Source organism: Halichoerus grypus, chromosome 8, assembly GCF_964656455.1.
Source record: "Halichoerus grypus chromosome 8, mHalGry1.hap1.1, whole genome shotgun sequence".
Taxonomy (NCBI): Eukaryota; Metazoa; Chordata; class Mammalia; order Carnivora; family Phocidae; genus Halichoerus; species Halichoerus grypus.
In genome coordinates this window covers 66,043,606-66,331,963 of record NC_135719.1, presented here as the reverse complement: position 1 = coordinate 66,331,963, position 288,358 = coordinate 66,043,606, and positions in this window count along the sequence as shown.

Genomic DNA, 288,358 nt, shown 5'->3' with positions numbered 1-288,358 from the left:
CTAAAATAAGGTTCTCATGGAGTTATTCAGCAAAAATTTATTAAAGAATTACAATGCTTGAGAAACAAAGAATAAGATAATGTCTTAACCTGGAGCATCTGGAAATCAGATCCTGAGACAAGGATTTAGGTGTTACAACTTTGAGAGGTACAAGCCCAGGGCTGTGAGTGTGTGGGGGAGGAGGGAAGTGAGTGGGGAAAGATGTGAAGCAATCGAGAGCTACCTTAGTGCTTATTGCTACGTAATGGGCTGCTGAAGGACATAGTGTGTTGCTCAGCAGTTGTGTTCACTCAACACATGGGGCTTCTCCAGGAAAGAGCCACACCTCAGGAGTTCACAAGTGAGAGAAAGGGGAGACCTTTATCTGTCTGCCTCGCTTATCTTGTTTCCTACTAGTCCTCAAGGGGAGCTAACTCTCCCGTCTCACCAGTCCATCAGCAGCTCTTCAGGGAGTCAGATCCTCTGTGATATTTACTCTACCTCCAGAAGTGGAGAGGCAATCTTGCATGGGCAGGCTGCTAAGAGAGAAAAAAAAGGAAGCTTCTGCATGCACAGGGTTGGAAGGAAGTACCTCCAATTTTTTATTCTTCCTTCAGTGACTCCTGGATGGATTTGTATGCACCTTATATCTCACTCCGGTTCAAAAATAACCCCAAAACAACCGCGTGTCTTGAAGGTGTCTGCTTGACCAAGACTGTACCGACTTTCCTCCACTCCTATCTGTGCCTTCATTTGGATTCTCTGAAGGAAGAAATGGCATTATTTTTGTGAATGGCATGCTCAGAATCTCCTGTTAGCTCAGATGTATCCCTCAGTATAAGAATATGCAAAAATTCTTATCTGCTCAGTTAAATCCTAAAATCCCCAAGAATAGGGACCATATATTCTCTTGACTTTCTCAAAGCACTCAGTGACTAGATGGTCATGGATGAATAAATAAAGATTGGTCGTAGTAGTTAACCCTTAACTCCTGCCTGCCACATCTGATGTGATTTCCTTCTCATTTCTACCTTATATGTCAGGGAGTGGTTCAGTTGTCACCTTAACCAAAAATCTCAGTATTTTCCTGAGAGATCTTATAGTATAAGATATCCACCATTAAATTTCCCATGGCAATGTGTTCGAAAATCTGAATGCATTCTGTGATATTTTGCATTGAAATCTAGTTAAGTGCATATTTTTAAATCTCATTTTTACTTTATTTATTTAGTAAACTTTGAAAACCTATATCGAGGATCTGGGGTTACATAAATGGAAGACTCGGTTATTATTTTCCAGGAACTTTTGATTCAGGATAGAGGGATACATAAAACATTATCTCCATCAGTCATTATCAGGTAATGCTGAAGGTGCATTGTGAGCAGAAAGGAGAATGGCTTTAGTGCAGTTTTCACAGAAGAAATTGTTAGAATTTAAAAATGACTGATGAATGAATGGTTGTGTGTGTGTGAGAGAGAGAGAGAGCATGCGCGCGAGAGAGCAAAATGAGGCTGGAAGGTAATAGATGTTGAATAATTGTGGGGGGTGGGTCTTGCATGTGCTGCTGGGGTGCACAGATGAAAGAACAGTTGTATTCTCATGAGGCTGAGGCACAGGACATATGGGGGAGAACTGGAGAGATCAGGTGGCGTGGGAAAGGTGGGGCTCGAGCATGCTTGACTGTAGACTGTGCTACAGGTAATATCCTGGGAACAAAGAGGACTCATGGAAGCGCTATCAATAGAAGAGAGAATGCAAGCCTCTTGAGGGTCAGGGACCATATCTTAGATGCATTTGGTTCCTTCATGACACCAAGCAGAGCTGCTTTTTTTTTTTTTTAAGATTTTATTTATTTAGTTAAGAGAGCACAAGCGAGAGAGAGCACAGCAGGGTGAAGGGCAGAGGGAAAAGCAGACTCCCCACTGAGCAGGGAGCCCGATGTGGGACTCTATCTTGGGACTCCAGGATCATGACCTGAGCTGAAGGCAGATGCTTAACCAACTGAGCCACCCAGATGCCCTAGCAGAGCTTCTTATTTGTAGCAGGCACTCAGTGAATTTTGGTTAAATGCTGGAGCTCCCATAGTTCTGGGACACGACAGGCACAGATCTTAGCAGAATTCATAAGCAAGACAGTAAATGTTTAGAATTCTTTGTTCCTGGAGACAAACTTCTGAAGTATGACCTTGTATTTCATACAACTTTGTTCTTCAAAAATTGCTGCTGTATAATACTTTTTGTCAATTAGTTGGAATTGCATCCAGTTAATGGCATATGTAATTAGCCATCTTATCTTGCTCTGAAGGGCACCTAACAAGAGGTAAAATGAGCTATTTTCAGTGGTTGTAAAACTACCGAGCCACAGAAACAGAGGTTGAAACCCTTTAAGGGCTCAGAGGAAATGGAGCTGAAACTAAAAAAAAAATACCGTCACAAACGGAAACTACTCCATAAAAGCATAAAGAATTCAGTGCTGAATTTTTTTAGATTATGCTGCCATATATGTTAGATTCTCAGGAATTGGTTAACCTTTTTCTTTCCCCACATTGCCGAGCTCCATTTTCCTCTACCCATGAAGATAAAAATTGAACCAAAGGAAATAATTGCTTAGAGTTTCATACATCTATTGTTTATCTTATCAAACTACAAAAAATAAGCTGGTTAGTAATTAAAATTTAACAGCCAGCTACATAAAATAAGAGTATTAACAGAAAAGCTAACATTTGTTTTGTGCTTACTGTGGGCCAGGTATTGTTTGAAGTTCTCTACATGTATTCTTGTTTAATCCTTGTAACAACTCTATGAATAAAAAAATGGAATAACTGATTACACATTAATAAGGAAATAATTATTCTCTCTACCCATGCATGTGTCTCTAGAGCTGTGCTCTCCAGCATGGTAGCCACTACCCTCATGTGGCTATTTAAATTTAATTAAAGTCAGTTCCTCAGTCACAGTACCCCCTTCCAACTGTTCAGTAGCCACAAGTGGCTAGTGGTTACCATATTGGATAGCACAGAGAAAATACCCTTCCATCATGGACCAAGAGGTGGCAGATACAGAATCGAACCTCTCTTCCTTCTTTCAAGGTGCAGGGAAGTCTGAAGGCTTCAGTGACCTCTGCTTTCTCTATTCTGATAACATTGTGGCATTCTTACCATGACCTTTGCTCACCTCTGAGGATGGTTTGTGCCAAAAACTTGGCTGGGGCCTGGATCCTGGGAATATGTTAAAAAGTTTTCTGATTAAAACTTTTTCTGATTGAAAAAGTTCATTGTGACTTTCTTTGATTTTAAAAATTTAAGTAAAAAAACTTCAACCATTATAAAAACCGTAACTGACATTATAGATGTCTTTCATACCTTTGCTACAAATATTATGTCCATGTTCTATAGTCTTAAACTTTTTCATTTGTATCTAACATTTTAAGCACCTTGAAAAGAATGTGTTTAAAATATTAGAATTCGTTTGTTGTCCCTCCTCCTCCTTTATTTTAATTTTTTGAGCCTTCTCTGCTTAATAGTCAGTGGGTGCTCTAGTGGATAGCTGACTTCCCCTCAGCCTTTGAAATTCTCAAACATGTGGAGGGTTTCATACATCAAGCTCATGGGACTCACTGGTCACCAGGACTTCCTCTGAATGCAGGGGCACATTTGTTAGCCCATCGTGGAGCAGGCTTGGAATTAGCAGATAAACACCATTCTCGGGGCACCTGGGTGGCTCAGTCGTTAAGCGTCTGCCTTCGGCTCAGGTCATGATCTCAGGGTCCTGGGATCGAGCCCCGCGTTGGGCTCTCTGCTCAGCGGAAAGCCTGCTTCTCCCTCTCCCACTCCCCCTGCTTGTGTTCCCTCTCTCGCTGTGTCTCTCTCTGTCAAATAAATAAATAAAATCTTTAAAAAAAAAAAAACAAAAAACCATTCTCATTCTGCAAGTGGGACAACTCTGAGTTGTGGCTTCCCTTAGAGCTAAAACATAGTAAGTCACGTCATTGGATGATCCCATTCATATGGTTGTGGACAGAACCTGAGACTTGCTTCTACCTAATGAATATGGCCTATGTGATGGGAGAGTTACTCCTGTGATGATGTTATAGAAGACTAATCTTATCAGACCCACATAGTGCGAGATTCTCCTGCTGGCCTTGGGGAAGTAAGCAGCCATGTTGAGAGGGCTGCATGGCAAGAAACTGCTGGTTATCTCTAGGAGCCGAGGGCTTCAGTCCCGTAACCTCAAGAAACCTAACACCGTCATCAATGCCAAGAGGACCACAAGCTCCAGAAAGAAATGCAGCCTGGTTGACCTGTTGTTTGAAGTCTTGTGAGACCCTGAATAGAAGATCCAGGTGTTACCGCATCCCAAGTTTGTCTGCCCCGTCGCTTGAAAGGCCAGTACTCAAGAGACAAATTTTGATTGGAAAGGAATTTGAGCTTTATTCAGGAGGCTGGCTGCCTGGGGAGAAGATAGACTCTTGTTCAAAAGCCAACTGTGAGGTTTCTCCCTGACCCAGGGGTTTTTAAAGGGTTTAGTGTAATCAGTAAAAGGAGTGCCATGCTCTGCAACATTTGATTACGTGCAAACTCGATGGTGCCAGCCAAAATGTTATCTCAGTGCTCGTGGGTTGTGCAAGGGGATCCGGTTCTTATTTTGTGATGTGTAGGAGGACACTTTTGTTTCTGCAAAGGAAGGCAAGGTCTACAGATACACAAAGGGAGGTTAGTAAAATCATTTGTGTGACCTGAAAAAAGAATATTTTGCTAAAAAAATTGCCAGGCTAATAAAAAAGCCAAGGTGGCTTCAAACAGACTTGCTGGCCTCTGTGGCCTGGGAAGGTTTTGTCATCCTCAAGGCCAGTGATCTGTTACAGATCCAGGGACTTAGGTCAGCAAGTAGGGAGTGTGTTAACTTGAAGCAAATTAACCCTTAAGACCAGTTAGAGTGCTGTTACACAGGTAAGTTGTGCCCAGACTTGTGACCCATGGAAAACTGAGGTCATAAATGTGTGTTGTTTTTAACTATGCAGTAATTTGTTACACAGCAATAGAAAACTAATGCAAGATTCTTACATAGCCTCCCAAAGGTGCCCAGTGGGTTTGAGCCCCAATTGCTCTCTGGGGTAACTTGCTCATTACTGTACTCTATCTAGGTTTCCTTTTATTTTCTTTCCAACTTCCTTATTTTCCTACTACTCTTGGAATCTCCTAAATAAAGTATTTGCACTCGAATCCTTTGTTTAGGGTCCGCTTCTGGGAGAACCCAACCTAAGAGTAGCATTTTGGTGCTTTTTATGAACAAGTCCTTTTTTAAAAAAATAAATAAAACTGCTTCATGAAGATTCATCAATTTAAAATGTACAACTCCATTTTTTATGTATACAGTCATGCAACTATCACCACAATCAATTGTAGAACTTTTATATCACCCTGAAAAGACACACACATTAGTAGTCATTCTCCATTCTTTTCAACCCCTCTCCCCTCTTAACCGAAGGCAACTCTTGTCTACTTTCTGTCTGTAGAGATTTGCCTATTCTGGATATGTCCTGGAAATAGAATCATAAAATATGTGATGACATGTGACTTTCACTTAGCATAATATTTTCAAGGTTCATCAATAGTGTAGCATGTATCAGTACTTTCTTTTTATTGTCTAGCATTCCATTATAAGGATATACCACAGTTTATTTATCCACCCATTGATGGGTATTTGGGTTGTGTCTGTATTTTGGTTATGAATAATGGTGCTATGAACATTTGTGTTTAAGTTTTCCTTAGACATGTTTTCATATCTCTTGGGTACTTCCCTAGGAGTAGAATTGCTGGGTCATATGGTAATTCTGTTTAATATTTTAAGGAACTGCCAAACTATTTTCCAAAGCAATCAGATCATTTTACATTGCCACTGGCAATGTGTGAGGGTTATAATTTTTCACATGACTTTCTAACACTTGTTATCTGTCCCTTTGATGATAGCCATCTTAGTAGGTGTGAAGTGGTATCTTGTGGTTTTGATTTGCATTTTCCTAATGACTAATAATGTTTGACATGTTTTCATGTGCTTATTGGCTATTCGTATATATTCTATGTTCAAATGCTTATTCACATAACTTGCCCATTTTTAATTTTCTTATTTATTCATAATTTTTAAATGAAAGTATAATTAACCTATAGTGTTGTTAGTTTCAGGTGTATGATATAATGATTTAACAATTCTATAATTTTCTCAGTGCTCATCACAAGTGTACTCTTAATCCTTTTTATCTATGTCACCTCTCTTTTGTCAACCACCATTTGTTTTCTTTATTTGAGTCTTTTTTTTGTCTCTTCTTGTCTTTGTTCACTTGTTTTGCTGAATTTGTTTTGGTGAAATTCCACATATGAAATTATATACTATGTCTTTTTCTGTTTGACTTATTTCACTTAGCATTATACCCTCAAAAAAGATCTCATTGTTTTTTATGGCGGAGTAATATTCCAATATTCCATATACGTGTGTGTGTGTGTGTATACACACACATGTATGTATGTATGTGTGTGGTATATACATACATCTCATCTTTTTTATCCATTCATCTGTTGATGGACACTTGGGTTGCTTCCATATCTTGGCTATTGTAAATAATGCTGCATTAAACATAGGGGTGCATATATCCTTCAGAATTAATGTTTTTGTTTTCTTTGGATAAATACCAAGTAGTGGAATTACTGGATAATATGGAAATTCTATTTTTAATTTTTTAAGGAATTTCTATACTGTTTTCCACAGTGGCTGCCTTATTTGTCTTTTCAGTTTTGAGTTACAAGTATTCCTTGTATAATCTGGATATAGGTTCCCTTATCAGACATGTGATTTGGAAATAGTTCCACTCTGAGTAATTTTTCACTTTTTTAAAAAAAAATTATTTTTGATGATGAACATTTTTTCATGTGTCAGTTAGCCATTTGTATGTCTTCTTCAGAGAAGTGTCTTTTCATCTCTTCTGCCCACTTTTTGACTTGGTTGTTTGTTTTTTGGGTGTTGAGTTTGAGAAGTTCTTTATAGATCTTGGATACCAGCCCTTTATCTGTAGTGTCATTTGCAAATATCTTCTCCCATTCTGTGGGTTGCCTCTTTGTTTTGTTGACTGTTTCCTTTGCTGTGCAGAAGCTTTTTATCCTGATGAAGTCCCAATAGTTCATTTTTGCTTTCGTTTCACTAGCTTTTGGAGATGTATCTTGAAAGAAGTTGCTGTGGGCGATGTCAGAGAGGTTACTGCCTATGTTCTCCTCCAGGATTTTGATGGATTCCTGTCTCACATTGAGGTCTTTCATCCACTTTGAGTTTATCTTTGTGAATGGTGTAAGAGAATGGTCGAGTTTCATTCTTCTGCATGTGGCTGTCCAATTTTCCCAGCACCATTTATTGAAGAGACTGTCTTTTTTCCATTGCATGTTTTTTCCTGCTTTGTCAAAGATTATTTGACCATAGAGTTGAGGGTCCATATCTGGGGGTTCTCTATTCTGTTCCATTGGTCTATATGTCTGTTTTTGTGCCAGTACCATGCTGTCTTGGTGATCACAGCTTTGTAATATAGCTTGAAATTGGGCAACGTGATGCCCCCAGCTTTGTTTTTCTTTTTCAACATTTCCTTGACGATTCGGGGTCTTTTCTGATTCCATATAAATTTTAGGATTGTTTGTTCCAGCACTTTGAAAAATGTCATTGGAATTTTGATCGGGATGGCATTGAAGGTATAGATTGCTCTGTGTAGCATAGACATTTTAACAATGTTTATTCTTCCGATCCATGAGCATGGATTAGCCATCAGGGAAATTCAAATCAAAACCACATTGAGATACCACCTTACACCAGTTAGAATGGCAAAAATGGACAGGGAAAGAAACAACAAATGTTGGAGAGGTTGTGGAGAAAGGGGAACCCTCTTACACTGTTGGTGGGAGTGCAAGTTGGTACAGTCACTTTGGAAAACAGTGTGGAGGTGCCTCAAAAATTTAAAAATAGAGCTACCCTATGACCCAGCAATTGCACTACTGGGTATTTACCCCAAAGACACAGATGTAGTGAAAAGAAGGGCCATATACACCCCAATGTTCATAGCAGCAATGTCCACAATAGCCAAACTGTGGAAAGAGCCAAGATGCCCTTCACCAGATGAATGGATAAAGAAGATGTGGTCCATATATACAATGGAATATTATTCAGCCATCAGAAAGGATGAATACCCAACTTTTACATCAACATGGATGGAACTGGAGGAGATTATGCTAAGTGAAATAAGTCAAGCAGAGAAAGTCAGTTATCATATGCTTTCACTTATTTGTGGAACATAAGGAATAGCATGGAGGACATTAGGAGAAGGAAGGGAAAAATGAAGGGGGGGGGAATTGGAGGGAGAGATGAACCATGAAAGACTATGGACTCTGAGAAACAAACAGGGTTTTAGAGGGGAGGGGGGAGGGGGGATTGGTTAGCCCGGTGATGGGTATTAAGGAGAGAGCATGTACTGCATGGAGCACTGGGTGTTATACGAAAACAATGGATCGTGGATCACCACATCAAAAACCAATGATGTATGGTGACATAACATAAAATTTAAAAAAATTATTACTTATATAATTGACATATAGCATTGTATAAGTTTAAGGTGTACAGCGTATTGATTTGATGTGTTTATATATTGCAATATATACCATTAGCTATATAGCTATCACCATAGCATTAGCTAACACCTCTATCATGCCACATAATTGTTCTCACCACAAAAAGCAAATAACAAAGATCTAGTGTCTTAGCAACTTTGCAAATTTGTCCCCTTAAACATCTCTCCAATTCCCCCACTCCCTGCTCCTGATAACACCATTATACTGTGTTTTTACAAGTTCAGCTTTTTTAGATTCCACATATAAGTGATATAATACAACATTTGTCTTTCTCTGTCTGACTTACATCACTTAGCATAATGCCCTCAAATTCTATTCATGTTGCAAATGGCAGGATTTTTCTTCATATGGCTGAATAGTATTCCATTGTATAGGTATATACCACATCTTCTTTTTTAACAATTTTATTTGTCAGAGAGTAAGAGAGAGAGAGCGAGTGCACAAGCAGGGGGAAAACAGGGAGAGGGAAAAGCAGACTCCCCTCTAAGCAGGGAGTCTGACCTGGGGCTTGATTCCAGGACCCTGAGATCATGACCTGAGCTGAAGGCAGATGCTTAACCAGTTGACTGAGCCACCCAGGCGTCCCTCTATTTTCTTTTTCTATCTTTTTTTTTTTATTATGTTAATCACCATATATTACATCATTAGTTTTTGATGTAGTGTTCCATGATTCATTGTTTGTATATAACACCCAATGCTTTATTCAATACGTGCCCTCTTTAATACCCATCACCAGGCTAACCCATCCCCCCACCCCCCTCCCCTCTAGAACCCTCAGTTTGTTTCTCAGAGTCCATAGTCTCTCATGGTTCATCTCCCCCTCTGATTTCTCCCCCTTCATTTTTCCCTTCCTGCTATCTTCTTCTCTTTTTTTTTTTTTTTAACATATAATGTATTATTTGTTTCAGAGGTACAGGTCTGTGATTCAACAGTCTTACACAATTCACAGCGCTCACCATAGCACATACACTCCCCAATGTCTATCACCCAGGCACCACAACCCTCCCACCCCCCACCACTCCAGCAACCCTCAGTTTGTTTCCTGAGATTAAGAATTCCTCATATCAGTGAGGTCATATGATACATGTCTTTCTCTGATTGACTTATTTCGCTCAGCATAATACCCTCCAGTTCCATCCACGTCGTTGCAGATGGCAAGATTTCATTCATTTTGATGGCTGCATAATATTCCATTGTATATATACACCACATCTTCTTTATCCATTCATCTGTCGATGGACATCTTGGCTCTTTCCATAGTTTGGCTATTGTGGACATTGCTGCTATAAACATCAGTGTGCACGTACCCCTTCCGATCCCTATATTTGTATCTTAGGGGTAAATACCCAGTAGTGCAATTGCTGGGTTGTATGGTAGCTCTATTTTCAACTTTTTGAGGAACCTCCACACTGTTTTCCAGAGTGGCTGCACCAGCTTGCATTCCCACCAACAGTGTAGGAGGGTTCCCCTTCCTCTGCATCCCTGCCAACATCTGTCGTTTCCTGACTTGTTAATTTTAGCCATTCTGATTGGTGTGAGGTGCTATCTCATTGAGGTTTTGATTTGGATTTCCCTGATGCCGAGCGATGTTGAGCACTTTTTCATGTGTCTGTTGGCCATTTGGATGTCTTCTTTGGAAAAATGTCTGTTCATGTCTTCTGCCCATTTCTTGATTGGATCATTTGTTCTTTGGGTGTTGAGTTTGATAAGTTCTTTATAGATTTTGGATACTAGCCCTTTATCTGATATGTCATTTGCAAATATCTTCTCCCATTCTGTCGGTTGTGTTTTGGTTTTGTTGACTGTTTCTTTTGCTGTGCAAAAGCTTCTTATCTTGATGAAGTCCCAATAGTTCATTTTTGCCCTTGCTTCCCTTGCCTTTGATGATGTTTCTAGGAAGAAGTTGCTGCAGCTGAGGTCGAAGAGGTTGCTGCCTGTGTTCTCCTTTAGGATTTTGATGGACTCCTGTCTCACATTTAGGTCTTTCAACCATTTGGAGTCTATTTTTGTGTGTGGTGTAAGGAAATCGCCCAGTTTCATTCTTCTGCATGTGGCTGTCCAATTTTCCCAACACCATTTGTTGAAGAGACTGTCTTTTTTCCATTGGACATTCTTTCCTGCTTTGTCAAAGATGAGTTGACCATAGAGTTGAGGGTCCATTTCTGGGCTCTCTATTCTGTTCCATTGATCTATGTGTCTGTTTTTGTGCCAACTTCTGCCTTTGCTTCTTTTCAAAGATTGATTTACTATATTTATGTGGGTTTATTCCTAGGCTATCTATTATGTTCCATTCATCTGTTTGCCTATTCTTTCATTAATACCACACAATCTTGATTACTATGGCTTTATAGTAAGCCTTGAAGTTGGGTAGTATTAGTCTTCTGATTTTTAAAAGAAGTCTTATCAAATTGCCATTCTGAGTCTTTTGCTTTTCCATATAAACCTTAGAATCATTGGACTTACCTTAAAATTTAGGCACCTCTGGAATATTTGGAAACCTGTGTGAGTACAAGCCTCCCAGGATTGTTTTGTCAGAGAAAGGTGAGAAAGTCCCCCGAGGAAGACTCACTGGGGGTGGAGAATTAGACAATTATGCTTCAGTCATGGGGCAGATGGAAGGTGAAGGTGTCCATGACTGCAATTTGATAGTGTGAAACAAAGTTGGAGAAAAGAGAGTCTCCCTGTGAATGTAAGAATGTGGGACGGTGTGTTCATCGGGTATGAAAAGATACATTAGCAATGGGCTTTGTGGGTGGTCCACAAGTAGGAGGCAGGGATGTGCTGCTTAGGAATGTCAGGGCACCATTTCTCTCCTCTCTCCTCCAGATGCAGATATAGATTTACTCGCCTAGAATTTAGTTTAAGAACTAGTAGATCTCGATGTTGGGCAGCACTCTCTTCATTAGAAGCATCAAGATCATCAGTTATTTGTGCTTTCTTCACAGAGTAAAACATCTGTGATTTAGTGTACTTTTTAACTTTCTGATCTGGTAAGACATATCTCACATGCACACTGCTACTTGATAGCTGTGAGCTGGTTCGTGTTGGGTGTGGAGAACTATAAAATCCTGTGAGCCTAGGGGATGGAGATTCTGAAAGGGGAGTTTCTGGTCAGAATTCCCACATATTTGTTATTTTGAGTTGGACAGAAAGGAAAAATTGATGCTTTATTAGGTTGTCTTTGCTCTGGCCATTGCCACTCTGTGATATGCGTTTATGGAATCCATACTTCTTGGCACAATGAAATTAAGGTGTCGTCAGTATGGGCCATTAATGACAGAGGTGGTGTTGGAATCTTGGGGATTTTAGCACTCATTTGATCCCTGGTGGGAAGTCTGCCAGTAGTTTATTGTGTTTCCTGACAAGCTCTGAGGGCAGAAGTGAGACACCCATGTGGCTTTGCACAGTCCTTTCCAGGTAAATGATAGTAAATATAACTTAAAAAAAAAAAGACTTTTTAAAAACAGTTAGCTTTACAGCAAAATTGAAAAGAAGATACAGAATTTTCCTATATACCTTCTACCTGCACACATGAATAGCCTCCCCCATTATCAGTGTCCCCCACTGGAGTGGTATGTATGTTACAATTAATGAACCCATGTTAATACATCATAATTACTCAAAGTCCATAGTTTACCTTAGGGTTTATTTTTGGTCTTTTACATTCTACAGGTTTGGACAAATGTATAATGTCATGTATCCGGTGTAGTATCATACAGAGTATTTTCACTGTCCTATAAATGCTCTGTGCTCCACTAATTCATCTCTCAACTCTCCCCCCTGCCATAATAGCTTCTTGAAAGCTTACTGTGTGCCAGTAAACACTTTGCTATATCACTGAGAAGTAGATCTTTTCATTAACTTTGTTTCACAAGTGAGAAGACTGAGACAGAGAAGTTGAGAGGCTTGCACATATCTTGATGAGGTCTAGCAAGTGCAGAAAGAAGGAATCTAGCTCCCAAATCAACACAGTTGACCAATATGTTGTATTTCCTCTGCTGAGGCTCTTCAAAGGAAATATGGATGACCTTGATAGGCAGAAGGAGGACAAGTACCAGGGAAAACTGCTTTACTACTTAGAGTAATCTCTGTTCTTTTTTTCCCAGGCTAGAGTGTCCTTGAAAAATGCTGTTCACACTTAGTATTTTATTTTATTTTTTTACTTTTACTTTTTATTCATTTAGAATATAGCATTTAATAGACAATATTTCATATTTTTGTTTCAAATTGCTATACTTGTTATGAGTATTAAAAACCATATTTTCTTTAATCACATATTTATAGATGTTATCTACTATCAAAATGAAATTTACAAAAAAATTAGGTACTTTCTTTTGCTATGATTCTCACATACACCAAGGGAAACTTTTATCCTTACTATGTGTTTATGTTCCTCATAACATTTCTACTATTTTACTTATCCACCTTTGAAGCAAAGCAGCTAAGTTACTTTTCTCTACATTTTATTGTCAACAGATAATGTATAACCTGCTATATAGTGTTATAATGACTTTATTTGCATCTTTTCTGAGCAGTAAGAATTACCATTATTTACTAGAGTAATCATATTTGAAGTGTTTCAGAAAGAAATTTTTGTTCTATAGCATCTGCCAAATTTACCTATTAACACTCTCCAACTCTCCAAATATGTTGCTAGCCTAGATATTTTTTCTGTGCACTAAACCCTTGCATTAATTACCAACTAAACACTTCTGATTTCAATACTCACTGTAAATGGACACTAATGCATTGTCCAGATCCCTGTTTAGGAATGAAATACCTCTTACTCTAAATATGAGAGTATTCACGACTGTCAGCCTTTTTCAGGGATTGCCCTGGTTGAGGAGAGGTACCTATTTCAATCTCGTGGCCCCCTTCCTGGGGCAGCTTCCTTCCAGTGACTGATAGAATAACGCTGAGTTGTCACTATTTGAGGGTGAGGGTCAGGTGTTTATACCCCTTTATCTATCTTGAAAACTCCCTACTGCATTGGTGCTCAAATTTTCTCTTTGTCCAATCCTGCTTCCTTTTCTTTCCTTCCCTTCATCATGAGTTAATTCCAAAGGCGTTCTCTAATAAAACACCTACAAGCTAACCTCCACCTCAGGGTCAACTTCCCAGGAAACCCATCTTGAGACACTGACAGTTACCTCAAATTTGGTATGCCTAAAACATAACATGAATTTGGGGAAGAAGATAAGGGCTTTTATTGTATTTCCTAAACCAGTTAATGACACCATCATCCGCTCTAACACCCAAGCTAGAGATCTGTGATTTGCTCTGGACTCTTTTTCATCACTATTATTTCTTTAGTTATCAATCTGGTTGACTCTCTCAAATTCATGTCTGAATACTCCCTCTTGTCTCCATTCCTACTGCCACTGTTAGGGCTCAAGCCCCCATTATTTCTTGCCTGTTTAGAGCAGCAACCTTATAACTTAGATTTGTAGCAGGTGCTGTCAGTGCTTTGCCTCATCCCTTGACACTCGCTATTCCCAGATTTGCCAAAGGCTTGTTTCAGCACGCACCTGCAACTCTCTGCCTGAGGGCTTTCTCGGACCTGTGGAGACTGTTGAGTTTGTGCCATGGGCAGACGAGGGAGTTAACACTGCCAGGAGCAGCTCTCAATCATTGGCAGATGGGACTTGGTGGATAGATACTGATAGGAAACTGAAGTGTGCTCTATACGGTCTCCCAGAGGTGACCTGTGGATTTAAACCTTTTAGTTGTCTGTAGTTGAAACCTTCTCAGTAATGTAAACTTCAGTGACCCCCTTCCTTTCCCTATGTTACTTCTTTACTCTGGTATCAATGTTTCCTGGTATCACTTCCCTTAGGAAGTGGCTATAAGGCTCTTACCCTAGGCTGGGTTGCCTCAGTAGCAAACCCTAAGATGAAGGTTTGAGTGCAGGAAGTTATCTGAATGAAACAGAAATGTGATCATTTAATGGTCTTTTTTTCCTTTTATTTTCTATTTAAATTCAATTAGCCAACATATAGTACATCTTTAGTTTTTGACAAGACTTATTTATTTGAGAGAGAGAGCTGGGAGAGGGGCAGAGGGAGAGAATCTTCAAGCAGACTCTCCACTGAGCGGGGAGCCAAATGCAGGGCTTGATCTCATGACACATGAAATCATGACCTGAGCTGAAACCAAGAATTGGCCACTTAACTGACTGAACCACTCAGGTGCCCATTAATGGTCTTATATAAAAATTCAAGTTGCTAAAGGTAATGTCCAAAGTCCTTAGCATGCCATGCAAGACCCTTCATTACTTATAGCAGGATCTAGACAATCAAAATCATGGTCCTCCTGAAAAATCCAGTCACCTCTCAGTCAGATAGAAGATAAGGCCTTAATCTACCAAGCCTACCAGGTTCAGGTTAAATGTAGGATACTCAAATAACTCTAAGAATAGTTCAAACAAAGCTTCATTGAACCAAGGAATAAAGTAACCTCTCCTCTAGACACACAAAAATATGGGCTTCTCAATAGCACTTCAATGATAAGTTTTCTCACCTTTACCCCATTTTAATGGGATTTGAACTAAAATCTTTTGTTAGTTTCCCACAGTTGAGCATTTATTCATAATGAAGATTGATGGAAGTTTAGAGCTCACAGGAAAACTAGGGTAGGAAAACAGACATTCTTCCTTACTTGTGCCTTTAACTTTGCCACTAGGGTCCAGATGGAAGCGGAGCCCAAAGCTTAATTCATTGGATTTGAAAACAAGGCACTGTGATATCATTAAGTGAACATTTATGGAACACCACTGTACAGTGTGATGTGAAAAATACAGGAGAGATACTAGAGCCGAGTGAGAAGGCCTGAATGAGAAGGGAGAGTAAGTTTGATGTTTGAATAAACTTAAAAATTGAGTCTTTGCCCAAAGCCTTTTGTTGAACTGTTATTTGATCCTCTGCATACAGTAAAGATCTCCACTTTACACATAGGTAGTGATCTTCATTTGAATAAACTAGGCCACAGTCACAAACTTAAACACCACTTCTCCAGAAAGACTTTCTGACTCCCTAATCAGTTTTCTAGAGTGTCTTAGAGTTCTTCTTCATAGCCATTACAATTTATAATTGTTCAATTAAATTCCATCTTCCTCACTGGACTACAAGTTCCAGGAAGGTAGGGACCACATCTATATTATTTACTACCATATTTTTAGTACCTTTTGCATGACACATGTAAGTGCCCATAAGTATTTGTTGAATAAATGAATACTCAAATGTGGCAGAATGAAGAATTGGTCTCAGATCTGACTTCCCACCCTCATGTTTTTTACAATGCATACTTCCAGCAGGTTAAAAGGCAGAGACAGTACAGTGCCTATTGATAAAATTGGTGCTTAATTACATATTGATTGGCAATGTAAACATGAATAGTCCCTGAGCGCTCTGACCAGACCGTCATTTTTAAAAAATGTTTTTCATGCTTCATGGACTGTAGGGGCAGAGGAGATTCTGAGTTATGGACCCACATATATGGAAAATTCAGGACATGGGCTTCTCAGTGATGGACTTTATGCATAAACTAAGTTTATGGACTGCTATCTAAAGCCATCATCTAACCCTTCATTTATTTATCCCTGCCTTAGCCCATGAGACAATTTTATTTCCCATGACAATTGTTAGCGTTGTGGCTTGGTTTTTAGGCTATTCCATTCATGGGTACAAGATGGGTGCTCTAATTCCAGATAGGGCATGTGGACAATACCTGGCCAAAACATTTGTTGTTGTTGTTGTTCCTATAGGTTCTTTGATTTTTAACTTGGAAGAGAAACTTTTCCAGAAGCCCTTTGTAAATATTTTGCCTCAGGGAAATTTGGCCTGGATTTCGTCACATGTTTCAGTGGAAGGGGGGTGTGGCAGAAATGCAGATCTGGCCTTTTTAATGTCTTCACTCACATTCTTGTGGGTTGCCTCCTCTATTAGAGAGTAGCTGGAGCAAAGGACAACCCAAGGGTGTGTCTCATAAGAGCTCCTACTCAGTGGAATGGACCAACTTCAGTTTTTATTCAAATGTTTGATTTAATAGTTGGTTTTCATAAGAGTTAAAGGGAGATTTGAGAACTTAAAAATTCAGTGACTTAAGAACAACCCTACCCCTGAAAATGTCTGTCTCTAGTATGCCCTAATTTTTTCCCTAAAAATTAGTCACGTTAATTCCATTTCTCTCCTTTCAGCAGATGGACGTCCAGATGCTGCTGTTTTCTATAAGAGAAAATGCTGGAAAAACAGGAGTTAAATTGAAGCCCCTCCAGTAAAATGCTACTTTCTCACCCTCCATATACTTGGGTTCCTGGATTTCCCAAATGCATCATATACTTTTTACATTGTGCCTTTGCTCCCTGCAGCCAACTAAAAGCTTACCAGCCCCTCACAGAAGAGCCTGAATGACTGGATCTTGAAGTCTTTATGATTCCCCTCCCCTCCTCATACTTCTCTCTTAGCACTTATTACCGCATGACCTGCATCATTATAGTTATGTTCCTAATTTCCTTGCAATGTAGGACCTTGAGGATTCTAAAATAGTGTCTTATTTATCTTGGTACTGTTAACGGCCTAATACCCAGTATAAAGTCAATGCTTAAAGCAGATTCTCCCTCTTCCTTATAGCCACACTCTGCAATATTACTTAGAGACTCTACTTTTGATGGAAGGAATTTCTATTTCTCTACCCCTTGAAACAGAGCTGACTTATGGCCTGCCACAGTCATTGGCCAAAACAAAAGTGAGAATGTTAATTCTGAACCTAGGCTTCAAGAGGCCTTGTATGATTCTGTTCTCATTTTCTGTCAGATTAGCCTGGGCTTGTTTTCATAGCATAGCAGAAAAGGAGGGTGTGGGGGTGGGAGAGTGAGAGATCATGATGAGAACTTAGGCTATCCTAGACAAGCTGATAGCCAGTTGAGCCCAAAGCAAGGGGAAGAGCCAAGCCAAGATCAGCAGAGATGCCTAATCAAGTTATAGATGACCATATGTACATTTATGAGTCCATCAGAAACCAGAAAAAATACCCATCTAACGTTTAAACACATGAACAATATAAAATACTTTTAAGCTACCATGCTTTGGGCTATTTACACGGCAATGACCTTCTGATACACTCAAGAATTTATTGCATTGAAACCACTTTTTGTAATTGAATAAGGATTTTCATCTTTGGCGAAGAAGGGTCTAATGAGTACATGGCCCAAATTCTTCATGGTTAAATTACCATAGTGAACAACCTAACACAAGATGAGAAACAAGTCAATAAGAAGATAACCTTTAAAAAGTGAAAGTGTAATCTTTATATTACCTATGAAAAAGTCCAAGTACAAAATGATTTAATTCTAGGTATTCACTCCTTGAAAGATTTTGATGTGTCTAGAGAGAGGGTACGAATATTAAGTCAAAAGTCAAATTTATTTAAAATGCCTTTTTAAAGCTCTCCTTTGTTATGCTAATTAAACTTAATTCATAAATAAAATATCAAGTTGAGATGTAACTGGCAAACGTGGTCTATTAAGGAACACTTAGGTTCATAACTCCTCCCAGTTGGCTGAGTTCTTAATACTGCATGGTTCTCTGCCAGGTTATGGGGCTTATTCTAATGTTAAATAAACAGGCATTTGCCAGGAATCCTAATTTAAATGTGTCTTCATACCACTCTGAACAAATACTGATGGAATCTCAGCACTCTGTATGTAGACAGGAATCATCAGTAGCTCAGAGCTTCCTAACTCAGAACTTCCAATTTTATATGACTGCGGTCAGAATGCTAATCTGAACTAGAAATGCAAAGATTTTCTTAGACTCCCACATTTGAAACCAGTTAAGGAAGAAAAGATTATTCTACTTTAATCAGAATATGGCCATGTAAAGGTTCACTCTGTATTTGTTTTTCTGTGCCTGGCACAATCAGCTTTTGGGTAACTATATGAAGATGAGCCAAAGAGAAACTCAGTGAAGGGACTAGGCATTGGTTTCATCCCCAATTCTTCTACTGCAGAGGCAAGGTAAATGGAAGATTTAAATGTGCACGGGGTTGCCCTACTTTGTTAGAATTCAAGGAAGAGGTAACGTTTCTGTGTGCATTTGTTTTTGTGTGAATATACGTTTTCACTTCCTTTGCGTATGTACCTAGAAATGAAATTGCTGTCTCATATGGTAACTCTATATCATTTTAAGGAACTACCAAATAATTTTCCAGATCGATGCTATATTTTACATTACCACTAGATGCTATATTTTACATTACCACTGGAAATGCATTTTCCCTATGTCTTCATCAACACTTGTTATTGTCTTTTTGCTTTTAACTCTCTCTAGCACATGTGAAGTCATATCTCACTGTGGTTGATTTGCTTTTCCCTAGTAACTAATAATGTTGAGCATCTTTTCATGTGCATATTGGCCATTTGTATATATTCAAAGAAATATCTTTTCAAACCTTTGCCCATTTCTAAATTGGCTTATCTTTTTATTATTGAATTGTAAGAGTTTTAATTTATTCTGGATACAAGTTTCTTATCAGATATATAGTTTTCAAATGTACTCTCCCAGTATGCGATTATCTTCTCACTTTCTTGGTGGTGTTTTTTTGTAGCACACAAGTTTCATTTTGACAAAGCCCAGTTTATATAGGCATACCTCAGAGATACTGTAAATTTGGTTCCAGACCACCCCAATAAAGCAAATATTATAAAAAAGAGAGGCAAATGAGTTTTTTGGTTTCCCAGTGCATATAAAAGTTAATGTTTACATTATACTGTAGTCAATTAAATGTGTAATATTATCTAAAAAATTGCATATGCTTTAATTAGAAAATTGGTTTATTGCTTTAAAAAAAAGCTAACCATTGTCTGAGCTTTCAGTGAGTCAGTCTTGCTGATGGAAGGTTTGCTTTGATGTTGATGACTTATTAGGGTGGTGCTTATGATGAAATACCAATTATACTCTGGGACATTTTATTTCTAGGGTCCTTTATAGAGCTAAGCAAACTCCTTTGAATATGTATATTTTTATATTTTGTGTGAAAATTAGAAATGTCTATTGTGTTCTTTCCAAGGGCTCAGTCATGAAAATTTCACCCATATTCCTGCTTTTCATTTATTTTTATTTTATTTTATTTTATTTTAAATTTTGGTTTTTTATTCAAGTATAATTAATATAGTGTTAGTTTCAAGTGTAGAGTACAGTTCAATAATTCTATACATTACTCAGTGCTCATTAAGAAAAGTGTACTGATAATCCCATTTATCTAATTCACCTGTCTCCCTACCTACTACCCCATGGCAACCACCAGTTTGTTCTCTATATTTCTTTTTTTAATTTGTCTTTTTTTCTGTTTTGTTTCTTCATTTTCATATGAGTGAAATTGTATATTTGTCTTTCTCTAATTTATTTCAGTTAGCATTACACTATCTAGATCCATCCATGTTGTTGCAAATGGCAAGGTTTCATTCTTTTTTATGGCTGTGTAATGTCCTATTGTGTGTGTGTGTATTCTTTATTAATCTATGGATGGACACTTGGGTTGCTTCCATGTATTGGCTACTGTAAATAAACATAGGAATGCATATATATCTTTTCAAATCAGTGCTTTTGTTTTCTTTGGGTAAATACCCAGTAGTGGAATTACTGGATCATATGGTAATCTTTAATTTTTTGAGGAATCTTCATACTGTTTACCACATTGTCTGCACCAGCTTGCATTTCCACAAACAGTGCACAAAGATTCCTTTTCTCCACAACTTTTCTAGCACTTACTTCCTGTCTTTTTGAATTAGCCTTTCTGACAGGTGTGAGGTGATTACCTCATTATGGTTGTGAATTTACATTTCCTTGATGATTAGTGATTCTTGTGTTTATTGGCCATCTGCATATCTTCAGAAAAATGTCTATTCAGGTCCTGTGTACATTTTTTAATTGGATTATTTGGGGTATTCCTTCTTTATACATTTTGGATGTTAACCCCTTGGCAGATATATCATTTGCCAGTATCTTCTCTCACTTACTAGGTTGTCTTTATGTTTGTTGATGGTTTCCTTCACTGTGCAAAAGCTTTCTATTTTTGTTGTAGTACCAATAGTTTTTGTTTTCGTTTCCCTTGCCAAGGGAGACATATGTAGAAAAATGTACCTATTGCCCATGTCAGAGAAATTAGTGACAATGTTTTCTTTTAGGAATTTTATGATTTTAAGTCTCAAATTTAGGGCTTTAATCCATTTTGAGTTTATTTTTGTGTCTGGTGTAAGAAAGTGGTCCAGTTTCATTCTCTGCATGTAACTGTCCAGTTTTCCCAACACCATTTGTTGAAGAGACTATCTTTTCCCCATTTTCTTTTTTAAGATTTTATTTATTTGTTTGAGAGAGAGAGCATGAGCAAGGGGAGCAGCAGAGTGGGGGAGAGGGAGAGAATCACAAGCAGACTCTGTGCTGAATGCAGAGCCCAGTGTGGGGGCTTGATCTCAGGACGCTGAGATCATGACTTGAGCTGAAACCAAGAGTCAGATCCTTAAACGACTGAGCCACCCTGGCACCCCTCTCCATTTTCTATTCTTGCCTCATTTGTCGTAGATTATTTGCCAATAAAATGTGGGTTTCTTTTTTTTTTTTTTTTAAAGATTTTATTTATTTATTTGACAGAGAAGGAGAGAGCGAGCACACAAGCAGAGGCAGAGGGAGAGGGAGAAGCAGACTCCGCACCGAGCAGGGAGCCTGAAGCGGGACTCGATCCCAGGACCCTGGGATCATGACCTGAGCCGAAGGCAGACGCTTAACGACTGAGCCACCCAGGCGCCCCAAAATGTAGGTTTATTTCTTAGCTCTCTACTGTTCCATTGATCTATGTGCCTATTTTTGTGCCAGTACCATACTGTTTTGATTACAGCTTTGTAAAATATCTTGAGATATGGAATTGTGATACTTCCAGCTTTGTTCTTAGGATTGCTTTGGCTATTCGAGGTCTTTTGTGGCTCCATAAAAATTTTAGGATTATTTGTTCTAGTTCTGTGAAAAATATTGTTGTTATTTTGATAGGAATTGCATTAAATTTGTATATTGCTTTGGGTAGTATGAGCATTTTAACAGTATTGGTTCTTCCAACCCATGAGCATGGAGTATCTTCCCATTTGTTTGTGTCATCTGAAATTTCTTTCATCAGTGTTTTATAGTTTTTTAAGTACAGGGTTTCATCTCTTTGGTTAAGTTTATTCCTAGGTATTTTATTCTTTTTGGTGCAATTGTAAATGGGATTGTTTTCTTAAATTCTCTTTCTGTAACTTCATCATTATGTATAGAAATGTAACATTTCTGTATATTAATTTTGTATTCTGTGACTTAATTCATTTATCACTTCTAATAGTTTTTTGGTGGAGTTGTGAGAGTTTTCTATAGATAGTGTCATGTCATTTGCAGTTAGTGAAAATTTAAATACTTCTTTACCAAATTGGATACTGTTTATTTCTTTTTCTTTTCTGATTGCTATGATTAGAATTTACAGTACTGTGTTGAATAAAAGTGGTGAGAATGGACATCTTTGTCTTATTCATGACCTAGAGGAAAAGCTCTGTTTTTCACCATTGAATAGGATGTTAGCTGTGGGTTTTTCATATATGGCCTTTATTATGTTGAAGTATGTTCCCCTTAAACCTTCTTTGTTGAGAGTTTTTATCAGGAAAGGATGTTGTACTTTGTGAAATGCTTTTGTTGCATCTAGTGAGCTGATCATATAAATTTTATCCTTTCTCTTGTTAATATGATGGATTGTGTTTATTGATTTGTGAATATTGAACCACACCCTGGAATAAATCCCACTTGACCATGGTGAATGATTTTTTTAATATATTGTTGGATTTTGTTTGCTAATATTGAGAATTTTTGCATCTATGTTCATATGTTCATCAGAAATATTGGCCTGTAGTGTGAGGTGACTTTTTTTTTTTTTTTTGGTAGTGTCTTTATCTGGTTTTGGTATCATGATAATGCTGGCCTCATAGAATGAATTTGGAAGCTCTCCTTCCTCTCCTATTTTTTGGAGTACTTTGGGAAGAATAGGTATTAACTCTTCTTTAATGTTTGGTAGAATTCACCTGCAAAGCCATCTGGTCCTGGATTTTTGTTTATTGGAAGTTTTTGATTACTGATTCAATTTCACTGTTATTAATTGGTTAGTTTAAATTATCCATTTCTTTCTGATTCAGTTTTGAAGGTTATATTTCTAGGAATTTATTCATTTCCTCTTAGTGATTTAACTGTTGGCTTATAATTTTTCATACTTTTATAATCTTTTATAATCCTTTGTATTTCTGTGGGGTCAGTTATTTCTCCTCTTTCACGTCTGATTTTGAGTTCTCTCTTTTTTTATGAGCCTGGCTAAAAGTTTATCAATTTTGTTGATCTTTTCAAAGAACAAGCTCCTGGTTTCATTAATCTGTTCTATTGGGGTTTTTTTAGGTCTCTGTTTCATTTATTTCTTTTAAAAATATTATTGTATTATGTTATGTTAATCACCATACATTACATCATTAGTTTTTGATGTAGTGTTCCATGATTTATTTCTGCTCCAATCTTTATTATTTACTTCCTTCTGCAGGCTTTGGGTTTTGTTTGTTCTTCTTTTTGTAGCTCCTTTAGGTGTAAGTTCAGGTTGTTTATTTGAGATTGTTTCTTGAGGTAGGCCTTATTGCTGTAATATTCCCTCTTAGAACAGCTTTTGCTGCATCCCAAAGATTTTGGACTGCTGTACTTCCATTTTCATTTGTCTCCATGTATTTCTTGATTTCCTCTTTGATTTCTTAATTGACCCATTTGTTGCTTAACAGCATTGTTTAGTTATTTAGCCTCCATTTGTTGGTGTGCCTTCCAGATTTTTTCTTGTTTTATACTTTTACACTGTTGTGGTTGGAAAAGATTCATGATACGGTTTTAGTGTTTTTGAATTTATTAAGACTTGTTTAGTGGCCTAACTTGTGATCTGTTCTTGAGAATGTTCCATGTGCTCTTGAAAAGAAGGTGTATTCTGTGCATTCTGCTGTTTTTGGATGGAATGTTCTGAATTTATCTGTTGGGTCCAACTGGTCCAAAGTGTCATTCAAAGCCACTGCTTCCTTGTTAATTTTCTGTCTGGATGATCTCTCCAATGATGTAAGTGGGGTGTTAAAGTCCCTTACTATTACTGTATTACTATCAATTTATTCCTTTTTTTTCTGTTAATAGTTGCTTTACGTATTTGGGTGCTCCCACATTGGGTGCGTAAATATTTATAATTATTATTTCCTGTTTGTTACCTTTATGATTATATAGTGTTCTTTTTGTCTCTTGTTACAGTCCTTAATTCTTTTTTTTCTTTTTCTATTTTAAAAAATTTTTTTATTGTTATGTTAATCACCATACATTACATCATTAGTTTTTGATGTAGTGTTCCATGATTCATTGTTTGTGCATAACACCCAGTACTCCATGCAGAAGTGCCCTCTTTAATACCCATCACCAGGCTAACCCATCCTCCCACCCCCCTCCCCTCTAGAACCCTCAGTTTGTTTTTCAGAGTCCATCGTCTCTCATGGTTCTTCTCCCCCTCCGATTTCCCCCCCTTCATTCTTCCCCTCCTGCTATGTTCTTCTTCTTTTTTTTTTTCTTAACATATATTGCATTATTTGTTTCAGAGGTACAGATTTGTGATTCAACAGTCTTGCACAATTCACAGCGCTCACCATAGCACATACCCTCTCCAGTGTCTATCACCCAGCCACCCCATCCCTCCCACCACCCCCACTCCAGCAACCCTCAGTTTGTTTCCTGAGATTAAGAATTCCTCATATCAGTGAGGTCATATGATACATGTCTTTCTCTGTTTGACTTATTTTGCTCAGCATAACACCCTCCAGTTCCATCCACGTCGTTGCAAATGGCAAGATCTCATTCCTTTTGATGGCTGCATAATATTCCATTGTATATATATACCACCTCTTCTTTATCCATTCATCTATTGATGGGCATCTTGGCTCTTTCCATAGTTTGGCTATTGTGGACATTGCTGCTATAAACATCGGGGTGCATGTACCCCTTCGGATCCCTACATTTGTATCTTTGGGGTAAATACCCACTAGTGCAATTGCTGGATCGTATGGTAGCTCTATTTTCAACTTTTTGAAGAACCTCTACACTGTTTTCCAGAGTGGCTGCACCAGCTGGCATTCCCACCAACAGTGTAGGAGGGTTCCCCTTTCTCCTCATCCACGCCAACATCTGTCGTTTCCTGACTTGTTAATTTTAGCCATTCTGATTGGTGTGAGGTGCTATCTCATTGAGGTTTTGATTTGGATTTCCCTGATGCCGAGCGATGTTGAGCACTTTTTCATGTGTCTGTTGGCCATTTGGATGTCTTCTTTGGAAAAATGTCTGTTCATGTCTTCTGCCCATTTCTTGATTGGATCATTTGTTCTTTGGGTGTTGAGTTTGATAAGTTTTTTATAGATTTTGGATACTAGCCCTTTATCTGATATGTCATTTGCAAATATCTTCTCCCATTCTGTCGGTTGTGTTTTGGTTTTGTTGACTGTTTATTTTGCTGTGCAAAAGCTTCTTATCTTGATGAAGTCCCAATAGTTCATTTTTGCCCTTGCTTCCCTTGCCTTTGACGATGTTTCTAGGAAGAAGTTGCTGCGGCTGAGGTCGAAGAGGTTGCTGCCTGTGTTCTCCTTTAGGATTTTTGATGGACTCCTGTCTCACATTGAGGTCTTTCAACCATTTGGAGTCTATTTTTGTGTGTGGTGTAAGGAAATGGTCCAGTTTCATTCTTCTGCATGTGGCTGTCCAATTTTCCCCACACCATTTGTTGAAGAGACTGTCTTTTTTCCATTGGACATTCTTTCCTGCTTTGTCAAAGATGAGTTGACCATAGAGTTGAGGGTCCATTTCTGGGCTCTCTATTCTGTTCCATTGATCTATGTGTCTGTTTTTGTGCCAGTACCATACTGTCTTGATGATGACCCACTTGGTCGTAGTGAATAATCCTTTTAATGTACTGTTGGATCCTATTGGCTAGTATTTTGGTGAGAATTTTTACATCCATATTCATCAAGGATATTGGTCTGTAATTCTCCTTTTTGATGGGGTCTTTGTCTGGTTTGGGGATCAAGGTAATGGTAGCCTCATAAAATGAGTTTGGAAGTTTTCCTTCCATTTCTATTGTTTGGAACAGTTTCAGAAGAATAGGTATTAGTTCTTCTTTAAATGTTTGGTAGAATTCCCCTGGGAAGCCATCTGGCCCTGGGCTCTTGTTTGTTGGGAGATTTTTGAAGACTGCTTTGATTTCCTTAGTGGTTATGGGTCTGTTCAGGTTTTCTACTTCTTCCTGGTTCAGTTTTGGTAGTTTATACATCTCTAGGAATGCATCCATTTCTTCCAGATTATCTAATTTGCTGGCATAGAGTTGCTCATAATATGTTCTTAGAATTGTTTGTATTTCTTTGGTGTTGGTTGTGATCTCTCCTCTTTCATTCATGATTTTGTTGATTTGGGTCATTTCTCTTTTCTTTTTGATAAGTCTGGCCAGGGGTTTATCAGTCTTGTTAATTCTTTCAAAGAACCAGCTCCTAGTTTCATTGATCTGTTCTACTGTTCTTTTGGTTTTTATTTCATTGATTTCTGCTCTGATCTTTATTATTTTTCTTCTCCTGCAGGGTTTATGCTTTATTTTCTGTTCTTTCTCCAGCACCATTAAGTGTAGGATTAGGTTGTGTATTTGAGACCTTTCTTGTTTCTTGAGAAAGGCTTGTATTGCTATATACTTTCCTCTTAGGACTGCCTTTGCTGCATCCCAAAGATTTTGAAGAGTTGTGTTTTCATTTTCATTTGTTTCCATGAATTTTTTTAATTCTTCTTTAATTTCCTGGTTGACCCATTCATTCTTTAGTAGGATGCTCTTTAGCCTCCATGTATTTGAGTTCTTTCCGACTTTCCTCTTGTGATTGAGCTCTAGTTTCAAAGCATTGTGGTCCGAAAATAGGCAGGGAATGATCCCAGTCTTTTGGTACCAGTTGAGACCTGATTTGTGACCTAGGATGATCTCTTCTGGAGAATGTTCCGTGGGCACTAGAGAAGAATGTGTATTCCATTGCTTTGGGATGGAATGTTCTGAATATATCTGTGAAGTCCATTTGGTCCAGTGTGTCATTTAAAGTCTTTATTTCCTTGTTGATCTTTTGCTTAGATGATCTGTCCATTTCAGTGAAGGGGGTGTTAAAGTCACCCACTATTATTGTATTGTTGTCGATGTGTTTCTTTGCTTTTGTTATTAATTGCCTTATATACTTGGCTGCTCCCATGTTAGGGGCATAGATATTTACAATTGTTAGATCTTCTTGTTGGATAGACCCTTTAAGTAGGATATAGTGTCCTCCCTCATCTCTTATTATATCTTTGGTTTAAAATCTAATTTGTCTGATATAAGGATTGCCACCCCAGCTTTCTTTTGGTGTCCATTAGCATGGTAAATGGTTTTCCACCCCCTCACTTTCAATCTGGGGGTGTCTTTGGGTCTAAAATGAGTCTCTTGCAGATGGGCATATCAATGGGTCTTGTTTTTTTTTATCCAATCTGATAGCCTGTGTCTTTTGATTGGGGCATTTAGCCCATTTACATTCAAGGTAACTATTGAAAGATAGGAATTTAGTGCCGTTATATTGCCTGTAAGGTGACTGTTATTGTATATTGTCTGTGTTCCTTTCTGGTCTGTGTTGCTTTTAGGCACTCTCTTTGCTTAGAGGACCCCTTTCAAGATTTCTTGTAGGGCTGGTTTCATGTTTGCAAATTCCTCTAGTTTTTGTTTGTCCTGGAAGCTTTTATCTCTCCTTCTATTTTCAATGACAGCCTAGCTGGATATAGTATTCTTGGCTGCATATTTTTCTCGTTTAGTGCTCTGAATATATCATGCCAGTCCTTTCTGGCCTGCCAGGTCTCTGTGGGTAGGTCTGTTGCCAATCTAATGTTTCTACCATTGTAGGTTACAGATCTCTTCTCCCGAGCTGCTTTCAGGATTTTCTCTTTGTCTCTGAGACTTGTAAGTTTTACTATTAGATGTTGGGGTGTTGACCTATTTTTATTGATTTTTGAGGGCGGTTCTCTGTGCCTCCTGGATTTTGATGCCTGTTTCCTTCCCTAAATTAGAGAAGTTCTCTGCTCTAATTTGCTCCAATATACCTTCTGCCCCTCTCTCTCTTCCTTCTTCTTCTGGGATCCCAATTATTCTAATGTTGTTTCATCTTATGGTATCGCTTATCTCTCGATTTCTGCCCGCGTGATCCAGTAGTTGTTTATCTCTTTTTCTCAGCTTCTTTATTTTCTGTCATTTGGTCTTCTATCTCACTGATTCTCTCTTCTGCCTCATTTATCCTAGCAGTTAGCACCCCCCATTTTTTATTGCACCTCATTAATAGCCTTTTTGATTTTGACTTGGTTAGATTTTAGTTCTTTTATTTCTCCAGAAAGGTTTCTCTAATAACTTCCATGCTTTTTTCAAGCCCAGCTAGTATCTTTAAAATCATGATTCTGAACTCTAGGTCCGACATCATACTAATGTCCATATTGAGTAGGTCCCTGACAGTCGGTACTACCTCTTGTTCTTTTTGTTGAGGTGATTTTTTCTGTCTTGTCATTTTGTCCAGAGGAGAACAGATGAATGAGAGAACAAAATGCTAACAGGGTAACAGCGTCTCCAGAAAATATACTCTAAACAAATCAGAAAAGACTTGAAGCCAGGGGAAAAGAAAGGGAAAGAAAGGAAAAAGAAAAAGATAAAAACAAACAAAAACAGAACAAAACAAAAAAAAAACAGACTATGATCAAATATGTTCAGGCTGGGGCATAGATCAGTGCCACACACTAGATTTTGGGTGTATTTTGGTCTGTTAGAAGAAAGTGCCTCCCAAAATTTTAAAGAAAGAAGAACTTATATATGTACAAAAATAAGGGTTGATATGATGAAGAGATGGAATATGATTGTAAAGATGAAAATTATAAAAAATTTTATAAAAGGAATTGATAAGTTGTTTGAAAAAAGAAAGAAGAGGATTTAAAAAAAGAAAAAGAAAAAAAAGGGAGAGAATGTGATCAGGCAGGAGACTAGAACAAAGCCATACACTAGAGATTTAGGGTATATTTTGATCTGTTAGAAGAAAGTGTATCTCAAAATTTTAAAGAGAGAACAACTTATATATATATATATGCCAAAAATAAGGGTAACTACTATGAAGGGATAGAATATGACTCTAAAAATGAAAAATAAGAATGTTTTTTAAAAAAGGGATTGATAAGATGTTGGTTGACAAAGGGAAAAAGAAAAATTAAAAGAAAAAAAAGTTTAAAAAAATTAACTTTGACAGACTAAAGAATCATGGTAAAAAAGCCATGGATTCTATGTGCAGTATTCCCCTAGCACTGAGTTCTGCCGTTCTCATTGATCGGTAAACTTGGTCTGGGCTGGCTGTTCTTGCTGATCTTCTGGGGGAGGGGGCTGTTGCCATGGTTCCCAAATGTCTTTGCCTGGTCCAGGCTAAGTAATCTGCTCCGGTTTGCTCTCAGGAGCTTTTGTTCCCTGCAAGCTTTCCGCACAGCTTTGGAGGAGGAGAGTGAAAATGGCGGTCTCCCAATCTCTGCCTCAGAGGAGCCCAGAACTCGGGGCCCCACTCCTCAGTGCACCCCCAGAGAAAAGCAGTCACTCACTCCCATCTCCCCGGTCTCCAGCTGCACTCCGTGCTCACCTGGCCCTTGACAGAGCATTTCTATCTCTGGCACCCAGCCCCGTGTGGAGTCTCCAAACCCAGCAGATCCCTGCGGTGTGCTCCTGCACCGCTCCTCCTGGGGGAGGAAGGGGAGTCTCCCCGGATCTGCCGCTTGTTGGGTCCCTGCTGGAGGAGCAGTGGCCCGACTGTGCCGCGGATCATGGTTTATTACAACCCCAAGCTGAGAGCCCGCTCCTTGGCTCCGTCTCTGCAGCCGGCTTCCCTGCTCCGATACCTGGGAGCTCTGCCCCACTCAGGCACCCCCCCGTCTTTCTGTGACCCCGAGGGTCCTGAGACCACACTGTCCCATGAGGGTTCCACCCCCTACTTAGCCACTGGAGCGACGTCCCTCAGCGGAGCAGACTTCTAAAAGTTCCGATTTTGTGCTCCAGGGCTCTATCACTTGCCAGAAGCGGCCGACGGAGGCCCCTCCCCCGCCATCTATCCTCCCTAATATCGCCTCAGATTCACTTCTCCGCACGTCCTACCTTCCAGAAAGTGGTCGCTTTTCTGTTCAGAGAGTTGTTGCTATTCTTTGCTTCGATCTCCTGTTGAGTTCGTAGGTGTTCAGATTGGTTTGTTCCCTGTCCAGCTGAATTCCTGAGACCATATGAAATCCAGGTCTCCTACTCCTCCACCATCTTGCTCCGCCCCCCTCCCCCAGTCTTTATTTTAAAGTCTATTTTGGGGCACCTGGGTGGCTCAGTTGGTTAAGCGACTGCCTTCAGCTCAGGTCATGATCCTGGAGTCCCGGGATCGAGTTCTGCATCGGGCTCCCTGCTCTGCAGGGAGTCTGCTTCTCCCTCTGACCCTGCCCCCCTCATGCTCTCTATCTCATTCTCTCTCTCAAATAAATAAATAAAATCTTTAAAAAAAATAAAAAATAAAGTCTATTTTGTCTGATATAAGTATTGGTATCCCAGCTAATTTTGCTTCATCTGAATGATAAATGTTTTTTTATCCCTTCACTTTCAAACTGCATGTATTTTTAGGTATGAAATGATTCTCTTATAGGCAGAGTATAAATGGGTCTTGATTTTTTTTTTTTTAATCCATTCTGTCACCCTATGTCTTTTGATTGGAACAGTCAGTTCATTTACTTTAATTAGGTATGTACTTAGTGCTATTTTGTTACTTGTTTTATGGTTGTTTTTGTAGTTCTTCTCTGTTCCTTTCTTTTCTTGATGTTTTATCACATTGGTTGTCTTTCCTTAGTGATATGTATGGATTCCCTTCTCTTTATTTTTTCATATCTATTACAGGTTTTTGGTTGTGTTTATTATTATGTTTATATATACCACCCTATGCATTTAGCAGTCTATATTGGGTTGATGGTCACTTAAATTTGAACCTATTTTAAAAGCACTTAATTTTTACCCCTACCATGTTTTATGTATATGATGTCATATTTACCTTCTTTTATTTTCTAAATCCCTTGACTAATTTAAATAGATATATTTGATGTTACTCTTTTGGTGCTTTAATTTTTGTACTGGTTTTATAGGTAATTCATCTACTTTTGCTGTTTTTATGTACCTGTGAAATTTTTTTCCTTTCCTAATTTTCTTACTCCTGATTATGGCCTTTTGTTTCCACTCAAAGTATTTCCTTTAACCATTCTTATTAGTCTGTGTTAGCCGTCATCAACTTCTTTTGCTTTTGTTTGTCTGGGAAACTCTCCTTCATTTCAGAATGATAGCCTTGCTGGGTAGAGTATTCTTGGTTGCAGGTTTTTCCTGTTCAGTAGTTTGAATATATCCTGCCTCTCTCTTCTGGCCTGCAAAGTTCCTGCTGAAAAATCAGCTGATAGCCTTATGAGGTTTCCCTTTTATATCACTGTTTTCTCTTGTCACTTTTAAAATTCTCTGTCACTACATTTTGCCATTTTTATTATGTGTCTTGGTGTGGACCTCCTTGGGATGATTTTGTTAGGGGCTCTCTGTGCCTCCTGGAGCTGGATGTCTATTTCCTTCCCCAGTTTATGTAAGTATTCAGCTATTATTTCTTCAAGTAACTTTTCTTCCCCTTATTCTCTCTTTGCTCTTTCTAGGATCCCTATAATGTGAATGTCATTATGCTTGATAATGTTACTGAGTTCCCTTAACCTATTCTCATTTTTTTATTATTTTTGCTGTTCAGCTTGATTGCTTTTCATTAACCTGTCTTACACATCGCTGATCCATTCTTCTGCATCCTCTAATCTGTTGATTCCTTCCAGTTTATTTTAAATTTCATCTCTTGAGTTCTTCATCTCTGATTGGTTCTTTTTCATATTTTCTCTTTGTTGAAAGTCTCACCGAGATCTTCCACTCTTCTTAAGTCCAATGAATATCTTTTTGACCATTACTTTGAGTTCTCCAGCAGTCATTTCATTTAGCTCTTTTGTTGTGTTTTTGTCCTGTTCTTTCACTGGGGACATGCTCCTCTGTCTCCTCATTTTATCTAACTCTCTGTGTCTGTTTCTGTGTGTTAGGAAAGTCAACTATGTCTTTTGATTTTGGAAGTAGTGGCCTTATGAAGTAGAGGTCTTGTAGTACCATATAGTGCAATGTCCCCTTTTTACCAGAACCAGGCACTTCAGGGGTGTCTCTTATATGTGTTGCATACTCCTGTTGTGGCTGAGCCTCATTAGCCCTCAGTCAGCTGCAGTGGCCCTCCTTGCTTGTTGTAGGCAGCATTTGGTCCCTGTGCTGTTAAGAGACCATTATGGGGCCACTGCAGCCTGTGGTTGGGTCAGATCATATGCCTGCCCTTCCCCTATTTTCTGGGACTGTGGTTGCTCTGAACTATAGTGTGCTCTCCCTGTGTTTTCCCCTCAGAGGCTTTTGTTGGTGGGAGGTGCCAGTAGTCAGATCATATGTCTTCCCCTGTCCAGTACTGGGGCTGCTGTCAAACGTGTGTGTCATTATCTTCCCCTCTCCCCAGGGCAAGAGTCACTTTGGCATGTTGCTGGTCACTCTTGGGGCTGCTTGCAGAATGAGACATATCAGGCATCACTTTTGAGTCACTTCTGCCAAGTGGAGCAGGTTGGATGGGATGAGTCCACAGGAGAACTTTGGGCAAGGAGTGTGGTGTTAGTAAGCTATGTTGAGTGTTCATGCCAGTCCCTCTAGTTGTCTGGGTATCTAGGCTGGGATGGAGGTAGGGAGAGAATAGATGCCTACCAGCTCTTTTGTTCTTAGAGAAGTGTCCTAAAGATCCTTGCTTCTCCAGTGCACATTCTGATATTAGTAAATCAAACTCCTTCCCATATACCTCTGGTGATTTTCAAACTGCTATTTCTATGCTGCATTTGGCCACATTATTTTTATGCTGGCTCTTTAAGGATGGTAACTCAGTTTTCTATCACCCTCTGGCTCTTCCAGAGCCAAGCCTGCTGGTTTTTAAAGCTCCCAGTGTTAAACCCTACTGATTGTAAAAACAAACAAAAAGAACCAATCAAAAAAACAAAAAACTAGTGCAGTTAAGTGTCTCTGCATTTTCAAAGCCAAATGTTATGGAGACCTGTCTTCCCAGTGCAGGTCCCTTGTGTCTGAGATGCCTGATGGGAGGTCTATTCCTCTCCCTTCTCTGTGCTTGTGATGTGCTGCCTGTTTGTGATTAGACTCACAGGTTAGGTTGGTTCCTGACTGGGACTCCACCCTTCTTGCTGTTTTTGATGTGGCCTCCTTTCTACAATTAATTGGAAAAGTCTGTTCTGGCAGACTTTGGTTTGTTTTCTGGGTTAGTCGTGCTGATGTGGCTGTTACCTAGATGTATTTGTGGGACAAGGTGAGCTTAGATTCCTCTACTATCTTCCCAGGCTCTTCCAGGAACATAACCACACAGTCCTGCTTTTTAAAAGTAAACGCTGTTAATTGATATGCAGAAGATCATCTTTAAAATTTTTAGAACACTCCCAAATGAAATGATTATTCAGTTTTTTACAATAACATTTCTTAAGATGGATTATTTACTATAAGAAATGCACATTTTTTTGTTTTCTGTGTATCTGTAGTTTTAGAAATGCACATTCTTCATGGCAAATGACAAGTCAGTGTGGTGACAGGACCCCATCTTTAACATACAAAATGGCTTATGTCATAATGTATATTACCAGTGAGATTACTGTGATGTCATCAGGCTTTTCGGAACTTTGATTGTTCAATACAAAATGTTAAAATCATTATTTCAATGCATTAAATTACAGTTGGGAAAGTATATACTGCATCATATACTAGAAGGGGAAAAAACCTAAAAGAATGCATCTAGATATTGAGGCTTGGGGCAGTTTTGGTGGTTGTATATATGATTTTTATTGGGGAAAGTACCTGTGAAGGCTGAAGAAGAGAGAAAGCAGAAGTGGAAGAGGAAAGTTTTCAGTTTGTAATGTAGGTCTGACATGCATAAAAGGAGAGAGGGAAGGAAAGGAGACTTGGGGAGGGAGGAACCTCAGACCAAATTGCATCTCTGAGAACTCTTTGGAAAGGCTATAACAAATCCTAAGGTGCACCAGAAGCTTTTTGGGTTAAAATATATGAACTTTGGAAATATTGCTTATTTGGAAGTCTGTTACAAATGTTTTAGAAAAAGTGTTTCACTGTATTTTTCACATCTTAAATATTTTATATATAATATACAGCAACAAAATAACTGGTATCTCAATATGTGAGCCAGACAAAAGTAAAAATACAAGCACTAAAGGCAAACTTATTCCCTTACCACTGGGGTGTATGTTTCTGTTTGTGTTTCTATTGAGCATCTCTTGTGCATAATTGAATAAATTGCTGGATTCTCCTTTTATTCCATCTACTACTGAAATGACTAATTCCATACAGGCTAGCTTAGTGTAGGTGTAGCTCCACTGAACTTCACCTCTTGCCTCCTATCCTGGGAGTCCTAACACCCATATGGGATGCCCATGAGCACCTGTTTGGTACTTCCAGAAGGGCATACCTGCAAGTAAAACCTAAAAGTACAGGAGAGTTAATGTCTGTGGTCTTATTTTGAGCAATAGAGGAAAGACTTGATGTATAAATGCCACCACTTTTGTCCATTGGGTAGATAGCTTTGAAAGTTGTGTGGGTGCAAACATCAATTGACTGTTATGGTGGCTAACTAGATAACATATCTTTGTGTTGCCTTTCCTCACTTTCTTGTTTCATTTTTCTGTCCTAAAATTCTGTTCTCTGGAATCATATTCCTTAATTAAGTCCTGCATTCAGGAACTGCTTTCAAGGCAACCCAGGCCAAGTCTTGAGATAAATACAGCCTCATTTAGTGGTAGCATAACTTTAATTTTTATAACTATGACTATGCTATTGGTTCAATTTATATGAAAATAGATATTTAGAAAAATAGAAAAATGTCAAACATTGGGACAAATCTTTTTGTATAAATATTCCTCAGTCAGGTAAGACCTGATTTTCCTTAAGGTTTATAGATACTTTGGCTTTCTTTCCACTACTTGATAGGATTATACTTCTCTGTAATCTTTGAAATTAAGCATGGCCATGAAATTGACTTTAGCCAATGAAATGTGGGTGGAAGTGAGAAGGATCAGGCATAAGTTTTATGAGCCAAAGTATAATTTTCTATATTTCTGCTCTCTTGCCATGGTGATTATGAAATATTTTATATTTTTTTATTAACCTGGATTTGAGTGACAATGAGCAGATCTTACCTGTTGATTTGCATTGAACATGTGGCATTATCAAGAAATACACTTTATCATGTTAAACCATTGAGTTTTTTGGTGGTTTGCTATGATTTACAAGTCAGCATGGGCTACATTATTATGAAGCGTATAACACATATGCGTGTACACATGCAATATGTACCAAGCATTACTCTAAGGATAAAAACAAAACAATCATGTAGCAGCCAATGAAGCAGCTCAACTGTAAAATGGGAGATCGTCATAGTGTCTAAGGTTAAGGCATATGGTAACTTGATGAAAATCACCCAGCTACTAAGTACAAAAACCAGTATTCAAAATCAGACCCCTCTTTCTAACACCTAGACCAATGTTTTGGTTTGGATATACTTAGTTGGTGATCCCTGGTGGCCTGTCAAGTGGTCCATAAGGGAATTTTGTATTTTTTTTTTATTTAAATTCAATTAGCCAATGTATAGTACATCATTAGTTTTTGATATAATGTTCAATGATTCATTAGTTGCATATAACACCCAGTGCTCATCCCATCATATGCTCTCCTTATTGCCCATCACCGAGTTACCCTGTCCCCCCACCCACCTCCCTTTCCACAACCCTCCGTTTGTTTCCCGGAGTCACGAGTCTCATATAGTTTGTCTCCCTCTTTTATTTCTTTCCCTTCAGTTTTCCCTCCCTTTCCCTATTGTCCTCGGCACTATTCCTTATGTTCCACATATGAGTGAAACCATATGATAACTGTCTTTCTCTGATTGACTTATTTCACTTAGCATAATACTACCTCCAGTTCCATCCATGTCAATGTAAATGGTAGATATTCATCTTTTCTGATGACTGAGTAATATTCCATTATATATATGAACCACATCTTCTTTATCCAGTATTTTCTCCTATATTTCACAAATTTTGCATTTAAGATTATTAATTGTAAAGTTACATAAATTATATAAAATGCATCCTATTAATTAACAAATTGAACATGTGCTAAGATGAACAGCATTTAAGAACACAATTTTGAAGGATGTTAGATATCTGTGAAAATAAATGACAATTTCTCTTTACTGTTATATTTACAACTCATTACAGTTTGCAATTCCATAATACAAAAGTAGTTCATAAAGAAATGGAGGCAAATAAAGCTGTGATAAAATAGGACAATTAATGCAACTCAAAATAATGTGTATCTACTGTAAAAAGTGATTTGGCTAATGTGATGATTTTCTATAAGCAACCAAAGAAAGATGAAGAATCTGAATTTTGATTTTATTGGATGGAACTACATTACGGTCATATGAAATTGTCATGAAACCCTTAAAGCTTTTTTTTTAAAAAGAGTTTATTTATTTGGAGAGAGAGAGTGTGTGTGTATGTGAGCAAGTGAGCAAGCTTGAGTGGGGGAAGTGGCAGAGGTAGAGAATCTCAAGCAGACTCCATGCTGAGCATGGAGTCTCATGCGGGGCTCAGTGTCATGAACCTGAGCCAAAATCAAGAGTTGGTCACTCAAGGGACTGAGCCCCTAGGCACCCCAAAACCCTTAAAGCTTTTATATGATTTTCTAAGCAAAACACAATGACCACTCTGCCAAAACACTTTTTCTTTTTTTTTTTCAGGAAAAGCATAAAATAACACTTTCAGGTACACAATTGATTCTAAGAAAGAAGAGAGACTAAAACAGCAGAAGCATCATTCAAAGTTATAATACTTAGAGAAAATACAATACTCACTCTTGCTAAGAAGCTTATAAAACCACCCATAAAATTGACAAAGCTCATACAGAAAGGACAAGCTATAGGGCACAATTTCTTTATTAAAAAGACATTTTGGCCATTGCTTTTTATCAACGGCATACGATATGGAAAAGCAATTACTGTCACTTATGTGCTGGCAGATAATTTGCTTTTATAGTTGGACAAAACCAATTCTAGCATATATGTAGCACATGAGGAAGAAATGCCAGGCACTGCTTTTTAACTCATTTATCACTAAAAACTCATTTTGTGAGCTGTGTTATCAAGGGGAAATCTTTTCAATAATAACCAAGTGGGGGAAAAAAAAAGTGTGTTGGAATCAGTATTGTCAGAACATCAGTTTTGAGTACAACAAAGAGTGTTGCTACATGAGAAAAGTTGCACTTGAATCAGATCCACCCGTTACTCTATTCATAGGGAACAGTTGTAGCTCAGTACATGTGTGAAGGATATTCTCCATTTGTTTCATCAGAACAATGCTCTACTTTTTAAGTCAGGGTCCCAACAAAAATTGGATGGCACACTCAAAATAGGATAATTTGAGGAGGGTTTGTTTACAAAGGAGCTTTTTACAAATGTGTGGTAGGGAACCACAAGGGATGTAGCACCACCTCAGGGCTTAGTAGAAGCCAACACATTACAGTTTCTTTACTCCTTTATGTAGGTCTAACAGACTTTACATAATGATTACATAAATATTGTTGACACAGAGCTAAGGAATGTTTTCCCTTATCAGACTCCTCATGTGTAAAGTCTCCCATCATCTCTGCTTCACCTGATTCCAGCAATGTCTATTGCCAGTAATTTCACACTGACTCTGGGCTGCTTTGAACCAACATCACCTCTCCCTAATCTTGCACTGTGAGTCTCCTGGCATCCTACTTGGATCTTCTGATACCATGTGGGATCCTGTGAGAACCCACTGGACATTCACCTACCCAGAAGTGTGGGGGTGTTAATGACTCAAGAAGCAATCCTCAGCCAAATGAGATATAGAAATCAATGGATAAATGTCTTTCATCTCTTGGGGGGAAGCAGTTCTGAGATATACTCCACACTCCTCAGAAGGTTCATAATGGTCCACAATCATTCCCCTCCAGGCCCAGACTTCCACACATAAAGTTGGCAGGTCCTGCATATAGAGTGGAGGCTCTAAGCCCAAGTGAGGTGGTCTCAGCTCTTTTCAGGTTAGGCTGAGTAATTTAATGTATAATGTGACTGCAAGGTGCAACAGTCTACTAAAGGCTCCTTTATCTTCCACATTCCACAAAATACTCATTTTTTATCATCCTGAGATTCTCCTGGACAGTTGCATCTGATTCAAAAATATTCCTCAACTCAGTACTGCCAAATCAAAATAGGAGTTAGTATCCTAATATTTTTTTGGAGTTGTGCTAACAACTAACAGCTCTAAAGTTCATTTTGTAGTAAATGACCTCTGTTTTTTTGTTTTGTTTTGTTTTCCTGGCAGTTTGTAGAGTCTTGTGCTTATCCTTATATGGTGTTTGAGTGTGGACAACTTTCCCATCAAGGTCTTCAGTGGAAAAATCTTTTTCTTGTGTTTTTGATAACTTCCTTCTCCTTGGCTTATCTTTTTCTGAAAGTCCTTTTATCCAAAGGAATAATCATAAAGATTTAACACACATGTCTCACCTTATGTTTTAGGGATAGATAATGGGAGATTTTTAAAATGTAATTTTATCAGATAATATCTTTAAATTGTCTTGCAGGGGGTGATATTTTAGGTAGAAAATAAAATGACTTTATAAGATTTTTTGGGGGTCATTGCAGACATATCTTATTTGAAACATAACTGGATTTTGTTTGCTTGCTTTTCATTTGATAGTCTTAATCAGTGAGTTTAATCCATTTTTGTTATAATTACTGGTACATATAAACATTTCTAACAGCTTTTGTTGTTTTATCTGTTTTTCTTCCTTGCTTTCTCTTGATTTGATAGAACTCTGTTCTTCCTCCTCATCATTTTAAATTTTAAACAGACATATTAAAGTTATATTGAGTAATAAAATTTATAATTGTACAGTACATAATTAATGTGCTAAGTGTTTTCTGCTTGGGAGACCAAAGATACTGAAATCATCTCTTCTGTCTTTTCTATTAATGTTTTAAACTTAATTCTACCTTTCAAATAATATTTGTCATTAGTTATGTTTACCAATATTTTAGGTTTTTGTTCACCATTTGTTTTGCGTTCCAGTCTTTCTTGTCTTTTTGCTGTAGCAATAATTAAACAATAGAATTTATCATCCACAGATCCCTGCTGAAAACACTTTGTCTTTCTGCATCTGAAAATGCCTGTTGTTCCCTTACTCTTGAGTAGTAATCGAACTGGGTTAAAAAATCTATGCATTTTATAATTCCCTCAGAATTTTGAGGATTTTAGTCTATTTTATCCTATAATTTATGTTGATGGGTTGTGTTCTGTCAGTCTATGAGAGAGGTAAGACAGAATATGTATAAAATGACAATTAGATAAAGATAATCAACAAACTAAATAACGTGAAATCTATACTTTTTCAAGATGAGGATTTATTTTTATTTTACTTAAATGTTAAAATTTATCTGGAAATTGGGGGACAAACCCCACGTCTTCAGATCGAAAGTGTATAACATTGTTTTTGAATATTACTTCAATTCTCATTTTCTGGAACTTCTGTTAGACATGTTGGGGCTTCTTTTATGTTCCCACTTCTTTCACATGTTTTCCAAATTATTTCTGGACTGCTCTCTGAATGAATTTCTCAGGATTAATTCTTTGCTCAACTGTCTTGATCTGGAGTTTATCCCATACGTGTGACTTTGAGATAGACCTGATAAGGCCATTTCTCAAGCAAATCAAATTAATAACAGTCTCACTACCCATCACAGAAAAAATCCTCCAAATTATGGTGAATTATACTGGTAAGAAATAGATGTGATCAGTATTTTAAATAATGTTTTTACTACAGTTGTAATTTTAAAATCTTGATAACATGTATTTAAACATTGGTCTTTTTGTTTCACTTAGAATTTAAAGAATTTCACTTAGAATTTAATTCCATATGAAGGTTTTCATCTCAGGAAAGTCTTATTTATTTTGTGGCTGTTCTTATTGTTGCCTTATTATTTCTGAAAATCTGTAATTATAAAAATGGAGGACAAAAAATGGACATCTACTCTTTCACCTCATCTTGACATTTACTTTGACCCATTTCCTCTACATTTAAGGAGTACTTGTCAAGTGTGTTATGCTGTATCACTGGTTGTATCATCTGTGGTTTGAATGCTCTTGGTTCTCCTTTCAATGCAGATTCAAATTATTGTACATTTTTAGGTTTTTTTCTTTTTTTCCATCTCACCTATTGAATTTCTTATAGCTCTTTGTTTCTATTCCTTAGGGACCACATTTTCATGCATTTTAGTGAGGATGAAAAGCCATTTTTCCTAAAATAATTTTCTAAGTTTTATAGAAAGTATTTTTTTTGGAAGTTTGCTTCTCTTGAGTTTATAGTGGTATATCTTTTTTTTTTTTTTTTTTTTTTACAATATACTTTTACTGGTTAGAAGAAAGCCAATATAAGACCTTTCTTAACTAAAGATGTGTTTAAATGTATTGTATAGATTGTACTCAGCCCTATTCAAATCCTTCTGTCAAATCTGCACCTGGAAAGGAAGCAGTCTTGCCAAGCTCCCTACTGAGTTATTGGTGTTTCAGGATTTTTGTCTTTACTTCAGTAATGCCAGAAGTGTCTTCTTCTACACTCACTGCATGGTTCTAGAATACTTTATATTCAGAGAAATATTATTTCTGGGAGAATACTGGGGCAAGAGAGGTAAAGAACCCAGCCGGTAGCAAATGCTGGGATAATCATTTTATAACTGTGTTAAAAGCTTCCTTTTTCTATTATTTTCTTGAAGTTGCAGTTCTTAAATATCTGTAGAAAGAGGTACCAACCTTGCAGCCCAGGGATAAATCCCACTTAGTCATGGTGAATAATCCTTTTAATGTACTGTTGGATCCTATTGGCTAGTATTTTGGTGAGAATTTTTGCATCCATGTTCATCAAGGATATTGGTCTGTAATTCACCTTTTCGATGGGGTCTTTGTCTGGTTTGGGGATCAAGGTAATGGTGGCCTCATAAAACAAGTTTGAAAGTTTTCCTTCCATTTCTATTTTTTGGAACAGTTTTAGAAGAATAGGTATTAATTCTTCTTTAAATGTTTGGTAGAATTCCCCTGGGAAGCCATCTGGCCCTGGGCTTTTGTTTGTTGGGAGATTTTTAATTACTGCTTCAATTTCCTTAGTGGTTATAGGTCTGTTCAGGTTTTCTACTTCTTCCTGGTTCAGTTTTGGTAGTTGATACATCTCTAGGAATGCATCCATTTCTTCCAGATTATCTAATTTGCTGGCATAGATCAATCAATGTGATACAATACATTAATAAAAGAAAGAGCAAGAACCATAAGATCCCCTCAATAGATGCAGAAAAAGCATTTGACAAAGTACAGCATCCTTTCTTGATCAAAACTCTTCAGAGTATAGGGATAGAGGGTACATACCTTAATATCATAAAAGCCATCTAGGAAAAACCTACAGCAAATATCATTCTCAATGGGGAAAAACTGAGAGCTTTCCCCCTAAGGTCAGGAACATGGCAGGGATGTCCACTATCACCACTGCTATTCAACATAGTATTAGAAGTCCTAGCCACAGCAATCAGACAACAAAAAGAAAGCAAAGGCAACAAAATCGGCAAGGAAGTAGTCAAACTCTGCAGATGATATGATACTTTATGTGGAAAACCCAAAAGACTTCCCCCAAAACTGCTAGAACTCATACAGGAATTCAGTAAAGTGGCAGGATATAAAATCAGTGCACAGAAATCAGTGGCATTCCTATACACCAGCAACAAGACAGAAGAAAGAGAAATTAAGGAGTCGATCCCATTTACAATTGCACCCAAAACCATAAGATACCTAGGGAGTTCAAGGGGGAATCACTACTTGGAGGTAATGATTTTTGAGGCAAAGTGTTGGCTTCCCCCAGATTATAAAAGGTTTATATAGCAAGATTACTTAACAGTAATCAGAGAGGAGGGGTTAAGCATATATGTACTTCCGTGGTGGTGGACTCCCTCTCTCAGTAGACTTTGTGCCTTCACAGATAGTTTTTTTTATTGGGAAGTTGAGAAGAACTGTTTCAGAGACTGTCAGAAATCACCATAAGCCCTTATAACTGGTCTAAAACCTGTTTTTTCTCTACTCTTTTCACTCCCCTATGGAACTTTTCCATCATTGCTTAAATTAATCTCTCTAAAGAGCAATTCTGATCATCACTACTTTTTTCAAAGCCTCTAGTAATTATACTTCTGTAGGCAATGGGAAACTACTTACACTTGTGTTCAGTGTCTTGTATAACAGTAAAAGGGTAGGCTAGGGAAATCTCTTCACAGTACTTTTATATTGGAGCTTATGCTCTGGTCCAGCTAGCCTATACACACTCAAAAGCATTAGATATTCTTACAGTATTCATACCATTTGATCCACGCAGAATGCCTTCTGTTTTATCCAGTAAATTCTTGTCCATCCTTCAATACCCATATCAGATACCATCTTTATTTTAACATAGACTTTGAATGTCATAAAGCTGAATGCTAAAGCCCTCATGGCCCTTTGCATTCCTTTTATGATATTTATGCCACAGTTCATTTTTGAGCAGGGACCGAATCTTTGATTTTTAATCAGTATGTCTGCATAATACCTAGTGAGCAGTGTCTTATATTCTATAGGGCTTCATAAGTGCTATTCAGTACTTTTGGTCTTTGGATCCAGTTGCCTATTGGGAAGTTTTGGTTGTAACCACATAATCCAATGTCCTGCATTCTGTGTCTAAAGTATGTTTTTTTATCTTTAAAAGCATTGCACCTTCAGAATTATATAGAATTATTTTTTCTCTCTTTTGTAGGCTGGTATATATATTACCCAATATTTTTTTAGCAAGTGTAAAACTAATCCTATAGACATGGAAGGGCTCAGAAAATAAGTTTCAAAACCCTGGGTCTCTATTGCAAATGTCCAGTGCCCCTGAAGATTATAGCTAAGATAAAATTAAATTGCCCTCATATACAGAACCAGCAGCAAAAAGAACAGAAATATAAGCTGTTGTATACAGGATTGAGGATCCTAAAGTTCTGAGAAAGAGGCAACAAACATTCCATATTTAACTCTCAAAATTAAATAGCATTCTGCTATCAAATATTTCAGGTATAGTTTGACTTTGTAAAATATTCCAGGAATCGATAGATTGGGGATAATAGTTTATCTGAATCAGTAGCACGGAATTAGCCCCCAAATGCTTCACAGAGATAGCGCTTATTTACTGGTAGCAAGAATAGAAAGTTGTTTTGCCAAGCAAGGTAGGTGTGAATTAAGTTGAGAAAGATTACTCTGGCAGCCACTTGGAGGCTGGGCTGGAAAGACTAGAAAGTACATGCCAAAAGATGGGTGTGAAGATTATTCAAATAGTGCAAATGATTATAGCCTAAAATAATCTAGCACAACGAGAATGGAGGCTAAAGAATATATGAGAGGGACGCCTGGGTAACTCAGTTGGTTAAGCGTCTGCCTTCATCTCAGGTCATGATCCCAGGGTCCTGGGATCGAGCCCTGCATTGGGCTCCCTGCTTGATGGGGAGCCTGCTTCTCCTCTGGCCTGCTGCTCCCCCTGCTTGTGCGCTCACTCCTTCTCTGACAAATAAATAAACAGAATCTTTATTAAAAAAAATGTATTAGAAAGGTGAGGTACACTAAAACAATGCTTCCTTTTTTGTCTCAAATTTTTATTTGCCATTTTTTTTGGTTTTTTAAATTTCAAGTTAGTTAACATATAATGTATTATTAATTTTGGGGTACAATTTAGTGATTCATCAGTTGCATATAACACCCAGTGCTCATTACATCAAGTGTCTTCCTTAATGCCTATCACCCAGTTACCCCATTCCCCCCCACCCATCTCCCCTCCAGCAACTCTGTTTCCTAGAGTTAAGAGTTTCTTATGGTTTGCCTTCCTCTCTGTTTTCATCTTATTTTTCTTTCCCTTTCCCTATGTTCATCTGTTTTGTTTCTTAAATTCCACATATGAGTGAAATTATATTTGTCTTTCTCTGACTTACTTCACTTAGCATAATACCTTCTAGTTCCATCCACATCATTGCAAATGGCAAGATTTTATTCTTTGTGATGGCTCAGTAATATTCCATATACCCACACCCACACACCGTATCTTCTTTATCCATTCATCTGTTGATGGACATCTAGGCTCTTTCCATAGTTTGGCTATTGTGAACATTACTATTATAAACATTGGGGTCCAGATGTCCCTTCAGATCACTACATTTGTATCTTTGGGGCAAGGGTCATACGGTAGCTCTATTTTCAACTTTCTGAGGAACCTCCATATTGTTTTCCAGAGTAGCTGCACCAGTTTGCATTCCCACTAACAGTGTAAGATGGTTCCCCTTTCTCTGAGTTCTTAACAACATCTGTTATTTCCTGACTTGTTAATTTTAGCCACTCTGACTGGTGTGAGGGGGTAACTCATTGTGGCTTTTATTTGTATTTCCCTGATGCCTAGGGATGTTGAGCATCTTTTCACGTGTCTGTTGCTCATTTGTATGACTTCTTTGGAGAAATGTCTGTTCATGTCTTCTGCCCATTTCTTGACTGGATTTTATGTTTTTTGGGTGTTGAGGTTGATAAGTTCTTTACAGATTTTGGATACTAGCCCTTTATCTGATAAGTCATTTGCAAATATCTTCTCCCATTCCATAGGTTGCCTTTTAGTTTTGTTGACTGTTTCCTTTGCTGTGCAAAAGCTTTGTATCCTGATGAAGTCCCAATAGTTCATTTTTGCCTTTGTTTCCCTTGTGTTTGAAAACAGGTCTCACAAGAAGTTGTTGTGGCCAAGGTTAAAGAGGTTGCTCCCTATGTTCTCCTCTAGGATTTAGATGTATCCCTGTCTCACATTTAGGTCTTTCATCCATATTGAGTTTATTCTTGTGCATGGTATAAGAAAGTGGTCTGGTTTCATTCTTCTCTATGTGGCTGTCCAATTTTCCCAACACCGTTTGTTGAAGAGACTGTCTTTTTTCCATTGGATATCCTTTCCTGCTTTGTTGAAGATTAGTTGACCGTAGAGTTGAGGGTCCATTTCTGGGTTCTCTATTCTGTTCTTTTGATCTGTGGGTCTGGTTTTGTGCCAGTACCAGACTGTCTTGATGATGACAGCTTTGTGATACAGCTTGAAGTCCAGAATTGTGAAACCTCCTGCTTTGGTTTTCTTTTTCAGCATTCCTTTGTCTATTCAGGGTCTTTTCTGGTTTCATACAAATTTTAGGATTGTTCCAGCTCTGTGAAAAATGCTGATGGTATTTTGATAGGGATTGCATTAAATGTGTAGATTGCTTTGAGTAGCATAGACATTTTAACAGTATTCTTCCAATCCATGAGCATGGAATGTTTTCCATTTCTTTGTGTCTTCCTCAATTTCTTTCATAAGTGTTCTATAGTTTTCAGAATACATATCCTTTCCCTCTTTGGTTAGGTATATTCCTAGGTATTATATGGTTTTTGGTGCAGTTGTAAATGGGATCGATTCCTTGACTTCTCTTTCTTCTGCTTCATTGTTAGTGTATAGAAATGCAGCTGACTTCTGTGCATTGATTTTATATCCTGCTGCTTTGCTGAATTCCTATATCAATTTTAGCAGTTTTTTGGTGGAGTCTTTTGGGTTTTCTACATAAAGTATCATGTCATCTATGAAAAGTGAGAGTTTGATTTCTTTTTTGACAATTTGGATGCCTTTTATTTCTTTTTGTTGTCTGATTGCCAAGGCTAGGACTTCCAGTACTATGTTGAATGGAAGTGGTAAGAGTGGTCATCTCTGTCATATTCCTGACCTTAGGGGAAAAGCTCTTAGTTTTTCCCCATTGATGATAATTTTCGTTCTGGGTCTTTCATATATGGCTTTTATGATATTGAGGTATGTTCCCTCTATGTCTATACAGCAGAGATTTTTTTCATCAAGAAAGGATGCCGTATTTTGTCAAATGCTTTTCCTGTGTATATTGAGAAGATCGTATGCTTCTTGTCCTTTCTTTTATTAATGTGGTGTATTATGTTGACTGATTTGTGGATGTTGAACCCCACATCTACAACCCAGGAATAAATCCCACTTGGTCCTTGTGAATAATCCTTTTAATGTACCTTTAGATCCTATTAGGTAGTATCTTGGTGAGAATTTTTGCATCCATGTTCTTCAGGGATATGGGTCCGTAATTCTCCTTTTAGTGGGGTCATTGGTTTTGAGATCAAGGTGATGTCAGCCTTATAGAAAGAGTTTGGAAGTTTTCCTTCCATTTCTTTTTTTTTTTTTTTTTGACCAATTTTAGAAGACTAGCTATTAATTCTTTAACTGTGTGGTAGAATTCTCCTGGGAAGCCATCCAGCCCTGGACTCTTGTTTGTTGGGAGACTTATTACAGATTCAATTTCTGTGCTGGTTATGGGTCTGTTCAGATTTCTATTTCTTGCTCTTTCAGTTTTGGTAGTTTATGTTTCTAGGAATTCATCTATTTCTTCCAGATTGCTTAATTTGTTGGCATATATTGCTCATCATATTCTCTTATAATTGTATTTCTTTGGTGTTGGTTGTGATCTCTTTTCTTTCATTCAAGATTTTATTTATTTAAGTCCTTCCTCTTTTGATAAGTCTGGATAGGGGTTTATCAGTTTTATTAAATATTTCAAAGAACCAGCTCCTAATTTTGTTGAACTGTTTTTCTTTTATTTCTATATCATTGATTTTTGCTCTAATCTTTATTATTTCCCTTCTTCTTTTTCCAGCTCCTTCAGTTGTAAGGTTAGGTTGTGTATTTGAGACTTTTCTTGCTTCTCAAGGAAGGCCTCTTTTGCTATATACTCCCCTCTTAGGGCCACCTTTGTTGCATCCCAAAGGTTTTGAACTGTCATATTTTCATTTTCATTGGCCTTCATGTATTTTTTAAAATTCTTCTTTAATTTCCTGGTTGACCCATTCATTATTTAGTAGGATGTTCTTTAACCTCCATGTATTTGTGGTTCTTCCAAATATTTCCGTGTGGTTGACTTCAAGTTTCATAGCATTGTGGTCTAAAAATATGCATGGTATGATCTCAGTGTTTTTATACCAGTTGAGGCTTGATTTGTGACCCAGTATGTGATCTGTTCTGGAGAATATTCCATGTCCACTTGAAAAGAATGTGTATTTTGCTGCTTTAGGATGAAATCCTCTGAATATATCTGTTAAGTCCATCTGGTCCAGTGTGCCATTCAAAGCCCTTCTTTCCTTGCTGATCTTCTGTTTAAATGATCTGTCCATAGCTGTGAGTGGGGTGTTAAAGTACCCTACTAATCTTGTATTATTATCAATGAGTTTAAGTTTGTTATTAATTGGTTTTTATATTTGGCTGCTCCCAAGTTTGGGGCATAAATATTTACAATTGTTTAATCTTGTTGGATAGACCCTTTATTATGCTATAGTGTCCGTCTTCATTTCTTGTTACAGTCTTTGGTTTAAAATCCAGTTTTTCTTATCACCAAGACAGCATGGTACTGGCACAAAAACAGTCATATAGACCAATGAAACAGAATAGAGAGCCCACATATGGACCCTCAACTCTATGGTCAAATAATCTTCGACAAAGCAGGAAAAATATGCAATGGAAAAAAGTCTCTTCAATAAATGGTGCTGGGAAAATTGCACAGCCACATGCAGAAGAATGAAACTCGACCATTCTCTAACACTATACACAATGATAAACTCAAAAGGGTTGAAAGACCTCAATGTGAGACAGGAATCCATCAAAATCCTAGAGAAGAACATAGGCAGTAACCTCTTTGACATTGGCCGCAGCAACTTCTTTCAAGATACATCTCCAAAAGCTAGTGAAACAAAAGCAAAAATGAACTATTGGGACTTCATCAAGATAAAGAGCTTCTGCACAGCAAAGGGAACAGTCAACAAAACAAGGAGGCAACCCACAGAATGGGAGAAGATATTTGCAAATGACACTACAGATAAAGGGCTGGTATCCAAGATCTATAAAGAACTTCTCAAACTCAACAACCAAAAGACAAATAATCATGTCAAAAAATGGGCAGAAGACATGAACAGACACTTCTCTGAAGAAGACATACAAATGGCAAACAGACACATGAAAAAATGTTCATCATCATTAGCCATCAGGGAAATTCAAATCAAAACCGCATTGAGATACCACCCTACACTGGTCAGAAGGACAAAAATTGACAAGGCAAGAAACAACAAATGTTGGAGAGGTTGTGGAGAAAGGGGAATCCTCTTACCCTGTTAGTGGGAATGCAAGTTGGTACAGCCACTTTGGAAAACAGTGTGGAGGTGCCTCAAAAAAATTAGAAAAAAGCTACCCTATGACCCAGCAATTGCACTACTGGGTATTTACCCCAAAGACACAGATGTAGTGAAAAGAAGGGCCATATGCACCCCAATGTTCATAGCAGCAATGTCTGCAATAGTCAAACTGTGGAAAGAACCGAGATGCCCTTCAACAGATGAATGGATAAAGAAGATGTGGTCCATATATACAATGAAATATTACTCAGCCATCAGAAAGGATGAATACCTAACTTTTATATCAACATGGAGGAGATTATGCTAAGTGAAATAAGTCAAGCAGAGAAAGTCAATTATCATATGGTTTCATTTATTTGTGGAACATAAGGAATAGCATGGAGGACATTAGGAGAAGGAAGGGAAAAATGAAGGGGAGGAAATCGGAGGGAGAGATGAACCATGAGAGACTATGGACTCTGAGAAACAAACTGAGGGTTAGCCCGGTGATGGGTATTAAGGAGGGCACGTACTGCATGTAGCACTGGGTGTTATATGAAAACAATGAATCGTGGATCACTACATCAAAAACTAATGATGTATTGTATGGTGACTAATGTAACATAATAAAATAAAATAAAATTTAAAAAATAAAATGCAAAGAGAGCCTGAGAGGGAAATAAAGCTCCATTAACTTGAAAAAAAATCCAGTTTTTCTGATAAAAGGATGGCTACACCAGCTTGATGTGCATTAGCATGATAAATGGTTCTCCACACCCTCACTTTCAATATGGTTGTGTCTTTGGGTCTAAAATGAGTCTCCTGTAGGCAACAAATCTGTGGGTCTTGGTTTTTATTTTTATCCAATCTAATACCTTATGTCTTTTGATTGGAGCATGTGGTCCATTTATATTCACAGTAATTATTGAAAGATATGATTAGTGCCATTGTATTACTTGTAAAGTCACTGTTCCTGTAGATTGTTCCTGTTCCTTTCTAGTCTTTGTTACTTTTGGTCTTTTTTTCCTGCTCAAAGGGTCCCCTTTAATTCTTGCAGAGCTGGTTTAGTGTTCACAAACTCCTTTAGTTTTTTTTTGTCTTGGAAACTCTTTATTTCTCCTTGTATTCTGAATGACAGCCTTACTGGATAGTGTTCTTGGCTCCATATTTTCCCCATTTAGCACCTTGAATATATCATGCCAGTCCTTTCTGGCCTGCCAGACGTGTGGACACGTCTTCTGCTAGCCTTATGTGTCTACTCTTGTAGGTTAAGGACTTTTTCTCTTGAGCTGCTTTCAGGGTTCTCTTTTTACCTTTGTATTTTGCAAGTTTCACTGTAATATGTTGTGGTGTTGACCCGTTGTTGTTGATTTTGAGAGGAGTTCTCTGTGCCTCTTGGAATTGAATGCTTGTTTCCTTCCCCCAGATTAGTGAAGTACTCAGCTATAATTTGTTCAAATAAAGCATCTGTCCCTTTTCCCCCACTCCTCCTTTTCTGGGACTCCTATGATACGGATATTATTTCACTTTATGGAATCATTGAGTTCCTTAAATCTACCTTCCTGTTCTAATAGTTTTCTTTCCCTCCTCTCTTTGGCATCATTATTTTCCATAATTTTGTCTTCTATATCACCTCTCCTCTCCTCTGCTTCTTCAATCCTTATGGTGATTATATGCAGTCTGTTTTGCATGTCAGTTATAGCATTTTTTAATTTCAGCCTGAGTAGTTTTTAGGTCTTTAATTTCTGTGGAATGAGTTTTTCTGTTGTCTTCTATGCTTTTTTTCAAGTCCAGCTAGTAGTCTTATAATGGTTGATCTAAATTCTTATTCAGATATATTTCTTATATCTGCTTTGAGCAAGTCCCTGGCTGTGATATCTTCCTGACCGTTCTTTTGGGGAGAATTCCTTCATCTCATCATTTTGGCTAAGTTTTTATCTTTTGTGTGTTATGAAAGCTTATGTTTCCTGTGCCTCAGAGTAATGCTATATTAAAAAGAGGTCATGTACTGTCCAGGGCCTGGCACTTCAGGAGGTGTTTCTGGTGTATGCTGTGTGCACTGTGCTGTTGCATTTTGGCTGCTCTTTCCCACTGGTCTGTCCTCTACAGAGTTCCTCCTTGCTTGTAGTGGGGAGTGTTTGGACCTTTAACTAGGTGTGCTTTGATTTGTTTGTTAAGATAAGCCTTGTATCTGCCGTGTTCCCTCCCTCCAATTGTGCAGATTGTTTTCTTAATCCTCAGATCATATTCCTAGTTCAAAATAGTTTGATGTAGATCTTGTTCGAGGGACAAGGCAAGCTTAGGGTCCCCCTACTACTCCACCATCTTAACTCCTCCCCTTTATTTGTCATTTTTAAAGGTGATTGTTAGCAAGGTTTCCTTTTTTTGGTAATGAGGTATAATTGACATACCATATTATATTAGTGTCATTGTATAACACAATGATTTGACATTTGTATACATTACAAAATGATCACAATAAGTCTAGCTACCATCTGTCACCATATAAAGTTAATAAAATATCATTGACTGTATTCCCTGTCCTGTACATTACTTTCCCATGAATTATTTATTTTATAACTGGTAGTTTGTACTTCTTGATCCCTTCACTTATCACAACCCCACCCCCAGTCTGCCTCCACTCTGGCAGCCACCAATCTGCTTTCTCTACCTAGTGTAAGAGTTTTATTTTTTGTTTGTTTGCTTTGCTTTTTAGAGTCCACATATAAATGAAATCATATGGTATTTCTTTCTCCATCTGACTTATTTCACTTAGCATAATACTCACAAGGTCAATTCATGTTGTCACAAATGAAAAGATTTCATTCTCTTTTTATGAGTTAGTATCCCGTGTGTGTGTGTGTGTATTTCTCACACCTTCTTTATTTATTCATCCATCAATGGACAGTTAGGTTTTTCCATATTGTGGCTATTATAAATAATGTTGCAATAAACATAGGGGTACATACATATTTTCAAATTAGTGTTTTCAATTTCTTTGGAGAGATATCCAGTAGTGGAATTATATGGTAATCTTATTTTTATTTTTTTGAGGCAACTCCATACTGTTTTTCATCCTGGCTATACCAATATACATTCTCACCAACAGTGCACAAGTGTTCCCTTTTTTCCACGTTGTTGCCAATACTTATTAGTTCTTGTCTTTTTTGATTAGAACCATTCTGACAGGTGTAAGGTGATATCTCATGGTTTTGATTTACATTTTCCGGGTAATTAGTTGAACATCTTTTCATGTGCCTGTTGACCATCTATATGTCTATTTTAGAAAAATCTCTCTTCAGATCCTCTGTCCATTTTTTTTTTCATGACACTATTTTGTTTTGTGTTATTGAGTTGTATGAGTTTTTTATACTTTTGGAGTACTAACCCCCTTTCAGATAAATTATTTGCTTTTACTTCTCCAGTTCATTAGGCTGCCTTTTTGTTTTCATGATCATTTCTTTCCTGTGTAGTAGCTTTTTAGTGTGATGGAGTCCTACTTGTTTATTTTTGCTTTTGTTTTCTTTACCTGTGGAGTCTCATCCAAAAAAATATTGCTAAGATTAATGTCAAGGAACTGATAGGACTGATGTCTATGTTTTCTTTTAGGATTTTTATGGTTTCAGGTCTTACATTCAAGCATTTAATGTATGTTGAGTTAATTTTGTGTATGATGTAAGAAAGTGGTCCAGTTTCTTTTGCATGTTGCTGTCTAGTTTTCACAGCACCATTTATTGAAGAGACTCTTTTCCCCATTGTATATTCTTGCCTCCTTTGTCATAGATTGACCATATCACAATAAACATAGGTTTATTTCTGGGGTTTCTTTTTTGTTCCACTAATCTATGTGTTTCTTTTTATATCAATATGATACTGTTTTGAGTATGATAGCTTTGTAGTATAGTTTGAAATCATGGAGTATGATATCTTCAACTGTGTTCTTTTTCAAGATTGTTTTGGTCATTCAATGTCTTTTGACCTTGGTTACATATGAATGTTAGAATTATTCTAGTTGTAGGAAAAAATTCATTGAAATTTTGATAGGGATTGCACTGAATCTGTAGATTGCTTTAGGTAGTATGGACATTTTAACAATACCAATTCTTCCAGACCATGAGCACAGAATATCTTTCCATTTATTTGTGTCATCTTTATTTTTTTTTCATCAGTGTCTTTATAGTTTTCAGCGTGTAGGTTTTTCACCTATTCAGTTAAATTTATACCTGAGTACTTTATTCTTTCTGATGCTATTGTAAATGGGATTGTTTTCTTGAATTGTCTTTCTAATAGTTTGTTATTAGCATATAAAAATGCAACAGATTTCTGTATATTGATTTCATATCCTACAACTTCACTGAATTCATTTATTCTAACAGTTTTTGTGTGGTGTCTTTAGGGTTTCTATATATATATCATCTGCAAATAGAGTTTTACTTCTTCCTTTCTTACTTGGATGTTTTTTATTTCTTTTTCTTGATTAATTGTTGTGTTTAGGACTTCCAAGACTATGTTGACTTAAAGTGGGGATAGTTGGCATCCTTGTCTTGTTCCTGATCTTAGAGGAAAAGCTTTCAGGTGTTTTCGGGTGTTTTTGTATGTTTGTTTGTTTTCTTTTTGTTTGTTTTTGTCTTTTTTTTGTTTTAATGTATGATAATAGCTATGGGTTGTCATATATAACCTTTATTATGTTGAGGTCCATTTCATGTATACCCACTTTGTTGAGAATTCATATCATTAATAGATGTTGAATTTTATCAGATGCTTTCTCTGCCTCTATGGAATTGATCATATGATTTTTTTAAAGATATGAAAAAAATTTTTAATGAAGTATAATTCACGTACAGTGTATGTATGTGTTCTCTGTATTTAAGAGTCTCGATTTTGTTTATCTTCTATTTTGTTTGTTCATTTGTTTCTTACATTCCACATGAGTGAAATCATACAGTATTTTTCTTTCTCTGACTGACTTCTTTACTTAGCATTATACCTTCTAGGTCCATTCATGTTGTTGCAAATGACAAGATTTTTTTTTTTAATCATTTTCTTTCCTTTTTTTTTCCGCCCATCATTTTCTTTTCTTTTCTTTTTTTCCAACATGATAAGTGTACTCCTAAATCCTAATTCCCTGTTCCCCTATTCCCCCACCTACCTCCCTTCTGGTAACCACCCGTTTGTTTTCTTTTTTAAAATTTTTTTATTGTTATGTTAATCCCCATACATTACATCATTAGTTTTAGATATAGTGTTCCATGATTCATTGTTTGTGCATAACACCCAGTGCTCCCTGCAGAATGTGCCCTCCTCAATACCCATCACCAGGCTAACCCATCCTCCCACCCCCCTCCCCTCTAGAACCCTCAGTTTGTTTTTCAGAGTCCATCGTCTCTCATGGTTCTTCTCCCCCTCCGATTCCCCCCCTTCATTCTTCCCCTCCTGCTACATTCTTCTTCTTCTTTTTTTCTTTCTTAACATATATTGCATTATTTGTTTCAGAGGTACAGATCTGAGATTCAACAGTCTTGCACAATTCACAGCGCTTACCAGAGCACATACCCTCCCCAGTGTCCATCACCCAGTCACCCCATCCCTCCCACCCCACCCCCCACTCCAGCAACCCTCAGTTTGTTTCCTGAGATTAAGAATTCCTCATATCAGTGAGGTCATATGATACATGTCTTTCTCTGTTTGACTTATTTCGCTCAGCATAATACCCTCCAGTTCCATCCACATCGTTGCAAATGGCAAGATTTCATTCCTTTTGATGGCTACATAATATTCCATTGTATATATATACCACATCTTCTTTATCCATTCATCTGTCGATGGACATCTTGACTCTTTCCACAGTTTGGCTATTGTGGACATTGCTGCTATAAACATCGGACCACCCGTTTGTTTTCTATAGTTAAGAGTCTGTTTCTTGGTTTGTCTCTCTCACTCTCTCTCTTTCTCTTTACTTATTAGTTTTGTTTCTTAAATTCCACATATGAGTGTGATCATATAGCATTTGTCTTTCTCTGACTACTTTTGCTTAGTGTTATATTCTCTAGTTCTATCCATATTGCTGCAAATGGCAAGATTTCATTCTTTTTAATGACTTAGTAATATTCCAATTTGTGTACACACACACACACACACACACACACACACACACGCAGACATACATCTTCTTTATCCATTTATCAATTGATGGAAATTTGGGCTGCTTCTGTAGTTTGGCTATTGTAAATAATGCTGTAATAAGCATAGGGATGCATGTATCCCTTTGAATTAGGGTTTTTGTATTTTTTGGGTAAATACCCAGTAGTGCAATCTGGGATCATAGGGTAGTTTATTTTTAATTTTTTGAGGAACCTCCATACTGTTTTCTGCAATGGTTGCACCAATTTGCATTCCTACCAATAATGTAAGAGGAATTCTTTTTCTCCACATCCTCACCAACACTTGTTCTTTCTTTTGGTTTTTTGTTTTAGCTGTTCTGACAGGTGTGAGGTATTATCTCATTGTAGTTTTGATTTGCATTTCCTTGAGTGATGTTGAGCATCTTTTTCATGTGTCTGTTGGCCATCTGTATATCTTCTTTAGAGAAATGTCTGTTCATGTCTTCTGCCCATTTTTAAATTGGATTATTGTTTTTTTTTTTTGAGGGGGGTTTGAGTTCTATCAGTTCTTTATATATTTTGAATACTAACCCTTTATCTAATAAGTCATTTACAAATATCTTCTCCCACTCAGTAGGTTACCTTTTAGTTTTGTTGATTATTTCCTTTGCTGTGCAGAAGCTTTTTATTTGGATGTAGTCCTGATAATTTTTGCTTTTGTTTCCCTTGCCTCAGGAGACCTATCTAGAAAAATGTTGCTATGGCTGATGTCAGAGATATTACTGTCTGTGCTCTCTTCTAGCATTTTTATGGTTTCAGGTCTCACATGTACGTCCTTAATCCATTTGGAGTGTATTTTTTGTATGGTATATGAAAATGGTCCAGTTTCATTATTTACATGTAGCTGTCCTGTTTCCCCAGGGCCAACCATTTGTTGAAGAGATTGTCTTTATCTCACTGCATATTCCTGCCTCCTTTGTTGAAGATTAAATGACCATATTATTGTGGGTATATTCCTGGATTTTGATTCTGTTCCACTGATCTATGTGTCTGTTTTTGTGCCAGTACCATACTGTTTTGGTTATTACAGATTTGTAGTATATCTTCATATCTGGGATTGTGTTTTGTTCTTCTTTTTCAAGATTGCTCTGGCTATTCGAGGTCTTTTGTAATTCCATACAAATTTTAAGATTATTTGTTCTGGTTCTGTAAAAGATGCTGTTGGTATTTTGACAGGGATTGCATTAAATCTGTAGATTTGTTTGGGTAGTATGGACATCTTAACAATATTTATTCTTCTAATCCTTGAGCATGAAAGATCTTTCCATTTGTTTGTGTCGTCTTGAATTTCTTTCATCAGTGTTTTGTAGTTTTTGGAGCATAGGTCTTTCACTTCTTTGGTTAAGTTTATTCCTAGGTATTTTATTGTTTTTGTTGCAATGTAAATGGGACTGTTTTCTCGAATTTTCTTTCAGCTACTTCATTATTACTGTATAGAATTACAACAGATTTCTTTATATATGTTTTGTATCCGTGACCTTCCTGAATTCATTTATCAGTTCTGGCAGGTTTTTGGTGGAGTCTTTAGGGTTTTCTATATATAGTATCATTTCATCTGCAAATGGTGAAAATTTTACTTCTTCCTTACCAATTTGGATGCCTTTTATTTCTCTATGCTATCTAATGGCTGTGGCTAGGACTTCCATTACTATATTGAATAAAAGTGGTGAGGGTGGACATCCTTGTCTTCTTCCTGACCTTAGGGGAAAGGCTCTCCATTTTTTTACCATGGAGTATGATGTTGACTGTGGGTTTTTCATAAAAAGCCATATTATGTTGAGATATGTTCCATATAGACCTATTTTTCAGAGGGTTTTTTTTTTTAATCATAAATGGATGTTGTACTTTGCCAAATGCTTTTTCTGCAACTATTAAAATGATCATATGGCTTTTATCTTTTCTCTTATGGATGTGATGTATCATATTGATTGTTTTGTGAATATTAAACCACGCTTGCATCCCAGGAATAAATTCCACTTGATTGTGGTATGTGATTTTTTATAGGATTTTTGTAAAATGTTATTGGATTCAGTTTGCTTATATTTTGTTGAGGATTTTTGCATGTATACTCATGAGAGACTGGTCTGCAGCTCTTTTTTTGTTGGTGGCATCTTTTTCTGGTTTTGTTATCAGAGGGACACTGGCCTCATAGACTGAATTTGGAAATTTTCCTTCTTGTATTTTTTGGAATAATTTGAGAAGAATAGGTGTTAACTCTTTAAATGTCTGGTTGAACTTCTTGTCAAGCCATCTGGTTCTGGACTTTTGTTTTTTGGGAGTTTCTTGATTACTGGTTGGATTTCATTGCTGGTGATTGGTCTATTCAAATTATCTATTTCTTCCTGCATTAGTTTTGGTAAGTTATATGTTTCTAGGAATTTTTCCATTTCTTCCAAGTTATGCAATTTATTGGCATATAGATTTTCATGATATTCTATTACAATTGTTTGTATTTCTTTTTTTAGATTTATTTATTTATTTATTTATTTATTTATTTATTTATTTATTTATTTATTTGACAGAGAGAGACACAGCAGGAGAGGGAGAAGCAGGCTTCCCACTGAGCAGGGAGCCTGATGCAGGGTTCGATCCCAGGACCCTGGGATCATGACCTGAGCCAAAGGCAGACACTTAATGACTGAGCCACCCAGGTGCCCTGAATTGTTTGTATTCTTTGCTGTTGGTTGTTATTTCTCCTTTTTCATTAGTAATTTTATTTGGGTTCTCTCTTTTTTTAATGAGTCTTGCTAGAGGTTAATCAATTTTGTTGATCTTTTCAAAGAGCCAGCTCCTGGTTTCATTGATCTATTCTATTTTTAGTTTCTATATCATTTATTTTTTCTAATCTTTATTATTTGCTTTCTTCTGCTGGGTTTGGGTTTTGTTGTTCTTTTTCTAGATCCTTTAGGTATAAGGTTAGGTTGCTTGCAATTTTTCTTGCTACTTGACATAGGCCTATATTGCTATAAACTTCCCTCTTAGAAACACTTTTGCTGCCTCTCAAAGATTTTGAACTGTTTTGTTTTCATTTTCATGTGTTTTCATGTGATTTTTAATTTCTTCTTTGATTTCTTGGTTGAACCCATTCACTGTGTAGTAGCATGTTATTTAACCTCCATGTATTTGTGGTCTTTCCAGATTTTTTTTCTTGTGGTTGATTTCCAGTTCCATCACACTGTGGTCAGAAAAGATGTATGATATGACATCAATATTTTCTATTTTAAGACTTGTTTTGTGACCTAATATGTGATCTGTTCTGGAGAATGTTTCATGTGCAATTTAAAAGAAAGTGCTCTGCTGTTTTTGGATGGGTTGTTCTGAAAATATCTTTTAGATCCATCTGGTCTAATGTGTCATTTAAATTGACTCTTTCCTTATTGATTTTCTGTTGGGGTGGTATAAGTATGTGTTAAATTATCCTACTATTGTAGTAGTATCAGTTTCTAACTTTATGTTTGTTAATAGTTGCTTTATATATTTAGGTGCTCCCATGTTTGGTACACAAGTATTTACAATTGTATTCTCTTGCTGGATTGTTCCCTTTCTTATTATGTAGTGTCCTTCTTTGTGTCTTGTCTTTGTTTTAAAATCTATTTGGCTGATATAAGTATTGCTATCTCAACTTTCTTTTTGCTTCTGTTTTCAAGATAAATATTTTTCCATCCCCTCACTTTCTGTTTTTTAAATTAGAAAATATTTATTTTTAATTTTATTATGTTAATCACCATATATTACATCATTAGTTTTTGATGTAGTGTTCCATGATTCATTGTTTGTGTATAACACCCAGTGCTCCATGCAGTACGTGCCTCTTTAATACCCATCACCAGGCTAACCCGTCCCCCCACCCCTCTCCCCTCTAGAACTGAAGCATCCCCTCACTTTCAATCTGCATGTGTATTTATGTCTGAAGTGAGTCTCATGTAGGCAACGTATAGATAGGTCTTGCTTGTTTATTCATTCAGTCACCCTGTGTCTTTTGATTGGGGTATTTAATCCATTTATATTGAAAGTAATTATTGATAGGTGTGTACTTACTGCCATTTTATTATTGGTTTTAGAGTTGTTTTTGTTGTCTTCTCTGTTCCTTTCTTCCTGTACTCTCTTCCCTGGTGGTTTGGTGGCTTTCTTTAGTGTTATGCTTGGATTCCTTTCTCTTTATTTTTGTATCTATTATAGGTTTTTGATTTGTGGTTACCATTAGGTTTTTATATAACATCTTATGCATGTAGTAAGTTGATAGTTGCTTAAGTTTGACCTATTGTAAGAGCACTAAATTTTTACCCCACCACCTCATGTCTTACGTATATGATGTCATACTTTATATCCTTTTATTTTGTAAATCCCATGACTGACTTTTGTAGATATAATTGATTTTACTGCTTTTGTTCTTTAATCTCCATACTGGTTCTGTAAGTGATTAGTCTACTATTTTACTATAAATTTGGGGTTACTTGTGAATTTTTCCTTTCATAATTTTCTTACTCTTGATTATAGCTTTTCTTTTCCATGCAAAGAATTCCTTTTAACATTTCTCGTATGGCTGGTTTAGTGGTGATGAACTCCTTGAACTTTTGTTTGTTGGGAAACTATCCTTTATTCTAAATGGTAACCTTGCTGTGTAGAGTATTCTTGGTTGCAAGTTTCTTTCATTCAGCACTTTGAATAGATCATGTCACACTCTTCAGGCCTGTAAAGTTTCTGCTGGAAAATCAGCTGATAGTCTTATGGGGTTTCCTTGCTATGCAACTCTTTTCTCTTGCTGCTTTTATAATTCTCTATCACTACTTTTTGCCATTTTAATTATTACATCTTGGAGTGGACTTCCTTTGGTTAGTTTTGTTGGGGGATCTCTGTGCCTCCTGGATCTGAATTTCTGTTTCCTCCCCAAGGTTAGGTAAGTTTTCAGCTGTTTCTTAAAATAAATTCTCTACACCCTTCTGGGATCCCTATAATGTGATGGTTATTACACTTGATATCACTGAGTCACCTTACCTATAATTTTATTTATTTATTATTTATTTAACTTTTTTTTTTTTTTTTTTTTTGCTTTTCTGCCTAGTTGTCATTACTCTGTCTTCCAGGTCACTGTTCTGTTCTTATGCATCCTCTAATCTGCTCTTGATTTCCTCTAGTGTATTTTTAATTTCAGTTTTTGAGTTCTTCATCTTTGACTGGTTCTTTTTCATATTTTCTACTTCTTTTTTGAGGATCTCACTGAGATCCTTCACTCATTTCTCAAGTCCAGTAAATTTATGACCATTACTTTGAATTCTTTATCAGGCATATTGATTATCTCTGTTTCATTTAGTTCCTTTGCTATGGTTTTGTCCTGTTCTTTCATTTGGGATATACTCTTCTGTCCCCTCATTTTGTCTAACCCTCTGTATTTGTTTCTGTGTATTGGGAAATTCAGCTGTGTCTCCTGATCTTGAAAGTAGTGGCATGAAGAGGAGGCCATGTGGTGTCCTGTAGTGCAATGTTCCCTCTTCACCAGAACCAGACATTTCAGGGGTCTGTTCTATGTCGGTTATGTGCACCTTACTGCTGTGGTTGAGCAGCAGTTGCCTTCACTCTGTTTGGCTGCTCTGGCTCACTTTGGGCCACTGGGCAGGGTTTGATCTTTGTGCTATTAAGGAGCCAGTCTGTGGCTGCTGTAGGCTTATAGCTGGGTGTTGTCAGTAGTCAGACCAGATGTCTGCCCTGTTGTCTGCCAGGGTTGCAGTTGTACCAAAGTGCAGAGTGCTCTCCCTCCTTGTCCTCTGAGAGGCTATTGTTGGTGGATGGGTTTGACCGTCAAATCAGATGCCTGCCCCTAGTCTGTCTGCTGGGCCTGCAGGTGCATTGGTTAGCAGGGCCTTTCTCTGTGTTTCTACCTATAGTTACAAGGTTTGACTAATGAAACTGTGGGTGCACTGGTGAGTGTGGTCATCTTCACCTCTCCCTAGGCCAGGAGCCACTTTGGAGTTGTACTGATCCCTCCCCATCTGTGGGCAGAAGTGGATTGGATGAGGTAGATCTGCAGGACAACATCAGTGTGTGCATGCATAATGTTAGCAAAGTAGGTGAAGAGTAGTCATGCTAGTTCCCACTAGCATCCTGATGTCTAGACTCTGCCGGGGCGGGGGGGAATGGTGTCTGCCAGCTCATTTGTTCTTGGAGAAATATCCTAAAGATTGCTGCCCCTTCAGCACCTGTTCTGATATTAGTAAATAAATGTCCTTCAAGTTTACCCCAGATGCTTTTCAAACTGCTATTCCTATGCTATCTCTTTAAGGGCAAGGCCTCAGTTTCCTATTCCCTCTGCCTCTCACAGAGCTAAGCTCACTGATTTTTAAAGTACTCAGAGTTAAGCCCTGGTGATTGTAAAAACTCATGAAGTTAAGCCTCACTGGTCTTGAAGTCCAAATGTTACGGGGAATTCATTTTCCTAGTGTGGGTCCTTCATGCCTGGGTTTTCTGCTGTGGGGTCTCATCCTCTGGCTTCTCCATGTTTGTGGTTTCCCTCCTGTTTGTGGTTAGTCTCACTGGAGGTTTATTTCTCACCCACATCTCTGCCCCTCTTACCATTTTTGATGTGACCTCCTTTCTAAAATAACCATGGAAAGTCTGTTCTGCCAGTTTTTGGGGCATTTCATAGTTGCAGTGATGTGGCTGTCATCTTGGTATGTCCATGGGACAAGGTGAGCTCAGCAGCCTCCTACTCTGCCATCTTCTCCTATACCTCAATCATATTATTTTTCTCCTTCAGTTTATTTTTTTTAAGATTTTACTTGAGATATATATATATATAGAGAGAGAGAGAGAGAGAGAGAGAGAGAGCGAGAAAGAAGAATAAGAGAGCACGAGTAGGGATGGGGGAGGAGCAGAGGGAGAGGGAGAAGCAGGCTCTCCACTGAGCAGGGGGCCTGATGAGGGGCTCGATCCCAGGACTCTGGGATCGTGACCTGAGCCAAAGGCAGACACTTAACCAACTGAGCCACCCAGGTACCCCTTCACCTGCCTTCTTATTCAAACCACATATCATCACTTTTGAGTGTGAAAATATATGTAATGTACTTGTGTGAATAGAGTGATTACTAAAATACACACATTTATCTCTAAGGATGTGTCTTTATATTATATAAATATAAATATTTTTGTTCGTATGTGTTTTCTGGATGTGAGGTCATCCATGTGGGCATATATGTAGGGGTTTTATCTCTAGCTAGGTATTTATGTAGGAGAGAGGCAAGGTGAGATGTATTTATCTATGGGTGTGTTTGTGCTCTGACAAAGGTTTATAATTGGGGCATTGTGCACCCAAGGTGGACCAGTCACTAGAGGTAGGGATGTGTGAATTTCAAACAGGCAATGTTCCCCCTCATGGGAGAATATAATTTTATTTTTTTTAAAGATTTTTCTTTCTTTATTTGACAGAGCACACAAGCAGGGGGAGCAGCAGAGGGAGAGGGAGAAGCAGACTCCACGCTGAGCAGGGAGCCCGGGGCGGGGTTCGATCCCAGGAGCCTGGGATCACGACCTGAGCAGAAGGCAGACGCTTAACCAACTGAGCCACCCAGGGGCTCCTCTCCTTCAGCTTATTTATGTGTTGTATCAGATTGAATGGTTTGTATATGTTGGGCCAGAATTACATTCCTGGAATAAATCTCGATCATGATGTATGATCCTTTTAATATATTGAATTCATTTTGCTAATATTTTATTGAAGATTTTTGCTTCTGTTCATTAAGGATACTGGACTGTAACTAAATTTCTTCCTTTCTTTCCTTTCCCTTCTTTCCTTTCTTTTGTTTCTTTCATTTCTTTCCTCCTTTTCCCTTCCTTCCTTCCTTCCTTCCCCTTGTCTGGTTTTGGTATTAGGATAATTCTGGCCTTGTAAAATGCATTTGGAAATGTTCCTTCCTCTTCAGTTTTTTGAAGGAGTTTAAGAAGCATAGGAACTAAATCTTATTTGAATGTTTGGTAGAATTCACCAGTGAAGCATTTCATCCAGGATTTTTGTTTATTGGGACACTTTTGATTACTAATTAAATCTTTTTACTAGCAATTGGTCTGTTTAGATATTTTATTTCTTCATGACTCAGTGTCAGAAGATGTATGTTTGTAGAATTCATCCATTTCGTCTGTGTTGTCCAATTTGTTGGCATATAATTATGCATAGCAGCCTCTTAGGATTCTTTGTATTTTTATGGTATCAATTGTAACTTCTTTTTCATTTTTGATATTTGAGTCCTCGCCTCTTTTTTTTTTTTTCTCCCTTGGTGAGTCTAGCTAAAGGTTTATCAATTGTGTGTGTATATTTTAAAAGAACCTGCTCTTAGTTTATTGAACTTTTCTGTTGGGTTAAGTCTCTAATTTATTTCTGCTTGGATCTTTATTTCCTTCCTTCTACTAACTTTGGGCTTCATTAGTTCTTTTTTCCCTATTTCCTTTAGATGTAAAGTTAAATTGTTACTTGGGATTTCTCTTGTTGGTTGAGGTAGGCCTATATCACTATGAACTGTCCTCTTAGAACTGCTTTTGCTGCATCCCATAGACTTTGGTATGTTGTATTTTTGTTTTTATTTGTCTCTAAGTATTTTTAAGTTTCTCTTATGGTTTCTTCTGTGTCCCAGTAGTTTTTCAGATATATAAATCTCCATGTATTTGTAGTTTTTCCAGGTTTTGTTGTAATTAATTTCTAATTGTATACTATTTTTTTAAAATTTTATTTTATTATGTTAGTCACCATACAATACATCATTTTTGATGTAGCATTCCATGATGCATTGTTTTTGTATAACACCAAGTGCTCCATGCAATACGTGCCCTCCTTTTTTTTTTTTTTTTTTTAAAGATTTTATTTGACAGCGAGAGACATAGGGAACACAAGCAGGGGGAGTGGGAGAGGGAGAAGCAGGCTTCCTGCCAAGCAGGGAGCCCGATGCAGGGCTCGATCCCAGGACCCTGGGATCATGACCTGAGCCGAAGGCAGACGCTTAACGACTGAGTCACCCAGGCGCCCCTACGTGCCCTCCTTAATACCCATCACCGGACTAACCCATTCCCCCCTCCCATCCCCTCTAAAACCTTCAGTTTGTCTCTTGGAGTCCATAGTCTCTCATGGTTCATCTCTCCCTCCGATTTCCCCCCCTTCATTTTTCCCTTCCTTCTCCTAATGTCCTCCATGCTATTCCTTATGTTCCACAAATAAGTGAAACCATATGATAATTGACTTTCTCTGCTTGACTTATTTCACTGAGCATAATCTCCTCCAGTCCCACCCATGTTGATGTAAAAGTTGGGTATTCATCCTTTCTGATGGCTGAGTAATATTCCATTGTATATATGGACACATCTTCTTTATCCATTCATCTGTTGAAGGGCATCTCAGCTCTTTCCACAGTTTGGCTGTTGTGGACATTGCTGCTATGAACATTGGGGTGCATATGGCCCTTCTTTTTACTACATCTGTGTCTTTGAGGTAAATACCCAGTAGTGCAATTGCTGGGTCATAGGGTAGCTCTATTTTTAAATTTTTGAGGCACCTCCACACTGTTTTCCAAAATGGCTGTACCAACTTGCATTCCCACCAAGAGTGTAAGAGGGTTCCCCTTTCTCCACAACCTCTCCAACATTTGTCGTTTCTTGCCTTGTCAATTTTTGCCATTCTAATTGGTGTAAGGTGGTATCTCAATGTGGTTTTTTTTTTTTTTTCAATGTGGTTTTGATTTGAATTTCCCTGATGGCTAAAGATGATGGACACTTGTTCATGTGTCAGTTAGCCATTTGTATGTCTTCTTTGGAGAAGTGTTTGTTCATGTCTTCTGCCCATTTTTTGACTTGATTATTTGTCTTTTGGGTGTTGAGTTTGAGAAGTTCTTTATAGATCTTGGATACCAGCCCTTTATCTGTAGTGTCATTTGCAAATATCTTCTCCCATTCTGTGGGTTGCCTCTTTGTTTTGTTGACTGTTTCCTTTGCTCTGCAGAAGCTTTTTATCTTGATCAAGTCCCAAAAGTTCATTTTTGCTTTTGTTTCCCTTGCCTTTGGAGATGTATCTTTTTTTTTTTTTTTTTTTTTTTAAGATTTTATTTATTTATTTGCCAGAGAGAGACACAGCGAGAGAGGGAACACAAGCAGGGGGAGTGGGAGAGGGAGAAGCAGGCTTCCCGCAGAGCAGGGAGCCCGATGTGGGGCTCGATCCCAGGACCCTGGGATCATGACCTGAGCCGAAGGCAGACGCTTAATGACTGAGCCACCCAGGCGCCCCATGGAGATGTATCTTGAAAGAAGTTGCTGTGAGCGATGTCGAAGAGGTTACTGCCTATGTTCTCCTCTAGGATTTTGATGGATTCCTGCCTCACATTGAGGTCTTTCATCCATTTTGAGTTTATCTTTGTGTATGGTGTTAGAGAATGGTCGAGTTTCATTCTTCTGCATGTGGCTGTCCAATTTTCCCAGCACCATTTATTGAAGAGACTGTCTTTTTTCCATTGCATATTTTTCCTGCTTTGTCGAAGATTATTTGACCATAGAGTTGAGGGTCCATATGTGGGCTCTCTATTCTGTTCCATTGGTCTATATGTCTGTTTTTGTGCCAGTACCATGCTGTCTTGGTGATCACGGCTTTGTAATATAGCTTGAAATCGGGCAATGTGATGCCCCCAGCTTTGTTTTTCTTTTTCAACATTTCCTTGGCAATTCAGGGTCTTTTCTGATTCCATACAAATTTTCGGATTGTTTGTTCCAGCACTTTGAAAAATGTCATTGGAATTTTGATTGGGATGGCGTTGAAGGTGTAGATTGCTCTGGGCAGCATAGACATTTTAAGTGTTTATTCTGATCCATGAGCATGGAATGTTTTTCCATCTTTTTGTGTTTTCTTCAATTTCTTTCATGAGTGTTCTGTGGTTCCTAGAGTATAGATCCTTTACTTCTTTGGTTAGGTTTATTCTGAGGTATCTTATGGTTTTTGGTGCTATTGTAAATGGAATCGATTCTCTAATTTCTCTTTCTACAGTTGCATTGTTAGTGTATAAGAATGCCACTTATTTCTGTGCATTGATTTTGTATCCTGCCACATTACTGAATTGCTGTATGAGTTCTAGTAATTTGGGGGTGGAGTCTTTTGGGTTTCCACATAAAGTATCATGTCATCTGTGAAGAGAGAGAGTTTGACTTCTTCTTTGCCAGTTTGAATACCTTTTATTTCTTTTTGTTGTCTGATTGCTGTTGCTAGGACTTCTAGTACTATGTTGAACAATAGTGGTGAGAGTGGGCATCCTTGACGTGTTTCTGATCTTAAGGGAAAGGCTCTCGTCTTTTTCCCATTGAGGATGATATTTGCTGTGAGTTTTTCATAGATGGATTTTATGAATTTGAGGAATGTTTCTTCTATCCCTATAGTCTGAAGAGTTTTAAGTAGGAAAGGATGCTGTATTTTGTCAAATGCTTTTTCTGCATCAATTGAGAGGACCATATGGTTCTTCTCCCTCCTCTTATTAATGTGTTCTATCACATTGATTGATTTGCAAATGTTGAACCACCCTTGTATCCCGGGGATAAATCCCACTCAGTCGTGGTGGATGATCCTTTTAATGTATTGTTGGATCCTGTTAGCTAGGATTTTGTTGAGAAGTTTGGAGTCCCTATTCATCAGGGATATTGGTCTGAAATTCTCCTTTTTGATGGGGTCTTTGCCTGATTTGGGGATTAAGGTAATGCTGGCCTCATAGAATGAGTCTGGAAGCTTTCCTTCTGTTTCTATTTTTTGAAACAGCTTCAGGAGAATAGGTATTATTTCTTCTTTGAATGTTTGGTAGAATTCCCCAGGGAATCCATCAGGCCCTGGACTCTTGTTTTTTGGGAGGTTTTTGATCACTGCTTCAATCTCGTTACTGGTTATTGGCCAATTTAAGTTGTCAATTTCTTCCTGTTTCAATCTTGGTAGTTTATAGGTTTCCAAGAAGTGATCCATTTCTTCCAGGTTGTTTAATTTATTGGCATATAGTTGTTGATAATAATTTCTAATAATTGTTTCTATTGACTTGGTCTTAGTCCTGATCTCTCTCCTTTCATTCATAATTTTATTAATTTGGAGTAATTAATAAATTAATTTTCGTTTCTTTTGGATAAGTCTGGCCAGTAGTTTATTGATCTTATAAATTCTTTCAAGGAACCAGCTTCTAGTTTTATTGATCTGATCTACTGTGTTTCTGGTTTCTAATTCATTGATCTCTGCTCTAATCTTAATTATTTTTCTTCTAATGCGTGGCTTAGGCATCGTTTGTTGCTTTTTCTCTAGTTCTTTAAGGTGTAAAGTTAGTTGGTGAATTCAGGATTTTTCTATTTTTTTGAGTGAGGCTTGGATGGCTATGTATTTCCCCCTTAGGACCACCTTTGCAGTATCCCATAGGTTTTGGACCGATGTGTTTTCATTCTCACTGGTTTCCATGAATTGTTTAAATTCTTTGATTTCCTGGTTGAACCAAACATTCTAGAGCAGAGTGGTCTTTAGCTTCCAAGTGTTTGAATTTCTTCCAAATTTTTTCTTGTGATTGAGTTCCAGTTTTAAAGCATATGGTCTGAGAATATGCAGGGAGTAATCTCAATCTTTTGGTATTGGTTGAGACCTGATTTGTGACCCAGTATGTGGTCTATTCTGGAGAAAGTTCCATGTGCGCTCGAGAAGAATGAGTATTCTGTTGTTTTAGGGTGGAATGTTCTGTAATATCCATGAGGTCCATCTGGCCCAGTGTGTCATTCAAAGCTCTTGTTTCTTTGTTGATTTTCTGCTTAGGTGATCTGTCTATTGCTGAGAGTGGAGTATTGAGGTCTCCTACAATTAACTTATTATTATTGATATGACTCTTTAGTTTGGTTAACAGTTGGCTTATATAGTTGGCTGCTCCCATGTCGGGGGCATAGATATTTACAATTGTTAGATCTTCTTGTTGGATGGACCCTTTAAGAATGATATAGTGTCCTTCTGTGTCTCTAACTACAGTCTTTAGCTTAAAATCTAATTTGTCTGATATAAGAATTGCTACCCCAGCTTTCTTTTGAGGTCCGCTGGCATGGAAGATGGGTCTCCATCCCTTCACTTTCAGTCTGGACGTATCTTTAGGTTCAAAATGAGTGTCTTATAGACAGCGTATGGATGGGTCCTGTCTTTTTATCCAGTCTGCAACCCTGTGCCATTTTATGGGAGCATTTAGGCCATTCATGTTGAGAGTGATTATTGAAAGATATGACTTTATTGTCATGTTGCCTGTGAAGTCCTTGTTTCTATAGATTTTCTCCGTAAATTTCTGTTGTATATCACTCTTGGGGTCTTTCTCCTTTTAAAGACCCCCCCTTAATATTTCTTGCAGGGCCAGCTTAGTGGTCACATAGTCTTTCAGTTTTTGCCTGTCTTGGAAGCTCTGCATCTCTCCATCCATTCTAAATGAAGCCTTGCTGGATAAAGTATTCTTGGCTGCATGTTCTCCTCGTTTAGTACCCTGAATATGTCTTGCCAGCCCTTTCTGAGTTGCCAGGTCTCTGTGGATAGGTCTGACGTTATTCGGATGTTCCTCCCTCTGTACCTAAGGAATCTCTTCTCCCTAACTGCCCTTAAGATGGTTTCCTTGGTTCTAAGATTTGCGAGTTTTACTATTACATGCTGGGGCGTTGGTCTGTTTTCCTTGATCTTGGGAGGGATCCTCTCTGCCTCTAGGACACAAATGTTTGTTTCATTCCCCAGATTAGGGAAGTTCTCAGCTATGATTTGCTCAAATATATCTTCTAGTCCTCTCTCTCTCCACCCCCTCAGGGATTCCAGTAATTCTGACATTGGAATGTTTCATGGTGTCACCTATTTCTCTAATTCTGTTTTCATGGATTTTAAGCTGTTTCTCCCAGACCTCCTCTTTTTCCTTCCTTTTTATCAGTTTGTCTTTTAGATCACTAATTCGTTCTTCTGCCTCAGTTACCCTAGCTGTTAGAGTATCTAGATTAGATTGGATCTCACTGATAGCATTTTTAAGTTCTGCCAGTTCAGCTTTCATTTCTGCCCTTAGAGACTCTATGTTGCCATTAATTGATTTCTTCATTCTAGCTAACCAAGATGTCGGAAATGGACTTCATAACTGTTACCCTGAAGTCCATTTCCAAGATCTTGGTTATATCTGTATCCATTTGTAAATCTGTGGCAGAAGTCAGAGTCTCTGGGTCTTTCCTCTTTTGGGGGTTCCTCCTCCTAGTCATTCTGTTGAGGGGTGGTTGAGGGAATGTACAGAGTCCAAATTATTGACCACAACCCAAGCAAGATGCACTTGTTTTATAGTGACCTTAGGGTTGCTGGCCTCTTGTTCTCCCAGCCTGTCTTCTGTGGGGAGGGGCCTGCCACACTGCTACTCAGGCAACCCTGTTTGGGCAGAGTTCCCCTGCCCCCCGTGTGTGTGGGGGGGATGGGCTCAGTGAAAACCGGTTTTTTTGGCTTTTGTTCTCTGGCATCTTTCCCTGGAGGCTTTCCATGTCTCTTCCGCGAGTCAGAGCAGAAGAGACCATTTCTAGCCCTCTGTCTCAGAACAGAGAGATCGCAGCCTGTTCTTCAGTGAGCTCTCCAGGCCACAGTATCTCTGTTTCTGTCTGTGCTGCTAAAAACTGGAGTGTCCTGGGTTGTGCTAAAAACTGGAGTGTCCTGGGTTGTGCGTCCCTCCCAGTCCTCACCTCCAGGTTGGGGGACGTCTCTGACCTTTGTGCTTCTAAAACTGCCAGCCGCCCTCAGTTCGCATGCATGGCCCCACCACTCCAGGTTTCAGTCCAGGGGGCTGCCCTAAAGTCCTTTCCCCACCGCTACTGGTCTGCGAGTCTGTGCCCCATCCCCAGCGCAGGAGGCTTTTGCCAACCAGAGGTGCAGGGTCCTGAAGCCCCCCTTCCCCTTCCATTTATCTTCTGGTATCTGCCTGCGGAATCATGGCTCCCCGCTTCATACCTTGAAACCAACTGCCTGTGATATTCTGTTTGTAGAGATCCAGATCTATCTTCTTACATCTCAGGTTGATTTTGTGGGTGTTCAGAGTGGTCTGGTAAATATCCAGCTCAATTCAGGGAATCAGTTGGAATAGGGCCCCCTACTCCTCCACCATTTTTTCCTCCTCTAATTTTATACTACTGGGGTAAAAGAATTAATTTCTTGTTAACATATAGTGTAATATTGGTTTCAGGTGTAGAATTTAATGATTCATCACTTACATATAACACCCAGTGCTCATCACAAGTGCCCTCCTTAAAAGGGCCATCATCCATTTAGCCCATCCCCTGACCACCTACCCTCCAGCAACCCTCAATTTGTTCTCTGTAGTACATTTACATTTAAAATAACTATTGACAGTATGTCCTTTTTGCTATTTTGTTAATTGTTTTCTGGCTGTTTTTGTAGTTTTTCTCTGTTCTTTTCGTCTTTACTTTCTTCCCTTGTGGTTTGATGACTTTCTTTAGTGTTATACCTACATTCCTTTCTCATTTTTTTGTGAATTTATTACAAGTTTTTGCTTTGTGATTACTGTAAGGTTTGTATATGTCAATCTATGTGTGTAATAGTCTATTTTAAGTTCATAGCAACTTAAATGTGAACACATTTCAATTGCGCCCCCCCATGGTTTTGTTTTTGATGTAACATATTGCACTTTTAAATTTTATATATTCATTAACTAATTATTGTAATCATAATTACAATTAATTACATAATTACAATCAAAATTAATCATAGTTAATTTTACTACTTTATATTTTAGCCTTCATAATATATTTATATGTGATTAATCTATTACCTTTCTATATATTTACCTTTTTGGGGGAGATTTTTACTTTATGTTTTCTTGTTATTAATTACAATTTCTTTTCAGCTTAAGGAAGTCCCTTAAACATTTTTAAAAGGAAATTTTCGTACTGATAAACCCCATTAGCTTTTGCCTGTCTGAAAATTTCTTTATCTCTCCTTCAACTTTGATGATAATCTTGCTAGGTAGAGTACTTTTTATTGATTTTTTTCTTTGAGCACTTTGAATATGTCATGTCCCTCCCTCTAGTCTGCAAAATTTCTGCTGACAAATCTCACTGATAGGCTTATGGGGTTTCCCTTGTATGTAACAATTTCTTTTTCTCTTGCTGCTTTTAAGTTCTCTCTTTAAGTTGTGACATTTGAATTTTAGTGTGTCTTGGTATGGATCTTCTTAGGTTCATCTTATTTGGAATTCTCTGGACTTTCTAGACCTGGATGTCTCTTTCCTCCCCAGGTTAAGGAGGTTTTCAGCCATTATTTCTTCAAATTAGTTTTCTGCCCTTTTCTTGCACTTTCTTTTCCCTCTGAAATGTGAATGTTATTCTGCCTGATATTGTCTCAGAGGTATCAGAAGTTATCATCATTGTTTTTAATTAGTTTTTCTTTTTGCTGCTCTGTCTAGGTGAGTTCCATTGCTTTGACTTCCAGCTCACTGATCTGTTGTTCTGCTTCATCCAGTTTACTGTTGAACCCCTTTTAATGTATTTTCAGTTCAGTTATATATACAGTATTTTTTAGCTCTGTGACTTCTCTTTGGTACTTTCTTATATTTTTTATCCTCTTGAAGTTCAGAGTTTGTTGAGCATCTTTATAGCCATTACTTTAAATTCTTTATCAAGTAGATTACTTATCTCCATATTGTTGAAGTCTTTTTCTGGTGTTTTGTCTTATTCTTTGGTTTGGAACATACTTTTGTTTCCTCATTTTGCTTGACTCCATGCTGATTTCTATGTATTAGGCAAAAAAGCTATCTCCCTCAGTTTTGAAGAGGTAGGCTTGTGTAGGTGATGAACCTGCTCATTCAGCCTTTCCATAGCTTTTGGTTGTCTCTTGAGTGTTTGATGGTCTAAACTGCCTGATTTATTTTTGATTTGTCCCCATTGCTGAGGGTGTTTCAAGACCTCTCAGTGTTCTAAGGGGAGGAATCTCATTTAGCACCTCGTTGCAAGTTGACTGGAAGCCAGACTCTTAGCAAGTCTTACTCTTTTACAGTAAGCAAGTAGATACAGTCCTATGGGGCTAGAATTGTTATCCCTGCTGGCTTCCACATCAGGAGATCTGGAGGTGTCCCCTTGGTGACAATTGCAAAAATCAGCACTCCAGACAAGTATGTGACTTCTTTTCTGAGTGATCTCATCGAGCTGTAGCAAGATCTACGGGCTGTTCAAGGATGGTGTCTTTCTGCTTACATTCCTTTGAAGTACTTCCGTTAGCCTCTGGATATTTGGGAAACCTGAAGTCTGTCCCTTAAGCCAAAGCTCTGGGCTAAGTAAATAAGCCTATTTCACTGGGAGACTGAAGTTGTGTTTCAGTCTGCTGTCTGTGCAGTGCCGTGAGGGTGGTGGCTTGCCAAGCATTGTCTTTCTGATTATTGCATTCCCATGGAGCTCAGGAATGCCAGCCCCCTTGGCCACCAAGGCTAGGTGACCAAGGAGCATCTCTTCTGTGGATTATGTATGCCTGCTGTCTTTAGCTAGGTAGCTGGAGAATGCAGAGGATGGGTCACACTAATCAACTTCAGAAAGGCAGCAGAAAAATTTCTTTACTGTGCATGCGTGGGGGCTTCAAGAATGCAGGGGTGGAGTGCCTTGTCTGTGCATCTCATACTGCTTCTGCAGAAACCAACAAGGAAAGCAGTCTGCTTTTCTTATGGTTCTTTTCAGTTAACAACATTACTACCTTAATTTTCCAAACTAGAAACCTTGCAGAATATGGCAGCATTAGAAGATTCTGAACTCAGCTTTCCCCCATGGATACACCAAACCTACAGCTACATATGAATCATTTCCCTCTGAAAAAGATCCAAAAACTAGGTGACCTTCTTCTCCACAACAAAGGAAAATATTGAAATGGATAGGAGAGGGAGAGACCCTCTCACTAACAACCCCACCCCCAGTGCAGTGAGACACAATAGGGAGGAATCCCACCAGTCTGGTGCTTCTAGAAGACCAAAAGGTTGGTGACGCATGTAAGGCATCCCACAGGCTTTAGGCTGGGAACAAGAGAATGCCTCAGTTGCTCATGCTCACTAGTCTCAGTCAAGAAGCAGGGGAGTGTTATAACTGCCCCACTTGCCAACTCTAACTAGGAAGCAGGAGATTGCTGTGACCATTTGCACTTGCTTGCCCTAGCCAAAGAGTGGGGGAGTGCTGCAACTGCCTGTGCTCTTGGACTTCAGCAAGGCAGTGGGATAAGGCTGTAACCACTTACCCCACCTGTCTGAGCAAGACGGCTGGAGGGTGCTGTGTGAGAGCTTGTCCACTTGTGCTACCAGAGTAGGTGGAGAGTGTAAAACTGGTGTCTGCCAGCCCCTCCATCTCTGGGGAGAGTTTATCTGTCCCCTGCCCTTGAAGCAGATGCTTCTAGATTAGCAAATGAATCTCCTTCACATATTGTCTAGACACTTTTAAAACTTCTCTTATATTGCTGAGTCTTGGGGCAAGTGAGAGCACACATGAGCCCCTTAGAGGGGGAATCTCACATTCCTATAGCACTTTGGGTCCCTTGGACATCAGCCTTGTTAGTTTTCTAAGCCAGGTGTTTTGGGGTCTTCTCTCAGTGCAGATCGAAGGGGTTGGGATGCCTTACATGCGTCACCAACCTTTTGGTCTTCTAGAAGCACCAGACTGGTGGGATTCCTCCCTATTGTGTCTCACTGCACTGGGGGTGGGGTTGTTAGTGAGAGGGTCTCTCCCTCTCCTATCCATTTCAATATTTTCCTTTGTTGTGGAGAAGAAGGTCACCTAGTTTTTGGATCTTTTTCAGAGGGAAATGATTCATATGTAGCTGTAGGTTTGGTGTATCCATGGGGGAAAGCTGAGTTCAGAATCTTCTAATGCTGCCATATTCTGCAAGGTTTCTAGTTTGGAAAATTAAGGTAGTGATGTTGTTAACTGAAAAGAACCATAAGAAAAGCAGACTGCTTTCCTTGTTGGTTTCTGCAGAAGCAGTATGAGATGCTCTTCTACCCACATGGACTTTGAAAAAATCACTAGAAGGATGAGACAAAGAAAAGAAAGAGGGCCTGAAAATAGGTAGGGTTGGGCTAGGGAACCAGGGTAATATAGGCGTGGGAGTTTGGAATTATTTGATCTTAGTACAGTGTACATCTTGATTATAGGAAAATTACTGGCCCCGGAGTTAGAACAAACTAAGTTTGGGGCCAAAGGCAGTTACATAATTGTGCCACTAAAGAATGGTTGTGGATATCTAAATCACCATTGGTTTGGATGTGTACCAATGAACTGTGAAAATGAGGAATTTGAATATATGCTCTAAGCTGCTAAAGTTCTTAGAAAGATGTGCAGAGAGCATCAATATAGACTTGCTAGTGATTTCAGAAGAAACTGATTATTCTGCAAATCTAAGATTAATTTAGGAAAGAAAGACAATCCAGAAAGTGATCTCTAAGTCCCTTACCTTAAAATTTTTGCAATAATATGGATAAGTTGTGAAAGATATGACTGGTCTCTCTCAGAAAGAGAATCACTATAAAAACACTTCTATAGTCCAAACCTGAGCATATCTTCAGAGAGATGGGCCCACATATATGGCCAACCAGCAGGGAGGGCTGTTTTATGTGACTGAAAATCAGGAGGTATGCAAAAAGCAGACCACTCTGAGTTGTACTAAGCCCAAGAAAATAACCTTTTACCTCTGGTCAAGGAAAGATGCTGACCTCAAATAATCAATATTTAAAACCCATTACCATCAACCTCTACTTTTCCAGTTCAGTTTATAAGCACTTACTCAGCATCTGTGTCATTAAACAGAAGAACAGTATTTCAGAATTTTGGCCTAATATAAAGCATCTAGTCACTCTTACAAACATTTACAAATGTCTGCATGTAGTCCTAAGGTTTTCAACTATGGATCAGAGGGCTGAAAAGATCTCACTTTATCAAATCACCTCTAACATATTTTAAATAAGGAGATATATAATGGGCTATAGATGGAGGTAAATTGATTCATATTGAGCAAAGGATAGATAAGGCTATATATGATAAGGTTTTAACTGAAGCCTCTATTGCCAAATTAAGGAGAAACCCTAATGATGTCCTGATTAACCAAACCAAAACAGGAAAGTAGGATGATACTGTTCAGGGCAGAGATCATGAGAAAGCAACTGAGAAAATGGTGATGAGCAACCAAGGGCAGAAGGGACTGAATGATCAATGGAACTGGATAGTGAATCAGAATTGTCTGTAACATAAGCCACTTCATAAATGTGTTAGTTGGGTCTTTGGACAGCAGAGGCAGAGAAGAAGTTAGAAATGAAAAAGATGTATTGAGCAGTAATACTCACGAAAGGAAAAAGGAAGAGACAGGATTGGCCAGAGGGAGCCATCAGACCATGATACATCTCTGACAAAGTTTCTGCTAGCCCCCATGATGAGCTCCTGAGCAAGGGTTGGCCATCAAACAAGTCCTCTGTTGGGTAGAACTGGCAAGGCTTGCTTTTTTTTTTTTTTTAAACCACATTCTTGTCAGTATTGGCTTGGGCCACCCTTCCCAGAACATGATCTCAGCTCAAGGTAGGAGGCAGATGTGAAGGAGGCTGTTAGCTAGTCACATTCTGCGCTTCCAGCAATCATTTCCTGGAGGGAGATCTGAACAGCACAGCTGCAGTTTACCCCTGTACCACAGGGTTACTTCTCCATCTTGTTTGTGGAGCAGCTTATCCAGGATTCCAGTGAACCATTTACACTGAGAAAAACTTAGAAGGAGTTTGGCAGGGTATTCTATAGCTTCTGTTGCAGTTGATCTCAATGCTGCAACTTGTACTCATTGTCTTTCTCCTCCACCAACCATCCTAAATTCTCTTTACCCTTAGCTATCATCTCTCCTGCAGTTGGTGGTTTGTCTCCTAATGTGATCAAAATTCATTCCTGAGGTGCCTGTGCCCTTGGTAGCCATACCTTTCTCAGGCCAAGGTTGCTGTATTTCATCCATTTAATGTCATAATTAAGCAACTGTTATGGACTAAATGTATCCCCCTAAAATTCATATGTTAAAGCCCTAACTCCCAATGTGATGGATATCCAGAGGTAAGGCCTTTGGCGGTAATGAGGTCATGAAGGTGGGGCCCTCATAATGGAATCAGTGCCCTTATAAAAAGACACCAGAGAACTTGCTCTCTCTCTACCATGTGAGGACACAGAAAGAAGGCAGTCATCCATAAGCCAGGAGGAGGGATCTCACCAGGAACCAACTGGGACCAGTACCTTGATCTTGGACTTAACAGCCTATAGAACTGTGAGAAGTAAAGTCTGTTGTTAAAGGCACCCAACTGATGATATTTTGTTGTAGCAGCCCAAACTAAGATAGCAAGGGAATACCAAGAGGTGCCAAGTGGATCACCTGCAGTTCCATAAGTATTCCTCCCTGTGCCTATTGAGGAAAATAAACTTTACCTCATTCTGCTGATCAGGATAAATTACTCCTACTCCTTTTGCTGTGCCAGTGGTGTCTCCTCTCACTTGCCTGCTTATCTGTTGGCACAAAAAACTCCAAAGTGCTGAGATGTCAGTTCTATCTTGTAGAGCAATGGGATTCTCACTCAGTTACCTGGGAAGAGTGCATCTTCTTTGGAAAACAGTCTAACCCCACAAGGCTGAAAGTTACGGGTGTGAAAAGCACAAAGTACCCAAGTGAGTTATTGGAATAAGTAGAGCCATATCTGCTTTCACCTTTGGGTTTCAGGGCCCATATATACTTCCTATTGGGAATATGGTGCCAAAAAGGAGGATTGCGTCCTCTTCAAGTATTTCCTCTGAACTGGCGCTTTAGCTGTATCTCCAGCAGATTATTACAATATTTTATCAGGCCAACAGTTTTAGGGGTCGTACACAATGTGATATGATCAATGGATCATATGGATATAGGCCCACTCCCACAATTCTTCTGCTGTGAAGTATGTCTGTTGGCCAGATGTTATGTTGGGTGGGATTCTGTGACTATGGATCAGGCACTGTATAAATCCTTGGAAACTGGTGGTAGCAAGGCTCCATGGGTTGGAAGGTCAAATTTGCCTGGAATAAATATCTAGTCCATATAAACACAAATCAATAATCTTTCTAGGATGTCAGTGGCCTATTTTAGGCAAATTGTTACCAAATGTCCAATTGGTCTCTCAAGGAATAGTGCCATATTAAAGGTTCAGTTTAGTTTTCTGTTACTGATAGGTTGGACATCCGGCCGAGGTGAAATGAATCTTAGTAAGTAAAAACCTATGCTGATAGGTCCAAGCATAACTTCTTTCTCTGCCACCATGGTCACTTCATTCACATTCTTATCATGCCAGCATTGGGTGGCTGCTGACAAAAGCTGTCAACTGGCTGAATTGATTATGTAATTGTTTAGTGCCTCTTTTAAGATGAATGCCTTCTGGTGGGCATAAATATGAGGTATAAAAATTTTTAATTTTGTGGCCATTTCTATATATCCACCTACATGCCTCTATTCTAGATTTCCTTTCATTTGATCTTCTGATCTTTCCTAAATATATTCCGAAATTGGGCCCCTTCAATTTCCACACAAAATAGATGCCAGATATTCTCACCAAAGTTTTGCTCATTGGAAGGATTTTCTATTCTATTTCTACTGTCTTCCTGGGCCATTCTTGAGTGAGATACCAGGTTTTTGTTTGGGGTTTTTTTGGCTTGCACCCACACACTGTGCTAACCAACTCATAAGTCAAGTTTAGAATTTTCTTTCTTCCTTTAGCTTGCTATACAGGATACCCTCGAAATCATAAGTTTGAGCTGTGGTGGGTGACATAGGTAGACTGGTCTATCTACTTGTGACATTTGCAGGTGTCCCAGAACCTTCATGTGCTTGGTCCTGAATGTACCAGTTACACATTACTATATATTAATGATGAGACTACCATGTTTCATGACTTGGATAGTTCTGTCAAGATCCAGCTCATTATAAATGCCTCTGAATGCATGGGCAGTAGGTGTCCCATGGTCAAACACTCCATTTATACCAAATTCTAGAAACATGCTAAGAGATGTTGGGCAAAAGATGTTAAATTCTCTGCTGCAGAAGACTTATTCTAGAAACTCCACATTCTCTATTGTGAAAATATATGGTTATCCATTGCATGTGAATGCAAACTGTGTCTGGCATTCATTCGTTTTTTTAAATTAACAGTGTTATATTAGTTTCAGGTATACAATATAATGATTAAATCTATATATTTCTCAATGCTCATCAAGACAAGAGTACTTTTAATCCCTTTAACCTATTGCAATCCTTCCCCCAGTACAGACTGACCGCCCCCCGCCCCCCTTCCCAGCAACCACCAGTTAGTTCTCTGTATTTGAGTCTGGTTTGTCTCTCTTTTTTTCTTTGTTCATTTGTTTTGTTTCTTAAATTCCACCAATGAGTGTAATATGGTATTTGTTGTTCTCTGTCTGACATATTTCACTTAGCATAATACCCTCTATGTCCATCCATATTGTTGCAAATGGCAAGATTTCATTCTTTTTTATGGCTGAGTAACATTTCTTTATATATATGCCACATCTGTATCTGTTCATCTATCGATGGATACTTGGGTTGCTTCTATAATTTGGCTGTTGTAAATAACGCAGCAATAAACATAGGGATGCATATATCTTTCTGAATTGTGTTTTCATTTCCTTTGGGTAAATACCTAGTAGTGGAGTTACTGGATCATATGGTAATTCTATTTTTATTTTTTTGAGGAAACTCCATACTGTTTTCCAGAGTGTCTGTTGCATTCCCACCAACAGTGCACGAGGGTTCCTTTTTCTTCACATCCTTGCCAACATTTGTTTCTTGTTTTTATTTTGTTTTTTGTTTTTAGAGGGTGCATGGGTACGCATGAAACTGAGGGAAGGGGCAGAGGGAGAGAGAATCTTAAGCAGGCTGCATGCTGCCCACAGACTGATGTAGGGCTCAGTCTCACCACCCTGAATCATGACCTGAGCTGAAATCAAGAATCGGATGCTTAACCGACTGAGCCACCCAGGTGCCCCTCTTGTGTTTATTTTAGCCATTTTGACAGGTGTGAGGTGATATCTCATTGTGGTTTTGATTTGCATTTCCCTGATGATTAGTGATGTTGAGCATCTTTTCATGTGTCTGTTGACTACCAGTATGTTTTCTTTGCAGAAGTGTCTGTTTATGTCTTCTGCCCATTTTAAAATTGGATTATTTGGGTTTTGAGTTTTATAAGTTCTTCATATATTTTGGATACTAACCCTTTATCTAATATGTCATTTGCAAATATCTTCTCCAAGTCAGTAGGTTGCCTTTTAGTTTTGTTGATTATTTCCTTTGCTGTGCAGAAGCTTTTTATTTAGATGTAGTCCTGATAGTTTATTTTTGCTTTTGTTTCCCTTGCCTCAGGAAACCTTTCTAGAAAAATGTTGCTATGGCTGATGTCAGAGACATTACTGCCTGTGCTCTTCTCTAGTATTTTTATGGTTTCAGGTCACATGTAGGTCCTTAATTCATTTTGAGTTTATTTTTGTGTATGGTGTACAAAAATGATCCAGTTTCATTATTTGTATGTAGGTGTCCAGTTTTCCCAGCACCATTTGTTGAAGAGGTTGTCTTTATCTCACTGCATATTCTTGCCTCCTTTGTTGAAGGTTAAATGACCATATAATTATGGGTTTATTTCTGTATTTTCAATTCTATTCCATTGATCTATGCGTCTATTTTTGTGCCAGTACCATACTGTTTTGGTTACTACAGATTTGTAGTATATCTTAATATCTGGGATTATGACAGATACTTCCAGTTTTGTTCTTCTTTTTCAAGATTGCTTTGGCTATTCAAGGTCTTTTGTAGTTCCATATAAATTTTAGGATTATTTGTTCTGTTCTGTGAAAGATACTGTTGGTATTTTGATAGGGATTGCATTAAATCTGTAGATCTGTTTGGATAGTATGGACATCTTAATATTTATTTTTCTAGTCCATGAGCTTGAGATATCTTTCCATTTGTGTCATATTGAATTTCTTTCATCAGTGTTTTATAATTTTTGGAGCACAGGTCTTTCCTCCTTGGTTAAGTTTATTCCTAGGTATTGTATTATTTTTGTTGCAGTGTAAATGGGATTGTTTTCTTGAATTTTCTTTCTGCTACTTCATTATTACTGTATAGAAATACAACAGATTTTTGTATATTTTTTTTTTATCCTGCAACTTTATTGAATTCATTTATTAGTTGTACTAGTTTTGTTTTGGAGTCTTTAGGGTTTTCTACATACAGTATCATTCCATCTGCAAATAGTGAAAGTTTTACTTCTTACCAATTTGGATGCCTTTTATTTATTTTTCTTGTGTGATTGCTGTGGCTATGACTTCCAGTACTGTGTGAATAAAAGTGGTGAGAGTGGACATTCTTATCATGTTTCTGATCTTCGAGGGAAAGCTCTCAGTTTTTCACCACTGAGGATGATGTTAGCTATGGGTTGTTCATATATGGCCTTTATTATGTTGAGATATGTTCCCTCTAAACCTAATTTATCAAGGGTTTTTATCATGAATAGATGTTCTACTTTGTGAAGTGCTATTATTGCATCTGTTGAAACAATCATGTGTTTTTTATCTTTTCTTTTATTCATGTGATGTATCATGTTGATTGAAATGAGAATATTAAACCACCTTTGCATCCTAGAAATAAATCCTACTTGATCCTGGTGAGTGATTTTTAAAAATACATTGTTGGATTTGGTTTGCTAATATTTTGCTGAGGATTTTTCATCTGTGTTTATCAGAGATATTGGCCTGTAGTTTTCTTTTTTGTACTGTTTTTATCTGGTCTTGATATAAGGTATTCTATGAGGCCAGAATTACCATTTGAAAGCTTTCCTTCCTCTTCAATATTTGGAAAAGTTTTTTTTTTAAATTTTATTATGTTATGTTAATCACCGTACATTACATCATTAGTTTTTGATGTAGTGTTCCATGATTCATTGTTTGCGTATAACACCCAGTGCTCCATTCAGTATGTGCCCTCTTTAATACCCATCACCAGGCTAACCCATCCCCCCAACCCACCCTCCCCTCTAGAACCCTCAGTTTGTTTCTCAGAGTCCATAGTCTCTCATGGTTCATCTCGCCCTCCGATTTCCCCTTCATTTTTCCCTTCCTGCTATCTTCTTCTTCTTTTTTATTTTATTATGTTAATCACCATACATTACATCATTAATTTTTGATATAGTGTCCCATGAATTATTTGGAAAAGTTTGAGAATAGTAAGTATTAACTTTTCTCTGAGGTAGAATTTACCTGTGAAAACATCTGGTCCTGGACTTTTGTTTGTTGGGAGTTTTTTGATTGCTGATTCAATTTCATTGCTGGTAATTGGTTTGTTCAAGTTTTCTATTTCTTTCTGATTCTGTTTTGGGAGGTTATATGATTCTAGGAATTTATCTATTTCTACTAGCTTGTCCAATTTGTTGGCATATAATTTTTCATAATATTCTCTTATAATCCTTTGTATTTCTGTGGTGTCAGCTGTTATTTCTTTTTCATTTCTGATTTTGAGTCCTCTCTCTTTCTGTTTTTGATGAATCTGGCTAAAGGTTTATCAATTTTGTTGATCTTTTTTTTTTTACTAGAAAAAGCCACTTATTTATTTATTTTTAATTGATCTAGTATGGGCATTATTTTTTATTTAAATTTGATTAACATACAGTGTATTATTAGTTTCAGAGGTAGAGTTCAGTGATTCATCAGTTGTATATAACACCCCGTGCTCATTACATCACGTGCCCTCCTTAAGGCCCATCACCCTGTTACCCACCCCCATCCCCTCCAGCAACCATCAGTTTGTTTCCTATGGTTAAGAGTCTCTTATGGTTTGTCTTCCTCTCTGATTTCATCTTGTTTTATTTTTTCCTCCCTTCCTCTATGATTCTCTGTTTTGTTTCGTAAATTCCACATATGAGTGAAATAATATAATTGTCTTTCTCTGATTGACTTATTTCGCTTAGCATAACACCCTCTAGTTCCATCCACATCATTGCAAATGGCAAGATTTCTTTTTTTTTTTTTTTGATGGCTAAGTAATACTCCATTGTGTGTGTGTATATATATATATATATATATATACACACACACACACATACCACATCTTCTTTATCCATTCACTGTTGATGGATATCTGGGCTCATTCCATAGTTTGGCTATTGTGGACATTGCTGCTATAAACATTGAGGTGCAGGTGCCCCTTCGGATCACTACATTTTATCTTTGGGGTATACCAGTAGTGCAATTGTTGGGTCATGGGGCAGCTCTATTTTTAACTTTTTGAGGAATTATTGATCTTTTCAAAGAACTAGCTCCTGGTTTCATTGACCTATTCTATTGGTTTTTTAGTTTTTTTTTTTTTTTTTTCCCTGCTCTAATCTCTATTTCCTCCCTTCTACTTGTTTTGGGTTTTGTTTGTCTTTCTCTTTCTAGCTCCTTTGGGTATGAGGTTAAGTTGTTTATTTGAGTTTTTTCTTGCTTCTTGAGGTAGGCCTGTATTGCTGTAAACTTCCCTCTTAGAACCACTTTTGCTGTATCCCAAAGATTTTGGACCATTGTGTTTTCATTTTTATTTGTCGCTCTGTATTTTTTCATTTCCTCTTTGATTTCTTGGTTGAACCATTCGTTGTTTAGTAGTATTTCTTCTCTTTCCAGATTTTTTTTTCTTGTGATTGTTTTCTAGTTTCATAACATTGTGGTCAGAAAAGATGCATGGCATATCTTCAATCTTTTTGAAATTGTTGAGACTTATTTTGTGATCTGTTCTGGAGAATGTTCCATGTGCACTTGAAAAGAGTGTGTTGTTCTTTTTTAGGATGGAATGTTGTGAATATATCTGTTAAATACATCTGGTCTGATGTGTTATTCAAAGCCACTGTTTCCTTGTTGATTTTCTGTTTGGATGCTCTATCCATTGATGTAAGTGGGGTGTTAAAGTCCCCTACTATTATTGCATTAGTATTAATTACTTCTTTTATGTTTGTTTGCTTTATGTATTAGGGTGCTCCCTTGATGGGTGCATAAATATTTACAACTGTTACATCTTCTTGAAGGATTGTTCCCTTTATGATTACATAGTGTCCTTCTTTGTCTTATAGTCCTTGTTTTAAAGTATATTTTGTCTGATGTAAGTATCACCCAGCTTTCTTTTCACTTCCATTTGCATGATAAATGCTTTTCTCAGCCCTTCACTTTTAATCTGCATATGTCTTTTAGGTCTGAAATGAGTCTCTTGTAGGCAGCATATAGGTGGGTCTTGCTTTCTTATGTATGTCACCCTATGTCATGACTGGAGATTAATTCCATTTTCATTCAAAGTAATTGAAAGTAATTGCATCCAAAATAATTGATATACTTATTGCCATTTTTGGATTCATTTTATCTTGTTTTTGTAGTTCCTCTCTGTTCCTTTCTTCTTTTCTTTCCTGGTTTGTTGGCTTTCTTTAGTGATATACTTGGATTCTTTTCTTATTTTTTGCATATCTATTACTGGTTTTTTATTTGTGGTTTCCATTAGATTTGAATATAACATCTTCTGCATATGGCAGTCTATATTAAGTTGATGGTTGCTTAAGTTTGAACCCGTTCTTTACTTCTCTCCCTCCCACACACATTTTAGGCATATGGTGTCATATTTTATATCCTTTTATTTTTGAATCCCTTCATTGATTTTATAGACATACTTATTTTTACTGCCTTGTGCTTCCTACTTTCCTTACCTCTACTGATGATCTTTCCTTTCTACTTAAAGAGCCCCCTTTAACATTTCTTGTAGGGCTGGTTTAGTGATCATGAGTTTGTTGAAATTTGTTTGCCTGGGAAACAAAAGTTTATCTCTCCTATTCTGAATGATAGCCTTGTTCAATAAAGTATTCTTGGCTGCAGGTGTTTTTTTTTTGTTTGTTTTTTGTTTTTTTTTTTTCCTTACAGTACTTTGAATAGATCATGTCATTCTCTTCTGGCCTTCAATTCTTCTGCTGCAAAATCAGCTGATAGCTGATGGAGATTCCCTTATATGTAACTGTTTTCTTTTCTCTTGCTGCTTTTAAATGTTTTTCACTTTATCATTACTTTTTGCCATTTTAATTACAATGTGTCTTGGTATGGACCTCCTTTGGCTGATTTTGTTGGGGGTTCTCTGTGTCTCCTCTCTCTGGATTTCTGTTTCTTTCTCCAGATTGGGAAGTTTTCAGCTATTATTTCTTCAGATAAATTTTCTGCTCCCTTTACTTTCTATTTTCCTCCTGGGATCCCTATAATGTGAATCTTATTATACTTGATGGTGTCACTGAGTTCCCTAAGTCTATTCTCATTTATTTAATTTTTTTCCTCTCTTCCGTTCAGCTTGGTTGCTTTCCCTTACTCTATCTTCCAAGTCACTGATCCCTTTTTTCTGCTTTCTCTAGTCTATTCGTTCCATGTAATGTATTTTTAATTTCATTTATTGAGTTCATCATCTCTGAACGGTTCTTTTTTATGTTTTTTGCCTCTTAGTTAAGGGTTCCTCTGAGGTCCTCCACTATTTTCTCAAGTCCAGTGAGTATCTTTATGACCATTACTTTAAATTCTCTATCAGGCATATTAGTTATCTCTGTTTCATTTAATTCTCTTGCTGTGATTTTTATCCTATTCTTTCATTTGGGACATATTCTTCTGTGTCCTTATTTTGCCAAACTCTATGCTTTTTTCTATGTGTTAGTAAAGTCAACGTGTCTCCTGCTCTTGAAAGTAGTGGCCTTATGAAGAAGAGGTCCTGTAGTGCCCAGCAGTGCAGTCTTCCCTGTCTATCAGAACTTGGCATTTCAGGGCTGTCTCCTATGTGTATTGCCTTTGCTCTGATATTGTGGCTGAACCACTTCTGCCTTCAGTCCAGTCTTCTACAATGGCTTCCTTTGCTTATTGTAGGCAGGGTTTGGTCTTTGTGTTGTTAGGGATCAGTCTGTGGTCACTTTGGGCCTAAGTTGAATCAGACAGGCATTTGCCAGAGACGCAGTAGCACTAAACCGCAGTGTGCTTTCCTTGTGTTGTCCCTTGAGAAGCTTTCATTGGTGGGTGGGGCCTGCAGCCAGACCAGTTGTCTGCCCCCAGCCCATTGCTTGGACCAGAGTGGGACAGTTGTGTGAGATTATCTTCTTCTGTCCTTGGGGCAGGAGTCACTTTCAAGTGGTGGTGCTGGCCCCTGTTAGGGCTGCTTGCACAGTGCCAGGCTTGTGGCACTCTTTTGGATGAGCTCCAGCCAAGGGTGTTTTGGATGGCACAGGTTTGTAGGAGAATGTGGGGGTGAGTCCAAGGTGTTAGGAAGGTTTGAGCAGGTCTGCTGTGGGGAGGAACCTGGACTGGAAACCTGGCTAGAGGTGGCATGTCCACGGGAGAACATGGCGATGGGGCACACTGTTAGCAAGGTAGGTAGGGAGTGTTGGCTCTGTGCTGGTTCCTGCAGGTGTCCTTGTATCTAGGCTGGGGGTAGAGGGGAGGGAAATGGCATCCTCTAGCTCCTTTGTTCCTGGAGAAGTCTCCCAAGGATCCCTACCACTCCAATATGCTATTCTGAAATTAGTAAACAAATCTTCCTCTCATATATATCATATGATTATATCTTATATAGCCAGGTGTTTTTCAAGCGGTTGCTTCTGTGCTGTATCTACCAGGGGCTGTTTGTTGTGCTGTCTCTTTAAGGGCGGGACTGTGTCCTCCCACCTCTTCCAGAACCCAGCCAATTGATTTTTTAAAATTGCAGGTGTTAAGCCCTGCTGATCATGAAAACACATAATTCAGCCCCTCTGTTTTCTAAAGCCAAATATTATGGGGATTTGTCTTTCCCATGTCTGGTGTTGGTGTTCCTATCTCTGTACCTGCTGAGTCCCTTCCTCCCATGGACAGTTTCACTGGTCCGTATAGCTCCAGACCACATCTCTGCCCTTCCTACTCACTTAGATGTGGCATGTTCTCTATAGTTAGCTGTGGAGGAGGCTGTTCTTCCAGACTTTGGGTTGTTTTCTGTGCTATTTACACTGATATGGGTGTTATTTAGTTGTGTCCATGGAACTAGATAAGCTTAGGGTCCTCCTACTCCACCATCTTCTTCAGAAGTCTGATGCTGAGCATCTTTTCATGTGTCTGTAGGCCATCTGTATGTCTTCTTTGGAAAAATGTATATTCAGGTCCTCTGCCATTTTTAAATCAGACTTTTTTTTTTTTTTTTTTTTGGTGTTGAGTTGTATAAGTTCTTTGCATATTTTGGATATGAATCCATTATCAGATTTATCATTTGGAAATCTCTTCTCCCATTTAGCATATTGCCATTTTGTTTTGTTAATGTGTTCCTTCACTGTCCAAAAGATTTTCATTTTGGTGTAGTCCCAGTAGTTTAATTTTCCTTTTGTTTCCCTTGCCAGTGCAGACATATCTAGAAAAATGTTTCCACAGTTGATGTAAAAAAAAAAAATACTGCCTATGTTTTCTTCTAGGAATTTTATGGTTTTAAATCTCACATTTAGGTCTTTAATCAATTTTGAGTTTATCGTTGTGTATGGTATAAGAAAGTGGTCCAGTTCCATTATTTTGCATGTTGCCCTCCAATTTTCCCAAAACTATTTGTTGAAGAGACTGTCTTCCCCATTGTATATTCTTGCTTCCTTTGTTGTACCTTAATAGACTATAAAAGCATGGGTTTATTTGTGGACTCCCTGTTCTGTTCCATTGATCTATGTGTCTATTTTTGTGCCAGTACCATACTGTTTTGATTACCAAAGATTTGTAGTATGTCTTGAAATCTGTAATTATGATACCTCCAGTTTGGTTTTTCTTTTTCAAGATTTTTTGTTTTGTTTTGCTATTTGAGGTCTTCTCTGGTTCCATACAAATTTTAGGATTGTTTGTTCTAGTTCTGTGAAAAATGTTGTTGGTATTTTGATATGGGTTACATTAAATCTGTAGATTTCTTTGGGTAGTATGGGCATTTTAAGAATATCTGTCCTCTGTCCATGAGCATGGTGTATCTTCCCATTTGTATCCTCTACAATTTCTTTCATTCATGTGTGATAGTTTTTGGAGTACAGGTCTTTAACCTCCTTGGCTAGTAAGTTTATTCCTAGGTATTTTATTATTTTTGGTGCAATGCAAATAGGATTGTTTTCTTAATTTTTCTTTATGCAACTTCATTATTAGTGTATAGAAATGCAACAGATTTCTTTATATTGATTTTGTATCCTGTGACCTTACTGAATTCATTTATCAGTTCTAGTAGTTTTTTGGTTGAGTCTTTTAGGTTTTCTATGTCTATACATGGTATTATGTCATATGCAAATAGTTTTATTTCTTCCTTACCAATTGGATGTTATTTCTTTTTCTTGTCTGATTGCTGTGGCCATGACTTTTAGTACTATGTTGAATAAAAGTAGTGAGAGTGGGCATCCTTGTCTTTTCCTCATCTTAGAGGAAAAGCTCTCAGTTTTTCAGCATTGAGGATGATAGCTGTGGGTTGTTCATATATGGTCTTTATTATGTTGAGGTATTTTCCCTCTTATCCCTACTTTGTTGAGAATTTTTATCATACATGGATATTGTACTTTGTCAGATGCTTTTGTTGCATCTATCAAAATGATCATGTGGTTTTTATTCTCCTGTTAATGGGATAGATCATGTTGATTGATTTGTGAATATTGGTCTTCATTCTATATTGGGATAGAAAATAATCTGTTTCCGAAGCAATAGCTGATTAACATGCAACTGCTGTGGTAGTAAGACGATAACCAGCATGGAAATTATGATTGGGACTACCAATTGAACTTAAAATAGTCTCTAAGATGCATTTGTGTTCATTGGTGTCTGTCAGAGAATAAAAGGGAATAAAAGAGAGATATATTAGGAACTACCAACCTTCAATCTTTTACATTTTAAATCCTGGCACTAATCCTATCACACCACCTCCCAATGAAATGTGATCTTATTCTTTTTTTTTTTTTTTTTTTTTTTTTTTTAAAGATTTATTTATTTATTTATTTGAGAGAGAATGAGATAGAGAGCATGAGAGGGGGGAGGGTCAGAGGGAGAAGCAGATTCCCTGCTGAGCAGGGAGCCCGATGCGGGACTCGATCCTGGGACTCCAGGATCATGACCTGAGCCGAAGGCAGTCGCTTAACCAACTGAGCCACCCAGGTGCCCCTTTTTTTTTTTTTTTTTTTTTTTAAAGATTTTATTCTTGATTTACTATATTGGCTAGGGAGTTGGGAGGAGTTTCAGAAGCTTCCTCTTAACCTGTGGAAAACATAATAGTGGGCAGACCAAAGAGCAATGTGAGGATTTTGTTGACTGCCAAGTATATCAATTTCAATTATACAGTAGGTATTTAGCAAATGACCACCAAGTTGATTCATGGATCTAGTAGACTCATCACAAACTGAACTTTGCCAGGACTCCACTTATTACTTATCTCCTTTATCCTCCCCTTCAAACTAGGGACCACGAGAAAGTGCTTCAGGTCTCTGGGGATCGAAGACATTTTGATGACCATAAGTCACAGCATTTGAGTTGTCAGAGAATTAATTCTTTCTCCATTACACAGTTACCCGAGTAAGTGACATTCATCTTTTTGGCATTAGACTAGGGAAATTAAATTATAGCATAAACTTGCTGTGATGTTTCAGGTTCCTTTGTTCTGTTGACCTGGCTACCACTTTAGTTATAAGGTTATGGATCTGAAAACTGGCTTAAGTCTGATAATTGGGCAAAGGATTTAAAATTTGTATTGGGATAGTCATTCTTAGCTTCCTAATTATCCATTCTTTCTTTCTTTTGATTTTGTGTATTTTTCAAGCAGTACCCTTATTGGCAGTCCATTCAATTTCCCCCCTAGGGGAAACCATCTCTACTGCCTTCTGTAGGCCAAGCCTCATTGGCTATCACTCTGAAGTTGCTTTGTGTTGTTGTAATTGAAATCTCCCAGGTTTGTTGCCGACTAGCCTCTATTGCTTTGGGGCCCCTTCTCCCCCATTGTTATCAATAAGCCATGATCTTTGACAACCTCTCCCTCCCGCCAACTCTGGCTTAACTTCTCAGTGACGTAGTGTGTCCTCACTAGCATATTCCTAATGGCCTTGGTGAATAGTACGACTTTTCATTTTTCTCATGCAACATAGTTTTCTAGTGGGTCTTTGGTATCATATAGTATGTTGATTCCAGCAATGTCCACTCTCCTGAGACTTCCCCTTTTTATATTGTTTATTTTATTTTATTGTGGTAAGAACACTTAACATGAGATTTACCCTTAATTAATTTTTAAGTACAAAATACAATATTGTTAATTATAGGCACATGTTGTCCAGCAGCTATGAGCCTTCTACTTTCCTCCACAATCTGCATGGAAACTCAGGTGTTGCAATTTGATTCCCTATGGATATCATTTTCTCCAGACTTCTAGGTGACTCTCTAGCAGCAATTCACACCATCCCCTGTGGTTCTCATAAAGGTGTAAATCTTATATCCTGTGAGAGTGCTCCCTGAGTAAATAAACTCTTCCTTATGCAATCTTATATTCTAGCTCCTTTTATCAAGCTTTCTTAAAATAGATGTCCATTTTTATGTTCTTGGCTCCAGTCAATATAATTTGGTTAATTCGTGCAGCCTCTTTGAAGGTATCATTCCTTTCTTCCCTTATCAGCTCTGTACATTTCCAGTGCTGTTAATCTACCCTGAGTTATTGACATGGCATGTAGGAAAGGAGCTGACTGTAGATTCTTAAAGGGCCATCTGTTACCTTCTGAGTAACAGGTCTGAAGTGTCCTCACACATGAAGGGATTATTAGCTCTTATTAGGGAGAAGGGGTACATCTGCAAGTTCTGAGAGTTCAGAGAAGTCTGATGAGTCAAGCTTTTAGATACACCCACCTAGCTGTCCTCATTCCATGTATCCTAGGCATTCCCAACAGATCTACTTCTTGTCCAAAATGTTCAATCTTGAAACTCTGTGATTTTGACTATTAAATCCTGAGTTTGGTCTTCCTTCTGCTCTCTCACTGTAAAAGATAAGGCCTTTTTGAAATCTAACAAAGAATTCCCTCTGGTCTTCAAACTTATATTTCAGTGCCCTCACTTTTCATTAACTTTGTGCCGGGCATCAATGCATTTGATCAATTCTGTTGTCATTATAAAATACTCTCTCTCTCTCTCTTTAGATTTGGAAAGGTTTTACTATATACTGAAAATATGAAAAATTAATGTCACACAGCCTCATTCAACTATTGAAATACTGCATAGAATCTTAGCATGCTTCCTAATATAATTTATTTTTAATCAAAATTATATATAAGGTATGCAACATGGTTTATATACATATATGGTGAAATGATTATTACAGTCAAGCTAGTTAACATTTCATCTCCTCACATAGTTGCCATTCCACCCACCCTTCACTCCACTCCCAGCCCCTCATAAACACTGTTCTACTCTCTGCCTCTATGAGTCAGACTTTGAAACATTTTTTTTTAGACTCCATATGTAAATGAGATCATACAGTATTTTCGTTTCTCTCTCTGGCTTATTTCACTTAGCATAATGTCCTCCATGTGGTTGCAATGTGGTTCATCCATGTGGTTGCAAATGACAGGGTTTCCATCTTTTTCATGGCTGAGTAATAGTCCATTATCTATACCACAGCTTCTTTATCTATACATATGTTGACACTTACGTTGCTTCCATATATTGGTTCTTGTGAATAATGCTGCAGAGAACATGGGAGTGCAGATACCTCTTTGGAATAATGATTTCATTTTCTTAGGCTATATACCCATACTGGGATTGCTGCAGCACCTGGTAGTTCTATTTTTAATTTTTTGAGGAATCTATAAACTGTTTTTTTATTTTTATTTTTTAAGATTTTATTTATTTATTTGACAGAGAGATAGAGAGCACAGATAGGCAGAGTGGCAGGCAGAGGGAGAAGCAGGCTTCCCACGGAGCAGGGAGCCTGATGCAGGGCTCGATCCCAGGACCCTGGGATCATGACCTGAGCCGAAGGCAGACGCCTAACTGACTGAGCCACTCAGGCGCCCCTAAACTGTTTATTTTTAAAGATTTATTTATTTTTTTTGAGCGAGAGAGAGTGTGTTTTATGTGTGTGTGGGGAGGGGCAGAGGGAGAGAGAATCTCAAGCAGACTCCCCACTAAGCACAAAGCCTGATGCGGGGCTCAATCTCATCACCCTGAGATATGACCTGGGCAGAAACCAAGAGTTGGATGCTCGACTGACTGAGCCATCCAGGCACCCCAAGGAATCTATAAACTCTTTTGATATTGGCTGTACCAATTTACATTCCCATCAACAGTGTACAAGTGTTCCCTTTTCTCCACATTCTGACCCCTGTCTTTTTTATAATAGACATTCTAACAGGTGTGAAATGATATCTTATTGTAGTTTTGATTTGTATTTTCCTGATGATTAGTGATGTTGAGCATGTTTTTTTTTTTTTATCTGTTGGCCATTTGTGTGTCTTCCTTTGAAAAAAGTTTATTCAGGTCCTTGGCCAAGTTTTTAAATCAGGTTGTTTCTTCGCTGTTGATTTGAGTTCCTTATATATTTTGGATATTAACCCCTTGTCAGAAGTGTAGTTTGCAAATATGTTTTTCCATTTTGTAGGTTGTCCTTTCACTTTGCTGATTGTTTCCTTTGCTATTCAGAAGCTTTTCAGTTTGTCTATTTTTGCTTTTGTTCCTTGTGCTTTTGGGGTCATTTCCAAAAAAATTCATTGACCCGACTAACATCAAGAAGGTTTTTCCTCTATGGTTCTTTTTTTTTTTTTTTTTAACAGGTTTATAGATTGAGGTCCTACATTAAGTCTTTAATCCATTATTAGCTGATTTTTGTATATGGAGTGAGATCAGGGTTCAATTTTATTCTGCTTGTAGAAGGCAATTTTTCTAACCACAATTAATGAAGAGACTGTCCTTGCCCTGTTGTGTGTTCTTGGCATCTTTGTTGAAGATCAACTGACCATAAATATGTGGCTTTATTTCTGAGTTCTCTATTCTGTTCCATTGGTCTGTATGTCTGTTTTTATGTGACTACCACACTGTTTTGATAACTATAGTTTTGTAGTATATTTTGAAATAGGTTGTGAACCTCCAGCTTGTGGGTCCCCCCTCAAGTTTGGTTTTGCTATTCAAGATCTTTTTTGGCTTCATATGAACTTTAGGATTGTTTTTTCTCCTTCTGTGAAAAATGCCCTTGTATTTTTCATAGGGATTGCATTGCATAATATGGGTATTTTAATAATATTAATTCTTCCAATCCATGAGCACAGAATATCTTTCCATTTATTTGTGTCATCAATTTCTTTCATCAGTTTTCAGTGTATAGATCTTTCACTTCCTTGGTTAATTTACTCCTAGACATTTTATTTTTTTATTTTTGGATGCACCTGTAGATGGGGTTGTTTTCTTAATTTTACTTTCTTATAATTCATTTAGTGTATGAAAATGCAATGGATTTTTATTTTTTATGTTTTTATTTTTAAAGATTTTTATTTATTAGAAAGAAACAATGTGTGAGAGAGGTATAAGCCAGCACAAGCAGGGAGGGGGGAGGGTAGAGGGAGAAGCAGACTCCCTGCTGAGCTGGGAGCCTGATGTGGGGATCAATCCCAGGACTCTGTGATCATGACCCGAGCTGAAGGCAAACACTTAACCGACAGTGCCACCCAGGTGCCCTGCAATGGATTTTTATATATTAATTTTGCATTCTCCAACTTTTCTGAACTCATTTATTAATTTTAATTGTTCTTGGTGGATTCTTTACAATTGTCTATGTATACATATTATGTCATCTGTCAATGGAGACAGTTTTACTTCTTTCTTTCTTATTTGGATGCATTTTATTTCTATTAATTGCTGTGTCTGGGAATTCCAAAACTGAATAAAAGTAGTGAAAGTGGGCATCCTTGCCTTGTTCTTGTTCTTAGAGAAAGTTTTAGCTTTTCACCATTGAATATGATGTTAGCTGTGGGTTTATCATATATGGCTTCTATTATGTTCAAGTATGTTTCCTCTATGCTCACTTTGTTGAGGTTGGATTTTGCCTTCAGATCATTTCCCTGTTGAAGTTACCCCTTACTGTTCCAGCAATGGAAATGGAGACCAATAAAAGTCAGAGAGGAGCAGCAGTAGGGAAACAGTAAATCCAGTTTTGCATTTGGAACAGCTTGGGATGGGGGTTATGATCAGAGAGGCACAGATTTGTTTTGTTGGCTATGTTCTTCCAAGTATCATTAGAGGGGCAGAGAGACAGAACATGGGTGTACTTGACATGGATCTCATGTGCCTTCTCAGATTATCTTGGTGCTGCCCATCTCTGAGAACCTCTTCCACCTTGGTTGCTGCTGAGCCTGATTCCACTCACCTGTGAGTTCACCCGTAGGTTTTCCTAACAGATGGCACATGATGAGTAACTTTCTGTGATCTATCTTAAAGCAGCAGCAGCAGCAGAAGTGATAGTAATTCACCTTTCTCCTTTCCACTGAGGCTATGGACTTGTGCTTCCTAAAGAGCTGTCAGGACTTTTTTTAGAAAATCTAGGCTAAGTTGCTAAAAATGATCTAAGGTAGGTTTTGCCAGTGACATATGGAAGAAGAAGACCACAAATGAGTCAAGAAATTGGTGAGAACATTTCAGAACATCACTTGCAAGACTCAAGCCATATTTCTTAGCTGAGAAGGCCCAAATGAGCACATGGTTTGAAGCTTGTTGAAGAGGGAAAGAAAATAGTGATCAATAGTAGGATAGGGTAGGCAATGAAAATCTAGTAGCTGGTTGCAAGCATTTACCCTAAGATGGTAGGATCCCCAAAGCTGTGAAACACTTTAAGCCTCAGATACATGAATTATGTTCTAATTTTTGCTGGGTCATATGGGGTATATGGACCAGACTTTCCACTTGCAGTAGCTAGCCTCCAGAACAGCCCCCAATGGGACCCTTCCCTCTGGTGTTTATACCCTTGTGTGATTAGTGCCCTTCCACATTTTACAAGGTTTGGTCTTTGTGGTCAGTTGGATATGGAAAAAGTGATTGTATATTGTTTCCAGATTGAGTTATAAAGTATATTGTGCCTTCATTTTGGTTTCTACCTTTTTCTTCCCTTCCACATTCTGTTAGATAACTTGTTTGGTGGAAATTAGCTGCCATCTTGTGAGTAGCCTGATGGAAAAATCCACAACTGAGATCTCTTGCTAACATCCAAATTTGTGAGCTTGGAAGAAAATCATTGTTTCCATCATGACTTCAGATCACTGAAGTCCTGGCTCAACTTGACTACAGACTCATGGGGGATCCTGAGCCAGCACCACCCAGCAAAACCAATGCCTGGATTATTGACGTCAGAGATAATACATTTTTATCATTTTATGCTGATAAGTTTTGAAGAAATTTGTTATTCAGTAATATATAATTAATACACTGCTTGACCCATTAAACAGATGGTTGCTCTCTCCTTTTTATTCTGAAAGTATGCTTCCACCATTGCAATGGTCTTCCGGTGAAATCCATTCTGCTAGCCGTCCCTGTGCCAAAAATTCCAAATAAATAAACCAGCTGTAGGAAAATTTTCTCAGAGTGGTTGAGGAGCTTCCAAACCTCATTGAAAAAAAAAAAAAAACTGTTAAATTCACTTGTAGTTTGCCTTTCTGCCAAGTAGTTATAATCCATTTCTGAATCTCTGACTCATGGATACCAAATGAAAGCAGATATACATTATATTTTCCTCTCTCCCACAGAGATGGAGTAAAGGTGTGGGGCAGAAATTGTGACCTCAATGCAGTCATCATTATTGACCATTTTTCTTTCTTATTGATTTATGGTAGCTTGGGTAGTTCTGTGGAGTGTGGGTCTATGATCATCATTATAACATTAGCTAACACCATTATCATATCACATGGTTATCATTTTTTTCTGGAAGGAACAATTAAGATCTAGTCTCTAAGCAATTTTTGAATTTATAGTACTCTATTATTGTCTATAGTCATTAGACTGTGCATTAGAGCTCTAAGATTTAGCTCCTGGTTGCTAATTTGTACCCTAAAACAACATCTCCCCAGCTCCACCCCCCACCCCCAACTCCTGGTAACTGCCATTCTACTTTCTGTTTTTACAAAAGGAAAAAGTTTGGCTTTTTTAGATTCCACATATAAATTATATCATTACAGAATTTGTCTTTCTCTGAGTTATCTCATTTAGCATAATGCCCTCAAGATTTATTCATATTCTTACAAATGACAGTATTTCCCTTTTTTCACATGGCTGAATAATATTCCATTGTATATCTTCTTTATCTCTTCATCCATTGATGGACACTTAGATGGTTTTCATATCGTGGCTATTGTAAATGATACTGCAATAAAAATGGGAGCACAGGATTAAAGACTTGAGTGTAAGGCCTGATACCATAAAACTCCTCGAAGAAAAATAAGTGATTAGCTCCTTGACATTGGTCTTGGTGAATTTTTTACACCAAAATTTGACACCAAAAGCAAAAACAACAAAAGCAAAAATAAGCAAGTGGGACTATATCAAACTAAAAAGTCTGCAAAGCAAAGGAAACCATCTAGCAAATGAAAAGACAACCTACTGAATATGTGAAATAGGCAAATTAATATATGCAAATCATATATTTGATGGGGGGGTTAATATCCCAAATATATAAAGAACTTATACAACTCAATAGCAAAAAATAATCCAATTAAGAATAGGCAGATAATCAGGGGTGCCTGGGTGGCTCAGTCGGTTAAGCATCTGCCTTCAGCTCAGGTCATGATCCCAGGGTCCTGGGATCGAGCCACGCATCAGGCTCCCTGATCAGCGGGAAGCCTGCTTCTCCCTCTCCCACTCCCCCTGCTTGTGTTCTGTCTCTCGCTGTCTCTCTCTCTCTCTAATAAACAAAAATTTAAAAAAATCTTAAAAAAAAAAAAAAAAGAATAGGCAGAAAATCAGAATAGACAGTTTTTCCAAAGAAAACAAAGCACTCACGCTGACCCCATCTCTATTGCAGCATTATTTACAATAGCAAGACATGAAAACAACCTAAGTGAGACACACACACACACACACACACACACACACACACACACACAGAGGCATATTATTCAGCCATATAAAAGGGAATCTTGGCATTTGTCACAACATGGATGGACTTTGAGGGCATTATGCTAAGTGAAATAAGTCAAAGACAAAGCCACATGATCTTACTTATAGGTGGACTCTAAAAAAAGAAAAAAATCTGAACTCATAGAGAACAGATTGGTGGTTGCCAGAGGTGGGCATTGGAGGGTGGGCATAGTGAGTAAGAAGGGGTCAAAAGGTACAAATTTCCTGTTATAAATAAGTCATGAGGATGTAATGTAAAACATGATGACTGTAATTAATAATCCTATATTAATATCTGTAAGTTGCTAAGAGAGTAGATTTTTTTAAAAAGTAATCTCTAGGTTCAATATGGGGCTGAAACTCATGACTCCAAGATCTAAAGTCTTATGCTCTACCAACTGAGCCAATCAGGCTCCCCAAGAAAGGAGATCTTAAAAGTTCTCATAACAAGAAAAAACTTTGTAACTGTGGTGATGATGTTAACTAGACTTATTGTAGTTATCATTTCACATGTACAAATATTGAATCATTATGTTGTACACCTGAAACTAATATGTCATATGTCAATTATATCTCAAAAACAAAACAAAACAAAATGCATGGGGCTACACATATCTTTTTGATATCCTGTTTTCATTCCCTTTGGTTTTGTAAACAGGAGTGGAATTGCTGAATCATATGATAGTTCTGTTTTTAATTTTTTGAGGAATCTCCACAATGTTTTCCACAGTGGCTGAAGAAATATGTATTCTTGCCAACAATGTACAAGGGTTCCCTTTTCTCCACAGCCTCCCCAATGGTGTTATCTCCTGTCTTTTTCATGACAGCCATTCAAATGGCTCTAGGGTAATGTCTTACTGTGGTTTTGATTTGCATTTCCCTAATAGTTAGGATGTTGAGCACCTTTTCATGTACCTGCTGGCCATATAGATGGCTTCTTTGAATAATGTCTATTTAGTTCTGCTTGTTTTAAAATCAGATTGTCTTTCTGAATTGTATGAGTTTTTAAATAGATGTTAACCCCTTATCTACTACATGGTTTGCAAATATTTTCTCCTATTCTTTACATCGCCTTTTTATTATTTTCATTGTTTCTTCTGTTGTGCAGTGTTTATTAGTTGATGTAGTTCTGTTTGTTGATTTTTGCTTTTGTTGTTTGCACTTTTGATGTTATATCTAAAATATCATTACCATGACCAATATCAAGGAGCTTCTTTCCTATGTTTTCTTCTAGAAATTTAATGATATCTGGTCTTATGGTTAAGTTTTTAATCCACTTTGAGTTAATTTTTGTGTGATAGGGGTCCAATTTTTCTGCATGTGATTATCAGAATTTCTCATCACTATCTTTTCCCCACTGTTTGTTCTTGGCTGCCTTGTCAATGACTAGTTGACTATATATGCATGGGTTATTTTCTGGCCTCTGCAATATGTTCTGTTGTGCAGTTTTTATTCCGGTACCATACTGTTTTGATTACTATAGATTGGTAGTACAATTTGAAATCAGGAAATCTGATGCCTCTGGCTTTTTCTTTCTTATGATTGCATTGGCTATTCAGGGTATTGATGATTCCATACAAATTTTAGAATTGTTTTTCTATTTCTGTAAGAAAATGGCATTAGAATATTGATGGGGATGGCACTGAATCCATAAATGGCTTTGGATAGTGTGGACATTTTAACAATATCCTATTGGTTTGTGTTTTCTTCATTTCTTTTATCAAAGTCTTATAGTTTTAATAGTACAAATTTTTCACTTCCCTGACCAAATTTATTTCTAAGTATTTTATTGTTTTTCATGCTATTGTGAATGGGATAGTTTTATTGCTTTTTCAGATATTTTATTTTTAATGCATAGAAATGCCACTGATATCTGTATGTTGATTTTTATATCATGCAACTTTACTGAATTCATTCATAAATTCCAACAGTTTTTGGTCAGGTCTCTAGGGTTTTCTGTATAAAGATCATATCATCTGCAAATGATGATTTTACTTCTTTCCATTTTGAATGTCTTTTATTATCTTTGTCATGCGAAACCACTCTAGCTAGGACTTTTAGTACTATGTCGAATAAGAGTGGTAAAAGTAGGCACCTTTGTTATGTTCTTGATCTTATAGGAAAAGCTTTCAGTTTTTGTACTGTTGAGTATAGTATTAGCTGTAAGTTTGTCATACACAGTCTTCATTATGTTGAGGTATGTTTCTTCTACACCCAATTTGTTTCAAATTTTTATTTAAATTCAAATTAGGATCAATGTAATATTAGTTTCAGGTATTATAATTCAGTGATTCAACACTTATATATAACAAGTGCTCTCCTTAATCCCCATTACCTATTTAACCCATTTCTGCTGCCCCCACCCCCACATGCACCCACCTCTCCTTCGGTAAACATCAGTTTTTCTCTATAGTTAAGAGTCTGTTTCTTAGTTTGCCTCTCTTTTTTTTGTCCCATGTTTGTTTTGTTTCTTAAATTCCACATAATGAGTGAAGTCATATGGTATTTATCTTTCTCTGACTGATGTATTTCACTTAGCATAATACTCTTTAGTTCCATCAATGTCTTTGCAAATGGTAACATTTCATTCTTTTTCATGGCTGAGTAATATTCCACCATATATATCACCTCTTCATTATCCATTCATCATTCGATGGACATTTGGGCTTTTTCCATTATTTGGCTATTGTTGACAGTGCTGCTATAAACATCAGGGTGCATATATCCCTTTGAATCAGTTTTTTTTTTGTTGTTGTTGTTATGTATTCTTTGAGTAAAGACCTAGTAGTGCAATTGCTGGATCATAGGGTAGTTCTATTTTTAACTTTGTGAGGATCCTCTATACTGTTTTCCAGAGTGGCTGCACCATTTTGCATTCCCCCCATCAGTAAAAGAAGATTACCCTTTCTCTGCATCCTTGCTAACAGCTGTTGTTTCCTGTGTTGTTAATTTTAGCCATTCTGACAGGTGTGAGGAGATACTTCATTGTAGTTTTGATTTGTATTTCTGTGATGATCAATGATGTTGAGCATCTTTTCATATGTCTGTTGGTCATCTGTATGTTTTCTTTGGAGAAATGTCTATTCATGTCTTCTGCCCATTTCTTAACTGGATTATTTGGGGGTTTTTTTGGTGTTGAGTTTGATAAGTTCTTTATATATTTTGGATACTAACTCTTTATCAGATATGTCATTTGCAAACCTCTTCTCCCATTCTATAGGTTGTCTTTTAGTTTTGTTGATTGTTTCTTTCACTGTGCAGAAGCTTTTCATCTTGATGAAGTCCTGATAGTTTATTTTGCTTTTGGTTTCCTTGCCTCAGGAGAAATATCTAGTAAGAGGTTGCTATGGTTGATGTCAAAGAGGTTGCTGCCTGTTATCTCCTCTGGGATTCTGATGTTTTCCTGTGTCAAATTAGGTCTTTCATCCATTTTGAATTTAGTTTTGTGTATGGTATAAGAAAGTGGCCCAGTGTCATTTTTTTGCATGTTGCTGTCCAGTTTTCCCAACATCATTTATTGAAGAGACTATCTTTTTCACATTTAATATCCTTTCCTGTTGTCAAAGATTAATTGACCATCTAGTTGTAAGTCCTTTTCTGGGTTTTCTATTCTGTTATTTTGATCTATGTGTCTACTTTTGTGCCAATCATAGTGTTTTGATTACTAGAGCTTTGTAATATAACTTGAAGTCTGGAACTGTGATGCCTCCAGCTTTGATTTTGTTTTTCAAGATTGCTTTGCTTATTGGGGATCTTTTGTGGTTCCATACAGACTTTAGGATTGTTTGTTCTAGCTCTGTTAAAAATGCTGGTGGCATTTTGATAGGGATTGTATATAAATGTGTAGGTTGCTTTGAGTAGTATAGACATTTTAACAATATTTGTTCTTCCAATCCACAAGCAGAATGTCTTTCCATTTCTTTGTGTTGTCTTCAGTTTCTTTCTTCAGTGTTTTATAGTTTTCAGGGTACAGGTTTTTCATCTTTTTGGTTAGGTTTATTGTAGGTATTGTATGGTTTTTGGTGCAGTTGTAAATGGGATGGATTCCTTGACTACTCTTTCTGCTGCTTCATTATTGGTGTATAGAAATGCAACAGATTTCTGTATATTGATTTTGTATTCTGTGATTTTACTGAACTTGTGTATCAGTTCTTAGCAATTTTTTGGTGGGGTCCTTTGTATTTTCTATATAGAATACCATGTCGTCTGTGAAGAGTGAAAGTTTGACTTCTTCCTTGCCAGTTTGGATGCCTTTTATTTCTTTTGTTATCTGATTGCTGAGGCAAGGACTTCCAGTACTGTGTTAAATAACAATGGTGAGAGTGGACATCCCTGTCTTGTTCCTGACCATAGAGGAAAAGCTCTCAGTTTTTTCCCATTGAGGATGATATTAGCTGTGGGTTTTTGTATATGGCCTACATTATGTTGAGGTATGTTCCCTTTATCCCTCTTTTGTTGAGGGTTTTTATCATGAATCAATGTTATACTTTGTCAGATGCCTTTTCTGCATCTGTTGAGAGGATCATGGATCTTATGTTTTCTTTTATTAATGTGTATCACATTGATTGATTTGCAAATATTGAACCACCCTCGCAGTCCAGGAATAAATTCCACTTGATGGTGGTGAATGATTCTTCTAATGTATTATTGCATTCGATTTACTAATATTTCTTTGAGAATTTTTGCAGCCATCTTCATCAGGGATATTGGCCTGTAGTTCTTTTTTAGTAGAGTTTTTATCTGGTTTTGGTATCAGGGTAATGCTGGCTTCATAGAATGAGTTTGGAAGTTTTCCTTCCATTTCTATTTTTTTGGGATAAGTATTAACTCTTCTTTAAATGTTCAGTAGAATTCCCCCATGAAGCCACCTGGCCCTGAACTATTGTATGTTTGGAGATTTTTGATTACTGATTCAGTTTCTTTGCTGGTTAATGGTTTCAAGTTTTCTATTTCTTCCTGTTTTAGTTTTGGTAGTTTATATGTTTCTAGGAATTTATCCATTTCTTCCAGGTTGTCCAATTTGTTGACAGTTTTTCATAATAGTCTCTTATCATTTGTATTTCTATGGTGTTGGTTGTTATTTCTCCTCTCTCATTTGTGATATTTGTGTCCTTTCTCTTTTCTTTTTTGATAAGTCTGGCTAGGGATTTATCAATTTTATTTTTTCAAAGAACAAACTCCTGGTTTCATAGATCTGTTCTATTGTTTTCTGTTTCTTTTTTGTTTTTTTTAAGATTTTATTTATTTGACAGAGAAAGACAGCACAAGCAGGGGGAGCGGCAGGCAGAGGGAGAGGGAGAAGCAGGCTCCCTGCAGAGCAGGGTGCCCAATGCGGGGCTCGATCCCAGGACCTTGGGATCATGAACTGAGCTTAAGGCAGATGCTTAACTGACTGGACTGAGCCACCCAGGCGCCCCCTTTTTTTCATTTCTATATCATTTATTTCTGCTCTAATCTTTATTATTTCCCTTTTTCTGTGGCTTTAGGCTTCATTTCTTGTTCTTTTTCTAGCTCCTTTAGGTATAGGTTAAGTTGTTTATTTGTGATTATCTTGTTTCTCAAGGTAGATCTGTACTGATATATACTTCCTTCTTAGGACTGCTTTTGCTGCATCCCCAAGGTTTTAAACTGTTGTGTTTTCATTTTCATTTGTTTCCCTGTATTTTTTTTTAATTTCTTTGATTTCCTGGTTGACCCATTTATTGTTTAGAAACATATTGTTTTAACTCCATGTATTTGTGGTCTTTCCAAATTTTTTCTTGAGGTTGACTTTCACAACATTGTGGTCAGAAAATATGCATGGTATGATCTCAATCTTTTGTACTTTTTGAGGCCTGATTTGTGACCTAGTATGTGACATATTCTGGAGAATGTCCCATGTGCCCTTGAAAAGAATGGTATTCTGCTGCTTTAGGATGGAATGTTCTGAATATATTTAAGGCCATCTGGTCCAGTGTGTCATTCAAAGCCATTGTTTCCTTGTTGATTTTCTGCTTAGATGTTCTTTCCATTGCTGGGAGTGGGGAATTAAAGTCCTCTACTATTATTGTATTATTATCAATGAGTTCATTGATGTTTGTAATTAATTGTTTTACATATTTGTGTGTTCCCATGTTGGGTGCATAAATATTTACAATTGTTAGATCTTCTTGTTGGATACACCCTTTATTATGATGTAGTGCCCTTCTTCATCTCTTTTTAGTCTTTGATTTAAAATCTATTTTGTCTGTTATAAGTATTGCTATTCTGGCTTTCTTTTGACGTCCTTTTACATAACAGATGTGTCTCCATCCCCTAATTTGTTGAGGGTTTTATCATGAAAGGATGGTGTTTTTTAGATGCTTTTTCTGCATCTATCAAGATGATTATATGATTTTTATCTTTTACTCTATTAATATGGTGTGTTATATTTACTGATTTGTGTATGTTGAACCATCCTTGGGTACCAGGGATAAATCTCACTTGATCATGTTGTATAATCCTTTTTATGTGTTGTTGAATTTGGTTTGCTAACATTTTATTTAGAATCTTTGTATCTATATTCATCAGGGATATTGTCTATAATTTTCTTGTGTTTTTATATGACATTGATTTCAGGGTGATGCTGGATTCATAAAATGAGCTTGGGAATGATGCCTCCTTTGTAATTTTTTGGAAGAGTTTCAGAAGAATTAGAGTTCACTCTTCTTTAAATGTTTTTGGTCGAATTCATGAGAAAGACGATCTGGTCCAGGGTCTTGCTATGTTGGGAGATTTTTGGTTATGGATTCAATCTCCTTACTAGTAATTTGTTCATATTTTTCATTTTTTCCCAATTCAGTATGTCAGATTGTACATTTTTAGGAATTTATCCATTTCCACAAAGTTAGCCATCGTTTTGGCATGTAATTGTTCATAATAGTCTCTTATGATTCTTTGTATTTCTGTAGTACCAGTTGTAGTGTCTGCTCTTATCTAATGTATTGGGTCTTCTCTTTTTTTTTCCTTAGTCTACCTAAAGTTTTTTTTAATTTTATCTTTTCAAAAAATGAGTTCTTCACTTTGTTGATGCTTTCTATTAGTTTCTGGTTTCTATTTTATTTATCTCTGCTCTGATCTTTGTTCCTTACTTCTGGGAACTTTGAGCTTAGTTTATTCTTTTTCTATTTCATTGAGGTATACAGCTAGGTTGTTCAATTGAAATATTGCTATTTTCTTCTTTTTTAAAAGATTTTATTTATTTGTCAGAGAGAGAGAGAGAGCACAAGCAGGGGTAGTGGCAGGCAGAGGGAGATGCAGGCTCCCCGCTGAGCAAGGAGCCCAATGTGGAACTCTATCCCAGGAGCCTGGGATCATGACCTGAACTGAAGGCAGCTGCTTAACCGACTGAGCCACCTAGGCATCCTGAAATATTGCTATTTTATTGATATTTGCTTTTGTTGCTATAAACTGCCCTCTCAGAACTGCTCTTGTGGCATCCCATAGGCTTTGGTATGTTGTGTTTCCATTTTCCTTTTTTTTTTTTTCAAAATTTTTTTTATTTCCCTTCTGATTTTTTCTTTGACACATTTGTTCAGGAGTGTGTTGCTTAATTTCCAAATATTTGTGGATTTTCTAGCTTTCCTCTTGTTGATTTTTATAATTTCATACCATTATGATAAGAAAAGATACTTAGTATATAATTAAAACCTCTTAAATTTCCTAAGACTTGTGTGTCATACCATATGGTCTATTCTGGGGAATGTTCCATATGCACTTGAGAAAAGAATGTGTTCTTGTCTGTTGGATGGAAATGCTGTATAAGTGCTTTTTAGGTTTATTTGATCTACTGTATGGTTCAATTCCAATGTTGCCTTGTTGATTTTCTGTCTAGATATTTTATGTTTCTGAAAATGTGGTATTAAAGTCTGCTGCTACTATTGTATTGTTCATTTCTCCCTACACATCTATTTGTATTTGCTTAATATATTTATGTGCTCCAATGTGGGGTTCTTCTATATTTATGATTGTTTTATCACCTTGATGAATTGACCCCTTTATTATATAATAACTTTTTTTTGTCTCTTGTTACCATTTTTGGTTTAAAGTATATTTTGTCTAATATAAGTATAGCTAACCTCTCTTTTAGTTTTCACTTACATACTTTGAGCCTATCTACATCCCAAAAGCTGAGGTGATTCTCTTGTAGGCAGCCCATCATTGGGTCTTTTTTTTTTTTATTATGTTATGTTAATCACCGTACATTATATCATTAGTTTTTGATGCAGTGATCCATGATTCATTGTTTGCATATAATACCCAGTGCTCCATTCATTAAGTACCCTCTTTAATACCCATCACCAGGCTAACCCATCCTCCCCCTCAGAACCCTCAGTTTGTTTCTCAGAGTCCATAGTATCTCGTCTCCTCCTCTGACTTCCCCCCCTTCATTTATCCCTTCCTACTATCTTCCTTTTTTTTTAACATATAATGTATTATTAGTTTCAGAGATACAGGTCTGTGATTCAACAGTCTTACACAATTCACAGTGCTCACCATAGCATGTACCCTCCCCAATGTCTATCACCCAGCCACCCCATCCCTCCCACCCCACCCCCCACTCCAGCAACCCTCAGTTTGTTTCCTGAGATTAAGAATTACCCATATCAGTGAGATCATATGATACATGTCTTTCTCTGATTGACTTACTTTGCTTAGCATAATACCCTCTAGTTCCAACCACATCATTGCAAATAGCAAGATTTTGGGTTTCTTTGATGGCTGCATAATATTCCATTGTATATATATATATATTACATCTTCTTTATCCATTCATCTGTTGATGGACATCTTGGCTCTTTCCATAGATTGGCTATTGTGGACATTGCTCCTATAAACATTGGGGAGCACGTACCCCTTTGGATCACTACATTTGTATCTTTGGGGTAAATACTCAGTAGTGCAATTGCTGGGTCATAGGGCAGCTCTATTTTTAACTTTTTGAGGAACCTCCATACTGTTTTCCAGAGTGGCTGCACCAGCTTGCGTTCCCACCAACAGTGTAGGAGGGTTCCCCTTTCTCCGCATCCTCACCAACATCTGTCGTTTCCTGACTTGTTCATTTTAGCCATTCTGACTGGTGTGAGGTGATATCTCATTGAGGTTTTGATTTGGATTTCCCTGATGCCGAGCGATGTTGAACACTTTTTCATGTTTCTGTTGGCCATTTGGATGCCTTCTTTGGAAAAATGTCTGTTCATGTCTTCTGCCCATTTCTTGATTGGATTCTTTGTTCTTTGGGTGTTGAGTTTGATAAGTTCTTTATAGATTTTGGATACTAGCCCTTTATCTGATATGTCATTTGCAAATATCTTTTCCCATCCTGTCGGTTGTCTTTCGGTTTTGTTGACTGTTTACTTCGCTGTACAAAGGCTTTTTATCTTGATGAAGTCCCAATAGTTCATTTTTGGCCTTGCTTCCCTTCCCTTTGGCAATGTTTCTAGGAAGAAGTTGCTGCAGCTGAGGTCGAAAAGGTTGCTGCCTGTGTTCTCCTTTAGGATTTTGATGGACTCCTGTCTCACATTTAGGTCTTTCAACCATTTTGAGTCTATTTTTGTGTGTGGTGTAAGGAAATGGTCCATCAAATGGTCCATTTCATTCTTCTGCATGTCGCTGTCCAATTTTCCCCACACCATTTGTTGAAGAGACTGTCTTTTTTCCATTGGACATTCTTTCCTGCTTTGTCGAAGATTAATTGACCATAGAGTTGAGGGTCCATTTCTGGGCTCTCTATTCTGTTCCATTGATCTGTGTGTCTGCTTTTGTGCCAATACCATACTGTCTTGATGATCACAGCTTTGTAATAGAGCTGGAAGTCCAGAATTGTGATGCCGCCAGTTTTGCTTTTCTTTTTCAACATTCCTCTGGCTATTCGGGGTCTTTTCTGGTTCCATACAAATTTTAGGATCATTTGTTCCATTTCCTTGAAAAAAGTGGATGGTATTTTGATAGGGATTGCTTTAAGTGTGTAGATTGCTCTAGGCAGCATTGACATCTTCACAATTTTGTTCTTCCAATCCATGAGCATGGAACGTTTTTCCATTTCTTTGTGTCTTCCTCAATTTCTTTCATGAGTATTTTATAATTTTCTGAGTACAGATTCTTTGCCTCTTTGGTTAGATTTATTCCTGGGTATCTTATGGTTTGGGGTGCAATTGTAAATGGGATCGACTCCTTAATTTCTCTTTCTTCTGTCTTGTTGTGGGTGTATAGAAATGCCACTGATATCTGTGCATTGATTTTATATCCTGCCACTTTACGGAATTCCTGTATGAGTTCTAGCAGTTTTGGGGTGGAGTCTTTTGGGTTTTCCACATAAAGTATCATATCATCTACAAAGACTGAGAGTTTGACTTCTTCTTTGCCAATTTGAATACCTTTTATTTCTTTTTGTTGTCTGATAGCTGTGGCTAGGACTTCTGATACTATGTTGAATAGCAGTGGTGATAGTGGACATCCTGCCATGTTCCTGACCTTAGGGGGAAAGCTCTCAGTTTTTCCCCATTGAGAATGATATTCACTGTGGGTTTTTCATAGATGGCTTTTATGATATTGAGGTATGTACCCTCTATGCCTATACTCTGAAGAGTTTTGATCAAGAAAGGATGCTGTACTTTGTCAAATACTTTTTCTGCATCTATTGAGAGGATCATATGATTCTTGTTCTTTCTTTTATTAATGGTATTGTATCACATTGATTGATTTGTGGATGTTGAACCAACCTTGCAGCCCAGGGATAAATCCCACTTGGTCGTGGTGAATAATCCTTTTAATGTACTGTTGGATCCTATTGGCTAGTATTTTGGTGAGAATTTTTGCATCCATGTTCTTCAGGGATATTGGTGTGTAATTCTCCTTTTTGATGGGGTCTTTGTCTGATTTTGGGATCAAGGTAATGGTGGCCTCATAAAACGAGTTTGGAAGTTTTCTTTCCATTTCTGTTTTTCGAAACAGTTTCAGAAGAATAGGTATTAATTCTTCTTTAAATGTTTGGTAGAATTCCCTTGGGAAGCCGTCTGGCCTTGGGCTCTTGATTGTTGGGAGATTTTTGAGTACTGTTTCAATTTTCTTAGTGGTCATAGGTCTGTTCAGGTTTTCTGTTTCTTCCTGGTTCAGTTTTGGTAGTTGATACATCTCTAGGAATGCATCCATTTCTTCCAGATTACCTAATTTGCTGTCATATAGTTGCTCATATGTTCTTATAATTGTTTGTATTTCTTTGGTGTTGGTTGTGATATCTCCTCTTTCATTCATGATTTTATTTATTTGGGTCATTTCTCTTTTCTTTTTGATAAGTCTGGCCAGGGGTTTATCAATCTTATTAATTCTTTCAAAGAACCAGCTCCTAGTTTCATTGATCTGTTCTGTTCTTTTGGTTTCTATTTCATTGATTTCCCCTCTCTTTATTATTTCTCTTCTCCTGCTGGGTTTAGGCTTTATTTGCTGTTCTTTCTCCAGCTCCTTTAGGTGTAGGGTTAGGTTGTGTATTTGAGACCTTTCTTGTTTCTTGAGAAAGGCTTGAGTTGCTATATACTTTCCTCGTAGGACCATCTTTGCTGCATTTCAAAGATTTTGAACAGTTGTGTTTTCATTTTCATTGGTTTCCAGGAATTTTTTAATTCTTCTTTAATTTCCTGGTTGACCCATTCATTCTTCAGTAGGATGCTCTTTAGCCTCCATGTATTTGAGTTCTTTCCGACTTTCCTCTTGTGATTGAGTTCTAGTTTCAAAGCATTGTGGTCCAAAAATACGCATGGAATGATCCCAATCTTTTGGTACTGGTTGAGACCTGATTTGTGACCTAGAATGTGAACTATTCTGGAGAATGTTCCATGGACACTAGAGAAGAATGTGTATTCTGTTGCTTTGGGATGGAATGTTCTGAATATGTCTGTGAAGTCCATTTGGTCCAGTGTGTCATTTAAAGTCTTTATTTCCTTGTTGATCTTTTGCTTAGATGATCTGTCCATTTGAGTGAGGGGCATGTAAAGTCCCCTCCTATTGTATTGTTGTTGATGTGTTTCTTTGATTTTGTTATTAATTGGCTTATATAGTTGGCTGCTCCCATATTAGGGGCATAGATATTTACGATCGTTAGATCTTCATGTTGGATAGACCCTTTAAGTAGGATATGGTGTCCTTCCTCATCTCTTATTATAGTCTTTGGTTTAAAATCTAATTTGTCTGATATAAGGATTGGCACCCCAGCTTTCTTTTGGTGTCCATTAGCATGGTAAATGGTTTTCCACCCCCTCACTTTCAATCTGAGGGTGTCTTTGCGTCTAAAAAGAGTCTCTTGCAGACAGCATATCAATGGGTCTTGTTTTTTTATCCAGTCTGATACCGTGTGTCTTTTGATCAGGGCATTTAGCCCATTTACATTCAGGGTAACTACTGAAAGATATGAATTTAGTGCCATTGTATTGCCTGTAAGGTGACTGTTACTGTATATTGTCTGTGTTCCTTTCTGGTCTGTGTTACTTTTAGACTCTCTCTTTGCTTAGAAGGCCCCTTTCAATATTTCTTATAGGGCTGATTTAATGTTTGCAAATTCCTTTAGTTTTTGTTTGTCCTGGAAGCTTTTTATCTCTCTTATTTTCAATGAAAGCCTAGCTGGATATAGTATTCTTGGCTGTATATTTTTCTCATTTACTGCTCTGAAAATATCATGCCAGTCCTTTCTGGCCTGCCAGGTCTCTGTGGATAGGTCTGTTGCCACTCTAATGTTTCTAGCATTGTAGGTTACAGATCTTTTCTCTCGAGCTGCTTTCAGGATTTTCTCTTTGTCTCTGAGACTCATAAGTTTTACTATTAGATGTCGGGGTGTTGACCTAATTTTATTGATTTCGAGGGGGGTTCTCTGTGCCTCCTGGATTTTGATGCCTGTTTCCTTCCCCAAATTAGGGAAGTTCTCTGCTATAATTTGCTCCAGTATACCTTCTGCCCCCCTCTCTCTTTCTTCTTCTGGGATCCCTATTATTCTAATATTGTTTTATCTTATGGTATCACTTATCTCTCGAATTCTGCCCTCGTGATCCAGTAGTTCTTTATCTCTCTTTTTCTCACCTTCTTTATTTTCCATCATTTGGTCTTCTATATCACTAATTCTGTCTTCTGCCTCATTTATCCTAGCAGTTAGAGACTCCATTTTTGATTGAACCTCATTAATAGCCTTTTTGATTTCGACTTGGTTAGATTTCAGTTCTTTTATTTCTCCAGAAGGAGTTTCTCTGGTATCTTCCATGCTTTTTTCAAGTCCAGCTAGTATCTTTATAATCGTCATTCTGAACTCTAGTTCCAACATCTTACTAATGTCCGTATTGATGAGGTCCCTGGCAGTCGGTACTGCCTCTTGTTCTTTTGAGGTGATTTTTTCCATCTTGTCATTTTGTCCAGAGGAGAATAGATGAATGAGAGAACAAACTGCTAACAGGGTAACAATGTCCCTAGAAAAATATACACTAAACAAATCAGAAGAGACCTGAAACTGGGGGAAAAGAAAGGGAAAGAAAGAAAAAAAGAAAAAGATAAAAAAAAAAGATGAAATATGATCAGGCTGTTGAATAGATCAGTGCCACAGAGTAGATTTTGGGCATATTTTGGTCTGTTAGAAGAAATTGCCTTCCAAAATTTTAAAGAAAGAAAAACTTATATATGTACAAAAATTAGGGTAAATACAATGAAGGGATGGAATATGACTGTAAAGATGAAAATTATAAAAGATTTTATAGAAGGAATTGATAAGTTGGTTGAAAAAAGAAAAGAGAAATTAAAAAAAAGTGGGGGGAGAGAATATGATCAGACAGGAGACTAGAACAAAGCCATACACTAGAGATTTAGGGTATATTTTGGTCTGTTAGAAGCATCTGTATCCCAAAAGTTTAATGAGAACAACTTATATATATACCAAAAATAAGCTTAACTACTATGAAGGGATAGAATATGACTCTAAAAATGAAAAATAAAATAGATTTTTTATTTTTTATTTTATTTTATTTTATTTTTTTTTTAAGATTTTATTTATTTGACAGAAAGAGAGACAGTGAGAGAGGGAACACCAGCGGGGGGAGTGGGAGAGGGAGAAGCAGGCTTTCCGCCGAGCAGGGAGCCCGATGCGGGGCTCGATCCCAGGACCCTGGGATCATGACCTGAGCCGAAGGCAGATGCTTAATGACTGAGCCACCCAGGCGCCCCTAAAATAGATTTTTTAAAAAGGGATTGATAAGATGTTGGTTGAACAAGGGAAAAAGAAAAATTCAAAAAAAGAAAAAAAAAGAAAGTTAAAAAAAATTAACTTTGAAAGACTAAGGAATCATGGTAAAAAAGCAATGGAGTCTATGTGCAGTATTCCCCTAGCGCTGGAGTTCTGCAGTTCTCATTGATAGGTAAACTTGGTCTTGGCTGGCTGTTCTTGCTCATCTTCTGGGGGAGGGGCCTGTTGCCATGGTTCCCAAATGTCTTTGCCGGAGGCGGAAGTGCCCTGCCCTTGCTGGTCCAGGCTAAGTATTCTGCTCAGGTTTGCTCTTGGGAGCTTTTGTTCCCTGCAAGCTTTCTGTACAGCTTTGGGGGACGAGAGTAAAAATGGCAGCCTCCCAATCTCCACCCCGGAGGAGCTGAGATCTCGGGCCCTGCTCCTCAGTGAGCCCCCAGAGAAAAGCAGTCAATCACTCCCATCTCCCCGGTCTATGGCCGCACTCCATGCTCACCCGGCCTGTGACCCAACGTTTCTATCTCTGGCACACAATCCCATTTGGAATCTCTAAACCCAGCAGATCCCTGCGGTGCGCCCCCGTGCCGCTCCTCCCGGGGGAGGAAGGGGAGTCTCCCAGATCTGCTGCTTGTTGGGTCCCTGCTGGAGGAGCAGTGGCCTGACTGTGCCGGGGATCACAGTTTATGGCAACCCCGAGTTGAGAGCCCGCGCCTGGCTCCGTCTGTGCAGCCGGCTTCCCCGCTCCGATACCTGGGAGCTCTGCCGCACTCAGGCGCCCCTGGTCTTTCTGTGACCCCGAGGGTCCTGAGACCACACTGTCTCAGTGAGGGTTCCACCCCCCACTTAGCCACTGGAGCGACGTCCCTCAGCGGAGCAGACTTCTAAAAGTTCCGATTTTATGCTCCGCTGCTCTATCACTTGCCAGTAGCGGCAGACAGAGGCCCCCTCCCTTGCCGTCTATCCTCCCAAATATCACCTCGGACTCATTTCTCTGCACGTCCTAACTTCCAGAAAGTAGTCGCTTTTCTGTTCAGAGAGTTGCTGCTATTCTTTTCTTCGATCTCCTGTTGAGTTTGTAGGTGTTCTGAATGGTTTGATCCCTATCTAGCTGAATTCCTGGGACCAGAGGAAATTTAAGTGTCCTACTCCTCTGCCATCTTGCTCCTCCTCCGTTGGGTCTTATTTTTAATCCATCCAGCCTCTCTGGACTTTGGTTAACTTAGTCATTGTATATTCAAGTTATTAGTGATATGTAAGGACTTAAAAATGCTATCCTATTAATTGCTGGTGCTTTTACATTTTCATTATTTCTTTTGGCCCCTCTTTTTCTGCCTCTCTTTGTAAATTGGTGATTTTTTGGTGGTAATGCTCTTCTCCTTTTCTTTTCCTTTTGGTCATCTACTCTAGGTTTTTGCTTTGTGATTATCATGAGGCTTCCATAAGATATCTTATAGACAAAGTAGCCTATTTCAGGTTGATATGAACTTAACTTTGTCTACAAAAGCTTCATTCTTTTATTCCCTCTTTTATATTTTTTGATATCATTATTTATCTCTTTTTATGTTGTATGTTTGTTAAATAATTATTTTAATACTCTTTTCCACCTTTGAATTATAGTTAAGTGGTTAACACATCATCCTCTTACAGAATTAATTATCTGACTGTATATTTACCTTTATCAATGTGTTGTATATTTTCATGTTGTCATGACAATAGCATTTTTTTATTTCAGCTTGGAGAAGTTTTTAAAACATTTCTTACAAGGCAGTTCTAGTGGTGATGAACTCCCTCAGCTTTTGATTTTCTAGTATAGTCTTTTTTCTCCTTCATATCTGAAGGATAACTTTAGCACATAGAGTATTCTTGACTAGTGTTTGGTGTTTTTTTTTTTTTTTTTTCCTTTCAACACTTTGAATATGTCACTCTATTCTCTCCTGGCCTATAGGGTTTCTGCTGAAAAATCCACAGATAGCCCAGTGGAGGTTCCTTTGTAGGTTAAAATCTTTTTTTGCCCTGTGGCTGCTGTTAGTTTCCTTTTATCTTTGAATTTTGACAGTTTCATTATAATGTGTCTTAGAGAATATCTTTTTACTGCACTAAACTAATAGAGTGATCTTTTAGCTCCATTAACTTGGATGTCCACTTCTCTCCCCAGGTTTGGGAATCTCTGGGTTATTATTTCTTTAAATAAAATTTCTGCTTCCATCTTCCTCTCTTCTTCTGGATTCCATATTCTAAATATTTGTTCATCTGATAGAGTTCCATTGATCATGTGAATTTTCTTCACTCCTTTTCACTCTTTGTTGCTGTTGTTGTTCTCCTCTGAGTTATTTCAAAATCCTATAACTCACTTTTCTGTCTTCAATTTGCCTTACTCTACTGCAGATGCTCACTATTGCATTTCTAATTTCATTCATTGTTTTTTAGATCCAGAATATATGCTTTGTTCCTTTTTGCTAAATATCTTGTGATTTCACTCTGTTGTCTTTCTGATTTTATTTGTAGCAATTTATATTTCTTAACAACAGGTATTTTGAATTCTTTACCAGATAGAACACAAAGTTCCATGCCTTGGAGCTTGAATATTGAATTATTATCTTTTGGTAGTGACATGTTTCTTTAATTTTTCATGTTCCTTGTAGTTTTGTGTTGCTGCTATCACCATTTGAAGAGTAAACACCTCCTTAAATCTTTGCTTCTTATCTTCAGATAGATAGCTCATTAGTGTTGTAATTCATAGGGGTTTTCTCTGCGTATCTATGGGTATACCTGTTGCACTCTTGTTCCTCCCTGTTGTGGAAGAATTCTTAACCTTTTCTGTCTTCTGTGCTTCTTACAACTCACTGGGCTGTGTATTGGAAACATCTCTTGTTTTCCAAAAGGTGTGCTATAGCTCAGGTTTGCAGCTTCTCCCTTGCCCAGCGACTCGGGTGTTTTCTGAATGCATTTCCTGTTGGCTGGATCTTGCTTTTATGCTGCATTAAGGAGCACACACCAGGAGCTGTGCATGGAGTGGGGGAGATGTGGGATTTGTACTTGAGGTATTGGGGCGTACATATGTACTGACAGGGGGATCCTTGGGTGTGGCACTCCCAGTGACTCATGGGTAGACTTCCTGCTGAGCACAGTCAGCAGGAAATATGTCCCTATAATGCCCTTTGATTTTTTTTTTTTATTGAGGTATAATTGACTTACAATATTACATTAGTTTCAGGTGTATAACATAGTGATTTGACATTTGTCTAAATTGTGGAATGTTTACCACAATAAGTGTAGTAACCATCTCTCACCTTATAAAATTTATACAATATTATATATTATATTCACCATACTGCATATTATATCCAATGACTTACTTATTTTATAACTGGAAGTTTGTACTTCTTAATTCCCTTCACACCCATTTTGCAACTCTCCTATCTCCTTCCCGTTTGCCAACCACCAGTCTGTTCTTTGTTATCTATGAGTCTGGGTTTTATTGTTTTGTTATTTGTTTTATTTTTTCAGTTCCACATGTGAAATCATGCAGTATTTATTTCTTTGTCTGATTTATTTCACTTAGTACAATGCCCTCAAGGTTCATCCTTGCTGTTGCAAATAGCAGTCATTCATTCTTTTTCCTGGCTGATTATATTCCACTGTGTGTGTGTGTGTGTGTGTGTGTGTGTGTGTGTGTGTGTGTGTGTGTGTATGACATCTTTATCCATTCATCCATTGATGGACATAGGCTATTTCCAAATCTTGACTTTTGGAAATAATGTTGCAATGAACATAGGTGTATATACATACATCTTTTTGAAGTAGTGTTTTTAGTTCTTCACATAGATACCCAGTGGTGAAATTGCTGGATCATATAGTAGCTCTATTTTTAATTTTTTGAGGAACTTTCATATTGCTTTCCATAGTGGTTGAACCAATTTACATTCCAACAAACAATGTATGAGCGTTCCCTTTCCCCCCACACATCCTTGTCAACACTTGTCATTTTTTTTTTTTCAAATTTTTATTAAAACTCTAGTTAGCTAACATACAATGTAATACTGGTTTTAGGAATAGAATTCAGTGATTCATCACTTACATATAACACCAGGTGCTCAACACAACAAGTGCCCCCCTTAATACCCATCACCCATTTAGCCCATCCCCTGCTCACCTCCCCTCCATCAAACCCTCTGTTCCCCATAGTTAATCACTTATGGTTTGTTTCCCTTTCTTTTTTCTCCCTTCCCCTATGTTCATGTTTTGTTTCTTAAATTCCACATATGAGTGAAATCACATGGTATTTGTCTTTCCCTGACTCATTTTGCTTAGCATAATACACACTAGCTCCATCCATGTCATTGCAAATGGCAAGAGTTCATTCTTTTTGATGGCTGAGTAATATTCCATTGTGTGTGTGTGCATATATATATATATATATATATATATATATATATATGCCTTATCTTCTTTACTAGTCATTCTGGCAGTTGTAAGATGACATCTCATTGTGGGTTTGATTTGCATTTCCCTGATAACTAATGATGTGGAGCATTGTTTCATGTGCCTGTTGGGCATCTATAAATCTTTGGGGAAAAAATGTCTGTTCAGATGATCTGCTCATTTTTAAATTGGATTATTTGTTGTTACTGAATTGTATGAGTTTCTTATGTATTTTGGATATGAACCCCTTATCAAAGAAATGATTTGGAAGTATCTTCCTACATTCAGTCGCTTGCCTTTTGTTTTGCTGATGGCTTCCATTGTTGTGCAGAAGCTTTTTAGTTTGATGTAGCCCCATCTGTTTATTTTTGCTTTTGTTTCCTTTGCCTTTGGAATCGAATCTAAGAGCACATCACTAAGGTGTCGAGGCACATACTGCACATGTTTTCTTCTAGGAGTTTTATGGTTTCAGGTCTGACATTCAAGTCTTTAGTCCATTTTGAGTTAAATTTTATGTCTAGTGTAAGATAGTGGTCCATTTTCATTATTTTGCATGTTGCTGTTCAATTTTTACAATAACATTTATTGAAGGGACTGTCCTTTCTCCTTTGTATATTCTTGCCTCCTTTGTCATAAATTAGTTAACCATATATGTGTGGGTTTATTTGGGGGCTTTGTAATTGCTTTCATTGATCTGTGTGTCTTTGTTTATACCAAATACCATACTGTTTTGATTACTATAGCTTTGTAGTATTGCTTGAAATAAGGGAACGTGCTACCTCCAGCTTTGTTCTTCTTCAAGATTTTTTGGATATTTCATGTCTTTTGTGGTTCCATACAAATTTAAAATTAGTTCTAGTTATGTGAAAAGTGTCATTGGAATTATGATATAGATGGCATTGAATCTGTAGATTGTTTTGGGTAGGATGAATGTTTTAACAGCACTAATTCTTTTAATCCATGAGGATGGAATGTCTTGCTGTTTATCTGTGTCTCCTTCAATTTCTTCCATCAGTGTCTTACAGTTTTTAGTGTGTAGGTTTTTTACCTCCTTGGTTAAATTTATTCCTAGGTACCTTATTCTTTTTGATGCAATTGTAAATGGGATTGTTTTCTTAATTTCTGTTTCTGCTACTTATTAATTTATAGAATGGTTAAAATCAATAACACAAGGAACAAGTGTTGGTGGGGATGTGGGGAAAGGGGAACACTCTTACACTATTGGTGAGAATTCAAACTGGTGCATCCACTCTGGAAAACAGTATGAAGGTTCCTCAAAAAGAACTATCCTATGATCCAGCAATTGCACTACTAGGTATTTATGGATACAAAAGGATACCAAAGGATACAAAAATACTAATTTGAAGAGATACATTCACCCCAGTGTTTATAGCAGCATTATCAACAAGAGCCAAATTAAGGAAAGAGCGCAAATATCCATCAACTGATGAGTGAATAAAGAAGATGTGTGCATGTATATATGGAATATTAGCCATAAAAAATGAAATCTTGCCATTTGCAGCAATGTTTATGGAGCCAGAGAGTATTAATGCTAAGTGAAATGTCAGTCAAAGACAAATACCATATGATTTCACTCTTATGTGAAATTGAAGAAACAAAACAAATGATCATGGAGGAAAAAAAAGAGAGAGGCAAACCAAGAAACAGACTCTTAACCATAGAGAACAAACTTAGGGAGGTGGGTTAAATAGGTGATGGGCATTAAGGAGGACACTTGTGATGAGCACTGGATGTTGTATGTAAGTATTGAATTACTAAATTGTACACCTGAAATTAATATTACACTGTGTGTTAACTAACGAATTTAAATAAAAACTTAAAAGAAGTGCAACAGATTTTTTATATTGATTTTGTATTTTGCAACCTTACTGAATTCACTCATTAGTTCTAACAGTTTCTTTGTGGAGTCCTTTGGGTTTTCTATATATAGTATGTCATTTGCAAATAGTGAAATTTTTACTTCTTCCTTTCTTATTTGGATGTCTTTTATTTCTTTTTCTTGCCTAATTGCTGTGGCTAGGACTTCCAATATCATGTTAAATAAACTGGTCATAATTGGCATCCTTGTCTTATTCCTCATGTTAAAAGAAAAACTTAGAGCTTTTCACATTGAGTAAGATATTAGCTGTGAGTTTGTCATATATGGTCTTTATTATATACAGTCCCTCTATACCCACTTTTTTCAGAGTTTTTATCATGAATGGATATTGAATCTTCAGATGCTTTTTTTTTTTTTTTTTTTTTTTTTTTTTTTTGCATTTCTAGAGAATACCATATCATTTTCATCCTTTGGTACATTAATGGGTTGTATCATGTTGATTGCTTTGTAGATGTTGAGCCATCCTTGTATCTCTGGAATAAATCCCAGTTATTCATGGTGTTTGATTTTTATTTTTAAGATTTTATTTATTTGAGAGAGGGAGGGGCAGAGGGAGAGGGATACGAGGAGACTCCCCACTGAGCATGGAGCCCGCCCCAGGGCCGAGGGGGCGCCTCAATCCCAGGACCCTGAGATCATGACCTGAGCTGGTCAGACACTTAACTGACTGAGCCACCCAGGCACCCTAGTGTTTGATATTTTAATGTTGGAAGGTTTTTTTTAAAGATTTATTTATTTATTTATTAGAAAGAGAGAGAGAGCATGGGGGGGGGGAAGGTCAGAGGGAGAAGCAGACTCCCCACCGAGCAGGGAGCCTGATGTGGGACTCGATCCTGGGACTCCAGGATCATGACCTGAGCCGAAGGCAGTAGCTTAACCAACTGAGCCACCCAGGCGCCCAATGTTGGAAGGTTTTTAATTAGTGATTCAGGATCCTTACTAATCTTTCCACTTAGATCTATTTCTTCATGGATCAGGCTTGCAAGAGTGTAAGTTTCTAGGAATTTATCTATTTCACTAGGTTATCCAATTTGTTAGTATATAATTGTTTATAGTACTCCTTTTTGTTTGTGTTTGTACTCTTTTGATTTTTTTGTTTGTTTGTTTCTTTGGTATCATTTGTTCTCCCTTTTCATTTCTGATTTTATTTGAGCCCTAGTTCTTTTCTTCTTGGCGTGTCTAGCTAAATGTTTTCCAATTTTATCTTTTCAAAGAATTAGCTCTTAGTTTTATCGATCTTTTCTATTGTTGTTTTAGTATTTTATGTATTTCCACTCTGATTTTTATTATTTTATTCCTTATACTAAGTTTGGATTTTGTTCTTCTTTTTCTAGTTCCTTTTAGGTGTAAAGTTAAGTTGTTAATTTGAAATTACTCTTATTCCTTGAAGTAGGCCTGCATCACCATTAACTTTCCTCTTAGAACCACTTTACTGCATTCCATAGATTCTGGTATGTCATATTTCAGTTTTCATTTGTCTATAGGTATTTTGTTTTTAATTTCTCCTTTGATTACTTCATGACACAGTAGTTGTTTGGTAATATGAAGTTTAATTTCCACATATTTGTAGCTTTTCCAGTTTTCTTATAATTGATTTTTAGTTTCATACTATTATGGTTGGAAAAGATGCTTGATATGATTTCAGTCTCCTTAAATTTATTGAGACTTGTTTTGTGGCCTATCCTATCCTGGATAAAGTTTCATGTGAACTTGAGAAGAATGTGTATTTTGTTGTTTTTAGATGGAGTGTTCTGTATATATCTATTAAGTCTATCTGGTCTCATGTGTTATTTAAGGCTGATGTTTTCTTATTGATTTTCTGTTTGGATGATCTATCCATTGTTGTAAGTGGGGTGTTTAAATCCCCTATTATAATTGTATTACTGTCATCTTTTTCCTTCAGGTCTGTTAATCTTTGCTTTGTAGATCTTGGTCCTTCTAAATTATTATGTGATTTATAAATATCTTCTTGTTGAATTGATCCAATTTTGCCTTTTATTACAGCCTTTATTTTTATTTTTATTTATTTATTTTTAAAGATTTTATTATTTACTTGAGAGAGTGAGAGAGAGCGAGCATGGAGGACAGAGGGAGAAGCAGACTCTCCACAGAGCAAGGATCCTGACATGGAGCTCGATCCCAAGACCCCGAGATCGTGATCTGAGCTGAAGGCAGATGTTTAACCAACTCAACCACCCAGGTGCCCCTACAGTCTTTCTTTTAAATTCTATACTCTCTTAATATGGTTATAGCTATCTAAGTTTTCTTTTTGTTTCTTTTTGCATGGAGTATATTTTTCCATCCCTTTACTTTTGATCTGTATGTGCCCTTAGATCTCAAGTGAGTCAGTTGTAGGCAGTATATACATGTGTCTTATTTTTTTTAATCATACAACCACTTTGTCTTTTGATTGGAGAATTTTTTCCATTTACTTTTTTTTTTTTTTTTTACTTTTAAAGTAATTATTTATACGTATGTACTTATTGCTGTCTTGTTCATCATTTTCTGGCTGTTTTTGTGGTTCTCTGTTTCTTATTTACTTCTTTTGTGGTTTTATGAATTTCTTTAGTGTTATGTTTAGATTCCTTTCTTATTTTGTGCCTGTGTGTTTACTATAAGATTGTGATTTGTGGTTACTGTGTGGTTTACGTATATCAGCCTATGAATATAACAGTTTAAGTTGATAGTGACAAATTTAAACACATTCCAAAACTCTAAATTTTGTTTCCCTGCCACCCCCTGCCATGTCTCTGTGGGTATTTAAGCTTTTCCCTGTCCCTGTAGCTGATGCTCCCAGATCAGCAAATGAATCTCCCTCACATATAGTTTAGACACTTTTCAAACTGCTATTTTTCGCTGGGCCTCAGGGCAAGTGAGAACTCATGTGAACCCTCCAAGAGGAGAATCCTGGTTTCCTACAGCATTTTGGGGCCCCTGGACACCAGCCCCTTTGGTTTTCCAAGCCAGACATTCTGTGTCCTGTCTTACCCATGCAGAACCCTGGTGTCAACTCCTTGCTCCTCCTAGAGAAGAACCTGTCTCATCAGACATTTTCCTATTGTATACCATTGCACTGGGGGTGTTTTTGCTTTTTTTTTTTTTTTTTTTTTGGTGAGACTGTGTGTGCCTTTCCTACTTTTCTCCATGTGGTCTCTTTATCGTGTGTTGCACGGAACATTATATCTAATTTTCAGATCTTTTTTGGAGGGAAATGATCCACATGTAGTGGTAGGTTTGGTGTGTTTGTGCAAGGAGGTGAGTTTAAGATCTTTTATGCTGTCATCTTGGACTGCCCTTCCTCTGCAGATTCCCTTTGGTATCCTTATCTGCCTCTTTCTTGATATTCCCCCCCTTGTCATGAAGGTTTTGTCTTAGTACTCTTGGTGCCACTTGTGAGGAATGGACATCTCCAGCTGCATTCTGCCCTACAGTAGTCAAGCGCTCACCACTGTCTTTTTCCCCTGCAGAAGAGGTCACTGCTGCCTGATAGTTCAGCCCATGCAGTGTTGCCTTTGGGGTGTGGGGATGCTGGTAAATTGATTCTTATTATCTCAACTACATCCAAACTTTTTTTTTCCCTCTACCATTATGTGCTGGAATCTTCCTTTGGGAAGGCTGGATTTGTTTAAGTTCCCTCTCTTCTTTGCCAGTCTGTCCAGGACAGCACTCCCTCGGTTTTTCTCTGAGTGTAGTGAGAGGGTTTTGGGCAAGTTCACAACACTTCTGTTTTCAAAGCCCAAACTGAGGTCTGTCTGCATATTACAAAATGTGCAGGTGGGCAAAACTTTTCCTGGCTGCCTTGGCATATGGTGCTAAATCCTAGAATTCTCACAAATACACTTTTTTCCCTTTCTGTGGATGGATTAGTAATTCTACTTTGAAAAACTAGCACAAAAAGGAAAAACATCTTATGCCACCACCATGCCTATGTCACTTTCTCCAGCTTCTCCGTTTAACAGTTCAACTTGGCCTATTCTGAAGCTTGAAAAAAATGAATAGCACCTCACAGTGTAATAGTACAACCTTAATGTTGGGGACCTACCCCTTAAGGTCCCTATATCCAAAATTATTAAATTACTGACTTCATCTAATCTGGTAAATACTTTGCTATCATAGATTTAGCTAATATTCTCTATTTAGTACATTTCAACAGCCTCTCAAATGCAGTTTGCCTTCACCTTTGAAGGACAACAAAATCTATTTACCTATCGTTCCCTCGGGTACTTCAACAGCCATGCCATTACACACAATTTTTGTAGATAAGATCTTTTTTTTTTTTAACAGTGGTATATGTATATGTTGTATTCTTCTTCTTCTTTTTTTTTTTTTTAACATATAATGTATCATTTGTTTCAGAGGTACAGGTCTGTGATTCAATTAACAACATCCAGTTTTCTCCAAGAGCATAGATACACACTGTACAACAAACTGATGAGCTCTTCATTTGAAAAGTTCTTTGATCCACTTATTTAGAGCATAAAAATAATCACAGAGGGAGCTTATAAAAGGGAGCTTGGCCCACAAATAGTGCAAAGTCCCACCACCTCAGTTGAACTTCTGATAATTATTTAAGTTGAAGACCACTCCATCACTGAGACTGTCAAGAAATAACTATCAACCCTGCCAGCACTTAAACCTTTAAAATAAGCCCAACATCTTCTAGGCCTTTTTTGGGTTCTGGAGGCAACATATTCCTCACTTGTAAATTTTCATTAAGCCTAACTATACTAGTTTTCCCAATTTGTTCATCTTAAATAGGGCCCCATATAATAAAAAGCTCTGGAATCTGTCCAAATTGCAACATACCTGATACTTCCCAAGAAATTCCTGCACTGTAGAGGTATTAGCAACCGCCTCTCATGCCTCCTGTAGTCTCTGGACCACCCCAATAGCCATAGTTGCTAGTGGATTTCTGGTGCAAGAAAATGCCTTCCTTGGCACCATGCTATACACCATTACAGTGGCAATTGCTGATCACATTTTGGACTCTCCTGGAGATGGAGGATATCACAGGCCCTGAGTCCATGACCCTCTGTGCTCAGCTGCCCATTATGTCTTGGGTCATGGAAGCTTCACCCCACAAACTCAGTATGTACATTGAACCTTCCTGGCTAAAATGGAAGTGACATGTACGGGATAGAGCCAAACCTGTGCCCTATGGTACATCCCATTTGCAAGAGCAAGTAGTCTCCTCTCAGTCCCTTGCTAGATGTTATAGTGTTCAAGGAGGTCGCTTCTCTCCCAGGGCCCTTGAATGCTTGAGTTCCCTTGGGATCAACTGAGTGAATGGCAAAGGGAGTGTATATACTTTAGAGATGGCAGTGTTATCATTACATGCGATGTAGCTCACTGGAGAGCTGCTGCTTTTTATCCTTTAATTGGGTCATCTCTGATAAAGAACAGGCCCCAAAGGTCAGAATATTGGGTAAACTTTAGGCTGTCATCTGAGCACTGGATGTGTTGGCCAACTGTCAGCCCCATCTGTGAATTTTTACAGATGCTTGGGCTATTGCCAATGGTCAGGCCAACTATCTGGCCAATGACAGCAACAATAATTCCTTGTCCAAAGTTTCCCACTTTGGGGTAAAAGAAAAAAAAAAAAAACTCTGGGAATCTCTTGCCTCACACATACCCCAAGTATAAATCAAGCTCATACAAGTCTCTGTACACATTGAAACCACAATGCAAGTCCTTATCAGGACACTTTTTATTTCCTTTTAAGTTCTCTATATTATTGATAGTGACCAAAGAATACATTTTACCTTACAAAATATCCAGTGCTAAGCTTTTGAATAAGGTAGTAATAGAACTTTCACATCCTTTACTGACCTCAATATACAAGACCTCATAGAGTGCTAATAATGGCTTATTCTAGTTCAAATTTAATTAAATAGAACATAGCACATTTCAGTCACGAAACATTGGGGTTAAGCTGTAACTAAAAGTCTGACTCCATTTATGATGTTTGACTGCTGACAGCTTTCAAGCCTCACTCCCTACTGCCTTACGTCTTAGCTCATATTCTGTCAAGTCACTAAGATAGCCCACCCACTCCCTCCTTTGGTGCTGGTAGGAAATTCAAACAACACAAGTTCCAGCCTGTGCATGGAAACGCTCAGCACATCCCCATCCTTTAACCAAAATGCAATCCATACCAATCTCCCTTCCCTGCTCCATCTCAAGCCATTTTTTGACCTGCTTGGAAGCTTGCTTTGGCTCTCCCCAGAAAGCCTCTTTATATATAGATAATATACTTTTCATACCCTCTTGTGTGTGTGATATCATCAGTCTCAATATTCAAGCCAAATTGTGGGGGCAGTGTGGTTCATCCCAGCTCTGAGGATTGCCTACAACAATCCTCAATCAACAATCCACTTGCTTAGGTCCACCAGGACTTAAAGAAACCATGAGACCTAGAAAATGTGGCACAAAAGAAGAGGTGGTAAGTCTTTTTCTCAAAATCCTTTGATACTATTTTTTTAAGATTTTATTTATTTATTTGAGAGAGAGAGTGAGAGAGAGAGCATGAAAGGGCAGAGGGTCAGAGGGAGAAGCAGACTCCCCGCCAAGCAGGGAGCCCGATGTGGGACTCGATCCTGGGACTCTGGGATCATGACCTGAGCCGAAGGCAGTCGCTTAACCACTGAGCCACCCAGGCACCCTCCTTTGATACTATTTTTTTGAACCATATGGTCTAACCCAACAACAAATATCTTTTTGGCAGTGCCCTGCCGCTCTGACTTTGCCATACAGTACCAGGGAATGTTTCGCTAGAAAGTTTAATAGTCAGCAAACATTATTTAGAGCTGTTGTTAGTATTCCAGTATAGGCAACCCACATTGTGTAAAGCTATAGCATTACCTCAGAGGTGGAATGAATGAAATCCTGGGAGGATTAGATGGTTATGGACATCTGTTGAATATGAATGAGTAACTGGTCACTTATGTAGCTGTCTAAACCTAGTAGTGCTGTTCATTTCCACCATGGTTCATTCAAGACATTGACTATGGTCCTCAGGGATTCTTGACAGAATCATAGCAAGAATGACAATTGTTCCTGTATCACCACCCATGGCCCTCTCACCTGGGCTGAGGGATTGATTACCCAAGATAATACTTCAGTGTCATGTCAAGGAATAACATGGGATGTATTTGTTTTTTATATTTCCTTTTCTTCAGGTAGTCAGAGCAGTGTGTTGCTATACCAAGGTGGTGCTTTCCTGCATGGTTTATATAAAAATTGGCAGAAGCAAAATACACTAACACAAGCACACATCAGAATTTTGTTCCTGCTGTTTCCCCATCTGCAGTAGTAGCTTGTCAAAAGCCAGTGATTTAAGCATCATCCCAGTGTCCTGGTGGAATATACTTTTCTAGAACATGTATAGTTTAATTAGGGGGTGAAAACAAAATAAAGGAATATTAAGTATTCAGAGAGAAGAGCAGGCTCATTCTCAGGAAATGTTATTTCACAGATATGGTACCATACTTTTACAGAAATACTGATTCCTCTATCAGGACATACCCAAGTAAGAATTTTATGAAGTTTTTCATAAGGAATATCTGGCCTGAAACTTCCTCAAAAGTTTTTTTTTTTTTTTTTTTTTAATTGTGTATGCCCATTATCAATATAGGGTTCAATTTTGGAATAAATTCTTTACATAATTTACAAACTGACCTTAACTATCTAATCAGAACTTTTACCTTAAATATATTTTTATTTTTATTTATTTATTTTTAAAGATTTTATTTATTTATTTAACAGAGAGAGAGACAGTGGGAGAGGGAACACAAAGATAGCACAAGCAGGGGGAGCAGCAGAGGGAGAGGGAGAATCAGGCTCCCCGCTGAGCAAGGAGCCTGATGCGGGGCTTTTTCCCAGGACCCTGGGATCATGATCTGAACCGAAAGCAGACACTTAACCAACTGAGCCACCAGGTGCTCCAGAAAAATTCTTAAAATAAAACAAAGCAGGGCTTTGGTTGACTGAGATCACAAGATTTTAAAGAATTAAGTAAAAACCAAAGGTAAAAAAAAAAATGGAAGTTACACAATGGAATCTTTTTGTTGTTGAGATAATAGTGTGTGTTGTTTGCCTTTATTACTTTTCAAGTGATGAATCTTATAGAAAAGTGATGCATCTTCACTATTCATATTTACTTTTCTGAGGAATCAGTGTTGCCCAGCTTTTAAGAATACAGGCTCAAGGTCAATTGACATAGGTGAATCCAGAATCTGCTGCTTCTAAAATGTGCAAACTTATGTTCATCTGTAAATTGGGGTTAATCATGAGGTGCTTGTGGATTATTTTGTTTGTTTGTTTTAAGTTTTTATTTAAATTCTAGTTAGTTAACAAATAATGTATTATTATTTTCAGGAAAAGAATTTAGTGATTCATCCCTTATTATATAACACCTAGTGCTCATCAAATCAAGTGCCCTCCTTAATACCCATCACCCATTTAACCCAACCCCTGCCCACCTCCTCTCTTGCAACCCTCAGTTTATTCTCTATGGTTGAGTCTCTTTTATGGTTTGCCTATCTCTTTTCCCCCCTATGTTCATCTGTAGTGTTTCTTAAATTCCAAATATGAGTGAAATCATGTGGTATTTGTTTTTCTCTGACTTATCTCGATTAGAATAATACACTCTAGCTCCATCCACATCATTACAAATGGTAAGATTTCATTCTTTTTTTTATGGCTGAGTAATATATTCCATTGTACATATATGTATATACATCACATCACATCTTCTTTATCCATTCATCAGTCGATGGACATTTGGGCTCTTTCCATAGTTTGGCTATTGTTGATAATGCTACTATAAACATTGGGGTACATGTGCCCCTTCCAATTAGTATTCTTGTATCCTTTGGGTAAACACCTAGTAGTGCAGTTGCTGGGTCATAGGGTAATTCTATTTTTAACTTTTTGAGGAACCTCCATACTGTTTCCCAGAGTGGCTGCAACAGTTTGCATTCCTACCAACAGTGTAAGAGTGTTCCTCTTTCTCCACATCCTTGCTAACACCTGTTGTTTCCTGTATTGTTATTTTATCCATTCTGACAGGTGAGAGGTGGTATCTTATCATGGTTTTGATTTGTATTTTCTGATGGTGGGTGATGTTGACCATATTTTTATGTGTCTGTTAGCCATCTGTATGTCTTCTTTGGAAAAATGTCTATTCATGTGTTCTACCTATTTCTTAACTGGATTATTTGGGTTTTTTGGGGGTGTTGAGTTTGATAAGTTCTTTATATATTTTGGATACTAACCCTTTATCAGATAACACATTTGCAAATCCCTTCTTGCATTCTGTAGGTTATCTTTTAGTTTTGTTGATTGTTTCCTTCACTGTGGAGAAGCTTTTATCTTGATGAAGTCCTAACAGTTCATTTTTGCTTTTGTTTTCCTCGCCTCTGGAGATGTATCTAGCAAGAAGTTGCTATGACTAATGTCAAACAGGTTGCTGTCTGTGTTCTCCTCTGGGATTTTGATGTTTTCCTGTGTCACAATTAGGTCTTTCATCCATTTTGAATTTAGTTTTGTGTCTGGTGTAAGAAAATGGTCCAGTTTCTTTTTTTTTTTCTTTTTTTTTTGCATGTTGCTGTCCAGTTTCCCCAACACCATTTTTTGAAGAGACTGTTTCACATTTGATATTCTTTCCTGCTTTGTTGAAGATTAATTGACCACATAGTTGTGGGTCCATTTCTGAGTTTTCTATTCTGTTCCATTGATCTATGTGTCTGTTTTTATGCCAATACCATACTGTCTTGATGATTACAGCTTTGTAATAGAGCTTGAAGTCCAGAATTGTGATGCCACCAGCTTTGTTTTTCTTTTTCAACCTTCCTTTGGCTATTCATGGTCTTTTCTGGTTTCATTCTTTTCTCTTTCCATGCAAATTTTAGGATTATTTTTTCCAGCTCTGTGAAAAATGTTGATGATATTTTTATAGGGATTGCATTGAATGTGTAGATTACTCTAGGTAACATAGACATTTTACCAATTTTTGTTCTTCCAGTCCATGAGCATGGAACATTTTTCCATTTATTTGTGTCTTCCCTCAGTTTCTTTCATGAGTGTTCTATAGTTTTCAAAGTACAGATCCTTTCCCTCTTTGGTGGTTTATTCCAGATATTTTATGGTTTTTGGTGTGGTTGAAAATGGAATCGACTCCTTAATTTCTCTTTCTTCTGTCTCATCTTTAGTGTATAGAAATGCAACTGATTTTTGTGCATTGATTTTATATCCTGCCACTTTGCTGAATTCCTATGTGCATTCTGGAAATTTTGGGGTGGAATCTTTTGGGTTTTCCACATAGAGCATCATGTCATCTGCAAAGAGTGAGAGTTTGACTTCTTCTTTGCAGATTTGTATGCCTTTTATTTCTTTTTGTTGTCTGATTGCTGAGGCTAGGACTTCTAGTACTATGTTGGACAAAAGTGGTGAGAGTGGGCATCCCTGTCATGTTTCTGACCTTAGGGGGAAAAGCTTTCAGTTTTTCCCCATTGAGAATGATATTTGCTGTGGGCTTCTCGTAGATGGCTTTTATGATATTGAGGTATGTTCCCTCTATCCCCACACTGTGGAGAATTTTAATCAAGAAAGGATGTTGTACTTTGTCAAATGCTTTTTCTGCATCTATTGAGAGGATCATATGGTTCTTGTCCTCTTTTATTTATGTACTGTATCACTATTGATTGATTTGTGGATGTTGAACCACCCTTGCAGCCCAGGAATAAATCTCACTTGGTCCTGGTAAATAATCCTTTTCATGTACATTTGGATCCTATTGGCTAGTATCTTGGTGAGAATTTTTGCATCCATGTTCATCAGGGATATTGGTCTGTAATTCTTATTAGTGGGGCCTTTGTCTGGTTTTGGGATCATTGTAATGCCAGCCTCATGGAATTGGGAAGTTTTCCTTCCATTTCTATTTTTTGAAATAGCTTCAGAAGAATAGGTATTAATTCTTCTTTACTTGTTTGGTAGAATTCCCTTGGGAAACCATCCAGCCCTGGACTCTTGTTTTTGGGGAGATTTTTAATTACTGCTTCAATTTCCTTAGTGGTTATGGGTCTGTTCAGGTTTTCTATTTCTTCCTGTTTCAGTTTTGGTAGTTGATACATCTCTAGGAATGCATCCATTTCTTCCAGATTGCCTAATTTGTTGGCATATAGTTGTTCATTGTCATGACACACTGTTCTGTTCTTATAATTGTATTTCTTCAGTGTTGGTCGTGATCTCTCCTCTTTCATTCATGATTTTATTTGGATCCTTTCTCTTTTCTTTTTGATAAGTCTGGCCAGGGTTTTATCAATCTTATTAATGCTTCCAAAGAACCAGTTCCTAATTTTGTTGATCTGTTCTATTCTTCTTTTGGTTTCTATTTCATTGATTTCTGCTCTAATCTTTATTTATTCTCTTCTCCTTTAGGTGTAAGGTTAGGTTGTATATTTGAGACCTTTCTTGTTTCTTGAGAAAGGCTTGTATTGCTATATACTTCTTTCTTAGGATTGCCTTTGCTGCATCCCTAAGGTTTTGAACAGTTGTTTTCATTTTCATTTGTTTCCATGAATTTTTTAAATTCTTCTTTAATTTCCTGGTTGACCCATTCTTTAGGAGGATGCTCTTTAACCTCCATGTATTTGAGTTCCTTTCAAATTTCCTCTTGGGATTGAGCTCAAGTTTCAAAGCATGTGGTCTGAAAATATGCATGGAATAAGCCTGACCTTTTGGTACTGTTTGAGACCTGATTTGTGACCCAGTATGTGATCTATTCTGGAGAATGTTCCATGTAACCACTTGAGAAGAATATTCTGTTGGTTTAAGCATCCCCTCACTTTCATTCTGCAGGTGTCTTTAGGTCTAAAATGAGTCTCTTGTAGGCAGCATATAGATGGGTCTTTTTTTTTTTTTAATCCATTCTGATACCCTATGTCTTTTGATTGGAGTATTTTGTCCATTCACATTCAGAGTGATTAATGATGGATAAGAATTTAGTTCCATTGCATTACCTGTGAAGTCATTGTTTCTGGAGATTTTCTCTGTTCCTTTCTAGTCTTTGTTATTTTTGGTCTTTCTTTCGCAGAGTCCCCTTTAATATGTCTTGCAGGACTGGTTTAGTGGTCACAAACTCCTTTAGTTTTTGTTTGTCTGGGAAACTCTTTATCTCTCCTTCAATTCTGAATGATAGCCTTGCTGGATAAAGTATTCTTGGCTGCATATATTTCCCATTCAATATGTTGAATATATCATGCTACCCTCTTCTGGCTTGCCAAGTTTCTGTGGAGAGATCTGCTAACCTTATTTGTTTTCCCTTGTAGGTTAGGGATTTCTTTTCCCTTGCTGCTTTCAGTATTCCTTCCTTATCTCTGTATTTTGCAAATTTTACTACGATATGTCTTGGTGTTGGCCTGCTTTTGTTCATTTTGAGGGGAGTTTTCTGTGCCTCCTGGATTTAGATGTCTGTTTCCTTCCCCCAAATTAGGGAAGTTTTCAGCTATAATTTGCTCAGATAAACCTCTGCCTCTTTTTCCCTCTCATTATTGTCTTCTGAGATCCTATGATATGAATGTTATTATGCTTTATTGAGTCACTGAGTTCCCTAAGTCTACATTCATGATCCAATACTTTTCTTTCCCTCATCTTTTCAGCTCATTATTTTCCCTAATTTTACCTTCTATATCACTTATTTATTCCTCTGCTTCTTCATCCTTGTTGTCATTACATCCAATTGATTTTGCATCTTGGTTATAGCATTTTTTATTTCAGGCTGACTAGTGTTTAGATCTTTTATCTCTGCAATAAGGGACCCCCTGGTGTTTTCTATGCTTTCAAGCCCAGCTAGTATCCTTGTGATTGATGTTTTAAATTCTGGTTCAGGCATATTACTTATATATGTTTTGATTAGATCCCTGACCATGACCTCTTCTTGTTCTTTCTTTTGAGATGAATTGCTCCCTCTTGGCATCTTGTCTAAGTCTCTGTCTTCTGTGTTAGGAAAACCTGTTATGTTTTCTGCTCCTGAGAGTAATGGCTATATTAAGAAGAGATCATATACTGTCCAGGGCCTGATGATTCAGGAAGAGTTTCTGGTGTGTGCTATGTGCACACTGCTGTTGTATTTTGGCCACTTTTTCCCTCAGGTCAGTCCTCTGCAGAGTTTCTCCTTGCCTGCAGTGGGGAGTGTTTGGACCTTGTCCACTGTGTAGTGAGTTTTAACTGGGTATGTTTTGGTCTGCTTATTAAAAGAAGCCTGATCTTATTTCCCCTAGAGCTGAAGATTTGCAGCGCTCTATAGTTAGTAGACTTGGTGGTTATGGGGGATTTGTGTTGGTCTTCTGGGGGGAGGGGCCCACTGTTACTCTGACTCTCAGGCACACTTGCCCTATTAAAAAAGCATCTGCAGAGCACAGGGGAGTGGGGCTTGGTGTAAGTGGCTCAGCCTCCACTGTGGGCTTTGTGCTGTGTGCTGAAGTCCATCTGTGCTGATGGGCAGGGATAAAAATTAGGTCCCCTGGCTCTCTCATCCCTCGGGGGGGGGGGGGGGAGAATTCATGCCTGCCACTGTTCAGAAGGCCCTCACAGAAGAGCAAACAGTCTCCCCTCATTTGTCCCAGGCTTCCCTCAGATCCCTGCCTTCACCTTTTCTGTGTCCCAGCCCTCTGCCCACCTGATGGTGCAGTGCTCCTATGTTTTATCTCAGGCACGGTAGCTGGGTTTCAAAACTCCAAATTTTAGTGAACCAGTATATCACGGACCCATGCTGGTCCTCTGGGGTAGGATCTCACCACACTGTGGCTGGTGCCAGTTTGTCCCAGAAGGGCAGTCTCATGAATGCACAGGGACTTGGAATTTATGGTAAAGTGTAGCAAAAAGCTGGCATCCAGGTTAGTTGCTGCCTCAGCAGCTGCCTCTGCCCCATGCTAATGAATGAGACAGCTCAATGGCACCCGCTGTCTCTTTTGTCCTTGGAAAGGCAGTGCCACCTCTCCCAAATGCACTCTAAGAAGGGAAACTATCTCTCCCAGTGCAATCCAGGGGATCCTCAGACCATGCTGTCTGCTCCCAGGCTTCTCCCCTCCTTTTTCCCAGGAGCATTTCTACACCACCAGGCTCCACCCTGGCAATAGTGCAGACTTCTAAAACTTCAGGGTTTTGCTCTGTCTCTTGTAAAAACTTGCAATTATCAGTCCCCCTTATTTTCCCTATCAATGGCTTTGGGGAATTGTTTTTCTTGTGCAATGCCCTGTGCCCTGCTCTCTCTCTTTTTCTTTCTCTCTCTCCTCTCTCCCTGATTAGGGCTCCCTCCCCTCCGCAGCACCAGTGATTCTTTTGTCTTCCAAATCACATCTCCATACCTCCTACCTTCCATGATGTGGCCTCATTTTTTCCCTTTAGTTGTGCAGTTTGCTCTTAGTCCTCAGATTGATTTCCTGGGTGTTCAGAATAATTTAATAGTTATCTAGCTATGTTCAAGGGATGAGGCAAGCATAAGGTCCTCCTATTCTGCCATCTTAACTTCTCCTCTCTGACTTTAAATATATTTAAATATTATTGTTAAGGCCACTCTCTGGATAGAATTTTTGATTCCATAATCAGATTCTGTCACTTATTTTACAGTTGTGAAAGGTGTGTATTAATATGATGATATTTAAGATCATCTTTCTGATGTGGAGGGCTAAAATGGCAGAATTGGGTGGAAGCGTAGCTGCTCTTTCAGCTCAGACATGGCCCACCAGAGGGGTGACAGCTACTTCACTTCAGCCCTCATGTATAGGAAGAGAGATTTTCTAGTTTTGTGGAGCTCCATGTGGTCCGTGTCTGCTACTGATGGGGGCAGTTGTGAATCTCATATTTTGGGGAAGATTTGTGCACCAATTTCTAAATTTGTGGCTGTACTAAACCCAGTCTTTAGTCCTTCTAGTATCTTTTTTTTTTTTTTTTTTTTTTTAGTTACACCTACTTTCCAGGCCCTGGTCATTTGCTCAATAGATAGGCTAGGAACCATTATGCTTAGAACCTATTTCTCTTATTTCATTCCCTAATGCCACCAGCTATCTTATAATGAGACCAGGATTTGGCACACCCTCCATTGTAGTTCCTTAGTGAGAGCCATAGTGGTTTAAGCATCTAGATCCAGTTCAACCAGATCCTACACAATGCTGGTAAGGTATGAAATCTGGCTTCTACAGTGGTTTTCCAGAATGGCTAGGGAACAACATATAGGTATGGTATAGTTATCACACCATGGGACAAACTTCACTGGAGGGAGGGAAGGAGTGGTATTTATCAATTGCCTTTTTTCTGTCTCGAGTTTCTCATTCATAGTCTCATTCTGATGCAAGGTAGTTTGTTTCACAGGGTTTGTCTGAAAGATTTATCATGGGATCCAACAACTGGCTGTACTTTATGATGAAATTGTTGTCAGCTTGATACTATCCCTGCTTTTATATGCTTTTCTTCTTTCTCTGGCTCATATCACTCTTGCTGTGCTAGGATTACATCTCCCATCTTATGAGAGTTTGAACCACCTCCCATTTCCTCATAGTGAGAGAGAACAGTTTAAAACCTGGTAATTATGTTTCCAAATGCTAGGTAGAGAAAAATAAGAATTTTGGAATGCATGGCAACTGAGTCAGTGCTTAAAACTCTGATAAGGCCCATTTTTATAGCTTGTATAAAAAGTCCTAAAAGTTTGGAATTCTTTGGCCTTCTGCCCATGGAGGTTTCTGTTCTTGAGATGTCTTAAGAATACCTGATTAAGATTTGAAAAGATCAGTACTTAGTCTGCATTTCCATCAGACATTGCCCCTGGACTGGGCCATATCTGATGATTCAGCCAGATTCTGGAAATCATTCTCTTAGGATGTCAACAAATAATTATTACAGTTTATCATGAACCCAGGGGGACATGAGGGCAAGCTCTATGAGTGTGAATCTGATGGTGGCATCAAGGTTGAGGAAGGTGCTGAGGATCTCTTTCATTAATTCTATAAGTCTCATCAATTGTTACCCCACAAATAAAATTCAATAGAGTTTAGTGTTCTTCCAGTCTACCTGATTCTGCTAACTTCTCACTGTTGAAATTTTATTAGATAGTAGGTTGAAATAACAATACTGTTATTGAATGAGAAACTAGACTACTTTGAGAATTGTATTTACTCCCTATCAGTTTTCCAGGTTTACTGAGTTTCTTTACACAAGGAGAAGAATCTGAGGGGAATCTAAGGAAGGGAAGGAATGGAATATAAGAAGTAGCAAGAAGAAAGTTGTAGCAAACATAAGCTAGATGAGCACTACAACTTTTCTGTCTGGTTATAAAGATAATTTACATTTACTTATTTAATGGGAGGATTTGACAAGCTGGGACTCAGGCTTAAAGGGCTAGGCATGTTGTAGGACTGGGGATGTCACCCAAATCAACAATGTAAAGCTAATCTTTCTGTGAAGTTGATTAATCTGGCTTGTTTACGTCATTTAAGTTATTCCCAGAGACCAGAAGCTGTTTGTCTTGGAGACAAGCTATAATTATGGTACCAGCTACTAAGATTAATGTAGTAGATGCTGTGATGTACCACCCAAGTCCCCTACAGGAACAAAAGCTGTATTATGCTAGCTGCTGGGAGTGTGTGTGAGAGTCCTTAGCTGTCAGCCCCCATCGAGATTGCTTCAGGTGGATATAGCTACCGTCCTAAAGATCACCCCCTCTTTGTGGCATGGCCTACATCCAATGGCTGAGCAATGTGGAGGTATAAAGACTTGGATCTCTCTCCAATTCAGGAAAGTTTTGAAATATGCCAGGTTTAGAAAGCCATACCATTTCAGCTGAGACTTTCTTGTGATAGGATCATTGGTTGACTTCCACCTCTGCCATAACTGTCCCCCCCCCCCCAACTTTTTTGATAGGCATTGATCCCAAGAGCACTTTCTAATAGGTCTGCTCCCTGTTAATCTTTGTTGCAGGTTGAATTCCCTGTAGAAGCTGATTATAAGGTGACATAACTTCTACATCCAATTTAGAGGGTTGGGACTCTAGATGTCTTTAAAAGATCATGATCTTTTACAAGATACAAGGTATCAGCTCATTCAGAGTGAGTCTACTGATCCCAGGGAAGTTGATGGAAGTGTGGAATAATTTTCCTTCCACTATGGCTTTAGTTCCCCTTTTACTGGCTAAGGGAAACATTATCTCTCATTTCTTTGGAATGGAACTGATACATTTCTCATGTCTCTCAGTTTCAAATACTTCTATAAAACTCTTTTCTCCTTCAACTTTCAAAGCTTAGTTATGCCTTTGTGGCCCACCTGTGATAGTCCCTAGGTTTCAACGAGCACTGAGGCAGGAAGAAAATCCAGTTTCATACCTATAATTATAGGACAGGTTGAGATACTTTTGGCCCAAAGCCAGGCTGTATTGGATGAAGTTGCATGGTAGCAAATATACACAGAGGCAACATATGGTTCTCCTAGCATGAATTTCTACCCTGAGGAAAATCTACGGGGTATAACTATGAATGGTTGAGTTAGCTTTTACCCTTGACCAAGATTTTGTCCCTGTTGTGCATTTAAGCACAACCCTAAGTCTTGATTATTTTCTCTTGGCCAAGCAGAGTTCATCATCTTTGGAGGTCCGAATCCATCTGTGAATATTTCACCTCAGGATGATAAGAGCAGGATAGAGTTACCTCAGTCACCCTTGTGAGGATGAATCAACCCTGAGGTATAGAAAACCTTCGACTGTATGAGAACCCAGACCTTTGAGACACAGTTTTATTGGCTTGTGGGGAAAGAGGTGGTTAATGGTTAATTAGCTCTTTTTTATTTTAGGGCCTCGAAAGGAGGCAATGGAAAAGCAGTTTCACGGAGAGAATGAGGTGGACTTTAATATGGGAATCTAGGACTAGATGGACTTTGCCATTTTGGAAGTTGTGGTATGTCTCACCAAGTACTTGAACTGGAAATAAGGTTTTTGTGTCTTAAAAAAATATTTGTTTCCTAGCTCTTTTGATTGAAAAGCACCAGCTAGAGATGTTGGTCAGCTTAGTAGCAATGAGCATCCCCATTGCCCAGACTATAATCCCTAAATATTCCAGGTCTTTTTTTATGTCCTGGGATAAGTCTGGAATCCTGCCAAGAAGTAGATTCAGCTATTTCTCCAAGGAGCCAGGTATGCCTTAAGAGGGAAATATCTTGTCAGCTCCCAAATCGAGGAAGCTGTCTATAATGGAAACTAGTAGAGCTCCACACATGTCCCTTTGTTTCTGTGAGTTCCTCCCCTGGCTTTGTGCTCTTGTTTTCCATAGCCTGTACCTGCAGCTCTCATTCAGAGAACTGCCATCTGCTAGTGCTCAGAATGCAGACATAGGAAGTCAGAAAGACCTGAGGTTTACTCCGTTTCCTCCATGAAGGGCTCTGCTTCTTCAGTTGTTCCGCAGTGTTTGTCCTAACTTGAAGCAAGAGACCTAGGCGTTCATAGTCCCTGCAGTCATCCGTGTTCCCTAACTTGGCTTCTTCCCTGTCCCTGACCTGCTACCCCACTTCCTTACTGGTTTCTCTAGGAGCATTTTCTTAATAAGACATGTGCACACAATGCTTCTCTTGGGGTCTGCTTCTGGGAAACTCAGGAAAAGTCCTGGGTACTCTAGGATCAAAAGCACAAAAAATTCTTAGACAAGTTTTTAAATTTTCTATACACACATTATGAAATTCAGTAGGGCCACATGTCTTTTGGCAACTTAGAAACTTAAACCTATTACCAAAAATACAAAATGGAAACTAATTTACTTCAAAGCCGTAATAGATACTCCTCACGGTTGTGGTTACTCTAGGCTAAGTATCAGTAAACAAAATTGGTAATCATAAAAACACTAATCCTGGGATCTAAAATAGTGACTCTGGGATCTGGGCAATGAAATCTGATATTAGACTCCTTATGAGTTTGTATAATTTAGAGTCTCTTTAAAAATATCGTATAGTGAATCTGGAGATGTTCCAGAAAATAAAGGACACAGTTTATTTTAGATGTAAATTAAGAAAAATTGGAATGTTATGGAGCCAGCCACCTTTTTCTCTTTGTCATCCTTATGTTTCTGGATTTGGAGGCAGTGCCACACCTCGGAGCATGAGAATTGACCTCAGATGTTGCCTAGGGGCAGGGTGATGCATCCTGGAAGAGTGACAGGGCTAGCTCCCTATGGGATGGACCTATACCTCGAGGAAGCAGAGAACTGGGCAAATAGAACTTTGTGCAAAGACTGCTCAAAAATGCATTTTCTCCACACAAACTTTTCAGAGAAATTTGGATCATATCTGTAAAGACAGCTGGTGATTCTCCATGGCATACTGTGTGAAGTGGTGACCAGCACAGTAACCTATTACACTGAGTCTTTGCTTACTTCACTTCTCTTCTTTTCCTCATTTTTATTGCCCTGGCCTTTCACCTTCCATAAGATGTCATCTGTTAAAGATTAATCTCTGACTCCAGCTCTGCTTTCTAGAGGATGCAGGCTGACATTTACTGATTATTTCCTTGGAGGCAATCAAAAGACACTAAAAAATGGAATTCTTTTTTTTTAACTTTTAAAAAGGAATTTTTTTATTATGTTATGTTAATCACCATACATTACATCATTAGTTTTTGATGGAGTGTTCCATGATTCATTTTTTGCATATAACACCCAGTGCTTCATTCAGTACGTGCCCTCTTTAATATCCATCACCAGGCTAACCCATCCCCCCATCCCCCTCCCCTCTAGAACCCTCAGTTTGTTTCTCAGAATCCATAGTGTCTCATGGTTCGTCTCCCCCTCCGATTCCCCCCCTTCATTTCTCCCTTCCTACTATCTTCTTTTTTTCTTTTTTTTAAACATATAATGTATTATTTGTTTCAGAGGTACAGGTCTGTGATTCAACAATCTTACACAATTCACAGCTCTCACCATAGCACATACCCTCCCCAATGTCTATCACCCAGCCACCCCATCCCTCCCACCCCCCACCACTCCAGCAAACCTGTTTGTTTCCTGAGATTAAGAATTCCTCATATCAGTGAGGTCATATGATACATGTCTTTCTCTGATTGACTTATTTCACTCAGCATAACACCCTCCAGTTCCATCCATGTCATTGCAAATGGCAAGATTTCATTCGTTTTGATGGCTGCATAATATTCCATTGTATATATACACCACATCTTCTTTATCCATTCATCTGTCGATGGACATCTTGGCTCTTTCCATAGTTTGGCTATTGTGGACATTGCTGCTATAAACATCGGGGTGCATGTACCCCTTTCGGATCCCTACATTTGTTTCTTTGGGGGTAAATACCCAGTAGTGCAATTGCTGGGTTGTACGGCAGCTCTATTTTCAACTTTTTTGAGGAACCTCCATACTGTTTTCCAGAGTGGCTGCACCAGCTTGCATTCCCACCAACAGTGTAGGAGGGTTCCCCTTTCTCCACATCCCTGCCAACACCTGTCGTTTCCTGACTTGTTAATTTTAGCCAGTCTGACTGGTGTGAGGTGGTTTTGATTTGGATTTCCCTGATGCCAAGCGATGTTGAGCACTTTTTCATGTGTCTGTTGGCCATTTGGATGTCTTCTTTGGAAAAAAATGGAATTCTAAGGAAATTGCTAAGAGAAAGTGATTGAGTCTAGAATTCTATACTCAAATTATTTAAGTATGAAGATGATGTAGGTCATTTCAGAGATATGACTTAGTTTACCTGCATGCTTCTCAAATTCTGAAGGATATATAAGTACATTTTTATTTCTCAGTTTCCAGGAACAGCACTGAAGGGGGAAAATCAAATTTATTTTTTAAATATTTGTGGATAAGATGGTTGTAAAGGTTAATACAATCATTACAAAAGGATTCCTAAAATAATAGATCTAAATCTAAGGAAGAAAAATAATTTAATTAGGACTCTTTAAATAAAATGACAGAGAAATTGAAGTAAAAGGATACAAAAAGTATCAGACAAATAAGTGAAAACTAAGCAAATATTTTATCCCGTTCAATATTAATACTATTATAAGGATATAAATATTAAAGGAGGCTGAGGTAAATTTGATATTGATGAGAAATATATCTTACCAACATGTCAAAAATGTATGTGGAAAACATGCCAAAATAAATGAAGCCAAAACTTTTAGGAATGAAAAATTGACAAAACCAGTCATACTGTAATATTAACATATTTCTCTTGGAAAATAGGTCAGAGTAGTCCAAAAATAATATAAGTGATAGAGCAACTAACTACCTTGGCTTATAAAATTTGACTAAGGAAAAGTCAATAATCCCCATACCCCCTCCCCCCCCACCCCCAAAGAAGGAGAAATTACAGTGTCACATTCTAAGTCCATTGCAGTAAATTAGTAGTTAACAAAGTAGCAAAAAACATTCCTGGAAATTAATTACCCTTCCAGTTAGGCTAATTTGTTTTTTTTCTTAAGTCCACTCAGAAATTAACAAAATAAAAACATGCTTTTAGGAAGCAGTTAAAGCAGTATTAAGAAGAAAAATGTATAAAATCATATTTATTTACAAGAAAACAAAACAGATGGAAGATAAATCAAACATTTAACTCAATGTAGGGGAACAATTAACCCAAAGAAAGTGAATGTGAGAATTACTAAAGACAAAAGAGGATGTTTCTGAGGTTGAAGGGATAGGGGAAACAAATATATGATCAATAAAACTATGAAATCTGTTTCTTTTAAAATACCAATACAGATGAATTTTGGTTTATGCAATATTGTTTTTAAACGTTTAAACATAAATATTACATGAATCTGGTTTTGCAGTACAAACTGAAGAAGTCTATGACCATGGTCAAAAGAAAAAAGGAGAGAAAGGAAAGAAAGAAATCAGTAAAGACACATTCCTCTGACAAAACCAACTTTTTACCAATGAATCTGAAAATGTAGATGGAATGCATAAAGATAATATAAAATTATTTAAAATTGACTCAAGAGAAGATTAAAAGTCCCTGGCAGGACCACTAGTTGAGTATGGGTTAACATCACACCTTGTCCAAGCCTGCCTGACAGCTGGGTTCTCTTTGGAACCTACAAAGTTAAGGTCAGTGTGGACTACATGGCTATTCTTGCACTGTGAATCTCCCAATCTTGGCAGTTACTCTGGACTGGTGGAGATGTAAGCTTGCATCCAGGCCTTGGTCCTACATGACTAGAATGGCATAAAATGCTGTTGGAAATAGAAGGTGTGACTTTTATATGTTAAGGTACCCACACACCTTGGCTTTCATTCAGGGCAATCATACACACCTCAAGAGTGTGAGGGGACAAAAGAAACTAAAAGCCTGGGTAGCTCTTGGTCCTCTGGATGAGATACAAATGCCATATATCCTGGGCTGTATCCCTCAGTAGAGCTAAATAAATACATTATTAGACTAAAGCTATTGTGTCTCCTGAGTCTTATTGCAGATTAGAGTCTGTAATAACTACTAACATTATTGGTAAAGATCTACCTCTAAAAATGCATGAGGCCTAGATGGTTTTAGTAACCAGTTTTAAAGTTACTTCAAGGAACAGATTCCTGCCCCCGCCCCATGCCCCTCCTCCCCTCCTCTCCCTGGTTATTTAAATAGTTCTGGAGCATAGAGTAAAATGCAAAGCTTCTCAGTTCATTTAATAGGTCTAGCATAATCTTTTTACCTAAACAGGACAAGATGAGCACATAAAATAAAACTGTAAGCCAATTTCACTTTTGATGAGAGAGAGAGAAATCCTAAATAACACTAGTAATTCTAAATCCTAAATAATATTAGTAAATTCTGCTTATCTTTCAAAATAAAAAAATAACAATCTATTTGACCAGCAGTTCTACTCCTAGGAATTAATTCTAAAGAATTACCTATACATGTACACACATGGGTAACTAATTATAGCTTTGTAAGTATGACAGAAAGTGAAATTAACTTAAGTGCCCACCAACAGGAAGACAGTTAAATAAAACACATTATATCCATTCTATGGAATTTCATAGAGTTCTTAAAGAGCTACATGGAGTTTTGAGAATTGAATGGGAACATATATGTGTATGTGTCTATAAATATACATAGACATACACATATACACATATTAATTTATTTGTGTTTAGACCTTGGGATGTAGAGTTAAAGGCTCGAGTTTTTGTTCAGGCTAATCAACCTTTTATAAATCTCCTAACTCTTCCAATCCTGAAGTTCTCTGACTCATAAGTACTTCATGAACAGCAGCAATAGAGAGTATTATATTCATGTATTTTTAGACTATACTCTACTCTCAAGATGTTAAAGATCAGAATACTCAGAGATAGTAAAAATTATGAATTTAAATGATGGCAGTTTTCCAGGATTACCTTGGATCAAATTAATATGCAGGTAAAAGGAACAGTGCCCATGTCAGTAATACCAAAGAGAACAGTGACTGGCATATTAGGAAGTCCCGGAAATACTAGCCAGGACAACACACTGTCTTTATAGATCATCTTCAGATAACACATTAGTTTACTTGCTTTTAACTTTCACCATGCCCTTCTTATTATAAAAGAAGAATGGATGTTAAGTCTGATCTAGACCAATAATGACATTTTCCAAGATCATTTTCTGAAGCTATTTTTTGTCTGATTTTTGTTTTCTTGGGGCCCAGTAAACCATCTTCCCTTCAAACTGTGATAGGGCAATTTAATTGGTTTCCTAGTAGAACATTGCAGGACTAACTGAAAGACATCAATATTTACAGTCTCAAGTTAAACTAGGGTCAAGTTGAGAAAACATAATGATAGAGTAAACTGCCAGTCATACAATAGAATACTAAAGTTTTGTACTGTGAAGAGTCTATTAGCAAACTCCATTTTTGAGGGATGGAACAGTTAGAGTGTGACTTCAGGTCTGAAAGAGTGTTTTGAATTACCCTCTGTGCTATGGCTATGATTTATTCGGTGTAGAAGACATTACTTGTAATCCATTACAAGTCTGAGCCTCTGACACTGATGTGATACAACTAGGAAGTGAAAGTCAAATATAAAGTCTTACCCCTTACAAAGTCATTTAAAGAATAAAAACGGGGCGCCTGGGTGGCTCAGTTGGTTAAGCGACTGCCTTCGGCTCAGGTCATGATCCTGGAGTCCCGGGATCGAGTCCCGCATCGGGCTCCCTGCTCGGCAGGGAGTCTGCTTCTCCCTCTGACCCTCCTCCCTCTCATGCTCTCTGTCTCTCATTCTCTCTCTCAAATAAATAAATAAAATCTTTAAAAAAAAAAGAATAAAAACGGTTTGTTAAACTTTGAAGGAAATACTGGCAGGACCAGCAAGGTTCAGCATATGATTGATTCTATGATTGAACAGGCTCAATATTTAACTTAGTCTCATCCTCATCTGATCTGAAATATCTGAGTGGACAGAGTTCAACTCTTCTAACACTCTGATTTTAAAGAGTGGGGAATAAGAAACAGCTTAAAGTAGCCTACTTCTACCTATAGTGAGCTAACCCTCAGATGAAGGTTTCCTGATTCCTAGTCCACTTCTCTTTACACTGGATATAACTACCCCCAGCTCCACTTTAACCACATCTGTTGTGGGTTGAATTGTGTCCCCCCAAAAGACTTGCTCAATTTCTAACGCCCTGTACCTATGGATGTGACCTTATTTGGGAGTAGAATCATTGCAGATATAAGTAGTTAAGAGGAAGGGCATACTAGGGTAGGGTGGGCCCTTAATCCAATATGACTGGTGCCCTTATAAGAAGGAAATTTGGACACTACCAAAGGGGAAGATGGCCATGTGAAGACAGAGACAGAGATTAGAGTTATGTTGCCACAAGTCAAGGAATGCCTGACATTCCCAGAAGCTGGACCAGGTAAGGATGGAGCCTCCTTTAGAGGCTTTGGAAGAAGTAAGGCCCTGCCAACACCTTCATGTCAAACTTCTGGCCTCTACAATGGCAAGAGTTCATTTCTGTTCTTTAGGTTTGTGGCAGCAGCCCTAGGAAACCAATACAATATCTAAAAATTGATTTTTGTGGCCTTATATGAAGGTGCCATACATATGCTGTAGCAGTAGCCAGACTTCGGCATTCTAGGCTGCAGATGATGTATAGTTCCTTTTGGATTTATTTGGTCAAACCAGAAGGTATGATGCTTAATTAACTGAGTTTCTGAAATCTTCATGTTAGAAACCTTTAGCATCTTAATGTGAATACATACTTTTAAGTGCTTATATAATGAAATCTAATGGATTATAACAAAATGTGGATACAGCTTGATGCATATACATATGGGCTCAATGTTTGAAAGGTCTGATTACTCCAGATTGTCTCACAATCATGCATTACACTATTATTCACACTCTGTGAGCTGCCAACAAGGAAGTAGCTTCTTTTTTTTTTTTAAGATTTTATTTATTTTTGACAAAGAGAGTGTACAAGCAGGGGAAGCAGCAGGCAGAGGGAGAGGGAGGGAGAGGGAGAAGCAGGCTCCCCACTCAGCAGGGAGCCCGACGTGGGGCTCGATCCCAGGACCCGGGGATCATGACCTGAGCCGAAGGCAGGTGCTTAACTGTGTGCCCAGAAGTAGCTCTTCTATAATTATCATGACTCTTGTCAGAGTTAAAAGTCCCCAGTTCTGTTTTAATAGCAGTATAACAAAGTGATTATGAAAGGTGTACATATATATATATATATATATATATATATATATATATATATATATATATAACTGGCCAGGTGTGCTTCAATATGGTGAAGCCAAGTGAAATGTAACCCAAAATATCTGATGAGCATCTCAAGTGCCTCTGTGTTCAGAATTGAGTGGGGAATGGGATAGACACTGGCCTTCCCTGTAAGTATATGACTTAACATGGGGAATAAGTTTAACATTAGAACAATTCCTGTTTAATTACAGGGGTGACTAGTGCTACAAAGATAAGCATAAGTTGGGGGTTATATATAAGTGGGAAAACCTGAGTTATTTGGTGAAGGAAGATAGGTGTCTGAGAAATTGACACAGATTGTTTCCAGAGAATGAGTAGGAAGCTCACAGCTCTCATCCAGTCCATCAGTAAATCCTGTGAGCTCTCCCTTCAAACTGTACCTTTGATGCAACCATTTCATTGCCTGCATTGCTGTGCCAAATACCCTGATGGCTATTCCAGCACTATCACCTCAGCACCTGAACTGTTTCAAGATCTTCCTAACGGGTCTCTTGCTTACATCCTTGTCTTCTTATAGTCTATTCTTATCACAACAACCAGAGTCATTCTTAATATGATTCACATCATAGTCATCTCTCCAAAAACTCCAGTGACTTCCCAGACTGGAGTAAAATCTAGAACACTTAAGTGGTCAATAAGCCACCTTTCTGACCTTGTTATCTTCTGTCCTCTGTCTCCCCCACTGTGCTCCAGCCACCCTGGCCTCCTTGTTAAACTTTGATGCCCACTGAGAGTCTTTACTCTTGCTGTTCCCTCTGCCTGGACTGTTCTTACCAGGATAGCTGATCAGCTCACTCATGCATTTCACATCTCTGCCAGTTGTGACCTTTTTAGCAAGATCTTTCCTGATCATCCAGTATGAAGTTATAACACCCTCCCTTACCTCGGTTACTCCCTGCCTCTCACTCCATCTTATTTCTTTCTAATAGAACCTTGTGCCATCTGACAAGCTTTTACCTACTTTGTTGCATGTTGAAAGGGGGTGATTGAGAAGATCCTACACAGGCAATTGTACAGCATGGAAAGGAACTCCACTTGTTGAAGGAGTTGAAAGGAGGCCACTGTGAAGAGAAAGCACTGAGGTTAGGCAAAATGGCGATGGAGAAGGAGGGGTAGGCAGGACCAGGTGGGCTACAGAGGGAAAATTAGGAAAGGGCCCAAATCCCCCAAGAGAAACAGGTAGGCACTAAAAATTTTAAATGGAGGAGTAATAACAAATGTACATGCTATAAAGACTACTCTGTGTGGAGAATGGTTGAGAAGTGACAAGTTTGGAGCAGCCCACTATAGTGATCTGGATAGGAGATGTGTCCTAGATCAATAAGGTGGGTAAGGGAGTGGAGAGACAGGGACCATGAACAAGGTTTGAGCCATGTGGAGAAACTGTCAAGACTTTATCTAAAGGAGCAGGGGTGGCTGGTGGCAGGTGCTGCCTCTTGATGAGCCCAGGAATCTGGAGATAGAGATTTCTGGGTATTGACCCTCAGGCTATACCAGATCGTGACTTCTATTTTAGACATGTTGTCTTTATACCAGAACTCTTCTGACAGCCAGGCCTACTTATCTAATCACCTAGTTGACATTTCTATTCATATTTATAGTCATCTCAAAACTTAGCATGCAGTCTGTAGATGGTATTTGAATTTATGGAAAAGATCTTCTAATGAAATGTGTGAGAAGCAAACAGATGAGAGCCTAGGACTGACCCCTGAGACACTGCAACTTGTAACAGAGATCAGGTAGAAAAGAAAAGTCCCCAGAAGATGGCCCTCCCCCTTTAGAGTCTGATTCTAATCAATTTTTGACAGATGAAGAAACAGATGCCAAGAGCCGTGCGGCAACTTGCCTGATCTCATGGGTAGTTGGGCAGTGAGTTTAAGCAAACTGTTTCTGGATCAGGGTAGGGTAGAAAGAATAAACAAATCAAAGTAAGGAGAGGTTTTTAAACTCTGAACAGAGTCCTTTGTTCATATAACCACTGTTGCTTTAGACAAAGGGTCTCAGGTATGTTCCTCTTTTCTTCCACCTGAAATCTATGTCTACCCCCCTTTAAAAATATCTAGGAAAGGGGCACCTGGGTGCCTTAGTTGGTTAAATTATCCAACACTTGATTTTGGCTTAGGTCATGATCTCAGGGTTGTGGGATGGAACCCCATCTCAGCATGGAGGCTGACATGGGGTTCCATCCCCAGCAGGGATTCTGTTTGGGATTCTCTCTCTCCCTCTCCTTCCCTCCCTCCCCCTATTCTCTCCCTCTCTCTCAAATAAATAAATAAATATTTTAAAAATGAAAAAATAAAAAAAATTACCTAAGAAAGATATTTTCATTTCTTTCTTTTTCGGAAACTACTCTCCCTCCCTTATCACACTAAAAAATTCCTTTGAGTGAAAAACCTAGTTTTAATTTTTAAATATCCAGTATCTGTCTACTTGTTATCTGATACCTACTTATCTATGTGATTTCTCCTTTTCTTAGGGTTATAGGAAGCTCATGTATCTGCAACTCTTAACACTGCCTATATACAACAAATTATTGATAGACATGTATTTAGATAGATATGCAGAATGTGACAGAAATGCATTTTATAAAGTTTAATCCTAGAGACTTTTTAATGTGTTCTAGGGGGAGCTGTAATTCTCACTGTTCTGGAAAAGAACAGATTCACATCATTAGCATTCTGTTCCTCACAGTAGGAGAAAGTTTTGCAGTAAGTTACACTGATCAGCGCTCCCACAGACCTTTATGAACAGAGCTCACTGAGCCCTTGAAAGCTGCTTCTACCAACTTTATAAAGGATGCAGAAATCAGTTAAGACAAATTGCAAACTACAAATGTAGATCCCATAAAGGACCCACCAGATCAATGTTAGTAGCCCCCCTAAATCTCCTCAAAAGAACCTTGTTATCTCTCTTCTTTAGAGTTATCACAAGATTGTAAGTTAGTACTTCAGTGCCCTTTACAAAAAGTCTAAGTCCCTCGCTCTTTCCCACAAACAACATTTTAGTCAAAATGTGCTTGAGCTCCAATTGCTTGGTGAAAAATAGGTTCCTCCTAGTCATGTTTAGCATTCTTCTTTCTTCCCCTTTGGGATAGAATCTGCCTTCAGACTATTTTTCACACAGAATAAGGATTAGTGCCTCTTTATCAATGTTGTCCATGTCCCCACTCAGTATACTTTATTATCACTGCTAGAAGGTGCTTCTCAAAGACTAAGCTGTAGAGCTGTAAAAAAAAATCAAGCTCCCCAAAGCCAGGGAAAATTGAAATGTCACTCTTTACCAGGAGTTTTAGGAGGGAGACTAAGCATTTACTTCAATACAGACTATCCATTCTATGGCCGAGTTTAGAAACTTTCAAAATCAATTTTAAACCTTTTCTTTATAGCTCTCACATTCCCTCAATATCTTCCCTTCTTTATTATGAAATTGCCTCAGCCAGGCTACACAGGCTGGGGCAGGCTGGGCTTGAGGAGGATGGGAGGCACACTGGTGATGGATTGCTTGCCCAGGCACCATCCCGCCTGCTCTCCCCAGCACCACACAGCAGCCTGGCTGCTGGCCTCGGTGTGTGCCCCAGATGCATTAAGCCCACCTGCTGTTTGGCAGACATTTCCCTTTGTGCTCCTTGTGCTGCTCTAATAACCCTCCTCAAGGCCAAATTAGATTTATATGGAAGGGGAAGTCAGCTAGAGGCTTCAGAATGACTATGCTAATTAGAAACCAAAATATAAACAGCAACTCCACATGGATGTATTAAATAGGCCAGCATTCTCCACAGCAAATCAAATTAAGAGAAATCCCATTATCTCGCTCAGGGCTTCTGCATTTTTTTTTTTCCTGACCGCCTGTTTTCATGTTTGAAGAGAACGAGGATACAAATATATTTCATTATAGGTCTGGTTCTAAACTGTAGCCTCGTTCTCCCCTACCCCAAATTGCATTGCTACCAAGTCATTATTCACAATTAAACCAAACTCATTTTTTTAATCCACTGTAAGTTTGTGTATCACCCTCTAAAGATTTTAGATGTCAGTGTAGCCGCAAATATTTTATTTATCCTCAATAGTGTAGCTTCAGTGTAAACCAGCTACCACAAAGTATTCTAAACAGCTCTCTGAAAAGCCCCATGTATCCTATGAGAGTTTATGTTTATGAATATCTGCTACAGGAAATGAATATTCCATCCATTAATCTCTAACCCTGTGCAGTCATGCTGATTCTACAAGGGAATGTAAAACAAAAGTAGCCTGTCTCTTTCTTTAAAATGAATCAGCAGTGGTCAGGAAGTTTTTAGGAAATTAATAATGGAGTTGACAAAGCAGCTGGGAAGGGCAGTCACCCTTGTACCCAAAAGTTGCTGAGCCAGTAACAGAGGAGGAATTGGGGTAAAAGAGGATGGGGTAAGAGAGGGCAGGTCTCTGATGGTCATCCTTAAATGCTTCTGCACAAGGCCGCTATGCCAAAGCTGCATGGGATGGAGAATCCTTGTTCCTTTCTTTCAGCTTTTTATAAAAATACTCATTTCACTACTCAGCTTTTCATTAGCACTATGTGATAGGTGCTCTAAATGATAGAACAGTGAGCAAGCAGTCAGTCCTTGAGGGAGAAACAAGATGCTGCAGGAAGATAAGCTCCAAGAAAACCAGCAAGATGGGGAGACCGGTGCTTCAAGCTGCCAGAAAAACTATAGAGCTCATTGACTGAGGCCTTGTGGGAGCAATCATGAAAGTACACTTTCCACCTGACTCCTGAGCCAACTTCATCAGATGCTATCAACTCTTTCCCATTCACTGTGAGGACCCTCAATTCCTTTCTTTGTCTTTCTTTCGAAAAGGAGTCACACCCCAAATTTACCAGTCAGGGGCAAACCAACCTATTGCAAGAAGTGTGCTAAAGAAAGCAGTGGAGAGGGCACGCAGACTGACACAAATGAGAATTCTGGTTCTTAGGACTGAGTAATGGTGGACATCCCTTGATTTCCCCAACAGATGCATACCACCCTTTTATGTCTTTCCTGATGACCCTTCTCTCAGAGCTATTTCTTCTTACATAAATAAGCCTACTGGTTCTTCTGGGGAGGGCTAAGAGGAATGAGCAGAGGAAAAGAATTTCAGATTACATCATGATTCACATTATTTATGGAAAATAAGGGTCTCTGAGAACTTTCTATTCACCTGCCATCTATTCCCATGAATGTCATAGCATTAATCTTTGTGGCTTCTTGTGACAAAGGCTCTCTTTGGTTAAACTTGAGTCAGGCTCCTCTGAGCCCTCTTCCCAACTAGGCCCAACTAGGCCTTGACCTTGGCTCAGTACTGTCTTTGGCCTGACCAGCCCAGTGAGGCAAGAATTCTGCTAAGTCAGTTTAGAGAGAATCCTTTCAGTCTTGGATAGCTGATCGAATTCCCCATTCCCCACCATCCCCTGGTGATATCTGATCACCTGGCCTGCCTTCAGCAAGAATCCCATACCCTTGATGTTTCCTCTTGGTAATTTTCCATCTACCAACCCCCAATTCAGCTTCTTCCTATAAATTCTCAGCTGTTTATACTGTATTCCAAGTTGGGCCTGATCTCTCTCTCCCATTATAATAGTCTTGACACCTCTTGCAGCAGTCTTGAGTACAGTCTTCCTTACCTTTTTAAATGTCAGAATAACTTTTTTCTTTAACTCATGGTAAGAATAGATGAAGGCATGCCCTCTTTTGATAAAAACATCTGAATAAATGAAACATCTACTCACCATATTGCTTAAACCAAGTTCTCTGTGGTTTATGAATACATAGACATCCATATACACCAATCACAAGATTTCTAAAGGAATCTCAAAAGGAATAATGTTAAATATTTTTCACTAGCCATTACTGCCTTCAGGATAAAAATTATGAATGGTTAGCAAGTGTATGAAATCTTGCTTAGACCTTTCCCCCCAAGCTTACTACTTTCCATTCAAATTCCTTCTATCTCTTCCACCTTTAGTCTAAAGATTCAAGGCATGCAAACAGGCCATATTTTTAAAACTCTAGATCTGTACTGCCCAATGTGAGAGCCACTAGCCCCAAATGGCTATTTACATTTAAGTAATTAAAATCAAATAAAGTTAAGTCATTAATCACAGCAGTTACACTTCCCATTTTCAATATCCATGTGTGGCTAGAGACTACCATGTTTGACTGCATAGATAAGATTTCCATTATCCATTATTATTTGAAAATTCAATTGGATAGCAGTGTTCTAGATAATTCAGACTTGCCAGAACAAAAAGTATAGATCTCATAGCCAGGCTTACAATACCAAAGAGAGTGTAGAGAATATTTCTTACCAACTAGTAGTCATTTACTCATTTTTAAGGCTTGTTAGTGTGGCATACTCTGTGAATCCTTTCCTGGTTCTCCCAAGCCAGATTAATTAAAATCTATTCCCATTGTTTATACTTGTTTGTTTTCTAGCCATAAATCTGAAACTTAAGAAGCAGAATTCCATTTCCAAATCTATAGGAAGAAGTAGACAGAATGAAGGGCCTTTCTCCATAGCATGAGCTTAAAGTGACTGGTAAGTTTGGGAAAGCCAGACCTTTAGAGAAGGTACAAATCATTAGCTCTTTCACTTATTATCTGGTGTCCTATGATATTGGTAGAATTAAAACGTCCATTTTATAGATACCCAAACAGGCTTAGGCGTTAAAAATACCTGTGTCTTAGGGTTTGTGAGCATTTGGTTTTATAAATCACTTAACACAGGGCTTGGTACATGGTAGGTATTTAAATGGTGGCTATTATTTAATCTGAGTCTTCTATCCTTAATATTGGATATTTTTATTGGGATACCAGGAGGGAGATCAAGTTAATATTTTATACAAAATACTTTTCTTATATCTATTTTTTATTTTTATTTTTGTTTTCAAAATACATTTCTTTTAAAACATCATTTTGGCACCACATAAGAATTTGTTAGTCATGGAAAAACAGAAGTATATTTCTAGCTTGAACTGAAACCATGCTTTGTTTAAAAGCTTGTATTCAAGTTGGATGCAAAAAATAATACATTATGGTCAGAATGATTTATGTCAAAAAGAAAAAAATTGAGGAATAGCTCAAAATTATTCTTAAAGCTTTAAAAAGGAGGTAACTTAATATCCTTAACATATTAGATACAGAATCATTGAATAAAGTCTCAGTGATGCAGTAGATGTTCCTTCTTTCAATTTTATCAGTTTGCAAAATTCATGAGGTTAATAAGTATTAAAAATCTCATTACTGTACCATATCAGATAGGGATGTAGCTCGAGGGTGTAATAAACTAGTTCTATTGTTGAAACTCCATCAAAAAGCAAGACTGCACTTACCCAGCATTATAAAAACCTCTATATCTCTCTGCATACAACTTAATGTAATGAAAAATATAACATATGAGGTTTCTGAAAGCTCACAATTCAAATCCTGAAATTCATTGACTTCACATATAAAGTTATAGCAGGTAGCTATTAGAGTTTGAAAGAGATTCACTATCAGCAAAGTGCTATTGGTCTCGCAGTATATATACTGGGCAGTTATAGCAATAGCCATATTTTGCTTTTTTGAAAAATCTTGTGTGATGTTGCTGAAACAGTGCTAGTTCCAAGTACTTTGCACAATGTAACTATTACCCCTTCTTCCTGTAGAGGTTATAAGTCAATATTGATAGGGTTTAAGAGCTGCCTATTCCCTTTTCAGGAAGTAGGGAAGAAGTTTCTCTGGCATTTACCTATATTGATTCTATGAATTCTCCATCCTGTACTTGTCTGCCTCCAACCCTCTCAGCTCACTCTGGGAGCCCACATCATTCTCAGCTAGCTATCATCTACACTATTGCCCTGCTCAAATGTCACTCTGTTTTACTATATAACAAGACATATTACCATTAGAAGTTCATTTGGGGGGTCTTAATTATAAAAAGAAATTGAATGGGTGAAACTTGTACATGGAAATTTAGCTACTTTGCTGGAATATGAGATATTTGCTCATCAGCCCTTGGGTTATTCTAAATACAAGGCAGAGAAGGTAGGTAGGAAGATATATGGCTTCTCTACCCATATCTTTTTGCCTCTAAAGAACTCTTAGTTTTTCCTGGAGCAGATAGTGCTCCGTATGTGATCTCAAGGAGGTTCGGCTCTTACCCTGGCTAACAAATCATGATTGTTTAAACTACTCATGGGTATTTATTTCCTCAGATTGATATAAGTGGATGAGAAGGGGAGGGGAGGGAACATGACTTAGTTTTGGCAAATGAGCTATAGGGGAACATTGTCCTTTTTATTCAGAAAGAGAAGCCTGGTCCTCAACAAAGACTTAGGAGGGATAGGCCTTTTGCTTCTTCTTCATTCTTTTTGCCTGGAAGTCAAAGAGATGCATGGAGATCATCTAGCTATCATAAATTGAAAAGCTGTGGACAAAAATCCTACATTTTAAAAATGTAGGACCAAAGAGCCTGGGCCCATGGAATCAGTGTGGAGCCTACTTCTAGAATTCATATTATGTGAGAAAGATAACCAGAGTAGATAATCAGAGAAAGATAACACAAAGTTTTTTGTGTGTTTGTTTTCCGTTTTTGTAGCAAGAAGCATTCTGGGTGATATAGTAGCTGACAAGCATTAGCATTCTCAGGCCACATTTTATTCCCCAATGCCAGCACAATAGTTTTAAAACTAGAATCCAGTGCTATCCGCCGTGGTTGGGTGTGAGTGGACAACAGTCAAATTTTGCATCATTGTATTAGTCAGCTTAGGCTGCCATAACAAAATACATGGGCGGGGTAGCTTAAACAACAGAGATTTATTTTCCCACAGTTCTGGAGGCTGGAAGTCTAAGATTGAGGTGTTAGCATGCTTGGGTTTTGGTGAAGGCTCTCTTCCTGGCTTGCAGATAGCCATGATCTTGCTCCTTATGTGTCAGATCGTGCTCTGTTTCCTCTTCTTGTCCTCCTTGCCGCCTTTTTTTTTTTATTTAAATAAAGGCACTAATCTCATTATGAGAACCCCACTTTCATAACATCATCTAAACAAAATCTTTTCCCAAAGGTTTCATCACCATATCATTTTGGGGCTTAGGGCTTCAATATATGCATTTCAGGGCAGTGTACTCCACTCCATAGCAGTATGCACAGTATGCATCTATACTAGTTTTACTTCTCAGGCTCTTAGCAGTATTCATGAGGTATATATGAAGAAACTTGTCTGTATACCCTTCAAATGGTAAGGCTATTCCATGTGCTGGCTTCACATGCTTGTTGGGGCTTATGTGATAAGAGGAGAGCTACTCATGCTTACCAGGTATGCACTTTTCCAGAACTTCATCATACTATGTTGCTTCCTTATGAAGGTCAGTCACCCATCTTTTCTTCCTGGCCTCTTGCATGGCCCACTTGTTTCCTTGCTTCATTTCTACTAATCTACCTTGTGTCTAGTCACCTTCCCTAAGAGTCATGGTAGGGATTTCACAGTGCACAGCAAATGTGAAAACAATGAAACCTTATTTTTTTTATTTTTTTTTTATTTTTTTTTTTTATTTTTTAAGATTTTATTTATTTATTTGAGAGAGAGAGAGAGCGCGCAAGAAGGGGGAGCGGGAGAGGGAGAAGCAGACTCCCTGCTGAGCAGGGAGCCCGATGCGGGACTCGATCCCGGGACTCCAGGACCATGACCTGAGCCGAAGGCAGCTGCCTAACCAACTGAGCCACCCAGGCGCCCCAACAATGAAACCTTATTTTTTTTAGAACTGACCTCATGTTTTTGAGTTCCCCATTAAGTATGAGTCATCAAATATTCTAAACATTCCAAACTCAAACAAGTTATCAAATTAATCAATTCTGATTTAAAGAAGGATAAATACAGGATTTTACGTTCCTTCTACTCATTTCCTGGGGCTTCTGACACTGAGGACAAGAGTAATGAAAAAGTGGAAAAATTTCTAGCAGTGTTTGGAGACACCACATAGATGAAGCTGCCGATGCCCTGGATTGGTCTGTGGTATGCCTCTGCCTTCTACAGCTCTTTCCTGGACAACTGCAGTGGTATCCTTACTGACCTCACTGACTGGTTTTAACATGTGCATACATTGATTCACTATTCAAATACAGAAGGATATAAAAGCAGGAATTCCAAGTTTCCTTCCCAAGCTCCAATCCTACTATTGAGAAGCAGTGACTTAAAACTAATTCTGTGGTTTGCATCATAACTTCAAAGCTGACAAGGAATAAAAGAATGAGTGTTTAGACACGATTTATTGTCTGCTGGGAAAGATGAAGAATTTACTAAATTTTAGCAAATCTGTTAATTATAGAAAAGATTGTAAATGTCAAAGTTTGATTTAAAAATAAATTATAACTAAGTCTTCCATGCTCTGGTTATGGATTCAACTCATAGATAGTGAATGGCATTTATCATATTATGTAAATGCTCTTTTAAAGCCAACTAATATGAATGGATTCTTACAGAAGTAGACAATCCTAGATTATTGAAACATAGCTCTTTGAAGGAGACTTTTCCATGTATTAAGGTCCAATATATTCAATTAATTTCCATTATCTAACTTTTCTGGTTTCTCATACTGTCCTCTCCCTCAGACCCACAGTTGGAATGTCTCCCTCTGTTGCTAGACCCAGAGAATATTGTACATCCTTGTTTTTCCTCTATACTGTGTCTATACTTTGGGGAAAGTTTAATAAAGAGACTATTCACAGACTACCTCACTAGTGTCAGCTGGTTCCTTTGAGGACCTTGACTTTTAAGTCTATACACAGCCAAACCATGACTCATGTGTGAATGTGCAAATACAAGATTTTCTCCCAGAACTTTGATGTAATGGATGGAAAACAACAAAAACAAAAAACAATGGATAGATGTTGTTGCTAAAATATCTGTGGGAATATTACTCTCAAAGGAATTTCTTTCTGAAAGCTGGTATAATTTAGAAATTCCAATGATGATAAAGTTCTTAATGTATGTCTAGGTATGAATCATATTTTGTTCATCCTACTCAGTACTTGGGGAATCCTTTCAATCAGAATGTCTTAAAATTAATAAATCATTAAAGTAATGCATTCATGGAGTTAAAAAGTCAAATAGTGATAAAAGGCATAAGAAAAAACAATGAGGGGGTCCTGGGTGGCTCAGTCAGTTAAGCATCTGAGTTGTGATTTTAGCTCAGGTCATGATCTCAGGGGTCATGGGGTCGAGTCCCTAGTCAGGCTCTGTGCTTGGTGGGGAGTCTGCTTGGGATTCTCTCCCTCTCCCTCTGCCCCTTCTTCCCCACCCCCCCGCCCCGCTCTCTCTCTCTTTCAAAAATAAATAAATCTTAAAAAAAAAAAAAAAAGAAAGAAAAAACAGTGATCCTCTTTTTCTACCCCATACCTCCTCCTCCACTAGTGTTTCCTAGAGAGAACCACTTACACTCTTAGTTGTTTTATCTGGAATTTACCGGTGCATTGATAATGTATATTTCCTTTTATTTCTTTATTAGTTGGGATATTATCTTATTACAGATGTTGGTGATTTAGCCCAACCTCCTACCCCTGGCCTCAGTCTACCCACTCTCATGATTTTCTCAAAATAATTATTATAATTTTTGGCTAAATCAAGCTAGCATTTACTATATGACTATAGAAATGCTCTCTGCTGAGCCAGATAATATACTATAGTTAAGATTCTTGTACAATGTTTAGTTTTCTACATACCTATTTTCTAAAAAGTTCAGGTGGGCTGTCAAATACCAACTGATTTTTCTAAACACCAAAATACAAATCCATCAGTTCCCTTTATTTCCTCCATAACTTTCTCTGGGAGCCTCTGTGCTCTAGCACCAACTGGGATTGATTATGCTCTGGGCATGACTTATTTCTCATCTAGGACTTTCTTTCTCTGCTCTCCAATGGTTTGAGCTCCCATTTCCTGGATCATATATCTTACTGTTGCTGTTGTCATTGTTTATAGCCTTGATTTGATGGAACTTATCCTCCAGTAGCATCTGAGAAAATGTATATGAAAGGTATATTTTAGTTCTAGGTTTGAAAATGGCTTTTTCAACTTGGATTTCTCTGCTTATACAAACCCCATCAAGTGTGAGAGTAAAACGATATTTTTTTTTTCCTCCGAGTTTTGAAGGCACTGTTCTATTCATCTATTGCCTTTAGGCATCTAGTGTTAACGTTGGGAGTTATAAAGAAATTCTGATTCCTATTCCTTTTTTTGTGACTTCTTTCTTTCCTCTGGAAAATTTTAGGGTCATATTGTCTCTGTTGTTTGGTGATATAACTTTGTCTAGATCTTCTGTACTTTGTAGGCTTTAAAGTGATCTTAAAAGGGTTGTCTTTGTTCACTTTTTGCTCTTACTGATATTAGCACTAACATCTTCAGGATGGAATATTGATTTTGATATACAAAAACAAAAGAATTAACCTGTGTATATAGTCAATACCACACTCATATCTCAAACATGACTCAAACCCATATATATGTACAAACTTGTGATGTTCAAATTGTTGAACTTACAACGTACCCCGTATCCAGTATCAAATTTATTATTTTTCCTTAATAATGACAAACAATGGTTCATCATGCTCAGATTCCGAGGTATTAAGTTGGAAAGTGAAAAATTTTCAAGGTGGTTAATAATAGAACATTTTTCAAGCCAAAAAAATCACATTCTATTAATGCTGTTAACATTTTATTATTTAGTATGTTTTAAAATCAATTTGTAAATTTGCTTTGGTTTTATAATTGCATAAGGAGTCTTCATTCCAATATTTGCAAAGTCCCTACAATGTGTAGGGCACTCTTTTGTTTATCACTAAATACCAAGTACACAGCACAGAAATCTTAAGTTTATACTGTAAGTGCTATAAACTGAATGTGTCTTCCCAAAATTTACATATTGAAATCTAATCCTCAATTGTGAGGATATTTGGAGGTGGGGTCTTTGAGAGGTGATTAGGTCATGAGAATGGCGTCCTCATGAATAGAATTACTTCTCTTATGAAAGAGACCCCACAGAACTGCCTCACCCCTTCTGCATGTGAGGACACAGCAAGAGGACAGCCATCTGTGAACCAGAAAGTGAGTCCTTACCAGGTACTGAATCTGCCAATGCCTTGATCTTGGACTTCCTGGTCTCCAGAACTGTGAGACATAAATTTCTACCGTTTATAAGCCGCTCAGTCTGTGGTACTCTTTTATAGGGGCCCTCACTGACAAAGATAGTAAGCTTTATGAGGAAGGAGTTTATTCTTAGCTAAAATCTTAGGCTATTATATATATCATACATATGTTTAGCAAACAAAATGTGTATATGGGCATATTTACATATATAAATTTAGTTTAACACTGGGTAACTATAAAAATGTTTCCTGTTAATGAGATTCACTGAAGTTTGAGAAGCACTTTCATTCCTTACACTTTCACAAATACTTTCTTCAAATTTCTTACATTTTCTCTGCTGACTCAGAGAAGAACCTTAAAGATTTGCTAACATCCTTGTCTTATTCTAATGCCTCTTCTAGGCATCAGTTTCCTCATTGAGAAGATGAAAGGATGTAGATTTACATCAGAAGAGATAGGGTCACAGGTGTGAGAGAAGCATATTCTCAGAGGCATGATATTTGATGCTTCTGAGCATTAAATACTCCTTTAATACTTTCGTTTACTTATAAAGGACAGAAGTATCATCCTGAGGGAAATGTCCACTGTAGTTCCCACAGAAGACATGGCAATGCATATGGTCTTCTGTGTTTGGGGAACACCAGTTCATACAGGAAACATGCCTGATTTTCTCTCCTACCTCAGCAAGAATAAAGTTATGGGTAGGGACTTGGCTCCTATAGAAAGAGGTTACTATGATGATTGCTTCTATTCTACAGATTTGTTTGACCTAATTTCTTACACATTTTTAACCTATAGATTCAAGAATTGAGGCAAGAGCTTGCCTGCTTGCCAGAGAAAACTCCCAGGGCATAATCAACTTTCAATACTTTTGTCAAAGGAAAACAGAAAAGTGACAAATGCAGATAAAAATGAAGACTGGATGAAGCCTAGTATGCCTTTCTTAAAGTGGAAAGGCCATCTGCTAGTTGCCTATTTGTATATGCTCTCCTTCACTTCAGTGCTTAGAGTGAAAAAAAAAAAGATTGGGGACCTTTGGAAAGTGGGGTTCAGAGTATAAGAGTCCCTACTGGCTGTCCTATATAGAGTTAATGACTGATGTGGACGGAGGCAGTGGCCAACCTCCCTTTCATCTTTCCATTGTCTGCCAGAGTAGCATGAAATCTATTCTAGGCATCTGCAACTGGAGGCGAAACATGCCAATTATTTTTATTGATCTAAAGCCTTCATAGGTAGGACACCTTGCCAGGGCAGCATATGGAAATTTAGATAAGGAAATGATTGCAGAGACATGGAAAGGCTTCACTATTTGGAAAAGAATGTGTAGGCCTTTAAAAAATGAACAACCACAACCACTTGGTATTCCAGAGCTTAAGAGCGCCAAAGACGAATTATGCAGTCGCTGCAATGGAAATTGATTACTAAGCCTTCGATGAGTCACATGCCTTAGGAATTAAGTACTCCAATCTATTATTGTCAGTATCCTGATGGGTCAACCAGGCTGTGAATGGGAATTTGCATTAAATTGATTTGAGTGTTTTTTCTTGAACTAACATCACTCAATCAAGGGACACATTCAGACAGAGCCAGATAAGTCTGACTGAATTTGATTTGGAAAAGCAGAGTAGCAAGGGATTAGCAGGCAGAATTTAAAAGCACCATAAATCTGGCCCTACCGGCTGGGGTAGGAGAAGCAGGTGAGCAGTCTCTGTGCCCCAGTCGGGGTGTACAGTCAAGGCAAATTTGTTTTGTGGTTCTGTAGTATGTTTTTCATACAGTCACGGATTACAGAAATCATTGGGTAATACAGAGGACTTCTTCCTCATCAGGTAATACAGAGGACTTCTTCCTGGAAGATTTCACACCTGAAATTTAAAAATGACAAAGTATTTGCCATCTGTCCCAAGATTGAGTCTATATCTAGTGTATATTTGCCATGTAATGATCTTTTAACCTCAGGTAGGTCACTCACTTTACATGTAGAGAAGCGTTTATATAAAGAGAGTAAGCAGACTAGATGATCTCAGGTCCACTCATGATTCTGTGAACAGAAAAATATCAAGCGCCAAATTTCACTCAGACATTTGATGTTCTTTGTGAGCTAGAGGCTGGGATTGCTCCATATACTCTGTCCTGGCACATAGCTGATGGTTAATGGAAGGCAGGAGTCCTCAGGGGCTATGGTGGGTTGGAAAGTTTTGAGATGGACTTGTGATAGGTACTGAGAATTGGAAATGTTTGGCTGAGTGAATAAACACCTACAGCTCAGGAAGGAGTATCTCTTGATGCTTAACTTGGTAACAAACTATGAATAAAGTAAATGAGTTCCTTTTTCTCTACTGTTAAGTACTCATGTACACATACTAATAAAGATCCAGATATTTGCATTAAATGGTGGGGAAATGGCATTAGAAACTTGTCAGATAGTCCTTTACAGTAGAGAAAAATATGAATTCTCAGAGAACTTACAGTATCCTTACATCTTAACCTGTTCCAACTAAAAAACACCATGGGAAAATTTTATTCTTTCATTTAAAACACACATCTAACTTTGAAGTATTGTAGTATTGTTCTTAGATGGTTGAAAGATACTTAGAAGAATCATAACTCACTAATATTCACCTGTACTAACCACTAAGCTGAAAATTTGGTAAAGATGTAAGGTTACTGGTTTATTGATCAAGCAGGACTTGTGGGAATAATAGCTGACCTCTTATCAGTATTGAGAGTCTTCCATTTCCATCTTGTCTGTTCCTGGGGGTTGCCATGGTAACATTATCAGAGTGTCTTTACTGTTGATTACTGTTTGCCAGAAGTCTGAGATGTATCTTAGAATGTACGTGTCTGTGTTGCCACGTGCCCCTTCCATGGCTCTTTTTGCCACTGCAAAGCACAGAAATCTGTAACACTGTGTGTGTCTTTAATCATGCTGGTGTTCATAGGATATGCATCTTTGATGTGTTAGGCTATATCTTTGCTTGGTTTGATTAAAATACAGGAAGTACTTCATGAAGATTAATATATTGAAAGTTACTTTGTCCCTTGAAGTTAACTCTTAAGCAGAAGTTGGTAAAGTTTTGCAGATAAGCCATTTGCACAGGATGTGCTCATTGTTGGAATGTTATTTTGGAATATATAGTAATCAATATTTTTGCAGCATTGCGCATTGGGGTTGTTCAATCAAACTCCATTCAACTTGAACCACAGGTTCTTGAATTCTTGTTTAAACTAGAAATCTAGCTGTTAAAGCTGAAAGCAGTACACCAAAGGTAAAATTACTGTATGAGGATGCTCTAGAGAATGTATGGGGTATACTGAGCCCAAAATTGTGAAGATCTTGTAGAAGCCTGGTAAAAGAAGTTGAAAATCAATTTTCAAGGATAAAGAAGTTTGGTCAGGAGATGATTTTGAAGTAGCATTAAATGTATATATTATCCTCACCTATTAAACCTATACAAAAGGCCTGGGAAAATAAACCTAGAGAGAGCCCTATTTGTATGTATCCGAATAGAGAGGAGATGACCCTATATTGTCAATATTCAGTGGGTCTGAAATGCAAGTTTTAGGATGTCCCAGGAGTGTACAGAAATTTGTACTAAAAGGGTAGGAATTGGAATATAAGCAAATAATGAGGATCCATGAAGTGAAATATGGAAAGGAGACAACAGCATTTCCACCAAACTTCTATTAAAATTGGGAGAAATTGGGTTGAGAAAGAACTTAGCTAACATTTCCTCAGCCACTAGGGGGCCTCAGTTGAATGTATGATGTGTATCTAAAGGCCCTTTTCCCTCATTCTGGGCTTCCCCCCCTCCATCTTCTGACCCTAGAGAGAAGATAAACAGCTGGTCAGTGTTTATACAGATGTCATGGTCTGACTTTCCAGTTGTATCCATAGTGACCTTCAAAGAGAAAGGACAGAAATAGGCAAGAACGCAAGCTCATTTTTGTGGTACCTCCAGCTTAAGAGGGACAGTATTTCTGAACAGTAAAACCCTATAGGCTACATTTAACTGAGGTGCTGTGATGTGAAAATAAATAAAATTGACAAAAGAATAAATCTATGTTTATACTTTTACCATTAACTTCATGAAAATAAAGATACTTAATAATCTAAAAATGTAGCGAAAGTAAGTCAGTACAATATTATGTTCTAGGCTCTAGAATATATAAGCATATCTGTATTATAGGCATTGGGTTAAATCTGGCATAACTATTACAAAACATTAAGCTATTCAGAGCTTTTCCTCTGAGGTATTTAAGCCTTTGATTACCATGCCTTTCGCAGGCTAGGGTTGCAGTATTTGTCCATTCATAGTTAAAAACGGGCAACTAAGCCTCATGAAGTGCCAAGTTGGGTGTTGCCTACTCCCTCCTAATGATCAAGGTCAATTTCCCCTACCAAGATTGTGACACTTTTCTTTGCGTGCTAATTCCTATAAACAAGGAGGCCAAAGTGCTAGTAAGCCCACTGTAGCTTACAATTCAATGGGATGCTTACCATCTCCTCTGTGAAAGTGTTAGTCCTTTGGGCACCAGGACTTTTCTATGTTGTGATTTTTTTTTCAGGAGATTCAGAGAAAAGAGGCATAAATTAAGGACCCCAGTGAGTTATTGGGAGTTAGGGTAAGTGGCTATGATTAAAGCTATTACTTGGTTGGGCTTTGGTAGTCTACAGTCATCCCCAAAGATCTGTCTGGTTTTTGTAGGGACCAGATGGAGAATTATATAAAGATAAAATCACCATCCTTGTATCCTTGAAGTTTTAAAAGTAACACTAATATTCACTATCCCTCCTCTCCAAAATGTGATATTATTTATGATTTGCTGCTTTGGCCATAGGTGGGGCAATTTTAGAAGCTTCCATTTAGCTTTAGGATTAAAAGTTTCATAGTGGGGAAGACCACACCCCAATATGGGAACTGCACTTTGTCAAACATAGTAATTCCAATCATACTTTCTGGAAATGAAGAAATGACCACCATATAGGTCTTCAGATCAAGCTGACCCACCGTAAATTGGACTTTAGCCTGGACTTCATTTATTACTTGGCTATAATACGCCTCCACTCTAACAGGGGACCATTACAACACTTTGAGTTGTCAGGTTTCATTATCAATTCACATCCTTTTCCCAATAATCCTCAAAATATCTGGGAATTCTCTTCTCCCCAATATATAGTTTCCATGAGTAAATAGCCAAAAACCCCATGGGGAAAGGAATGATTATTATACTTGCTGTACCTTTGCAGGATCCTTCATGTTGGAGACAAGGCCACTTCTTCAAAAAATTGGACCAAAGTTTGAAAACTGGTTTAGGACCAAAAACTGCGCAATTAATTGTCTCTTTAATGGGGTGTCATCTCAGGCTCCTTGTCATCCATTGTTTTTCTTTTTGGTACAAATTGAAGAGTATCCTTATTGGCTGCCCATCTATCTTGCTTCTGGGTTACCACATTACATTAACTATCACCGTACTTTTCTATGGGTTAGGTCCCATCGTTTGTTACTCCAGTCTTGCCACTCATTATGATCATTGTGACCCTTTGGCTTGGCTTCTGTAAATTAGGGTTTTATCATCCCCATTACCATAACTGTGTCAAGTTATATAACAACTTTTCCAAATATTATCACTGATCTATATAGTAAAACTACTATTTAATATTTTAGTGAAGCTAGTGATCTTATCAATAGCACATTCCTGCGGGCTTTGGTAAATGGTGTTTGTAACGGGCTTTCACGTGGAACATAATCACCTAGTAGGTTTTCTAACTGAATATAGTATAGCTATTCTAACATGCTTGCTTTGCTAAGCATTTTTTTTTTATTGAAGTTTAGTTGACATACAATGCTGTATTAGTTTCAGGTGTACAACATAGTGCTTTGTCAATTATATATATTACTCAGTGCTCACCATGGTAAGTGTAGTCACCCTCTGCCACCATACAACATTACTACAATATTATGGACTGTATTCTCTGTAATGGACTTTTCATCTTCGTGACTTACTTATAACTGGAAGTCTTTTTTTTTTCTTTTACTTCTTAATCCCCTTAAGTTATTTCACCACCCACTTCCCCTTTGACAACCACCAATTTGTTCTATATATTTAAGTCTCTTTTTGTTTGCTTCTTAGTTTGTTTTGTTTTGTTTTTTTAGGTTCCACACAGAAGAAAATCATATGGTATTTGTCTTTCTCTGTCTGACTTACTTCACTTAGAATAATACCCTCTAGGTCCATCCATGTTGGCACAAATAGCAAGACCTCATTCTTTTTGATGGCTGAATAATAACATTCCATTGTGTGTGTGGTGTGTCTGAGTGTGTGTGTGTGTGTGTGTGTACCACATCTTCTTTATCCATTTGTCTATTGATGGACACATGGATTGTTTCCATAATTTGGCTATTGTGAATAATGCTTCAATGAGCAAAGGGGTGCATATATCTTTTCAAATTAGTGTTTTCATTTTCTTTTTAAATACCCAGTAGTGGAATTACTGAATAATATGATAATTATATTTTTAATTTTTTGAGGAAAGCCCATATTGTTTTCCACAGTAGCAGCACCAGTTTGCATTCATACCAAAAGAGCATGAGGGTTCCCTTTTCCCCACATCCTTGCCAACACAGGTTATTTCTTGTATTTTTGATACTAGTCATTATGAATGGTGTGAGGCAGTATCTCATTGTGGTTTTGATTTGCATTTTTCTGATGATTAGTGATGCTGAGTATCTTTTTTTTTTTTTTTTTTAGTTTTTATTTAAATTCCATTTAGTGAACATACAGTGTGATATTAGTTTCAGGTATATGTTATAATGATACAACACCTGGTCCTCATCATTATAAGGTCTTTTTCATGTGTCTATTGGCCATCTGTCTATCTTCTTGGGGAAAATGTCTATTCAGGTTCTGTGCCCATTTTTTAAAGTGGATTTTTTTGTGTGCATGTCTGTTGAGTTGTATGAGTTCTTTAAATATTTTGGATATTAACCCCTTATCAGTTTTATCATTTGCACATATTGCCTCCCATTCAGTAGGTTTCCTTTTGCTGTGCAAAAGCTTTTTATTTTGGTGTAATCTGTTTTTATAGTTTATTTTTGCCCTTTCCCCCTTTGCTGATGAGACAGATCCATAAATATGTTGCTAAGGCCACTTTTCCAGAGATTACTGTCTATGTATTCTTTTAGGAATTTTATGATTTCAGGTCTCACATTGAGTTTTTAATCCATTTTGAGTTTATTCTTCTGTACAAAATAAAAAAGTAGTCTAGTTCCTTTTTTTCATGTAGCTGTCCAGTTTTTCCATTACCATTTATTGAAAAGACTGTGTTTTCCCCATTGCATATTCTTGCCTCCTTTATTATAGATAAATTGACCATATAATTATTGATTTATTCCCAGGTTCTGAATTCTTTTCCATTGATCTGTGTACCTATTTTTGTGTCAGTACAATACTGTTTTGATTTCTATTGCTTTGTAGTATATCTTGAAATCTGGGATTGTGGTGACTCTAGCTTTGTTCCTCTTTTTCAAGATTGCTTTGGCCATTTGAGTTTTTTGTGGTTCTGTATGTGACTTAGGACTTTTTTTCGGTGGGTTTTCTCTATATGTCATCTGCAAATAGTGACAGTTTTACCTGGGATGCTTTTTATTTCTTCTTATTGCTGTGGCTAGGAAATCCAGTACTATGTTGAATAAAAGTGGTGAGGGTGGAAATCCTTGTCTTATTCCTGATCTTAGAGGAGAAGCTTTCAGTTTTTCACCATAAGTATGATATTAGCTGTGGATTTTTCATAACTGACCTTTATTATGTTGAGATATGTTCCTTCTAAATCCACCTTGTGGAGTTTTTTTTTTTTTTTTAATCATGAATGGGTATTGTATTTTGTTGAATGCTTTTTCTGCATTTATTGAGATGATCATATGGTTTTTAATCCTTCCACTTGTTAATGTGATATAGTACAATGATTGATTTAATTAATATCAAACTCCTCTTGCATCCCTGGAAAAAAATCCCACTTGATGTGGTAAACACTTTTTTTAATGTGTTGTTGAATTTGGTTTGCTAATACTTTGTTGTGTATTTTTGCATCCGTGCTCATCAGAGATACTGGCCTGTTGTTTTCATTTTCTGTAGTGTCTTTGGTTTTGGTATCAGGGTAATGCTGGCCTTGAAGAATGAATTTAGAAGTTTTTTTCCATCTTCTGATTTTTGGAATAGTTTGAGAAGAAAAGTTATTAACTTTTCTTTAATTGATTGTTAGCCTATGAAGCTTCTGATCCTGAACTTTCATTGGTATTTTTAAATTACAGATTCAATTTTGTTACTGGTAATTGGTCTCTTGAAATGTTCTATTTCTTCTTGATTCAATTTTGGAAGATTACATGTGTCTAGGAATTTATCCATTTCTTTTAGGTTGCCTAATTTGTTGGCATATAATTTTTCATAATGTTCTTTTATAATTCTTTGTATTTCTGTGGTGTTGGTTGTTATTTCTCCTTCATTTTTTATTTTATTTATTTGAGACTCTCTCTTTTTTTTCCTTGATGAGTTTGGCTAAAGTTTTTATCAATTTTGTTTATCTTTTCAAGGAACCATCTCTTGGTGTCATTTAACTTTTCCATTTTTTGGTCTCTAATTTATTTCCTCTCTGACCTTTATTTCATTCCTTTTACTAACTTTGGGCTTTGTTTATTCTTTGTTTCCTAGTTCATTTAGGTGTAAGGTTAGATTGTTTGAGATTTTTCTTGTTTCTTGAGGTTAACTTGTATTGCTATAAACTTCATCCTAGAAATGCTTTTGCTGCAATCCAAAGATTTTGGACCATTGTTTTCATTTTCATTTGTCTCCATGTAATTTTTGATTTCCTATTTTATTTCCTTGCTGACCCACTGATTGTTTAGTAGCATGTTGTTTAGATTCCTTCTGTTTGTGTTTTTTGCAGTTTTTCTTCTTGTAATTGATTTCTACTTTCATACTTTTGTGGTCTGAAAAGATGACTGATATAATTTCAGTCTCCTTAAATTTATGGTGACTTGTTTTCTGGCCTAACTTGTGATCTATCTTGGAGAATGTTTTATGTGTACTTGCAAAGAATGTGCATTCTGGTATTTTTTGATGGAATGATGTGTATTTATGTTAGACCATCTGCTCTAATGTGTCATTCAAAACCACTGTTTTCTTGTTGATTTTCTATCTGGATGACCTATCCATTGATGTAAGTGGAGTGTTAAAGTCCCCTACTATTATTGTATTACTACCAACTTTTCCCTTTATGACTGTTAATATTTGCTTTATGCATTTAGGTGCTACTACGATGGGTGCATAGATATTTATGATTCTTATATCCTCTTGTTGGATTGATCTCTTTATCATTATCTAATGTCCTTCCTTGTCTCTTGCTACAGTCTTTATTTTAAAGTCTGTTTATTTTGATATAGGTGTTGCTACTCAGGCTTTTTAATTTTTTTTTTTTTTTTTGCTTCCATTTGTATGGAATATCTTTTCCATTCCTTTACTTCCAGTTTGTGTGTATCTTTAGGTCTGAAGTGAGTCTCCTATGGGCAGCATATATATGGGTCTTGCTTTTTTATTCATTCAGTCACCCTATGTCTTTGTATTGGAGAATTTGGTCCATTTGCATTTAAAGTCATTGATAGGTATGTACTTATTACTATTTTGTTGTTTTCTGGTTGTTTTTGTAGTTGTCCTCTCTTCCTTTCTTCTTGCTCTCTTTCCTTGTGGTTTGATGGCTTTCTTTAGTGTTACACTTGGATTCCTTTTTCTTTATTTTTTGTGTGTCTATTACAGGTTTTTGATTTATGGCTACCTTTGAGTTCATATATAGCATCCTATGCATATAGTGGTCTGTATCAAGTTGATAGCTGCTTAAGTTTGAACATATTCCAAAAGGACTACATTTTTACTCCCCCCTCACTTTTTACATACATGATGTCATATTTTATATCTTTTAATTTTGTGTATCCCTTGACTAATTTCTGTGGATATAATTAATTTTACTACTATTGTGTTTAAATCTCTATACTGGCTCTATAAATGATTAGTCTATTATGTATGTTTGCTTTTATGGTGACATGTTTTCCTTTCATAATTTTCTTATTTCTAGTTATGGCTTTTTCTTTTAATCTAAAGAATTCCCTTTAATATTTCTTATAAGGCTGGTTTAGTGGTAAAGTTCTGTAAGTTGTGTTTGGAAAACTCTCTCTCTTTCAGTTTTTAATAACCTTGTTGGGTAGAGTATTCTTGGCTGTGTAGATGTTTTCTTTTTAGCACTTTGAATATATCATGCCTCTCTCTTCTGGCCTACATAGTTTCAGCTGATAGCCTTATGGGGTTCCTCTTGTATCTAATAATTTTCTGTTCTCTTGCTGCTTTTAAGATTATTATTCTTCTGTCTTAATTATTAATTGTCTTAGTGTGGACTTCCTTGGGTTAATCTTGTTAGGGGCTCTCTTTGCTTCCTGGATCTGGATATCTGTTTCATTCCCCCAGATTATGGAAGTTTTCAGCTATTATCTCTTCAAATAAGTTTTTTTGCCTCCTTTTCTTTTTCTTCTCTTGCTAAGACCCCAGTAATGCAAATGTTATTATGTTTAATGATGTTGCAGAGTTCCCTTAACCTATTCTCTTTTTTTATTATTCTTTTTTTATTTTTGCTGTTCAGCTTGGTTGCTTTCCACTACCCTGTTTTCCAGATCACAGATCCATTCTTCTGCATCCCCTAATGTGCTACTGATTTCCTCTAGTGTATTTTTTATTTCAGTTATTGCCTTAATTCTTCAGCTCTAACTGGATCCTTTTTATATTTTCTATCTTTTTGTTGGAGTTCTCACTGAGTTCACCTACTCTTTTCTCAAGTCTGGTGAATATCTTTATTACCATTACTTTAAAGTTTTTATTGGGTATATTACTTCTCTCCATTTCATTTAGCTTTTTTTTTTTTTTTTTCAATTTTATCTTGTCCTTTCATTTGGGAAATATCCCTCTGTCTCTCCATTTTGTTTAACTGTGTTTGTTTCTACATATTAGGTAGGTCAGCTACATCTTCTGGTCTTGAAATTAATGGTAGAAGGGGTCCTGTGGTGCTCTATTGTGCAGTCACCTTCGTCACCAGAACCAGGCACTCCACTGGTGTCCTCTGTGTGGGCTGCAAGTTCCCTCCTGTTGTAGCTGAGCCACAGTTTCTGTGGACCTGCTGGTATATGGGGCTGGCCTTCATCTCAGCTGGCTGCAGTGACCCACTTTGCCTGCTGTGGGCATACTGGGCAGGTTTTGTTCCTCTGTGCTGTCGAGAGGCCTGGCTGCAACTGCTCTGGGCTCACTGTTGGGTGTGGTTAGTCCTTAGCCTGGTTGTCTGCAATTAGCCTGTACCACAGCTGCAGACCACCAAAAGGCAGGGCTTGCTCCCTGAAAAGCCAGCTAAGAGGCCTGGCTACAGGAACTGTGGGGGCACTGGTGTGCGGGGTTATCTCCCTCCCTCTCTAGGACAGGAGTCATTTTGGAGTGTTATCAGTCCTGGTCAGGGATGCTCACCAGGTATGGTGAAACAGGAGCTGCTTTGGAGGGATGCCTGCTGAGGCCAGTGGGTTGGCTGTGTCCAGTCTGCAGGGGAAAGCCAGGCTGGGGCCTGTATTTCTAGTAAGGTAGATGGGGAGTGTTAGAACTGTTTTTCTCAAGCATCCAGCTATTTAGGCTGGAGGAAGAAAAATAAAATGGCAACCACCAACACTTTTGTGCCTGGAGAAATTTCCTGCAGATCTCTGCCCCTTCAGTACATGTTTTAAGATTAGTCAATAAATCTCCTTCACATATACCATGGGCATATTTCAAGCTGCTGCTTCTGTGCTATGTGTTTGGCTGAGTTATTTAGTGTGCTGGCCCTTTAAGGGCAGAACCTTGGTTTCCTATCACCCTCTAGCTCTCCCACAGTTAAGCCCCACTGATTTTCAAAGCCAGATGTTATGGGGATTTTTCTTTGTAGTGTATGTCTCCAGGTCCAGGGGTGCCTGATGTGGGGTCTAATCCCCTTGCTCCTCTGTGCTTGTGATGGCCCTCTTATTTGTGGTTAGTTGCATAGGTGGTTTGGTTCCTGACTGTGTCTCTGTCCCTTTCACCTTTCTTTTCTTTTCTTTCTCCCTTCCTTCCTTCCTTTTTCTTTTTCTTTCTTTCTTTTTTTTGAATTAGCCTTCTGAATTTTATTACCCTAAAGAAGTCATGGATATATGCTGACTTCATTTTTATTTTATTTTACGTTTTATTTTGAATTTTATTTTGTTATGTTAGTCACCATACATTACATCATTAGTTTTTGATGTAGTGTTCCATGATTCATTGTTTGCATATAACACCCAGTGCTCCATGCAATACATGCCCTCCTTAATACCCATCACTGGGCTAACCCATCCCCCCACTCCCTTCCCCTCTAGAACCCTCAGTTTGTTTCTCAGAGTCCATAGTCTCTCACCCTTTCACCTTTCTTGATGTGGTCTTTATGATTCAAGGTGGAAAATGTATTCTTCCAGTCTTCAGGTCATTTTCAGAGTCAGTAGCATAGATTGTAGTTGTTGCCCCAGTGTGTCTATGGGATGAGTTGAGCTCAGGATTCTCCTACTTTTGCCATCTTCCCCCAACAATCACCGGACATTCATTTATTTTTCTGTGCTCGGAGAATATGGAATTGGATGGAAATGTGTCCTTCTGAACCACCTCTCCCATTGGTAACCAGGGCCAGGAATGCTCTGACAGTTCTTATTTTCTCCTTACCTTTTGGAAGGCAGGAGTGCACAGAGACCTGCTGTGTGCTTGTTCTTCCCTAAGCATTTTAAACCCTTTCTCCACATCTTCCATGGAAATTCTTGCATTTCAAACTCTTCAGCCTAAGCCATTGTTTTTTCCATATTTCTAGGAGTCATTGTAGCAACAAGTTCACACCATTTCCAGGAGTTATTGCTAGGGTGTTAAATCATGTATTTCAGGAGAGTACTCTCAAGTCAGTACCTTTCTTAACTAATCTTAACACCCTAGAGATAGGGTGAAGAGTTTTTTGACTTGGAAGTATTCTGGTCTCGTTGATTAAGCACGCTCATAATGTAGCCCCCTGTGTACTCCTCTAATTCCTGCTCATACACACTGGCTGTGCTTTGCAGCTTCTTGTGTCATAATCCTTTTCTTCCCTCTTCACCCAAGCATATCCTCAGTTGGGCCATGCTGCCAGCTTTAACAATGGGACTGCCACCTTGTGCCAGGGTCTGTCTCTGTGTTCCATATACTACAAGTAATGGGGTCCTCAGTGCCTGCCAGGCAGCCTGTAGTGATTCAGCTCCAAAGTCCCATCTTGTTATCTACTCTCTGACTGTTTCTACCACTGACTCTCTTAGGTTTGGTTCTCCAAAAGCAAATGTTAGGATGAAGTTTGGGGTACGTTACATTTATTAGGAATCAGTACTTGTGAAAGAGAAAGGAAGGAAGTAGGATTAGAAGCAGAAGTAAAAATGCTTTGTAGACCCAATAGAGCTTTGGCTAACCTGGCAGGGAGTTCTGAAGCAACTATTGCCCATCCAAGTTGTCATAACTCAGAATGGAATTGCCATCTTTTATGCTTTTCCTTTACTCAGTCCCCAGGTGTGAGCACTCTGGGGATGGGAATGACCTTGGGAAAGGCAGCTTTTTGCTGTTGAGGTAGATTTTGAAGGATGTGACAGCTGGAGGCTGTTTGCATTATTTACTGTTGTTGGTAGACATGGCAAAGTACACTTTCTTTCAAAGAAAGACTTGCTGCCAGGTTGCAGTCAGCAAACAACCATTATTTTGTGACAGCAGTTTCTTTTGAAAAGCTAAGGTCAAGGGTCACAAGGTAAAAGGTAATGTTGAGGAGAAGGGATTGTCTTCCGAGACGAAATGTGATGGAACACTAAGATCAGTAGATTTAGTGAAAGTAACTAGGTCTAGTTCTCACTTGACTCCATCCTAGCTCTGCTACCATTTCCAAGATCATATGTCCTTCCCCATTTATGTTGGAAGGAATAAGTATGAAAATGCCAGCCGGCCCAGCCCAGAAATCAAGCTCACAAATGCTGTCTGTTTATCTCACTTGGAGTGCTCTATGAGAAAGAAGAACAATCAGTCTGTGCATGGGAACTGGGGGGAAGTATTGTCCATTGTCAATACTTTATCAGCCCTGCAGTCTTTTTTTTTTTTAATTTTATTACATTATGTTCGTCACCATACAATACATTACCAGTTTTCGATGCAGTGATCCACAATTCATTGTTTTGCTATAAAACCCAGTGCTCCATGCAGTACGTGCCCTCCTTAATACCCATCACCAGGCTAACCCATCCCCCCACCCCCCTCCCCTCTAAAACCCTCAGTTTGTTTCTCGGAGTCCATAGTCTCTCATTGTTCGTCTCGCCCTCTGATTCCCACCCCCCTTCATTTTTCCTTTCCTTCTCCTAATGTCTTCCATGCTATTCCTTATGTTCCACAAATAAGTGAAACCATATGATAATTGACTTTCTCTGCTTGACTTATTTTGCTGAGCATAATCTCCTCCAGTCCCATTCATGTTGATATAAAAGTTGGGTATTCATCCTTTCTGATGGCTGAGTAATATTCCATTGTATATATGGACCACATCTTCTTTATCCATTTGTCTGTGGAAGGGCATCTCGGCTCTTTCCACAGTTTGGCTATTGCGGACATTGCTGCTATGAACATTGGGGTGAACATGGCCCTTCTTTTCACTACTGGGGTAGTGTCTTTGAGGTAAATACCCAGTAGTGCAATTGCTGGGTCATAGGGTAGCTCTATTTTTGTGTCTTTGGGGTAAATACCCAGTAGTGCAATTGCTGGGTCATAGGGTAGCTCTATTTTTAAATTTTTGAGGAACCTCCACACTGTTTTCCAAAGTGGCTGTACCAACTTGCATTCCCCCCAACAGGGTAAGAGGGTTCCCCTTTCTCCACAACCTCTCCATCATTTGTTGTTTCTTGCCTTGTCAATTTTTGCCATTCTAACTGGTGTAAGGTGGTATCTTAATGTGGTTTTGATTTGAATTTCCCTGATGGCTAATGATGATGAACATGTATTCATGTGTCTGTTAACCATTTGTAGGTCTTCTTTGGAGAAGTGTCTGTTCATGTCTTCTGCCCATTTTTTGACTTGATTATTTGTTTTTTGGGTGTTGAGTTTGAGAAGTTCTTTATAGATCTTGGATACCAGACCTTTATCCGATATGTCGTTTGCAAATACCTTCTCCCATTCCATGGGTTGCCTCTTTGTTTTGTTGACTGTTTCCTTTGCTGTGCAGAAGCTTTTTATCTTGATTAAGTCCCAAAAGTTCATTTTTGCTTTTGTTTCACTAGCCTTTGGCGATGTATCTTGCAAGAAGTTGCTGTGGGCGATGTCAAAGAGGTTACTGCCTAAGTTCTCCTCTAGGATTTTGATGGATTCCTGTCTCACATTGAGGTCTTTCATCCATTTTGAATTTATCTTTGTGTATGGTGTTAGAGAATGGTCGAGTTTCATTCTTCTGTGTATAGCTGTCCAATTTTCCCAGCACCTGGGGAATTCTACCAAACATTCAAAGAAGAAATAATACCTATTCTCCTGAAGTTGTTTCAAAAAACAGAAACAGAAGGAAAGCTTCCAGACTCATTCAGTGAGGCCAGCATTACCTTAATCCCCAAACCAGGCAAAGACCCCATCAAAAGGGAGAATTTCAGACCAATATCCCTGATGAATATGAATTCCAAAATCCTCAACAAAATCCTAGCTAATAGGATCCAATAATACATTAAAAGGATCATCCACCACAACCAAGTGGGATTTATCCCCGGGATGCAAGGGTGATTCAACATTTGCAGATTAATCAATGTGATAGAACACATTAATAAAAGGAGAGAGAAGAACCATATGGTCCTCTCAATTGATGCAGAAAAAGCATTTGACAAAATACAGCATTCTTTCCTACTTAAAACTCTTCAGAGTATAGGGATAGAGGGAACATTCCTCAAGTTCATAAAATCCATCTATGAAAAACCCACAGCAAATATCATCCTCAATGGGGAAAAGCTGAGAGCCTTTCCCTTAAGATCAGGAACACGTCAAGGATGCCCACTCTTGCCACTGTTGTTCACCATAGTACTAGAAGTCCTAGCAACAGCAATCAGACAACAAAAAGAAATAAAATATATTCAGATTGGCAAAGAAGAAGTCAGCCCTGCAGTCTTACAGGGAGAAAAGAAGTTCGTTTCCATTCCTTTCTTCTACTTCTCAAACTCTCACATCCAGAACCCTGTACATAGTGGTTTGCTCTTGATATTGATGGCAATCTGACAGGGTTGGAAACCATGCAGCTTTCTCTGATGGCAACTGATAACAATCAGTTCTAGGGTTAAAATATTTCCTGGAGTGTAATAAGAACTTGTAGTGTAGCATGGGAAGCCTTGGTATTTCTATATGAAAATTCATATATTTTATGAAAGAAAAATCTCTGTAAAAGCTTATGTTCCAGATGGTTTCTTTTTCTGTGAAGAAGGCTATATTTATGGTTATCTATACAGCAAATCTATAAAACTATGTACCAAACACTAGATTTATGTAAAGAAATTTTTTTAAGTTTATGTGCATGCTCTCCTACTGTGTATCTTCTAGAATGTGCATGCTCCAGTCTCCTTTCTCCCACTTAATTTTTAAAGATCTGTCCATGCTTAGTACACAGTATATGTATAGGCATCTGTGTATATGTTTATGTGTATATACATATATGTATGCATATGTGTATGTGTGTGTATATACATAAACATACATATATCTGCAGAGTAATATACCATTATTGATTGTAGCCCCATTTATTCATTTTTAAAATTGATATCACATTGATTCCCATTTTTCACTGTTATAAATTTTGATGCAATAAGCATCATTGTACATGTCTGATATACATGAAATTCTCTAGAGAATATTCCTAGAAGCATTCATGCGTATACCCTTTAATCCACAGATTTTGGGGGAGAAATTTGGCAATATTTCCTGAGAGGCTGTGGCAATTTATAGTTCTAAGTGCAGTCTGTAATAAAATCTGGAAATTCTATCTCAGTTTTGTCAGTCTGATGAGTGTCTTTTTTAAAAAATTTTTTATTGTTATGGTAATCACCATACATTACATCATTAGTTTTTTTTTTTTTAAAGATTTTATTTATTTATTTGTTAGAGAGAGAGAGCGTGGGCGCGAGAGAGTGAGTGAGAGTACAAGCAGGGGTAGCTGCAGGCAGAGGGAGAAGCAGGCTCCCTGCTGAGCAAGGAGCCCGATGCGGGACTCGATCCCAGAGCACTGGGATCATGACCTGAGCTGAAGGCAGCTGCTTAACTGACTGAGCCACCCAGGCGTCCCACATCATTAGTTTTTGATGTAGTGTTCCATGATTCATTGTTTGTGCATAACACCCACTGCTCCATGCAGAACGTGCCCTCTTTAATACCCATCACCAGGCTAACCCATCCTCCCACCCCCCTCCTCTCTAGAACCCTGTTTGTTCCTCAGAGTCCATAGTCTCTCATGGTTCGTCTCCCCCTCTGATTCCCCCCCCCATTCTTCCCCTCCTGCTATCTTCTTCTTTTTTTTTTTCTTAACCTATATTGCATTATTTGTTTCAGAGGTACAGATCTGTGATTCAACAGTCTTGCACAATTCACAGCGCTCACCATAGCACATACCCTCCCCAGTGTCTATCACCCAGCCACCCCATCCCTCCCACCCCACCCCCCACTCCAGCAACCCTCAGTTTGTTTCCTGAGATTAAGAATTCCTCATATCAGTGAGGTCATATGATACATGTCTTTCTCTGATTGACTTATTTCGCTCAGCATAACACTCTCCAGTTCCATCCATGTCATTGCAAATGGCAAGATTTCATTCCTTTTGATGGCTGCATAATATTCCATTGTATATATATACCACATCTTCTTTATCCAGTTGTCTGTCGATGGACATCTTGGCTCTTTCCACAGTTTGGCTATTGTGGACATTGCTGCTATAAACATCAGGATGCATGTACCCCTTTGGATCCCTACATTTGTATCTTTGGGGTAAATACCCACTAGTGCAATTGCTGGATCATATGGTAGCTCTATTTTCAACTTTTTGAGGAACCTCCATACTGTTTTCCAGAGTGGCTGCACCAGCTTGCATTCCCACCAACAGTGTAGGAGGGTTCCCCTTTCTCCGCATCCCTGCCAACATCTGTCATCTCCTGACTTGTTAATTTTAGCCATTCTGACTGGTGTGAGGTGGTATCTCATTGAGGTTTTGATTTGGATTTCCCTGATGCCGAGCGATATTGAGCACTTTTTCATGTGTCTGTTGGCCATTTGGATGTCTTCTTTGGAAAAATGTCTGTTCATGTCTTCTGCCCATTTCTTGATTGGATTCTTTGTTCTTTGGGTGTTGAGTTTGATAAGTTCTTTATAGATTTTGGATACTAGCCCTTTATCTGATATGTCATTTGCAAATATCTTGTCCCATTCTGTCGGTTGTCTTTTGGTTTTGTTGACTGTTTCTTTTGCTGTGCAAAAGCTTTTTATCTTGATGAAGTCCCAATAGTTCATTTTTGCCCTTGCTTCCCTTGCCTTCTTTGGCGATGTTTCTAGGAAGAAGTTGCTGCGGCTGAGGTCGAAAAGGTTGCTGCCTGTGTTCTCCTTTAGGATTTTGATGGACTCCTGTCTCACATTGAGGTCTTTCAACCATTTGGAGTCTATTTTTGTGTGTGGTGTAAGGAAATCGCCCAGTTTCATTCTTCTGCATGTGGCTGTCCAATTTTCCCAACACCATTTGTTGAAGAGACTGTCTTTTTTCCATTGGACATTCTTTCCTGCTTCGTCAAAGATGAGTTGACCATAGAGTTGAGGGTCCATTTCTGGGCTCTCTATTCTGTTCCACTGATCTATGTGTCTGTTTTTTGCCAGTACCATACTGTCTTGATGACGACAGCTTTGTAACAGAGCTGGAAGTCCAGAATTGTGATGCCACCAGCTTTGCTTTTCTTTTTCAACATTCCTCTGGCTATGCGGGGTCTTTTCTGGTTCCATACAAATTTTAGGATTCTTTGTTCCATTTCTTTGAAAAAAGTGGATGGTATTTTGATGGGGATTGCATTGAATGTGTAGATTGCTCTAGGTAGCATTGACATCTTCACAATATTTGTTCTTCCAATCCATGAGCATGGAACGTTTTTCCATTTCTTTGTGTCTTCCTCAGTTTCTTTCATGAGTATTCTATAGTTTTCTGGGTATAGATCCTTTGCCTCTTTGGTTAGATTTATTCCTAGGTATCTTATGGTTTTGGGTACAATTGTAAATGGGATCGACTCCTTAAATTCTCTTTCTTCTGTCTTGTTGGTGTATAGAAATGCAACTCATTTCTGTGCATTGATTTTATTTTATTACCTGACACTTTAAATTATACCTGGTCTAATGAAAAATAATTTATAAACTTGTTCAAATTACTATAGATATTGTGATGATAGATGATGATAGATAGATGATGATAGATAGATGATAGATAATCTTACAGATAAGATAGTTAATGCTTGGAAAGTTCAATCAGCCTGTTTAAGAAATAATTTGTGAAGAGAAAGTGGGAGAATGGGAAAATAGTGCTCTGCTTTGAAAAGTAGTGCCTTTTCTTTTATACCAAAAGAGTAGAGCTAAGCCAGGAACTGGATATACAAGGAAATTGATCTAACTAGTCAGGGATAATTAAAAAGTCTCTCTTATAATCTTTGTTTGGCCTTTAAAGTGCTATCTTAGCTGACTAGAATTGATAGGGGACCAATATTCTAGAACATTCAATTTTGCAATTCTCAGAGATCAATTATTTGTTGTGAGATGGTGTAAGACTCTATTTAGTCTTCAGGATTCCTTGGAATGTCATCACTATGAATACACATGGACTAAACTATCCAGTGGTTCATTTAAACAATATGTATTGATAATCCTCAATAAATCTGTTTTAGGTTATAACACTGCTGACCCTTTTACTTTCAGAAGACATTTTCCATGCTATATGAAATTGTAGAAATGCAAGAAGCAGATGCCTAGGTCTTTCTCTTCTGTCAATCCTGTGGTAAGCAGTGCTTCTATGCTGATGAAAAATTCTATCTAATCTACATGGCTTTGTTCTATAGATTATCAAACTACAGCTCTGTCAAAATAGACCAAGAAGTGCCAATAAGCTAATAGCATTTGAAAAGGTTCATCATATGGACTGGGCTAACACCACAGTCTATATTATACTAAAGAATATAATTCATAGATTCTTTTAGTTCATTTTTAAAGGACCAAACAGGAATAAAGAAGACTGACATTCCTCATAGGGTGTCCTATCTTCTTCTATCCTCATTGATACTAATGTGGCTATTGTCTGGAGGCCTGAACATTATATGCTTCTTATTAATCTGTTCCATTCCCACATTTAATTCATCCCATACTGTGTTCAATTAGCCTTTGTATGACATTTTTTAATCAAGTAAGTCTCCTTCTTAAACCTGTGGTATCATTTTGTTTGGAGGACAGAGGGGATGACCCTCTGGTCCCAGGTTCTTCCTGTTTCTACTTCATGAGTAGTTACAGCCATGTAGCTATATTGATTTCCCAGAATACTCTGAGCATTTTGAGCTTTACCTTTGTTTGAAGTATTATCCTACCTGTCTCCCAAAGGATCCTATACATCTCCTACAGTCTTGTTAAGAGTCTCACTTTTGAAGTCTTTCCTCAAATAGTCTGCCATAATTTCTTTATTCTACTACTCATTTTACACTTCAGTATTGCTAATAGGTAAGCATGTCCATATTGATATTTTATTCCCACTACTTCACACTAGTTAGAAGAAATCCCAACTGCATTATCATGGCAATCCATAGGGAAGGGGTATTTCTCTTTGCCAGCTTTCTGCTAATTACATATAGATTTATTTTTTTTAAAAGATTTTATTTATTTGAGAGAGAGAATGAGAGACAGAGAGCATGAGAGGGAAGAGGATCAGAGGGAGAACCAGACCCCCCGCTGAGCAGGGAGCCCGACGTGGGACTTGATCCCGGGACTCCAGGATCATGACCTGAGCCGAAGGCAGTCGCTTAACCAACTGAGCCACCCAGGCGCCCCTAATTACATATAGATTTAAAGAGGTCAATCCTAAAGGCCAGTGAGTTCCTCAGAAGATGATTATTTTAGAGAATTACTTAATTATTTTCCCTTTTGAATAGATCGGTATCGATAATAATGTTCTTTCCTTGTTTAAGGGTATATATGAATATAAAAGGATTATAGTCCCAATCAAGATTAAAAGATAATTTCTTTTTAGTTAATATTTACAAATATTTCAGCTTGCATATAGACATGATGCACTTGTCTCAGACTACAGGTTCAAATCTTTAGAAACTTGAAAATTTCTCCACAGATATGCATGAGGTAATGTGGTGGCTACTATGCTGTGTTACTCAGATCCTCATTCAAGAATAAAGGACTGATTCCCCAAGCTGCTGAGAGTGCTGTGTGCATACATCCCCCAGCTATCAGCCTTCTTTAAGGCTTCCTCAGTGGAAGAGAATACCCTTGTCCAAAGCCATGCCTCTTTCTTGGATGGTCTGCATCCAATAAATGATTGTCCCCAGAGTATAAAAGTCTGGCCTTCTTTTTTTTTCCAGCTGTGGGCGGCTCTGAGGGATAATTTTGTCTTTAGATTTTCCTACAGAGTTAGCTGATATATTCTACACAGACAGCACTGAAGCTTGACTTCTCTCTCTGCTCAGTTCTGCTTGATGCCTTTCCCTTCTGCAGTTGAGAATCCTGAGAGCACTCTCTTAAAAAACTGCCTGTCTGCTAAGATCTTCATCTCAGAGTGCCTATTTCATATTGCATTTTCAGAAAGCAGCGAAAGAAGGAAACACAATGAACACTGTGATGTCTCCATTTTGCTGAAGTTTTTACCTTCTCTTACAAAAACGAAACCCTTTAATCCTATGGAGTAGGACACAGTGGGATAAAAGGGCAGACTAAGCTGAATCTAAACCTTGAAATGCAGTGTAACCAGGAGAGCATTAGACTAAAGACTGCAAGATCCAAATAGGACATTAGTGCTCACTATGTATCTGGTATCATAGTAGTAACATCCATGTTTTTCCCACCCCCCCATTCAATAATTCTTAAGGAAGAACTGTCCCCATTTTACATTGAACTCAGCCATTTGTAAAGTATCTGGATTTTTTTTTTTTTTTAGAGAATTTATATGCCAAGGGTTAGAGATATGTCTGCTTAGAGGAGGTCTGAATGGCAGAGAAAAATAGGTCAATCATGCTCCCAGAAATTGATTGCACCAGCAAGCTGTGTGCTTGGAGAGTAAGAGCAGTATAGTAATATTTGAAAGCATGCCCACAGAGTGGGGGCCATGAGTTTAGATGGGGTTAAGTGCATTCTCTACTTCCCTAACTGTACCATTGTGGATGGTAAAGAGAAGAACTGATCCTTTGTACTTTTGTATGGATGAATGGTTGAATTTGCTCAAAGCTCTTTAAAAGGTCCCAGCAGGCATGTACAAAACAGAAAAGGAACATGTCAAACCGAACCTGACTTGTACATTGATCCCAAACTAGCCTTCGGAGGCTCTTGGGGAAGATGAGCTCAGGGGTGAAACTCTTTCCCCATCCTTAACAAAACCTCACTTAGGTGACCAGAGTTGAAAATAAATAAAAGCTTGTATTAGTACTAAAAGGTAAAGAAGGATACCACAACATCTAGTATATTTCTTGGAGTTGTTGACAGTGTGTAACCAATGGGGTGACATAGAAGTCAAGAGTGGCCACTGACTTGCTACTGTGGGTTAATAGCAATGGCTACTTAGGGAAAGGGGAGCTCAGTCTTTTAAGTCTAAACCAGCAATGCTTCTTCCTGACGGATAGGTACTAGGAAGGAGGCAAACTGTGGTTATCACCTTAGAGTTCAACAACATTGGATTAAGAAAGCCAGTCATCCCTGGCACAGCAACTTCAAACAGTGAAGGCCACACAGTCCAAGCCAGTTTATATACTCACTTCCCTCAGGCTGAAGTGTTAATGGAAATGTCAACAGAAAAAAAAAAATGTTGAGAAGATCTAAAATCCTGGAACACGTAAGGGCTTGGTTCCATTTCATCTAAGACAACTCAGGTGACCTATTATGCAAAATTAGACTTTTCTATGCCTCCCTTAGCCTTTCAATTCTTTCTGTAAGAGCTACTGTCATCAAATAGTTTACCCTTTCTCACTGATTAAGGATTTAGCTAGCAGGGAGAAGGTAAAAATCAGACTCAGTGAAAGTAAGGACATGTGGAAAGAGGTATTTCTCTAAAGTACATACAAAATCAATTTGACTGTTTTGTCTCAGTGACAAATTAGAATTATGAAACCCATAGAGCTCAAATATTTAGGTAGCTAACAGTAACCAAAAGTTATAGACTATTCTGGGGTAAGAATTTATATCTTTATGAAGAAAGACTGTTTCTTACCTAAATTTTTAAATGTTGAATGATTTTTAAAAAAGAGAGAAAGAATGTACTAGTTTGACCATAAGGCATCCTACCTCATTCAGAAAGACTCAACTTAATGAAGGACTACCCAAGGTGGTGAAGTATGACTCCCTAGACCAGATTAAATCCCCTCTATGTACCCCCACTGTGTTCCAAACATCCTTTAATATCACTCCTATCCCTCATTCTTGTAATTTGTATTCCCTATTTTTTCCTGCTAGGCACTATAAACCATTAAGTCAGGGACTATATAATGTCTCTCTAGAGTCTAGAACATAAATGGCATACACCTTGTGCCAGTTTTAAACATTTTTCCTATGATTCTTATTATTCAAGTTTAGACTTTTGAGAGAATATGAACATTTTGGAACAGAAAGGAGAAAGAAGATGATATATAAAATGGCTACATTTATGAGAGAAGGAAATGAAGCTGTAAGTTTACAAAATCATTTGAAATAATAAAGAATAGAATGAACACTGAAGGCCGTTCTTTTTTAAATATTTTATTTATTTATTTGACAGAGCGCACAAGCTAGGGGAGCAGCAAGCAGAGGGAGAGGGAGAAGCAGGCTCCCCGAGGGAGAAGCAGGCTTCCTGCTGAGCAGGGGGCTGGATCCAGGTCTCTATCCTAGGACTCCGGGATCATGACCCGAGCAGAAGGCAGATGCTTAACTGAATGCGCCACCCAGGTGCCCCCTGAAGGCCATTCTTGAGAAGCTTACTTAGATTGCGGATGACGAGAACCCATCTTAAATTGGAGATTAATGTGTCTCAAATCTTAAGATAGTGTCATCTTACAAAGGCATACTTCTAGATTCCAAAGTAATGAGAAGTAATTCCATTCTTTATAATTACTCTTCTTGTGGACGACCTTAAGTGGAAACCTTGGCCCACAGTAACAGTTGCTGAAATCTGCTGTCCATCTTTCTGACACCTTTCCATACCTCCACAATGTATATACTCTTCTTCTTTTTTCTTTTTTTTTTTTAAAGATTTTATTTATTTATTTGACAGAGAGAGAGACAGCGAGAGCAGGAACACAAGCAGGGGGAGTGGGAGAGGGAGAAGCAGGCTTCCCGCTGAGCAGGGAGCCCGATGTGGGACTCGATCCCAAGACCCCAGGATCATGACCTGAGCCGAAGGCAGACGCTTAACGACTGAGCCACCCAGGCGCCCCTGTATATACTCTTCTATTCATTGCCAAGGGCTTTTTTCCCCTCCTCCCATTCTTTGGTCTTTGATCCTTTCTTCTTGGAGAAAAGGCTCATTTCATCCCTATAAAGAAATAAACCTTTCTATAAAATTCCCTGTCTTTCCCTTTAGGCAAGAACATTTATAGGATTGTTCTTATGGGTTGGAAAAAAAAAAAAAAAGGAAGGAAGTCTTACTCCCAGGCTGTTAATTTTTATATTGTCATAGATTCAAGTAGGTCTGTTTGCTTATTACTTCTGTTCCCTTGTTATGGTATCTTCCTGAACATCTGTTCTAGCCCCTATATCTATATTTCACCCATAATATCCTCTCTGATCATTTATCTATCATGTATCTAAGAAGTGTGTAGTTAAGAATCAGGCAAGGATTTCTGTCAGTCTATAAATCCTTTCAATACTCTTGCCCCCATGGTGCTCTCTCCTGGATTTCTATAGCATTGGCACATGGCTTGCAGCTGGGCATGGAATGCAGCAGCTTTTATATCCAAATCCAGCAGAGAATGATCAGGACCTTTAGAAGAACTGTTACGGGTGCCTAAGCAGGCAATTTGGCTAAGCTGAAAAGAAAATCTGTATGTCTATACTCATATCTCCAACAAAGAATCAATGCATCTGAGCTGAGGGAAAGGGGCATGTCATAGGGTCACTATCTTGCTTCAGAATCTGCCACCAGAAACATCTCTGGACTCCTGCAGAATCAGGCCATGATAGATTCTAGATATCTAAATTCCTAGGCCTTGTAGTTTGTAAAAACACTCTATGGACAGCACTGATGGATCTGTTGTATATGGACAGTGAGTCTCTCCAGGTGGCCACAGAGTTTATCACTTTAAACATGGGTCACTCATGTTATATAGTCTTCGCAAAGAATACAGAGGGTCAAACTGGACTGTTGACTTTCTGCTAGTAGTCTTGGATAAACAGTTTTCTCCCCCTCTGGGCCAGCACTGGAATGAAAACATGGTTCATTTGCCCCATGACAGCTTCTCTTATTCAACTAGATTAAACAAATGAGGAATCCATGACTCTTTTATTATTATTGCTGTTACCAGGCAAGGACCAGTCTGAGATTTGGCCCTACTCCCTTTCATTCTTCCTGCAAGGTCAGTTTCAAGGGGTCCAGGTTTTGTAAGAAGTTGAATTTTCAGTGAAATCACTACTCATTTGGATCTTTGAATATTAAGTCATACTCTTTGTATATTTCAGTGTTTTATTGGAGACTGACTTCCACAGTGCTGCCAGAATGTTATAATAATGAATTGGGTTCTCAAACATGGCTTTGAAGGCAGTTTTTCCTCAAACACTAAGCAAGCTACTATAGCAAAAACTCATAGGTCTTTCGCTTAGCATAATACCCTCTAGTTCCATCCACATCATTGCAAATGGCAAGATTTCGGGTTTTTCTTTGATGACTGCATAATATTCCATTATTTATATATATACCACATCTTCTTTATCCAGTTATCTGTTGATGGACATCTAGGATCTTTCCATAGTTTGGCTATTGTGGACATCGCTGCTATAAACATCGGGGTGTATGTACCCCTTTGGATCACTACATTTGTATCTTTGGGGTAAATACCCACTAGTGCAATTGCTGGGTCATAGGGTAGCTCTATTTTCACCTTTTTGAGGAACCTCCATACTGTTTTCCAGAGTGGCTGTACCAGCTTGCATTCCCACCAACAGTGTAGGAGGGTTCCCCTTTCTCTGCATCCTCACCAACATCTGTTGTTTCCTGACTTGTTAATTTTAGCCATTCTCACTGGTGTGAGTGAGGTGGTATCTCATTGAGGTTTTGATTTGGATTTCCCTGATGCCAAGTGATGTTGAACACTTTTTCATGTGTCTGTTGGCCATTTGGATGTCTTCTTTGGAAAAATGTCTGTTCATGTCTTCTGCCTATTTCTGGTTTGGGTGTTGAGTTTGGTAAGTTTTGTTTTTTTTTTTAAGATTTTATTTATTTATTTGAGAGAGAATGAGAGAGAGCATGAGAGGGGGGAGGGTCAGAGGGAGAAGCAGACTCCCCGCTGAGCAGGGAGCCCGATGTGGGACTCGATCCTGGGACTCCAGGATCATGACCTGAGCCGAAGGCAGTCGCTTAACCAACTGAGCCACCCAGGTGCCCTGGAAAGTTCTTTATAGATTTTTGATACTAGCCCTTTATCTGATATGTCATTTACAAATATCTTCTCCCATTCTGTCGGTTATCTTTTGATTTTGTTGATTGTTTCCTTTGCTGTGCAAAAGCTTTTTATCTTGATGAAGTCCCAATAGTTCATTTTTGCCCTTGCTTCCCTTGCCTTCTTTGGCGATGTTTCTAGGAAGAAGTTGCTGTGGCTGAGGTCAAAGAGGTTGCTGCCTGTGTTCTCCTCAAGGATTTTGATGGATTCCTGTCTCACAATGTAGTCTTTCATCCATTTTGAATCTATTTTTGTGTATGGTGTAAGGAAATGGCCCAGTTTCAATCTTCTGCATGTGGCTGTCCAATTTTCCTAGCACCATTTGTTGAAAAGACTGTCTTTCTTTCTTGCTTTGTCAAAGATTAGTTGACCATAGAGTTGAGGGGCTATTTCTGGGTTCTGTATTCTGTTCCATTGATCTGTGTGTCTGTTTTTGTGCTAATACCATACTGTCTTGATGATTACAACTTTGTAATACAGCTGGAAGTCTGGAATTGTGATGCCACCAGCTTTGGTTTTCTTTTTCAACCTTCCTTTGGCTATTTGCAGTCTTTTCTCTTTCCATACAAATTTTAGGATTATTTGTCCCATTTCTTTGAAAAAAGCTGATGGTATTTTGATAGGGATTGCATAGAATGTATAGATTGCTCTAGGTAGCATAGACATTTTAACAATATTTGTTCTTCCAATCCATGAGCATGGAATATTTTTCCACTTACTTGTGTCTTCCTCAATTTCTTTCATGAGCGTTCTATAGTTTTCAAAGTACAGATCCTTTCCCTCTTTGGTAAGGTTTATTCCTAGGGATCTTATGGTTTGGGGGTACAATTATAATGGGATCTCCCACTCCTTAATTTCTCTGTCTTCTATCTCATTGTTAGTGTATGGAAATGCAACTGATTTCTGTGCATTGGTTTTATATCCTGTCCCTTTGCTGAATTCCTGTATGAGTTCTAGAAATTTTGGGGTGGAGTCTTTTGGGTTTTCCACATAGTGTATCATGTCATCTACAAAGAGTCAGAGTTTGACTTCTTTGCTGATTCAGATGTCTTTTATTTTGTTGTTGTTGTTGTTGTTGTTGTTGTTGTTGTTGTTGTTGTTTGATTGCTGAGGCTAGGACTTCTAGTACTATGATGAACAGCACTGGTGATAGTGGGCATCCCTGTTGTGTTCCTGACCTTAGGGGAAATGTGCTCAGTTATTCCCCATTGAGAATGATATTTGCTGTGGGTTTTTGTAGATGGCTTTTATGCTATTGAGGTATGTACCCTCTATCCCTACACTGTGGAGAGTTTTAATCAAGAAAGGATGCTGTACTTTGTCAAATGTGTTTTCTGCATCTATTGAGAGGATCATATGGTTCTTGTCCTTTCTTTTATTTATGTATTGTATCACATTGATTGATTTGGGGATGTCGAACTAAACTTGCAGCCCAGGAATAAATCCCACTTGGCTGTAGTAAATAATCCTTTTAAGGTACTGTTGGATCCTATTGGCTAATATCTTGGTGAGAATTTTTGCATCCATGTTCATCAGGGATATTGGTCTGTAATTCTCCGTTTTGGCGAGGTCTTTGTCTGGTTTGGGGATCAAGGTAATGCTGGCCTCATAAAATGAGTTTGGAAGTTTTCCTTCCATTTCTATTTTTTGAAACAGCTTCAGAAGAATAGGTATTAATTCTTTCAAAATCAACAAATTAAAAAAAAAAGTCTTGGGCAAAGAGATTCCTGACATGCAAATAAAAATAAAGCAGTAGTGGCAATATTAATATTAGCAATGCCTAGAATAAAATATATTAATGATATAGTGTGATTCATGAAGTCATAAACCAATATTATGGAACACATAGAATGTATATAAAGCAAAACATTATTAGAAATGGAAGAGCTAAACACAAATATATTTATAGTAGAATACTGTTATATCTCATAACTGGACAGATCTAAAATACAGTAAGGACAGAACAACTAAATTGATTTTTGTAACTATTCCAAGATATGACATTACAGTGTTATTATCTGAAGACTGCTTCTCATAATTAAATTTTTTTTTTTTTTAGTTTAAAGTCCAGCTAGTTTACATACAGTGTATTAGTTTCAGGTGTAAAATTAAGTGACACAGCACTTACATACAATCCCTGGTGCTCATCACAAGCACATTCCTTAATCTTCATCACCTATTTAACCCATCCCCCCACCCCTCTGGCAACCCTCTGGCAGCCATCAATATTTTCTCTAAGAGTTTAGAGTCTGTTTCTTGGTTTGTCTCTTCCCCCCCTCCATCATTGTTTCTTAAATTCCACATATGAGTGAAATCATATGGTATTTGTCTTTCTCTGGCTTATTTCATTTATTATAATATTCTCTAGCTCCATCCACATTGTCGGCAAGATGTCATTCTTTTTTATGGCTGAGTAATATTCCATGGTGTGTGTGTGTGTGTGTGTGTGTGTGTGTATACACCACATCTCCTTTTCCATTCATCAGTTGATGGACACTGGACTCTTTCCACAAGTTGGCTATTGTAGATAATTCTGCTAAAACATTAGGGTGCATGCATTCCTTCAAATCAGTATTTTTATATCCTTTAGGTAAATACCTAGTTAATAATTCCTGGGTCATAGGGTAGCTCTATTTTTAACTTTTTGAGGAACCTCCATAGTGTTCTCCAGAGTGGCTGTACCAGTTTGCATTCCCACCAACAGTGTAAGAGGGTTTCCCTTTCTCCTCATCCTTGCCAACATCTGCTGTTTCCTGACTTGTTAATTTTAGCCATTCTGACTGGTGTGAGGTTATATCTCATATTCTTGATCACACAAAAAGGAGATAGCCTAGTAAGATTTCCTTGTCACTTTTTAAGTTATCAGCTGTTGAGAGATAATCTATTCATTCATTCTTGGGTGGGAGTTCTCCAATTGTGTTTGAGTCTTTGCCTTAATTGTATAGTTGAAATAATCTGAGAATAGTGACTACAACATAGAAGAATGTGTTGTTTCTACTGCCTCAGATTTGACTTTATCAGTTTTAGAAGGTTCAAAATTTTATTTTTTAGATTCAAATTATAAGGTGAGCTCACATGATATTCGTTTTCTTTATTTCACTTAGCATAATACCCTCAAGGTTAGTCCATGTTGTTGCAAATGGAAAGATCTCCTTTTTTATGACTGAATGATATTCCATTTTGTGTCTGTGTTATATAGATATAGATCACATTTTTTATTTGTTCATCCATTGATGGGCACACATTATTTCCATGCCTTTGTTATTGTAAATAATGCTGTGATGAAGACTGGGGTACAGATATCTTTTTGAGTTAATGTTTTTATTTTCTTCAATAAATATCCTGAAGTGGAATTGCTGGACCATATTTGTAATTCTATTTTTAAATTTTTTAGGAAATTCCATACTGGTTTTCATAGTGGTTCCATCAGTTTACATTCTCACCAAGAGAGCACTTTTCTCCCCCATCCTTGGCAACACTTGTTATTTCTTGTCTTTTTCATAATAGCCATTCTAAAATGTGTGAGATGATATATCATTGTGGGTTTCAATTTGCAGTTCCCTGATTGCTGATGTTGAGTACCTTTTCATGTACCTGTTGGCTATCTACATTTCTTCTCTGGAAAAATATTTATTTAGATCCTCTACCTTTTTAATTGGATTGTCTTTTGCTATTGAGTGGTATGGGTTCCTCATGTATTTTAGATATCAACCCCTTATCAGATATATGATTTGCAAATATATTCTCCCATTTAGTAGGTTTGATTTACTTTTCATTTTGTTGGTTTCCTTTGTTATATAGAAGCTTTATAGTTTGATGTAGTTCCACTTGTTTGTTCTTAGTTTTGTTGCTTTTGCCTTTGGTGTTACCTCCAAACACTCATTGCCAATACTGATGTTAAGGAGCTTACTGCCTGTTTCCTTCTAGAGGTGTTATGGTTTCAGGTCTCAAGGTCACATCTAATCATTTTGAGTTGACTTACATGTATGATACTGGATAGTGGTTCAGTTCATTTGTTTATATATGGTTGTTTTCCTAGCACAATTTATTGAAGGGACTGTCCTTTCCCCCATTATATATTCTTGTCTCCTTTATCTAAACTAATTGACCCTATATGCCTGGGTTTATTTCTGGGCTCTATTCTATTCCATTGATTTATGTGTTGTTTTTATGCCAGTGCCATACTGTTTTATAACTATGGCTCTGTAATATAGTTTGAAATCAAGAAGTGTGATGCCTCCAGATTTGTTCCTTTTTATAAAAATCGCCTTGGTTATTCAGGGTCTATTGTGGTTCTGCCTTTGTGAAAATGCCACTGGAATTTTGATAGGAATTGCTTTGAATCTATAGATGGCTTTGGGTAGTATAAGCATTTTAACAATATTAATTCTAATGCATGACCATGAGATATCTTTCCATTTGAATATTCTTCAAGGTCTTTCATCAGTGTTTTATAGTTTTGGGTGAGCAGGCCTTTCCTTTCCTCAGTTAAATTTATTCCTAAATATTTTATTCCTTTTGATATAATTGTGAATGAGATTTTCTTAATTTTTGAAATAATTTCTTAATTCTTTTTGACAGTTCATTGCTAGTTTATAGAAATGGAACTGACTTTGTATATTGATTTTTGTATCCTGCAACATTAGTAAATTTATTTATTCTAACACTGTTTTGGTGGAGTCTTTAGGATTTTCTATATAGGTACTTCTTTCTTTCGAATTTGGATCTTTTCTATTTCTTTTTTTCCTGCCTAACAGCTCTGGCTGGGATTTGTTATACTACGTTAAATAAGAATGGTGAGAGTGGGCATCATTTTCTTGTTCCTGATCTTAGAGGAAAAGCTTTCAGCTTTTCACTATTGAGTATGATGTTAGCTGTGGGCTTGTCATACATGTTCTTTATTATGTTAAGGTATATTCCCTTCATATCCAGTTTAAGTTTTTAGTAAAATCTATTGTCAGTTGAGATGTTCATGTGATGTTAATCCTTTGTTAATGTAGTGTATCACACTGGTTGATTTATAAATGTTGAACCATCCTTATATCCTTGAGATCCCACTTTATCATGGTGTATGATCATTTTAATAGTGAATTTGTTAATATTTTTTTGAGAATTTTTGCCTCTGTGTTCATCAGGGATATTAGAGTGTAATTTGTGTGTGTGTGTGGCATCCTTATCTGGTTTTGATATTAGGGTAGTTCTGGCCTCTAAAATGAGTTTGGAAGGGTTTTTTCCTCTTCTGTTTTATGGAAGAGTCTGAGAAGATTTTGTGTTAATTCTTCTTGAAATGTCTGGTAGAATTTACTAGTGAAGCCATCTGGTTCTAGACTTTTGTTGGTTGGATTTCCATTGCTGATTGAATCTTCTTCCTAGTAATTGGTCTGTTCAGATTTTGTATTTCTTTGATTCAGTATTGATAGGTTGTGTTTTTCTAGGAATTTATCCATTTCTTCAAGGGTATCCAGTTTTTTGGTGTATAATTGTTCATAATAGTTTGTTATGATCCTTTGTGTTTCTTTGGTATCAGTTGTGACATCTCTTTCATTTCTGATTGTATTTGTGTCCTCTCCTTTTTTCTTGGTAAGTGTAGCTAAAAGTATGTTAATATTGTTTGTCTTTTCAAAAAACCAGCTCTTAGTTTCATTGATCTCTTCTATTGTTTGTTAGTCTTTATTTGATATTTATTTCTGCTCTGATGTTTGGTATTTCCTGCCTTCTACTAACTTTGGGCTTAGTTTGTTCTTCTTCTTCTAGTTCCTGAAGTTGTAAATTTACGTTGAGACCTTTTTAATTTTTTGATGTAGGCATTTTTTGTTACGAACGTCCCTCTTAGAACTCCTTTTGCTGCATCCCATAAGTTTTGGTATGTTGATTTCCATTTTTGTTTGTCTCAAGATATTTTTAAAATTTTTCTTTTGATTTCTTCTTTGACCCATTGGTTGCTCAGTAGCCTGTTGTTTAATCCCCATTCATTTGTGAATTTGGGAGATTCATATCTTAATGAAATAGTTTCTGAGGAGCTTCTAGCAATTCTTGGAAATAAGCTCATTCAATCATATGGGGAAAATTTGAATATATTTATAATGGTATTTACAGGGCCATTACCGTGTCCCAATATCTAATAAATTACTTATAGCATGACTTCAAATTGGGAGAAAGTAGCCAACATTACAGGATTAATGGGAGAAATGTTCACCCAGTTTAAACAAAACCTAAGTGGCTCAATAATACCACTTGTGTTTGCTTTATCTTCTACTCTAATTTCCCTTTACCCCTTCCCATGAATAAGGTTTCTACCATGAATATGGATATTTATAAAGCAGTTTCCAGTTGAAGATTAACTAATGTGTTATCTATCCTGTCTCTCAAATCAAAGTCCAGAGGATCCCTGTTTTTCATGAATTCTTTCTCTTTCATAGACACAAATGAGGTGAAACCCTCATTCTAGACCAGGCTTGGATAATATGATCATTACTTCTCTGTTCGTGTTATCACCTTATGTCTACATCCTATGAAAAATTTGGGTGATAATTGGCACTAAAATAAAGTAGGAAGTATTCAGAGCCAGAATATTGAATTCACTACTCATTTTCAGTCACATCATTAATATGCCTTATTCTTAAAGTGACTTGATTGAACTAAAACAGAGGTATCATTTGTCTATAGGATCATTTGGAGGAATAGTAGAGACAATGAAGTGAGTCCATAATAACATGACTGACCTCAAATGAGATTACACTAATTATTCTTTAATATTTTAAAAATTTATTTGTTTGGGAGAGAGAGAGAGTACATTTTGAGAGGAGGAGAGGGAGAAGCAGGCTCTCCACTGAGCAGGGAACCTGATGCAGGGCTTGATCCCAGGACCCTGGGATCATGACCTGAGCTGAAGGCACCTTAACCAACCGATCCACCCAGGTGCCCCAAGATTACACTAATTCTTCTAAGGAAAAAAATCCCCAGGCCCTGCAAATATGAAGTAGGTATTAGAACATGCAGAGAGAAGACAAGATTGTCAACATTTCAGGTATCCAGACTTAATTCAGAAGAGTTTCTTGTGTTTTAAAATCCCCCTGTACTCCAAATCAGAGAGGAGTATGAGTATCCCATCTATAGGACTGCCTCATCTTCAGGCAAAAATTTAGTTCTCTGGAGTTGCTTCCACAAGACACTTCTGTTAGTGCTATTTGTACCACCCTCCATCTTAAGACAAAGTAAGTCAACCATATACATAGACAGGACCTGAGAGAATTTGCTATCTCCTATTAGATTCTCACCCTCTTGCCCACAGGAAGGTTTTCAAAGATGTCTGAATCATTTTTATCAAGAGCCCTCCAAAATGCAGCCAGTAGTTTTGCCACTATGTGGAAGAGTGATGCAGGAAACACTGTAAGCTTCTTCCATAAGGTCGAGGAGAACAAGGTCACAGTCTTTGGCTGACAATGAGGTGGCCTTTGATGAGAAGATATGCTGACAGCATCAGAACTGGTCCCATTTAGGAAACAGGATAGATCCTAGACTGTAAGAAAGTCAAACAAGTGGACTTCTGCCTAGTTTTCCTTCCATATCTCACAACCTGTTATAGCAGCATCTCCTTTATTAGCTCTTCAGCATGTCTCAAACAATCACGGATAAGTGATATAGGCCATTCTCAGATGCCAAGTGCAAGAGCTAGAGAACCATGTAAAATGGGACGTGTAGCAGCTTCAGAGAGTACTGCTGGATACTTATAACCCAATTTAATCAAACCTTTAGTCTAGTGGCATCTTTTTCAGAAACACCATTAGGCCTCAAGTAGCAAGTCATGAGGAAGAAAAGATATTTTGACACATTCTATCCTAAATCCAGATCATTCATTATCAATGGGAATGATATCACTGCCAAGTGGGTAAAAATTTGTTAGGAGCAAAAATATCCTATTCTTTTTATGTATAAAGCACACGTGTGTGTACACACACACACACACAATTCATAAGCAAGTACACAGTATGTATGCAATATCACATTTTTACTGGGAGACAATTAGGAAAAGTGCCCAAAAATGTTCCTTGGGGAAAGATAATGATAAAAAGGTTAAACACTGATTTATATTGTAGTGATTTTAAAAAAATAGTAGAAGTTATAATTTATATAACAAAATTCACTATTTTTTTAGATGAAGTTTCTGTCATGGAGTGATAAGTCAGCATAAATAGTCAAATGTTATGTACTTGTCTATTCACATAAGGAAGTAAGTTCTAAGTATGAAAGAGAATAGATCTACTCAACTAAAAAGAGGCGGTGTGCATGATGGTTAGTCTGTGTGGGAGTTTAACTGGATGACAGTTCTGGTTTTGCCACAGACCACATGAGTGACTTTGGGTTATTTACCTTTCTAAGATTCTCCTGTAAAACTGAAATTTCTTTTTTATTGATGTAGACTTGACATAGAACATTATATTTTTCAGGTAGTACTTTATTGCTGTGTAATATTTCATTGTAAGAATATACTATATTTATCCATTCCTCATTGGATGGATATTGGGTTATTTCAGTTTGGAGTTATAAAGAATGCAGCTATAACCATTTATGTATAAGTTTTTGTGTTGTGTACTTATGTTCTCATTTCTCTTGGATATATAGGTAAGAGTGGAATTAATGGGTCATATTGATCTTATATCCTGGAACTAACTGTACTAGACTTATTTATTAGTGGATTCCTTAGGATTTCCTATATACAAGATACTATCATCTACAAATAGAGATAGTTTACCTCTTTTCTTTCCAGTCTGGATACTTTTTATTTTCTTTTCCAATTTGCCTTGGCTATAACTTCCAGTATGATGTTGAATAAAAGTAATGACAGCAGACATCCTTGGCTTGTTCCTGATCTTAAGGAGAAAGCATTCAGTCTTTTACTATGAAGTGTGAAGTTTTCATAGATGCCCTTTATCAGGTTCAGCAAGTGCCCTTCTAAGAATGTTGAATGTTTTTATCATGAAAGTGTATTGCATTTTACCAGGTAATTTTTTCTGTGTCTATTGGGATGTTAATGTAGTTTTTGTCATTAATCTACTAATGCCATGTATTGCAATTTATCCGTTTCTCAGATGTTAAATGAACCTTGCATTCCTGGGATAAATCCCATTTGGTCATGGTGTATAATTCCTATTATACATTTCTATATTCAGCGTGCTAGTCATTTTATTAAAGATTTTGTGTTTATATCCATGAGCCGTATCAGTAGGTAGTTTGATTTTCTTGCAGTTTTTAATTCTGGTTTAGAATCAATGTAATAATGGACTACTACAATGAATTAGGAGTATTTGCCATGCTTCCCTTTTTTTCAGAGTTGCACATTAATTTATTTTTAAATATTTGGTAAAATTCATCAGTGAAGTCATCTGGTTCTAGTCTTTTCTTTACGGAAAGTTGTTCTTGGTGTTTTGGCAATTTACTTCTTTTTATTCAAGTATAATTAACATAATATTATGTTAGTTTCGATCTACAATATAGCTATTCAAAGATTCTATACATTACTCAGTGCTCATCACCATAAGTGTACTCTTTATTCCCTTGACTTGTTTCACCCTTCCCCCCACTCATATTTCCTCTGGCAACAACCAGTTTATTTTCTGTATTAAAGAGCCTGTTTTTTTGTTTTGTTTTTTTCTCTCTCTTCTCTTTTTTCTTTGTTTTATTTCTTAAATTCCGCATGAGTGAAATCATGGTTTTTGTCTTTCTCTGACTTATTTCACATAGCATTTTATCCTCTAGTCCATCCATGTTCTTACAAATGGCAAGATTTCATTCTTTTTTATGCCTGAATAATACTCCATTGTGTGTGTGTGTATGTATGTGTGTGTGTGTGATTATATATATATATATATATATAAATACATATATATATACACACACACATTCATCTATTGGTAGACACTTGGATTGCTTCTGCTTCCATATATTGGCTCTTCTAAATAATGCTTCAGTAAACATAGGGGTGCACATACCTTTTCTGAATAGGGTTTTGTTTTCTTTGGGTAAATACCCAGTAGTGGAATTACTGGATATATGGTGATTATATTTTTTATTTTTTTTGAAGAACCTCCATACAGTTTTCCACAGTTGGGTCCACCAGTTTACTATCCCACCAACAGTCTACAAGGGTTCTTTTTTTTTCTCCACATCCTCATCAACATTTGTTATTTCTTTTTGATTTTAGCGACTCTGACAGGTGTGAGGTAATATCTCATTGTGGTTTTGATTTGCATTTCCCTGATGATGAGTAATGTTGAGCATCTTTTCATGTGTCTGTTGGCCAAATGTATGTCATCTTTGGAAGAATGTCTATTCAGGTCCTCTGCCCATTTTTCAGTTGGATCATGGGAGGTGGGTGGGTGTTGATTTTCACAAGTTCTTTAGATATATATAAATTATATATATAATTTTAATCAGAAGTGTTCTTTATATATTTTGTATATTAACCCCTTATCAGATAAATCTTTACAAATATCTTCTCCCACTTACTAGGCTGTCTTTTTGTCTTGTTGATGGTTTCCTTCGCTGTGCAAAAGCTTTTTATTTTACTTATGTTTCCCTTGCCACAGGACACATAGAAAAATGTTTCTACAGCTGATGATGAAGAGATTACTGCTTATGGTTTCTTTTAAGAATTTAATGGTTTCTGGTCTCAGATTTAGGTCTTTAACCCATTTTGAGTTTGTTTTTGTGTATGGTGTAGGAAAGAGGTCCAGGTTTATTCTTTTGCATGTAGCTGTCCAGTTTTCTTAACACCATTTTTTGAAGAGACTGTCTTTTTCCCATTGTGTATTCTTGCTTCCTATGTAGTAGATTAATTGACCCAATCATGGGTTTATTTCTGAATTCTATATTCTGTTCCATTGATCTATGTGTCTATTTTTGTGCCAGTACCATACAGTTTTATACTATAGCTTTGTGGTATGTCTTGAGATCTGGGATTGTGATACCTCCAGTTTTGTTCTTCTTTTTCAAGATTGCTTTGGTTATTAAGCATCTTTTGTGCTTCCATACAAGTTTTAGTATTATTTGTTCTAGTTCTGTGAAAAATGTTGACATTCTGATAGGGATTGTATTAACTCTGTAGATTGCTTTGGGTAATACAGACATTATAAAAATAATTGTTCTTCTAATCCATGAGCATGGAATGTCTTTTCATTTCTTTGTGTCCTCCTCATTTTCTTTTATCAATCAGTGTTTTATAGTTTTCAGAGTATAGGTCTTTCATTTCTTTGGTTAGGTTTATTCCTACATATTTTTGGTGCAATTGTAAATGCGATTGTTAATTTCTCTTTCTGATGCTTCATTATTGGTGTGTAGAAATGCAACAGATTTTGGTACATTGATTTTGTATCCTGCAACTTTACTGAATTTATCAGTTCTAGCAATTTTTTTGGTGGAATCTTTTGGGTTTTCTATATACAGTATCATGTAATCTGAAAATAGTGAAAGTTTTACTTCTTCCTCACTAGTTTCTATGCCTTTTATTTATTTTTCTTGTCTTATTGCTTGACTAGGACTTGCAGTACTATGTTGAAGAGAAGTGGTGAGAGTGGACATCTTGTCTTATTCCTGACTGTAGAGGAAAAGCACTCAGTTTTTCCCCATTTAGGATGATGTTGGTTGTGGGTTTTTCATATATGGCCTTTATTATATTGAGGTATGTTCCCTCTAAACTTATTTTGTTGAGGGTTTTTATCATGAATGGTGGTGTACTTTGTCAAATGCTTTTTCTGAGTCTATTGAAATGACCATATGGTTCTTACCTGTTCTCTTATTGATGTGATGTATCATGTTGATTGATTTGTGAATATTGAACCATCCTTGTAGCCCAGGGGTAAACCCCACTTGATAATGGTGAAATTTTTTTGTTTTTTGTTTTTAAATGTGCTTTTGGATTTGGTTTGCTGGTATTTTGTTGAGGACTTTTGTCTCTATGTTTATCAGGGATAATGGCCTGTAGTTCTCTTTTTTAGTAGTGTCTTCATAGAATGAATTTGGATGTTTTCTGTCCTTTTTTACGTTTTGGAATAGTTTGGGAAGAATAGGTATTAACTGTTCTTTAAATGTTTGGTAGAATTGCCCCAGGAAGCCATCTGGTTCTAGACTTTTGTTTGTTGGGAGTTTTTTGATTACTGATTCAATTTCTTTGCTGCTTATTAGTCTATTCAAATTTTATATTTCTTCCTATTTCAGTTTTGGTATGTTATATGTTTCTAGGAATATATCCATTTCTTCTAGGTTGTCTGATTTGTGGGCATATAGTTTTTTATAATGTTACAATTATTTGTATTTCTGTGGTGTTATTTCTCCACTCTCATTTGTGATTTTATTTATTTTGGTCCTTACTCTTTTTTTCCTGATAAGTCTGGCTAGAGGTTTATCAATTTTATTTATTATTTTTTTTTCAAAGAACCAGCTCCTGGTTTCATTGATCGGTTCTATTGTTTTTTTTTTTTGTTTTTTTTTTTTTTTAGGTTTCTATATCTTTTTTTTCCCCACTCTAATCTTGATGATTTCCTTCCTTCTGCTGGCTTTAGGGTTCATTTGTTGTTCTTTTTCTAGCTCCTTTAAGTGTAAGGTCAGGTTTTTCTTGCTTCTTGAAGTAGGCCTGTATGGCTATAAACTTCCCTCTGAGAACTGCTTCTGCTGCATCCCAAAGGGTTTGGACCATTGTTTTTTCATTTTTGTTTGTTTCCATGTACTTTTTTATTTCTTCTTTTATTTTCTGGTTGACTCACTCATTGTTTAGTAGCATGCTTTTTAACCTCCATGTATTTGTGGTGTTTCCAGATTTTTTCTTGTGGTTGAGTTCTAGTTGCACAGTGTTGTGTTCAGAAAAGATGCATGATATGACTTCTGTCTTCTTGAATTTGTTGAGGGCCTGTTTTGTGGCCCAATATGTGATCTATTCTGGAGAATATTCCATGTGCACTTGAATGTGTATTCTGCTGTTTTAGGATGAAATCCATTTGACCCATTGTTTCATTCAAAGTCATTGTTTCCTTGTGGATTTTCTGTTTAGATGAACTGTCCCTTGATGTGAGTAGGGGTTAAATTCCCCCACTATTATTGTATTATTATTTATTTGTTCCTTTGTTATTAACTGTTTTATGTGTTTGGGTGCCCCTGTGTTTGGTGCATAAACATTTAACGATTGTTATATCTTCTTGTTGGATAGTCCCCATTGTTATTATCTACTGTCCTTCATCTCTTGGTACAGTCTTTGTTTTAAAGTCTCATTTCTCCATCGTAAGTATTGCTACTCCAGCTTTCTTTTGACAGTGATTTGCATGGTAGATATTTCTCCATCCCCTCACTTTCAATCTTTAGGCCTGAGTCTCTGGTAGGCAGTACATAGAAGGGTCTTGTTTATTTCTTCATTCTGTTACCCTGTGTCTTTTGATTGGAGATTTTAGTCCATTTACATTCGAAGTAATTCTTGATATGTTATTTATTGCCATTTTATTACTTGCTTGTGGTTGTTTCTGAAGATTTTCCTTGATCCTTTGTCTTTCTTTCATGTTTTGTTGATTTTCATTAGTAATATATTTGGATTTCTTTTTCTTTATTCTTTGCATATTTCTTAGTGGTTTTTGATATATGGTTACCATGAGGTTTGTATATAACCTATTCTGCATATAGCAGTCTGTATTAAGTTGATCCTTAATCCTTAAAGGATCCTTGGTCCTTTAAATTTGAACACATTCTTTACTCCTCCCCATGTTTTAGATATGTTATTATATCTTGTATCTTTTTTTGTGTAAGTTCTTTGATTTTTTATGAAAGTATTCATTTTTACTGCTTTTGTATTTCACTTGTGGTCTTTCCTGTCCACAAGCTCCTTTAGTTTTTATCTAAGAAACTCTTTATCTCTCCTTCTATTCTGAATGATAGCCTTGTTGGATAGAGTATTCTTAGCTGCAGATTTTTCTCATTCAGCACTTTGATTATATCCTACCACTCCCTTCTGGCTTGCAAAGTTTTTGTTGGAAAATCTCTGGCTCGCTTTATGGGTTTTCCCTTGTAACTGATGAACTTCTTTTGTCTTGCTGCTTTGAAGACTTTTTGTCACTATATTTTCCTAATTATAATGTCTTGGTGTAAGTCTGTTTTTATTCATTTGGATGGGAGTTCTCTTTGCCTCCTGGATCTGGATATCTGTTTCCTTCCCCAGGTTAGGCAAGTTTTCAGCTATTAGTCTTCACTGAAATTTTCTGCCCCCTTTTCTCTTTCCTTCTTCTGGGACTCCTCTAATACAGATGTTATTATGTTTGATGGAGTCACTGAGTTCCCTAAGTCTATTCTTGTGTTGCATAATTCTTTTTTCTCTCTTTTGTTCAGCTTATTTTCCATTACTCTGTCTTCTAGGTCACTAATTCATTCCTATGCTTCTTCCATCCTACTGTTCATTCCACCAAGGGTGTTTCTCATTTTCTTTATTGAGCCCTTTATCTCTGCATTAAGGGTCTTGCTCATGTCTTCCACTCTTTTAAGACCAATGAGTATCCTTATGATCATTGCTTTAAATTCTCTATCAGGTATGTTACTTAGAGATTTGGCTGTGGCCTTGTCCTGTTCTTTCATTTGGGATAAACTTCTGTCTCATTTTGTCTGCCTCTCTGTGTCTGTTTCTCTGTGTTAAGAAAGTCAACTATGTCTTCCACTCTCAAAGTAGTGACTTTATGAAAAAGAGGTCCTGGAGTGCCCTAGAGGAGTAGAGGCCCCTGTTCACCAGAACCTGGAACTATAGGACAGTATCCTATGTGTGTTGCTCATTCCCTGCTGTTGTGTCTGAGTTATTCTGTCTGTTGTGATCTGTGCTTTCTCTCTGTGGTGTTAATGGGACCTGGGAAGGATAGCTCTGAGTGGAAACTCAGGCTAAGGAACTTGGCAGTGGGGTGGTAGTGTTAGCAAAATTTAGGTTGGGCCATTAGTCCTATGCCAGAGTCTCCCAAGCACTATGGTGGCATGTGGCTGGGCACAAAGATGTGGCTAGGTGCAGTGCATGGTGGCAGCTATCTGGGTAGCTGGGCAGGGTGCTAACAAAATTTGCCCTGAGCCCAGGGCCAAGGCTAGCAGGCTTGGAGTGGGCAATTCTGCAGAAGACCTCATGGGCATGGTGCACTGCTCGGAGGTTAGGTAGCAAATGTTTGTGTAGCCCTGCCTCCCATAGGTGGCTCTGTGTTTATGCTGGGGGTCTGGGGAGGAAAAGGGCACCTTCCGTCTCCCTTGTTTTTTGGAGAAGTCCCCAAAACACATAAATCAATATAAACAGTTCTGTCTCCCACTTGCCCGTAATGTTGTGTAAACTGCCCTTTTTATGTTGCCTCTCTGTAGTCTGTTTAAAGGGGTGGGGGCAACCTAACTATTGCCCTCCTGTCTCACCCAGTGCTGAGTCAGCTAACTTTTAAAGTTCCAGGCTCCAAGTCCTACCGGTTTTAAAAACTCACAAAATTCAGACCCTCTTGTTTTTAAACCAAAACATCATTATGGGGATTAATCTTTCCCCTGTGAGGGCCTGTTTCTCTGCCCTCACGGTTCGCAGCCTCCCTTTGCCTTTCTGATCTTCCATTTAGATGCAGCTTCTTCTCTGTAGTTAGTTGTGGAGTTTTTTCTGCCAGTCTTCAGATCACTCTCCAGTTTACTGACTTGGAAGTGTGGGACAGGAAAAGCTCAGGGTCCTCCTACTCTGCTGTTTTTTCAAGCTCCTATTTTAAGTGAGTGAGTTTTTTTGTAGGCAACATAGAGATTGATCTTTTTTGTTTTTTTAAATCCATTTAGTCACTTCAAAAAAAAAAAAAGATTTTATTTATTTATTTGAGAGAGAGAGCACATGAGAGGGGGGAGGGTCAGAGGGAGAAGCAGACTCCCTGCCGAGCAGGGAGCCTGATGCAGGACTCGATCCAGGGACTCCAGGATCATGACCTGAGCCGAAGGCAGTCGCTTAACCACTGAGCCACCCAGGCGCCCTCACTTTGTCTTTTGATTGGAGAATTTAGTCCCTATATTTAAAGTAATTACTAATAGGAAATGATTAACAAAATTCTAATAAGTCTATACCTATTTTGTAATTCCTTCTTCCCTTGCTATGATCTCAGTGATTTGATGATTAATCTTTTTTTATCTTCTGTAGGTTTTGCCACATGGTTACCATGAGGCTTGTATGTTAGAAAAACAAAACTAGATCAGGATACCTGGGTGGCTCAGTCAGTTAAGCATCCAACTCTTGGTTTTGGCTCAGGTCATGATCTCAGGGTCATGAGATAGAGGCCCATGTTGGGCTCCATTCTTAGACGGAGTCTGCTTGAGAGATTCTCTCTCTCTCAAATAAATAAAATCTTTAAAAAAAATAAACTGATAAGTTCAAATGCATTATCAAGCTCTATATTTTTATCCCCATGTTTGGTTTTTGATGTACTATTTTTTGTGTATCCATTAACACATTATATTTTTACTACTCTTGTCTTTGGCTTTCATAGATTTGATTGACCTACTCCCATCCATTAGATTACCTGAATTTATACCACACAGAGTTACCAATGAAATTTATACTTTAAGCTGAAATGAAAGGGTTCTCATTAGTAAAAGGAAAACATTGAAAAATTTTGTTTATCTCCTTCAATTCTGAAAGACAACTTTTAGCTGTTCTTGTTGGCAATTATTTTTTGTTGGTTTGTTTCAGCACTCTGCAAAAAATCTGGTAATTTTATAGGTTTTTTCTTGTATGGAACAGGTTGCTTTCTTTTGCTGCTTTTAAAATTCTCGTCTTGGTTTTAACTTTTGAGAATTAAAATGTGGTTCAGTGTGAATTTCTTTGGATTCCTCTCTGGATCTGGGGGATTGTTTTCTTCTTTAGCCATTATTTTTTCAAATAAGCTTTCTGCCCCTTCTTTTTCCTCTCTCTCCTCTTTCTAGAACCCCTATAATGCAAATACTGGTCCTTTAAGTTATCTTCACTTTTTTTTTCTTTTTTAAAATTTTATTTGGATTCAGAAGTAGAGTCAGAATGGCTAAAATTAATGTCAGGAAACAACAAATGTTGGCAAGGATGAGAAGAACAGGGAACCCTCTTACACTGCTGGTGGGAATGCAAGCTGGTACAACCATTCTGGAAAACAGTTTGGAGGGTCCTCAAAAAGTTGAAAATAGAGCTATCCTACGACCCAGCAATTGCACTAGTAGGTATTTACCCAAAGGCTACATTGCTATCTTGAACCAGAGCTTAGTTGTTATTTTTACCCCTTATTTTAGTCATCTGCCAATAACTGGTCAGAAAATTATCTTAAATTCCTTACCTGTATGTCTTCCAACCTGTATGGGGGAGGATGTGATAAGGCATGGCCTCAACCTTTTATTTTTTCCTTTACCATGAACCATACAGATCCTGAGGAATAAACCCAAGCTTTTATAAATTTTCTGCAATTAAAATCACAATCTTAGGCAGGTGTGATATTGCCAGCAGATTATATTGTTTTGGTAATACATATGGGATTATTGAAATTCCCCCCTTCCCCCAGATGAAATCAAATCAAATAGACAAAATAGACTTGAAATAAAGATTTCCCAGAGAGCTTTAAGTTGGGACAAAATATTGGTTGTGCTCTGGAGATGGTGCATTTAAAGCAGCTGCAAAAGCGATCATTAACTTTGAGGCTGTTGGCTTTTATAGCTACTGCATAACTGAGATGGTTAGGGGAATGAGAATAACCCCAAGTGAAAATTTTTAAAGATAAAATTTAAAAAGAAACACACCATTTTACTGATGTTCACAATTTCCTCTGGGATATAGGATTTTCAGTACAATCTCTTATTTCAATTAATTATGAGAGTTCACCAAAGTTCTCTCTCTTTCTACCATCCTGGAAATCAGTCTTTATGTAGCCCTTGGTGCTCTGTTCCAGCACAGTTTGTGCGGACAAATGACTCCCTAGCATAGATGCCTGAGGCAACTGGAGTGGGTGAGCTGAAGCAAGGCCCGTGTCCAAGGAGGAACCAATCCAGGTGGTTGAGACTTTTTCTAGCTCTCAAGGAACAAAGGATAATCAGGGAAATCTCAAAATCTTGGACAGAGCAGGTATCTCAACAATTGATGACCAGTGTAAAAGAGGCCACATCACTAGCTGATTCTGGGAAATATCCCCTTTTTCTATCAATGATATCCATTGTAACTGGTAAACAGTTCTCAGGCTTGACTATGGCTTCTATGGCTTCTATGGCTTTCTGACTCAAGTGACTATTTCATCTCTAAGCTTTTCTTACCTTGGAGCTTTGGTATGTCACTCAACCCTTATAGAGTAGCAGCCCAAATGAAAAAGGGGGTGTTAAATCTGCAAAGGATAACTTATACCAGTGCAAGCTCGGAGTCAATGCATAAATGCCCATCTCCCATTCTTCAGAGGGGGTATTTGTGAAGCTATTTTGGGAGGTGAAAGCTATAAAGGGTCTTCTCAGACAGTATGTGTAACTGAGGAGAGGTGGCCGTGAACTCCTGAGTACTGCCCCATGTGAGGACAGTAGACCAAACAGCCAGTGGGAGCCATGCTTATGGCTGGACAAGGAGGCAGATAGACAATGTAACCATCAGGGGTAGGGCAACAATAGTCTTGTGGTAGCTCATACAGTACTTTTAGTACTTCATTTTCTATGTAAAGTTTCTACCCATTAGTAAGTAGACATTAAAGATTTCAGCTTTTGAAGGAAAGATATTGGGACTTAGCAAAAAATATAGTAGACTTGGGGAAAAATTGTGAGAATTCACTGGTAGAATTATGTTCATTTTAGGGAGGTTTTTCAGATGCTTTTAGATTCTGAGTAACAGCTGCCTAAAGTCACCAAGTTTTGCTGTGGCAAATCACTGATCACAACTGAAACTGTACCTTTCTAACCTAAATAGGTTACAGATCTGCCATTTTGCAAAATACTGCATTGTTTTGTGTGTAAAGATTAACCCAATGATATTACACACAAGAGGAAGCTTGTTATTCCTATATGCAAATGAACATTAAGATAGCAGTTAGAAACAGATAAGTAAATTCAGACCTACTCAGTCTCAAAACAGGATGCACTTTGATTTAAAAGGCAATTATAGGAGGCACTTAGGAACATTTAACCATGGTGAATTAACTTAGGATACTCATTACACCATGGTTGACTGGAATAAGCTTGCCTGGCACTTAAAGTTTTTTGTTCTTCAGAACTAGCTTGGTCAGTGGTCCTACTGCTCTTAACACTGAAGTTTCCCAGGGAGGTAGAGCTCTGGTTGCCCACAGAGCCACCCTTTATTTATGTCCTTTCATGCACAACAGGTATTGGTTTCATTAGACAATATTTCCAAATGTTTTATATTCATTCTAATGCACTTACCAGTTTAGAGAAGAAAAACTTCAAGGCAGCTTTAAACATTTTTATCAAAAGGACCACACTGCCTTAAAAAATTAATTTTTACAATTTCTATACACCAATAATGAAACAGCAGAAAGGGAAATTAAGAAATCAATTCCCTTATAATTGCACCAAAAACTATAAACTACTTAGGAATAAACTTAACCAAAGATGTAAAAAAAAAAAAACAAAAAAAAAAAACCTGTACTCTCAAAACTACAAAACACTAATGAAAGAAATTAAAGACAACATGAAGAAATGGAAAGACATTCCATACTCATGGATTGGAAGAACAAATAGTGTTAAAATGTCTATACTACCCAAAGCAATCTACATATTTAATGCGATCTCTATCAAAATTCCACCAGCATTTTTCACAGAGCTAGAACAAACAATCCTAAAATTTGTATGGAACCACAAAAAGACCCTGAATTGCCAAAGCAACCTTGAAAAAGAAAAGCAAAGCTGGAGGCATCACAATTCCGGACTTCAAGTTATATTACAAAGCTGTAGTGCTCAAAACAGTATGGTGCTGGTACAGAAAATAGATCAATGGAACAGAATAAAAAACCCAGAAATGAACCTACAACTACATGGGCAATTAATCTTTGACAAAGCAGGAAAGAATAGTCTCTTCAACAAATGGTATTGGGAAAACTGGACAACAACATGCAAAAGAATAAATCTGAACCACTTTCCTACACCATACACAAAAATAAATTCCAAATGGATGAAAGATCTAAATGTGAGACAGGAAATTATCAAAATCCTAGAGGAGTTGGCTGTTGCAACTTCTTACTAGATAGGTCTCTTGAGGCAAGGGAAACAAAAGCAAAAATAAACTGCTGGAAGTTGATCAAAATAAAAAGCTTCTGCAAAGGAAAGACTCAAAGTATCCAAAATATATAAAGAACTTATCACCCAAACAACACCCACAAAACAAATAAAAAATGGGCAGAAGATATGAATAGACATTTTTCCAGAGCAGATATCCAGATGGCCAACAGACACATGAAAAGATGCTCAACATCACTCATCAGGGAAACACAAATCAAAACCACAATGAGATAGCATTTCAAACCTTTTAGAATGGCTAAAATCAACAACAAAAGAAACAACAGGTGTTGGTGAGGATGTGGGGAAAGGGGAAGCCTCCTGCACTGGTGGGAATGCAAATTGGTGCAGCCACTCTAGAGAACAGTATGGAGGTTCCTCAAAAAGTTAAAAATAGAACTACCCTATGACCCAGCAATTGCACTACTAGGTATTTACCCAAAAGATACAAAAATACTGATTTGAAGGGATACATGTGCCCTGATGTTTATAACAGCATTCTCAACAACAGCCAAATTATGGAAAGAGCCCAAATGTTGATCAACTGATGAATGGATAAAGATATGATGTGTGTGTGTGTATATATACACACACACACACAATGGAATATTAGCTATACAAAAGAATGAAATCTTGCTAGTTACAATGATGTAGAGGGAGCTAGAGAAAGACAAATAGCATATGATTTCACTCATGTGCAATTTAAGAAACAAAACAGATGGGGCGCCTGGGTGGCTCAGTTGGTTAAGCGACTGCCTTCAGCTCAGGTCATGATCCTGGAGTCCTAGGATCGAGTCCCACATCGGGCTCCCTGCTCAGCAGGGAGCCTGCTTCTCCCTCTGACCCTCCCCCTTCTCATGCTCTCTCTCATTCTCTCTCTCTCTCTCAAATAAATAAATTAAAAAAAAAAAGAAACAAAACAGATGAACAGGGGAAACAAGAAAGAGGCAAACCAGGAAACAGACTCTTAACTACACAGAGCAACTGAGGGGTTACTGGAAGGGAGGTGGGGAGGACTAAATAGGTAATGGGTATTAAGGAAGTCACTTGTGATGAGCAAAAACAGTTCTAAGAAGTCATAACAATGCTATATCAAACAAAAGATCTCAACCTAACGTTTACACCTTAAGAAATTGTAAATGGAAGGAAACAACAAAAATTAGAGTGGAGATAAATGAAAGAGATTAAAAAGACAATTTAAAAACCCTGCTCTTGGTTTTTTAAAAAAATATTTTTGAAAAAGATAGATAATATGGACAAAACTTTAATTACAGAGAGAAGACAAGATATAACAGCACACAAAAACAAAGGATCATGAGAGAATACTATGAACAATTATACACCAACAAATTTAATGCCCCAGAGAAATGTATAAATTCTTAGAAACATACAACCTACCAAGACTGAGTCATGAATAAATAAATAATATGAACAGACTACTGTTAAAGAGACTGAATCATAGTCAAAAATCTTCCAACGGACAAAGTCCAGGACCAGATGGGTTCACTGGTGAATTCTGGCTAACATTAAAGAAGATTTACTACCAATCCTTCTTAAGACTCTCCAAAAAATAAGATGAGTTTGGAAGCTTCCCTTCCTCTTTTATGTGGCCAGCATTGCCTTGATATCCTAGCCAAAGACTCTACCAGAAAAAAAACCAAAACCATCTCCAAGCCAATAACCCTGAGGAACATGGGTGCAAAAATTCTCAACAAAATATTAGCAAGCTGATTTCAATAGCATATTAAAGATATCATAGTGGGATTTGTTCCAGGAAGCTAGGATGCATCAACCTCCACAAATCAATGTAATACAGTACATTAACAAAATGAAGGATTAATATCACATGAACATCTCAAGAGATGCATAAGAAGCATTTTACAAAATTCAACATTCATTCATGATAAAAACTCTCAACATAATAAAGGCTGTATATGGCAGGCCCACAGCTAACATTATACTCAATGATGAAAAGCTGAAAGCTTTTCCTGAAAGATCAGGAACAAGACAAAGATGTTCATTCTTGCCACTTTTATGCAACATAGTACTAAATATCCTAGCCAGATCAACTGGGGGGAAGAGGAAAGGCATCTGAATCGAAAAGGGAACACAACTGTCTTGTATTTGCTGATATATTATAAAACCCTAATGATCCACTAAAAACTAGTCGAACTGATAAATGAATCCCATCAGGTTTTAATATACAAACTATCAACTGTCAGAAAAATTGAGAAAATAATTCCACTCACAATTGCATGAAATAGAATAAAATAATTAGGTTGAAGACTTGAACATTAAAAACTGATGAAAAAAAAACATTCCATGCTCATGAGTTGATACTGTTAAAATGTCTATTCTACCCAAAGCAATATACAGATTCAGTGCAATCCTATCAAAATTCCCATGGTCTTTTTCACAGAAATAAAACAATCCTAAAATTTGTAGAAGCAGAAAAGACCCCCAATAGTCAAAGAAACCTTGGAAAAGAAGAACAACGCTGGAGGCATCACACTTCCTGATCTCAAATTAGGTTAGAAAGCTATAGTAATGACAACAGTGTGGTATAGGCATTAAAACAGACACAAAGATCAATGGAACAGAATAGAGAGCCCAAAAATAAACACAAATACGGTCAATTAATTTATGACAAATGAGCTGAGAATACACAATGGAGAAAAGACGGTCTCTTTAAGAAATGGTGTTGGGAAACTAGGTAGACACAGGCGAAAGAATAAAGCTGGACCACTATCTTACAACATACACAAAAATCAACTCACAATGGATTAGACTTGATAATACCTGAAACCATAAACCCCTAGAAGAAAACAAACAGACCATGACATTGGTCTTGGCAATGATTTTTTGGATTTAACCCCAAAAGTAAAGGCACAAAAGCAAGGATAAACAAGTGGTACTACATCAAACTAACAAGCCTCTGCACAGCAAAGAAACCAACAAAATAGAAAAGCAGCCTACCACATGGGAGAAAATATTTGTTACCATGTCTCAAATAAGGGGTTAATATCCAAAATATATATATATAAATACTCCTACATCTCAATAGCAAAAATCACCACAAATAGATTGGAAAATTGTCTATTTACTTCCTCTGTCCATTTTTTAAAGAACACTAGATGGTCAACAACCAACATTTGAATGAATGAATAAGAAGAATGTGGTATATATTTACAATGGAATATTAATCATCCATGAGATTATTGTCTCATTAATTAGTTTATATTAATTAGTTTATATTAATAACATAATCCATGTTATTAATCATCCATGAGAAAATAGAATTCTGCCATTTACAACACCACTGATAGAACTTGAGGGCATTATATTAGATGAAGTAAATTAGAAAAGACAAATACTGCATGATCACACTTAAAAAACAAAAACAAACTTCATAGATAACACAAAATAGATTGATGGTTGCCAGTGGTGGTTGGGTACACACTTCCAGTTTTAAGATAAATAAGCCCTGGGCTATAAGGTACAGCACGGTTATTTAACAAGACTTTATTGTGTATTTGACACTAGCTAAGGGTATAGATATTAAAAGTTCTCATAAGAAAAACTGTAACTTTATGTGGTAATGGATGTTAAATAAACTTATTGTAGTAATTATTTTACAATACATAAATCATTATGTTGTGTACCTACCACTGAAACAAGAGTATATGTCAAGAATATCTCAATTTTAGAAATCTGGTAATTTCCTAGGACTTACTTTAATGTCTAATGAGTGTCCCAACACCATCTCACATGAACTTCTCTATATGCATTGACCAGTTCTGCTCCAGTATTTCCTGGTTCTGAAACAGAAGTTTAACTTTTAATTTTGTCCTCTTTGACTGCTGATTATCTTTCCTAGGTTCTGCTACCTAATTTGGTAAATTTCTGGGGAAATGATCTCATTACCCATGAATATCTAGAGGACTTAATATGCAGATTCATATCAACAGCTTAGGATGCCTTGAACAATAAAGAAGCTCTACAGACCATTATATTCCATGCACTAGGATATCATTCTATTACATATACCCTCTAGAAATCAGAGTACAGTCTTAAAGTACTGGAATCTGTTTATATTCAAGTTCCTCTACATGAAGGATAGCATTCTAGTTTAAGAAAAAAATTTTAATGACCAAAATAATTACTAAAAATTGACCTCATTGAGAACTTACCATTTCTGAGCTCACCAGTTATCAACTAGTAAAAGGTTCAATAAGGGAAATATTCTGAAGGTTGACAAGCTAGAAGAACCTTCAAGTAACCGTTCCTATGGAATATTGAAAAATGTCATACACTGGAGTTAGAGGCTTCTTTCGGCCAGAGCTATTCTGCCATTATTTTGAGAAGTACAGGAGTCCTAAATTGCATCAAAGGTATTGGGGATCTGAGACAGCAACTTGGTTTGCAGTGAGAGAGACTAGGTGGCTTTTCATGGAGCTGTATTTTCAGAGAAAACACGCTTTCAGTTAAATTTCTTGAGGGTTAGTATTAGGAAAGCCTCTTCACCCCAGCAAAATTTCCTCAGCCACCTCTTGGAATGATGTCTTTCTCCTGAGGAGAGAAATAATTTTTAGATTTCCAGTGTTTCTGTCTACCATACTAGGGAGACTGCCTTTAATTTCCTACTTCCATGATCATCCCATCTGTTTTATTCATTCCTTTTATACACATGGGATGGCCCTATATTGCACTATATAAGGTTATGATATTTGATTTCCAACCACCCAGCTAGAAACTATACTTGTAATCTCCATGGATGACCTTGTTTCAGACATTATGTAATTTGTCTTGATTGCCAGGGGGCTTGAAAGTAAATTTATAGAGTGTTTATAGAACTCTGCCTGTGATCAAGTCTTCAAGAAGTCTGTGTTGAGTTAAACACAGTTTAAGTTAGAATAGAGTAAATATTCCTAAAGCAAGAGGAAGAGATGATTTCCAGATGTTCCTATCTGCCATTTAGTCTGGGTCTTGATTTGTTCAGGCAGGTGTTAGAATGTAGGTATAGTTTGACAGAGAGAATATAAGCCCTCTCTATTTGTCAAAACGAATCAAGAGAAGAGTCTTGGATCTCTACTCACATATTTCCTCCTGAGTCAGGATGACGCAGTTATAAAATAGCAATTGATAATAGTTGAATAAGTCTCTCAGTGTTGACTAAATGAATGATGGAAAGTGTTCAACTTCACATTGGAGACCTGACATGCAACTGTTAGGAGAACAAATTAAAAAGGTTAAAAACATCTTTCCATACCACCCATAATTTTTTCTTCCAGCACATTCAGATTTCACCTTCCTAACTCCGTTACCTAAGCTCTCAGGATAAGAACTGTTCAGAGGGAATTACCAAAATATCCTAGCCAAGCCCAGTGAAAATTTACTTCAAATGATTACTTTTATACCTCCCTTGAACAATTTGTACCGCCCTAGATTTCAGTTATTTAACATGTAGTTGATCTCCACCCAGTAACTTTTCATGGTGTTGGCAATTGATAATTTGGTCTAGCATGAACCTAATAATAGTCTGAAAAGTACCTTCTTCCTAAGGACAGAAATAAATGAATTTTGTTGCCCTAATTGTGTAATAAATTGTGGCTCAATCTTTAAGAGTGCTAAGTTTTTAAATTCAAGACTCAGTCTGCTTTTGTAATTCCTGTTGAAAGAACAATAATCTTGGGAAGAACCTTCCATGGGACCTTGGTTTCTTACCAGTCAAGTGAGAAAGTTCCTTAGGTCCATGAAACCTCTAAGGTGTGTGCCTAGGGTGGGAGAGAGGGAATGGAGGTTTATGTACTGCAAAATAGCTCCCAAATTTCTCAATGCTTTCTGAAATTTACCAGAGAAGACTCTTCAAATCTTGGTAAAACAAGTAGTCTTTGAAAATAAATGCAATCTTATATTTATCTGAGAGAAATATAAAGAGTGCTAGAGAATTATGGGAGGAAAAAAACCCACCCAAAACTGTTAACTCAAGTCCTTACTAAAGGTAACAACAGCTGAGGATGACCACTCCTCAGGGAACAGTTATTTTAAGGTTTTTATGGAATAGATTGAGGCAGTATTAAGTTCAATTTTGTTCTCAGAATTTTTTCACTGTTTAGATTCTCAGAAGGTATGAGGAAATTGAACTTCAGTTAATCGTAAGACAGATGCAAGACTGGGGCTTCAGCTTACCAGATGTAGGTTGATTTGAGTTTAGTAAGGAGGGTGGAGAAGAATAGGTGGGAGCAAGATCTTGTGACTGGAAAATTATCAGTCTTTCAGCCTCTTTCACAGTATAAATATACCAACAGTGCCAACCCATCATCAGATAAACATCATTTTCTAAAAGCAAAGATTTTACGTAGCACTCCAAAATCCAAGAGTAATTAAGGGAATGCTGGTATTTAAATGTACCCCAGATTTTGAACATATATAATAAACTGCCCTATCAATGATTAAATGAGGGATGTAGCTGCCATGGAGGTGCTTTTCAGTACTTGCTGGAGGTGGGGGAACATAGTTGGCTGACTATCCCACTGCACAGTTTTTTTATATATTGTGGCATTCATGCCAAGGGCTGCTCTCAGCCAATGAGTGTGCACAGTGGAGATACTTAAGCTGGGCAATCTCTGCATGACCTGAACTGGGATTCCTTTAACTTCCAGAGTTCCCTGGTGGTAACTGGCTTGGCAATGCATCATCAGCTTCCTTTCCTTTCCTGTCTCATCACTTCCCAAAAAAACTGCTTGTATTTGTGTCCTTGTTGCACTCTCTGCTGCTGCTGAGGAAGGTTAAACTAAGACAGTAGGCAACTGGAACCTCATTCCTCCACTTGGGTATTGCCATGCCCTAATGTATGGGTAATAGAAATAATATAGAAAGAACTTACCTGGCTTTGGATCGATATCCATTTTCATTTCCATATGTGAATATCTTGGTTATATGAAGTTTCATGTAAATTAAAAAAAATAATAGACATGTCTGTTGTTGTCATTATTTCTGCCTCAGTATTTGGGGACCCTCTGGTTATAGCAGTGAGGAGCCAGAGGTAAAACAGTCTTAAGCTTTGAGAAAGCAGTTTCTGCTACAAATCTCAAAGGAACACTATTCTCTAGTTCTTTTTTTTTTTTTTTCTATTTACACAATGTTTGTGCTAGACATAATGTAGAAAGGTTTACCATTCTTGACAAAGCTTAACATCAGGATTTCCCTGGCATAAAGAAGCCAGAATCAGCCATTGGTCACCTGCTCCTGAATCATTGCTTTTTCTGCCACCTCTATGTAATTCAGATCCAGGTCTTTAAGAGTCTAGCCTTCAAACTAGTCAGTTTGATCAAACTAGTCAGTTTGATCTTTTGGTTTACTGGGTTTTGATATAGGACTAAAAACTATTCTGTTTTCCTGCCTGTTGCATGGTGTCCATACTATGAGCAGCATTTCTGCATTGCTGTCCTGGACCTTTGCATTTTACACTGAGGACTATCTACTGTTCTACAAAGGGTGCTGCTAGGCAAAACCCAACACATCAGAAATTTAGCATGCACTGGGAAAGATTGTCAAAAGATCGTAGCCTTGTGGTTGGTTTGGTCTAGAGTTCTTACTAGAGAATTTCAGTGCTCAGATAACTGTATTCCCTATAGTAATTCTCAGCTGCTGGAAAACTCAACCTCAGACATCCAGTGAGAAGTTATAACATGGTATTCTTGGTATCCCTCTTCCTTGTTAACACAGAGAAACTCATTTGTATCATGACACGCTTAGAAATTGTTTCATTTCCTTCCTGGTAAAAGTAAATGTGAATTCTAATTCATTGCATTCCTGCTGCCATAATTAAGACAAGGTTTTTGAAACTACAAAATCAGTTGTAGTGTGAGCATCTTTCCACCTCCCTGCTTCTGACTGTAGGCCACCTCAAATGAGCCTGTGACACTGACCATATATCAGTAGATTAGGGCCTGAACAATACATCCTCTGATTACAAGGCCTAGACCTTAAAAGATTTAGGAAAGGGTTTAAGGGTGGTTTATTTTTCATTCATATATTGACTTTTCATCCTTCCCTTTGCTTACTCACTGTAGAGCTCCTGGGGGAAGGTCTCCCACATTTCTTTAGAAAAAAAGAAGGAAAATATAAATCCATGGAATTAACACCTGGGATCAGCCCCATTTCCTCTAACTTCCTAGGCCAGTGTTAGGGTGTTGAGGCAGGTAATCACATTTCTTACTGAAGGTCAAGACAGAGAAAAGACTGTTTAGCTTTTATATATACATAAAAACTACTGTTGTCTTTTCTTATGTTGTTTTTGTCTGGATTTGGAATCAGGGTGATGCTGGCCTCATAGAAGATATTTAGAAGTTTTCCTCCCTCTTCCATTTTTTTTGGAATAGTTTGAGAAGAATAGGTACTCTTTCCTAAATGTTTGATAGAATTCACCCGTTAAGTCATCTGGTCCTGGACTTTTGTTTGCTGGGAGTTTTTTGATTACCAATTCAACTTCATTACCAGTAACAAGTCTGTTCAAATTTTCTATTTCTTCCTGATTTAGTTTTGGAAGGTTGTATGTTTCTAGGAATTTATCCATTTTCCCATATGTTGGTATATAATATTTTCTTATAAGAATAAACTAATAGTTGCCAGATGAGATAGGTGGAGAGATGGGTGAAATAGGTAAAGGGGATTAAGATCACCCTTGTCATGATGCGCACAGAGTAATGTATAGAATTGTTAAATCATATTGTACACCTGAAACTAATATAACACTGTACATTAATTATACTTCAGTAAAAAGGGAAGTAACTAACCTAAGTTACTCTGGAAAACAATGTTTTGACTGGGAATGTAAAAACAAAGATAAATAAAAATTATATGAAACACTAAAAAAAAAAAAACCAAACCCTGAAGATAATTCAGATAACTTCAGTTAAGCTACCCAGTAATAGGTTTTCTCTCCAATTTTTAAAAAGTAAACACAAACTCTACTTCTGTGGACAGCAAAGACCACAGAAATTAGTGTTGAAGACTAAATAGATATCTTGTTTTAAGCAGAATGTTCCGGCATTCTGCTAAGCAGCACACATTTTCCTTGCTTTTTTATATTCCTCCTCATTTGCCATAGGTGAGACTATCCCTCTGATGATATTTTCTATTGGGTTCCTTGAAAGAGCCCAGATTATATTTGGGTCATGCATTTTTAAATAATTGTCCTATACAGTGTGGCAACTAAGACCTAGAATTCCATACTGCATGTCCAAAATCTCCATGCCTCTTTCTTCCAAATGATAGATAACAATTCTGCCAAAGCCAGATTTTTAAATTCACATTCATCTTCTCAAACACTGCAACAGCCAATTCAACTATCACACACATTTCCATATTGAATGCACTCAACATTGCCTTGCCTCTAAAACTGCTTTCATTATCCCACAAACCTGAGGCTTTTTAAAAAGATTTATTTGAGAGAGAGAAAGAGAGAGAGAGCACGCATGAGCAGGAAGGGCAGAGGGAGAGAGAGTCTCAAACAGACTCTGCTTTGAGTGCAGAGCCCAATGTGGGGCTCGATCTCATGACCCTGAGATCACGACCTGAAATGAAACCAAAAGTCCCACACTCAAGCAGATGTGCCACCCAGGCACCCCAAACCAAAGCATTTTTATCCCCTATTGTAATGCATTGGAATCACAGACCATAAAAAAAAAAAGAAAGTTATAAGTCAGGTGATGACATTTAGTAGAATAAGGAAAAATTGGGACACCATCCTAATAGATGACATTAGGATGCCTTTAAGGCCCCAGTAACTCTTACCATTGCAGTATCTGTGGCACTGCAAAAGTCACATCAGAGCAGAATTAGACCATGGATGCTGGGTTCACAGATAAACTGTTCTGATCACAGCACTTTTCAGTGAGGCCTAGGCAGGTCTATGCATGTACTCATGGGGCAGGGAGCATCTATTTTATTAAAGAGGATCACTAAAAAACCAAATCACAAGGATCAAGCTCCAGTGGATAGGAAAATCCTGGATCCTTCTCTTGACTCTGGTATTGGGCCACTTCAGTCCTGGATAGAGAAGTATGTCTTACATTCTACTAGTGTGTTAAAGGGTTCATTTGGAGGAGCTGTGGAATAAGCTTCCTTGTAATAAGAAAGCAAAGTGATATGGAACATTCTCAGTGCATCAATGGGACCCTGGAAGAAAGCTGAGTCTATTATCTTTCGATTTTTTTTTTTTTTTAGAAAAGATTTTATTTATTCATTTGAGAGACAGAATGAGAGAGAGCATGAGAGGAGGAGGGTCAGAGGGAGAAGCAGACTCCCCACTGACCAGGGAGCCTGATGCGGGACTTGATCCCGGGACTCCAGGATCATGACTTGAGCCAAAGGCAGTTGCTTAACCAACAGAGCCACCCAGGCGCCCCTCTTTAGGAGATTTCTAACAGAGGGGACAACTCAGCTCTGAATTCAAGAAGTAGCTTTCTTCTTCAGGCAGATTATTTGAATCAGGAGCAGAATAGTTTCACCCCTGCTTGAAGAAGAAGGAAAAAACACCCCAGCTCAGATAAATCTATCACTAAAAGACATTAATGCCACTCGATCTAGGGGAAAAAAAAAAAAGGTGTCAAATTCTGTGATATCTTTGTAATGTGCCAACTTGGCTAGGCTGAAGTACATTTCCCACAATTCACGCTGTGTGTTTCTAGTTAGGGTGAGCCACTAGGGAGAGTCTTGGGATATTTGGAGGGCAGAAGGGAGGCAGCAGCCATTGTGCAATTGACACACATTATTACTGATCTGCTGAATTTTCTCCTTGGCATGAAGGAGCTGCTGAGCCTGCAACTGCTTTATGAGCTCCAAATAATCTACAGCTCATATAAGCTGCCTATATCTCAATCAGGGACTCTGAGAAAATTTCCGTGGCCTCATCATGTATGTCTGTTTAGAAATCAAGTTAGGTGGGAACATTATTTGGCAGGATCTTTTTTGTTTATAGGACGAAATGTAGAGTTTTCCTTTTCAGATTCTTTGTAGGAACAGAAAACGTTTGACTGGATAACATACTAAATGAATAAAAATCTAAGGGATATTATAGAAAAATTGAAAATACTTGAACTAGAGTGATATACAGCTTGGAAGTGAGTGGAAACAAATCCCTAACAATTACATAGCTCTGTACTTACTTATAACATTAAAACAATCAGAACTAAATATTGCTTAGGTACATGCAACCAAGAGAGAGGGCAGATGAAGATTATAATAATTATGATGGGGAAAAACAGGAAAATAGGATTTGGCAAGAACATGTGTATATGTAATTAATTGGAAATACTCTGGTTTTGGGATTGGATTGTAAATTTATTACTTATGTATGAGAGTAACATCCAGTATTTTATTTTATTTTATTTTAAAGATTTTATTTATTTATTTGACAGAGAGAGACACAGCGAGAGAGGCAACACAAGCAGGGGGAGTGGGAGAGGGAGAAGCAGGCTTCCCACCAAGGAGGAAGCTTAATGTAGGGTTCGATCCCAGGACCCCGGGACCATGACCCGAGCTGAAAGCAGACGCTTAATGACTGAGCCACCCAGGCACCCAACATCCAGTATTTTAAAGAAGAATCATCTTGGGCTTGTTCACTACCATCCAAACAGGTCAACCATCTGATCTCCTAGATGACCAGTATCTTTGACTTGTCAACAATGACCACATCTAACATCTTTTCTTAGTCCAACAAGTAGTCAGATTCTTCTTTTACCAAGGTTTTTAGGGAGCCTTTCTCTGGCTTTCAATTGTTTCCTCTGAACATGTCGCCCACCAGCTCTTGATAATTTGAGCATTAGTCAAGCCCTTTGGGCTTCTGGTGTTGCCACTATGCCTTATAATTACTGAAAAGCCTCCAATGACATGAACAGGAAGTTCACTGTATACTTGAACATAATAATGGTAGAGTTGGGAAGTATTTGCACCAGTCTTAAAATTACCACTTAATGACTTACAGTAAATCACTTAATGACACAGTGTTAGCTTCATCCAAAACATGTGTGTCCTTTCAGGAATACAATAAGGCTTAGAGGAGATTCTGTTAGCCATGTAGCAAGTCACTCAACTCAGTAGATGGGGCAGTGTCCATTCCTTAAGCTAGGGATCCCAGGCACTGACCTCTACTACACACAGATTCAGGGCCACAAATGTCTTGATTCAGTGATCTTCAAAGCAGAATGAGTTCAGTTGAATTTATTTTATTATATATTATCATATCTGAGATTAAACAGGTTTACCCCAAATTATACTACCACTTCATCTCAAATAAAAATTTTAAAAAGATCTTAAAACAAAAATGGACACACAATTTATAAAAACTTATATGATGCAGCAAAAGCAGTTTTAAGAGGAAAGTTCATAGCAATAAATGACCATCAGGAAACAAGAAAGATCTCAAATAAACAACCTCACTCTTTGTATCAAGGAACCAGAAAAAAAAAAAAAAAAACACCCAAAGTTAGAAGAAAAGGAATTATGTGGATTAAAGCAGAAATAAATGAAATAGAAGATAAGGCAAAAGAAAAAAAAACAGAAAAATTAATAAACCTTAGAGTTAGTTCTTTGAAAAGAAAATTGACAAGTCTTTAGACTAACCAAGGAAAAAAGAGAGAGGATCCAAATCAACAAAGTTATACATTAAAAAGGATCAATTACAAATGATAAGAGGCTACTATGAAAAACTATATACCAAACATCTGGACAACTGAGGAGAAATGGAAACATTCCTAAAATATACAACCCATGAAGACTGAATCAGAAAGAAATAGAAAGAACAGACTTTTACTAGTAAGGAGATTGAAGCAGTAATCAATATCTCCCAAAAAGAAAAGCCCAGGACCAGATGGCTTCAAAGGTGAATTTTACCAAATATTTAAAGAAGACTTAATGCCAATCCTTCTCAAACTTGTCCCAAAAATTGAAGAGGAGATGAGGAGGTGGTAAAAATTCAGTGCTTTTAGAATGTGCTTGAAATAGACTACCATATACATATGGTTTTATATATGAACATCTTGGTAACCACCAAACAAAAACCTATATAGATGCACACACACAAGAACAATAAAATAAAGAGACAGGAACCCAAACATAACTCCAGAGAAAGTCATCAGATTGCAAGGGAAGTGAGCAAGAGAAGAAAGGAATGGAGAACTACAAAAACAACCAGGAAAAAAAATGGCAATAAGTACATAGATATCAATAATCACTTTAATTGTAAATGGATTAAATTCTCCAATCAAGGACATAAGTTAATGATGGATAAAAAAGCAAGACTCAACTGTAACTTGTCTACAAGAGGCTCACTTCAGACCTAAAGACACATACAGACTGAAGGTAAAGAGATGGAAAAGATACTCCCATGCAAATGGAAATGAAAAGAAAAGCAAGGTAGTAATACTTAGCTCATACACAATAGACTTTAAAGCAGACTATAACAAGAGACCATGAAGGGCATTACAAAATGATAAAGGGATCGATCCAACAAGATCAATCCAACAATTCAACAATTGTCTCTATTCACCCAACATTAGAAGCACCTAAATATATATTTATTGAGTGGGGGGCGGAGCAAGATGGTGGAGGAGTAGGAGACTTGGATTTCGTCTCCTCTCAGGAATTCAGCTGGATAGGGATCAAACCATTCTGAACACCTACAAACTCAACAGGAGATCGAAGAAAAGAATAGCAACAACTCTCTGAACAGAAAAGCGACCACTTTCTGGAAGCAGGGACCCAACGAGCGGCAGATCCGGGGAGAGTCCCCTTCCTCCCCCAGGAGGAGCGGCGTGGGAGCGCACCGCAGGGATCTGCTGGGTTTGGAGACTCCACACAGGCTCGGGTGCCAGAGATAGAAACGCGCAGTCACAGGCGGGGTGAGCACGGAGTGCGGCCGGAGACCGGGGAGACGGGAGTGACTGACGGCTTTTATCTGGGGGCGCACTGAGGAGCGGGGCCCGAGTTCTCAGCTCCTCTGGGGTGGAGATTGGGAGGCCACCATTTTCACTCTCCGCCTCCAAAGCTGTACGGAAAGCTTGCAGGGAACAAAAGCTCCCGAGAGCAAACCCGAGCAGATTACTTAGCCCGGCCCGGGCAAGGGCGGGGCAATTCCGACTCCAGCAAAGACATTTGGGAACCATGGCAACACGCCCCTCCCCCAGAAGATCAGTGAGAACAGCCAGCCAAGACCAAGTTTACCGATCAATGAGAACGGCAGAACTCCAGCGCTAGGGGAATACTGCACATAGAATTCATGGCTTTTTTACCATGATTCTTTAGTCTTTCAAAGTTAATTATTTTTTTAACTGTCTTTTTTTTTTTTTTGAATTTTTGTTTTTCCCTTTTTCAACCATCTTATCAATCCCTTTTTTAAAAAACATTTTTATTTTTCATTTTTAGAGTCATATTCTATCCCTTCATAGTAGTTACCCATATTTTTGGCATATATATATAAGTTGTTCTCTCTTTAAAATTTTGAGATAGTTTCTTCTAACAGATCAAAATATACTCTAAATCTCTAGTGTATGGTTTTTTTTCTACTCCCCTGCCTGATCACATTCTCTCCCTTTTTTTCTTTTTTTTTTTTTAAATCCTCCTTTCTTTTTTCAAACAACTTATCAATTCCTTTTATAAAATTTTTTATAATTTCCATCTTTACAGTCATATTCCATCCCTTCATCATATCAATCCTTATTTTTGTACATATATAAGTTTTTCTTTCTTTAAAATTTTGGGAGGCACTTTCTTTTAACAGACCAAAATACACCCAAAATCTAGTGTGTGGCACTGATCTGTATACCAGCCTGATCATATTTGATCACATTCCGTTTTTGTTTTGTTTTGTTTTGTTCTGTTTTTGTTTTTATCTTTATCTTTTTCTTTTTTGTTTTTTTTCTTCTTCTTTTTTCTCTCTTTCCCTTTCTTTTCCCACTGCTTCAGGTCTTTCTGATTTGTTTAGAGTATATTTTCTGGGGACGTTGTTACCCTGCTAGCATTTTGTTCTCTCATTCATCTATTCTCCTCTGGACAAAATGACAAGACGGAAAAAATCACCTCAACAAAAAGAATAAGAGGTAGTACCGACTGCCAAGGACCTACTCAATACGGACATAAGTACGATGTCAGATCTAGAGTTCAGAATCATCACTTTAAAGATACTAGCTGGGCTTGAAAAAAGCATGGAAGTTATTAGAGAAACCCTTTCTGGAGAAGTAAAAGAACTAAAATCGAACCAAGTAGAAATCAAAAAGGCTATTAATGAGGTGCAATCAAATATGGGGGCGCTAACTGCTAGGATAAATGAGGCAGAAGAGAGAATCAGTGAGATAGAAGACCAAATGATGGAAAATAAAGAAGCTGAGAAAAAGAGAGATAAACAACTACTGGATCACGAGGGCAGAATTCGAGAGATAAACGATACCATAAGTGAAACAACATTAGAATAATTGGGATCCCAGAAGAAGAAGAAAAAGAGAGAGGGGCAGAAGGTATAATGGAGCAAATTATAGCAGAGAACTTCCCTAATTTGGGGAAGGAAACAGGCATCAAAATCCAGGAAGCACAGAAAACCCCTCTCAAAATCAATAAAAATAGGTCAACACCCCGACATCTAATAGTAAAACTTACGAGTCTCAGAGACAAAGAGAAAATCCTGAAAGCAGCTCGGAAGAAGAGATATGTAACCTACAATGGTAGAGACATTAGATTGGCAACAGACCTATCCACAGAGACCTGGCAGGCCAGAAAGGACTGGCAGGATATATTCAGAGCACTAAATGAGAAAAATATACAGCCAAGAATACTATATCCAGCTAGGCTGTCATTGAAAATAGAAGGAGAGATAAAAAGCTTCCAGGACAAACAAAAACTAAAGGAATTTGCAAACACAAAACCAGCCCTACAAGAAATCTTGAAAGGGGTCCTCTAAGCAAAGAGAGAGCCTAAAAGCAACATAGACCAGAAAGGAACACAGACAATATACAGTAACAGTCACCTTACAGGCAATACAATGGCACTAAATTCCTATCTTTCAATAGTTACCCTGAATGTAAATGGGCTAAATGCCCCAATCAAAAGACACAGGGTATCAGATTGAATTAAAAAACAAGACCCAACGATATGCTGTCTGCAAGAGACTCATTTTAGAACCAAAGACACTCCCAGATTGAAAGTGAGGGGGTGGAAAACCATTTACCATGCTAATGGACACCAAAAGAAAGCTGGGGTGGCAATCCTTCTATCAGACAAATTAGATTTTAAAGCAAAGACTGTAATAAGAGATGAGGAAGGACACTATATCCTACTTAAAGGGTCTATCCAACAAGAAGATCTAACAATTGTAAATATCTATGCCCCTAACATGGGAGCAGCCAATTATATAAGGCAATTAATAACAAAAGCAAAGAAACACATCGACAACAATACAATAATAGTGGGGGACTTTAACACCCCCCTCACTGAAATGGACAGATCGTCTAAGCAAAAGATCAACAAGGAAATAAAGGCTTTAAATGACACACTGGACGAAATGGACTTCACAGACATATTCAGAACATTCCATCCCAAAGCAACAGAATACACATTCTTCTCTAGTGCCCATGGAACATTCTCCAGAAGAGATCACATCCTAGGTCATAAATCAGGTCTCAACCAGTACCAAAAGATTGGGATCATTCCCTGCCTATTTTCAGACCACAATGCTTTGAAACTAGAACTCAATCACAAGAGGAAAGTCGGAAAGAACTCAAATACATGGAGGCTAAAGAGCATCCTACCGAAGAATGAATGGGTCAACCAGGAAATTAAAGAAGAATTAAAAAATTTCATGGAAACCAATGAAAATGAAAACACAACTATTCAAAATCTTTGGGATGCAGCAAAGGCAGTCCTAAGAGGAAAGTATATAGCAATACAAGCCTTTCTCAAGAAACAAGAAAGGTCTCAAGTACACAACCTAACCCTACACCTAAAGGAGCTGGAGAAAGAACAGCAAATAAAGCCTAAACCCAGCAGGAGAAGAGAAATAATAAAGATCAGAGCAGAAATCAATGAAATAGAAACCAAAAGAACAGTAGAACAGATCAATGAAACAAGGAGCTGGTTCTTTGAAAGAATTAACAAGATTGATAAGCCCCTGGCCAGACTTATCAAAAAGAAAAGAGAAATGACCCAAATCAACAAAATCATGAATGAAAGAGGAGAGATCACAACCAACACCAAAGAAATACAAACAATTATAAGAACATATTATAAGCAACTCTATGCCAGCAAATTAGATAACCTGGAAGAAATGGATGCATTCCTAGAGATGTATCAACTACCAAAACTGAACCAGGAAGAAAGAGAAAACCTGAACAGACCTATAACCACTAAGGAAATTGAAGCAGTCATCAAAAATCTCCCAAAACACAAAAGCCCAGGGCCAGATGGCTTCCCAGGGGAATTCTACCAAACATTTAAAGAAGAATTAATACCTATTCTTCTGAAACTGTTCCAAAAAATAGAAATGGAAGGAAAACTTCCAAACTCATTTTTTTTTTTTTTTTAAGATTTTATTTATTTATTTGACAGAGAGAGACACAGAGATAGAGGGAATACCAGCAGTGGGAGTGGGAGAGGGAGAAGCAGGCTTCCCGCCGAGCAGGGAGCCCCATGTGGGGCCCGATCCCAGGACCTGGAATCATGACCTGAGCCGAAGGCAGACGCTCAACGACTGAGCCACCCAGGCGCCCCCAAACTCATTTTATGAGGCCAGCATTACCTTGATCCCAAAACCAGAAAAGGACCCCATCAAAAAGGAGAATTACAGACCAATATCCCTGATGAACATGGATGCAAAAATTCTCACCAAAATACTAGCCAATAGGATCCAACAGTCCATTAAAAGGATTATTCACCACGACCAAGTGGGATTTATCCCTGGGCTGCAAGTTTGGTTCAACATCCTCAAATCAATCAACGTGATACAATACATTAACAAAAGAAAGAACAAGAATCATATGATCCGGGCGCCTGGGTGGCTCAGTTGGTTAAGCGACTGCCTTCGGCTCAGGTCATGATCCTGGAGTCCCGGGATCGAGTCCCACATCGGGCTCCCTGCTCGGCGGGGAGTCTGCTTCTCCCTCTGACCCTCTTCCCTCTCGTGCTCTCTATCTCTCATTCTCTCTCTCTCAAATAAATAAATAAAAATCTTTAAAAAAAAAAAAAAAGAATCATATGATCCTCTCAATAGATGCAGAAAAAGCATTTGACAAAGTACAGCATCCTTTCTTGATCAGAACTCTTCAGAGTATAGGCATAGAGGGTACATACCTCAATATCATAAAAGCCATCTATGAAAAACCTACAGCGAATATCATTCTCAATGGGGAAAAACTGAGAGCTTTCCCCCTAAGGTCAGGAACACGGCAGGGATGTCCACTATCACCACTGCTATTCAACATAGTATTAGAAGTCCTAGCCACAGCAATCAGACAACAAAAAGAAAGCAAAGGCAACAAAATCGGCAAGGAAGTAGTCAAACTCTGTTTGTAGTTGATATGATACTTTATGTGGAAAATCCAAAAGACTCCACCCCAAAACTGCTAGAACTCATACAGGAATTCAGTAAAGTGGCAGAATATAAAATCAATGCACAGAAGTCAGTGGCATTCCTATACACCAACAACAAGACAGAAGAAAGAGAAATTAAGGACTCAATCCCATTTACAACTACACCCAAAACCATAAGATACCTAGGAATAAATCTAACCAAAGAGGCAAAGGATCTGTACTCCAAAAACTATAAAATACTCATGAAAGAAATTGAGGAAGACACAAAGAAATGGAAAAACGTTCCATGCTCATGGATTGGAAGAACAAATATTGTGAAGATGTCTATGCTACCTAGAGCAATCTACACATTCAATGCAATCCCCATCAAAATACCATCCACTTTTTTCAAAGAAATGGAACAAATAATCCTAAAATTTGTATGGAACCAGAAAAGACGCCGCATAGCCAGAGGAATGTTGAAAAAGAAAAGCAAAGCTGGCGGCATCACAATTCCGGACTTCAGGCTCTATTACAAAGCTGTCATCATCAAGACAGCATGGTACTGGCACAAAAACAGGCACATAGATCAATGGAACAGAATAGAGAGCCCAGAAATGGACCCTCAACTCTATGGTCAACTAATCTTTGACAAAGCAGGAAAGAATGTCCAATGGAAAAAAGTCTCTTCAACAAATGGTGTTGGGAAAATTGGACAGCCACATGCAGAAGAATGAAACTGGACCATTTCCTTACACCACACACAAAAATAGACTCCAAATGGTTGAAAGACCTAAATGTGAGACAGGAGTCCATCAAAATCCTAAAGGAGAACACAGGGAGCAACCTCTTCGACCTCATCCGCAGCAACTTCTTCCTAGAAACATCGCCAAAGGCAAGGGAAGCAAGGGCAAAAATGAACTATTGGGACTTCATCAAGATAAAAAGCTTTTGCACAGCAAAAGAAACAGTCAACAAAACCAAAAGACAACCGACAGAATGGGACAAGATATTTGCAAATGACATATCAGATAAAGGGCTAGTATCCAAAATCTATAAAGAACTTATCAAACTCAACACCCAAAGAACAAAGAATCCAATCAAGAAATGGGCAGAAGACATGAATAGACATTTTTCCAAAGAAGACATCCAAATGGCCAACAGACACATGAAAAAGTGCTCAATATCGCTCGGCATCAGGGAAATCCAAATCAAAACCTCAATGAGATACCACCTCACACCAGTCAGAATGGCTAAAATTAACAAGTCAGGAGATGACAGATGTTGGCAGGGATGCGGAGAAAGGGGAACCCTCCTACACTGTTGGTGGGAATGCAAGCTGGTGCAGCCACTCTGGAAAACAGTATGGAGGTTCCTCAAAAAGTTGAAATTGAGCTGCCCTATGACCCAGCAATTGCACTACTGGGTATTTACCCCAAAGATACAAATGTAGGGATCCAAAAGGGTATGTGCACCCCGATGTTTATAGCAGCAATGTCCACAATAGCCAAACTATGGAAAGAGCCAAGATGTCCATCGACAGATGAATGGATAAAGAAGATGTGGTATATATATACAACGGAATATTATGCAGCCATCAAAAGGAATGAAATCTTGCCATTTGCAATGACGTGGATGGAACTGGAGGGTGTTATGCTGAGTGAAATAAGTCAATCAGAGAAAGACATGTATCATGTGACCTCACTGGTATGAGGAATTCTTAATCTCAGGAAACAAACTGAGGGTTGCTGGCATGGTGGGGGGTGGGAGGGATGGGGTGGCTGGGTGATAGACACTGGGGAGGGTATGTGCTATGGTGAGTGCTGTGAATTGTGTAAGACTGTTGAATCACAGACCTGTACCTCTGAAACAAATAATACATTATATGTTAAAAAAAAAAAAAAAGAAGAAGAAGATAGCAGGAGGGGAAGAATGAAGGGGGGGAAATCAGAGGGGGAGATGAACCATGAGAGAATTTGGATTCTGAAAAACAAACTGAAGGTTCTAGAGGGGAGGGGGGTGGGAGGGTGGGTTAGCCTGGTTATGGTATTAAAGAGGGCACGTTCTGCATGGAGCACTGGGTGTTATGCACAAACAATGAATCATTCAACACTACATCAAAAACTCATGATGTAATGTATGGTGATTAACATAATAAAATTTTTTTAAAAATGTAAAAAAGAAGCCATTTGCAATGCTATTTTGCTTTGTATCTCTCCCTGTCCATGAGCCAAACCTGCTCCTGATCTATAGACTGATGCTAATGGGCCATATATCAAATGATGCCTATCTGTTAACTAAAAAAAAAAAAAAAATAAGGGAACTTGAAGGGGAAATTATGAAGACTTTCTAAATAAAAGTGGAAGCTAATCCAGCCTCTGACTGTAGCAATACATTTTGGAAATAAGCCCTTTCAGTAATGCTTATTATAGGCGGGACTTTATATCAAGGAAATAAGACCTGGGCACCAAAGAGGACATTTTTCACATAATCCAGTCTGTCCAGACTTCAGCTGTCTGAAGGAATCCACTTTTGTACTATGGACATTTGTTTTATACAGCCCAAAGAGGGTTAAAGTGCATTGGAATGATGTTCCAGGTAAACTAATTGTCCTGTCTCTCTTTCCCTCTGCTCAGGAGCTGAGGAGGGTGGGGGACATTCTGGATATTTCATATAAGTAGAATCATGCAATATATGACTTTTTGCATCTAGCTTCTTTCATTTAACATAATATTTTCCAGGTTCATGTATGTTGTAGCATGTATCAGCACTTCATTCCCTTTTATATTTAATATTACACTGTATTAATATATACCATGTTGCTCATTCATTCACTGGTTGATGGACATTTGGGTAGTTTCTACTCTTTGGCTATTGTGAATAATGCTTCTATATACATTGTGTACAAATATTTGTTAGAATACATGTTTCTCAATTTTTTGGGTATATACCTAGGAGTGGAATTGCTGGTTCCCAGAGTAATTTTATGTTTAACTTTTTGAGGAAGTGCCAAACTTTTCTAGTAGCTTCACCATTTTACATTCCTACTAACTGTGTACAAGGTTTTCAATTTCTTCATATACTTGCCAACACTTGTCTTTTTTTTAGTAGCCACCCTAGTGTGTGTGAAGTGCTATCTCATTGCAGTTTTGACTTGTAGTTCCTAAATGACTAATAGTGTGGAATATTTTTTCATGTGCTTGTTAGCCATTTGTAGATCTTCTTTAAAGAAATATTTATTCAAGTTCTTTGTCAAATTTCAATTGGGTTGTTTGTCTTATGTTGATGAGTTAAGAGTTCTTCATATATTTATATTCACATATATATATTCCTATATGCTAGACTCTAATCAGATGTATGATTTTCAAATATTTTCTCCCATTCTGTAGATTATGTTTTCACTTTCTTGATGGTGTACTTTGATGCACAAAGTTTTAAATTTTGGTGAAGTCCAATTTATTTTTTCTTTTAGTTACTTGTGCTTTTGGTGTCATATCTAAGAAGCTATTGCCAAATTTAAGGCTACAGAGATTTACTTCTATGTTTCCTCTAAGAGTTTTATAGCTTTAGTTCTTATATTTAGGTCTTTGAACGATTTTGCATTGGTTTTTGGATATAATGTGAGGTAGGGGTCCATCTTCATTCTTTTGCATGAGTTATCTCAGCACCCTTTGTTGAAGACATTTTTTCTCCATTGAATAGCCTTGACACATTTGTCAAAAAATCAATTAACTTTATATGTATGAATTTATTCCTAGACTTTAAGTTTTATTCCATTTATCTATATGTCTATTCTTTTTTAAAAGATTTGAGAGAGAGAGAGAGCACAAATGGGAGGAGCAGAGGGAGACAGAATCTCAAGCAGACTCCACACTGAGTGCAGAGCCCGACATGGGGCTCGATCTCATGACCCTGAGCCAAAATCAAGAGTCAGATGCTAAACAGACTTCACCACCCAGACACCGCAATCTGTATGTCTATTCTTATGCCAATACCACAGTTTTGATTACTCTACCTTAGTAGTAGGGTTTGAAATCAGAACGTATGAGTCCTCCAACTTGTTTTAATTAATTAATTGTGCAAGATTGTTTTGTCTATTTAAGATCCTCTGCTATTCTATATGAAAGGATATCCTTTTCCATATGTACAATATTTGCCCATTGAGACTTTGAAATGAATTGTATTAAATCTATAGATCACCTAGAGTAGTACTACTATTGTAGCAATATTAAGTTTTAGAATCTATAAACATGGGATATTTTTCTATCTATTTAGGCCTTTTAAAACTTATGTCAGCAATGTTTTGTTTTTTTGTGTACAGATTAGCAACTCCTTGGTTAAATTTGTTCTTACATATTGTATTCTTTTTGATGCTATTATTTTGATGGTATTATAAATAAAACTGTTTTATTTTGAATTTGAATAGTTCATTGGTAGTGTATAAAAATACAACTGATTTTTGTGTGTTGATCTTGTATCTGTGGTTTTGCTAAATTTGTTTATTAAGTCTACTAGTTTTTTGGGGATTCTTTAGGATTATCTATATATAGGGTAATGTCATCTGTGAGTAAAGATAACTTTACTTCTTCCTTTCTAATTTGGATGCCTTTTATATCCGTTTCTTGCCTAATTGTTCTGGACAGAACTCCCAGTACACTGATGAGTAGAAGTAACAAAATTGGGCATCTTTGTCTTATTCCTGATCTCATAGGGAAAGCTTTCAGTCTTTCACAACTGAGTATAATGTTATTAAGTTTATGTAATTTTCATAAATGCCCTTCATAAATGTTGAGGAAATTCCCTATATTCCTAGTTTGTTGAGTATTTTATCACAAAGGGGTGTTAGATTTTGTTAAGTGCTTTTTCTGTATCACTTGAGATTATCACAGTTTCCCCCACTGCTTTATTAGTGTGGTATATTCCACTGATTGATTTTCATATATTGAGACATTCTTGTATTCCCAGGATTAATGCTACTTGGTCCTGATGTATAATCCTTTTAATATACAACTACATTTGGCTTGCTAATATTTTGTTGAGAATTTTTGCATTTATATTCATAAGAGATATTCATAAGATAGTTTTTTTTCTTAGGATGTCTATCTGGCTTTTTATCACATTATGCTGGCCTCACAGACTAAGTATTACCTTCTCTTATAACTTATGGAAAATTTGAAAAAGATTGGTGATAATTCTTTAAATGTTTGGTAGAATTCACCAGTGACAAGTAAAAATTTCCCTTTGAACACTTCTTTGGTAACATCTGTTGAATTTTCATACATTGTGGTATTTCTTTTTCATTTGTCGCAAAGTATTTTCTAATTCTGTGTGTGATACCTTCACTAATCCATCAATTATTCAGAAGAGTGTTACTTAATTTCCACATATTTGTAAAATTTCCAGTTTTCTTTCTGTTATAGATTTCTAGTTTTATTTCACTGAGGGCAAAGAAGATACTTTGTATTATTTAAGTATTTTAAAATTAGAATGATGTCAGCAAGATGTGAAATAGGAGGTTCTAGCCCTTGTCCCACACAAAAATATCAATTTAACAGTCATTTGTAGGTGAAAATATCTTCATGAGAACTCTAGAATACAAGTGGGAGGTTACAGCACCTGAGTGGAGCACAGAAATGAGATAAGATTTATTGAAAGTTTAAGAATACTCACTTTCCTTAGGGCACCTGGTGGCTCAGTCAGTTAAGTGTCTGATTCTTGATTTTGGCTCAAGTCATGATCTCAGGGTTGTGAGATTGAGCCCTGCATTGGGCTCCACACTGGGCATGAAGCCTGCTTAAGATTCTCTCTTTTCCTCTCCCTTTGCCCCTCCCTGCTCTAAAAAAAATTTTTTTTAAAAGAACACTCACTTTCCTAACATCACCTCTCCCCCAAGCCAGAATAGCACGCCACTGAGAGAGCTCCCCTCAGCCCATACGTTCTCCCATGGTGGGAAGAGTAAAATGAGTATCTGACTTCCTTAGCCTTTCAGGTGCTAATTGAGGAACTGTTTCTGTCCTGCCTCACTTAGAACACTCAGGAAACTGGCATGACTAGATTGCCTGAGGGCAGGCAAGAAAAGGAGAAGGAAGAGGGCCTCAACAATTAGCATCTCAACAGTTGACCTTTGATTTTCTGGCAGCAGATCCACATGCCTATGGACCCTGGCACTTGTCTCACCTGCCCAGATCCTGGCACCAGAACTGTCCACTTATGGACACTAGCACTTGGCCTGCCCACACACAGACCCTGGCAATGGGCCCGTTGTGGACCTTGCAAGCCAGCCTGCCTATGGACACTACCACTTTTAACCCTAGTTTAAAAGATTTTTTAAGTATAAGAATAACTATAACCACAAAATTCTAGGTACAGAATTTCTGGTTAGGCTAACTAGGAAGAGCTTTCCTTGACAAAGCCAGTCTAGAGGTTGGAAGATGTGAATTCTTATTCAAACATGCAGATAACAGTGTAGGGCTACGGGATCAGGAAGAATTAGGAAAATGTTATTCCACCAAAGGAACAACAAAAAAAAGCTCTAGTAAGTGACCCTAAAGAAATGTGAATCTACGAAATGCCTGATAAAGATTTAAAAATAATCATTTTTAAAAGTTCAGTGAGTTACAAGAAAATACAAGTAGACAACTAAATTAAATCAAGAAGAGTCAATGAACAAAATGATAAGAGATAGAAACCATAAAAAGAGCCAAACAGAAATTCTGGAGCTAAAGAATACAATTACTGAACTAAAAATAAGCCAACAAACAAAAAAGAAAGCTTCAACAGCAGACTCAATCAAGCAGAAAAAAGAATCAGCAAACTTGAAGACAGGTCATTTGAAATTATCCAGTCAGAAAAACAAAAAGATAAAAGAATGAAAAAGAGTGAAGAAAGCCTGCAGAACTTAGGAGTTACCATTAAATAAAATAATATAATACATTATGGGAGTCCAATGAGGTGAGAGAGAGAAAGGGGCAGAAACCTTATTTTTAAAAAATCTAACCAAAAGATTCCCAAATCTGGGGAGGGAAACGGACATACAGATTCATAAAGCCTTAAAAAAATCAAAATAGGTAGAAACTAAAGTGGTCTTCATTGATTCATTTTAATTGTCAAAAGGCAAAGACAGAATTTTAAAGCATCAAGAAAAACATAACTCACCACATATAAGCCCTCCCCCTTACACTGTTACACTATTAGCATATTTCTCAGCAGAAACCTTGTAGGCCAAGAAAGACTAGAATTATATATTTAAAGTGCTCAAAGGAAAAAAACATTGCCAAACGAGAATACTATACCTGTAAAACTGTCCTTTTAGAAATGAAAGAGATACTTTCCAAGACAAAGACTAAGACTGAGAGAGTTCCTAATCACTAGACTTGCCTTACAAAAGTGCTAGAGGAAGTTTTTCAAGTTGAATCAGAAGAATGCTAAACAACACAAAAGCATATGAAAGTGTAAATGTCACCAGTAAAGATAAAAATACAAATACAGAATAAAGTAATGCTGTAATAATGGTACATAAATCACTTTTAATCCTAGTTTAAGAGTTTTTTTTTAAACTATAAGAATAACTATAACCAAAAAATGTGTTACTAGGTACATAATAAAAAAAGAAGTAAATTCTGACAATAACATAAAGAATGTGTGTGGGGGGGGGAGATAAAAGTGTAAAGTTTTTGTAATTGATGTTGTTGTTATTAGCTTAAAATAGATTGTTATAAGAAGTTTTATGCAAATCTCATGATAACCACAATGAAAAATCATAGTAGGTACATAAAGATAAATACAGAAGAATTAAAGTATATCACTATAAAAATAACCATCAAATCATACAGAAATATAGCAAGAGAGGAAGAGAGGAACAAATGAACTGCAAAACAAACAACTAAGAAATGGCAATCGTAAATCCCTACTTATCAATAATTACTTTAAATGTAAATGGATTAAACTCACCAATCAAATGATATAGAGTAGATAAATGAATTTAAAAGAACTATACACGGTCTACAAAAGAAACACTTTAGATTTCAGGACAATCTGAAAGGGGTGGAAAAAGATATTTTATGCAGATGGTGACTGAAAGAGAACAGGAGTAGCTATATTTATATTAGACAAGATAGACTTTAAATAAAAAACTGTCATAAGAGACAAAGAAGGTCATTATATAATGATAAAAGTGTCACTTCACCAGGAAGATATAACAATTATAAATACACACACATACACACACACACACCCCTATCCTTGGATCACCTACCATACAAAGTAAACATTGACATATCTGAAGGGAGAAATAAAATGATGGCAGAAGACTTCAATACCCTATTTTGAATAACCCAGACAGAAAATCAAAAAGAAAACAGCAGACTTGAACACTACAGACCTATATAGGCATATATAGAACATTACACCAACAGCAGCAAGAATACATATTTTTCTCAAGTGCACATGGAACATTCTCTAGGACAGATCACATGCTAGATCACAGGAGAAATCTTAATAAATTTAAGAAGACTGAAACCATTCAAAGTATCCCATCCAACCACATGGAATAGAATGATAAATCAGTAACAGAAGGAAAACAGGAAAAGAAATACATGGGAATTAAACACATTCTTGTAGAATCATTAGGGCCAAGAAGAAATCAAGGAAAAATGAAAAAATATCTTGAGACCAATGAAAATGAAAGCAAACATACCAAAACTTACAGGATGCAGTAAAAGCATGAGTAAAAGGGAAATTTATAGAAACAAATGCCAACATTAAAATGAAAGATCTCAAACAACCTGATTTTATACTTCAATAAATTAGTATAAGAACAAACTAAGTCTAATGTTAGAAGAAACTAATAGAGTACAACAGAAATAAATCAGAGAGTAGAAAAATAGATGAAATTAGGAGTTGTTTTTTTTTTTTTTAAACAAAGTTGATAAACCCTTAGCTAGACTAAGAAAAAAGAGAAAAGAGTCAAATAAATAAAATCAGGAATGGAAAAGGAGACATTACAACTGATGTCATGGAAATTAAAAGAAAATCATGAGAGACTATTATGAACAATTATACACTAACAAATTGGCAATCTTAGAAAAATATAACCTACCAAGAATGAATAAAAACGATAGAAAGTCTGAAGACACCAATAACAAGGATATTGAATCAGTAATCAAAAAACTCCCAAAAAGGAAAGCCCATGACCAGATGGCTTTATTGGAGAATTCTACCAAATATGTAAAGGAATTAAAACTAATATTTCTTAAACTCTTCCAAATGTAGAAGAGGAAACACTTTCAAGCTCATTTTATGTAGCCAGTACCACCATGATACCCAAACAGAAGACACCATAAGAAAACTACAGGCCAATATCCTTCATAAACTTGGATGCAAAAATCCTCAACCAAATATTAGCAAGCCAAATTCAACAGCGTATTAAAAGAATTATACACCACAATCAAGTGCGATTTATCCCTGGGATGCATAAATACTTCAATATACACAAATTGATGTGATAAACCACATTAACAAAGTGAAGGGTAAAAATCATATTATCATCTCAATAGATGTAGAAAAGCATTTTACAAAACTCAACATCCTTTCATGATAAAAATTCTCAACATGTGGGGCGCCTGGGTGGCTCAGTTGGTTAAGCGACTGCCTTCGGCTCAGGTCATGATCCTGGAGTCCTGGGATCGAGTCCCGCATCTGGCTCCCTGCTCAGCAGGGAGTCTGCTTCTCCCTGTGACCCTCCTCCCTCTCATGCTCTCTTGTCTCTCATTCTCTCTCTCTCAAATAAATAAATAAAATCTTAAAAAAAAAAAATTCTCAACATGTTAGGTATAGAAAGAACTAACCTCAACACAATAAAGTCCATGTACAACAAGCCCATAGCGAACATTATATTCTGTGGTGAAAAACTGAAAACTTTTTTTTTTTTTAATTTAAATTCCAGTTAATAGTGTCATATTAGTTTCAGGTGTACAATTTAGTGATTCAACACTTACATACAACACCTGGTGCTCATCACAAGTTCACTCCTTAATCCCCATCACCTATTTAACCCATCCCCTGAAACTTTTTATTTAAGATATGAAACAAAGTGAGGATGCCCACTTTCACCACTTCTATTTAACATAGTTCTGGAGGTCCTAGTTGGAGAAATTAGGCAAGAAAGAGGAATTTTTTAATGTTTAAAAGTTTTTTAAAAAGATTTATTCATTTGAGAGAGAGAGATAACATGAGTGTGCACGTGAGTAGGGGGAGGGACAGAGGGAGACAACCTCAAGCAGACTCCCCACTAAGTGGGGAGCCCTACACAGGACTCCATCCCACAACCCTGAGATCATGACCAAACTGAAATCAAGAGTCAGACAACTAACTTAGTCACTCCGGCGCCCCCAGAAAAAGGAATTTAAAAGCATATAAATTGTAGAGGAATAAATTCTCTCTTTGCAGGTAACATAATCTTATATGTAGAAAACCTAAAGACTCCACAAGTAATCCTGCTAGAATAGATGAATGCAGTAAAGTTGCAGAATACAAAACAAACATATAATAGTGGTTGTATTTCTATATATTAACAATAAACTATTTGAAAATGAAATCCCATTCATGATAGCATCAATCAGTCAATCATTTGATCCAAACACACACTTAGGAATAAATCACCTATGAGGTGAAAACTTTGTACACTGAAAACTATAAAATACCAATAAAAGAAATGAACGCAGACATAAATAAGTGGAAATAAATTCCATGCTCATGTATTAGAATATTAAGATGTCCAAATTATGCAAAACAATCTACAGATTCAATGCAATCCCCGTCAAAATTCCAATTGTGTTTTTTTTATAGAAATAGCAAAAACAATCCTATTCATATGGAACCACAAAAGACCCTGAATGGCTTAAGTAATTTTGATCAAGAACAACAAAGCTGCAGGCATCACATTTCCAGCTTTTATATTTTATTATAAAGCTTCTGTAATCAAAACAATATGGTACTAGCATAAAAACAGACATATATACCAGTGGAACATAATAGGGAGCCCAGAAATAAATCCACACATATACTGTCAATTGATTTTGACAAGAGTGCTGTGATACTGTACTTTATAAGAAATATATATCTGGTCTTCATCCCAGTTTCTGGCACAGAACCCTTGGAATTAAGTGTTGAGAGTGATAAAGGTGCCTTTGTTGTGTTAATGAGGTGACTTTTGAAAAGCACCTAAGGATGGAGGCTGGTGGCACCAAACATGTGATTAGAGGGTTGGAACTTCCAGCCTCCCCCCACGAGCCCCAACCTCCAGGGAATAGAGAAGCTGGAGATGGAGTTCAAAAACCAATGGTCAGTGATTTAATGAATTTTCACTATATAATGAAGCCTTTATAAAAATCCAAAAGGATGGGGTTCAGAGAGCTTCCAGGTTAGTGAAAACAGAGGTGCTGGGAGAGTGGTGTACCTGGAGAGGTCATGGAAGCTCCACCGCCTTTCCTCATACCTTGTCCTAGGCATCTCTTCCATCTGGCTGTTCCTGACTTATATCCTTTTATAATAAACTGGTGATGCAATAAGTAAAAAAATAAACTAGTGATCTAGTAAGTAAGTGGTTCTGTGAGCCACTCTAGCAAACTAATCAAACCTGAGGAGGAGGTAGTGGGAACTTCTGATTTATAGCCAGTTATTCAGAAGTACAGGTAACAACCTATACCTGCAACTTGTGTCTCAAGTGGGGAGGGGGGGGCAGTCTTGTAGGACTGAACCCTTAACCTATGAGATCCGATGCTATCTCTGGGTAGATAGTGTCAAAATTGAGTTGAATTATTGGACACCCTACTGTCTAAGAATTGGTTGGTGCTCTGTAAGAAGCACCCCCCCCACCCCAATACACACACATTGGAATTGGGTCCAGAAACCCAAAGGGAATGCCAAGAATACAAATTGGGGAAAAGATAATCTCTTCAATAAATGGTGCCGGGAAAACTAGTTATCCAATGCAAAAGAATGAAAGTGGACACTTACCTTATACCACACACAAAAATCAACTCAAAATGGATTAAAAACTTTAATGTAAGATCTGAAACCATAGAACTCTTAGAAGAAAATTAGGAAACAGCTTCTTGGCATTGACCTTTGCAATGATTTTTTGGGTAGGACACCAAAAACCCAGGCAACAAAGGTAAAAATAAAAAAGTGGCATAACATTAAACTAAAAATCTTATAAACAGTGAAGGAAACAACCGACAGAAGAAAAGGCAACCTACAGAATGGGAGAAAAATATTCACAGACCATATATTTAATAAAGGTTAATACCAAAAATATGTAATGAAATCCTACAACTCATTAGGAAAGAAAATCTGATTCTAAAATGGGCATGAGAACTCGATAGTTCTCCAAGGAAGACATACAAATGTCCAACAAATATATGAAATGACACTCTACATGATTAGTCATCAGGGAAATACAAATCAAAACAATAAGGTATCACTTCCCTTCTGTTAGGATGGCTATTAAAGCAACAGAAGGTAAGTGTTGGTGAGAATGAGAAGAAAAGGGAATCTTGGTACACTCATTGTGGGAAACCACTATGCAAAACACTATGGATGTTCCTCAAAAAATTAAAACTAGAACTATCATATGATCTAGTAACTTCTCTCCTGGGTATATATCCAAGGAACTGAAATCAGATTTTTTAAGATATATCTGCACCCCCATGATTATTATAGCATTATTTACAATAGCCAAGACAGAAAAAAACTAAATGTTCATTGACAAATGAATGAATAAAGAATGTGTTAGATACATACAATGCAATATTATTCAGCCTTTAAAAAGATGGAATTCTGCCTTTTTTGGTAGCATGAATAAACCTGAAGGACATTATGCTAAGTGTAGTAAGACAGACATGGAAAGACATGACACCACTTATATGAGGAATCTTAAATAATCAAACTCTTAGGAGCAGAGAGTAGAATGGTGGTTGCCAGGGGCTTGAGGGATGGGACAATAGGGAAATAGTAGTCATAAGGTATAAAATTTCAGTTGTACAAGATGCATAAGACCTAGAGACCTACTGTAAATCATCTATAATTAATGATACTGTATTGTATACTTAAAATTTTCCTAAGAAGTTAGATTTTATATTTTATTACAAAATAATAAAAAAAGAGGGCTGGAAGAAACTTTTTGAGGTGATAGACATGTTATGGCATTGATCATAGTGATGGTTTCACAGGTGTATACTTATCTCCAAAGTCATCAGGTTATATACATTAAATATGTACAGTTTTTGTATGTAAATCATTCCTCAATAATATGGCTTAAAATCTATTGGAACTGGTTTTGTGGCCTGACATATATGGTTCTTTGAAGTTCTTTAATTAGAAGAATGCTGGTTTCCTTAAATAGGGGAGGGACAGTTTCCCAAGCAAACAAGTTTTAGGGGGATTTAGGACAGCCATAGCCCTCAGCCTACTCTAACCAAATGTTCCCATCTCAAGTCTCAAGATTCCTATTCTAAACAATTCCTTGTTATTGGCACAAGATTTGACAGGGTTATGTAACTCTATAGTCAATATAATTGGGTATTGTGCATGATGCTCAACCAGGTTTTCCCGGTGGCTACATAAGATAATGAATTCATTTATGGGGTCTAGAGAAACTTTCCAAGATTTTCCACCTGTACTTTCAGTAAAAATCAAGCGTCTTGACTATTGTTAAATAATCCAGCACATTTTGAATCTTCATACTCACCATTGTTTCCATTGTAATCAAGTGGCATTGGTAATTCCTAACTCATTTTCCAGATATTCCATCACATACACTTATGAGTAATGCTTTCAGGAATTGTGATACCACTGAATGCTGCAGATCACCAGAGTCCCACTGTCCCCCTGGAAGAAGGTTATCCATGCCTCATTCAACTAAGTAACACAGTCCCAAAATCCTAACTGAAGGTTTTTTGGCTGAGGCCATTTCTGGTATTGAACTCTAGATCAGTAAAAATGTAGGCTGGAAATCGAAGGCAGACTCTGAAGAAATTCTGATGAAAACTTACAGAAAGGGCTATAACATAACATACCTAATTGAATCAAAAAAGAATGCTGAGACACCTACAGATGATCATGTTCAGAAAAAATTATCCCCCAAGACTGTAGAGACCAGAGTAATGCTATCAAATCTTGCTGAGAGCTGGAGGCATAAAGGAGAGACTTCTTAGTCCCCTCAGTGTTGAAACCTGATCCTAATTAATAGATTGGAGATGAATTGAAGGTAAATCAGTTTTTGAGGACAAGTATTATCTTGCAAAGGATCCATCTATTAAAGTATGTGCACAGACAGGACATTTACAGCTTATTCTGATATGAAGAAGGTTCAGAAGAAATGGCAGTTCGAGGCTCTCAGGTTTGTCTACTTAAATGCCACATGCCACTTCTCATGTTTCTATTGTTTCCATCTTTGGGGGCTGCCTTTAACATAAAAGAGCTGTCTCTTGTGCATTCAGTCCTTTTTGTGGGTCCACTGTGCTTACTAGTAAATTCTGAAACTGCTTTTGGCCTGGTTGCCCTATGGAGCAGAAGATAAAGAACTATGTAGTCCACATAGCTCAATACACCCTGAATTCATACTTGGATGACAAGAGCATATTTTTCTTTTTAAAAAACCTTTATACTGCAAACTCCACAATCTTTATTACAATCACCTCTATTTTCAAGTGATAGGTTTGTCATTTCCTATGTATATCACCCTTAATCCACTACAAATGAGAATCTAAGTACTGAAATGCCATAACTTAACAAAGGTCATCATGAACCCATTTCTCTAGGCAGAGATCCTTATTACTCTCTGACCATAAAGTGATCCAGTGTCTGAATCCATTTCTGAAGGTCTGCTTTCTAGTACAACGTCTGATATCAATCGCTTTAGTATGGTTAAGTCTCAGATCTGTGGCCCAAAACAAGGACTTATGTGCAGTTATTTGAGAGGTGACAAAAGAATGGAAAATTGAGGGAGCAGAAAGTGTTGAGAAACAGACAATGTAAGAATATGTTTTTAAGATGATCAGTATGAGCAATAAAGGGTTTGACTCAACCAGGATCTTTTGAGAATCACACAGGATACCCTCATGTATAGTCTGACTGTTGAAGTCTATGACATCGATCCACTGGCTCCCATCACTATGTTGTTAATAGTTTTCCCCAAGGGTGTTAACTATGCACTTCTGTTATAATTATGTGGGTATCCAACAGGGTTACCTGGCATTACAAGGCCCAGGGAAATGCACAGTGGATGCTGATGTAATGTGCTCTCAGCAAGATGAGAATGTGAACCTCCATGGACTGTCCACCACAGCTAAAATCAAGTGAGACAGACAAGAGGCATCAGGCTTATCAGCAAAGACAGATACCTGAGAAGACTGATCCATTAGGAATGTTGAAGTGATGAAGGAATTTCTCAAGTCTATTAAGAGCCTAGAAATATCACGCAAGTATCCATAAGGAGGATTTTTCCCCCAAGGCCTCTTAAAAGCAATGCTGTCTTTAAATCTATGGATGATTCTCAGAGTCCATAGTCTCTCATGGTTCATCTCTCCGAGAAACAAACAGGGTTTTAGAGGGGAGGGGGAAGGGGGGATTGGTTAGCCCAGTGATGGGTATTAAGGAGGGCACGTACTGCATGGAGCACAGGGTGTTATATGAAAACAATGGATCGTGGATCACCACATCAAAAACTAATGATGTATTGTATGGTGACTAACATGACATAATAAAATTAAAAAAAAATAAATCAATTTATGGATGAATCTTTTATTTCTGATTTGGTTTAACCTGGGGGATAAGAGATGTCATGCATGACACAGAGGTTCCAATCTATCAAGATGAATAAGTGAAATGTGTTTAAACAGGTTTTAATTTGTTAAATGTAAACATTTAATTAAAATGTTATTTATTTTGTTCATAGGATGGTTTCAGGATTGAGAAAAATCAATCCACAGCAGTCCACTGAGTGAGAGCTAGAAATGATAATTAAGTTTGTTTTCTAATGATCTTTGTCTTATAGCTGTCAGTTATTTCTGACTGCATTATCTCACCTAGCAAGAACAGCTCAAATCTATGTGAAAGCCCATTCATGAATTATAGTAAAGGTCAAGATCCTCCAGGATAATGGGTCTGGGGGGCTAGGGATTGAAGCAGGTTGCCTCATACATAAGTTTACCTTTGACTGGTCAATGGGAACCTTTTTGGTTACTTCTGTGGTTGAGCTCCAGTAATAACAAATCATCCCCCAAGTTTCACTTGTGGTCCTTGCTTGGCTGGGGTACTATATGCAGGAGATCATTCTTTCCTATATTTGATATTACAAGCATTTGGAGAGGTAATCTTTGCCTTGTCATTTTTTTAACCTTAAAGGTCTTAAAGTATTCAATGTATTTATGTAAATATTCTTATTGGAAAATCTTTAAACCAAGTACTGTGGTTCTGCTACTAGGCAGATCTTGGGCCACTTGCTTAATTTCCTTAAGTTGCCTTCACTACATCCCATATGTTTTCATTCAACCAATCTAGAAGGTGCTGATTTTTGACAAGTTAAAATAAAGGCACAGAGTATATACCATCTGGGAGTTAGTAAAAATCATATAGTTTGATGTAATTTGATATTTAATTCAGAAAGCTTTACCTGAGCTAAGTGAGGAGTTGCTTTTATCAAGCTGGAGGAGAACTATCCTGCTGCCTGATTCACATAGGCTGTAGGAAGCTCTTGGCTTTCATTCCCTGGCAGAGAAGACAGGCTGGCCCTGAATTCTGTCATCTAAGAAGAACACATCTAGAAATCCTCTATGAGCTTCTTGATGAGATAAGAATGTTCTTCTCATGAGATTTCAGGGATGGCAGGAAGTTCATTCCACATCTATTTTATATGAGTCAACTCAGGCTAGCAGAATGTAATATGTAAGGCCAACTAAAGAATTGAAGTAGCCTATCTTGGAGTCTGAAAAAGGGCCTGCATCTTTCCACCCCAGTGGATCCCCTTGTGCCTTAGTTTTTAAATGGTCTCTTGTCTCAGTCAGGATTTGATCAGAGAAGCAGGGTTGCTATAAGTGATACAGAGTAAGTTATTTATAGTAAGGATTAGAATTTGTACAATTGTAGTAGCTCTTGGAGAATTCTACACTAATATGTTGTCTCTGCAGCTTGTGTTGAGCCAGAAGATACTCTACTTCAGTTGGTCTGGCAGTTGGAACCAAAAAGTAAATGCAAAGTGGGAGATGGTGAAGAGAAACTAACCTCATCATTTTGTCACCACTTTTAACCACAATGAAATGAGTGACCTGTAGTCTTTTTTTTTTTTTTTTTTTTTGCACAGTTACTGGCCCAGGAGTTGGAATCTCATGGACCTGGAAAAGCCTCAGGCTCTCATGCAGCCCCAAAAGATAAGTGAGCAGATCAATAATGATCAGCACAAATGCCCACAGGGCCTTCACTGCATTAAAATAGTTGTTGGTTTAATTCCTCCAACAGCTCATGCAAGATTATTTTGTGACCACCTATAACCCAGAATTGTAATGTATAGGCCTTATGCTATGAAGGTCAATCTAGTATTCGTAGGGCTGCGATCCTATTTCTTTTTGCACTGCTAGAGGTCACTTACTGCCTTTCAAAGGTTCTTCTTTGTTTTTTTTTTTTGCCTAGTCAATGGTTCCAATGCAACAGAGGAGGATTTGAATGGAGAGAATGAAGTCTGTAGATAAAATGAAGGTGGGTTGAGGGCCTATAAAACCTGCAGTGAAGGAGGGGAGCATGATCAGCTCAATGTTGCCATTCTTCTGAGCATGCCATCATGGAAATTATCCCTTCTGTTTGGGAGAGAGAGGACATGGAAAGATGAATCAGTTATTGGAAAGGCTCAATGAACAAATATGATTTTGGTTAAATCTGTTTTGTTATCTGTTCAAGTCATCCAGTCATTTGGAGGAGAAAGGGAGGTTTTTGAACCCCAGCATATCCTCACTTGATTTAGGCAAGTAGAGTGATAGTGGTTACTTTGTTCCAAAGCCTGGAAAAAGGAGGAAACAAAATCAAAGGTGTTTATGTACAATGGCAAATTATATTTTTAATACTTGTCAACAAAATATTTTCAAGTTCTCTATTTAGAAGTAATTTAACTTTAATTATTAAGCATTGCTCTGTCAGGCATAACAAGGAATTATTTATGTATGTTATTAGCTTAACTCCTCATCCTTGCAAAAATAGTTATCTTCTGCATATGAGAAGAAGCTAAGCTCTGGACATCAGCAAGATGGCAAAATAGAAGCTTCTAACTCTCATATCTACACAGAAACACTGATTGTAACAACCTCCCATGGATGAGACTATCTTTATGGGAACCAAGACATTCAGCTAAGACATTCCAGCACCCCAGTGGAGGAAAAACTCGGAGAATAAATGCATTGAAAAGGGTGAGAAGGGGACTCACAGGAACCAGCATATGGATCTCAACAACTTGCCAAAGATCCCACTAACAAGCTTGTGGACTCCACAGAGATCCCCACTCATGACCCCATAAGATGCCTCACCTGTGCACACCTCTTCACCCTGACTAGGAGACACACACCCTGAACTGCACACCCTGTCTCTCCTGTTGCTGACACCTTGCACTCTCCCACAGATGGTGTCTGCAAATTGTGCTCATGAGCCTTCACAGATGCCATATGCAAGCCCCTGCAGACAGCATATGGATATCCAGCAGCTAGCTTAACAATACTGGGCTGGGAGAGGCACACAGTCTTAAATACTTGAAGGTAGTCCTTTATGAGAAATAAACGAAGCTTTTCAGGACCTGGCTTGGATTTGTGGGATCAAGAGAAGGCACACAGGGGTGGCTGGGTGGCTCAGTTGTTAAGCGTCTGCCTTCGACTCAGGTCATGATCCCAGGGTCCTGGGATCAAGCCCCACAACGGGCTCCCTGCTCTGCAGGAAGCCTGCTTCTCCCTCTCCCACTCCCCCTGTTTATGTTCCCTCTCTCGCTGTGTGTGTGTCTCTCTCTCTGTCAAATGAATAAATAAAATCTTAAAAAAAAAAAAAAAAAAAAGAGAGAAGGCACACAATACTAAGACTTCTTCCCCATAAGGAAATAAGAGAGTGGAGTGGGAATATCCATTGGAGGGATCTGAGACACTCCCAGATTGTCTAGCCAGGCTGACTGGTGAAGATCTTTCTTTCCCAAAGTCAGATCATTTGAAATTATTCAATGAAAGGAACAAAAAGAAAAAAAGTAGGGAGGAGTGAAGAAATCCAAGAGGACTTTTGGGGCAATAACAAATGAATCAATATATATTACTGAAATCCCAGAAGTTGCAGAGAAGGAGAAAGAGGCAGAAAGCTTATTTGAGGAAATAATGACAGAAAACTTCCTAAATCTGGGGAGGGAAATTAACCTCTAGATCCATGAAGCACCCCCCAAACCTTCAAAGACTGAACATAAAGAGGTCTTCACTGAGACATGCTTTTATCAAACTGTCAAAAGTCAACTACAGAGAGAATTTTGAGAACAGCAAGAGAAATGTGACTTGTCACATACAAGGGGACCCACATGAGATTATCAGCAGAAACCTTGCAAGCTGAGGGGGTGAGAGAGAGAGAGGGCGCAGATTAAAAGTGTCGAAAGAAAAAAACCTGCCAGTCAAAAATACCATACCCAGTAAAGCTGTGCTTCAGAAATGAAGAGCAATTTAAAAATTCCCAAAGAAATGCTGAGGCAGTTCATCACCACTAGACATGCCCTACAAAAATGCTAAAGGATGTTCAAGTTGAAAATGAAATGATGCTAATTAGGAACATAGAAACATATGAAAGTATAAAACTCATTTTAAAGGTAAGGATATAATCAAATTTTAAATACTCTGAATATTGTAATTGTGGTATATAAATCAAGTTTAACTAAATAAAATTAAAATAGTATTAAAAATAGCTATAGCTACAATACTTTAAGTATACACAATATAAAAAGATACAAATTGTAACATCAATAACAAAATGTGTATGTATGGGGCAAAAGCATAGAGTTTTGTATTCAATTAAAGTAGTTTTCAGTAAAAATTTACTGTTATGACTATGAGATGTTCTGTGTAATCATAAAGGAAAAACCTATAGTAGATACACAAAAAAGATAAAATGAATCAAAGCATACCACTAGAAAAAAAAAAATCATCAGATCACAAAGGAAGACATCAAGAGAGGAAGAAAGGAACAAGGAACTACAAAACAGTCTGAAAACAATAAATAAAATGGCAATAATAGAACTTACCTACAAATAACTATTTTAAATAGAAATGGATAAAATTTGTCACTCAAAAGACAGAAAGGCTGAAGGATAAGAAAAAACAAGATATAACCATATACTGTCTATAAGATTCATTTTCTTTCTCTTTTTTTAGTGAAGTATAATTAATGTATAGTGTTAAATTAGCTTCACGTATACAACATGATTCAACAATTCTATACTCCATGCTCACCATAAGTGTAGTCACCAAACAACATTATTACAATCTTATTGACTATATTCTCTATGCTGTACTTTTTTTTATCCCTGTGACTTATTTTGTAACTGGAAGTTTGTACCTTTTAATCTCCTTTATCTCTTTTACCCTTTCCCCAACCCACCTCCCCTCTGGCAAGCACCAGAATGATTAGAATCAAAAAGACAAGAAAAAACATGTGTTGGTGAAGATGTGGAGAAAAAGGAACAGTCATGCACTGTTGGTAGGAATGCTAATTGGTGTAGCCATTGTGGAAACAGTACCAAGTTTCCTCAAAAAATTAAAAATAGAAATATATGATCCAATAATTTCACTACTGAATATTTACCCAAAGAAAATGAAAACACTAATTTGAAAAGATATATGCACCCCTATGTTTATCACAACATTATTTACAATAGGCAAGATATGGAAGCAATCCAAGTGTCTACCAATAGATGAATGGATAAAGAAGATGTGGTAATATATATAATGGAATATTACTTGGTCATAAAAAGTAAGATTTGGCTATTTGCAACAACATAGATGGACCTAGAGGGTATAATGCTAAGTGAAATAAGTCAGGCAAAGAAAGAAAATACCATATGATTTCACATATATGGAATTTAAGAAACAAAGAAAAAAAGACAAACAAAACAGACTCCTAAATACAAAGACTTGACTTAGATTTAAAAATATATATAGGCTGAAAGTGAGGGGATGGAAAAAGATATTCCATGTAAATGGTAACCCAAAGAGAGCAGGGGTGTCTATATTTATATCAGAAAACAAAGTCAAAAACTGTAACCAGGGACAAAGAGGCCATTATATAATGATAAAAGGGTCAATTCATTAAGAGGACATAACTATTGTAAATATATGTGTATTGAATATTGGAACACCTAAATATCTAAAGAAAATATTAAAAGAACTCAGGAGAGAAACAACAGCAGCAATACAATAAGAGCAGGGGCTCTAATACCCTACTTTCAACAGTGGATAAGTTATCCAGACAGAAAATCAATAGGGAAACAGCAGACTTAGACCAAATGGAGCTAACAGACATTTTTAGATCATTCCATTTGCAGCAGCAGAAAACACATTCTTTTCAGGTGCACATGGAACATCCTCCAGGACAGATCATATGTTAAACCACAAAACAAGACTTAACAAATTTAAGGAGATTGATATTGTATCAAGCATCTTTTCTAACCACAGTGGTATGCAACTAGAAGTCAATTACAAGACGAAAACTGGAAAATTCACAAATCTGTGGAGATTAATCAACTTCCTACTGAAGAACCAATATGTCAAAGAAGATTTCAAAAAAGAAATCAAGAAATATCTTGAAGCAAATGAAAACTGAAGTGCAATATATAAAAACTTATGGGATACAGCAAAAGCAGTTCCAAGAAGTTTATAGTGATAAATGCCTATATTAAGAAAAAAAAATCTCAAATAAACAACCTAACTTTATACCTCAAGAAACTAGAAACAAACAAACAAAAAGAACAAACTAAGCCCAAAGTCAACAGAAGGAAGAAAATAAAGATCAGGACAGCAATAAATGAAAGAGAGACTATGAGAGACTATGGACTCTGAGAAACAAACTGAGGGTTCTGGCCGGGGGGGGATGGGTTAGCCTGGTGATGGGTATTAAAAAGGGCACGTACTGAATGGAGCACTGGGTGTTATATGCAAACAATGAATCATGGAACACTACATCAAAAACTAATGATGTAATGTATGGTAATTAACATAACATAATAATAAAAAAAGACTAAAAAGACAAAGAAAAGATCATTGAGACTAAGAGTTGGATTTTGGAAAAGATAAACAACTGACAAACCTTTAGCTACACTAAAAAAAAACAAAAACAAAAGAAAGACAACTAAAATGAATAAAATCAGAAGTGAAAGAGGAGACATTACAACTGATACCACAGAACTACTAAGAACAATAAGAAACTGCTATGAGCAATTATATACCAACAAATTTGATAACCTAGAACAAATGGACAAATTCCTAGAAACACACAGCTTATCAAGACTGAATCATGAAGAAAGAGAAAACCTGAACAGACCAATAATGAGTACGGAGATTGAATAAGTATTTGAAACTTCCCCCAAAGTAAAGCCCCAAACCAGAAGGTTTTATTAGTGATTTCTAGCTAATATTTAAATAAGACTTTACATCAGTATTTTTTAAACTCTTCCAAAATATTGGAAGGAAAGGAATACTCCTAAACTCAGTTTACAAGACTGTCATTACCTCAATACCAAAAACTAGGCAAGGACACTACTAGAAAAGAAAATTACAAACCAATATCATTGAAGAACATAGATACAAAAGTCCTCAACAAAATACTAGCAAACCAAATTCAAATGCACATTAAAAGTATCATACACTGTGACCAAGCAGAATTTATCCCTGGGATGCATGAATAGTTTAATATACAAATATGAATAAATATGATATCTACATTAACAAAATGAAGGATAAAAATCATATGGCCAACTCAGTAGATGTAGAAAAAGCATTTTAACAAAAGTCAACATTGTGTCATAATAAATCCTCAACAAGGTAGGTATAGAAAGAACTTACTTCAATGCCATAATGTCCATGTATGACCGCTATCATCATACTTATGGTGAAAGGTTGAAAGCTTTTCCTCTAAGATCAAGAACAAGACCAGGGTACCCACTTTCACCACTCCTCTTCAACATAGTACTGGAAGTCCTAGGCAGAGCATTTAAGCAAGAAAAAGCTATAAAAGGCATCCAAGTTGGACAGGAAAAAGTAAAATGAGCTCTGTTTTAAGAGGACATGATCTTATATAGAGAACTCTAAAGACTCCAAAAAACAAACAAAAAAAACCTATTGAAATAAATAAATTCAGTCAAGTTGTAGGATACAAAAATCAACATGCAAAATCTGTTGCATTTCTATACACTAACAGTTATCTGGAAAAGAATTTAGGAAGACAACCCCTTTTATAATAGCATTGAATAGAATAAATACTTAGGACTAAATCTAACCAAGGAAGTTAAAGATTTGTACACTAAACTATAAAACATTGATGAAACTGGACTATCTTTTAATACCATACACAAAAATAAACTCAAAATAGATTAAAGGTCTAAATGTGAGACCTGAAACCATAAAAATCCTAGAAGAAAAGACATGCATTAATTTCTCTGACATCAGCCTTAACAATCATTTTTTAGATATGTCTCCTTAGGCAAGGGAAACAAAAGCAAAAATAAACTATTGGGACTACATAAAAATAAAAAGTTTTTTTTTTTTTTTTTAAGATTTTATTTATTTGACAGAGAGAGACACAGCAAGAGAGGGAACACAAGCAGCGGGAGTGGGAGAGGGAGAAGCAGGCCCCCCGCGGAGCAGGGAGCCCAATATGGGGCTCGATCCCAGGACCTTGGGACCATGACTTGAGCCAAAGGCAGACGCTTAACGACTGAGCCACCCAGGCACCCCAAAAGAAAAAGCTTTTTTAACAGCAAAGGAAACCATCAACAAAATGAAAAGGCAAATGACTGAATGGGAGAAAATATTTGCAAATGGTACATCTGATAAGGGGTTAATATACAACTCAATACAAAAAAACATCAAATTAAAAAATGGGCAAAAGACCTGAATAGACATTTTCCAAAGGCATACAGACGGCAAACAGGCATGTGAAAAGATGTTCAACATCACTAATCATCAAGGAAATGCAAATCAAAACCACCATTAGATATCACCTTAATCCTGTTAGGCTGAAATGAACAGAAGTAATAACAATGTTGGCAAAGATGTGGAGAAAAAGGAATCCTTCTACACTGTTGGTGGGAATGTAAATTGGTACAGTGACTGTGGAAAACAATATGGAGGTTCTTCAAAAAATTAAAAATAGAAATACCACATGATCCAATAATTCCACTATTGGGTATTTACCCAAAGAAAATGAAAATACTAATTCAAAAAGATATATGCATCCCTATATTTATTACTGCATTATTTACAATAGCCAAGGTAGGGAAGTTACCTAAGTGTCCATCAATAGACAAATGGATGAGGATGATATGGCATATATAAGGAATGGAATATTACACAGCCATAAAAAGATGAGATTGTGCCATCTGAGAGGACACGGATGGATTTAGAGGGTATTATGTTAAGTGAAATAAGTCAGGCTGAGAAAGACAAATACCATATGATTTCACTCATAAGTAGAATCTAAAAAAAAAAAAACACAAAACACAAAACAAAAGAACAAACAAAAGAAAAGAATCAGACCTATAAATACAAAGAACTGATAGTTGCCAGAGGGGAGTTGTGTTGAGAGTTGGGCAAAATGGGTGAAGGGGAGTGGGAGACACAGTCTTCTAGTTATGGAATGAAGTAACAGGAATAAAAGGCACAGCATAAGGAATATAGTCAATGATATTGTAATAGTGATGCATGGTGACAGATGGCAGCTAAACTTGAGGTGAACATAGCATAATGTATAAAATTGTCAAACCACTATGTTGTACACTTGAAACTAACATTGTGTGCCAACTATACTCAAAAAATGATGAAAGAAATTGAGATTACATAAATTGAAAGATACCTTGTGTTCATGGATTGGAAGAATTAATATTGTTAAAATGTCCATACTACTACAGATTCAATGTAATCCCCATCAAAATTCCACTGTCAGGGGCACCTGGGTGGCTCAGTCAGTTAAGCGTCTGCCTTTGGCTCAGGTCATGATCTCAGGGTTCTGGGATCGAGCCCCGCATCGGGCTCCCTGCTCCGCAGGAAGCCTGCTTCTCCCTCTCCTGCTCCCCCTGCTTGTGCTCTCTCTCACTCATCAAATAAATAAAATAAATAAATAAAATAATAAATAATAAATAATAAAATAAATAAAATAAATAAAATAATTAAAAAATAAATAAAATTATTTATTCATAAATAAAATCTTTTAAAAAAAGTTCCAATGTCAGTTTTCATAGAAATAGAAAATAATCCTAAAGTTCATATGCAGTCATAAAAGACCCTGATAGTCAAAATTTTGAGGAAGAACAACAAATCTGGAGGTATCACAGTTCCTGATTTCAAATTTTATTACAAAGCTATAGTAATCAAAACAGCATGTACTGAATAACAGCAGATATACAGAACAATGGAACAGAATAGAGAGCTCAGACATAAACCCATGAATATATGGTTAGCTAATCTTTAACAAGGGTACCAAGAATATAAATTGGGGAAAGGATAGTCCATTCAATTAGTGGTTCTGGGAAAACTGGATCTCCCCATGCACAGAACGAAAGTGAACCCTTATCTCACAACACACACAAAAATCAAAAAGTGATTAGGGTGCCTGGGTGGCTCAGTTGGTTAAGCAACTGCCTTCGGCTCAGGTCATGATCCTGGAGTCCCAGGATCAAATCCCGCATCAGGCTCCCTGCTCGGCAGGGAGTCTGCTTCTCCCTCTGACCCTCCCCCCTCTCATGTGCTCTCTCTCTCTCTCTCTCTCTCTCAAATAAATAAAATAAAATCTTAAAAAAAAAAATCAAGGGGCGCCTGGGTGGCTCAGTCGTTAAGCGTCTGCCTTCGGCTCAGGTCATGATCCCAGCGTCCTGGGATCGAGCCCCACATCGGGCTCCCCGCTCTGCGGGAAGCCTGCTTCTCCCTCTCCCACTCCCCCTGCTTGTGTTCCCCCTCTCGCTGTGTCTCTATCAAATAAATAAAATCTTAAAAAAAAAAAAAAAATCAAAAAGTGATTAAAGCCTCAAACATAAGACCTGTAACCATAAAACTCCTAGACAAAACATAGGAAAAATGCGCATCAATGTTGCTCTTAGTAATGAATTTTTGGATACAAACCCCCAAATCCAGGCAACAAAAGCAAAAATAAGTAAGTGGGATTACATCAAATTAAAAAGCTTCTGGGTGGCTCAGTTGATTAAGCATCTGACTTTGGCACAGGTCATGATCTCAGGGTCCTGAGATTGAACCCCCTGTGTCAGACTCCAACTAGCAGGTAGTCTGCTTGTCTTCTCCCTCTCCCTCTGCCCTGCCCCCCAAATAAATCTTAAATTTATTTGGATTTCTCTCTCGCAAATAAAATCTTAAAAAAATAAAAACTTCTATACAGCAAAAGAAACAATCAACAAATGAAAAAATGATATACGGAATAGGATAAAATGGTTGTAAATCATATATAAGGTGTTAATATACTTTATTGGACTCTCCACACTTAGTCCACTATTCCCCTGCCCTAAAGCCACCAGGACCAGGTACCACAGCTACTGGCAGCTCTTTCCCCAGAGTCCACTGAAATTATTCAAACTAGCCAATCCAGCCTGTTTACCCTGCCTTGTTTTTTCTAGCCCATAGTAACTACAGTAAAGGCTCTAACTTCAACAAAAATTGAAATAAAGAGGATTATATCAAACAAAAGCTTTGGCACAGTTAAAGAAACCATCAATAAAATGAAAAGGTGACCTGCTGAATGGGAGAGAAGATGTTTGCAAATTATATAGCTCATTAGACGTTAATATACAAAATATATAAAGAACTTACATAATATAAAGAAATAACTGGACAGAGGACTTTTATAAAAGTCCAAAGAATTTTTCCAAAGAATACATAAAGATGGCCAACAGGTATATGAAAAGATATTCAACATTACTAATCATCAGTGAAACACAAACCAAAACCACAATGAGATATCATTTCACACCTGTCAGAATGACTATTATCAAAAAGACAAAAAATAACAAATGTTGGTGAGGACGTAGAGAAGGGGAAACCCTCATACACCATTGGTGGGAATGTAAATTGGTGCAGCCAATTTATGGAAAACAGTATGGATGTTCTCAAAAAATTAAAAGTGGAACTACTATTTGCTCTAGGAATTTTACTTCTTGGTATTTATCCTAAGAAAATGAAAACAATCACCTGAAGAGAGATATGCACTCTATGTTCATGAGAGCATTATTTACAAAGCCAAGATATAGAAGCAACCAAAATGTCCATCAATAGATGAATGGATAAAAATATGTGCTATGTATGTGTGTATGTATACATAATGAAATATTACCCAGTCATGAAAAATGAAATCTTACAATTTGAAATGGCATGGATGTACCTAGAAGGTATTATACTAAGTGAAAAAGGTCATACAGAGAAAGACGAATACTGTATGATTTCACATATATGTAGGATCTAAAAATCAAAACAAAACAAAATAGAAACAAACTCATAGATACAGGAAAAAACTATTGGCTACCAGAAGGGAAGTGGTTAGGGTGTTGGTGGGCAAAATAGGTAAAGCAGGTTAAGAGGTACAAACTTCAAGTTATGAAATAAATAAGCCATGGGGATGTAATGTACAGCATAGGAAATATTGTCAATAATATTGTAATAACTGCGTATGGTGACAGATAGTAACTAGACTGATTGTAAGAGTCATTTCAGAAGGTATAAAAATATCACTATGATGTATGTCTGAAACCAATAGGATCTTGTGTGTCAATTAGACTTCAATAAAAATATTGTCCCAATTAAAAAGAAAAGCTCTAACTCACATTTCCCCTTGCTCTGTCTCCTGACCAATCCTGCTGTCTTCCCCTGACAGGCTTTGCTGTGCCTCCTGTGTTGAGCTTCCTGTTTCTAGATATCTGTGAGGATAAAAATTTCCTCTTTCATGGCAGTCATTTTATATCTGATTAAAACAGATCCTAGGTACATTTTAAAACAATTTCTATTATAATTTGTGTAATTTGATGGCTCTCAGCTAGCAACTACAAGCTTGTACAAGCCAGACACTAAGCCAAATAAATGTTAGGGATCTACAGGCTTGCTCACATTGGAATTCCAGGCAAATGATTTACTGAGTAAATGGATAAGGCTATTTGATCTTCACAAAACCATTCCACAAAGAATGGGTGTTTTGATTCTTCAAATGACAAAAACGAAGCTCAGAGAGGTTCACTGCCATGTGCGAGGTCTCACAGCTGAAGGAGAGTTGCACAGCCAAGCCTATCTGATGGTGGCACAGCTGGAGACCCCACATGAATGTCCTGCCCTTCCTCTCAGTCTAAGCCCTGGAATGTGCACCATGACTGGGGAGAAAAAAAATCAGATGGACCTTTAATTAAATTTGAGGAGAGGATCAGATGTGAGAGGCTGTTTCACTTGGTGATGGGTGCGGACATTGAAACTGCAGCCCCAGAGCAGGATGTACGGTGTCTTCTTAGCATTTTGTTTCTCCCGGAGCAAACATTACATGCCGAGGTTCATGGTTGACTCCTCATGCAGCTTCTCCATCTATTTCCCTGTCTTGATCTGCCTGAGCCCTTCCCATGGAAGTGGCAGGACATCTGCTAGAAAACCTCCTTGGATGTGAGCTTCTGGTCCACTTTGTTCGCATCCTTGATGTTAACTTGCAAACTGGGTGAAGCCTCAGTACCCTTCTTATTGGGCATACTTGTCATTAGTGACAATCTTATCCTTGAAGCAGTACAAGGCTGAGAGTAGAAGCTCGTTGGGCACCTTCCCCTTGGCTACACTCTGCACCATGGTCTCTAGTGGCCATTTCTTCTGAAACAAGAGCAGGGAGGTTGCCAGACTTCTATTCATGATGGAATCCTCATCCAGGAGGATGATCGGAAGTAAAGGCATCCTACCGCTGCTTCAGTTCATCCAGGTGGACTATACTCCAGCTGATGTTCTCCTCCCCATTGGACTCCGAGTAGAGATTGGCCTAGTGTTCCTCATATGGTTCAAAGTCCATAAACTCCTCTTGCTGCCCCTGGTCAGCTCCTAATTGGGGTTTCCCACCAGGTTTCAACAGAATTTCAAAGTACTGATAAACATTATGGCATTCTTTCACTCAAGGACCTCATTCTCCTGTCAATCTACTGGCAAAACTCCAGTTTCTACATGTTCTCCACTACTTTGTTGCCACTATCATGCAGTTTGTGTAGCTGCCCCAGCTTAGGATCCTTCCTCAGCTGCTTTTGCAGTGCCACCTATGCTTGACATCTTCTAGCACCTATGAGGACCCTCCACACTCTGTTCTCTTTATCATTGATCTCCATGTTCTACACTTGGGACTCATAACAGTGTGGACTTGAGGCATTGGCTACCTTTCCTTCTCCTGCCCTGGGGATACCTATTCAGCCTTGGCCAACCGATGTACATCCTAGCCTGGCAGTCTAGAACAAAAGTCCCTGTCTGGAATCTGGTTCCTAAGGAGCAGCAAGTCATTACTCTGAAAAACCATGCCCTACCTCTCCTTACAGTTTTTTTTTTTTTTTCTGTCCACCCGATCTTATTAAAGGTAACTACCTCAATGGAAGTGAGGTGTTCAGAGGTGAGCTGGGACTCTGCTCAGTAAATGAGCCTAAAACTATGGTTTGACTGGATCTCTTGCAGTTCCTGTTACCAATGGCTAGGAGCAGATTTGCCCTGGCCTAAAGGGCAAGAGTGTGCACTCCTCAGTACATTTGAACAGGATATAGAGGGATTTTTCTGTGCCAAATCATATAAATTCTCTTCCACTATAGGAGGCAGAGCCTTCCTCTTCTGCTGCTCCATTGTGTACCCACTCCATTTCCACCAGGTTCACATTCACCAACATACTGTCTTCCCCCTATCAAACATCTTTGTCCTTATCAGGGCATATCCTTCTTGGAGGGAATTGATGATATGCTTCATGGGGAGGCCGTGTAGGTGACTCCAAGGACTGTACAGGTCATGTTACTTCTACCCAACCCTATCCTCCACCAGAGTGCCAACACCGAATTCTTGGTCCATCTCCTCCAGTAGACTGGCCTCTTCTCTGTTGAGTACATCTCCATCTGAAGCTGCTGGCTCTGCTCAGTCCATCAAGCAGACTTGTCCAATGTCTTTTTCTTCCCCAACTTCTGGTTCAGCAGGCACTTTTCATTGGCAGGTGCCGGTTTCTCTAGCTGCCATAAGGCAAGGAGACTGAAGATGTAGGCTGCAACCTGCCCCTCCATGGCACCTGCCCCCTGGTTGAAGGCATGGATTTCCAAAGGTATAAGCCTCAATTTTGCTCCAAGTTTATTGGACTCTACCATGCTGAGTGATGGGGCATCTCCTGGGTTGAGTTTGGAACTGGCCGCAGCAGTGATCTCACAAGGGCTGTCCTGTCTTTCCTGGCTCAGCACACATGCTGGATGGGCCCTGTCTGCTGCACTCCCACACAGGTGTGCAGGCATGGGCCTCAAGCTCCTTTCTGGCTTTTCCCTAAAACTTATGTAATAAAAATATACTTTAAAATTTCAAATAACCTTGGGCAAAAAATAAAATCCTTGAATTCCAGGGTAAAAGAGGCAGAACAGACAAGGCCACAGACCTACTCTGCAGAATTCCCCACAGCTTGTCATGACCACTTCCACATAGTAGGTACAGCGGCACCAGCCTCGAGACCCCTTTTTATCCCAAGGCTGTGGATGGGGCTGAATCTTTTTTTTAAATTATGTTCAGTTAGCCACTGTACAGTACAACATTAGTTTTTGATGTAGTGTTCAATGATTCATTAGTTAAGTATAATACCCAGTGCACATCACAACATGTGCCCTCCTTAATACCCATCACCCTTTTACCCCCTCCCCCCACACTCCATCCCTCTGAGACCCTCAGATTGTTTCCCGGGGTCCATAGTCTCTCATGGTTCATCTCCCTCTCTAATTTCTCCCCCTTTGGATTTCCCTCCCTTCCCCTATGGTCCTCCGTGCTATTGCTTATGTTCCACATGAGTGAAACCACATGATAATTGTCTTTCTTTGCTTGGCTTCACTTAACATAATCCCCTCCAGTTCCATCCATGTTGATGCAAATGGTGGGTATTCATCATTTCTGATGACTGAGTAATAGTCCATTGTATATATGGACCACATCTTCTTTATCCATTCATCTGTTGAAGGGCATCTCGGCTCTTTCCACAGTTTGGTCATTGTGGACATTGCTGCTATGAACACTGGGGTGCATGTGCCCCTTCTTTTCACTACGTCTGTATCTTTGGGACTCTGTACATCCCCTCAACCACCCCTCAACAGAATGACTAGGGGCTGAATCTTTACATCCTGTCTGATGTATCCACAAAACATTCGATGCCATTACCTTTGGAAAGGGTGATTAGTTGTTCAGGCCTCAGAGAGTTGAGGGTGGTGTTTAAAGACTGTCCCTTGATTTCACAATCAAATTGACAAGAAGAGGTGTATAACCTGAACTTGGGTTCAGTGTACCTTTTTTAATAGAAAAATGACTCTACAATTGTGTGCATTCCTTCCAATTTTAGTATATGTGCTGTTGAAGTGAACACCAATTGTGTGCATTCCTAAAAAAAAAAAAAAAGTCTTTTATGGGGCTCAAATAAAGGCTGATCATGAGCATTTACTTCCCAATCTTGTTTGGGAAAGTAGTTGTCATGACTTTGCCACATCTGCGATCTTAAGGCAATAATCAACTAATAAATGTCTTTCCTAATTTTACCACTTTTCCAGTTTGAGAGCACAGGGATCTCACACATCACAAACCCTAGACACTCTTGGTTATGTAAGAGTAGAACTGCTGAGAAATCAATAAGACTCTAGCTTTAGCTTCTGCGGTGCTATTACCACCATGTCCGAAAACTAATCTAAAACTCCTAGCAGTGCCTCAGAACTGCTTAGCAGAAAATGTAAAAGGAATATCCACACTTTTAAGGGATTAATGATATGATTTTTTTCACCTAAGGTAAAGCTGGTTATGCCTTTTACAAAGAAATGTTCCAGGCTAAATGGAGCTGGGTATAAGTAAAATGGCCCCTTTGAATTTCAAAATGCCTCTATTAAAATTCATGACTTTATAGAATATTTGGCTCAGGAATGTGATAGAACTTGGTTCTGATCTTAGTTTATCATCTAGCACCTGGAGGATTGTGGAAGCACAACTACAAAGTATTTTGTTTGTTTTAAAATCATACTTAGATCACTAAACTGCCTGAAGGTGGCTGGGGTGGTATCAAGGAAGAGGGATGGGAGAATATGACTATTTCTGGAGTGACAGGTTTCCCCTCTTATGATTGGTCGCTGGAGTCCAGAAAGAGTGAGGCTGGCCTCCCACTTACTTAGGGGATGGTAGTAAAGACATTTTGGAGACAGTCATCATCCATACATGCAGGCACACAGCTACAATTAAAGTAAGACTTATTATTGCCAATTAAATCAATGGATATCTGATGACACTTAATAATAAAAAGGAAATCCTGAAAGTTAGAACATCATTAAGAAATTTTTAACATGCCTTAATGCAAGTATAGGATGTCAGTTTTATGTGCTGAAGCGAGAGAATGAGTAACTATTTTGTTCAAGCAGACAAACAGCTGGCAAGAAATAAAAATATGAATTCTGTTGGATTGGCAGTTTGCCCACAGTTTCTCATTTGTCAAGAAGTTTGCATAAAGTCTCAGAAGCTTTTGCACCATTTTCAATTAAAGTGCAAGATTTTGGCAAGCCACTTAACTCTTTCTATGTAAAAAGAAAATTTAATAATACTAAATTTTGTCCTAAGAAGCAAAAAAAAAAAAAAAAAAAAAAAAAAAATCTGAAACCATAGGCCCTTACATTTACCCTATATAGGAAATACAGATATGGATTCATATTGCTGAGACCCTTCTAAAATTAGTAGCAAGTTAACGACAAGCATTTATGCTCAGACAGAAATCAAAATGAGTTACTGGCAAAAAATACATTATCAATGGTATATTAGGTGAATAAGTAACACTTGTCAGGAATATCTTTATAGTGGGACAAAAATCACTGAGGTTCAGAGTATAAATTAGCAGGCAACAACATTATCTTTGAAGAGAATATATTAGTGACAACTTCTGTTTATTACTGAAAACCCATGACATATAAAAAGAGTTGTAACTTTTTTTTCATTACAAGTAATGTCATTGTGACCCACAACATATACTTGAATAGGGATGGAGTATATAGGGTGTATAGGAATCAGTAACAAGCTTTAGCCAGGTCTTAGCATGCTACAGTATTGCTTGATGAGCAAAAGGCTTACGTCTGCCTGCCAATCCTCATTATCTTATTCAGAGAGGATAGTTGTTAGCCAGTAATACCTCCTGATCTTGATTCAGTATTAAATGAAAAAAAAAGTTGGAAATTCAACTGAGTATGCCTTGAAATATGGTAAGAACCAGATTGTCAACTAATTTTGCATGCTGTGCAGGGGAAAAGCTACTCAATGTAGCTAGTCAAAAATTTTTTTAATGAGATATGATAAACATTAATTCACAATACTAATTATTAGAAAAAATAATTTCTTTTCAAGTGAATTCTCAGTGATAATCATCTGAGAGGTCCAAGTTTACTCTTTCAAGGTCAAAAACATGATATTCATTTCATAAGATCAAAATTTTCTCTGTGACTGAGTTGTGGGTGAAAGTTGCTTTATCACTAAGATTTTAATACCTTATTTTTAAAAAGTAACTAACATTTAGCATATTTAAAAACAGTATGCAGGTACTGGTAGAAAATACAGACCTTCATGCAACCAAAGAATGATTCAAAACTCTATTCACCACTATCCCTCTTGCTGAAATAGCAAAACTTCCAGGTTAAGAGTGATATGTCCATCAATAGTGTCTAAATGGGTACTGAAAGTGTTCAGGGAGGATTCAGTGGCTCTACATTAAGATTAAGGAATGGTTATTATATTATGTCCATGACTGGCAAGGACAAAACAGCATTCATCTGTTCCAGAGAATTTTCTTCAAAAAGAAAAGTGCATGTCAAGAGAACCTTCCAGTGACTAATGGAAGAAGACTTTGTGGAATTACATGATTTTCAAAGTGTAATTTACCTGGACCATCATTTCTTTGGCAAGATTCAGGGGGAGCAGAGCTCTTTATCTATAGCATGTTTTTTGATTCATTTGATGAACGAGAATTCCACTTTGCCTTGCCAGAGCATGAAGGACATGGTTCCCCAGCAAAAGTGAAGCCTCAGGAGGGGAGAAAAGATGGCAGAGGAGTAGGGGACCCTATTCCAACTGGTCCCCGGAATTGAGCTGGATATCTACCAGACCACTCTGAGCACCCACGAAATCAGCCTGAGATGTAAGAAGATCTGAATCTCTACAAACAGAATATCACAGATGGTTGGTTTCGAGGTACAAAGTGGGGAGCCGTGATTCCGTGGGCAGATATCGGAGGATAAATGGCAGTGGGATGGAGCCTGGCTGTGGGGATCCTACACCAGTGGTGAGCGACAGCCTTGCTCGCTGGGGACAGGGCACAGACTTGCAGACTGGTAGCGGTGGGGAAAGGACTTTAGGGCAGCCCCGGGACAGAAACCCGGAGTGGCGGGGTAGCACATGAGAACTGGGAGCGGCTGGCGGATTTAGAAGCACAAAGGGCAGAGACGTACCCCAACCTGGAGGCAGGACTGGGGGCGCTGCAGAGGGGCACACAACCCAGGACGCTGCAGTTTATAGCAGCACAGACAGAAACGGAGATAGTGTGGCCTGGGGAGCTCACTGAAGAACAGACTGCGATCTCTCTGCTCTGAGGCAGAGGGTTGAAAACGGTCTCTTGTGCTCTCTCGGAGGAGATGTGGAAAGCCACCAGGGAAAGCTGCCAGAGAACAAAAGCCCCCCAAACTGGTACCCACTGAGCCCATCCCCTGCCACAGGGGGCAGGGCAACTCTGCCCAAACAGGGTTGCCTGAGTAACAGAGCTGCAGGCCCCTCCCCTAGAAGACAGGCTGGGAGAACAAGAGGCCAGCAACCCTAAGTTCCCTAGAAAACAGGTGCATCTTGCTTGGGTTCTGGTCAATAATTTGGACTCTATACATTCCCTCAACCACCCATCAACAGAATGACTAGAAGGAGGAACCCCCAAAATAGGAAAGACTCAGAGATTATGACTTATGCCGCAGATTTACAAATGGATGCAGATATAACCAAGATGTCAGAGATGGAATTCAGGCTAGCAATAGTGAAGACAATAGCTAGAATGGAGAAATCAATTAATGGCAACATAGAGTCTCTAAGGGCAGAAATAAAAGCTGAATTGGCAGAACTTAAAAATGCTATCAATGACATCCAATCTAATCTAGATAATCTAACAGCTAGGATAAGTGAGGCAGAAGAATGAATCAGTGACCTGGAAGACAATTTAATAGATAAAAAGGGAAAAGAGGAGGCCAGGGAAAAACAACTGGTTCCATGAAAATAGAATCAGAGAAATAAGTGACACCATGAAGCATTCCAATGTCAGAATTATTGGAATCCCAGAGGGAGTGGAGAGAGAGAGAGAGAGAGAGGACTAGAAGATATATTTGAGCAAATCATAGCTGAGAACTTCCCTAATCTGGGGAATGAAACAAACATTCGTGTCCTAGAGGCAGAGAGGACCCCTCCCAAGATCAAGGAAAATAGGCCAACACCCTGGCATGTAATAGTAAAACACGCAAATCTTAGAACCAAGGGAACCATCTTAAGGGCAGTTAGGGGGAAGAGATTCCTTATGTACAGAGGGAGGAACATCAAAATAACGTCAGACCTATCTACAGAGATCTGGCAAGCCAGAAAGGGCTCGCAAGACATATTCAGGGTACTAAAGAAGAAGAACATGCAGCCAAGAATACTTTACCCGGCAAGGCTGTCATTTAGAATGGAGGGAGAGATGCAGAACTTCGAAGACTGGCAGAAACTGAAAGAATATGTTACCACTAAGATAACCCTGCAAGAAATATTAAGGGGGGGGGTTCTATAAAAGGAGAAAGAACCCAAGAGTAATATAGAACAGAAATTTACAGAGACAATCTATAGAAACAAGGACTTCACAGGCAACATGATGACAATAAGTTCATATCTTTCAATAATCACTCTCAACGTGAATGGCCTAAATGCTCTCATAAAATGGCACAGGATTGCAGATTGGATAAAAGACAGGACACATCCATATGCTGTCTACAAGAGACTCATTTTGAACCTAAAGATACATCCAGACTGAAAGTGAAGGGATGGAGATCCATCTTCCAATCCAACGGACCTCAAAAGAAAGCTGGGGTAGCGGGGCACCTGGGTGGCTCAGTCGTTAAGCGTCTGCCTTTGGCTCAGGTCATGATCCCAGCGTCCTGGGATCGAGCCCCACATCGGGCTCCCCGCTCTGCGGGAAGCCTGCTTCTCCCTCTCCCACTCCCCCTGCTTGTGTTCCCCCTCTCGCTGTGTCTCTCTCTGTCAAATAAATAAAATCTTAAAAAAAAAAAAAAAAAAGCTGGGGTAGCAATTCTTTTATCAGACAAATTAGATTTTAAACTAAAGATTGTAGTTAGAGACACAGAAGGACACTATATCATTCTTAAAGGGTCTATCCAACAAGAAGATCTAACAATTGTAAATATCTACGCCCCCAACATGGGAGTAGCCATCTACATAAGCCAACTAACCAAAATAAAGAGTCATATTGATAACAATATGTTAATTGTAGGAGACCTCAATACTCCACTCTCAGCAATGGACAGATCATCTAAGCAGAAAATCAACAAAGAAACAAGAGCTTTGAATGACACACTGGACCAAATGGACCTCATAGATATTTACAGAACATTCCACCCTAAAACAACAGAATACTCATTCTTCTTGAGCACACATGGAACTTTCTCCAGAATAGACCACATGCTGGGTCACAAATCAGGTCTCCACCGATACCAAAAGATTGAGATTATTCCCTGCATATTCTCAGACCACAATGCTTTAAAACTGGAGCTCAATCACAAGAAAAACATTGGAAGAAATTCAAACACTTGGAAGCTAAAGACCACTGTGCTCAAGAATATCTGGGTCAACCAGGAAATCAAAGAAGAACTTAAACAATTCATGGAAATCAATGAGAATGAAAACACATCGGTCCAAAACCTAAGGGATACTGCAAAGGCGGTCCTAAGGGGGAAATACATAGCCATCCAAGCCTCATTCAAAAAAATATAAAAATCCCAAATCCACCAACTAACTCTACACCTTAAAGAACTAGAGAAAAAGCAACAAACGATGCCTAAGCCATGCATTAGAAGAGAAATAATTAAGATTAGAGCAGAGATCAATGAATTAGAAACCAGAAACACAGATCAGATCAACGAAACTAGAAGTTGGTTCTTTGAAAGAATTAATAAGATCGATAAACCACTGGCCAGACTTATCCAAAAGAAAAGAGAAAGGACCCAAATTAATAAAATTATGAATGAAAGGGGAGAGATCACGACTAACACCAAGGAAATAGAAACAATTTTTAGAAATTATTATCAACAACTATATGCCAATAAACTGAGCAATCTGGATGAAATGGAGGCCTTCCTGGAAACCTATAAGCTGCCAAGACTGAAACAGGAAGAAATGGACAACCTGAATAGGCCAATAACCAGTAACAAGATTGAAGCAGTGAACAAAAACCTCCCAAAAAACAAGAGTCCAGGGCCTGATGGATTCTACCAAACATTCAAAGAAGAAATAATACCTATTCTACTGAAGCTGTTTCAAAAAATAGAAACAGAAGGAAAACTTCCAAACTCATTCTATGAGGCCAGCATTACCTTAATCCGCAAACCAGGCAAAGACCCCATCAAAAAGGAGAATTTCAGACCGATATCCCTGATGAATATGGATGCCAAAATCCTCAACAAAATCCTAGCTAATAGGATCCAACAATACATTAAAGGGATCATCCACCACGACCAAGTGGGATTTATCCCCGGGATGCAGGGTGGTTCGATATTTGCAAATCAATCAATGTGACAGAACACATTAATAAGAGGAGAGAGAAGAACCATATGGTCCTCTCAATTGATGCAGAAAAAGCATTTGACAAAATACAGCATCCTTTCCTGATTAAAACTCTTCAGAGTATAGGGATAGAGGGAACATTCCTCAAGTTCATAAAATCCATCTATGAAAAACCCACAGTGAATACCATCCTCAATGGGGAAAAGCTGAGAGCCTTTCCCTTAAGATGAAGAACACGTCAAGGATGCCCACTCTCGCCACTGTTGTTCAACATAGTACTGGAAGTCCTAGCAACAGCAATCAGACAACAAAAAGAAATAAAAGGTATTCAAATTGGCTAAGAAGAAGTCAAACTCTCTCTTTTCGCAGATGACATGATACTTTATGTGGAAAACCCAAAAGACCCCACCCCCAAATTACTAGAACTCATCCAGCAATTCAGTAATGTGGCAGGATACAAAATCAATGCACAGAAATCAGTTGCTTTCTTATACACTAACAATGCAACTGTAGAAAGAGAAATTAGAGAAACGATTCCATTTACAATAGCACCGAAAACCATAAGATACCTCGGAATAAACCTAACCAAAGCAGTAAAGGATCTATACTCTAGGAACTACAAAACACTCATGAATGAGATTGAAGAAGACACAAAAAGATGGAAAAATATTCCATGCTCATGGATCGGAAGAATAAACATTGTTAAAATGTCTATGCTGCCCAAAGCAATCTATACTTTCAATGTCATCCTGATCAAAATTCCAATGACATTTTTCAAAGTGCTGGAACAAACAATCCTAAAATTTGTATGGAATCAGAAAAGACCGCGAATCACCAAGGAGATGTTGAAAAAGAAAAACAAAGCTGGGGGCATTACGTTGTCCAATTTCAAGCTATATTAAAGGCTGTGATCACCAAGACAGCATGGTACTGGCACAAAAACAGACATATAGACCAATGGAACAGAATAGAGAACCCAGATATGGACCCTCAACTCTATGGTCAAATAATCATCGACAAAGCAGTAAAAAACATGCAATGGAAAAAAGACAGTCTCTTCAATAAATGGTGCTGGGAAAATTGGACAGCCACATGCAGAAGAATGAAACTCAACCATTCTCTAACACCATACACAAAGATAAACTCAAAATGGATGAAAGACCTCAATTTGAGTCAGGAATCCATCAAAATCCTAGAGGAGAACATAGGCAGTAACCTCTTTGACATTGGCCACAGCAACTTCTTTCAAGATACATCTCCAAAAGCTAGTGAAACAAAAGCAAAAATGAACTTTTGGGACTTCATCAAGATAAAAAGCTTCTGCACAGCAAAGGAAACAGTCAACAAAACAAGGAGGCAACCCACGGAATGGGAGAAGATATTTGCAAATGACACTACAGATAAAGGGCTGGTATCCAAGATCTATAAAGAACTTCTCAAACTCAACACCCAAAAAATAAATAATCAAGTCAAAAAATGGGCAGAAGACATGAACAGACACTTCTCGGAAGAAGACATACAAATGGCTAAAAGACACATGAAAAAATGTTCATCATCATTAGCCATCAGGGAAATTCAAATCAAAACCACACTGAGATACCACCTTACACCAGTTAGAATGGCAAAAATGGATGGGGAAAGAAACAACAAATGTTGGAGAGGTTGTGGAACAAGGGGAACCCTCTTACACTGTTGGTGGGAATGCAAGTTGGTACAGCCACTTTGGAAAACAGTGTGGAGGTGCCTCAAAAAATTAAAAATAGAGCTACCCTATGATCCAGCAATTGTACTCCTGGGTATTTACCTCAAAGACACAGATGTAGTGAAAAGAAGGGCCATATGCACCCCAATGTTCATAGCAGCAATGTCCGCAATAGCCAAACTATGGAAGGAGCCGAGATGCCCTTCAACAGATGAATGGGTAAAGACGATGTGGTCCATATATACAATGGAATATTATTCAGCCATCAGAAAGGATGAATACCCAACTTTTACATCAACATGGATGAGCCTGGAGGAGATTATGCTAAGTGAAGTAAGTCAAGCAGAGAAAGTCAATTATCATATGGTTTCACTTATTTGTGGAACATAAGGAATAGCATAGAGGACATTAGGAGAAGGAAGGGAAAAATGAAGGGGGGGTGATCGGGGGGAGAGATGAACTATGAGAGACTATGGACTCTGAGAAACAAACAATGTTTTATATGGGAGGGAGGAGGGGGGATTGGTTAGCCCAGTGATGGGTATTAAGGAGGGCACGTACTGCATGGGGCACTGGGTGTTATACGAAAACAATGGATCGTGGATCACCACATCAAAAACTAATGATGTAGTGTATGATGACTAACATAATAAAATTAAAAAATTAAAAAAAAAAAGGAGGGCACGTACTGCATGGAGCACTGGGTGTTATACGAAAACAATGAAGCGTGGATCACCACATCAAAAACTAATGATGTACTGTATGGTGACTAACATAACATAATAAAATCAAATTAAAAAAAAAAAAAGTGAAGCCTCAGGGAACTGAAGCCCTGAGTTAGTCACTGCTCTTCCAGATGAAGACGGGACTGAGAAAAACCCAGTGGAAAGACTGCTAATTGCTTAGGGCAGTCAGAGAGAAGAGGTTCACCATCCAAGTAAGCGGGGTCTGCTTTTCTTTCAGTGGATGGAGGGCCCTGCTGAGACCAACCATTAATGCTCTAGCAGTGGTCTATCCTGGGGGTTGCAGTGCTCTGCACAAACTGGGGAAAGCAGTGGCTTCTCTACTAAATCCAACATTCTAAAGCAGGAGAACAGTGTCTGATTTTAGGTAGCTGGGGCAGGAACAGATGTGAGAACAGACGTGGACAACCCTGGCAGACAGTGACAAGTTCACACTGACACCTCTCCCCAGGAGCTGTTGCCCCTTTGATCAGCTTAGATGACAGCGGATAATTCAAAGAATTTCCATGGTGAAAAAACATTTCATTGATGAGATTTAGGCAAATCCATTTAGTGAGCAACACACTTCACACTGTTTCAACTTGACCTTCCCCCACAGCAATCAAAGCAAACGGCAGGGAAATTAAGTCCAGTGACTGCTTCCTAAAACATCATCTTCGGCACTCAAGATGGCACTGGCTCTAGGGTTTCTTCATCCAAAGGGGGGAAATCCTAAGAAGAGTGAGGACTGAGAAGGACAGAGAGAATTACAGAAGGAAAACTAGGATTGGAGAGGGAGAAACTCCACCCCATCCACTTGCAGCACTATTGGCTCAGTCCCTTCTGTCCTGTCATGGAAAAATGAGGATAAAATGCTCATGGCGGGGGGGGGGGGGTCAGAAAATTTGCTTCAAATCTAGAAGTTTGTTATAGGAAACAAAATTGTACTAAACATTACCTAGCAATGGCCCTGAGAGACTAAGATAAAGAACATTGTTCTAACATTGATAAACAGTGCTTTTAAAGTTTCTGGTTAATCATTCCACTTATCTCCTTTACACAGTCTACTTAGCTTGAGTTCTGTCAGCCAGTCCCTATCTATAGTATCAGAACTCCTGAATAGAGACAAACTACGTTTCATGCCCAAGCTTCAGAGAAAAATAAAACACGTAATTGATAAAGTCTTGTGTGATCAGTTCACTCAGCCAGAACTTTTTCTCTGAAAGAGAAATCACAGGAGGGCCAAAACATAAAAAAATTATGTAAGAGCCCAGCCCATGTAAATCAGAAACTAGGATCCTTTATTCTTGGACATTAGAAGAGTCGATGTGTCCCATCCTTAACTTCTTTCAGGCAGTCTGTGTTTTCCTTGTATTAACTGGTTCAACTTACTAATTCTCAGGGTAGCTAGAATGACGTTCAGACCAACTGCAGATATTCTTACTCTCTGAAACAATGCCTTCAAAGCTATTTGGGAGTCTTAAAAGCCGTGAGCCTTTTTCCCAGGAGAAAGCATATATGTGTGAGCTTGTGTTAACTTACATACATTTTCTATGATTTATAAGATATTCTGAAACTTGTCTATTTGATATCAGGAAAAGAATCTGCTTCGTGGAGACCTCAGTCCCATAAAGTGTGATAAGTGGCAGATGTCACCAATATGAGGAACCACTGGTTTTTGACCTGTTGGTGACAGGAGGTACATGTCAGGGCAAACGAAAGGGTAGCCAAGGCCAGGAGGGAACAAGGCTGAGGCCCCACTCAAACTGTGTTTCCATTTCTGAGTATTTGAAGACGGGGACTTCCCTTAAAAGAAAAGAAAAGAAAAGAAAAAAGCTAACAATGGCTTAAAAATGGCCATTTCTCACTTCAGCAAAGTTCTGTACCACTTCAAGCTACCTATGAAATTCCAACTTTATAAGAAAATTCCAGAAGGAATAATAAAAGCTCTTTCTTGGTAAACAGTTTCAGCAAACTTGGGGTAAAGATCTTTCCTAGAAAAAAGCAGCCAATGAATCAGTCTCCTGCCAAGTTTTCCATATTATAAAGACCAGCTTATAGGAAAACCCTGAACTCCTTAAAGAACCACTAGGGAAAACACTTATCTCTAAACTACCTTAGGAGGTTGAGAATGCTACACTTACCTGGGGCTGGGACAAACCCCCCTCAAGCCTTTTACTCGAAAGAGCCTTTAAAATCACCTACCTGCCTTCTCTCTCCTCAGTGAGTCTAGAACAGCTCACCCCTCTAGACCATCTGTCTTTTCTTAAGATCTCTTTGCACTGGTGACGCACTAGTTCTTCCTTAGCAGCAGAATCCTCTTGATTCCTGAGGATGGTTGCCCTGTCCCTTCCTCCTTAACAAATCCCTCTACTCTCTGGATTGCTCCTAAGACAGATGGTTCTCCCACACTTGAGGTCTACTTCATCACTCTGGGCAGCACCCTGTTTTACAACAGCTTTTACTCCTTTCCCTGGCATCAGGCCCCGGCAAGGCTATAGACTTCAGTCTCTAATCCATCTGTGCTTTTATTTAACATCCGATGCCTGGCTCCTTCCACGGTAAAACTGCTCTCCACCTCCTCTCCTGAAATTCTTGCTTTCTTTCCTTTTCCACCCTCTAACAAAGTATCTTCTTCACAGCAGACCTTTATTACCTCCCAGAACTCTGCACTTTCTTTTTTTTATTTTTATTTTTATTTTTTTTATTTTTTATTTTTTTAAAGATTTTATTTATTTATTTGAGACAGAGAGAATGAGAGAGAGAGAGCACATGAGAGGGGGGAGGGCCAGAGGGAGAAGCAGACTCCCCACTGAGCAGGGAGCCCGATGCGGGACTCGATCCCGGGACTCCAGAATCATGACCTGAGCCGAAGGCAGTCGCTTAACCAACTGAGCCACCCAGGCGCCCTGCACTATCTTTCTTGATATTCTTTCCTATAACTATCATTTCCCCACAATCTCCCCCCAGCCATCAGCTAAATCCACACTATTTGCATTTTCTTCCTTCCGGCATGTAGACACCCGCTCCCACTGCTTTCAGCCTCATTCTCTGCAGCTAGTCTCCCAGCTGACTTTCCTGCTCTTCTATTAAAAAAAAAAAAGCTAAAACCGTCCGCGCCTCTACCTCTCTCCTTGATTCTGTAAACCTACCCACGCGGCGTTTGTAGTCACCTGACATTCCTCCCACAGCTAAGTTACTGCCTCTACAAAGATTCTCATTTGAGTGGTCTGGGGTGGGTCACAGGCACGCGTAATTTTTAAAGCGCCCCAGGTGATTTTGATTTGCAGCCAAGCTTAAGAACCACTACCGAGAAACAAACTGAGGGTTCTAGAGGGGAGGGAAGTGGGGGGATGGGTTAGCCCAGTGATGGGTATTAAGGAGGGCACGTGCAGCATGGAGCACTGGGTGTTCTATGAAAACAATGAATCGTGGATCACTACATCAAAAACTAATGATGTACTGTATGGTGACAAACAAAACATAATAAAATAAAAAAAAATTTAAAAAAAGAACCACTACCTGTACCTTTTTAAGATTTTATTTTTTGACAGAGAGAGAGACAGCGAGAGAGGGAACACGAGCAGGTGGAGTGGGAGAGGGAGCAGCAGGCTTCCCACTGAGCAGGGAGCCCGATGCGGGGCTAGATCCCAGGACCCTGAGATCATGACCTGAGCTGAAGGGAGATGCTTAACGCCTGAGCCACCCAGGCGCCCTGGTACCTGTTTTTTTTTTTTTTTTTATTATTAAGTTCAGTTAGCCAGCATATAGTTAGTTTTTGATGTAATGTTCAACGATTCATTAGTTGCGTATAACAGCCAGTGCTCATCACATCACATGCCCTGCTTATACCTGTACCTGTTTTACACATGGGCTGTGCTCAAGTTCTTTGCATCCAGACAACCTTAACGAACTACACAGAAGGATTAGACTGCGGTGAGTTGCCTCTGCAGTTAGGTTTTAGATTGATCCTTGCATCAAATATGAGATATCTCTGTCCCCTACCAGTTTCTTAAAAGTTATTGACTTCTCTCATCATGTGGCCAGGATGTACTTCTCAAGTAATTGACTCTACAACTGAAGAAAATGTTCCCAGTTCTCCAGGCTGACGATTACTTACTCCATTTTCCTTGTTCATCATTGTGATGGACAAAAGCCCTTGCCTTAAATTCAAATAGAAACGTCCCTCTTTTAATCTAAGCCTGTTGCTTTTATGTTGGCCCCCTGTGGACATGAAAAGGCCAATAAGCTTTCCCTTTATACAATTGCTCATGCTATTGAGGACATGAATCAAGTCATACCTTAGCCTTCTGTTCTCTGGTTAAATAGTCCCTGGTTAATTAATAGAATTAAAGAATATAAAAACTGGAAGGAACCTTAGGGATCTTCCAGCTGAATATTTTCAAACTATTTTTAAGCAGTGGGATTGCATTATTAAATTCAATCTTAATCCTAATGTATGAAAATTGAGACAAGCAGAGCTGCTTCAGGTGTAATATTCTGAAACTCTCCATGCAGTGGTAATGGATTAGGTGTCTAAAAGGAACTTCGGTACTTTGCAAAATGAAGTTTAAAAATCTTTTTTTGTGGTACAGCATTTCAACTTTATGGATAGGAAGTCAAAGTTCAAGAGCTCCTTGTGGATTTTCAATTTTCTAGTAATAGACATACTACTCTGGAGTAATGCTATTAAAAATGCTTAACAATATAATGTAAAAATGTTTAATGTAAACACTGGGAGGTTTGTTTTTAAATTTGACTTTTAATAAATAACAGTCTTGGGGTACCTGGGTGGCTCAGTTAGTTAAGTGTCTGACTCTTGATTTTGGCTCAGGTCAGGATCTCAGGGTTGTGAGATCAAGCCCCATGTTGGGCTCTGCACTGGGAGTGGAGCCTGCTTAAGATTCTCGCTCTCTCTCCCTCTTCCTGTGCCCCTCCACCCCATCGCTCTCTCCCTCTCTAAAACAAACAAACAAACAAACAAAAAAACTGACTAAAGAAACAACAGTCTTTCCTTAATGAGCAATTGATGATCAGCCCAGACATATTTTATTCCCACTAACCAAAAAGTACCAAATACAAACGAATATCAGGGAATATAAATAAAGCTCAAATGCAAAGGATCTTTGAGCCTCTGTTAACAAAGCAGTCCTGAGGCCTTCCCTCTCTCCCACCATGTCACTTTGGTGAAGCAGCTACATACTCCTAAAGGATTTCATCCTCCTTTTGGATTCTGAACGATGAATCCAGAAAGAAACACTACTTCATCTATAGTCAGACGCTGTTCTGTGACTTTGATGAAAAACAAAAATTTAACTGTCAAGATGCTCTTCCAGCTTCTGCATATTGACTCTTCAGAGAACAAGTATATCATAGGATTCTATTGCTAGGAAAATAAAGAGCCTGGACATGCCAGATATAGAAAAGGGTTTTCAAAGGCTTGAATTATCTTCTTCTCCTCTTTCACTAAATTTCTTTTAACAAATACACATTTTTAAGTATTCTCATTTTCTGTGTTTTCATTCTTACCTTTCCTCCTGCTGGAACTTTCTCCAGTTCATAATGGATAAACAAGCACAGAAGCAGCAGGAGATGTAGGTAATATGCAGGGGTGATAACCAGCCTCAGGAAAATTTACTATATGGTTAGGGCCAGACCAAGACATAGGAGCATTTATATTTCTGGAAAATATAATAATTTGAAGTTTTAGCAACTAAATATTCATTGCAGCTTTGAATAGCATTGATTGAGAGAAGAGGCCAGGCACATTGTGCTCTCCCTTGACTCACTACAGCTTGCTGGTATCTCCCAAAAAGGAGCCCATACACTCATCTGGAGCCATGATTTTTGTAACTGTTGCCAAAGGGACACCTCCACATTGCCTGGTTTAGAGGCCAACAAGGTTTATGATTGCAGTGCCACAGGACTATATGTTTGCATACCTTAAAACTTGCTGCCTGAGCATCCAGCTTGCAATCATCCTGAAACCTGGGGATGAGAGCCCCCCTCTGGGACATTCACAGGACTTGGTATGCCCTGAACAACTGTAACCCATCAAGAATATTCAGGCTGCTTAGGCAATTCCAAGGCTTGAAAGATAAGCAAGAACTAAGGCAAGGTTGAACGGTAAGTTTCATTTCCTATACAAGGATACTTCAAGATTGGAAAGAAAGCTGTTTCACATAATACATAGAAACAAACAGAGAGAGTCAAGCAAAACGAGGAGACAGAAGAATATGTTCCAAAAGAAAGAACAAGGTAAAATCCCAGGATAAAATCCTAATGAAATGGAGATAAGTAACTTATCTGATAAAGAGTTCAAAGTAATGGTCAAAAAGATGCTAACTGAACTTGGGAGAAGAATGGATGAATACAGTGAGAATTTTAGCAAAGAGATGGAAAATATAAGAAATGACCAAACAGAAGTCACAGAACTGATGAACCCAGTACAAGATGAGGTCCATAGCAGAATGGATGATGCAGAAGAAAGAATCAGTGATCTCAAAATAAGGCAATAGAACTCACCCAAACAAAGCAGCAAAATTTTTTAAAAAACAATTTTAAAAAGTGAAAATAGCTTAATGGACCTATAGGACAACCTCAATAACATTCACATTGTAGGGGGCCCAGAAGGAGAAGAAAGAGGCAGAAAACTTATTTGAAGAAATAATAGCTGAAAACTTCCCTAACCTGGGGAAACAGGTACCCAGATTCAGGAAGCCCAGAGAATTTCAAACATGATGAATTGAAAGAGACCCACACCAAGACATATTATACTTGAAACACCAAGAGATAAAGAGAGAATATTAAAAGTGGTGAAAGAAAAACAACTTGTTACATACACAGGAACCCCTATAAAATTATTAGATTTCTCAGCAGAAACTGCAGGTCAGATGGGAGAGGCATGATATATTCAAAGTGCTGAGGGGATAAACTTCCAACCAGGCATACTCTATCCAGCACAATTTTCATTCAGAATTGGAGAGATAAAGAGCTTTCCAGCAAAAAGCTAAAGGAATTCATCACCACTAAACTGTCCCTACAAGAAATATTAAAGGGACTTCTTTCAGCTGAAAAGAAAAGGCACTAACTAGTAAGAAGAAAGCATAGGAGAATTAAAATCTCACTAGCAAAGATAAATATATAGTAAACATAGTGGATTAACCACTTATAAAGCTAGTATGAGAATAAGGAGGGTGAAAGATGGTAAAGTAGGAGGATCCTGAGTTCATCTTTTTCTACAGACACCAAGGGAAAAACTGCATGTATTACAGCTCACTCTGAAAATGACCTGAAGACTAGCATGACAGATCTACAGCTAGTCATAGAGAGAAACCCACATCAAAAAAGGGTATGAGGAGCAGAGACATGATCAGGATTCAAACCACTGGTAAAACTACCCACAAAAGAAACATCATTAAGCACAGAGGATCAAGGGGATCAGACCCCACACTGAGTACCATTGGCCCTGGGGAGCTGCACTGGGAAGATGAATTCCCATCACATCTAGCTTTGAAAATCAGTGGGGTTTAACTTGAGGAGAGCTAGAGGGCTATAGAAAACTGTGTGTCTGCCCTTAAAGAATCAGACTGCTAAATAACTTGGCCTGAGACACAGCATAGAAGCAGCAGTTTGAAAAGCACCTGGGGGGCATATGAAAGAGACTTAATGACTAATTTTAAGATGGGTGTTGGATGGGCAGGGATCTGCAGGAGCTCTCTGGGAACAAAAGCACTGGTGAGTGCCATATTTCTGCCCTCCCTCTCCACCCCATATAGCCAGAGGCTTTTTTTTTTTTTTTAAAGATTTTATTCATTTATTTGAGAGAGAGAGTGAGCACAAGAGGGGGGAGCAGGAGAGGGAGAAGCAGACTCCCTGCTGAGCAGGGAGCCCGATGCAGGACTCGATCCCGGGACTCCAGCATCACAACCCCAGCCGAAGGCAGTCGCTCAACCAACTGAGCCACCCAGGCGCCCCATAGCCAGAGGCTTTATAAAGCCAGTTGACACCCTACATCTACCTTGCTAGCACTGTGAGCTCTACACCAGTGTTCCCCTGTGGACCCACCCTATCCAATCTGCCTGTGCCAGCAGGTGCCCCTCTAAAGTAAATCTTTACTGCCACACTTAGGGGGCAGTCCCAGTTGGGACTGGCTCCCCTCCAATGTGACTCCTTTCCTGGGGAGAGGGGAGCAAACCCTAACCACCAACACACCTGCAGCAGTCACAGTGGCTCATTGCAGACAGCTAAGCTGAGTTTCAGTTATGCCCACCAGTGAGCACATTGTGGCTGCAGCTAGGCCTCTTTGCTAAAAGCATGGGGAGCAAACCCCGCCTGCCAGTGCACCCACAGTAGTTGTAAGCAGAACTCATAACTAGTTGCACAGAAAGGAAGCCTGCCGCAGTTGTGGCTCAGCTACAACATGAAGGCACAGTAGCCCACAAGGGGACACATCTGGAGAACCTCATTCTAGTGATCAGGGTGGATTTCACTACAGGGCATTGCAGAACCCCTTCTACACAAGGCCACTACTTTGAAGACCAAGAGATGTAGCTGACCTACCTAATAAAAAACACAGAGAGTTAGACAAAATGAGTATATCTCAAATAAAAAGGATGATAAAATCACAGAAGACCTAAAGATAACAGAGATAAGTGGTATGCCCAATAAAGCATTCAAAGTACTGGTCATAAAGATACTCACTAGACTTAAGCATGGATGAACTCAGTGAGAACTTCAACAAAGAGATAGAAAATATTTTAAAAAACCAATCAGAGCTGGAGAATACAATAACTGAAAAATACACTAGAGGGAATCAATAGCAGATTAGAAGATGCAGAACAGATCAGCCATCTGGACAACAGGGTAGTGGAAAGCAACCAAGCTGAACAGCAAAAAGAAAAAAGAATAAAAAACGAAGATAGGAACCTCTACAACATCATCAAGTGTAATAAAATTCATATTATAGGCCCCAAGAGAAAAAGGACCAGAAAACTTATTTGAAGATATAATAGCTTAAAACTTCCCAACCTGGGAAAACAGATGTCCAGGTTCAGGAAGCACAGAGAGACCCTAACAATATGAGCCCAATGAAGTCCACATCAAGACACATTTAATAAAAACGATAAAAACTAAAGATAAAGAAAGAATCTTAAAAGTAGCTGGAGAAAAGGAAACTGTTACATACAAGGGAAACCCCATAAGGCTATCAGCTGATTTTTCAGCAGAAACTCTGCAGGTCAGAAGGGAGTGACCTGTATATTCAAAGTGCTGAAAGAGAAGAGCCTATAACCAAGAGTATGCTACCCAGCAAGATTATCATTTCGATTTGAAGGAGAGAGAAAAAGTTTTGCAGGCAAACAAAAGTTAAAGGAATTCATCACCACTAAACTACTCTTACAAGAAATGTTAAAGGGGACTCTTTATGTGCAAAGAAATGCCATAATCAGAAGTAAAGAAAACAACAAAAGGAAAAAATTTTACTGGTGAAAGTAACCATATGGTAAAGGTAGTAGATCAATCACATACAAAGCTAGTAGGGAAGTTAAAACACAAAAGTAGTAAAATCAATTATATCTACAAAAATTAATCAAGTGATACACAAAAAGGTGTAAGTATGACATCATATACATAAAATATGAAGAGTAAAAATTTAGTGATTTTATAATGTGTTAGAACTTAAACAACCATCAACTTGATAACACATAGGATGTTATATATGAACCCTATGGTAACCATAAGCCAAAAAGCCAATAATAGATACACAAAAATTAGAGAAAGAAATGCAAACATAACACTAAAAGAAAGCCATCAGACCAGAGGGGAAGAGAGCATGAGAAGAAAAAAGAAAAGAGAACTATAGAAACAACTAGAAAACAATTAGCAAAATGGCAGTAAGTATACACCTATCAATAAGGACTTTAAATGTAAATGGACTAAATGCTCCAATCAAAAGACAGAGAGTGATGAGCAGATAAAAGAAAACCCATCTATATGCTGCCTACAAGAGATTCACTTCAGATGAAAGGACACACACACAGAATGAAGGTGAAGGAATGAAAATAAAGGTTTTATAAAACAGAAATCAAAAGAAAGTTATCTATACTCATATCAGACGAAAAAGACTTTAAAGCAAATACTGTAATAAAAGACAAAGATGTACATTACGTAATGATAAAAGGGTTAATCCATAAAGAAGATATAACATTTATAAATATGTATGCATTCAACATAAGAGCACTTAAGTATATAAAGCAGATATTAATGGATCTAAAAGTAGAAATTTATATCAATACAATAATAGTAAGGGAATGTAATATACCACTTACATCAATGAAAAGATCATTCAGACAGAAAATAAGGAAACGGTGTCCTTAAGTGACAGACTAGATGAAATGAACTTAATAGATACATGCAGACATTTTGTCAAAAAACAGCAGAATACACATTTTTTTCAAGTGCATATGGAATATTCTCTAGATCAATCATGTGTTAAACAACAAAACAAGTCTCAATAAATTTAAGAAAATTGAAATCATATCAAGCATCTTTCCTGACCACAATGGTATGAAACTAGAAATCAATTACAAAAAGAAAATTGAAAAAAATTGCAAATATGTGGATACAAATAACATGCTACAAGAAATCAAAACAGAAAAAAAATACACTGAGGCAAATGAAAATGGAAGAGCAACATACAAAATTCATGGGATGCAGCAAACGCAGTTACAAGAGGGAATTTTATGGTGACATAGGCCTATCTCAAGAAATAAGGAAACTCAAAGAAACAATATAACTGCATTTAAAGGAACTTAAAAAAGAAGTACAAATAAAGCCCAAAGTTAGTAGAAAAAGGAAATAATAAAGATTGGTGTGGAAATAAATGAAATAGAGACTAAAAAGACAGTAGAAAAGATCAATGAAACTAAGATCCTGTTCCTTGAAAAGAACAAAATTGGCAAAATTTTAGACTAAGAAAAGATGAGAGGGCTCAAATAAATAAAATCAGAAATAAAAGAAGAGAAGTTAAAACTTATACCAAAAAATACAAAAGATCATAAGAGATTACTATGAACACTCTTTACCAACAAACTGGACACTTGGAAATAATGAATAAATTCCTAGAAACTTACAATCTTCCAAGACTAAATCATAAATAGACATCAGAACAGACCAATTAGTAGTAGAAATTGAATCATAATTTAAAATCTGCCAACAAACAAAGTTCCAGGACCAGACAGCTTCACTGGGAATTCTACCAAACATTCAGAGAAGATTTAATACCTAACCTTCTCAAACTCTTCCAAAAAACTGAAAGAGAGGGAATGACCCCAAACTCATTTTACAAGGGCAGAATTACTGATACCAAAACTGGACAAGGATACCACTAAAAAATGTATAAGAAATAAAATTACAGGCCAATATCTTTGATAAACAGATACAAAAATCTTCAACAAAATATTAGCAAACTGAATTCAACAATACATTAAAAGGATCATACAGCATAGTAAAGTGGGATTTGTTCCAGGGATGCAAAGGTGGTTCAACATTCACAAACCAATCAATGTGATACATGACGTTAAGAAAATGAAAGATAAAAATCATATCTCAACAGATGCAAAAAAATGATTTGACAAAATTCAACATTCTTTTATGATAAAAATTCTCAGCAGAGTATAGCAGGAATATGCATTAATATAATAAAGGCCTTATCTGACAAACCTATAGCAAACATCATACCCAATGGCAAAAAGCTAAAAGCTTTTCCTTTAAGATCAGGAAGAAGACAAAGATGCCCACTGTTGTGTTTATTCAACATGGTATTGGAAATTCTAGACAGAGCAAGTGGACAGGAAAAAGAAAAGCATACAAATTGGAAAGGTAGAAGTAAAATTGTCACTATTTATGCATGACATGATTGTATATACAGAAAATCCTAAAGATTTTACCAAAAATCTGTAGAACCAATAAATTCATTAAAGTTGCAGGATACAAAATCAATATACAAAAATCTTTTGCATTTTTATACTCTAAACTATAAGAGAAAATAAGAAAATAATCCATTTAAATTGCATAAAAAATAATAAGATACATAGGAATAAAATTTACTGAGGAATTAAAGACTTGTACACTGAAAACTATAAGATACTGATGAAAGAAATTGAAGAAGACACAAATAAATGGAAAGATATTCTGTACTCATGAATTGGAAGAGCATGGTTAAGATATTCAAATTATCCAAAGCAATCTACAGATTCAATGCCACCCTTACCAAAATTCCAATGGCATTTTCACATAATTAGAATACTAAACTCTGTATGGAACCACAAAAGAGCCTGGATAGCAAAGCAATCTTGAGAAAGAACAAAGCAGGAGGCATCATGCTTCCTGATTTCAAACTACATTGCAAAGCTATAGTAATGAAGTCAGTATGATATTGGCATAAACACACACACACACACACACACACACACACCATGGAACAGAATAGAGAGCCCAGAAATAAATCCACACATATATGGTCAATTAATTTATGGCAAAGGAGCCAAGAATATACAGTGAGGAAAGGACAGTCTCTTCAATAAATGATGTTGAGAAAACTGGAAAGCCACATGGAAAAGAATAAAATTAGACTACTATCATAACATACACAAAAATTAATTCCAATTAAAAACTTGAGTATAAGACCAGAAACCATAAAACTTCTAGAAGAAAACATATGTGGTGAGCTCCTTGACATTAGTCTTGGTGATATTTTAGATCTGATTCTGATAGCAATGTCAACAAAAGCAAAAATAAACAAGTGGGACTACATCAAACTGAAAAGGTTCTGCACAGCAAAAGAAATCAACAAAATAAAGGCAGTCTACTGTATGGGAAAAGATATCTTCAAATCATATCTGATAAGGGGTTAATATCCACAATATATAAAGAACTTGTACAATTCTAAAACAAAGTCTCTTAAAAAAAACGGGAGAAGAGATTTGCAAATGATATATCTGATAAAGGATTAGTATCCAAAATCTGTAAAGAACTTACCAAACTCAACACCCAAAAATCAAATAATCCACTTGAGAAATGGTCAGAAGACATGAATAGATATTTTCCCAAAGAAGACATCCAGATGGCTAATACACACATCAGAAGATGTTCAACATCACTCATCAGGGAAATACAAATCAAAACTACTCACACCTGTCAGAATGGCTAAAATCAACAACATAAGAAACAACAGGTGTTGGTGAGGATGTGGAGAGAAAAGAACCCTCATGCACTGTTGGTGGGAATGCCAACTGGGGCAGCCACTGTGGAAAACAGTATGGAGGTTCCTCAAAATGTTAAAAATAGCGGGAGAGGCAAGATGGTGGAGGAGTGGGGGACTCCGTTTCAACTGGTCCCCTGAATTTAGCTAGATATCTATAAAGCCACTCTGAACACCCACAAAATCAGCCTGAGATATAAGCTTATACATCTGGATCTCTAAGGGGGCAGAGGATCATCAGTCCAGAGGTAAGAAAGAGGGAGTTGGGATTGCTTGGACAGATGTCAGAGGATAAACAGAAGGGGGAGGGGACCGGCCGAAGCTAGCCTTTGGAAAGTAATACCCCAGTGCAAAAGCGTTCTGCACCTGGGGACCAGCGCATAGCTTGGAGAGAAGTGGCCAAAGGACGAGGGAAGGGAAGGGACTGATAACAGCACTCAAACAGAACACAGGGGCTTAAGGAGCAAATGCTGGGACCCGGTGGCCACAGAGCTGCCAGCCGCTATGGGTGCCTGCACCCATGTCAGAGAGGACTGGGCTCAGACTGGGGTGACCACCACCACCAACCGCGCCCAGGAGGACCCAAAATGGGGCTGGAGGCAGCTTCTGCCAACACCGCTGCTGCCGCCGCCTGACCACCGTGCCCCAGAACACCCGCCTTGGAACTGTGCCCACAAACCTGGGGTCAGTCACTGCTCCCGCCAGTGCGAGCCCACCCAGTCTGTGATCGTTGGAGATTTTGGTGGCATGGGGGGCAGAGACAAGTGGGGCAGGGTCCACTGTTGAGGTGATCACTGGTGGCGCGCACTGCCCTGTGGGAGGCTGCAGTTTTCAGCGGCGCTTACAGAGTGGGAGACTATGTGTTCTGGAGGATTCAGAGAGGAGCCCACTGTGGCTTCTCTCCTCTGGGGTGGAGGTCTTGGTACGGACATTTTCCTTTGCTCTGACCTTCCGAAATTGTGCAAAAAGCCATCAGGGAACAAAAGCCCACAAAACTGGTTTCCATGGAGCCCAGCTGCTTGATAGAGGGCAGGGCAACTCCATCCAAGCAGGACTGACTGAAAAACAAGGCAGGCTGCTCCCCCAGAAGACAAGCTGGAAGAACAAGAGGACAATAACTCCAGGGTCCCATAAAACTGTAAAACCCCAGGAGTAGGAGACCTGGATTTCGTCTCCTCTCAGGAATTCAGCTGGATAGGGATCAAACCAATCTGAACACCTACAAACTCAACAGGAGATCGAAGAAAAGAATAGCAACAACTCTCTGAACAGAAAAGCGACCACTTTCTGGAAGGTAGGACGTGCAGAGAAGTGAATCCGAGGCGTTATTCGGGAGGATAGACGGTGGGGGAGGGGCCTCCGTCGGCCGCTTCTGGCAAGTGATAGAGCCACGGAGCACAAAATCGGAACTTTTAGAAGTCTGCTCTGCTGACGGACGTCACTCTGGTGGCTAAGCGGGGGGTGGAACCCTTGCGGGACAGTGTGGTCTCAGGACCCTCGGGGTCACAGAAAGACCGGGGCTGCCTGAGTGCGGCAGAGCTCCCAGGTATCGGAGCAGGGAAGCCGGCTGCAGAGACGGAGCCCAGGCGCGGGCTCTCAGCTCGGGGTTGCCATAAACCGTGATCCGCGGCACAGTCGGGCCACTGCTCCTCCAGCAGGGACCCAACAAGCGGCAGATCCGGGGAGACTCACCTTCTTCCCCCGGGAGGAGAGGTGCGGGAGCGCACCACGGGGATCTGCTGGGTTTGGAGACTCCACCCGGGGTCGGGGGCCAGATAGAAAGGCGCGGTCACAGGCCGGGTGACCGCGGAGTGTGGCCGGAGACCGGGGAGACGGAAGTGACTGACTGCTTTTCTCTGGGGGCTCGCTGAGGAGCAGGACTCCGAGTTCTCGGCTCCTCCGGGGCAGAGACTGGGAGGCCGCCATTTTCACTCTCCGCCTCCAAAGCTGTACGGAAAGCTTGCAGGGAACAAAAGCTCCGGAGAGCAAACCTGAGCAGATGACTTAGCCCAGACCGGCAAGGGTGGGGCAATTTTGCCTCCGGCAAAGACATTTGGGAACCACGGCAACAGGCCCCTCCCCCAGAAGATCAGCGAGAACAGCCAGCCAAGACCAAGTTTACCGATCAATGAGAACGGCAGAACTCCAGCGCTAGGGGAATACTGCACATAGAATCCATGGCTTTTTTACCATGATTCTTTAGTCTTTCAAAGTTAATTATTTTTTTTAACTGTCTTTTTTTCTTTTTTCCTTTTTTCTTTTTTTTTGAATTTTTCTTTTTCCCTTTTTCAACCAACATCTTATCAATCCCTTTTTTAAAAAAAACATTTTTATTTTTCATTTTTAAAGTCATAGTCTATCCCTTCATAGTAGTTACCCGTATTTTTGGCATATATATATAAGTTGTTCTCTCTTTAAAATCTTGAGATAGTTTCTTCTAACAGATCAAAATATACTCTAAATCTCTAGTGTATGGTTTTTTTTCTACTCCCCTGCCTGATCACATTCTCTCCCGTTTTTCTTTTCTTTTTTTTTTTTTAATCCTCTTCTTTCTTTTTTCAAACAACTTATCAAATCCTTTTTAAAAATTTTTTATAATTTCCATCTTTACAGTCATATTCCATCCCTTCATCATATCAACCCTTATTTTTGTACATATATAAGTTTTTCTTTCTTTAAAATTTTGGGAGGGACTTTCTTTTAACAGACCAAAATACACCCAAAATCTAGTGTGTGGCACTGATCTATAAACCAGCCTGATCATATTTGATCACATTCTGTTTTTGTTTTGTTTTGTTTTGTTCTGCTTTTGTTTGTTTTTATCTTTATCTTTTTCTTTTTTCTTTCTTTCTTTCCTTTTCTTTTTTCTCTCTTTCCCTTTCTTTTCCCACTGCTTCAGGTTTTTTCTGATTTGTTTAGAGTATATTTTCTGGGGACGTTGTTACCCTGCTAGCATTTTGTTCTCTCATTAATCTATTCTCCTCTGCACAAAATGACAAGACGGAAAAAATCACCTCAACAAAAAGAACAAGAGGTAGTACCGACTGCCAGGGACCTACTCAATACGGACATTAGTACGATGTCAGATCTAGAGTTCAGAATCATCACTTTAAAGATACTAGCTGGGCTTGAAAAAAACATGGAAGTTATTAGAGAAACCCTTTCTGGAGAAGTAAAAGAACTAAAATCTAACCAAGTAGAAATCAAAAAGGCTATCAATGAGGTGCAATCAAATATGGGGGTGCTAACTGCTAGGATAAATGAGGCAGAAGAAAGAATCAGTGAGATAGAAGACCAAATGATGGAAAATAAAGAAGCTGAGAAAAAGAGAGATAAACAACTACTGGATCACGAGGGCAGAATTCGAGAGATAAACGATACCATAAGACGAAACAACATTAGAATAATTGGGATCCCAGAAGAAGAAGAAAGAGAGAGAGGGGCAGAAGGTATAATGGAGCAAATTATAGCAGAGAACTTCCCTAATTTGGGGAAGGAAACAGGCATCAAAATCCAGGAAGCACAGAGAACCCCTCTCAAAATCAATAAAAATAGGTCAACACCCCGACATCTAATAGTAAAACTTACGAGTCTCAGAGACAAAGAGAAAATCCTGAAAGCAGCTCGGGAGAAGAGATATGTAACCTACAATGGTAGAAACATTAGATTGGCAACAGACTTATCCACAGAGACCTGGCAGGCCAGAAAGGACTGGCAGGACATATTCAGAGCACTAAATGAGAAAAATATGCAGCCAAGAATACTATATCCAGCTAGGCTTTCATTGCAAAATGAAGGAGAGATAAAAAGCTTCCAGGACAAACAAAAACTAAAGGAATTTGCAAACACAAAACCAGCCCTACAACAAATATTGAAAGGGGTCCTCTAGGCAAAGAGAGAGCCTAAAAGCAACACAGACCAGAAAGGAACACAAACAATATACAGTAACAGTCACTTTACAGGCAATACAATGGCACTGAATTCCTATCTTTCAATAGTTACCCTGAATGTAAATGGGCTAAATGCCCCAATCAAAAGACACGGGCTATCAGATTGGATTAAAAACCAAGACCCATCGATATGCTGTCTGCAAGAGACTCATTTTAGACCCAAAGACACCCCCAGATTGAAAGTGAGGGGGTGGAAAACCATTTACCATGCTAATGGACACCAAAAGAAAGCTGGGGTGGCAATCCTTATATCAGACAAATTAGATTTTAAACCAAAGACTGTAATAAGAGATGAGGAAGGACACTATATCATACTTAAAGGGTCTATCCAACAAGAAGATCTAACAATTGTAAATATCTATGCCCCTAACATGGGAGCAGCTAATTATATAAGGCAATTAATAACAAAAGCAAAGAAACACATCGACAACAATACAATAATAGTGGGGGACTTTAACTCCCCCCTCACTGAAATGGACAGATCGTCTAAGCAAAAGATCAACAAGGAAATAAAGACTTTAAATGACACACTGGACCAAATGGACTTCACAGACATATTCAGAACATTCCATCCCAAAGCAACGGAATACACATTCTTCTCTAGTGCCCATGGAACATTCTCCAGAAGAGATCACATCCTAGGTCATAAATCAGGTCTCAACCAGTACCAGAAGATTGGGATCATCCCCTGCCTATTTTCAGACCACAATGCCTTGAAACTAGAACTCAATCACAAGAGGAAAGTCGGAAAGAACTCAAATACATGGAGGCTAAAGAGCATCCTATTGAAGAATGAATGGGTCAACCAGGAAATTAAAGAAGAATTAAAAAAATTCATGGAAACCAATGAAAATGAAAACACAACTATTCAAAATCTTTGGGATACAGCAAAGGCAGTCCTAAGAGGAAAGTATATAGCAATACAAGCCTTTCTCAAGAAACAAGAAAGGTCTCAAATACACAACCTAACCCTACACCTAAAGGAGCTGGAGAAAGAACAGCAAATAAAGCCTAAACCCAGCAGGAGAAGAGAAATCATAAAGATCAGAACAGAAATCAATGAAATAGAAACCAAAAGAACAGTAGAACAGATCAATGAAACAAGGAGCTGGTTCTTTGAAAGAATTAACAAGATTGATAAGCCCCTGGCCAGACTTATCAAAAAGAAAAGAGAAATGACCCAAATCAACAAAATCATGAATGAAAGAGGAGAAATCACAACCAACACCAAAGAAATACAAACAATTATAAGAACATATTATGAGCAACTCTATGCCAGCAAATTAGATAACCTGGAAGTAATGGATGCATTCCTAGAGATGTATCAACTACCAAAACTGAACCAGGAAGAAAGAGAAAACCTGAACAGACCTATAACCACTAAGGAAATAGAAGCAGTCATCAAAAATCTCCCAACACAAAAGCCCAGGGCCAGATGGCTTCCCAGGGGAATTCTACCAAACATTTCAAGAAGAATTAATACCTATCCTTCTGAAACTGTTCCAAAAAATAGAAATGGAAGGAAAACTTCCAAGGTATGAGGCCAGCATTACCTTGATCCCAAAACCAGACAAGGACCCCATCAAAAAGGAGAATTACAGACCAATATCCCTGATGAACATGGATGCAAAAATTCTCACCAAAATACTAGCCAATAGGATCCAACAGTACATTAAAAGGATTATTCACCACGACCAAGTGGGATTTATCCCTGGGCTGCAAGGTTGGTTCAACATCCGCAAATCAATCAACGTGATACAATACATTAACAAAAGAAAGAACAAGAATCATATGATCCTCTCAATAGATGCAGAAAAAGCATTTGACAAAGTACAGCATCCTTTCTTGATCAAAACTCTTCAGAGTATAGGGATAGAGGGTACATACCTCAATATCATAAAAGCCATCTATGAAAAACCTACAGCGAATATCATTCTCAATGGGGAAAAACTGAGAGCTTTCCCCCTAAGGTCAGGAACGCGGCAGGGATGTCCACTATCACCACTGCTATTCAACATAGTATTGGAAGTCCTAGCCACAGCAATCAGACAACAAAAAGAAATCAAAGGCATCCAAATTGGCAAAGAAGAAGTCAAACTCTCACTCTTTGCAGATGATATGATACTTTATGTGGAAAATCCCAAAGACTCCACCCCAAAACTGCTAGAACTCATACAGGAATTCAGTCAAGTGGCAGGATATAAAATCAATGCACAGAAGTCAGTGGCATTCCTATACACCAACAACAAGTCAGAAGAAAGAGAAATTAAGGAGTCGATCCCATTTACAATTGCACCCAAAACCATAAGATACCTAGGAATAAATCTAACCAAAGAGGCAAAGGATCTGTACTCAGAAAACTATAAAATACTCATGAAAGAAATTGAGGAAGACACAAAGAAATGGAAAAACGTTCCATGCTCATGGATTGGAAGAACAAATCTTGTGAAGATGTCAATCTTACCTAGAGCAATCTACACATTCAATGCAATCCCCATCAAAATACCATCCACTTTCTTCAAAGAAATGGAACAAATAATCCTAAAATTTGTATGGAACCAGAAAAGACCCCGCATAGCCAGAGGAATGTTGAAAAAGAAAAGCAAAGCTGGCGGCATCACAATTCCAGACTTCCAGCTCTACTACAAAGCTGTCATCATCAAGACAGTATGGTACTGGCACAAAAACAGACACATAGATCAATGGAACAGAATAGAGAGCCCAGAAATGGACCCTCAACTCTATGGTCAACTAATCTTTGACAAAGCAGGAAAGAATGTCCAATGGAAAAAAGACAGTCTCTTCAACAAATGGTGTTGGGAAAATTGGACAGCCACATGCAGAAGAATGAAACTGGACCATTTCCTTACACCACACACAAAAATAGACTCCAAATGGTTGAAAGACCTCAATGTGAGACAGGAGTCCATCAAAATCCTAAAGGAGAACACAGGCAGCAACCTCTTCGACCTCAGCCGCAGCAACTTCTTCCTAGAAACATCGCCAAAGGCAAGGGAAGCAAGGGCAAAAATGAACTATTGGGACTTCATCAAGATAAAAAGCTTTTGCAAAGCAAAGGAAACAGTCGACAAAACCAAAAGACAACTGACAGAATGGGAGAAGATATTTGCAAATGACATATCAGATAAAGGGCTAGTATCCAAAATCTATAAAGAACTCATCAAACTCAACACCAAAAGAACAAAGAATCCAATCAAGAAATGGGCAGAAGACATGAACAGACATTTTTCCAAAGAAGACATCCAAATGGCCAACAGACACATGAAAAAGTGTTCAATATCGCTCGGCATCAGGGAAATCCAAATCAAAACCTCAATGAGATACCACCTCACACCAGTCAGAATGGCTAAAATTAACAAGTCAGGAAATGACAGATGTTGGCGGGGATGCGGAGAAAGGGGAACCCTCCTACACTGTTGGTGGGAATGCAAGCTGGTGCAGCCACTCTGGAAAACAGTATGGAGGTTCCTCAAAAAGTTGAAAATAGAACTACCATATGATCCAGCAATTGCACTACTGGGTATTTACCCCAAAGATACAAAAGTAGGGACCCAAAAGGCTACGTGCACCCCGATGTTTATAGCAGCAATGTCCACAATAGCCAAACTGTGGAAAGAGCCAAGATGTCCATCAACAGATAAATGGATAAAGAAGATGTGGTATATATATACAATGGAATATTATGCAGCCATCAAAAGGAATAAGATCTTGCCATTTGCAACGACGTGGATGGAACTGGAGGGTATTATGCTGAGCGAAATAAGTCAAACAGAGAAAGACATGTATCATATGACCTCACTGATATGAGGAATTCTTAATCTCAGGAATCAAACTGAGGGTTGCTGGAGTGGGGGGTGGGGTGGGAGGGATGGGGTGACTGGGTGATGGACACTGGGGAGGGTATGTGTTCTGGTAAGCGCTGTGAATTGTGCAAGACTGTTGAATCTCAGATCTGTACCTCTGAAACAATGCAATATATGTTAAGAAAGAAAAAAAGAAGAAGAATGTAGCAGGAGGGGAAGAATGAAGGGGGGGAAATCGGAGGGGGAGAAGAACCATGAGAGACAATGGACTCTGAAAAACAAACTGAGGGTTCTAGAGGGGTGGGGGTTGGGAGGATGGGTTAGCCTGGTGATGGGTATTAAAGAGGGCACGTTCTGCATGGAGCACTGGGTGTTATGCACAAACAATGAATCATGGAACACTATATCTAAAACTAATGATGTAATGTATGGGGATTAACATAACAATAAAAAAAATAAAAAAAAAAACAAAAAACAAAAAAAAAAAACTGTAAAACCCCAACACCAGGGGAAAATTAGTATATTAAGCTCCTGGTTTTGCCTCACGGCCTATGTATTTCTTAGATACAACTTTTCTCTCTTTTTTAATTCGTTCTCATGATTCTTCTGTTTTTTTTCTTACCTACTTATCATTTCAACCAGATGTTTAATATAACATATTCCATAGTAACTTTTTAAGTTGAACTTTTTCACACATATACTTTTTCTTCTTTTTCTTTTTTTACATATATAGATGTAAGCTTCAATGCAGTCCTTTTTTCCCTACTCAATACTACCTTTATGTATATATACCAGTTTTAATTTCCCTGTATGTCTTGGGAAGTACTGTTCTCTAACAAAGAGAACAAATACACCCAGGAAAAGCTGAAACACTCTACCTTGCCCACATAGAGGAATTATAGCCACCTTCCCTGCATACCCGCCCTTTGTTTGTTTTTTGTTTTTTGTTTTTTTGTCATTTTGGGGTTGTGTGTGTGTGGTGAGTTTGTTTATTTTTAATTTTTGTACTTTATAAATCTTATTCTTGGGTTTCATTTTGGCTGGGTGTTTTTGGTGGTGGCTTCCAATTGCTCCAAACTTTCCCAGGGTGCACCTTGCCTGGATTGTGGTTGTTATTTCTGACTGTACATTCCCTCAACCACAACTCAACAGAATGACTAGGAGGAGGAACTCCCAACAAAGAAAACACCCAGAGACAATGGCCTCTCCTGCAGACCTAATGGATATTGATATAAGCAAGATGTCAGAAATAGGCTTCAGGGTAACAGTTATGAAAACGATAGCTAGAATGGAGAAATAGATTAATGGCAACATAGAGTCTCTAAGAGCAGAAATGAGAGCTGAACTGGCAGAACTTAAAAATGCTATCAATGAGATCCAATCTAATCTAGATACTCTAACATCTAGGGTAAATGAGGCAGAAGAACAAATTAGTGATCTAGAAGACAAACTGATAGAAAAGAAAGAAAACAAGGAGGTCTGGGAGAAATAGCTTAAAATCCATGAAAACAGAATCAGAGAAATAAGTGATGCCATGAAAAGCTCCAATGTCAGAATTATTGGGATCCCTTAGGGGGTGGAGAGAGAGAGGACTAGAAAATATATTTGAGCAAATCATAGCTGAGAACTTCCCTAATCTGGGGAATGAAACAAACATTCATGTCCTAGAGGCAGAGAGGACCCCTCCCAAGATCAAGGAGAACAGACCGACGCCCTAGCATGTAACAGTAAAAATTGCAAATTTTAGAACCAAGGAAACCATCTTAAGGGCAGTTAGGGGGAAGAGATTCCTTACATACAGAGGGAGGAACATCAGAATAATGTCAGACCTATCCACAGAGACCTGGCAAACCAGAAAGGGCTAGCAAGGCATATTCAGGGTACTAAAAGAGAAGAACATGCAGCCAAGAATACTTTATCTGGCAAGACTGTCATTTAGAATGGAGGGAGAGATGCAGAGCTTCCAGGACGGGCAGAAACTGAAAGAATATGTGAACCACTAAGATGGCCCTGCAAAAAATATTAAGGGGGTTTCTATAAAAGGACAAAGACCCCAAGAGTGATATAGAACAGAAATTTTCAGAGACAGTCTATAGGAATAAGGACTTCACAGGGAACATGATGACAATAAATTCATATCGTTCAATAATCATGCTCAACGTGAACGGCCTAAATGCTCCCATAAAACAGCACAGGGTTGCAGATTGGATAAAAAGACAGACCCATCCACATGTTGTCTACAAGAGACTCATTTTGAACCTAAAGATACATCTAGACTGAAAGTTAAGGGATGGAGATCCATCTTCCATGCCAACAGACCTCAAAAGAAAGCTGGGGTAGCAATTCTTTTATCAGACAAATTAGATTTTAAACTAAAGACTGTAGTTAGAGACAGAGAAGGACACTATATCATTCTTTTTTTTTTTTTTTTTTAAGATTTTATTTATTTATTTGACAGAGAGAGACACAGCGAGAGAGGGAACACAAGCAAGGGGAGTGGGAGAGGGAGAAGCAGACTCCCTGCAGAGCAGGGAGCCCGATGTGGGGCTCGATCCCAGGACCCTGGGATCATGACCTGAGCTGAAGACAGACGCTTAACGACTGAGCCACCCAGGCGCCCTGACACTATATCATTCTTTTTTTTTTTTTTTTTTAAAGATTTTATTTATTTATTTGAGAGAGAGAGACTGAGAGAGAGAGAGCATGAGAGGGGGGGAGGGTCGGGAGGGTCAGAGGAAGAAGCAGACTCCCTGCTGAGCAGGGAGCCCGATGCGGGACTTGATCCAGGGCCTCCAGGATCATGACCTGAGCCGAAGGCAGTCGCTTAACCAACTGAGCCACCCAGGTGCCCCGACACTATATCATTCTTAAAGGGTCTATCCAACAAGAAGATCTAACAGTTGTAAATATCTATGCCCCCAACATGGGAGCAGCCACTACATAAGCCAACTGTTAACCAAAATAAAGAGTCATACTGATAACAATACATTAATTGTAGGAGACCTCAATACTCCACTCTCAGCAATGGACAGATCATCTAAGCAGAAAATCAACAAGGAAACAAGAGCTTTGAATGACACACTGGACCAGATGGACCTCATAGATATTACAGAACATTCCACCATAAAACAACAGAATACTCATTCTTCTCGAGTGCACATGGAACTTTCTCCAGAATAGACCATATACTGGGTCACAAATCAGGTCTCAACCAATACCAAAGGACTGAGATTATTCCCTGCATTTTCTCAGACCATAATGCTTTAAAACTGGAACTCAATCACAAGAAAAACATTGGAAGAAATTCAAACACGTGGAAGCTAAAGACCACCCTGCTTAAGAATGTTTGGGTCAACCAGGAAATCAAAGAAGAACTTAAACAACTCATGGAAACCAATGAGAACGAAAACACATCGGTCCAAAACCTATGGGATACTGCAAAGGTGGTCCTAAGGGGGGAATACATAGCCATCCAGGCCTCACTGAAAAAAACAGAAAAATCCTGAATTCACCAACTATCTTTATACCTTAAAGAACTGGAGAAAAAACAACAAATGATGCCTAAGCCACGCATTAGAAGAGAAATAATTAAGATTAGAGCAGAGATTAAAGAATTAGAAACCAGAAATACAATAGAGCTGATCAACAAAACTAGAAGCTGGTTCTTTGAAAGAATTAATAAGATTGATAAACCACTGGCCAGACTTATCCAAAAGAAAAGAGAAAGGACCCAAATTAATAAAATTATGAATGAAAGGGGAGTGATCACGACTAACACCAAGGAAATAGAAGCAGTTATTACAAATTATTATCAACAACTATATGCCAATAAATTAAGCAACCTGGAAGAAATGGATGTCTTCCTGGAAAACTATAAACTACCAAGACTGAAACAGGAAGAAATAGACAACCTGAATAGACCAATAACCAGTAACGAGATTGAAGCACTGATCAAAAACCTCTCAAAAAACAAGAGTCCAGGGCCTGAGGGATTCCCTGGGGAATTCTACCAAACATTCAAAGAAGAAATAATACCTATTCTACTGAAGCTGTTTCAAAAAATAGAAACAGAAGGAAAGCTTCCAGACTCATTCTATGAGACCAGGAGTACCTTAATCCACAAACCAGGCAAAGACCCCATCAAAAAGGAGAATTTCAGACCGATATCCCTGATGAATATGGATGCCAAAATCCTCAACAAAATCCTAGCTAATAGGATCCAACAATACATTAAAGGGATCATCCACCACGACCAAGTGGGATTTATCCCCGGGATGCACGGTGGTTCGACATTTGCAAATCAATCAATGTGATAGAACACATTAATAAGAGGAGAGAGAAGAACCATATGGTCCTCTCAATTGATGCAGAAAAAGCATTTGACAAAATATAGCATCCTTTCCTGATTAAAACTCTTCAGAGTATAGGATAGAGGGAACATTCCTCAAGTTCATAAAATCCATCTATGAAAAACCCACAGTGAATACCATCCTCAATGGGGAAAAGCTGAGAGCCTTTCCCTTAAGATGAAGAACACGTCAAGGATGCCCACTCTCGCCACTGTTGTTCAACATAGTACTAGAAGTCCTAGCAACAGCAATCAGACAACAAAAAGAAATAAAAGGTATTCAAATCGGCAAAGAAGAAGTCAAACTCTCTCTTTTCGCAGATGACATGATACTTTATGTGGAAACCCAAAAGACTCCACCCCCAGATTACTAGAACTCATCCAGCAATTCAGTAATGTGGCAGGATACAAAATCAATGCACAGAAATCAATCAGTTGCTTTCTTATACGCTAAAAATGTAACTGTAGAAAGAGAAATTAGAGAATCGATTCCATTTACCATTGCACCAGAAACCATAAGATACCTTGGACTAAACCTAATCAAAGAGCTAAAGGATCTATACTCTAGGAACTACACAACACTCACAAAAGAAATTGAAGAAGACACAAAAAGATGGAAAAAATTCCATGCTCATGGATCGGAAGAATAAACATTGTTAAAATGTCTATGCTGCCCAGAACAATCTGTACCCTCAATGCCATCCTGATCAAAATTCCAATGACATTTTTCAAAGTGCTAGAACAAACAATCCTAAAATTTGTATGGAACCAGAAAAGACCCTGAATTTCCAAGGAAAAGTGGAAAAGGAAAAACAAAGCTGGAGGCATCATGTTGCCTGATTTCAAGTTATATTACAAAGCTGTGATCAAGACAGCATGGTACTGGCACAAAAACAGACACATAGAACAATGAAACAGAATAGAGAGCCCAGATACGGACCCTAAACTTTATGGTCAAATAATCTTCGACAAAGCAGGAAAAAAACATGCAATGGAAAAAAGACAGTCTCTTCAATAAATGGTGCTGGGAAAATTGGACAGCCACATGCAGAAGAATGAATCTCGACCATTCTCTAACACCATACACAAAGATAAACTCAAAATGGGTGAAAGACCTCAATTTGAGTCAGGAATCCATCAAAATCCTAGAGGAGAACATAGGCAGTAACTTCTCTGACATCGGCCACAGCAACTTCTTGCAAGATACATCGCCAAAGGCTAGTGAAACAAAAGCAAAAATGAACTTTTTGGACTTAAGATAAAATGCTTCTGCACAGCAAAGGAAACAGACAACAAAACAAAGAGGCAACCTATGGAATGGGAGAAGATTTTTGCAAATGACACTACAGATAAAGGGCTGATATCCACGATCTATAAAGAACTTCTCAAACTCAACACCCAAAAAACAAATAAGTCAATAAATGGGCAGAAGACATGAACAGACGCTTCTCAAAAGAAGACATACAAATGATTAACAGACACATGAAAACATGTTCATCATCATTAGCCATCAGGGAA